Raw genomic sequence first — 235,122 nt, 5'->3', positions numbered from 1 at the left:
AGCATTCATCATTTTTGCTCCGGCCTAGGAGCCTTAAATTCTCTCTCGTCCGCGACGACGACGCTCAAGACATTTTTTGTTTGTTATCTATCCGATGATCTATTCCGATTTAATAAAAACGGATTACCTGATTCAAATAATACTTTGATTTGATTGGCCGAAAGTATTTAAGAAAAAGATGGCTGCCGAAAGTGACTGTGTAGCAAATACTGGCAAATCTCAGTGAAAATTGATCATTTTCTCATTATTCATGATTTTTGGACATGATTTATGAGAAGTTTGATGCATACTGGCTCTCTAACAATGTGGAAAGACTTTGGAGAAATTTTGGCCATGAATCGTCAGCTGATCGAGTGCTTAAAAAATCTTGCATGATGGCTAACCATAAAATTCTGTTGGTAACTTGACAATGAAACTTTCAAACACACATCCATTGGAATTTAAAAGAGAATACTAAAATTACTACATTACAGTGAAAATTTGAAAACGATCTGAGTAGTTTTTGTGGTGTTATGTTTATGGCTGAAAATGATCCTGTTTTGTATTCATCATTATTATTGTTGACTGGCGACCGTTCCTTTTGATTCTTCAAACCCGACACATATTTTTTACAAACATATCACTATGAGAATTCAATAAAGAATACTAAAACACAATTCCTGTGTAAATTTGAACAAGAATGGAGAAATTTTCACAGTTTTATGGCTGAAAATGATCGTTTTTGGACTTTTTGTCGTAATTTCATCGCGGCTGGCGACCGTTCCTTTGATTTTTCAAACCCGACACAGATTTTTTACAAACATATCGCTATGAGAATTCAGTAAAGGATACGAAAACACAATTCCTTTTTAAATTTGAACAAGATTGGAGAAATTTTCGCAGTGTTATGGCTGAAATGATCGTTTTTGGACTTTGTCGTAATTTCATCGCGGCTTGCAACCGTTCCTTTTGATTTTTCAAACCCGACACAGATTTTTTACAAACATATCACTATGAGAATTCAGTAAAGTATACTAAAACACAATTCCTGTGTAAATTTGAACAAGATCGGAGAAATTTTCACAGTGTTATAACTGAAAATTATTTTTTGGACTTTGTCGTAATTTCATTGCGGCTGGCGATACCGTTCCTTTTGATTTTTCAAACGCGACACAGATTTTTTACAAACATATCGCTATGAGGATTCAGTAAAGGATACGAAAACACAATTCCTTTTTAAATTTGTACAAGATTGGAGAAATTGTCGCAGTGTTATGGCTGAAATGATCGTTTTTGGACTTTGTCGTAATTTCATCGCGGCTTGCGACCGTTCCTTTTGATTTTTCAAACCCGACACAGATTTTTTACAAACATATCACTATGAGAATTCAGTAAAGTATACTAAAAAACAATTCCTGTGTAAATTTGAACAAGATCGGAGAAATTTTCACAGTGTTGTAACTGAAAATTATTTTTTGGACTTTGTCATACTTTAATCGTAGAAATTTTAGCGAGATTTATTTTAGCGAAAATAGGGAGAACTCGCTAAAACGCTAAAATTAGTCTCGCTAAAATTTCTACGAATAAAGTAATTTCATTGGCTGGGGCGACCATTCCTTTTGAAGATTTTTCAAACAGGAAACAGGTTTTTTCCAAATATACCACTATTTATAACATACACACTATTGTACCATTTTATTTAGTTTATCCTACTCTTCCAAGTATTATCCCAGCCGTGGCCTCTAATTTAGGCTATTTTTCTCCCCAAAATTTTATCCGGACCAATCAAATCAACGGCGCATCATGGCTTCGCTATTGGCAAGTTTAGAAAAAAATTAATTTACAGTAAGCCATAAGCAAAAAGCTCGTACCCATGTCTATTTTTAGCTGTTAAAGCATAATAATTTGAGTTGAGTTCTTTTTCAGGACATGAAACTTGCATATTCAAAATCTACTCAAAATTCCGCTTCCACTGATATATAACATAATAGGGTTATTTTCAAGTTAATATTCCGGTTTTTTTGGATTTCGGCCTAAAAATGACCCATTTTTGGCCAAAAAAGTGATGAAACGCTAAAAATCATAAATGAGAAATATGTAATTATTTTCCTGAATTTGTAAGAAATATTATAATTTTAATGTAAAGTTGTCAGAAATACATACTAGAATGAGAAAAATAAACTTAGAAAGTTAAAACATGAGCTAAATCCTAAAAAAAAAACGGGTTTTTCCAAAATTAGTCTACGAAACATTTTGATCAAAAATGAGAAAATCCACCTTGCAGGACCTCTAGTTCATTGTAATTCTGCATTTTTGACTCTATTTTTTGCATATTCTGATATACTCTACCTATTTGAAGAATTTTCAAGCAAAGAAATCTCAATTCAAGTACAATTGACGAAAAGATAGGGGAATTTTGACATAGGCCCAAATTTTCCGTCACGGCGTGACAAAAACTAAAAAGGGCTACAGAAAATCTTGTGGGTTGATTTTTGAATTTCTATTTTAGGTTTCTGATTAACACTATATGGTTGATGTTTCATGGAGAAAATTAAGGCCTGATTCCACTCTCATAGATTTTTACAGGCTATTGAAAATTTTCCGTCACGGCGTGACAAAAACTCTGACCTAGTACTAGTCAGTGAAAAAATGGATTTGAAAGCCTCAAATCATAGATTAACCAGTCCAAGTCCTATAGAAAGTTGACTCAGCTTGCAAAAGAGGCCTTTTGGTAAGTTTTTTGAATCTATACCTGAAAAAAAAACCCTGTAATAAGGACATCATTCCAAAGCAGTTTTTTCAGTACCGTAGCAGCAGGCTCAGATTTAGCCTATGTTGATTTTTCGGGAACATATGCATGTTATATATCAAATTGTCGGAAATTTTATGTAGATTTCAAAAATGGTTAAAAGTAGGGGTTAAAAATGAAGTCAATGAGAAGAAAATGCAAAACTTGATGATTTTTTCTCCTATTTTGGCCTGCGATTTTACAAAAACCTAAAAAATGCGATAAAAAATTTCTAAAGCGAGGTTAAGCTCTATTTTTTTTTGCTTTTTGCTACAAAATACCATAGCTTCCCATAAAAAATAGGTTTTAGAGAGATTTGAAGACCTTCATTTTTTGACATTTTTAAAATTTTTGGGTACGAGCTTTTTGCTTATAGCTAGTATAAGAACTTGGAAATATTCACTTCTAAATGTTCATCTCCTTTAGCTCCAATTTTTCGAACTTTTTAGTCGAGGATGAGTGGGCGGGGGTGGGGTTGGTTCTTTAGGCAAGAAAGTGCATGTGTAATCACTTAGAAGAGCTAAACTTCCAGCTGGTTTATTTATTTGTTAAGATTATTTCTCATACTCGCTCTGCAATAGAATTATTACTTTGCTTTCTGATCTGTTCTGATTAGTAGTTTGTGGGCAACATTCTAACACAACTAACTCAACAAGCTCATCTTTCACATCTTTTAATCTCTTAAGCCGGAGCTTCCAGCGCAGCTGGTTTATTCTAAATTAATTCACAGTAACAAGTTATTTGAAATAACATGAAAAAACTAAAATTTTGAATGAATTTGATGTGGAGCAATCTTTCAAAGCTCAACTCAAAATATATAGTCACGTCTTTGATATAATCTTGTAACATAACTTATTATGCAAAACACATCTCAACGTTAGCAATATAATTGTTCCTTCACTTATCCTCAAAATATGTCATTGGCGATATCCAATTGTACTTAGCCTGGTCAAAATACCTGAAAGGATCTTAGAAGGCCTTTCAAGCTCTTATGTCAAGAACTTTTCAATAATCTTACAAGAAATTATAAACTCTCTTACAAGATCTTGCAAGTAATTAAAAGACAATGTCAGAATATGCACGTGTAATATAATAGAACAAACACGTTCTAGCAAGCAAGTTTTCAATAAGATTTTGTCGGAAAAACTGTAAGATTCTTACATTTTCTTAGAATCTTTTTTTTCCTAAAGGCTCAAATTATGTTTCAGGAAGAATCTAATATTCAAAAGAATGAGTCCATGGACGAGTCCAAGATTTTAGTAAGATTCATGGTTTTCAGCATTTGGAGAAAAATATTGCACTTTTCTTACACTGAGCAAAATCAAAGGGATATCATGCTTCCATTATATGCCATTGACTGGGGTGATGCCTTTCCTTGAGTGATATATACTAAAATACGCATATATGAAAAACTCACTTTTCTCGCTTAGATAAACTCACTTTTTTCGCTTGGATAAACTCACTTTTTTTCGCTTAGATAAATTCACTTTTTTCGCTTAGATAAAAGTCAATTTTCTCGCTTAGATAAACTAATTTTTTTCGCTTAGAGAAAAGTCAATTTTCTCGCTTAGATAAACTCATTTTTTTCGCTTAGATAAAAGTCAATTTTCTCGCTTAGATAAACTAATTTTTTTCGCTTAGATAAAAGTCAATTTTCTCGCTTAGATAAACTCACTTTTCTCGCTTAGATAAAAGTCAATTTTCTCGCTTAGATAAACTCACTTTTCTCGCTTAGATAAACTCACTTTTTTCGCTTAGATAAACTCACTTTTTTTCGCTTAGATAAATTCACTTTTTTCGCTTAGATAAACTCATTTTTTTCGCTTAGATGAAAATCAATTTTCTCGCTTAGATAAACTCATTTTTTTCGCTTAGATAAAAGTCAATTTTCTCGCTTAGATAAACTCATTTTTTTCACTTAGATAAAAGTCAACTTTCTCGCTTTGATAAACTCACTTTTCCTGCAAACTTGCGTCTATATTTGAAAGCCTTAAAATGACGTCACAGTCACTCAAAGTAGGGCGTGGAGCATAGAATTGGCAAGTAAGCCAAAGTAGCCAGACGGTCTATCGACCGTAGTTCACCAACCACTAGTCCGTTGTGCTTCATATTTATACCACACCTTCCTTAGATGTGGCCCGACCCAATTCCGCGTGTTCCGGACTTTTCGGACCCCTCCGGAACTTCCCGGCAAACCTCCGGAACTCGTGACTTTCTGAAACCCTTGGAGGCTTCTGCAAGGCCCCCAAGGCTTGTTATAATGAACTCGAAAAGCGGAAAAGATGTCCGGGCATAAATACTGGCGATTTGGGTCGTTTGGGGTATTATACCGGCTTTTCCTGGCTCAGGAAATTCCGGAAATGCCCTTTTTAAAAGCACCGTAATCATAGCTCGGTCTGGAGTCCGCCAAAAGTCGTGGAAGCCTTCCTTAACGTTGAAAACGGTCTGAGAACAAAGCAGAAGGGTGCCTTCGACCATTCCAGCCCGGCTGGGCCTTCCGAAGGCCCGTGAAAGTCAGAAACGAATCCGGAAAACCTTTAATACCAACTTTCTAAATATCCGGTTTTAAGGCACGCTTGAAGCCGGACGGCCTTCTTTATTGTTCTGATGGGCTGGGATAGATGCAGGACATCGGTCCCGACCCGTACGAACCCCGTTGGCCTGTTCCTGACCCGGACAGGGCCTTCCAGCGGGTCAAAATGGCGATTTTTGGGCATGCGGATATCCCTTTATAGTGAAACGCCCAGGATACAGCACACATCCAAACCGATCGATATGCAAAGCATGTGTGTCACCCTTTCAGGCCTAGGTCCGGGGGACCGTTTGGGAACCCCCGTTTGCTGTCCAGGAGGCGCCGAAATCGGTCCACGGAGCGAGTTTTGCCGGCTTTTGACGATACTTTGAAAAGAAATTTTGAAGAACCTGCACCGATGCAGGCGTGTACCCTCCTAACCAGTTGGCATCAGTCAGACCCCCTGGAACCCCGGCCGGGACCCCCAGGGGCCGTCCGCGGTGGTACCCAAAGAAAGTCATTTTTTTTCCCAATTTTGACGAATTTTTACAAATTTTCAAGCCTTTTCAAGCCTTTCCAAAGCCTTTTAAAGGCTTTGGATGACTAATGGAGGGTGCTGGCTATGAGGGAGAGCAAGGCAGAGGGTATCCAAAGTGGTCCGAAGGGCTGTGGGGGCTTTTAGAGGCCTCTCAATTGGTCTGACCGGGGTTGGTACCCAAAGGAGGTAATTTTTGGCAATTTTTGCCGGCCTTTGACGACACTTTGAGGAACTTTAAAGCACCCCCACTGGTGCAGGCGTGTACCCTCTCATCCTCTCCTGACCAGTGGGCACTGATTGGACTTCCCGGAATCCCCAGGGGCCGTCCACGGTGGTACCCAAATGAGGTATTTTTCCCAATTTTAACCAATTTTCCAATTATTTCCGGCTTTTGACGACGATTTGAGGAACTTTGAAGGACCCCCACTGGTTCAGGCGTGTACCATCACATCCCCCCTGACCAGTTGGCACCGATCGAACTCCCCGGAACCCCGGCCGGGACCTCCAAGGGCCGTCCACGGTGGTACCAAAGGAGGTCATTTTTTCCAATTTTGACCAATTTTCGCCAATTTTCAAGCCTTTCCAAGCCTTTTAAAGGCTTCGGGGCGCTGATGGAGGGTGCTGGCTTTGAGGGAGAGCAAGGCAGAGGGTATCCAAAGGGGTCCGAAGGGCTATGGGGGGCTGTGGAGGGCTGTATAGGCCTCAATTAGTCTCAGCGGCGATTTTTCCTGGTGAGATAGGGGTGTAACAGTCTCAATTGAGAAGGACATTTTTGGCAATTTTTGCCGGCTTTTGACGGCACTTTGAGGAACTTTGAAGGACCCCTAACGGTGCAGGCGTGTACTATCACATCCCGCTGACCAGTGAGCACTAATTAGACCCCCCAGCACACCAGCCGGGACCCCCAGGGGCCGTCCACGGTGGTACCCAAAGGAGGTCATTTTTTTTTTCCAATTTTGAACAATTTTCAAGCCTTTCTGCCTTTCTAAGCCTTTTAAAGGCTTCGGATGACTGATGGAGGGTGCTGGCTTTGAGGGAAGACAAGGCAGAGGGTATCCGAAGCGGTCCGAAGGTCTGTTGGGGGCTGTAGAGGCCTCAATTGATCCCACCGGGGCTGGTACCCAAAGGAGGTCATTTTCGGCAATTTTTGCCGGGTTTTGAAGACACTTTGAGGAACTTTGAAGGACCCTCACCGGTGCAGGCGTGTACCCTCACTACCCCCCTGACCAATGGGCACCGATTGAACCCCCTGGAACCCCGACCAGGACCCAAAGGAGGTCATTTTTTCCAATTTTGACCAATTTTCGCCAATTTTCAAGCCTTTCCAAGCCTTTTAAAGGCTTTGGAGGACTGACAGAGGGTGCTGGCTTTGAGGGAGAGCAAAGAAGAGTGTATCCAAAGGGGACCGATAGGCTACGGTGGCTGTGGAGGGCTGTAGAGGCCTCAATCGGTCCCACCGGGGAACTTTGCCTGACTATTTAGTCGGTCTCACCGGAGAACTTTGCCTGACTGCTTAGTCGGCTCTTAGCAAGGTACAAATAGCCAGAAAAAGCACTCCAGGCATACCCCACGGAAGTTAAGCATAGTACTTGGATGAGGGACCCCCTGGGAGCTCCCGGTGCCGTGGAGCGGATGTTAGTAATGCTATGCTATGCTTTTGGGTGGTGCTGCTTTACTTTTGCACCTTTAGCCAAGCCTCAAGAATGCTCTAAGGGCGCTTTAGAGCTCATTAACGCACTGGGGATCCCCTAATCGAATCCGATCCGGTTCAGGTCTACTTGGAAATTTTTGAACAGGTTTTGTCCCCCCCCTTAAAATGAAAAAAAAGAGGAGTCCCCCCTCAGATTTTTATTTTTAGAGTTTGACGATAACAGAGTACAACGATTGGTTTGATATCCTTGCCACCAACATTATATTGGGTAGATTTGAACTGGGAATGTTTTCTGATTGTAGTCCTAGTTTAAGTTAGGTCAAGCAAGTGGTCTTCCCAAGTAGAGAATTTAGGCAGTAAAACACAAGTAAGGTTTCATGCTTATGACATTGATTTTGGATGTGGACAGAACTTGTAAAAATAAGTCTCTGCTGAAAATGGCAAAAATCATTAATTTCAAAGATCATTGATGTCGACCAACTATTTCAAGAAAATCTTTGTACCCTTCAGCAAACAATTTTTACAATAGAGAGAGAGAGAGAGAGAGAAGAGAGGATGCAGATTCATGGGCCCCGGTGAGCCATTTAACATGGTTGGGCGACGAAGAAAAATTTTCACTTTTTACACCCTCAAAACACCTTTAAACGTTATCTAATTGGGGAAAATAATAGTTTTTATGGTTTGATTTGGTCTATTAAAGGTTGTTCTAATACACATTGTAGAGAATGAGTGTTGTGAGGTTGTTCAATGATTTGATATAAGTTTCTTCTGTTAAAAAACCGTTTCAAAATGTGGCGTGAGCTACCCTCACAACCTTCTCTGATTAAATGAAAATTTCCACAGCTTTTATAGCATATCAACATGTCAAAATATCTAACAATGTCATTAGGGAATACAATCATAGAAAAGAAATAGGAGGGATTTCTAGATAAGCTAGAAATCCCTAATGACTAGATAAATTACAAACAAATTCTTGTAAGTCATTTGGGAATTAATACGTGTATCAAATAAACTATTCATTTTAAATGTAAACAAAATTCCGCATGTCATTTGGGAAAATGACGTCAGTTCAGCAGCAATTAAACACAAAGAAAAGCTCCTTTGGTGGAGCGTGCGTCGAAGTCAGTAATAACACAAGATGTTTTACAATATACCCCTCCCCTTAACGAACGTTGGGAAGTTCAAGTCTGTAAATCTTCGAAGCGGGTCGGAGGTATGTACCAGCATTCGTCTTTACATACGCCATTCGAATTCGATTGTCTCGTCCGGGTATTGTTTCCACAATAATACCAAGTGGCCATTGTCCTCTTGGTGCATCCATGTGCAGGAGGACCATATCACCAACTTGCAGGTTTCTCCTTTCTTCGACCCATTTGCCTCTTGTTGTCAGTGTTGGGAGATATTCAGATCTCCATCTATTCCAGAAGTGTTCTAAGCACATCTGAATGTGCTTCCATCGTTTGCGATAGCATTTTGTTATGTCCAAATCTTTGTCTGTATTGAGTAGGACTTCTGCGTTGTTGAATCCTTTTAGCAGGTGGTTCGGTGTTAGTGCCTCTAAGTCTTTAGGATCTTCACTGATTGGAGTTAGTGGACGACTGTTCACGATATTTTCCACTTCAGTTATGAATGTCATAAGTTGAAATTCGGTTAATATTAGATTCTTCAAGGTGAATTTCATGCTTGTTTTGACGGTTCGAACTAGTCGTTCCCAGGCTCCACCCATGTGTGGCGCCGATGGAGGGTTGAATTGCCATTCAATCTCCCTGAGTGAACAAAATTCCCCAATCTTGTGCTGGTTCAATTTTCTTAGTTCTTCTTTGAGCTCGTTTACCGCACCTTTAAAGTTTGAGCCACAATCCGAGAGCAGCTTCCTTGGTTTCTGTCTGCGACTGATGAAGCGTTGGAGTGCGTTTAAAAAATCGTCAGTTTCCATACTTTCTACAACTTCAAGATGGACGCATCGGACCGTCATGCATGTAAATAGTGAAACCCAGCGCTTCAGACGTTTGCGACCTTGTTTAACGAGAATTGGTCCAAAGAAATCCACACCAGTATTGGTGAATGGTGGTTGGTTGAGTTGCATTCTGCTGTTAGGTAAGTCAGCCATCATTGGAATCTCAGGTTTGTTTTTAAATCTTTGACATTCCACGCATGCTTTGATGACTGTTTTGATTACTTGCCTTCCACATAATATCCAATATTTCTGTCTAACTTCGGATAAGGTTTGATTTACACCACTGTGACCATTCTCTTTGTGATATTTCTCAGCAATAAGTGACGCAACATGTCCTTTGGGGATAACAATTTGATGTTTTGCTTCAAATGAGACAGGGGCATTCTTAAGTCTACCGCCGATTCTCAAGATGCCATTTTTGTCCAGGAATGGTTTGAATTGATAGAGTTTGCTCTCCTTTTCAACTTCCTGTTTCTTTGTAAGGTCATCGATTTCTTCATCGAATTCTGATAGCTGAACATCCTTGATGACGATAATTGTTGCAGCTTTGATTTCTTCTGGTGTTAGGTAAGGTTTTCCTTTGTCACGTTTCTTCTTGGAATTCTCACGTTTCCTTTTAGCTTCTGCTCGAAGGTTACGGGTATAACGAAGAACCCAAGCCATGTAACGTACAATCTTGTTAAAGTTTGAGTAATCTGTGTAAGGTAACCAGGTTGAATTGTCCTGTCTAATCATTGAAATGAAGGTTTTTCTGATTTCGGTATCACCAGGGTCGATTTCTTCAATTTTCTTGTCCTTCCAAGTTGATTCGTCTGCCATTAAGAATGATGGTCCTTTGAGCCAACTTCGTTTTTTGTTTCCATGAAGTAGTTCTTCTACGCTGAAGACTCCTCTTGTGGTAATGTCACCAGGATTTTCTTCACCATTAACGTGATGCCATTGTGTAGGTTGTGTCACTTCTCGAATTTCTGAGACTCTGTTTGCTACGAAGGTCTTGAAACGATTCCTTTCATTTGTTATGTATTGGAGGGTCAGTGTCGAGTCACTCCAAAAATGACTGTCCTCGATTGGCAAGTCAATTTCTTTGATGATTAATCTGTATAATCGTACTGCAATTGTTGCTGCACTTAATTCCAATCTTGGTAGAGGAACTTGTTTTGTTGGTGCAACTCTTCCTTTGGCTGATACAAAGCTAACGTTGATCGGTTCTGTGGTTGTTCTGAGATAAGCAACTGCACCATAGGCGTTTTCTGATGCATCGCCAAAGATATGTAGTTGAATCTTGGATGATATTGGAATGTTGTAGCATCTCTCCAACTTGAACATGTCGATAGTGGATAGGCCAGATTGCCATTTGTTCCACTTTCTTTGAATTTCGTAGTTGACTGGTTCATCCCAATTTGTGCCATTTTTCCATACATCTTGCAGTATCATCTTTGCAGTAGTGGTGAAAGGTGAAAGAAACCCCAGTGGGTCATACAGTGAGCTAACAACGCTAAGGATTCCCCTCTTGGTTGAAGAAGCGTTCACAATGTTTGGCAGGAATGTTAGCACGTCTTCTTTGGTATTCCAAGTGATGCCAAGTGCTTTAGTAGAATGATTTTGTCCATCTTCCATCTGAATGTTTACTGAAGGTGATATCAATTCTTCTGGTACATTCTTGAGTAGTTCTGGGTCGTTGCTAACGAATTTGGTTAAGCGATTTCCGCCCAGCTTTGTGATGTCGATAACTTCTTTGATAAGTTGTTGACCAGTTTCGATGTTTTCTGTAGATTTTAATAGGTCATCCACATAGAACGATCGTAAGATTGTTTCAATGGTGCTTGGGTCGAAGTCTCCTAAGTGATCCCTTGCACATCTTTTTAGAGCATAATTGGCACACGTTGGTGAGCATGTTGCACCCATGATATGAACCAACATTTGATAGGTGTCTGGTTGATCAGGTGAGTCAATATCTTCTTTCCAAAGGAACCTCAATGATTGTGTGTCCTCTTGGTTGACTTTCACTTGATTGAACATTCCTTCAATGTCTGCGGAAAATGCAAAGTGGTGTGTTCTGAATCTCATCAGTACTCCAAGCATATTGTTAAGCAGGTCTGGTCCAGTGTATAGAGCATCGTTTAAGCTTGTTCCTTGAAACTTTGCAGCTGCATCAAACACAAGACGAATTTTGCCTGGTTTGTTTGGGTTGAAGACGCCATAATGCGGTAGATACCATGTTCTTGGGTGTGCGGTAGCTGCCTCTTCTGACGTCATCTTTCTTGCATAACCAATCTCAAGATATTTGGTCATACTTTGGTCGTAAAGCTTTCGAAGGTTTGGTTCTCTTCTCAGCTTGTTTTGAAGTTGGTGGAATCTTTTCTCGGCCACAGTACGGTTGTTTGAAAGTGTTACATCTTTCTTCCAAAGCATTGGTACTTGATACTTTCCATCAGCGAGAACAGTTTCCGATTCCAGCTTTTCGTGACACCGTTTATCCTCTATCGATAGGGCTTCGTCACGGTCTGATGGGTTTGTAATAAAGTCTTGATCCCATATTCTTTGTACACAGTGATGGAGATCAGCTTCTGGTTCGATAACAATTCTGTTCATTGATACCGTCTCTGGTTGTCCACTGGCACCGAAGAGGGTCCATCCAAAGATTGTTTTGATAGCCAGTGGTTCGGAATTTTCTCCTTCCTTGACTTCCAAGGGTATGTGGACGGATGGAACGTTTGCTCCTATGAGAATTCCAATTTCTTCATAAAGAGCATTGTGTAGTTTTATGCCTTTCTCCTCCTTCATCTTTTTCATCATTGTTGAAGGATATTGCTGCTTTGGCATGTGGAAGCTTGATTTTGGCACAATATAGCAGTGGTCAATGTTGACACCGATTCCATCGTCTCTGTTTTCGACACGCATTGACGTTTCTTTGACTTTAGTTTTTGTCCCAATGTCATTGATTGTTGTTATGGTGATCTTCTTGTCTTTTTCTTCAGTTTGAGTTTCTTGGCGACGTCATCTCTGACCAAAGTGCTTTGACTACCTGTGTCCAAAAGTGCGTAGGTAGTGATAGACGAAGAATCCAGTCCTTGAAGCTTTACTGGAACGACCGATAGATACACTGTACCAGATGGTTCAACAACTTGAGTGTTTCCTGAGAATGATTCTTTTACATGTTCAGTGAAGTATTCATGTAGCGTGGTATGATGACGTTCATCGCAACCAGCGTTAAAACAATTGTTCTTTGATTTGCATTTTGAAGTAAAGTGATCCTTCTTCAAGCAGTTGTAGCAAAGATTCAACTTCTTTGCCATTTCAAAGCGTTCTGGTTGATCCAGTGATACGTATTTTGGACATTTGTGAATTTGATGCTCATCCTTGCATAAGTAGCATTTGTTGCTTGACTTGTTGTCTTTGGATTTTGTTTTTGTTCCTTGTTGTCCTGTTGGTTTTCCATCTCCAATTTTGCCAGACCAATTCGATCGATGGCCATTGTCATGTGATTGATTTTGCTTCCCTTGTCCTTGTCCATTTCTTGAATCTCTATGATCTTTGTGGTCCCTGTGATCCTTTCTATCGTCATTCTTTCTTGGTAGATAAGAGTCTTTGGATGCAAGAATCCTTTCTTGAAGCCAGGCTTCCAAGTGGGTGAGATTTGGTTCACAGGATCTTCTCAGGGTAAGACAATAATCAGCCCATTTATGTAGCAGGTACTGCGGAAGTTTGGTGCAGGCTTGTCGGAGTATGTCTGTGCTGTATAGGTCGGAAACATAGTTTAGTTTTCGTAGCGTCACCAAGCAATCACTTAGTGTGTAGTAGAACTCGGTGAGCGAAGTTTGATCTCTGTTGCCAATTGGTTTATAGTCGACAATCTTTGTGATGACGGACTCTGCAATTCTTGATCGTTGACCAAACATGTACTTTATTCTTCTGAGTGCGAGGACGTAGCCTTCATGGTCATTTCTGAAGCCTTGGATCGACCTCTTGACTTCCCCTCGTACAGCTTGATGTAGATAGATGCATTTCTGAAGCGTGGTCAAATATCCTTGGTTGTGGACAAGATCTCTAAAACTGGTTACGAATTCTACGTAGCTTGATGGAGTGCCATCAAACCATGGTATTCTGATCCTTGGTAGACCTTGTTGTACAAACCATGTGGAAAGTGTATCTTCCATTTTGCTACCAGCCAGTTGATACGGTGGTTTGTTGATGTCGAGCTCATCTATCCATGAATCGACCTTGTTAGAGTTGAATGGTATAGATGAGTGATCTGTAATTGTTTGATTCTTCGGTACTGCATCCTTTGGCGCATGTTCTTTTGGGGTGCTGATAATCTGAAAAGGTGATGGATCCACTCTGCTACGTTGTGGTTGAACATACGTCGATTTGTCGAATGCATTGGAAAATGTTGTGCAAGTAGGAGCTATGGTAGTCACGAATGGATTAACCATAGTTGTTAGTGGCAATGTTGGATTGGGTTGAAATCCAGGTGCAGATACGTTTAGTGTGCTTGCCGGTTGTGTTGTGATTGGAGCCAAATTTTCAAGCTCCTTGGTGATTTCCTTTTGTGCTTCGTCCATTCGGAGGAATTTCCCAAGTAGCCAATCTGATCCACCAGCTTCCGAAGGGGGATTATCTTTTAGCAGTTCAAGATAATCATCGATCTTTGATTTGATGTTGTCGGTTTGAAACTTCATGTCATCCATCCATCCTTCTGTATCATCACCAAGATCTTCAAGTTTTTGGTTGATGACGTGAGCTTCTTCCAAAACAAGAATCATCGAGTCGTACAATGAGCGAATTCTGGTACGACTGCCATTCATCTTCATGATTTCCTCAATCAAGTTGATTCGTTTGGTTATTGAACCTTTCTTTCCTCCTCGTTTTCTGCGAAGACTCGATATCTTCAGATCCACAGACATCTGGTCTCCAGTTTCACTAGTGACAGACATCGTTTGGTGGTTGAATGTGAGCAGTTGATTTTGTCAGCGACGATCGAAGTTGAAAATGTGAATGGAGCCTGACCAACAAGCTCTCTGTTGATGTGTTGACTTGACAGCTAGAGTCGAAGCAGTTGTACCGACGTGCAAGCAGCGGTCTGTACCAAGGTAACGTTAGCTTGACTCGAACTGAAAACACCAGATTGTTTCCAGTTGTTGACTTGACAGCTCGAAGTTGAGGTGTGAATAGAGCCTAACCAACAAGCTCTCTGGTGAGGTTGACGACGTGACATTTGATAGACAGCGTCGAAGCAGTAGAGTTGACGACGTGACGTGTGACAGACAGCGTCGAAGCAGTAGAGTTGACGACGTGACGTGTGACAGACAGCGTCGAAGCAGTTGAGTTGACGACGTGACGTTTGACAGACAGCGTCGAAGCAGTTGAGTTGGACACTTCACAAAACAAAGTTGAAAGTGTGAAAAGAGCCTTACCAATGAAGCTCAGTTGAGTTGACGACGTGACGTGTGACAGACAGCGTCGAAGCAGTAGAGTTGACGACGTGACGTGTGACAGACAGCGTCGAAGCAGTAGAGTTGACGACGTGACGTGTGACAGACAGCGTCGAAGCAGTAGAGTTGACGACGTGACGTGTGACAGACAGCGTCGAAGCAGTTGAGTTGGACACTTCACAAAACAAAGTTGAAAGTGTGAAAAGAGCCTTACCAATGAAGCTCAGTTGAGGTTGACGACGTGACGTTTGATAGACAGCGTCGAAGCAGTTGAGTTGACGACGTGACTTTTGATAGACAGCGTCGAAGCAGTAGAGTTGACGACGTGACTTTTGATAGACAGCGCCGAAGCAGTTGAGTTGAACACTTCACAAAGTAAGTTGAAAGTGTGAACAGAGCCTTACCAATGAAGCTCAGTTGAGGTTGACGACGTGACGTTTGATAGACAGCGTCGAAGCAGTAGAGTTGACGACGTGACTTTTGACAGACAGCGTCGAAGCAGTTGAGTTGACGACGTGACGTTTGACAGACAGCGTCGAAGCAGATGAGTTGAACACTTCACAAACAAAGTTAAAGTGTGAAAAGAGCCTTACCAACGAAGCTCAGTTGATGTTGACGACGTGACTTTTGATAGACAGCGTCGAAGCAGATGAGTTGAACACTTCACAAAACAAAGTTGAAAGTGTGAACAGAGCCTTACCAATGAAGCTCAGTTGAGGTTGACGACGTGACGTTTGACAGACAGCGTCGAAGCAGTTGAGTTGACGACGTGACGTTTGACAGACAGCGTCGAAGCAGATGAGTTGAACACTTCACAAACAAAGTTAAAGTGTGAAAAGAGCCTTACCAACGAAGCTCAGTTGATGTTGACGACGTGACTTTGATAGACAGCGTCGAAGCAGATGAGTTGAACACTTCACAAACAAAGTTGAAAGTGTGAACAGAGCCTTACCAATGAAGCTCAGTTGAGGTTGACGACGTGACGTTTGACAGACAGCGTCGAAGCAGTAGATTTGACGACGTGACTTTTGATAGACAGCGTCGAAGCAGTTGATTTGACGACGTGACTTTTGATAGACAGCGTCGAAGCAGTTGATTTGACGACGTGACGTGTGATAGACAGCGTCGAAGCAGATGAACACTTCACGAAACAAAGTTAAAGTGTGAAAAGAGCCTTACCAATGAAGCTCAGTTGAGGTTGACGACGTGACGTTTGATAGACAGCGTCGAAGCAGTTGAGTTGACGACGTGACGTTTGATAGACAGCGTCGAAGCAGATGAGTTGAACACTTCACAAACAAAGTTAAAGTGTGAAAAGAGCCTTACCAACGAAGCTCAGTTGAGTTGACGACGTGACGTGGATAGACAGCGTCGAAGCAGTTGATTTGACGACGTGACTTTTGATAGACAGCGTCGAAGCAGTTGAGTTGACGACGTGACGTTTGATAGACAGCGTCGAAGCAGTTGAGTTGAACACTTCACAAAACAAGTTGAAAGTGTGAACAGAGCCTTACCAACGAAGCTCAGTTGATGTTGACGACGTTACTTTTGATAGACAGCGTCGAAGCAGATGAGTTGAACACTTCACAAAACAAAGTTGAAAGTGTGAACAGAGCCTTACCAACAAAGCTCAGTTGAGTCGACGACGTGACGTTTGATAGACAGCGTCGAAGTAGTTGAGTTTTTTGCAGTTGGAGTCGAAGCAGTTGTACCGACGTGCAAGCAGCGGTCTGTACCAAGGTAGCGTGGCTTGACTCAAAATGAAAACACCAGGTTGTCCTCAGTCGCAAAACTTGAAGTAGACTTCAAAGAAATTTGGATGTAGATAGAGTCTTACTGTTGCAATCGAAGTCTTTGCAGATGGAGTCGAAGCAGTTGTACCGACGTGCAAGCAGCGGTCTGTACCAAGGTAGCGTGGCTTGACTCGAACTGGAAACACCAGGTTGTCCTCAGTCGCAAAACTTGAAGCAGACTTCAAAGGAATTTGGATGTAGATAGAGTCTTACTGTTGCAATCGAAGTCTTTGCAGATAGAATCAAAGCAGTTGTACCGACGTGCAAGCAGCGGTCTGTACCAAGGTAGCGTGGCTTGACTCAAATCCAACCAATCTCCGTTGACCAAACCAGCAATCACCTCAATCCACCAGCCAGCAATCCCCTCGATCCACCAGCCAGCAATCCCCTCGATCCACCAGCCAGCAATCTCCGTTGATCCAACAACCAGATCTCCTTCCAAACCAAGAGTCGAAGCAGTTGTCCCGACGTGCAAGCAGCGGTCTGGACCAAGGTAACGTGGCTTGACTCGAACCAACCAAGAATAAGAAAATATGATCTTACTCTTTAACAAGAAAGCAGCATTCTTCTTTCATCATTATGCAGCTACTAATTTTGAAATCTTTATGTAGAGAATGAGTGTTGTGAGGTTGTTCAATGATTTGATATAAGTTTCTTCTGTTAAAAAACCGTTTCAAAATGTGGCGTGAGCTACCCTCACAACCTTCTCTGATTAAATGAAAATTTCCACAGCTTTTATAGCATATCAACATGTCAAAATATCTAACAATGTCATTAGGGAATACAATCATAGAAAAGAAATAGGAGGGATTTCTAGATAAGCTAGAAATCCCTAATGACTAGATAAATTACAAACAAATTCTTGTAAGTCATTTGGGAATTAATACGTGTATCAAATAAACTATTCATTTTAAATATAAACAAAATTCCGCAGGTCATTTGGGAAAATGACGTCAGTTCAGCAGCAATTAAACACAAAGGAAAGCTCCTTTGGTGGAGCGTGCGTCAAAGTCAGTAATAACACAACATGTTTTACAATATACCCCTCCCCTTAACGAACGTTGGGAAGTTCAAGTCTGTAAATCTTCGAAGCGGGTCGGAGGTATGTACCAGCATTCGTCTTTACATACGCCATTCGAATTCGATTGTCTCGTCCGGGTATTGTTTCCACAATAATACCGAGTGGCCATTGTCCTCTTGGTGCATCCGTGTGCAGGAGGACCATATCACCAACTTGCAGGTTTCTCCTTTCTTCGACCCATTTGCCTCTTGTTGTCAGTGTTGGGAGATATTCAGATCTCCATCTATTCCAGAAGTGTTCTAAGCACATCTGAATGTGCTTCCATCGTTTGCGATAGCATTTTGTGATGTCCAAATCTTTGTCTGTATTGAGTAGGACTTCTGCGTTGTTGAATCCTTTTAGCAGGTGGTTCGGTGTTAGTGCCTCTAAGTCTTTAGGATCTTCACTGATTGGAGTTAGTGGACGACTGTTCACGATATTTTCCACTTCAGTTATGAATGTCATAAGTTGAAATTCGGTTAATATTAGATTCTTCAAGGTGAATTTCATGCTTGTTTTGACGGTTCGAACTAGTCGTTCCCAGGCTCCACCCATGTGTGGCGCCGATGGAGGGTTGAATTGCCATTCAATCTCCCTGAGTGAACAAAATTCCCCAATCTTGTGCTGGTTCAATTTTCTTAGTTCTTCTTTGAGCTCGTTTACCGCACCTTTAAAGTTTGAGCCACAATCCGAGAGCAGCTTCCTTGGTTTCTGTCTGCGACTGATGAAGCGTTGGAGTGCGTTTAAAAAATCGTCAGTTTCCATACTTTCTACAACTTCAAGATGGACGCATCGGACCGTCATGCATGTAAATAGTGAAACCCAGCGCTTCAGACGTTTGCGACCTTGTTTAACGAGAATTGGTCCAAAGAAATCCACACCAGTATTGGTGAATGGTGGTTGGTTGAGTTGCATTCTGCTGTTAGGTAAGTCAGCCATCATTGGAATCTCAGGTTTGTTTTTAAATCTTTGACATTCCACGCATGCTTTGATGACTGTTTTGATTACTTGCCTTCCACATAATATCCAATATTTCTGTCTAACTTCAGATAAGGTTTGATTTACACCACTGTGACCATTCTCTTTGTGATATTTCTCAGCAATAAGTGACGCAACATGTCCTTTGGGGATAACAATTTGATGTTTTGCTTCAAATGAGACAGGGGCATTCGTAAGTCTACCGCCGATTCTCAAGATGCCATTTTTGTCCAGGAATGGTTTGAATTGATAGAGTTTGCTCTCCTTTTCAACTTCCTGTTTCTTTGTAAGGTCATCAATTTCTCCATCGAATTCTGATAGCTGAACATCCTTGATGACGATAATTGTTGCAGCTTTGATTTCTTCTGGTGTTAGGTAAGGTTTTCCTTTGTCACGTTTCTTCTTGGAATTCTCACGTTTCCTTTTAGCTTCTGCTCGAAGGTTACGGGTATAACGAAGAACCCAAGCCATGTAACGTACAATCTTGTTAAAGTTTGAGTAATCTGTGTAAGGTAACCAGGTTGAATTGTCCTGTCTAATCATTGAAATGAAGGTTTTTCTGATTTCGGTATCACCAGGGTCGATTTCTTCAATTTTCTTGTCCTTCCAAGTTGATTCGTCTGCCATTAAGAATGATGGTCCTTTGAGCCAACTTCGTTTTTTGTTTCCCTGAAGTAGTTCTTTTACGCTGAAGACTCCTCTTGTGGTAATGTCACCAGGATTTTCTTCACCATTAACGTGATGCCATTGTGTAGGTTGTGTCACTTCTCGAATTTCTGAGACTCTGTTTGCTACGAAGGTCTTGAAACGATTCCTTTCATTTGTTATGTATTGGAGGGTCAGTGTCGAGTCACTCCAAAAATGACTGTCCTCGATTGGCAAGTCAATTTCTTTGATGATTAATCTGTATAATCGTACTGCAATTGTTGCTGCACTTAATTCCAATCTTGGTAGAGGAACTTGTTTTGTTGGTGCAACTCTTCCTTTGGCTGATACAAAGCTAACGTTGATCGGTTCTGTGGTTGTTCTGAGATAAGCAACTGCACCATAGGCGTTTTCTGATGCATCGCCAAAGATATGTAGTTGAATCTTGGATGATATTGGAATGTTGTAGCATCTCTCCAACTTGAACATGTCGATAGTGGATAGGCCAGATTGCCATTTGTTCCACTTTCTTTGAATTTCGTAGTTGACTGGTTCATCCCAATTTGTGCCATTTTTCCATACATCTTGCAGTATCATCTTTGCAGTAGTGGTGAAAGGTGAAAGAAACCCCAGTGGGTCATACAGTGAGCTAACAACGCTAAGGATTCCCCTCTTGGTTGAAGAAGCGTTCACAATGTTTGGCAGGAATGTTAGCACATCTTCTTTGGTATTCCAAGTGATGCCAAGTGCTTTAGTAGAATGATTTTGTCCATCTTCCATCTGAATGTTTACTGAAGGTGATATCAATTCTTCTGGTACATTCTTGAGTAGTTCTGGGTCGTTGCTAACGAATTTGGTTAAGCGATTTCCGCCCAGCTTTGTGATGTCGATAACTTCTTTGATAAGTTGTTGACCAGTTTCGATGTTTTCTGTAGATTTTAATAGGTCATCCACATAGAACGATCGTAAGATTGTTTCAATGGTGCTTGGGTCGAAGTCTCCTAAGTGATCCCTTGCACATCTTTTTAGAGCATAATTGGCACACGTTGGTGAGCATGTTGCACCCATGATATGAACCAACATTTGGTAGGTGTCTGGTTGATCAGGTGAGTCAATATCTTCTTTCCAAAGGAACCTCAATGATTGTGTGTCCTCTTGGTTGACTTTCACTTGATTGAACATTCCTTCAATGTCTGCGGAAAATGCAAAGTGGTGTGTTCTGAATCTCATCAGTACTCCAAGCATATTGTTAAGCAGGTCTGGTCCAGTGTATAGAGCATCGTTTAAGCTTGTTCCTTGAAACTTTGCAGCTGCATCAAACACAAGACGAATTTTGCCTGGTTTGTTTGGGTTGAAGACGCCATAATGCGGTAGATACCATGTTCTTGGGTGTGCGGTAGCTGCCTCTTCTGACGTCATCTTTCTTGCATAACCAATCTCAAGATATTTGGTCATACTTTGGTCGTAAAGCTTTCGAAGGTTTGGTTCTCTTCTCAGCTTGTTTTGAAGTTGGTGGAATCTTTTCTCGGCCACAGTACGGTTGTTTGAAAGTGTTACATCTTTCTTCCAAAGCATTGGTACTTGATACTTTCCATCAGCGAGAACAGTTTCCGATTCCAGCTTTTCGTGACACCGTTTATCCTCTATCGATAGGGCTTCGTCACGGTCTGATGGGTTTGTAATAAAGTCTTGATCCCATATTCTTTGTACACAGTGATGGAGATCAGCTTCTGGTTCGATAACAATTCTGTTCATTGATACCGTCTCTGGTTGTCCACTGGCACCGAAGAGGGTCCATCCAAAGATTGTTTTGATAGCCAGTGGTTCGGAATTTTCTCCTTCCTTGACTTCCAAGGGTATGTGGACGGATGGAACGTTTGCTCCTATGAGAATTCCAATTTCTTCATAAAGAGCGTTGTGTAGTTTTATGCCTTTCTCCTCCTTCATCTTTTTCATCATTGTCGAAGGATATCGCTGCTTTGGCATGTGAAAGCTTGATTTTGGTACAATATAGCAGTGGTCGATGTTGACACCAATTCCATCTTTGTTTTCGACACGCATTGACGTTTCTTTGACTTTAGTTTTTGTTCCAATGTCATTGATTGTTGTTATGGTGATCTTCTTGTCTTTTTTCTTCAGTTTGAGTTTCTTGGCGAAGTCATCTCTGACCAAAGTGCTTTGACTACCTGTGTCCAAAAGTGCGTAGGTAGTGATAGACGAAGAATCCAGTCCTTGAAGCTTTACTGGAACGACCGATAGATACACTGTACCAGATGGTTCAACAACTTGAGTGTTTCCTGAGAATGATTCTTTTACATGTTCAGTGAAGTATTCATGTAGCGTGGTATGATGACGTTCATCGCAACCAGCGTTAAAACAATTGTTCTTTGATTTGCATTTTGAAGTAAAGTGATCCTTCTTCAAGCAGTTGTAGCAAAGATTCAACTTCTTTGCCATTTCAAAGCGTTCTGGTTGATCCAGTGATACGTATTTTGGACATTTGTGAATTTGATGCTCATCCTTGCATAAGTAGCATTTGTTGCTTGACTTGTTGTCTTTGGATTTTGTTTTTGTTCCTTGTTGTCCTGTTGGTTTTCCATCTCCAATTTTGCCAGACCAATTGATCGATGGCCATTGTCATGTGATTGATTTTGCTTCCCTTGTCCTTGTCCATTTCTTGAATCTCTATGATCTTTGTGGTCCCTGTGATCCTTTCTATCGTCATTCTTTCTTGGTAGATAAGAGTCTTTGGATGCAAGAATCCTTTCTTGAAGCCAGGCTTCCAAGTGGGTGAGATTTGGTTCACAGGATCTTCTCAGGGTAAGACAATAATCAGCCCATTTATGTAGCAGGTACTGCGGAAGTTTGGTGCAGGCTTGTCGGAGTATGTCTGTGCTGTATAGGTCGGAAACATAGTTTAGTTTTCGTAGCGTCACCAAGCAATCACTTAGTGTGTAGTAGAACTCGGTGAGCGAAGTTTGATCTCTGTTGCCAATTGGTTTATAGTCGACAATCTTTGTGATGACGGACTCTGCAATTCTTGATCGTTGACCAAACATGTACTTTATTCTTCTGAGTGCGAGGACGTAGCCTTCATGGTCATTTCTGAAGCCTTGGATCGACCTCTTGACTTCCCCTCGTACAGCTTGATGTAGATAGATGCATTTCTGAAGCGTGGTCAAATATCCTTGGTTGTGGACAAGATCTCTAAAACTGGTTACGAATTCTACGTAGCTTGATGGAGTGCCATCAAACCATGGTATTCTGATCCTTGGTAGACCTTGTTGTACAAACCATGTGGCGAGTGTATCTTCCATTTTGCTACCAGCCAGTTGATACGGTGGTTTGTTGATGTCGAGCTCATCTATCCATGAATCGACCTTGTTAGAGTTGAATGGTATAGATGAGTGATCTGTAATTGTTTGATTCTTCGGTACTGCATCCTTTGGCGCATGTTCTTTTGGGGTGCTGATAATCTGAAAAGGTGATGGATCCACTCTGCTACGTTGTGGTTGAACATACGTCGATTTGTCGAATGCATTGGAAAATGTTGTGCAAGTAGGAGCTATGGTAGTCACGAATGGATTAACCATAGTTGTTAGTGGCAATGTTGGATTGGGTTGAAATCCAGGTGCAGATACGTTTAGTGTGCTTGCCGGTTGTGTTGTGATTGGAGCCAAATTTTCAAGCTCCTTGGTGATTTCCTTTTGTGCTTCGTCCATTCGGAGGAATTTCCCAAGTAGCCAATCTGATCCACCAGCTTCCGAAGGGGGATTATCTTTTAGCAGTTCAAGATAATCATCGATCTTTGATTTGATGTTGTCGGTTTGAAACTTCATGTCATCCATCCATCCTTCTGTATCATCACCAAGATCTTCAAGTTTTTGGTTGATGACGTGAGCTTCTTCCAAAACAAGAATCATCGAGTCGTACAATGAGCGAATTCTGGTACGACTGCCATTCATCTTCATGATTTCCTCAATCAAGTTGATTCGTTTGGTTATTGAACCTTTCTTTCCTCCTCGTTTTCTGCGAAGACTCGATATCTTCAGATCCACAGACATCTGGTCTCCAGTTTCACTAGTGACAGACATCGTTTGGTGGTTGAATGTGAGCAGTTGATTTTGTCAGCGACGATCGAAGTTGAAAATGTGAATGGAGCCTGACCAACAAGCTCTCTGTTGATGTGTTGACTTGACAGCTAGAGTCGAAGCAGTTGTACCGACGTGCAAGCAGCGGTCTGTACCAAGGTAACGTTAGCTTGACTCGAACTGAAAACACCAGATTGTTTCCAGTTGTTGACTTGACAGCTCGAAGTTGAGGTGTGAATAGAGCCTAACCAACAAGCTCTCTGGTGAGGTTGACGACGTGACATTTGATAGACAGCGTCGAAGCAGTAGAGTTGACGACGTGACGTGTGACAGACAGCGTCGAAGCAGTAGAGTTGACGACGTGACGTGTGACAGACAGCGTCGAAGCAGTTGAGTTGACGACGTGACGTTTGACAGACAGCGTCGAAGCAGTTGAGTTGGACACTTCACAAAACAAAGTTGAAAGTGTGAAAAGAGCCTTACCAATGAAGCTCAGTTGAGTTGACGACGTGACGTGTGACAGACAGCGTCGAAGCAGTAGAGTTGACGACGTGACGTGTGACAGACAGCGTCGAAGCAGTAGAGTTGACGACGTGACGTGTGACAGACAGCGTCGAAGCAGTAGAGTTGACGACGTGACGTGTGACAGACAGCGTCGAAGCAGTTGAGTTGGACACTTCACAAAACAAAGTTGAAAGTGTGAAAAGAGCCTTACCAATGAAGCTCAGTTGAGGTTGACGACGTGACGTTTGATAGACAGCGTCGAAGCAGTTGAGTTGACGACGTGACTTTTGATAGACAGCGTCGAAGCAGTAGAGTTGACGACGTGACTTTTGATAGACAGCGCCGAAGCAGTTGAGTTGAACACTTCACAAAGTAAGTTGAAAGTGTGAACAGAGCCTTACCAATGAAGCTCAGTTGAGGTTGACGACGTGACGTTTGATAGACAGCGTCGAAGCAGTAGAGTTGACGACGTGACTTTTGACAGACAGCGTCGAAGCAGTTGAGTTGACGACGTGACGTTTGACAGACAGCGTCGAAGCAGATGAGTTGAACACTTCACAAACAAAGTTAAAGTGTGAAAAGAGCCTTACCAACGAAGCTCAGTTGATGTTGACGACGTGACTTTTGATAGACAGCGTCGAAGCAGATGAGTTGAACACTTCACAAAACAAAGTTGAAAGTGTGAACAGAGCCTTACCAATGAAGCTCAGTTGAGGTTGACGACGTGACGTTTGACAGACAGCGTCGAAGCAGTAGAGTTGAAGACGTGACTTTGACAGACAGCGTCGAAGCAGTTGAGTTGACGACGTGACGTTTGACAGACAGCGTCGAAGCAGATGAGTTGAACACTTCACAAACAAAGTTAAAGTGTGAAAAGAGCCTTACCAACGAAGCTCAGTTGATGTTGACGACGTGACTTTTGATAGACAGCGTCGAAGCAGATGAGTTGAACACTTCACAAACAAAGTTGAAAGTGTGAACAGAGCCTTACCAATGAAGCTCAGTTGAGGTTGACGACGTGACGTTTGACAGACAGCGTCGAAGCAGTAGATTTGACGACGTGACTTTTGATAGACAGCGTCGAAGCAGTTGATTTGACGACGTGACTTTTGATAGACAGCGTCGAAGCAGTTGATTTGACGACGTGACGTGTGATAGACAGCGTCGAAGCAGATGAACACTTCACGAAACAAAGTTAAAGTGTGAAAAGAGCCTTACCAATGAAGCTCAGTTGAGGTTGACGACGTGACGTTTGATAGACAGCGTCGAAGCAGTTGAGTTGACGACGTGACGTTTGATAGACAGCGTCGAAGCAGATGAGTTGAACACTTCACAAACAAAGTTAAAGTGTGAAAAGAGCCTTACCAACGAAGCTCAGTTGAGTTGACGACGTGACGTGGATAGACAGCGTCGAAGCAGTTGATTTGACGACGTGACTTTTGATAGACAGCGTCGAAGCAGTTGAGTTGACGACGTGACGTTTGATAGACAGCGTCGAAGCAGTTGAGTTGAACACTTCACAAAACAAGTTGAAAGTGTGAACAGAGCCTTACCAACGAAGCTCAGTTGATGTTGACGACGTTACTTTTGATAGACAGCGTCGAAGCAGATGAGTTGAACACTTCACAAAACAAAGTTGAAAGTGTGAACAGAGCCTTACCAACAAAGCTCAGTTGAGTCGACGACGTGACGTTTGATAGACAGCGTCGAAGTAGTTGAGTTTTTTGCAGTTGGAGTCGAAGCAGTTGTACCGACGTGCAAGCAGCGGTCTGTACCAAGGTAGCGTGGCTTGACTCAAAATGAAAACACCAGGTTGTCCTCAGTCGCAAAACTTGAAGTAGACTTCAAAGAAATTTGGATGTAGATAGAGTCTTACTGTTGCAATCGAAGTCTTTGCAGATGGAGTCGAAGCAGTTGTACCGACGTGCAAGCAGCGGTCTGTACCAAGGTAGCGTGGCTTGACTCGAACTGGAAACACCAGGTTGTCCTCAGTCGCAAAACTTGAAGCAGACTTCAAAGGAATTTGGATGTAGATAGAGTCTTACTGTTGCAATCGAAGTCTTTGCAGATAGAATCAAAGCAGTTGTACCGACGTGCAAGCAGCGGTCTGTACCAAGGTAGCGTGGCTTGACTCAAATCCAACCAATCTCCGTTGACCAAACCAGCAATCACCTCAATCCACCAGCCAGCAATCCCCTCGATCCACCAGCCAGCAATCCCCTCGATCCACCAGCCAGCAATCTCCGTTGATCCAACAACCAGATCTCCTTCCAAACCAAGAGTCGAAGCAGTTGTCCCGACGTGCAAGCAGCGGTCTGGACCAAGGTAACGTGGCTTGACTCGAACCAACCAAGAATAAGAAAATATGATCTTACTCTTTAACAAGAAAGCAGCATTCTTCTTTCATCATTATGCAGCTACTAATTTTGAAATCTTTATGTAGAGAATGAGTGTTGTGAGGTTGTTCAATGATTTGATATAAGTTTCTTCTGTTAAAAAACCGTTTCAAAATGTGGCGTGAGCTACCCTCACAACCTTCTCTGATTAAATGAAAATTTCCACAGCTTTTATAGCATATCAACATGTCAAAATATCTAACAATGTCATTAGGGAATACAATCATAGAAAAGAAATAGGAGGGATTTCTAGATAAGCTAGAAATCCCTAATGACTAGATAAATTACAAACAAATTCTTGTAAGTCATTTGGGAATTAATACGTGTATCAAATAAACTATTCATTTTAAATATAAACAAAATTCCGCAGGTCATTTGGGAAAATGACGTCAGTTCAGCAGCAATTAAACACAAAGGAAAGCTCCTTTGGTGGAGCGTGCGTCAAAGTCAGTAATAACACAACATGTTTTACAATACACATAACTTTCAATATAGTATGGTCTGCAAAATAAAGGGCATGAGATTGTGAGCACGGAAACGGGAAAGAAGATATTATTAGACAAAGAAAATGTGAATGTAAAATATATTTGAAAAATTGAATAAAAAGCTTTTCGGCTTACGCCATCATCAGTTATCATACAAGTAAAAAGAAAGTAACAAATTTATTGAAAAAATTGGAAAAAAAATGTGAGTAATTAAAAGCAATAAAAAATTTAAGTGACGATAAAATATATTACAGTATAGGGAATTATTAAAAAGCTATAAATATCATTAAGTCTCACGTGACTCCATTTCTGAAAAGCATAAGGCTACGAGTTTCTATTTGGTTATTCAAACTAGGTCCTTTGGTAGCAATAAAGAATGCCTCCAAGATTTTTCTTTGTGTTGAGAATTTTGACGCGTTGAAGATTGATTTCCAAACAAAAGAGTGACCTGGGTTGTTGAGTAGGTGTTTAGCGGGTTCTGATTTATGATTGGGGTTCCCATGTTCAGTCCATCTGACTTCAACATTACGATTCGTTTCCCCGATATAATTCTCTCCACAATCACATAAACCCTCATAAATTTTGCAGGAGGGATGTGGATTTTTATCCTTTAACGTGAACAAAGTATTTACCTTCCTTGTTTTCCAAAATATTGAAAGTTTATAGCGATTGTCAGTGAAATTATTGAATTTGGTGAGGAAATATTTAGACAATTTCTCGTTTTCTTCGCAGTACGGTATTTCAAAGGAGAGCTTTAGTTTAGCTGGTACTTCAGTTTGGTTAGTTTGACTCGGTTGAGGTTGTGTTGATTGTTTATCTTCAAAGGTTTTTATCACACTAGCAATGAATGGCTTGGGGAAATCAGCACGAGGAAACGAATCGTAATGTTGAAGTCAGATGGACTGAACATGGGAACCCCAATCATAAATCAGAGCCCGCTAAACACCTACTCAACAACCCAGGTCACTCTTTTGTTTGGAAATCAATCTTCAACGCGTCAAAATTCTCAACACAAAGAAAAATCTTGGAGGCATTCTTTATTGCTACCAAAGGACCTAGTTTGAATAACCAAATAGAAACTCGTAGCCTTATGCTTTTCAGAAATGGAGTCACGTGAGACTTAATGATATTTATAGCTTTTTAATAATTCCCTATACTGTAATATATTTTATCGTCACTTAAATTTTTTATTGCTTTTAATTACTCACATTTTTTTTTTTTTTTTTTTTTTCCAATTTTTTCAATAAATTTGTTACTTTCTTTTTACTTGTATGATAACTGATGATGGCGTAAGCCGAAAAGCTTTTTATTCAATTTTTCAAATATATTTTACATTCACAACTTAACATGGCGAAAATTCACTTGACAAAGAAAATGATTATCAATAAAACTAAAGTTATATTTTAGTCCCCCCTTTTTTCTTGTTTTGATAGATTCTTGCAGCCCTTGATAAAGAATCCCCTTATTTAAAAAAAATGACAAAAATCCCCCCTCTTTTAAAAGGCAATTTTTTTGCTCCCTTATTTTAAGGGGGGGGGGGCAGAAACCATGCGAAGGAATGACACCCCTGAGAAATTTCGCCAGCGCAAGGCTTGAAGTTGGCCCAGTGGTATAAGGCATTGGGTTCATACCCTGAGTATCAGAGGTTAAGTTTTCAAAGAATTAACCTCTGAAGACCAATAGTAGAAATTTTATCGCGCACATGTAAATCTAATCACTGTAGAATGAATCAAAGATGAAGAGCAAATATTGCAAATATTACCTTATTAATGTCTAGCAGACTGTATCAGTATGTAGTTTACTCAGGGTTTGGTTTACTATTTACGAATTCCCCAGAAACCTGAAGTGAGTTTCTTTCGAAAGAAATCTTTTACATGATCCCCAAATGTATATCAGTAATTACTCAACTATTAATTATGGAAATGTCACTTTAATTGAATCGAAATAATAGACAGACTTTATGTTACGATTCTCTATCACTGACTCTTTTTAAAAAGCATTGATGACTTTTTTCAGTTGTGTTTTCAACGACGGGAATAAAAATATCAACTTTGAACTTCATCCAAGATCTTGGATGGTCGTCATGGTTACTTTTGTCTTCGTTGATTGCGCGCTGAATAGAATCTCGATTCGTCGGCACAGCGTCGATATATGATTTCGACCTGTGCTTTTCACAGTATCGGGTTCACGCACTGGGGATCCCCAGTTCGAATCGGGTCAGGGTTACCTTTGAAATTTTAAAGGTTTTGATATTTCATATTTTTTTGGGTGTAGATTCTGAAAACATACGTCCAAAGTCCTGAAAAGTTGACAGAAGGGCGCTACGGGACCGTAAATGCCTCCTCTCCTAGCGCCGGACTGGGTAGGTCTCACGGCTTGAAACTTTCTGGAGACATCAAACATATCGGAGGAGGAAAGCATGCCAAATCTTATCACTCCACCGTCACCGGTCACCCAGCTACGGGCCGCGAAAGGTGCGCTGCAGGACCTTCCCGTAAGGACGATTGCCGGGTTGTACGGTGTTTTCAGCCGGTCAAACTCTCAGTGAGGCATCTCTGTTAAATGGAAAACAAGCCTGCAAAATATCTAAGACATAGCACCAAAATTGAAGACACAGCGTCCGATTAGATTTTGCCTTAAGTCGGTCTGGACTTATTACAGCACAAGACCTTCCCGTAAGGACGATTGCCGGGCAGCACGGCGTTCGCCAGAGCTCAAATTCACCATGGTGAATCTCTACCGACCAGAGAACAAGCCTGCCAATGAAAAAAATTGTTAAAGCGAAAAAAAGCAGTGCGAAAAATGTAAGTTTATTAAAGCGATGAAATAGTCAGTTTATCTAAGCGAAAAGAAAGTGAGTTTAAAAATGAGTTTATCTATGCGAGAAAATGTGAATTTATCAAAGCGAAAAAAAGTGAGTTTATCAAAGCGAAAAAAATGAGTTTATCTAAGCGAAAAAAAATGAGTTTATCTAAGCGAAAAAATGTGAATCTATCTAAGCGAAAAAAAGTTTTTATCTTCGCGAAAAAAATGAGTTTATCCAAGCGAAAAAATGAGTTTATCTAAGCGAAAAAAATGAGTTTATCTAAGCGAAAATAAATGAGTTTATCTAAGCGAAAAATGTGAATCTATCAAAGCAAAAAAAATGTTATTATCTAAGCGGAAAAAATGAGTTTATCTAAACAAAAAAGTTAGTTTATCTAAGCAGAAAAAGTGAGTTTATAAAGCGGAAAAAGTGAGTTTATCAAAGCGAGAAAATTTACTTTTATCTAAGCGAAAAAAATTAGTTTTTCTAAGCGAAAAAGTTTTCCATTACTGAGCGAGAATTTCACTTTGACCGAAGCGAAAGCTAATTTATTGAAAGCCAAGATGATATAGTTTTGCAACATAAGGCGCGTCAAAGGTTAACACCAACAAAATATTTTCTTAAATTAAATTTATATCTCAAAATATTGAAACAAAAATGATACGTGAAAAATAGAAAGAACAAGTCGAGGGATGAGCCTAAATTCTTTTTCTTTTTGAAAAATAAATAAACTCTCTTTCTTATTGGAAAATAACCACAAGTAAATATTATACATCCACTTACAGAGGAACTTGTATAGGCGTTTATCGCCTGCGTTTATTGCCTGTCACTGTTCACTCAAATGTTATGAGCTACAATGTTAAATGACTAAATAATTGATTGACAGGTTTTAATAAAACGTTCACTCGAACTTCCGCTATATGGAACATATATAAATAATGACTTTGAAGAAAAAGATCAGTGTTCCATTCCAGGCTAATGCATTTGCAATTAAAAGATCTAAAGCTTAAAAATCAGAAAAAAAGCAAATCATGATCGACAACATCTGAGTTCAGTTGTTATGAAGTAAAAAGCAAAGGTTACAATCAAATTTGGCTAGGGTTCAGAAGGCCAGGAAAGAAAGTTTGAGTCACCGCGTTTGGCTTGGCAGGGTAAAGGCGGTGAAAGCATAGTAAAAACGAGTGGTCAGGGTGTGTTGTAAGGCTTGACTAGGGTTCAGAAGGCCAGGAAAGAAAGTTTGAGTCACCGCGTTTGGCTTGGCAGGGTAAACGCGGTGAAAGCATAGTAAAAACGAGTGGTCAGGGTGTGTTGTAAGGCTTGACTAGGGTTCAGAAGGCCAGGAAAGAAAGTTTGAGTCACCGCGTTTGGCTTGGCAGGGTAAACGCGGTGAAAGCATAGCAAAAACGAGTGGTCAGGGTGTGTTGTAAAGCTTGACTAGGGTTCAGAAGGCCAGGAAAGAAAGTTTGAGTCACCGCGTTTGGCTTGGCAGGGTAAACGCGGTGAAAGCATAGCAAAAACGAGTGGTCAGGGTGTGTTGTAAGGCTTGACTAGGGTTCAGAAGGCCAGGAAAGAAAGTTTGAGTCACCGCGTTTGGCTTGGCAGGGTAAACGCGGTGAAAGCATAGCAAAAACGAGTGGTCACGGTGTGTTGTAAGGCTTGACTAGGGTTCAGAAGGCCAGGAAAGAAAGTTTGAGTCACCGCGTTTGGCTTGGCAGGGTAAACGCGGTGAAAGCATAGCAAAAACGAGTGGTCAGGGTGTGTTGTAAGGCTTGACTAGGGTTCAGAAGGCCAGGAAAGAAAGTTTGAGTCACCGCGTTTGGCTTGGCAGGGTAAACGCGGTGAAAGCATAGCAAAAACGAGTGGTCAGGGTGTGTTGTAAGGCTTGACTAGGGTTCAGAAGGCCAGGAAAGAAAGTTTGAGTCACCGCGTTTGGCTTGGCAGGGTAAACGCGGTGAAAGCATAGCAAAAACGAGTGGTCAGGGTGTGTTGTAAGGCTTGACTAGGGTTCAGAAGGCCAGGAAAGAAAGTTTGAGTCACCGCGTTTGGCTTGGCAGGGTAAACGCGGTGAAAGCATAGTAAAAACGAGTGGTCAGGGTGTGTTGTAAGGCTTGACTAGGGTTCAGAAGGCCAGGAAAGAAAGTTTGAGTCACCGCGTTTGGCTTGGCAGGGTAAACGCGGTGAAAGCATAGCAAAAACGAGTGGTCACGGTGTGTTGTAAGGCTTGACTAGGGTTCAGAAGGCCAGGAAAGAAAGTTTGAGTCACCGCGTTTGGCTTGGCAGGGTAAACGCGGTGAAAGCATAGCAAAAACGAGTGGTCAGGGTGTGTTGTAAGGCTTGACTAGGGTTCAGAAGGCCAGGAAAGAAAGTTTGAGTCACCGCGTTTGGCTTGGCAGGGTAAACGCGGTGAAAGCATAGTAAAAACGAGTGGTCAGGGTGTGTTGTAAGGCTTGACTAGGGTTCAGAAGGCCAGGAAAGAAAGTTTGAGTCACCGCGTTTGGCTTGGCAGGGTAAACGCGGTGAAAGCATAGCAAAAACAAGTCGTCAGGTTGTGTTGTAAGGCTTGACTAGGGTTCAGAAGGCCAGGAAAGAAAGTTTGAGTCACCGCGTTTGGCTTGGCAGGGTAAACGCGGTGAAAGCATAGCAAAAACGAGTGGTCAGGGTGTGTTGTAAGGCTTGACTAGGGTTCAGAAGGCCAGGAAAGAAAGTTTGAGTCACCGCGTTTGGCTTGGCAGGGTAAACGCGGTGAAAGCATAGTAAAAACGAGTGGTCAGGGTGTGTTGTAAGGCTTGACTAGGGTTCAGAAGGCCAGGAAAGAAAGTTTGAGTCACCGCGTTTGGCTTGGCAGGGTAAACGCGGTGAAAGCATAGCAAAAACGAGTGGTCAGGGTGTGTTGTAAGGCTTGACTAGGGTTCAGAAGGCCAGGAAAGAAAGTTTGAGTCACCGCGTTTGGCTTGGCAGGGTAAACGCGGTGAAAGCATAGCAAAAACGAGTGGTCAGGGTGTGTTGTAAGGCTTGACTAGGGTTCAGAAGGCCAGGAAAGAAAGTTTGAGTCACCGCGTTTGGCTTGGCAGGGTAAACACGGTGAAAGCATAGCAAAAACGAGTGGTCAGGGTGTGTTGTAAGGCTTGACTAGGGTTCAGAAGGCCAGGAAAGAAAGTTTGAGTCACCGCGTTTGGCTTGGCAGGGTAAACGCGGTGAAAGCATAGCAAAAACGAGTGGTCAGGGTGTGTTGTAAGGCTTGACTAGGCCAGTAAAGAAAGTTTGAGTCACCGCGTTTGGCTTGGCAGGGTAAACGCGGTGAAAGCATAGCAAAAACGAGTGGTCAGGGTGTGTTGTAAGGCTTGACTAGGGTTCAGAAGGCCAGGAAAGAAAGTTTGAGTCACCGCGTTTGGCTTGGCAGGGTAAACGCGGTGAAAGCATAGTAAAAACGAGTGGTCAGGGTGTGTTGTAAGGCTTGACTAGGGTTCAGAAGGCCAGGAAAGAAAGTTTGAGTCACCGCGTTTGGCTTGGCAGGGTAAACGCGGTGAAAGCATAGCAAAAACGAGTGGTCAGGGTGTGTTGTAAGGCTTGACTAGGGTTCAGAAGGCCAGGAAAGAAAGTTTGAGTCACCGCGTTTGGCTTGGCAGGGTAAACGCGGTGAAAGCATAGCAAAAACAAGTGGTCAGGGTGTGTTGTAAGGCTTGACTAGGGTTCAGAAGGCCAGGAAAGAAAGTTTGAGTCACCGCGTTTGGCTTGGCAGGGTAAACGCGGTGAAAGCATAGCAAAAACGAGTGGTCAGGGTGTGTTGTAAGGCTTGACTAGGGTTCAGAAGGCCAGGAAAGAAAGTTTGAGTCACCGCGTTTGGCTTGGCAGGGTAAACGCGGTGAAAGCATAGCAAAAACGAGTGGTCAGGGTGTGTTGTAAGGCTTGACTAGGGTTCAGAAGGCCAGGAAAGAAAGTTTGAGTCACCGCGTTTGGCTTGGCAGGGTAAACGCGGTGAAAGCATAGCAAAAACGAGTGGTCACGGTGTGTTGTAAGGCTTGACTAGGGTTCAGAAGGCCAGGAAAGAAAGTTTGAGTCACCGCGTTTGGCTTGGCAGGGTAAACGCGGTGAAAGCATAGCAAAAACGAGTGGTCAGGGTGTGTTGTAAGGCTTGACTAGGGTTCAGAAGGCCAGGAAAGAAAGTTTGAGTCACCGCGTTTGGCTTGGCAGGGTAAACGCGGTGAAAGCATAGCAAAAACGAGTGGTCAGGGTGTGTTGTAAGGCTTGACTAGGGTTCAGAAGGCCAGGAAAGAAAGTTTGAGTCACCGCGTTTGGCTTGGCAGGGTAAACGCGGTGAAAGCATAGCAAAAACGAGTGGTCAGGGTGTGTTGTAAGGCTTGACTAGGGTTCAGAAGGCCAGGAAAGAAAGTTTGAGTCACCGCGTTTGGCTTGGCAGGGTAAACGCGGTGAAAGCATAGTAAAAACGAGTGGTCAGGGTGTGTTGTAAGGCTTGACTAGGGTTCAGAAGGCCAGGAAAGAAAGTTTGAGTCACCGCGTTTGGCTTGGCAGGGTAAACGCGGTGAAAGCATAGCAAAAACGAGTGGTCAGGGTGTGTTGTAAGGCTTGACTAGGGTTCAGAAGGCCAGGAAAGAAAGTTTGAGTCACCGCGTTTGGCTTGGCAGGGTAAACGCGGTGAAAGCATAGCAAAAACGAGTGGTCAGGGTGTGTTGTAAGGCTTGACTAGGGTTCAGAAGGCCAGGAAAGAAAGTTTGAGTCACCGCGTTTGGCTTGGCAGGGTAAACGCGGTGAAAGCATAGTAAAAACGAGTGGTCAGGGTGTGTTGTAAGGCTTGACTAGGGTTCAGAAGGCCAGGAAAGAAAGTTTGAGTCACCGCGTTTGGCTTGGCAGGGTAAACGCGGTGAAAGCATAGCAAAAACGAGTCGTCAGGTTGTGTTGTAAGGCTTGACTAGGGTTCAGAAGGCCAGGAAAGAAAGTTTGAGTCACCGCGTTTGGCTTGGCAGGGTAAACGCGGTGAAAGCATAGCAAAAACGAGTGGTCAGGGTGTGTTGTAAGGCTTGACTAGGGTTCAAAAGGCCAGGAAAGAAAGTTTGAGTCACCGCGTTTGGCTTGGCAGGGTAAACGCGTGTAATGTGATTCATCAAATTTTTAGTATATTTAAAAAAGCAAAAATATTTTATAGTTCAATTTACAGTGTCTCGTTTTTGTCAGTGTCTTTTTGTCCCCAGCGTCCTTTGTTTTCCCAGTGCTTTCTTTTTCAGCGTCTTTTCTCTCTTGTGCATTCTCGTGTTTCATGCGTCGTTTGTTTTGTTCTATGTTTAAAGTCATTTATCTATGTTATCAATTATTTCAAACACTTTGTCAGTTATTATCATTTTGTCATTTAGTCATTATCTAGTAATTAATTATTTCACACGCATTTTATTTAATTATCATTTGATTTCTCAAGAGTGTTACATATTCATTGTTTTTATATCTTGTCAAACTAGTTTTTTGTATCAAATTTATTATAAAAAAGGCCAACTTTTTCTCACTCGCTACTCAGTCACAAGTTGACTATGAGAGAGTCAACATCAATATGACTAATGACAAATGACAATAATCAGAATTTCTTCAATTTCAACTTTGTATTTTCACTGGCTCACATTTCCAGCACACATTCTTGGCCAGCTGGTAGGTTTTTCTTGTTTCTTGTTTGCACTTTTTCTGTTTTCTTGTTTCTTTTTGCATAGTGACTGTTCAGGCCTTAGGTTAAGTTAAGTTAGGCTCTACTTGTCAAATACATTTATAATTCAAGGCTCAATTTATTTTGTTAATTAGAAACTTAGGAATTTTCATTCATTTTATTTTTTAGTTTGAACTTGAACCTCAATATCAATCAACGTTACAAATTCTTGTCTGTGTGTGTGCGTGGACCTACATTCAAACAGAACCCATCTCAACAACCGCTGATCGTGCAGCAAATCGTTTCAATCAATTCAATTCATTCAACTTATTTCAACTGAATCAGTCAAATCTCTCAATTTATTATCAACTTGTTCACGTTACTCAATTTACGTGAATGTCAAGACGTAATCTTCGTCGGATCGATTACAAAATACTCAACTCTACTGGGCAGCTAGTCGAGAAAGTTGCCACGTCAAAGGAGTCTTCAACTGAATTTCAAATCTACTCAACAAGATCAACATTCAACGAGATGCCATCTCAATCTGCAATCAACATCAAAGTCCTTATCCAGGAGGTAGCTGACACTATTGACGAAAATCCTGTCGAACCTGGAGCTGACTACAAAGACGTCATCGAGAGGTTAATCGAGTTACGTAAATCCATTCGTTCCAATGAACAAACTCTCGTTACTGAAACCCCCGATCCAATCTTGACAACAACCATCCTAGAGACACTCAACGTGATGAAGGATTACATCAAGGATGCTACCAGATCCAAACGTCATTTTCAAATGGTACAAGCAAAGCAGGAAAGTGATGCTGTTGACCGTAAGGAAAAATCACTTCTATTCTCAATAAAAGATTCTAAACATTCTATCGAGGAGCTTATTACTCAGTTCTCACGCCAACCAAAAGACTGCTCCAACGAGGAGTTAATGGACATGAAATCAAATCTATCATCACATATCAACTTAGTCAATGAAACTTCAAAACGTCTTGAATCCATCTCTTCAGCTGAAACCAACAATGAAACTACTACAGAAGCAATCCAACGTCTATTGGAACGGTATGATCATTTGACTTTATCAAAATCTGTGTACATCAGAGATCTCAACAAAGAAATCGATGACCGTCAAGTCTATAAGCAAAAGTTGTTTTCTGAATCCAACCTGAACATTAAACTTGAGAAATTTTCTGGATATTCAGATAGTATCGATATATATACCTTCAAGTCAAAATTTGAAAAACTACATCTCAAAACTACTCCGAAACATCTACTTGCTGATTTACTCAAGAATAACTATCTGAAGGAACCAGCCCTGAGTTGTGTCAAAACTCAAGATGACATAGACGAAATTTGGGATCGACTGAATCAAGCCTATGGCAACGTCATGCTCATCCTCCAAAGAAAAATCAACCAACTGACGTCATCAAGTTCCATTCAACGCTCCAAAGACACTGGATCAATCATTGAATCAATGACCAATATTGTCAACCTCATCAAGGACCTTACATCTTTGGCAAGGGAACATCACGTCGAGAATTATCTGTATTACGGTGGTGCAATCAACAAAGTCTATAACCTGCTTGGTGATGCCAGGCTATCAAGATGGTTAACACAGATATCAAACGTCACTCTTACACCTGAGGAGACTTGGTCAAAACTGTGTACCTTCCTCGAAGATGAGCTGAAAATCCAACACCAGAAGTTGACAGTGAAATCAAGCATTCAAGACAACAAGATCGATAACAAACGTCCAAACAATCAAGATTCATCCAAACGAACTGGATCAAATCAAGACTCATCAAAGAACAACGGGACTCAGAGGTATGGATTTTCCTTTTCCTTCCATACCTCAATCTGAGCCCATTTGCTTTATCTGTGGTGCAAAAGACGGAACTGATGAACATGTATCCACTCTTGGTCCTGGAGGCACCAGGATTCTTCAGTACTACACCTGCAAGAAGTTTGTAGAATTAAGTCCAGCTGATAGACTCTCATTACTAAGAAGCAAAAGATACTGCTTTCAGTGTCTTTTTCCAGGTGCTGATGCTTCATCACCTAAGCACAAAGAAGGGAGATGTCAACGTGATTACACCTGCCCAAATCCTATCCACCAGAAGTATCCAACCAAAAAACACGTCCTTGTTTGCAACGACCACAAGGAGGATCAAGTCAACAAAGATTTGTTATCAACTTACAAACAACGCTGTGTCCGAAGCTCCAATCTGCCAGAATTTTCCAAAAACATCAGTTTATCATTTCATGCACATGAATCGTTCAAGACGACTCCAACATCTGGTGATAAAGAATCAACTGACCAGCGTGGTATCTACATGCTACAAACAATCTCAATTGACAACACCCCATACACTATCTTCTATGACACAGGGTGTAGTGACTTTATCGTCAAACGTTCAGCCATTCAATCACTTGGTTCAAGAGCTACAAAATGTCATCCCAAGTTACGTCCATCGGCGGAGTTGGTCAAACATCATTGCAGTCATTTGGAACCTTCAACGTCAAAATCCCAATGCACGATGGCAATTTAGCATCATTCAATGGCATATCACTTGATACGATAACCGCTACCTTTCCACAGTATCCACTCACTGATGTTTACACGGAGATTGCTCAAAGCTACCACTCATCCGATCATTGTTCAACTCAACTTCCATCTGTACCTTCAAGTATCGGAGGAGATGTCCACTTCATGGTTGGTATTAGCTATTTACGATATCACCCAAAAGTCGTATATCAACTTGCGTCAGGACTGACGATCTATGAATCAGTTTTCAACAACCAAGATGGTGGTCGTGGGGTTATTGGAGGACCTCATGAGATTTTCACGAAAATTCATCAAACATTCTTCAATCAAACCAACTTCCTTGGATTTTTGAGTGATCAATTATCATTGTACCGAACTGGAATTCAAGTGAATCCAGATGTCAACAAGTTATTTTCTTACTCATCGTATCCCATCAAGCAATTCGAAGAGATAGAATCAACTGGTTCAACCATATCTTATCGGTGCATCAAGTGCAGAGAATGCAACGATTGTAAGAATTCAAACATCCCAGAGGAAATCAGCATCAAAGAAGAATATGAGCAGAACATCATTGATTCATCTGTTAAAATCGACCCTGATACGAAAACTGTCACTGCAACTCTACCCTTTGTTGCAGACCCTCTCACCAAGTTGGCACCAAACAAGAGCATCGCCCTGAAGATATATCACCAACAGCTTCGAAAACTCAACAACTCTCCATCAGATAAAGTCGAAATCATTTCATCTGAAGCAAAACTTCAAGATCTTGGTTTTGTGGACTACATTGAAAATCTTAATGCTCAACAACAATCAATGCTCAAGGACACATCGATCCACAACTTCATACCTTGGAGAGTCGTATGGAAGGCTTCATCTGTCACAACTCCTTGTAGAATCGTCTTCGATGGATCACACCCAACATCAACTGGCTTTAGCATCAACGATTTACTGGCTAAAGGTCACAATAGTCTCAATAAACTCCAGGAAATACTCATCCGTTGGACAATCCATCCATCGGCTTTCATACTGACATTAGAAAAATGTACAACACCATTAGACTCCACGAATCCCATTGGTGTTACCAACGTTACCTCTGGGAAGAATCACTTGACTCAACCAAAGCTCCAAAAGAAAAGATCATAAAGACTTTGATCTATGGCATTCGTCCAAGTGGCAATCAAGCCGAATACGCCCTTCGTTCGATCTCGACATCCTTCAAAGATCAATATCCCAAAGTTGACGAAATCCTTCACACGACGTCTATGTTGATGATTGTATAACAGGTGCATCAACTATTCCAGATGCACACCAAAGAGCTGATGAGATTGAATTCGTCCTGAGTCATGGTAATTTCAAGCTAAAAGGAATCACGTTTTCCGGATCTGATCCACCAGAACAGCTAACGGATGATGGTGTCACAATTGGCGTCGGAGGCATGATATGGCACCCCAAAACCGATGAGCTCTCAATCAATATATCCGAATTGAATTTTTCAAAGAAACGTAGAGGGAAGAAATCAACTGAAACCATCAATATCATCCCAGAACGATTGACAAGACGTCACTGTGCTTCTAAAGTCGCAGAAATCTTCGACCTTACCGGACGAATCGCACCAATTGTTGCTACTCTCAAGCTCGATCTCCACGAACTTTCAACTCGACAACTCGACTGGGATGATAAGATTCCAGACGAACTTCGCCCAATCTGGCTAGATCATTTCGAGATGATGCAAGAGATTCCAAATATCAAATTCAAACGTGCTGTTATTCCCTCAGATGCAACTTCATTAAAAGTCAATACCGTAGATGGTATGCATCCCAATCACTCATCTGCACTGCAATTTACGCTCGTTTTCCTCGACCTCATGGGAATTTTCATCACAACTCATTTTCGCCAGAACGAAAGTCGTACCAAAAGATTACACTCTACCTCGGGCAGAATTATTTGCTGCTCTTGTAAACACTCACACAAGCGAAATCGTTAAACGATCATTGAAAAGTCTTCATGATTCATCTATCAAGCTGACCGATAGCCAAATTGCAATGTACTGGATAAGCAATGACGACAAACCTTTGAAAAAGTGGGTTCGAAGTCGCGTCTTAGAAATCCTTCGTTTCTCGGACAAGAAAGATTGGTACTACGTTCCAACAGATCAAAACCTTGCAGACCTTGGCACCAGAAGAGGAGCCACATTCCAGGATATCGACCAATCATCTCATTGGATCAATGGACATCAGTGGATGAAGCAATCACAGTCATCATTTCCCATCCAATCAGCATCTGAAGTTACGATCTCCAACAAACAGATGGCTGAAATCAACAAGGAACATACTATCGTTCAAAGTTATCACATTTTATCATTCAAAGAAACATCTGAAAGGTATAAATTCTCTCAATACCTTCTGAACCCAAATCAACACAAGTTTTCTACAGTTATTCGTATCATGGCAATCGTCTTCAAGTATATTTACACTCTACTCAAACGTACAAAAGATAAATCTCGTTCCCAACTCACCATGATGAAACATTCAACCATTCTCATTAACGATGACGAGATCAAAGCTGCTGAGACGTATTTCTACAGGAAAGCATCACAAGAGATAATTCAATTCCTTCCAAAATCAAAATATGAAAATATCACCAGACTCAACGACAATGGAATCTTGGTGTACACTGGTCGAATCCTCGCCGATGATCAAGTATCCATAGTTGGACGTTTCACCAAATCAATGAAAGATTTATCTTCGACATCCTTTTGTGTACCAGTTATAGACAGAAGATCACCAATTGCATATAGTATCATCCTCGACACACATTGGAATCATCCAGAAGTCAGTCATGCTGGGATAGAGTCCACACTTCGCTATGTCCTCAAGAAAGTTTACATCCTTGAAGGTCGAATTCTTATCAAATCCATCAAAAGTTCGTGTCAACGTTGCAAGTTTTTGGCCAAACGAACCATCGACATGGCTATGGGTCCAATCTCCAGATGCAATATCACCATAGCTCCAGCATTCTTCTACACCCAAGTCGACCTATCTGGACCGTTTCAATGCTACACACCACATCACAAACGAAAGACAGTTAAAATATGGTTGGCTGTCTTCTGCTGTTGCTCTACATCAGCTGTCAAAATCAAGGTTATGGACGATTATGGAACGACATCATTCATCCTTGCTTTCAATCGCTCTCCTGTGACCACGGTTACCCGAAACGACTTCTTTGTGACGAAGGAGGTCAACTCATCAAAGCCTGCAAAGAAATGCGACTTGATTTCATTGATATCAAATCCAAACTGATGAAACAAGCACGTGTTGAGTTCGAATTATGTCCAGTTCAAGGCCACTCAATGCATGGAAAAGTAGAACGAAAAATTCGTGAAATCAACAGTTCGATCGAAAAATCTGTTCACAACCAACGTCTTTCAATCCTTCAGTGGGAAACGTTATCATCATCTATTGGCAATCAAATTAACAACTTGCCCTTGGCTGTTGGTAACATTGTGGGAGACTTCGAATGTCTCGACTTGATAACGCCGAATCGTTTACTATTGGGACGAAACAATAATCGTTGCCCCACTGGCATTCTATCATCTACCAACCCATCAAATATCATCAAGGAGAACCAATTCATCTTCAATGCCTGGTTTGAAGTTTGGCTTCTCGTCCATGTGCCAAAACTCATGCACCAGCAAAATGGTTTACATCAGACAAAATCAACGTTGGCGATATCATCTTGTTCACCAAAAACGAATCAGTTCTGTCAAACTCGTACACCTATGGAATCGTCAAGAGTCTCGAATTCGGTCGTGATGGGGTGGCACGTAAGGCCATCATTCGATATCGTAACGAAAATGAAAACGTATTTCGAGAACAAAGCGAGCTGTTCGATCATTGGTCGTTATTCATCACGTGGACGATTGTGATATGATGAAGAGTTGGGTGAAATGGCTTTATATGTTGATTTGATTCGTAAATGAATTCGTAAATATGGTAAATGTTTGCTTTTTGGTGGGGAGTGTAATGTGATTCATCAAATTTTTAGTATATTAAAAAAGCAAAATATTTTATAGTTCAATTTTCAGTGTCTCGTTTTGTCAGTGTCTTTTTGTCCCCAGCGTCCTTTGTTTTCCCAGTGCTTTCTTTTTCAGCGTCTTTTCTCTCTGTGCATTCTCGTGTTTCATGCGTCGTTTGTTTTGTTCTATGTTAAAGTCATTTATCTATGTTATCAATTATTCAAACACTTTGTCAGTTATTATCATTTTGTCATTTAGTCATTATCTAGTAATTATTATTTCACACGCATTTTATTTAATTATCATTGATTTCTCAAGAGTGTTATATATTCATTGTTTTTATATCTTGTCAAACTAGTTTTTTGTATCAAATTTATTATAAAAGGCCAACTTTTCTCACTCGCTACTCAGTCACAAGTTGACTATGAGAGAGTCAACATCATATGACTAATGACAAATGACAATAATCAGAATTTCTTCAATTTCAACTTTGTATTTTCACTGGCTCACATTTCCAGCACACATTCTTGCCAGCTGGTAGGTTTTTCTTGTTTCTTGTTTGCACTTTTCTGTTTCTTGTTTCTTTTTGCATAGTGACTGTTCAGGCCTTAGGTTAAGTTAAGTTAGGCTCTACTTGTCAAATACATTATAATTCAAGGCTCAATTTATTTTGTTAATTAGAAACTTAGGAATTTCATTCATTTTATTTTTAGTTTGAACTTGAACCTCCAAATTCAATCAACGTTACAAATTCTTGTCTGTGTGTGTGCGTGGACTTACAACAAGGCCTTAATAATCGAAGCGCTTCAACCTCAACATACAAAGTTGCTAAAATTTTAGAGACTGGTGCAACTAAAAAAGTCTGGTACAGTTTGGATGAGACAGTCTAAGAGTAAACGCGAGACAGAAGGTTTGGTTGTGTTGATCAGATATGTTTTTATTCTATCCGAACTTATGTTATGTTAAAAAAGACCAAGGAAGCCCTGACTGCTATTATTCCTATCTCTAAAGAAGCGTGTCAAAATTAGTAGAGGGGTGTCAACATTAGACCAATTTATGGTAAGTACTTACCATATAACCTCTTTTACAAACTCAAATACAAACGTCATTCACATTTATAAAGGCTGCTTTCCATCAGCCATTTCATTTAGAAAATGAACCTGTGTGTTTTCATTTTCATTTGTTTATCTTTTTTTGCAATGTCAGCTTTTTCATAAATTATGCGCGCGCATAGAAAAATATCCAAAACCCCGTGAAGATTCTACTCAGTGACTTGCCGTAAACCAACCAATCAGATGCACTCGCGTATGCAGGGACAAACATCCCTGCATGCGAGTTAGTTGGACCAGACCGTAAACAAGAAACAAGATTATCAAAAACTAGACGGTGAAATAGTTTACGGTCTTGATATCCAGGCTAGTCCCGCAACAGACCTTTTCGCATTTCCATCCACCATATTGAATTATAATGCAAAAATACAGGAACAAAAAACCTGTGGTAGGATTTAGTTGAAAAATATGCAAAACCTATGCAAGTTTAAACAAAAATTTAAAAGACAACAAAGCATGTTATAAAGAAATTATTATACTCATTAGAACAATAAAATATGGAATTTCTTAATTCAGAAAGAAATATTTACAAGACAACAAAAGTCTTTTAGAAATTTGATTTTAAAAACATAGCATATTCTGTCAGTTAATCACCCTAGCGTCCCACCAAATCCTTTACTTGACGCGCAACCAAACAAATGTGCCATACAACTTCTAAAGGGATTCATGAAAAAATAAACGTGCACTTTTTAATGAAATTAATATTTTTAAAAAATTTAAATTCTTCTTTTAAATTACCTAAAATTTGAGCCATAGATGAAAAAATTTTTAAGCCAACCTCAAAAACTAATTTGAAGTACAGCTTCCCAAGAAAAAGATCTGCAGGCAAGAAGACACCCACCTAGATCCGTGCATCACCAGATAGGCTACTTCCCGGAAATTTTGTCGGATCTCAAACACTATAACATGGGCCGCGGCACCGGGGGGCCACCCGGGCCTTGGCCCGACCACATTTTTTCAAAGTAAAAAGAAAATTTACCAATCAAACCAAATTTTGTCTAATAACGTTAAAACAAACCTGTTCTAGGTGATCTAGAAGGGGTAAAATTCTAAAATTTTCTCCCGTCGGCGCCAACCATGGTGGCGCCTCCTTCGTCAGTATGTCATGGCCCTATCACTTTCAAAGTGGAGCCGCGGCCCCTGTATAACCCATTTACATGTGCAGAATTATTTTTACTTTAGCACTGTTTAGCATGTAATCAAGGCCTAATGAATTGAGGCGCTATCTCAGGAATTAAATGACAAAATTTGGTTGGTTGATTAGCTAGCTGCTGCACATTGACAATCAGTCATTTTATTTCATTTCAAGTTTTAATTAATTGTACTTGCAGTCTAGACTTAAACTCCTATATCAGGATTAGAAGCTTTTATTTTACCCTCTGCAACAATACAATGCTGACAAGTAGACACAACACAGGAACTGCTCAGGCTGAAAATAAGAAATTTAGTCAAGGAACAGTTGAATTTGAACTTTAAGATATTTTTTATTATTTACAATAACCTAAACAAAGATGATATTTAATATTGCTGAAACAATTTTCAATGTGTCAAAAAGAGAAAATATACAGAAGTTATACTTTCATACTAAGCAAATCTTAGCTCAACGGCTAAGTAAATATCGTAAGTTGGTCTAATTTCAACATCCCTCATGTAATTCCAACATCCTTATTAGTAGAGATAAGATTAAAGGAAGGACGCAAAAAAAGATGTTTTCCTCTCTAACCCTTTAGTAGCGATTAGCTATTCCAACCTTTCAATATTCCCAGGTTTATTAAGAAGGGTGTCGGAATGAGATGAGGGGTGTTTACATTAGACCAACCTACAGTAAAGAACTTGATAAGGAACTTTGAGGTTGAAACTCTCTGTTCTTTTGCATTTTTTTGCTTCCTAAAAATGTGTTTCTTGCTTTCTGTGGAAAAACATGTCGTTTTGAGCAGTGACCTTAGGATTTTGCTCAAAGCGGGATGGGAATAGTTAGGGTAATAATGAAGGCAAGGAAAAATTGCCAAATTAGGTCACGTGACGAATTATTTTCCTGGACATAAGATTGAAAAGTATGGCATAATATATATAATATTGAAACGTGGTGGATTGTATGGTTTTTTAGTATTTTTTAAAGATTTTTTTGGACACTGTAAGGAGCTTCTAAGTAAGGAGCTTCTATTGTAAGTGACATTTCCCTTCTTTTTTAACTATTGAATGTTGACCCCCTCCCCCTTAAGGCCTGAAGCCGTCAAAGAAAGGATTGTCAGTGTTGTCAACGGCACCTTTTAAAAAAAGGTGAACTCCTTTAGGCGAGCCATCATAAGTGTGCAATAATTGTTTTCTCATCATTGTTTTAGTGCTGGAGTTTTGAATTATCCCACATGACATCACGTCTAGCAAAGGGTATTATTTGCATAGAAAATTTCTACTAGCTTAAATTGTTATACCTCCTTACTTCAGTGGATGTAAAAAAAACCAGCGAGGAATTAGATATTACCTATAAGAAAGTTTTGTTTAAATTGCACGTTAACGTTCAAAAATGACATCTCCAAAAATGAAGCCTGCAGCAGTTTTTATGGCAGTCGCTTTTATTTTACTTTTTCTACCATACTGTCAGATACTGTACCATACAAGAATTTACCAAATTTTCCTAAGCCAGTTTCCATAGCTAATCCTTTAAATGCAGTAAAAGTGGAAAAAAATAATTATATATTTGGAATTAGTAGGAGGATATTGAAATAAAAACTTTTTCTGGAATTTAACCTTTGAACCCAGGTGAAGAAAAATTATAAGCTGAATAGACTTTTTTGAAATATCTATGTTGATTATTACATTGTAAAGGTGATTAGTGAAAGATAATCACATATTTCGAAAGAAGATTCTAGTATTTCTTTAAATAAAGTGGAAACTGGCTAGAATCAGCATGAATTTTTAAATTGAATTCAATTTACTGCGCAATTTCTATTTAATTATAATTAGACAGTTTATTTTGGTGCATGGTCTACTGTCATTAAGATGGATAATGATATGACCTTTTGCAATTATTATGTTTGAAAAGATGTATAAATTGCATTTTTTTTGCACATGCAGTTCTACAAAATAGACCAACCGCTGCAATAGACACTTGTTTTATTAAAGTACAAGAAAGTTTATTTTCATAAGTGTCTAAGATAATATTGTGATAAACTTAATTGTGATAAGAAATAGTTAAGTAGAGTGATGAGTGAGATACAAGTGGGGCGACAAGGTATGCTTTTTTTGGGAATTCAAAGATCTGCTATAGTGACTACTAGTAAGAAAATTGTGATAAAATGGCAGAATATGAACTAGACAATCTGACGTTATTATTTTTAAGGTTTTTCTTTTTAGTTTGAATTTCACTTGACTGTTGATGAAACAATAAGATTCTTACTTCCCCTTCAAAAGGAAAAATACAAAACCTGACCCAGACAGAAAATTATTTATAATCAGAATTAAATTTTCAAAAATAACTGGTAGGTTTAGAAAGGTTGTGGTTTCAATGTTTTTGTTTTGAAGAAAGACATAAACTGTCTCGACAGAAAGAATGTTGAATAATAGTTCCAGTTTTTGCTTTCTTCTACTGTTTGTCATCTTGTTAACTCTTCTCTGTGAAACATTGTGGAGTTATCATTTGAACAAACTATTTTAAGTGATTTCAACACTGAGACCTATTCTTATTCCTTGTTCTAAAAAATTACCCTTTTGCATTGGCAGTGGTAACTATCTGAATTGCTTATTGGAACGTAGCAGTTTACTCAGTTAATAAACCCTTAATAGAGTGTTCGAAATTTGTTTGCAAAATATGACCATTGGTTGGAATGTCATGACATTGAAGTGTTAAAATTCAAATATAGTATTTATTCAATATTTTCAAAATTTAAATACTGATAATATCAAGAGATTGATATTTTCAAGGTTTAAAAGTGTCAGTAATGATTTGAATTTGGAATTACTGAATATGTGGCTCAAAGCCGAAAATGAACAGTAGATAGGGTTTGTTGAATTATAAATGATATATTGATCATTTTTGTTTAGAAATTAGGGGAAACATGAACCCGCGTATTATCTTATCAATATTAATCAAAAATACTTTGTAGATTTTTATAGAATTCTTTCATGTTTGTATAAGATTTTCATTGAGCTTTTTTTATAAATTATTCACTGTCTTTTTTTCATGAATATTGTTATAGTAAGATAAAAACAAAGTAAATAAAGAAGAACGAAAGAGAATTTTCCTTTAGACTTGTTTTTGAAACAGTTGTGATGGTAACAACTTGAAAGGGGGACAGGCTTTTTCACTACTCTGTGAATTTGAAAGGTTTTACATTTGTCTCAGCTCAGTTATTGGTTTCTTTGTGGCTTCTTCTGTATTGAAAATTACATCTCGAGAGTCACTGACTTATTATCATCTAACTCTATGCTTTAGTTATAGTAAAGGTTATTTACGTAACGATTGTAGATTAGAAAATGTGTTCCTCTTATAGTCATATTAACCTAAACAGTAGGTCGAGCACAAGAAATGAATATTTTCCAATAGTTTATAATCCATTTTATAGCCCTTGAAATTTATTTTCGATGATGAAAATTAACATTGTTGGATTTGGTCACTTCCTGGTATCCTTCCTGGAATTATCGAGTATGAAACTAACTTATTGCTAATGATAATAATTATCGTTAAACTTTTAGACATTCGGGATTCATTGCTCTCTTTCTCTCTAATTCTTGATATGCGTAAGTCATTTTTCTAGCGGAAACACCCGAAAAAATCTGGGATTTGACCCCTCTCTGCTACTAAAAATAGAAACACGGAGGTCAAAATCCGGCTTTTTTTGAGTGCTTCCGTTAAAAAAATATGTTTGTCGTCATCTTGACTTACGCATAGCAAGAATTCGAACGTCTATTGAACATCTTTTTATGATTAGAACTAAGACATTGGTCCCCTCCTTAATCCGAATCTTTTTCCAATTCGAAAATGAAGATCGAATTAGAGAGAGTCAACTGTAGTAAATAAGAATTGCACGTGAGCGAAGCTTATTATAGTTAATTCCTTTCGGTTTTAGAGACAAAAGTTTTAAAGAAGCTATAATTGTTTTCGAATACTTTGGCCTATTAGCAAGCTCTATTATCACTGAAAAATCTCTCTTTCTCTGTTTATAAGCACTTCTCGTATGACATGAATCTATAAAGCTTACAATTTCTTGACTTTGAATGGGTACAAAAAACGAGTTGTTGGTTGTTTTTACATTATGTTATAGAGCCTAAACCCTAGATTCTTTTTTCTATAAGGTATAAATTGCGGTCAAAGGAAAGAAAAAAAAAAGCGAAATGTCAGGAACCCTTGTTTTTTAAACCGTTCAGTTACTGTAATTATTGACCCACATTCGTTTCATTACCGTTTCTTATATAAAAAAACTCCTTTTATGAAAACTGTTGTCAAAGATTGTTATCACAGCATTGTTCTTTTGTTTGGATGTTTTATAGTAATCCAGCGTATTAACATGTAATTGTTTTACATGCATTCCATTCTTAACATGGCGCTTAACTCATAACATGGCTCATGTAATCATGTATTACACTTTGCAAGCATGCTCATTTGTACGAGACATGGATTACAGTGCTTTTCTCGAAAAGTGAGAATCGAGCTATACTCGAACTTACTCAGTCAACTAAAACTCGAATATAGTTTCGAGTAACACTAAGGGTTTTTTAATACTATCTAATCGTCTCGAATTTCAGTAAATCTGAGTGAAGCAGCGTTTTGAAAGTTTGAATTAAAGAATCTGAAATATTAAGAGAGATTAGTTTTTGCAAGCAATTTAGTCTATGAAGTTGACAGAAGACTACTCTTAATTGAAAATGTTGCTGATTTTTGCAATATTTCCACAATAATTGATACAAGTAATCAAATTTCGATCAATTCAGGTGAAATAATTCACTTCATGCTATTCAAGCATTAGGATAATTTAGAAAGTTGTTGTAAGGAAATCTGTAATTGTGTGCTCATGATAAGCTGCATGCCTGTTTTACGTCAGCAGTGCTTTTCAAAGAGAATATAATCTAATCGGATTTTCTGTTCAAGTCTCTTTCTTTTTAACAGCTAGCTCTAATAGATGTAGAAAAATACCTGAATTTTGCACTCTACACTTTCTTCACGAATACAAGAGTATCAGCTTGAAAGCTTTATGATAACGGGTTTATCTTTTGTTAGAAATAAGATATGAATCAATGATATAAAATTATTTAGCACTTAAAAAACACAGTTCATGGAGCCTATTTCAATACACAGTTTGCTTGAATCTAAAAAAGTATCCGAAAGTATTCGAAAGATGTAGCAATTTGAAAACATTCTTTAATATGGCCATGTAATTTGTTCGTTAGCAAAGGAAGGAAGACTTTTCATAAATGACCGAATCATCACTTTGTGATATCCCATTATGAAAAGCTTATGTATGTTTTATTGAAAATATTTATTAGAGGATTGACGAGATTGGTTGCGGTTAGCTGATAGAGTTGATTACATTTGCAAATTCAATCCAACATTATATTAAGTTCGGATTGATGGAATGTTCTTTGTCTCACAAATATCGATCGGCGTCGGATTGATGAAGTTTGATAAAGCAATCTAGTGATTTTATTTCAACACTTTTGTCAAGCGCTCGAATCATATCTCTTCTTTGCAGTTATTTGATTAAAACTTATAAACAGTTTAGAGCAAAGTTAACTCTTTCATATCAAAGCTTCAGTAATTTGAATATTTTGTATTTTGCGAGGATCAAAATAAAAGTCAACCGTAGCTAAAAAGATAATCTTATGTAAATTGCTATCTTTATTTTATCAGCAGAGAAAAATATAATTAACAGAAATAAAAATTCCCCCGAATAATAACAACATTACACAGCATGTCACCACCGATGTACCGTGATTCATCATCTGGATATTGGGGATTCCCCTCCTCCACCATGGATTGGTGTGAAGAAAATTATGCTGTCACCTCATACGTGGCCGAATTCTGTAAGTTCATTTTATGGTATACTATACCTTTTTTTTCTTTTTCAAATTTTCCATTTTCTACTTGATAAGTAATAGTTTCTTCCCTGATCGGTCAGCTTTATCAAATCTAGTTTGAATCAACCCCCAACCCCCAACCCCCCATTTATTAAGCTTTGAAATCCTCCAATCCATCTTGTCTATACCTGCTAATCTTTATTACCTTCACTACCTTGTATCAAAAGTCTACTATGAAACAGTTTGAATTCTGTTGTAGTTTTTAATGACCATGGAAATGTATATATCTAATTAAATACCTCTTAATTCTTTATCCTCAAGTTGGTCGGGTCGATTCCATTGTATATCCATACAGGGGGCGTGGACGAACATTGGGGATAATTCGAGCTGAATTTCCAGGGGGTCTTCTAAAAGAGTGTTTTTCATCTTTCCAGGGATAAAAAGTTTTTTTTGAAATTTCCGGTGGGTACAAGACTGATTTTAGTTTGTCACTTTAAGGTATGAAAAGATATTTTCCAAGTTTTTTTTTGCAAACTTTGCTAAATTTTTCCAGGGGTATCCACACATTTCCAAGTAATGTTTTTTAACTTGAAAAGGTTCGTCCACGCCGCCCTTGTATGGAAACTTTATGGAATGGCCCAATAGTGTTTCTGAATACTAATACTTCTTTGTTACAGGGAATACAGTCAGCAATGTTGTCTTCGTTGTACCTCCTTTACTAACCGCTTACCATTTATGGAAACACAAACTTTCTGAACTTGGCCCAATAGTCTGTTTTCTGTTATTGACAGGTAAGAAGGTGGAGTATCTCTTCTCCCTGGTTTGACCAATAGCAGTAGTTTACATACAACTTACCATTTTTTGTTATCCTTATTTTGTTCAAACTTATTAAAAGTTCTAGAAGACTCTTGTCCCTAAAAAGTTACTATACTTACTATATTGTAAATACTTCTGACTTTAAATTTAAAAGAGTGCTCAATATCATACAAACAGAAAATAAAAGGAAACTTTAAATACTGGAAAAAAAACTTCACCTTTTATTTTCTAAGGTTCTCAACTTCAGTTGAGCTATAATCTGAGAATGTCTGTATGTATGTATGTATGTATGTCTGTATGTATGTCCGTCCGAAAACTTTAGGGCAGGCTGGACACTTCAAAAAAGGTCGGATTTGGCTGAAATTTGGCACACTTGTTCCTTGGGTGAATATCTGGGGATGTTTTTTTTTCATTTTTTGAAAATTTTGATTTTTGGGGCCTGGGGACGAGTTTTTCGCCAAAACGAGGCTAAAACTTTGGGGCAGCCTGGACACTTCAAAAAAGGTCGGATTTGGCTGAAATTTGGCACACTTGTTCCTTGGGTGAATATCTGGGGGCCTTTTTTTCATTTTTTGAAAATTTTGATTTTTGGGGCCTGGGGACGAGTTTTTCACCAAAACGAGGCTAAAACTTTGGGGCAGCCTGGACACTTCAAAAAAGGTCGGATTTGACTGAAATTTGGCACACTTGTTCCTTGGGTGAATATCTGGGGGTGTTTTTTTCATTTTTTGAAAATTTTGATTTTTGGGGCCTGGGGACGAGTTTTTCGCCAAAACGAGGCTAAAACTTTGGGGCAGCCTGGACACTTCAAAAAAGGTCGGATTTGGCTGAAATTTGGCACACTTGTTCCTTGGGTGAATATCTGGGGGTGTTTTTTTCATTTTTTGAAAATTTTGATTTTTGGGGCCTGGGGACGAGTTTTTCACCAAAACGAGGCTGGCAGCTTGGAGACTTTAAAAACGGTCCGATTTGGCTGAAATTTGGCACAGGTTTGAGGAACTTTCTCCTAAGTTATTTATTTTGAAAGGCTCTTAGGACGAGGACACTATTCTAACGCACATAAAAAAATGAAAAAATTAAGATAAAAACACCCCCAGGTATTCACCCAAGGAACAAGTGTACCAAATTTCAGCCAAAACGGACAAAGTATATTTGCTACCTAATACTAAATATTTGAAATGTTACAATTGGGCCTTCTAATAACGGGAAAATCTGAAGTTGAGCCCAGTGCGGTGCGCACGTTCGACTATATGATAAAGCTATTACAATATTTCAAACGCCTTTCTTCTTCTTTTTTTCAGTTGTTGGTTTTGGATCGTTTGCTTTCCATTGCACTCTTCTCTATCATTCACAGGTTAGTGCATAGATTTATAAAGCCCGAAAGGCTAGATGTCGTACTTTAAGTCATCGCAGGCAAAAAAAAGTGAATATCGCAAGAAATATAGTTTCTATTGTTTTCAAAAATTCGTGTAGTATCTGATTGGTCAAGCGCTGAAATTCAATTGTAATGTCACGTGACCTAACCACGACACACTTTTTAGCAAAAGTACGACATCTAGCCCTTCCACATCTAGCCAGATTTTTACTCGTAACATGCTTTGATCTTTTTAAAGATTTTGTGTCGGAAAGAAATCACCCATGATTCTGGGATTTACCGATTCGAAATTCTCGACCTTATTTATCATGGCTTCTCTTAAGATGAAAAACATAATAGTCAAAAGAGACTATTCTCTGACGATTAATGAGAAAACTTTGAATTATAGTTTGTCTTATTTTTTGATTGCCAACCTCGGTACGCGATGGAGATAGTTGAGAGATATCTTTTTATCACTTTTATAAACATTTTAATACCTTAAAAGATAAGATTTATATATCTACATTATACACAGAATATAAGAAAGGCTATTAAATAAAAAAGATGTTCCTATGTCGTAAAAAAAACACAAGCAAGTTATTAACAGTATGTACACGAAAAGTCCAAGTTTTCAATGAATTTAATCATCACTGTTTATATCTGTTTATATTTTCAATTGGATGCCTGGAATCATCGTAAACAGGGAACATGTATGCTGTTCTCGTCGTGGTTGTCTGTTCGATAACTGTTAAAGTTGGACAAGATGGTTCTTTCCGTTTGAAATCCATTTCTCTCGTCGCTTCACTCGGCTTTCTCGTCTTGTATTGGATGGTCATTCGTTGCCCACAAGTACAATTACATTGTCGACGCCTTGAAGCTCTCTTTGTTTGTTTTTTGTAAGCGTAAGGTACAAGAACTGGTTCTGTTGTGTAGTAGAAATATAATGGTGGTACTTGATTCCACTCTTGTTGTCTAAATGAAGAAGGAAAGTGTCTATAAGATCGGTTCCAACTGCGTTAGAAAACGACGGAATGTTTCCAACAAAAAGTTGAAAAAATGTTTTTTCCCTCACTTTCTGTCATTTTATATCGCTTCTTATCGTCCAGTGGGAACCAAGTTTTAGAGGATGAGAAAAAATCTTTAAGGAGTTTGTTATGTTCAATTCTACTCGAGATCCGAATATGATTGGCTTTAAAGAGTACGTCTAAACTATTCAAACAAGTTTTCAACCAGACTTAATTTCAAAATATGTTTTTCTCGGTGGCAAATGACATTTAAAAATAATAGATAATCTAGCAACAGATATTTCAGCCGTAAACATTTCAAATGAAATCTCCTCAACCAAGGAAAGTAAAACCTTCCTACCTTCTTTTTTCGGCTTCGCATTCCTCACACATTTTGATCAGGTCTTTGATGACCTCTAATTTTTGGCCTAAGAAAAGGTCTTTCAATAGTTCTTTGATCAAGCCCATGCTTTTATGTTTCGGTTTGTTGTTCCTCTTGCTTGCTTCACTCGTCACTTTACAGTGTGTCTTGTTTGAAGTTTTCTTTATCTTCGGGATAGTTTTTGCTGCCCTTTTATAGGTCAATTGTCTGTTAAAAATTTCCCTCTTGTGTTTTGACATTTCTGCGAAAAAGCTTTTGTATTTTGTGGCTTGTATTTTCTAATCTTTTTAAAAGACAGTCTTTTGTTCTTATCGCGTTTGAATTATGATGAATCACACGGCTTGCTAGTGAATAATAGCCTTGAGTTCAGGACTTTCCCAAATATTCTGTATTATTGATTAATTTATATAACTTAAGAATATTTCTGGCTCTGCTCTGTCGTGCTAATCTTGGAAAAACCAGTCTAAAGACTATTTTTTCGACCAAAATTATAAATTACTATTTGTATTTAAAAAAATACCCTGTCTCATTACTCCATGTCAAATTTTAACAACCATTTTATGTACATGGGAAAAACCTGCTGCCAAATTACCAACGAACCTAAAGGTTCAAACAGAGAATTTGCCTTCTGAAATTCTGTTTTTATGTTATTGTTATTATACATTTTCTTCTCGTCATGCCACATATATCTGATTTTCGCGAATCGCGAAATTATTTTCCAAGAAACGTGTTTCGCGTGTATTAGATTTCGTGATTAGAATCATCTGGAATTTCTTTTGCGTATTTAATTTCGCGATTCACGAAATCTGATTAAGATCAAATGATGAAAGTAAACGATACGAAACTGTGTAGATTTTACTTGATAAGCAATATAATCTATCAGTTAAAGGGCGTAAAAATCTTGAACTAAGGCAAACGAAGAATTAAGTCAGGTTGAATCGAGACTTTTTATGCTAAATTTTAATTTTACGAAATCTACCATGGTTCGCGAAATTTTGTAAGAAAATCAGTTTATAGATATTCAAAACTCACGATAATTAAACTACTTTAAACAGGTATCACTTGTCGAATAGAATATATAATATTCAACAACGATCCATTTTTTCTTGGTTTTAGTTATTGGACGAACTACCGATGATTTATGGTACATGTGCCATGTTGTACTGCATGTAAGTGTGATACCCAAGTTTTACAAGACTCCCAACGGAGCTAAAAAAAATTCTCTGGGTTAACTCTGAAATAGAACAAATTTCAACAGGGGACTTAAGTTGAAGTCTTAACATCATAAGATCAAGATTTGAGAAGGTATGATATAAAAGGTCTTTTTCATACTGTATAAAATTACCATACAAAGGGTTATGAGATTTAAAATATTAGAGAAAAAGCTTGAATAAGGGTTAGTATGTATCAACAGGCAAAATTTCTTCAGTTTGACTCTTTTTTTTTTCCTTTTTTCGTATTTTTCAGAATCGAGATTCGATCACCAAAAGACAGTGTCAACAAATCGTTGATCGTTATTCTCATTTCAATTTCTCTCTCTATAACTCTGGTAAGTTTCAGTTCTCTCGTTCGTCTGTTCGTTGCTTGGCCTCTTCGTTTCCAGATTCCCCACGGACTATTGAGTTCTCGATTGCCGAGTTCCTTTATTGAAATATTAAAATCCTTCGAATGTTTGAATGTTTCCGTTGGCTGGAGAATTTTAAGGGGGTTACCTTCAACCTAAGTACAGTCTAAAATAAAAGATTTTTGTTATTTCCTAGGCGTGGAAGTTTGTGGTAACAAAAATATGAAATCTTAATTTATTTTTTCTTTAACCCACATTCTTTATGCCTCTTTTTACTGCCCACATAAACATCAGTTTTAAGTTATGGCTCATAAGGTTTCAAGTTTTTAAACCAAAACAGTTAGGCTAAGTGCTGAGTATTTTTCTTGAGATTTTTTATGCTTCCTACATTTCATCATTAAGCCAGGCCACGGTGCCCATCATCGAATGATAATCGGCCAGTGGGGAATTTCGAAATTACTTTAAAGGTTTTTCTAAATGATGAATCGTTTTTCTTACGTTTCCTTTACGTTCGCTGAACATTCAAGTTTTTAGCTCCACGGTTGTGAACCGAAATTCTAAGTCTATGATTAATATTCTTTCTTGTTATTTTAGATATATGGTTCATTGAAGAATCCTCTTATATTTCTGGTAAGTGTTCCCAATTCTTTATGCTTTCTTAAACCGGTTCAGTTTTATCCTTTCACGGCCGACCCTTCCTCGGTTAAAAGTAACATATAATCTCCTTCATTTGTTCGTAATTTTCGAAAGCTTGCTTTTACACATACAAGTTTTTTCTGAGTTTTACCTAAGTTTTCTTGGAGAATAATCTCTGAAATTGTTGTGTGTAAAAGAGCCTTTAAATCAAACAACTTGTGCAACCTTTACATTGTTGATGTTTTCTTTCTTTGTAGTGGAGTTATGGCGTGTTGGCTGCCGCCTTGTTTATACTCAACATTCGCGGTTGTCTGTAAGTGTTCTTTGTTAAAAGTTCTGTTTTCGATGGATTTCCGTTTCAAAATTATGCATGATTCGCTAAAATTTCGAGAATTGTACTGTTTTGCTTTGATCACTGGAGTGATGATTGAAGCTATTTTTTTAACTTTTTTGAACTTTTTTGATACCAAGCCCTTAGAACTTTTTTGAACTTTTTTGATACCAAGCCCTTAGAACTTTTTTGAACTTTTTTGATACCAAGCCCTTAGAACTTTTTAGAATTTTTTTGATACCAAGCCCTTCGAACTTTGACAAAGGAGCAAACTGGTTATTATAAAACTCTTAAAGTGAGATTTTTTCGTTAATAATATTGAAGGCACTACATTTCGCAATTGATTTTGATTCCCCTCTGTATTCCGCAACTTCTTCAGCTTCGTATTTACTTTTCAGGAATTACAACGGCTCACCAAAACTTTTAGCTTCAGCATCATTCAAGTAAGTTTCTATCTTGTTAATTACATCTCTGTTAAATTACAGAGTGCTTTATTTGAGAAATATTATATAGACATTATAATTTCAGTAAATGGGGAAACTTTTTTCTCCAAAACTTAACTTTTCTTGCTGTTTTCTCTTCTTGTTCTTGATGACAAACTATAGAATGTGTTGGTTTCAATCGACAAAAATTGACTTCATTTTAGTCTTTAGTGTCGAAAAAAGGCGAGGTGTCTATTGATATGTCGACATTTAGATACATCATCCTATGGCATGCACCTGATTAGTGAAGTTTGAATGGGTTTACGCATGCGTGTCAAGTTTTATCTGAGCATCATCAGTCATCATCATCATCATCAGTACTCTGTTTATGTCGAGTGTATGGTATATATAAAAAGAATGTTTATCGATAAAGCTGTGTTGGTCGCCTAGTAACCCCTTTCTCTGGATTTTTCATTCTAGCTATGGATTTGGTTTCATTCTGTGGAATCTCGATAACGAGTATTGCTACCGTGTTCGGTAAGTTGAGTTTTGTTCCTTGTTGATCCTTACCTCTCATTTCAATCATGCGACTAAGGGAAGAGTTGGCTTGACATATTATGTTAATAGATCTTATCGGAGTTTTTGATTTTTCTAAAAAAGCGATGCTTTGTGGGATTGCTTCGAGTGTATTACCATTGAGTTTCAAGCCCGAAGGGCTAGAGGTCAATCTCTTTGGTAGGATTTGAAGCCAACAAATCCTACCAAAGTTGCGCGGCCTTGAGCGACCCGTCTGGTTTTTACACAAATGACAGATTGAAACTAAAATTTACCGCTTAATTTCGAAAAATATATCACTCAAAAACAAAGGAATTGCTAGATTCAATCCGTCATCAAAAATACGGCGCATATTTTAAGGCTTCAATTGTTCTTGCCTGAGAAAGGTTAGAGATTGACCTCTAGCCCTTCGGGCTTGAAACTCAATGTGTATTACAATAGAAATCTCTTAGGAATTCCTCCAGGGAACTACCCACTTTATCTTCTGCATCCTTCTTTTATAGTGATACACGGAAGAGTTTACCAGGGTTGATAGCTCCAGTAACTCAACTCCATGCTTGGTGGCATTTCTTCGCAGGAGTTGGAACCTTCCTTACTATTGTTTATATGTAAGTTTGATGCTGTTAAGCACAAATATTCTTGATTGAATTTTCATTAAAAATCAAAAGTAAATAGCCAACAGGATGCTGATAAATCAAAGCTTTCATTATTCTCGAATTTTCGAATTTTTATTTATAAACCACAGGAACTGGTAGATATAGATATCCACTTCCCTACCGGTCTCTTTCTAAACTTCTAGGAGTTTTAAGAAAATCTATTTTTTAATTCTGATCTAATTTGTTTTCAGAATACATTTGCGTTTGACGTGTCTGGGAGTAAACCCTTTTCTACAGGTAAGTTATGAATAGAATTAACGATTTTCAAAAAAGGCTTTTTTGATGTATTATTAGCTTTTTGGCTTTTTTGATAAGAATTAAAATATAGAAATATGTCGATAACTGCCTATAATGCGTCTAACTCGGAATTTTGAATAACGTATCAATTCGAAAAATGAAATATAAAAGTTCTTTTCGAGTTACATAACTCGAACAGCCTATGCGCGAAGGCCAAAAGTAGGTAGTGTTGCCTTGTTTTTTGGTTTAGAAAACTTTTTTTCTTCTTTTTTTTAGTTTTTACATGGATTCTTCCCATACTATTCACAAAAAGTTGGCAGATCATACGAGGAAACCAAATTTCAACAAGACATTAATGGAAATACCGTGCCATCCGTCAAACTAAAAAACGGACGTTCGAATAATAGCGTTGGAAATTTTGCTCGATTACTTTAAAAGTTCTTCTACGATTTTTACGATGGTAACATAACTTTTGTTTAGCGCTTCTTATCTTTCACTCGAAGTGTTTTCGCTGATCCAATCAACTTTAATCCATTTAAAAAATGAACGGGTTTTACTCAAGTGGCTGCAGCCAAAGCAATTTCATATTTGATCAAATCATGGTTCTCAGTTACAATCATAGTCGTAATATTTGAGAAAAAAGGGAAATCCACCGGGAAGTTTTGAAACCACAATCGATTTGTAAGTGCTCTAAAAGTAGGTTGGAAGGGTAGAGCTTTAACTCTGAGATTTAACATGAGACTTAAGACTTAAGACCTTGCGATCTGAGGATCCAAAAGTTCAAAAATGGTCCAATAAGGCTCATAATATAGCCTGGAGGTCTATAAACCCGAGCCAAATTGAAATATCCGATTAAATTTTAGAGATGGTTCAAAATCAACTTTCTCGCCCGAACTCCAAATTTCGAAAAACGAGGAAATAAGCTAAATTCTCAATAGATTTCGACCATGATTGTACATTGAAAAATGTTCCAATTCCCCACTTTTTGGAGATTGACAATGGAGTTAAACTACTATGTGGACATTTTCAAATGGAATAAATTGTGTATTCTTTAATTTTCGATTTGAACCTTCTTTTTTTTTATTACTTTATTTATTACTTTTATTTGATATATATTATTTGAAACTTTTTTGTTTATTTTGAAAATAAATTGTAAATACTATTTTGAACTATTTAGCCATCCATACCTTTCTTTTTTTTTAATGTAGCTTTGTGTTCTCTGACCCCAGGGAACCACGTCAATCGTCACAAATTTCAGCTCAGTGATTTGTGACTATATGAAGTGTTTATCGGCTTGCCTTTGTCTAAGGTTAGAATATGATTAAATGAAATTTTTTCGATTGTGAATATTATTGACTAAATTTGTGGAATATTTTGTTTCAGGTTTAAAGGAAACCTTCTGTAAATAAATGATCAAACTGAATATTTTTTACACCATAGGACTATCACGTTTCAAACTAGAAAGAACATTTAAATTTTCGTGAACAAATCGTACTTTTCATTTTAATATACATAGGTTGGATTGCTCAGAGTCAATGATGGTTGGTTCGGATTAGACGTTCCAATCGTTTACAAGGTCACTAAAAAGTTCATAATTTAGGTGGGGTACTAAATATTTGAAAAAACGAAGGCTATCCCGGGGTGGAGTGAACGAAAGTGCTTACAGTTTGTCCCAAACGCTACCGCCCCTACCACCCATTACGGATGAAAATTCTGTGCACATAGGTATTGTCGTGTTTACTATCCCTCCAACGTTCGTTAGCATATCGTCTAGGTTGGATGGATCAGAATTGGTACACTTGCGACTTGAGGTTCTTTTTTACTTCCCGATAACTTTTAGCGAAGAAATCCAAAGGGAACAAGGTCATAATTGGCTCGCGAAATAAGCATCATATGGCAGTATGAGATCATAGAGTGTACACGCTTTTTTTTATAAGAATATATTTATACTAAAATCGGCCAAAAAATATACCATCATGTAATTTGGCAATTAAACCCCAAGAATGCCCATTTTTAGAGCATTTTACTATTAAATTGCCAATTAGTAGTAAATTTAGCCCTTTATTACCCAATTGTGAATACTACTGCCAATGTAAAGAAACAGGATTTCTTCTGGAATAAAAGCCTGGAATAGACGCGATATCGGCTTAACATGAAAACTCAGATTTGATCCTCGAGAATTCCCCACAATGCTTTGCGCTGAAAATATTTCACTGCGAACTTTTTTCCGCAGTCCAAAAGTATAATTAGTGGGAATTCTCGGCGATACAAATCTGATTGCCATGTAAACCTTTCTTGAAAGTTTCAAACCGACTGCATGATTATTTCTTGAGAGTCCTTATAAGGACGAAATGCATACTGCTCTGCCACCCAAATCTCCTAATTGAAAATTCTTACTTATTCACATATATATGATATTGTGAGGTGATTAAAACCCCCGGGAAATGGATCCCGATCTAAAAATTCAAACTCATTTAGGTATACCTTCAAGCTTTGATACACCATTTTTTTCATTTTTGAGGAACCTTTTATCAGAAAAAAAATTGAAAATACTTTCCAAAAGCTAGATCAGGTTAGATAGTTTATTAGGATACCCAAGTAGTCTAGGCTTCACAGGCTGAAAATTCCATTCATGTGAAGGGTACAATGAGGGTTTTCTTTCTAAGGATAGACAGTTTTACTTGGAAATAAGGAATCTTTTGGACTATAGGGTGTACAAATTTCCTAGGAAGAAAGTACCGGGGAAACAAGTAGTTTGGAGATACTTATTTTGTGTTACACACTGCTGTATTAAGTCAGATAAGACCACCAATTTATCAACAAAAGAAAATTAATATGGATGGAAGACATAGAGAAAAAAAACAATGAAGTTTGAAATTCGTTCAATTCTTGTTGTTCTCAACATGTTTCTAAAAATTCGCCCACCTTTCACAATCTGCCTATATTTAACATGGAATCATGTACTCATAAATAAAATTCATCAAATTAGATTGGTTTGTAGTCTAGTTTGGTTTCCAACTTCTTATTATCGGCCAGCTTTCGGACGGCCTTCATGAAATCTTCCTGAGTGACGTAATCCCGTTCACCGCGAATCGCAAACATTCCTGGAAACGAAAAAAGAGGGAAGTGAAGATAAAAAAGCTGAACACATCTCAGAGTGAAATCTTTTATAGAAATCGTGTTATTGTCGTTTGAAAGAGTAGATACTCAGAAAAAAGTAAAAAATTGTTTCCATAGCTCAAAAACGCTAAGGGAAAGTAAATTTGCTTGATGTTAACAAGTTTAAAGGGTGCGTCAACTGATCTTTTGCTGTTTTGCTCTTTTTTGGTAAATTTTCATTGGAATTTCTCAAAATCCCGGATAACATTGGAAAATTTGCATTTTATAGGAGCTAACTTTCGCCGTTTTAAAAAACCGAAAAACCACGAAATGGGTGAAAATTAGTTCCATTAAGGTTCTGACAACTTGTCCAAGGTAGATGTAAGTATATAGAGTTCGACATAAGGACTTGACTGAAACTGGTTTTGGCGGGAAAGCTCGAGTAAAGTAGGAGTAGAAAAATTATCATACCTGCTTCAGTACAAACATTTCGAAGATCCGCTCCATTGAAACCGTCCGATAATTTAACGATCGCTTCGTAATCTAAAATGAGAACAAAAATGAAAGAAATATTTCAAAATCTTGACGCAGATTTCAAGCATTGCAAGTTTGCCATGAAGTTGACTTCTGAAACAACGGGTAGCAATTATGAAATACACATCTAATTCTATTTTTAAGAAGAAATTTTTTTTTGAAATTTATGGAGCTAAGAGGAGCAATCCTTTATCTCGAAAATTAGTAAAAGATTAGAATCGAGTTGACTACCGTAAGTATTCCTTTATGCTTCGATAAATAAAAGAGAACACAAGTCATTTTTCTTACCAATTTCGCCATGCTTAGTGATGGGCGCTGAGTGGATTTTCAAAATATCCATTCGTCCTTGTTCGTTTGGCAAATCAATATCTGAAAATAATCAAAAATTTCCTTTTGGTAAAAGAACTTATCGGAGTTTTAGATTTTTCTAAAAAAGCGATGCATTTCGGGATTGTTTCGGAGGTATTACAATAGAGATCTCTTAAAGGAATTCCTCGAGGGAATTCTATTGTAATACCCCCGAAACAATCCCACAATACATCGCTGTTTAAAAAAAAATCAGCTTCTAGCTCAGCATCTCAAAAACTATATGATTAATTTCAAGCTGTCCCTTGTCAAGCAATAAACCAAAGTGAGATGGTCAACGGTCAAAGAAAGGTTTTTCGTCTTAGACGAAAGAAGCTAATTTTCTTGAAATTTTTGTGAATTATGCATAAATTTGAGACGGAAAGCCTTCAACTTTTAACATTGATCGAAGCAATGCCAATAGTACTTACGGATTTTTCTGTCCAAACGACCAGGTCTCAAAAGAGCAGGGTCGAGAGTATCTGGTCGGTTAGTTGCCATAATCATTTTAACCTAAAGAACAAATGCATTGATTTTATGGTACAAACATCAATCCAAAGAAAACCCTAAGAAATTCAGAGGGAATTATTCCGAGTAGGTTGAAATGAAGCTCTTCCATTGGTCAAGAATGGTGTTAATTGAAAGTGACAAATGGAATAACTTCAGTTCATCCGGAGCCATCATGCGAGAGTTTTGAGCAAGTTTATGGATCTGTATTTTTCTGCGACGGAGACAGTAAGTTCCTAATTTGTTTAGATGACTGACTTAGGACGACGGTAAGTCAGCACTTTTACTGTCTTCGTTTTTGCGGGTCAAACTGCGTGTTACCTAAACTGAATTAAATTCGCGTGGATTAATTTTCGCGAAAATTAGTCCTCGTGAAATATTTACATTCCGGAGTTTGGCCAAAACCCCTAGGAAAATAAAAGAAATTGGGTGAAAGGAATAAAAACAGAGGAAATCTTACTTTTCCTAGAACGTCGAAACCGTCCATTTGATTCAGAAGCTGAAAAAGAGATTAAAACGAAGGAATAGAACGTTGATAAAAATATGATAACTTAGAAGATTCACTAAATCTTGAGTAGGTGAAAATTGAATGTTGGATGATCAGATGAAAAGATGAAAAGACATTTTACTAAGACAAAACAGAGCCAGTTTCCCCCTAAAAAAATAAACTAAGACACTTACTTCCATTAAGGTTCGTTGAATTTCACGATCAGCCGAAGTACCTTCTGAAAAACGTCTTCCACCTGTTAATAATAAGAATCAAAGAGATTTATTTAGTGACCTTTCAAACATTTAGTGTTGAATAGAATTATTACATAGACATATGTACATATACATATACCAAATCTTTGGTGATGAAAGAGATGTTAAAAAAAATAGAAAGAAATTGGCAAATGACAACCAAAACTAAAATTAGTGCATATACTCAAAGTGAATTTACTTTAATAAAGGGTTAAGGTGCACCCTCAAATCCCAATTTTTCCATGTTATTTTTCTCAAAAATTCTAAACTTTTCAAGGATCTGATGCCGATTGGAGAATGGATGGAAGTAGTTTAAATATGAAAACAACAAAATGATGAAAGCCAATCATAGTACATACCAATGGCGTCAATCTCGTCCATGAAGATGATGCAAGGTTGATGATCACGTGCGTATGCTATGGAATGAAGGAGAAGGGTTTGTTAAAAACTCAAGATAATGTCAATTTCACCTGATTTCACTGCAAATTTCGTGGTAAGAAGGGTAACAGAGGGTCAGAACACTTACTTTAGTCATTTGCGAGATATGTAATATGACATTAAAATACAATTATTATATATAATTTCTTACCGAACATTTCGCGAATAAGACGTGCACTTTCACCGATATATTTGTCAACAATGGCGCTTGATACAACCTGAAGGTGAGAGAAAGAAAAACCAGTTGTGAGAAAAAAAGGACAGAGTTGAAAATGAAATAAAAAACTTGGAAAAAAAAATCTTAGGTAAGTCACGGTAGAGCTTCAGAAAATTAAGGTTTCAACCATTTGTCCATTTCTGTACACGTGTCTCAGCGGTCGTTATTGCAAAAGTGTGAATAAATAACCTACCTTTAGAAAGTTACAATCCAGCTGACTTGCCACAGCCTTGGCTAATAATGTTTTACCAGTACCTACAATCAATACAGTACTAAAGTTTAATTGGTTTACTTTACAACAATTTGGGTCAACGAGAATGAAGTCGAAAAGAAAAAACAAAAACAATATAAATTTTAGGCAAACACATTGTTGTCAAGGGATCAAGAACTTCTCAATATGGGCAGCAGAGTAAATAATGATATTTTACAGCCAATCTAGATAACATTCTTGTGAACTTTCCTAGAGAACGAACTAAACATACCAGGTGGCCCGTATAAGAGACATCCTTTTGGAGGTGAAATTCCAACACGTTGAAACAGTTCTGGATTGATCAAGGGTAATTCAATGACCTAAACAAATAATTCGAAATGGAAAATAATTTGATGATAACAATACTGAAAGATTTTGGTCTGATGATAAAATTTTCAATGCAAGAGAAACAATCCTGTTGTACTACAATGAACTCTTATCATCTACCATCGACAAATCTTTAGCTATGCTATTACTCTCCTATTCACTTTAAAATTAATGTGAAACAGTACAAAATGTACTTAGCTCGAGACTGATCAATAAAAACTAGAAAGGACGTATAATTATATTATCTCAAAATATCGTAGAGACAATAATAAGAGCTAATATAAAAAAATCCAATCACAAAAAGCTTCAAATTTAACAAAGTGGATGTTTACCTCTCTCAGTTCACGGATTTGTTCAGACAAACCACCAATTTGTGCGTATGAGATGTTTCCAGGGTCTTCGTGTGACATATTATAAACAAGTGGATCCACTTCACGCGGTAACATCCTCATAATGGTGAGAGTGGTCATATCCAGTGCAACACGTGTACCTTGTCGAAGTTTAGTTTTATCAATACCACGTCGAATACCAACCACATATCTGGGACCATTTGTTGCTTTGACGATATATTTTTCTTCTGTCAATTGCTTCAGAATTTCACCAACTATTTGACCGACACTTTGAAGTGCTTTCAAATTGTTCTCTGATTTCTCGTAATTCACGTTGAGCTCTTTCAGTTGTTCACGAACTTGAAACAGAAAATTTAAAAGAATTTAAAAAATGTTTTGAGGACACTGATTATAAGCCTATGGTTGAAATCGGGTATAATCTCCTTGACTTTATTGTTTTTAACAGCAATATAATCTTAAACATCTGCTTTTAAGGACTAGCCATTGCTTTTAAGAAAAAGAATATTGTAAGGCTTTATAAAAGGTAAGAAAGGGATTTAAAATTATTAAGATAATAAAATCGATCTAATATATCAACAATTTGTTTACACCACATCAAAGAAAGAATCATGATTAATACCTTCTTTGAGTCTTGCTTCAACTTCGCGATGTTCTTGTAATTTCTTTCGGTAATTTCCAAGAACCGATTCTCTGTTATTGCTGTCGACAGTCATATTGGCTTGTTTGGTTTATGATTATTTTTGTTGAAGTTTTTTATTTATTTGCTGTAAAAGAATGTTTTTAAGATTGTTTTTAATAAACCCATTAAATTATCTAAGATCAAGATCATGACATTATCAAACACACATTATATATTTATCACACACTAGGAAATGAAAGACAAAATAAAGAAACTGAATATTGAATTTATTTAAAAATGTTATCATAGTTTGATTTTTCAAAATTCAATTCCACCAATTTGACAATGTTTTGAAAATCTGTTGACTGGCAATCCAAATTGAGTGTCACTTCTCTGAAAACCTCACTACGACTCTCCTCTGTAAATCCAAGATTTGTAAAAAGTTTAATGCTTGCCACATTATCAAAACCAATTTTTACAGAAAAAAGTTTCACATTTAGATATTTGAATCCGTAAAACATCATAACATTTACAGCTTCTTTTCCTAGCCCTTGTCCCCTCATAGAACTCTCAGCAATCATGACTTCAACTTCTGCTTCTGTTTTATTGTCAGAGTTATTAAAAAACAAGTTCACATCCCCAACCATAGATTCAATTTCATTATCCGGTGAATTATCAAAAATTAGTTTAGAAAGTAGTATGAAAGTACATTTATCGTCATCTATCCACCAGCTTTTTTGCATTTCATATTCCTTTTCAAGAGATAACGGTTCTGAAGCAGTTTTCTCTAACAGTTCTTCGTCTTGCATCCACTGATGGTATTTTTCAACATGATGTTTTTTGTATGGTACACAAATCAGTTTGTTACCAAACAAAATTGTGTTTTCGTTGATTTTCATGAATTTTGCCTTATACTTAAAAATCTAAATCATCAAACTTTTTCTAAGCTTCATGTAACCAGAAAAGAATCTTCATGCAATCAACTTTATTATGCATCGGTGACAGTAGTCTATGGAACGTAGACTTTCTTACCATTATAGGGTGCAATTTTGGATGGTTACTTTTATATGAATAATTCTTTGTCCCACATACATTTCCAGAGAATTTACCAGTCAATATAATTGACTTTTTAAGTAAAATGAAGTCATGTTGAATAACTTAAAACTCCAGCAATAAAATAATAACACACTGATACATTAGCAGTAGTGCTCTAAACCCTCGCAAAAAAATTCCAGAAAATACATATTTTGGACTTTAAAATCAATGTATATTAATGGGTTATAGTCAAAGCAAAGTTTTTTTTCTCAGGGACGAATTAGGCAAGATTCTTCAAATTTAGGCAAGATTCTTGAATTTGAAGATGGAAAAGCCTTTTTTTGTACCCTGATGTGACAAAAATTTATCAGAGACAGAAAAACTTTCTATAATATTGATTAAATGAGACCAAAAAGCAGGTCAAAAAGGTAACCCTGAATCATAGATACCATAGAAAATAATGTGAATTCGCTACTCTCACCAGGTAGGCATTCACACCAAAAAAGGAACAAATTTTTGCGATGAGAAACGTGTAAAATGTGATATTAAATTCCATTCATTAGATCCAAAGTTATGCTCAATTAAATAAAATAGTTACTTTCTGAAAGTGCTCAAAAACGATAAAAATTGACCTTTCAGTCATTAAAAATGATACCGTAAGTTGGTCTTATAGTAGGGGGAAATTTGTTCGTTTTTTTGAGGTCGCTCGAATTTTTTAGTCAAAGCACTTGTTATACATTTTTGGAAAGCTAAGGGGTAGGGGAATCAAAATAACTTGGGTGCCAATTTTTTTCGGACACTTGGGTGTTATTTTCGGACAAATACGACGGTCTCAGGCAAAAATCATTAGGTGAAAAATTAATGAAAATTTTAGCTTGAGAAAATGGAGACCTGTTGTATATTTTTGGAAAGCTCTCAAAAAATTAAGTTTAATGATATATTGCGAGTATAGGTGATTTCTTTACCTAACTCGAGATATTAATCCTTGAAAACAGTGTTTTTCAGTGTTTTTCAGCCAGAGAAACAGCTGTTTTGTCCAGTTTTTGCGCTTTCAGAAGCTCAATATCTCGAGTTAGGTACTGAAATCACCTATACTCGCAATATATCACTAATCTTAATTTTTTGAGAGCTTTCCAAAGATATACAACAGGTCTCCATTTTCTCAAGCTAAAATTTTCATTAATTTTTCACCCTATGATTTTTGCCTGAGACCGTCGTATTTGTCCGAAAATCACACCAAAGTGTCCGAAAAAAAATTGGCACCCAAGTTATTTTGATTCCCCTACCCCTTAGCTTTCCAAAAATGTATAACAAGTGCTTTGACTAAAAAAATCGAGCGATTTTACAAATTTCCCCCTACTATTATATTGACATCCCTCCTCTAATTCCGACACCCTTTTTATCAGCTGAAATTGATAGAAAGGTTGAAACTGTTTTTTTGCTTAGTGGTCAGAGAGGAATAATCCTTTTTCAATCAGTGATTTAAGCTTTCATATTATTCCTGTCTCTAAAGAAGGGTGTCGGAATTAGACGAGGGATGTCGATATTAGACCAACTTATGGTATATAGGCTAAAGGCTATAGGTCCAGTAGCACATAAAAACGTAACAATACTTCAGATGGGAAAATCTCACTAGTTCGACGATGTAGTTGTTCGACAGTACGTTTGGTTGACAATTCATTTGTCGCACAGGCGAGGTGTCGAACATCTAAGCACCCAGTTGTTCGACGCCCAGTTGTTCGACACTTGTTCGATCAATGGATGGCGAACAAACAGATGTCGAACATCTAAGCGCCCACTTGTTCGACATAGCAGTTGATTGACAAACCAGTTGTTCGACAACCATTAATTGTCACTAAACATGTTCTTGATTATGCAAGTTACGTCATGTTACGTCATTTTTCTCAGAAGAATTTTGCCTCTGTGACTTAGAGAATCAGAACTCGAAAAATATATCCCATATTGTACTCGGTATCGTGCGGTTCTCGTCATCGCAAACACCGGTTAGGTGCATTGCTTACGCATGAAAAAGGATTAGATCTTACCTAAATATTTCGCTTAGACAAAAAGCCTCTAAATTTTTGTGAAAATGAGGCATCTGTAGCGGTAACTAAGCGATTATATATTGAAGTATTGAAGGCACAACTGTGGCTGTTAAAAATCTTTCGAGGCAAATGAATTTAAAAATTTGTTGGGGAAAACTTCGTCACTCGCTGAATTTGTATTGTGGGAAAGGTCTACTGAGTATAGGTCGTTGTAAAAAAAACCCCTCAAGACAAAACTTTCAAACGTTAAAATGGCCCGGAAAATGCAAAGTTGATAAACGAACCAGGCTGGCACTGTGTAATAAAAAATGAGAATAATATTTTTTGGTGCTTTTTTCACGGGGACAGAATTTTAGTTGATTAGCCAGCTTGGTTTATCTTGGCTGTACAGCAGCATTTTCGGAATATTTGCATTTGAATGTTTGGCCGAATATTGGATGTTTTGTCCTACAACGGTACTACAAGTGGGTATCGAACAAATGGAAGTCAAACATGTTAATGGTCAACTATGCGACATCCACTTGTCCGACAATACTGTGATTGTCGAACAGCTTGGTGTCGAACAACTGGTCTGTCTATCATCTGGTCGCTCAATTGTTCGACGACTCAATTGTCCGACATTTTTGCAAATTTGTCGAACAAGTGAGTTGTCGAACAATTGAGTTGTTGAATAGGTGAAACAAAATAAAACGTGCAGCAGCCAAAATCAACCAACCAAAAATTGTGATTCAATTCCCGAGACAACGCTTCGATTCTTAAGGCCTTGTTTGTACGCTAAAGTAAAAACAATTCCGCACATGTAAATGGGTCAGTGTTTGAGGTCCGGCAAAATTTCCGGGAAATAGCCTATCCGGCAGTGCGCGGATCTAGGTGGGTTCCGTCTCCCCCGTAGATCTTTTTCTTGGGAAGTTGATCTTCAAATTAGTTCTCAAGGTTGGCTTGGCTCAAATTTTTTCATCTATAGCTCAAATTTTAGGCAATTTTTCATAGTTTTTGAGAATGTTAATTTCATTAAAAAGTGCTGGGTTATTTTTTCATGAATCCCTTTAGAAGTTTTTGTGGCATATTTTTTTGCTTGAGAGTCAGGTAAACGATAGAACGCTTTTGCATCATTAATCTTTGATACGCATTTTGGCGGGACGCTAGTGTGACTAACTGTTAGAGGGTCTAAAACTTGATTTTAAACAGTAACACAAAATTTTGCCACCTGCCAGATGGCGTGTTCGCTGGGGCAAAAAATTATTTTTTTTGAAAAAATTCAAAATCTGATGGTTCTAGCAGAAAGAGCATGAAGTGCTGATGAAAATTGAGGTACCGTCAACTGATCTAAGGGACTATCCGACAAAACATGGGACGGCAATTCAGCCACCATTTCACCGAACCTCCAAAGTCATTTGATTTGAGTCAATGAACGACATATTAAAAAATACACGATTTCTCTTTCGCACCGAATAGGGTTTTAAATCAAAATATGAAAAAAATCCGTAGTGGAACACTCGCGAGTGTCTGTGCACTCTAAGAGGAACGAAGAAGTATGATTGATAAACTTGGTGGAGTTATCAAAACAAAGTTGTTGTCAAAGAAATTTAACAGTAAGTGAAAATACAGACCAGATATCAACCATGTCCCATGTTTCGACCAATCGTCCCAAGTTAGAGCAGTTGACAGTATAAAGTATGCCTTGAAAATCTTCCTATCAAAAGTTGAAGGTTGAATGCTTTGCATAGCTGTCAACAGTGCGTCACAAACAGCAATATTTCGATCACGGAAGCGCTTCAAAACACCAGCTTTTTTGGAGTTTTATCTCGTTTACCCAAACGCTTCAATCTCGCGTAGGCTTAGGGGTCAAGACTAGAACCCCCAATACGAGACATTTGCCTGACCGAAAAAAAAATCATCATCATCAATTTTGTTAATTGTCAGAATCGTTTACTCACTGGAAATACACAACTTTCTGAAGCTTCGTTTTTTTTCGGTTGTGCTTCATTTTAAAAATAATGAAGATGAAAAGTTACCATCAATCCCGAGAGTAAAAGAAAATATTCCGACTTGTCTACGAAAAGTGCGCTCGCGAGGCGAATAGAATATCTCGCAGATTAATCTGACAAAATCCTTTCTTTTTTATGCTTAGGTGACGTCACCATAGATTCTGACTTGACAATGGAGAACCAAATTTGGCAATGCATAATTATTACGAGTGGCCGAGAAAGTTTGTGTGACGCAAAAATTGCGCGAATTTAAGCTGATTGGGTGGATATTGGGCGGACGGGCGTTTTGCACGTTCCAAGATCAGAAATTAGACCAGAGTAAAAGACGGGGCTTCTTAATATTAATTCATAACTCTTTTGTTTTTATTTTTCTTGAATGAAAAATGAATTTTTGATTTTTGAAGGAAAAATGAATTTTTGATTTTTGAAGGAAATTTTATATTATATTTGATTGTCAATGCCAAAAGATATTTCTTTACTTTACGAATAATCTGCTGTGTTGCTTCGCCACTTACCCCCGGATTGTTTTAGTTGGCACTTCGATCACGTAAATAAAAACACGTGTATATGTTGAAGCCGACTGTGGACTGAACGAAATTGCAATTACATAAATTATTGTGGAAGTGAACGCTTTAGACGAATGTTTGGGAAATCAAAAAGACAACTTTTGTGAGAATGTTGAGTTTTGTTTATATGGTTGTTTGTGACGCACTGGTCAACTCTCCCGCATTGGGCGGGAGACTCCTGCATACCAATGTTTTCTCCCGCGGGAAAAAAATTCAGCCAAATCTCCCACATTTTCAGGATTTTCTCCCACATCTCTCGCATCCCCAAAAATTTCCAGGTTTCCTGAAAAAAATTCAGGTTTTGAAAAAATGGAATGGCAGAATTTCCTGATTTTGGAAAATTGGGACTAAAAAATTTCCAATAAAATTGGATTTAGCGGGGAAATTCCCTCGATTTACTGATCTTCCAATTTAGAAAAATCGGATTATCGGAGAAAATTTTTCCAACTTGGAGCTCTCCCGCATTTTTGTGAGGTGAAGTTGACAGCTATGGCTTTGTGATGACGTCATCATTTTTTGCGTGGAACAAGTCGAAAATCAAAATTAGAACATTCCATCCATCATAACTTATCCTTAACAACTCCAAACTTGTTCATTCTTTTTTTATAAATACTCAGAATTTATCAGAGAAAACAAAGAAAAAAACCCCATCCCATTACCTACCTTCAATAAAAAGATATACCATTTATTAGACATCAAGGTGAAAAAATGGTGACTCTGAATTCGTGGCACTACCGTCTACCTTGACCACCATTTTTCAAATGGCTATCACTATTGAGCTGGATTAGTTATAGACTCACGGTTTTTTTTATAAAACGCGGGAAAGATAGTACTTTAGTTTGACACATGGTAGCCTTTTCGATAATATAAGGGCCGTCTTTAAATTAAATCAAGAAAAAAGAAGAAATTTCGATTTTTCGGCACTTTCCTGAAATTTTTATCAGGACTACCATATACCGTTGGAAAGCTAAGGGTTTCAGCTTTTCATTGGTAAAATTTGTTTTTAGCTATCATTTCCAGCTCATTAGCGATAGGCTAAAGTTTAACAGTCATCGGGCCGATTTTCAGACCGCGCCAGCAAAACTCCTCACGCCCCGCCACGTGGAAGGCTAGAATTCACCCGCCATCTTTAATGTTTCTCGGTGCTGTCCAAAGGTCATTTCTTGGTTGCGCGTGGTAGGGAGGCAATTCCTTGAAAAGGTGGTTTTTTTGTGGTTTGAAAATGGAATAACTTTGGAACTACTTAATCAATTTTAACAAATGACCCCTCATTTTTCTCACAAAGGTAAGGACTTTCAAATAAAATTGGTTTGGTTTTCAAAAGTTGTGTTGTTGTCAAAGTCCAGAAATAAATCAGCCATTCCAAGATTTGACCAATCACAATCATTTCTCCACAAGTTAGAGCCGTTGGCGGACGACCCACGGCATGGCCCGAACATGTTTGGGCCTCTTGATTAATACTTTTTAAAAATGGCCCGCACGGGCCCGCGCAGTTTCGGACCATGTGCGGGCCAGATTTTTGAAAACTTGCTACGATCGCGCGTGTAATTTCAGGACCCAATATTTATATTTTAAATTCCTTATTTTAGCACGACCCTCAACATGGCCTGAGAATTCTCGGGCCTCTTCGGGCCATGTTCAAGCCGAGAGACCCTATCAATTCTTTTGGCCCGAACTTGACCCGAATCATTCGGGCCACGTTCGGGCCACGTTCGGGCTACGACTGTTCAACCTATACCTTTGTGCCTGTGTCAGAAGATTCCATTGATTAATCCAGCTTGTCCAGTCATAATGAAATTAAAATGTGAAAATGACGTTGAAAATGTGTGAAAATGTTAATTTTAATTTATTTCATCGCGTTTCATCCAGTTCATCTTGCTAAATAAACTTAACAAACTCCTCGTGGACCACGCTTCAAAGTTTAAAACCAGGACCAGTTTAATAATAATAGCAAATATTTAAGTGAAATCAAGTTTTTCTAGAGAAAAAATGCAGTCCTGAAATTACACGCGGGTTTAAATCATGATTTCAAAAGCTAGCCCGCGTGTGGCCCGCGTGAAGCCCGCCTGCGGCCCGAAAACTCGGGCCATGCTCGGGCCATCCTCGGGCTTCATGCGCATTCCAATAAAAGTTTTGGCCCGAGAATTCTCGGGCCATGTCGAGGGTCGTATTTTAGCAAACAAATTTAAAAATCTTCATCTTTATTCAAATATATATTGTTCAAATATAAAAGTTAATCATCTATTTTCCAATTTTAAGTTAGGAAAATTATTAAAAAGAATGATTTGAATCTTACATAATATGGTCTTCTTTTTATTCTTTATCCCGTTCCCTTTTCTCGTGGTCTTCTCCTATTCGAAGCAGAATTTTTCTGGATCGTTTTTTGTACTGTTATACCGTGAGTGGTCCTAAATCCGACAGCCCTGCCTAATTCCGACCCCCCAAATAAAGTTATGAAAAAAAATTCTATGTTTACAAACACTCCTTCTCCAAGTTGAACGAAAAACTATTGCAAGAATTCTCAAAGCAAATCCAAAACATCTAACAAGATGGCTATAATGTCAAAATGTCAATAATGTAATTAATGTAATTAAAAAGTGTGAGTTGTAAACGTCTGAATGTAATTACCTTTTATTATCATTTATGATGTTTGACATTTTGCAAAAAAAATTTCGTATAAGAAGCAATTATTGTTAATTATTTGGTTCAACTGGTTTACTGTATCAAACTTCCCAGTTTAGTTGACACTTTGGTATTTTCGTTGCGTCACAGCAAAAGGTTTTTTTTATTTTAGTTTGTATCTTTGAAAGACCACGTCGGATTTAGGCAGGGCTGTCGGATTTAGGACCACTCACGGTACAACTTTGTGAATCAAACTGGTATTTGGAACTTTGAATTTGCCTAATTAATGAAAAAATTTAACAATGGATGATGATAAACCAGGAAAAGTAAATAAAATTAAATTCAATTGTAAATACATGGTCCAAACAAAATGTTCGGGCCGATTCAATAATACTTTTTTGTGGCCCGAGCATGGTCCGAACAGGCCCGAACATGTTCGGGCCATGCCGTGGGTCGTGTTGGCTTGGCGGTAAGGATTGTATATTTCTATTTCTATTTCTATTTGGGCTGAGTTGCAGGAGGCTTTGAGGCCTATTTTCGCAACTATAGACACTTTCAATGAGCGCCTGTCAGCACCTTGGACTGACTACCCGATTCCCCTCACATGGCATGGGTTGACCCGGACGAAGGTTCAATGAAACACAGTTTTTCCAAAGTTGCCTCTTGTCAGCTTGGTAAAACCCGTGTGTTTTCATTATGTAAACGAAAGTACTTACACATAGTCGTGACGTCGAGAAAGTCAAAACGGTAGAGAACATCGTAAATTCCTTGTCAATTAAGTAGTATAAAAAAACGAATCAATCGTAAACGGCATAAGAGGTTTCGTTTTCCCAAAGGAGAATTAAAAACGGCACATTACATTTAATGCGTGAGTGACTTTTTAAGCTATAAAAGTTGAATACCAGGCGACTGTATTCGAAAAACTTAATGTCAAAATGACTTATGGAATGAATTTGGCATACATTTGCATCTATTTTAGATAGACTATATTTGGCAGTCAGGCAAATCCTTAATGGGTTTCCCCCCGGGGGAGGATACTAGGGTTGCGATCTGGCGAGGGGGGGGGGTGCCGCCCGATATTCGACCCTCAAACCCTTAACGGGACTAAAAAGGAGAAAACAAAGGAAAATTTTGTGAATTTTCCGACCCTTACCGGGACTTTACCCAAAAAAGGTACCTTTAAGGGTGGCACATACCCCAAGGGGTTTTCCCGACCCTGTGCAAATGAGCTAGAACGTGTCAGGCAAATACGCCAATTTCAACTTTAAAGTGAAAACGGGGGGAATGAAGATGAACGAGGCTTTCATTTTTTCTTTACAAGATTCTTCATTCTTTAAATGTAATCAAAGTCTTTGATTTAATAAGGATTGTGCCCATTGAAAGAAATTCCACCCATTCAATCTTTTTTATATCATATAGAATACTATTCAGTGATACCTAACAATCCTAAATACACCCCTGCATCAAATTCATCGTATTCTCTTCCCAAAGATTAGACTTACTTGCTTCACTGCTAACAAAAGCGACTGACAATCCGTTGATTTCAATACTTTGAAAGTTCAAGTTCAAATAATGTTTTTACTTTCTTTTTATTCAGGAAAAACGGATCAAATGAAGCGGAGACGATTTGTCAATATCACAATCATTGCGGACTGCTCTCACTAAACTCAAGAAGTGTCCGAGTTACATTGTTATATGTATGAAGCAATTATCTCATCTATGTTGAAATCTAGATTGTTTTTTGTGCTTATCTCATCAATTAGTGTACGTTGTTTCTTGTCACCGTAACTTCGGCAGTTTATCTACCGACTTTGGAGCGACTGTCAATTTGACTATAGTTTCAAGCCTAAAAATCTACAGTACCATTGATCTTCTAACAGTCATATGAATGATAATACTATTAAATTTTTCTTCTTTATTTAGTTACCGATTGTTACCATTATGAGCTGTTCAGGGAGAGCGTGATGCTTGAGAGTCGTGAAGAAGAAAATAAGAACCACCTTTTTTATTAAATTTAACAATTCATAAAATAATATACGTTACGAAATACATAAAACATTAAAAAAAGTGGCGAAAATTAAAAATGAGGTCACGAATCATTACAATCAAGTTATAATAGAATAGAGACTGTAACTTCGTTGGTCTTTCTTTTCTTTCTGGGCGTTCTTTTCATTCTCTCGCGCACACGCACCACTGTCTCAATGCCGCCCCGGTGGAGCTTTTTCCTTCAGTGTGGATGAAAATTCCACCGGATCTCTGACACATAGGTATTCCCCAGAAGGTTTCCAGATTCTTGCCTTCGCCAACGAATGTGTATCATTATGATATTACGACAGTGGAAAATGTGGAAAATATACGTATCATCTGGATAAATGATATTGCAATTGTGTTTATGAAAATGACTGAAATGAAAAAGAAAAAAAGAAAATAGCACGAGAGAAGAATTGTTGTGATTCATCCAATCTAGACCACTGGAGACCTAGTAATAAGCATGGAGTGGCAAGATCAGGGTTCTGAACCATTGTTATCTCACAATGCCCGTATTCTAAGTTTCGTATGTTCCGCATCGCAAATCGAAAGTCTGAAAATTCCTTCGCCAAAGTTTTTTGAAAAAAGGGCCATTCGCGAAATTTTTGAACAGAAAAAAAACATCTGTAAACCTGGGGAATAGCGAAATTTAAAACAAAACATCTGTAAACCCGGGATCGTAACATTTAAAGTAAAATACACCCCCGTCTCCTTAAAGTAAAATGTAAGACTTATACACCCCTGTCTCGGTGAAGTTTTGAAATCTACCAGGAGGACTATGAAAAAGGTAAAATACACCGTTAGTATCGTTATAAGCATCTTTCAGCCTTTTCAAGCCCTCGACCGAAGCATCTCCGAGCCTGTCAAAATTTTACCCGATGAAAGTTCCCATTTCTCAATGCTCTTTATTTCTACTTGGCCTTCATATATCCCTATCTCATTAAATGGAAATTTAAGGTAGTTAAAAGGCAAACCGTAACGAAATTCTCACGTCCTTTCTAAGTAAAAATTACATCGAATGGAAAAACATCGAAACATTATAAAGATATTTTTGCAGCTTGAACTCAAAGGAAAATCGAACTAAACTCGCTAAAAGGTGGAAAGTTTCACCCCTTGTCCCGGTGGTAATAAGCGTCACTGAGACAATATGATGTACCGTTTCCCCAATCTTCCCGTATTCATGAAAACTCTTTAACAGACATGCGGGACATGTGAGACAGGGGTGTGTTTCTTTTCGTAAAATTAGTCAGAAAACCATGTCATCGTATTGGCGAATAAAAGCCATAAATAAAAGTCTCACCTGTCGTTCATAATTGACATAATTCTGTAACTTTTTTGTTACATTGTTTTAATTGATTTTCAGTTCATTTATTCCCAAGATAATTACTTCGCACTTTTAACGACTTTAAAATCAACAATCATCGTTCGTTACAATTCATTGCACATCGTGTTTTAGACGATTCCAATTTCAGATAACTTGAGCTCCACCGCAGATGATTGAAAAAGTCAATTCTTCGTGTGCTTCAACTTCACAAACTTCGCCAATCCTGGTGGTGATAAGATTTATATGAGAGTAATCGTCACGAAAAGCGCTAATAAAATATCGAAAAATGGAGATTCCCAAGATTGGCGAAGGTATCTTAAATCTTGGTTTAAAAAAATCTCTTTGATCTTTCTTTTTTTTCTTTTGTTAATTGCTTACGTCATTGATGACTTGCAAGATATTTCTCATGATGAAAACACACGGGTTTTACCAAGCTGCTTGTCTAAAACTATTTTTGCAAGTCTAAAAAAGCCTTATGCAACTTTAAATGAATATCATCATAACGCAGGTGACATTTAGTTTCAGCTATGACTAGTTATTTAATATACTTACCTGTTCAAAATGACTACAGAAGGAGGAAAATGAAATGAAGTGCACTGGGTAAAAAAGTCTTCAACACTTCGCCATTTTGAGAATTTGTAACAAAAATGTTTTTCTTTCTCATCTCCAGTAGGGATATAGGACTTCACAACCAGCTACCTAGTAGAAAGGAGAACAAAGGAAATCTATTCGGTAAGAGCTAAAAAATACAAGTGACAGATTTGATTTAATACTTTCTGTCAATCAAAGTACGTCCTAGTCTCCTCAGAAAAGCGCTGACATCATCGTACAAGCTGTTTTAGACGTCGTCCGTTACCTGATCCTTATTGCCGGTGTAATAATTTTCGATTAAGTCAGTCTCAGGGGACGTCTTAACACGCACACATGAAAAAAAGCGAATATCAGATTACTCTTTTTACTTGATTTGATTTGATTTCTCATTTCATACAATGTTTTGTGTATATTGTATGTTATATATAACATTTGGAAACAAACTTTCTATTTGATATTTTAAACGGCTTAGGAAGAGCACACACCGATCGGCGAAAACGTTTTGCTGGTGTTCTCATTATGCCGTTAAAGAAGAAAAAAAAGGAAGCGATCACCACCAGGAAAATTCGCGACCTCGAAAAAGTTACAAATCGAGTCAATAGTCTTTGCAGTGCTCCCATAGAAGACGAGGTATCAACAGAATATCATCTTCTGCAAAACAAAAAATCACTACGTCAAGTTTTTCAAGAACAAAACCATGATGCGGTTAAAAACTCGGGAGCTTTCCAACAGCCAGTAACAGCGATGAACAATTTCAGTGTTCCTGAATCTAGACAGTGTGCTACTGTTTTACAAACATTGCCAATGAAGGAGAAAGAAGATTTAAAGACAGTCTATGATCTATTCACAGATCCTACTGGTTTAATGTCTTTCCATAATTTTGAGCGAGCTTTACGTTTCTTACGATTTAAATTTCAGCAAAAACAACTTTTAGAAGCTCTGAGAAGCCTGCTTGACGACGGTTGCTACAGTAAACTAAATTTCAATACCTTTTGCGCATGCGTAACGACCCTGGGTAATGAATGGAGGGACTTCAGAAAAGAGATTGATTGCGGTTTTAAAAAATTCGATTTCGAAAGTAAAGGACGGATTACACTACAGAATTTAAAGTTCTTGAACAAAAGACATTCGCTTGGATTGACCAATCAAGAGTTGTCCGAAATGTTGAATGAAGTTGATTCGGACGGGGATGGGGTAATCAAAGAAGAGGAATTCATCAAATTCATGTCTCGTTTGCATCTTTTTACATAGAAATGGATATTCATTTAATATTTTGTAATATTTATGGGTTATAATATGCCTTCATGCATTTTCTAACTTTAAAAGCTATTAGATTGGTCAAAATACATAGCATCAAATATTTGTGTTGAGATTCTTCCAGATTCATCTAATAAATTCAGTAACGAAAAGGATAAAACTAATCTCTATCTCTAGCCAAAGCGTTGCTTTACGAAAGTTTCTACACAGCCCAATCATTTTGTCTTTTTCTTGAAAAAGCTGCCAATGTTTGCTTGTTTCTTTGGTCCTTTCGAATGAGCTTTAGCTTTGTTTTCAAGTTCTTTACTAACATTTTTCGGTTTTTCTTCTTCCTTCGACTTTTCCAATTTCTTTGTTTCTTCGACTTCATTTTCACTCTCAGAGTATGATTCGCTTTCGTATACCTTCTGCGTGACTGTGGGAGAGAAAGTGAGATGAGAGGCTTAGGCTACCATTTCATTAATACAGAAAATTTACTAACTTCAATGTCGAATTCATTACTCAGGTATGCTCCTATTGTTACGAGAAATATATAAAAGCTTACAAAACCTCGTAACTCGCCAATCTTTCCACAAAAGTTATACTTTGTTTTAATCGTGGTATAAATGAGGCCTTTGTACGCAATGAAGTTGTAGCCGAGACGAATATTGGGCTCATCCATAAATGTCCGTACATGGGGGGGGTGGAGAATATAGTGTCCGGAAGAAAGAAAAATCTACAAAATTTGATCTGTCCGGGGGGTAATTTGCTCGGTTTGAGGGTTATTTTGCTTGTCCTGGGGGTTCAGACCTGCTGTCCGGGGGGTCAAAATTCACAATGTCCGGGAAGTTAAATTTCTAAAAAATGTTATATCCCCCACCCCCCATCTTCAAATGTTTTCTGGAAAAGCCCATTTCTTACCCATGAACCCTTCTTCGTCTTGGTATTGCTTGTTTTTCATGACCTTTCTTCGTTTACGTCGCTTGGGTGTGGCTTCTTGTTTTTGTTTTGGTAGAGGTGATTCTTTTGGGGTGTCTTCTGCTTCTTCTTCTGGTAGAAAGGAAAGATACAAACGTGTATAGGACATTTCACAGTCGAAATGAACTATGGTTAATTAGGACAAACGCGCTGTAATAACGATTTTCTGTTGGTCTGAATTTTTGGAAGTTTTTGCGTCTAGCCAACAGGAACCTTTTATGAAGTCGCAACCAGTCCTGATAACCCATGATTCATTTCGACTGTGAAATGGCCTATAGAAACTTATGTATAGAAAATCTCAGAGAAACTCGAACACAGTCCCTTACTTTTCGATGATTCTGACAGCGCTTATCAATATCCATCAGTAAAATTAAAAAATGATTCATTTATGCAATTTGTTAGGAAATTGAAAGGGGGTAATCTAAAAAAGTTATTTGACGAAGGACCCCCTCTCCCGAATCATTTCATAAACACATATGAACTTAAAGTGGAGAAAAGAAAAGAAATTTCTAAGGTTAAGTTGAGAGTGACTTCAAACGACCGGGAGTTTAGCCGCCAGCAGGAGGGTCTCACATCCCCTGCCGGAGATTTCTGGCTTGGTTTTAAAGAAAAAGATTTCCTACAAACCTTTCTGTTCGGTTTCGTCAACTTCCATTTTCGGAGGCGGTGAAGGCGATTTCTCTTTCTTTCTTCGTTTCGTTTTCTGCTTTTTCACTGGTTCGGGTGTTGGTGCAACCACTGAAAATAAAAAGGTTTTAAATGGTAATAGAGGCTGCCCCGAAAAGAATGATCGATTTTCAAAATGTTTTTCAATACTGTTTTTGATGCTGGTGCATGAAGAAAAATCTAACGCTTGATTATTCTATTTGAAAATTCAGCCGCAAGTCTAGTCTCGCTTTATATTACCTCGAAATTTACCATAACCAACTTTGGCGTATTAGCGAAATCATATCTCGTAAAATTATTTAAGGTCTCTCATTGAATAAAACTATGCAAAATCTTCGAGAGTGAAACCGGGAAAATTAAAAAACACAGACTGCGGGCTTCATTTCGTAAAAATTCGCAAAATCCGTAAAAGCATAGCAATGAAAGACAATGCTTTTTTACCATCGACTTCCTCATCTTCTTCATCTTCAATTTCGAAATCATATTTTTTCTTTTTTGTTTCTTGTTTCACGCTCTCTTCGCCTTTCTTTGTGTCTGACCTGGAAAATAAAAAAAAACACATTTACATCGATAGGGCTACTTACGTATACTGAAAGATGCCGAAAAATCGGTCGACTCCAAAATATAAAGGGATTTTTCCCTTTCACGGTACATACCACAAGAGTAAAGGATTAGGCCTCTGAACATCTTCTAACGAACAAGTTTTTGTATAGTCCAGTTGAGTCCCTATAATTCGAACCCACAATGGGAACACAAACTTGTTCGAGTTAAGGAAATTTCGTGTTATGAAGTGCAGTTTATAAGGTATTGTTAACTGAAGGGGCGAGAAAACTTGTCCGAGTTAAGGAGACATTCGAGTTATAGAGGTTCGAGTTAAAGGGATTCCTACTGTATATCTAATAGATGAATTTCATGGTAACGCGCCCAGAAAATGAGTGCTCTAGTTTTCAATATCCAAAAGCTGATGTGTATCTTGGTACTCACTTTTCTTTGTTATTCTTTGTCTTCGATAAGAAATTTTCGAAATCCTGAATGAAAAATATAAGAAAATTCTTGATCAATATATAAGTGAAAAAAGATACTCTGAAATCTATCCAAATCAAAAAAAAAACTACATTCCAAGGGAAAAAAAATTCTTTGGGAGTACTTAATAGACTTTAACTGTAAATAATAATAGAACTTTAAATCCCCACTCATTCAAAATAAGATTGGCATTTAGTCTCTTCATTTTATCTACACTGGCTAACATAATCTCATTCACTCAGTTCAAATTTGTTACTCTTCAAAATATTGAATACAAAATTTTTATAAATTTTCCTAATCACGATATCATGTTGAATAATTAAAGCCAGACCAAACTCAAACATGAATTGCATCATTCTTATTCTTTTGTTCCCTCGCATCCATTGAAACGTAGAGCTGCACGATTTATGCTGGAGGTTTCAGTAATTACACCCGTGTCATAGACATCCCCTATCCCGTTGCGATTTCGATAGAAATTTCCATCCACATTGTGTTCCACCGGGAATAGGGGGTGATAGGGGTGTACTCTTCAACATGACATTGTACTTAGGAAAATTTCTATCAGCTCTTTGACACGTTGATTGGCTGGGTTTATCGTAACTTTTGCCAAGGAAGACAACACAGTGCGAACTCGTTGATCAAACATTGCAAGAGCTTCTTTTAACGTACCAAACAACATCTTGGTTTGGTGAGAACCTTTTTATTATGTCAGAATGAAGGGGCGTGGATATCGCGAGGTTACAATGTAAAGAGGGCCTTAAACAGCCGAATGGAATTAAAAATGTCAAATAAACAACGTCATAAATGACGAAAAAATATCTGACGTCAATTTTTGAAAACACTCGAAAATGCGTTTTGTGGATTATTTGGAAGTTCAATAGGAGTTTATCCAAGGAGAAGTAGTGTCCACTGTAGGATTTTATTGAATAAGATTGTTACTTAAATATTGCACAATTTATCGACAAAGATGATTTCTGACGAAGCGACATCGTTTGACGAACCGATTTACTCGAAAGAATCGAACAATTCGAATAACGTTAGGATCGATACGATAGAAATTGGAAAGCTAACGAAGCAGTTAAATGTGCGAAAACTGGTAGGTAGATTCACGAGGGTGACAAATTAATTTGATACAGTATTATGATAAATATTTTTTCCGAGCTTTAAGTAAGTTATGCAGGAAAGTAAAAAGCTCTTCAAAAGATTTTTTCGGAAATTCATGGAAAAATGAATTTTGAAGGACCTCTTTGAGAATTCCATTGAACATATATTACATATATGACATAATATTGATCAGCCTCTATTGAATCATGAAGCAGGTATCAAAATCCAGTTTTCGATTGTCCGTTGTAGCTCTTGTTAAAAGAACGAAACAAGCGTAGAGAAGAGTCAGTGAAAAGCAAGAAACTTGTTGAGGAGTTGAACACAAAAGATATTCAAGTTCAAAAATATCAAGATGACGTGCAGGAGAAAAACTCAAAAATTAAGGTATGCGTTCTACTAAAAATTTCAGTCCTAAATTTCAACTGAATATAAGAATTTTCTATACTTTAGCTACTTTAGGGGAGAAACTTTTGCGAGAATTCTAGACTTACACGAATCAAGCTTACAAAAATATTTGCTTAAAATATTTGATTCGTCAACTTTTTTTAGACCACATTTATATTCTTTCGCGGGAGGCTCTTTCGCTTATAAGTTATTTCCAAGGTAGTAATTATCCTCGTTATGAAGCCACAGAAAGCAACGATCTATCAAAAACGAGGCTGCATAATAATGATAAATCAGTCTTACATTTTACATTGTAGCGTCTTGAAACGAAAATCAAGACAATTCTTGGTGAAAAGAGAAGACAAGAGGAATTTTACCGAAACGAATTGAGCAAACATGAAACATTTTTAGCAGAATTTCAAACAAAATTGACATCAGAATTGAAAGAGAAAGATGATCAATTGAAATTTGCCCACGAAGCTTCGAAGAGGAGTGATTCGAGAGTAAAGGTGAGATATTTCAATGTTGGTTTTATTTGTCATAAGAAAAAGAGTCAAATTAAAAAAGTTTTTGATTTGAGAGGTGTGTCCCATTGTCGCTTTGTACACATCCCTATATATGCAGTGATTCTCATAAGCTAGGAGTCTTATTTAGGCCCGGCGAACGGTGAATTTCGCCGGTCCAAGGCACGAGAAAAATAATTATTCACCGGTGTAAAAGTTCGGTTCGCCGCCTCAAGCCCTTAAAGCTATAGAATACACTGGGCCTGATCAGGGTTCGCATGTCTAGAATCTAGAATTCCCAGCCTATGAAAAATAAAGCAAACCTCTGCAAGGGCAGGAATTTCCTTATAGTAAATACTGTCCTGGGAGAAGGTCTGTTCCGTTACAAGGAAGGCTAATAAAATTTTTAGGTCGTTATTTTCTAACTTTCTCATGGTATGAAATATATCTTTAGGAGCTCGAAGACATTCTCAACAAGAAGAAGGGCGAAGTAATAAACTATCAACAAAATATTGAGAAACTTCGAAAAAGTTTGAAATTCAAAGAAGAAATTGTCAAAAAACAAAATCAGATTACAAAGGAGCATTTGAAAAAACTCGAATTGAATTCCCAAGAGTTGAAAAACAAAGACGAAGCTATTGAAGAAAACAATAGAATTCTGAAGCGAATGGAAGACGTTCTTCAAACACAAGATGACATCATCGTAGCAAAAGATGATGTTATTAATGAGATGCATGACGTTATTCAAGGGCGCGATGACGTCATTAAAGATAAAAATGATTTGCTGCAGACGAAAGACGAATTGCTGAAGGAAAAGGAGGAAATTATTGAAAAACATGTGAGGTTTATTGCTTTCAAAATTTCTAAATATTTCGAAATTTTACATGATCATCATCATGAACATGGAAAAAAGAGCCGTGAAAACATAATAAGTATCTTATCGAAATTTTTGAACGATTATAAATATTGTTTTAAATAGAGACCTTAGGTTTAGAAGACTTTGTTTATTGAAGGGGTCAGACGACTTGTTCGAGTTAAGGAGACATTCGTTGAAACATACATCTTATTATCTTTAATAGACGGAAGAATTGACAAAACAAGCCACCGCCTTAGAAGATACAAACGTCAAATTACATGGTTTGGAAGAGACGTTGACTGTTGTACAAAAGCAAAAAGTAAGAAATCTGATTCCTTCTCATAGCTATAGTGTTACTTTCGGAATTCTTGTCTTTTTTGAGAGCGTCTCAACTCAACCCATTATTGTAATAGTAATTTTTTTCAAAGCTGTTTTCTAAAGACGGCTATTCAAAACATTAAAGAAAATATTTATTTTTTTGCTTGAATTAATTGATTTTGGCTGTAGACAAAAAACAGCCCCCCTGCCAGTTGTTACGGCACTGCAATCTAATGTTAAAAACTACGTTCGGTAAGCAACCAAAGTTGACTCCGTCCCATTTCTTTTACTTTTAGTGTGATCTAGATGATGACAACCAAAATTTGAAAAACATGATCGAAGGACTTCAAGGACAATTTGTGAGTAGTATAAACTTATCCTGAACAAAACAATCTTGACCTTATATTTTCTTACAACGAATTACGTCCAGCGGTAGATCTTTTTCAAATGAATTACGTCCAGTTGGAAGACAGAAATATAAATATTGCGATGTTTTACGGCCTAAAGTGACAGCGGTAGATCTTTTTTAAATGAGGATGAAATTACTGTGTACTTTACATTATGGTAAAATTTTAAAGTTTTTTTCATAATGGGATATTTTATGATTAATGTTCAGTACGGCAATGTGATATTTCTTCGCGCATGGAACGTACTCACTCTAAAAGTCATGGCTCCGTAAAACAGGTGTGCAATGGACGATCTGTTATTATATGTTAGAGCCCTGTTTACCTTCTCCAAAATAAGATTTTATTTTTCCGCTTTCGGTTCAATTTTTCTTTATCCACAGGAATCACTTGACGCACAAATCCTTGCATTGGAAACGAAAAAAAGCGGCAAAGGTGGATGTAGCGCTTTTAGCTGCTTTGCAAATTGCTTTACACGCCGCAAAAATAAGAAAACGAACAACGAAAACAATAATGACGGAAAAACCAGCGATAAACAAGAAGACATCGTAGATAATGCTGGCCCCTCGTGGAGTATCTAGAGCCTTTATTTACAGTATTTATAGTATAAAATATTTTTAATTTATATTTAATAGGAATTTTTAATAATTAATTTACGCTAATTGTTTTCCTTCTTTCTTGTGTTCTCTTCTATTTTCAAATACACGGGAAAAGATTTCATGATATAAAGCTTGGCGGCACAGCAAATTTTTTTTCCGTAAGCGGCCCAAGCCCTGAATTAGTGGTCAAAGACCTGAATTACCGGCCCAAGACCTGAATTACCCGCCCAAGACCTGCGAAACTTTGCGATTTTTGAGACTTGCTTTTTTTAAATATGACGATAAATGATCCGTTATTCCTACTCTTTATTAATGTATTCTACCCTACTAGTTTTTTTTTAACTTTTCCGGACGATAATTCAGCTCTTGGGCGACATGGATTCTAAAATCAGGGCAAAAAAGCAAGTTCCAGTCACAAAGTTTCGCAGGTCTTGCACCGGTAATTCAGGTCTGGGGCCGTTAAATCGGGGCTTGGGTCGATTACAGAAAAAAAATTTGCGGCGGCACAGACAAAACTGTAAGGGGAGCAGTATGTAAAGAATCAACAATTTAAAAGGTTGGGTTCTATCAAAATGATTGATAGCATCGGATAGAGCATAAAATTCTGAGCAAAAAAATATACTACACATTTTCTTATAAGCAACCAGGTTGCGAAGCCGGTTTCTTAAGGCCCGAGACCTGAAATCTTTTATATTACTATCTCGTTAAAGAAAATCTTTCTAGATAATCTAAGCATGGGAAATGATAGCCCTTGACCCAATAAGCATAAATATGGTATAATATCTGGGGCAGCCAAAGCAATTTTTTCAGAAAATAAGCTAGCTGGTATGCTAAGCAAACCCAGCCCTGACCCGAAAATTGGAGGAGTTGCTTATGAAAAAATGTGCACTACAACAGCTCCATTTCAGACATACAAATAGCTACTGATTAAACTTTACATACCGAAATTCGACTGCCAGATATCTCTAAAAGGGATGGTTTCGATCATGTTTCCGTCAAAAAAGTACGATCTAGTTGTTTTCAACAAACCCGAATTCAAGTCTCTTTTCTTATCTTCGAAATAAAAAAGACAAAATCAAGAAACAATTGACTGTAGGGTACAAAAATTAAGAAAATTAAAAATTGGTGCATGATTTTCATGATTATATGAGTTCATAAATACGGTGAAAAATAATCAAAATTAAAAATGGGTTTTTTAACCAAAATTTCAATCAAAAAAGATAAACGTTTGAAAAAAGAAATAACCGCTATAATTGCAAATTTGGAAATATGTTTTACTAGATTCTGCTCTCTAGCAATTTGATTTGAAGTTTTACAATCAGTACCATTTCCATCAATGCAGGAAGGTTAGTTCGCTAAACTGGAAGATATGAGCCCTCCGAATGCATTCGGGATGGGTCCTACCCACGAAGGAGTAGGAATCACGGCGCTGACAAACTCTGCGACTTGACAGACGCGAGCCATGGCGTATACCACGACACTCGAACGACACTGGGAGAGCGATGCTCACGCGAGGCCGAACTTTGTGAGTGCCAAGGAACGTCACAATGTCTGTCTAATCTAACCACACTCTTGTATCAGAGTAATGGTACCGAATTCCCCTCACATGGCATGGGTTGACCCGGGCGAAGGTATATTCACTTGTCAAGTAGAGACACGGTGGGTATCGAACTCGGGCCTCCCAGGCGGGAGTCAAGAATGATAACCACTATACCACTACGCCTACGACAAACTGGAAGGACATTGTTTACACAGCATTTTTAAACAAACGAAGGAAAACTTTTTTCATCATTCCGCATCGCGTAGACCCTTTTATCTAAAACAGTTTTCGTGCAAAAATTGAAAATGACCGACTTGCGATATAGTCTAGCCGTCAATTACAGTAAGATGACTTGCGTAGCTCAATGGTAATCATTAGGTAATGTTTTTTTTGCATTACGAGTTGATCACGTGACCAAAGTAACCATGGAAACCATCAAAACAAACCAACATAAAATATCAAATAAAAAAATGGAAGAGTTGACGTCAAATAGTCAAAAGTGCAACATGTGACGTCAATTTAAAATTTTGAACCAATGAAATTTGAGATTCACTTGAGCAAGTTTTAGTTGTTTTCGACGAGAAGAAGAGGATAGCAGTGTTGGAGTAGTGTGTTAACTTCAGCAGAATTTGGACCGATATTTTGGATATTATTTTTCATCGAATCATTATTTCATTGGTTAGATTAAAGACACAGATTGGATATCAATTTATCCTTGCTGAGGATTCGTAGAAGGTTCAAGAATATTTTTATCATTAATCGCATCGTAGAGAATCGTCCAAAAGCATATCGACTTAGATTTATAAACCGATTATTGATCGAAATCACGCGGTCATGGCGTCCGCCTCTGAGACAGCGCTAAAGCCAAAGGCATCAAGTCAGATGCAAGCCCGAACTGCCACCATGATTCTCAAACATCATGATTCAACTATTATACACAGCCGAGAGTCTGTTCAATTACAACAGAAGGCATCCAATGGCCTTCGACCACGTGATGCAAGTCATTCATCGGAATTGTGCCTTAAGGCAAGAGGGAAGCGTGTGGAGCAATTAGAGGCTCATTTAAAGGACCACAGAGAGGTAATTAGTTTCTTTACTCTAATCTTTTATCATATATAATATTATTAATCTCGTTTTGCAGTAATAATAACAATAACAATAACATATATTTTAAGTGGCATGCTCTGAAAAATCCTAAAGCTTTTAGGCAGCTGAAGAATTGTTTCCACAAAGGGCCACTATGAACAGAACAAGAACTGGGCAAATCGAACAAAACAGAGAACGACTTAAATTAAATTATATAACCAAAAAAAAAATGAGTTTTAGCTTTGTCGAGGTATTTCTCCCTCTTAAGCTTTCTCTTGCTGGATCTATCGATTCCTTTAGTTTACTTTGTTTCAAATCTTATCAAATTCTCAAACATAATTGTCTTTAGGCGTATGAATTAGTTTTTTCTTAGCAATTTCTGAAATCTGAGACAAAAATTGTATCCCAAAAATAAGAAAATTAAAGACCTGGCTATTTAGAGCACAACAAGGGACAGCTTAAAATATTTTCAAAAACTAATAAACGAGCGGGGTCTTAATAAGGTTGAAAAAAAATCAAAAAAGCAACAGTCGGGCGGGGGGGGGGGGGGGTTTAGTTTATTAACTAATGAAAATTATTAATCTTGATAAAAAAATGAAAGTGTAATTTTTCCTGACAAGCTTCTGACCTATTTTCTTGTAGGTTATTATTCGACAACGACAAAAGGCGAAAGAATACGCCTGCGAGGTGAAAGCAAAGAATGTTCTGATTGAAGATTTGAGAAACAGTCTCAAAGACAAAAATAAAGATGTAAAGACAGTTCGCCGTGAACAACTCTCACATATTGAGGTGCGTAATCATTCGAGTTAGGTATTATTTAGACGGCCGGTCTCTTGTCGTGTCGAATTCAAAGAAGGGAATAAAAATTTGAATTAAGTTCAGCAAAACAGCGAAAAGTATGAAAACTAAACACCCTACTATGCAAACACACGCATAAAACACGTGAAGTATTTTCCCCTTATTAAGCAAAATAGCACCCAACTATCTTCCTTCTTTCAAAATTTGAAAAAGCATGCACTATTTAATACTACACAACTTTATAGCTTTCCTATGCAATTGCCCTGCCGATGATATGCTTTTAAGCCTAGAAATCTAAGCTAGTTTGATTTAGTGACTAGGATAAATCTGATGGTACAAAGTTGTGTCTGAATAACTAGTATTCCAAAGCAAACTTAAAATCCGTCAATATAAAAAATCTTCAAAGCACCGAAAACGCTATATAGCCATTAGCCTTGTGAATACGGGCTTAGTTAACTAGGCCAATATGCTTTTTACTTTATGTTTATAGAGTTTACAAGATGATATAGCAAGATTAAAGACAAATGAATCGGAATACAAAAGTATTCTGAAGGAACAAAGTCAGTTCATGGTGGAGTTCCAAAAGGAATTGACTTCAGGAATATCCGCACACGCCCAACAAATTAAAGAGGCACGAGAGGCTGAAGCAAAAAGCTCCAAGCGAGCCGAGGTAAATAGTTAACACAATTCTGTTTGATTTGCATGATTTTTGATCTGTAGTCATGATCGTAACCATAATGGAAATGAAGTCGATCAATCCAGATTGTCAACTAACCAATCAGCTTTGTTTACGCATACGTCTATAATCTATCATGCTAGGCGACTAAATTTAGAATAGAGATATAATGGAATTTGATAGTATGACATATACAAACCAATATTACCCCGTAACCTTTATCGTATTATCATATAACACTTATATTACTGTATTACACAGATTATAAACGACTATCCTGGCTATCTTATTGAGAGATAATTTTACCATTTTATTTTCGTAGGAATTGGAGGCTATGCTTCAAGAACACAAGACCGATAGTCTTTTACGAATACAAAGTTTTGAGCGTGCTATTAAGGAGAGAGATGCCTGGGCGGAAGTCTTCGAAAATGATAAAAATCGGAAAATCTCCAACTTGAAAGAGGAGCTATATTCGAACAAAAAATCTATTGAGGATTTAAGATTATCTCTTGAACGGGAGAAGTCTAAAAATAAACACCAATCGGACAAATTCGAAAAAGCCATGAAAGCTAAAAATGATGAAATAAGTCTATTGAATGAACGTATAGAGGCAATCGTTCCTAAAGAATTGGAATTGCTTAAACGTGAAAGGAACATCGAACCGAGAGAAAAGAAGTGTCAACAAACGGAGGCATTGATGAGAAGCATGGTCAGCTCTTTTAAGGCTCAGGAGACCAACTTGGAGGCCAGAGAAACACAAGTCATTGGACTACTAAACGTGTTGGAATCGAAAAATAAAACCATTACCGATACCAACGCAACGGTCCGACATTATCAAGTCGCTCTTGCCAGGCGCGACAACACAGTTGAGTCTCAAGTAAGCTTTGACTTCTATTTTGATAGCTTTTTTGGTAGTATCTTAACAATCAAAGATTCAGAGCCACCGGAATCGGTCCGGGAATTGACATCCAATAATAACTTATTCCGTTAAAAACTGAAGGCATCATATATCTCGAAATAGAACTAAATAGTAAACTCCATTGCCTGAAAGATATCGCGCTGTATTTTGAAAAGATCTGAATCTGTATAAATTGCCGGGTTTAAAAAATCATAATAATGTAGAATAATTAAATGTGCATCCAGTTTCACCTCAATAGAAATGTGTAGCTTTTCTAAGGTTGCAACGAGACCTAAACTTATTTCTCTCTTCTATACTTCTCTAGAAAGTGGAGATTTCCAAACAAGAAGCGTCTTTGAAAGATGCCAATACTAAATTGCGAGGCCTTCAGTATGAACTGAAGCGGGCAGAAGAAAAGGATGTCGTGATCGAACAACAGGTAAGCGAAAGTTCTAACACCACTGATCTCTAACTTCTTGACTGGATCGAAGATGTCACATAAATAAGTGTTCTTTTTTCACGATAACTATTCATGTCTGCGTTTACAACAGAACAATTCACGAAAATTTAACGATAACAGAAGAAAACATAATGCTGCTTTAGGTAGGAAAAATCAAACAACTCTCGTAAGACTTTTTGTAAGGGAAAATGGTCAGTTTAGTCTTCCAAAGAAACAATGCAATGACCTCTATATATTCTTGCTAGAGATCTGATTTCAGGTTGTTTACATTTGTTTACATTCAGAATAATAGTAACTACCACGTTGATTTAAGCCTTCTTACACTTTCTTTCTAGAAAGCTGAAATCACAAGACAAAAGTCTACCCTCAAACTGGCCAATGAAAAATTGGGCGAACTCGAAGTTACCATTACTAATATTGAACAGGATAAGGTACGAACAGTTTTCTTCTCTAAGACGAACGAATGAATGAATGAATGAATGAATGAATGAATGAATGAATGAACAAATAATGAGAACTACCTTGAGGGAGTTTTAGACTTTTCAATGCAGATAAACTCCGTACCCAAACATTTCTCATTTTCTGTATTTCTAAGACAAAGTGCACAAATCAATATCATTTATTTTTTTGTAGGCTAAACTTGTTAACGACAACGCAGAGCTTCAAAGCTCATTTACAACACTTAACCAGAAATATGTAAGTAAATCGAAATAATTATTTCTATCAAGATTTATTTAAATGTTTTCGAAAGATCATACTCTTCACAACGACTAGAACGTTATAATAACCCTTTCTCTAGCGTGAAAATTAAGGAATTGAACCCTCTCTACTTATGCTATGAACGTTCAAAGTTAGTTCATAAAATATCGTCCCTTTTGGATGACCTGCTCGTTGATTTTTTCGAACTTATTATATTTCTAAACATTTCTTTTTTAACAGAAAAAACTGGCTATCAGCGTCGGTGTGTTCGAAGAAGAAGGGGATAGCAGCGAAGAAGATTCAAAATCATCAAAATCCAAAACCAAGAATAAAGGCGGGTGGTTCCGTTGTTTTGGCGGAATGCTCTGCGGTCGAAAAAGCCGCCCTAAAAAAGACCAAGCTGAAGGTCTGCAAAATTCTGCGCCTGGTACTTCTACCAGCACTTAAATCTTTTTTTTATAGCCTAATGTATAAATTCCTTTATTTCATTTTCCTAAATATATTTACAAATCCACTCAAAAAGAAAGCTTCAGATTTATTTTTTCGCCAAATGTTAGTACTTACGTTGTATTTTTTCAGGTTAAACTTAAGTGAAATCTACGGCAAAATTCGATTCAGCACTGGAAATATTCTAACCAATTCCCAAACATTTAACCTGTAATTCCAAAATAACCCACGAAAAAACATAGATACTATACGTAGATATCTTCATGCTTTCGACTTATTTCAGTACTTGTATACACTCTCACAATCGATACATTTTTTATTCTTACATTCAAGATAAAGAAAAGAAAGAAAGCTTACGTCTTCATCGTCGCTTCCTTGCATAACAACTTTCCTGGAAAAAACAAAGAGATGATTTTTAAGTATGCAAAAGCCTGGATATACACGAAGACGATGGTTGAGCATACTAAAGAATCCTAGACACGTTTTCACAATGGCAAGTTAAGGGGATAAAAAGTGAAGTTAATACATCTCTCATTCGGGCAACATTAGAAACTTTTTGAACCTTAAGGGTTATCTTTAAGCTCAACTTCACTCGAAAGATGTTTCGCGAGAGATATCTCTAGTAAATTTTAAACCTCTTTTTGGATGGTTTCTTAGTGACCTTTTCGTCTTTTTCCTGTTTCTTTTCATTTTTCTTGTTGTTGTTATGATCGTCATTCAAAAAGGGGTCTTCTTCCTTCTCCGTCTCTTCATCCAGTTGTTTTGAACTTTCTGCTACCTGTTAGAATGTAAAATATAGGGAAGTACACGTGGTAATAAAATCATTTCGTCCGAGTTCAGTGCAGAGAACCATATAAAACAGGTATATCATTCAAGGTAGGTGCTTCAAGACCGCCTCTATTTTCTTTAGATTTTTGTAATACGTCTTGAGAAAAGTCTTTCAAATTTGCTGACACGATTATCCTTCATGATATTGTGCAGTCAAATGTCTGTAATGTTTGCAATCAGACAAAAACAACGATTGATGAGAGTAAAACCGAAACTTCAAATCATGTACTATGTTCAGTTCTTTGTTTTTATGTGCTGCCCTTTGAGCTTTATTTTTCATTTATTAATTTCGCATAGCGAAAGTATTAAGGCTTGGGGACACGAGAAGTTTTTTTCGCGTTGGTGCAATGCAATATGCTCCATCCCACCAACACAAGAAAAAAGTGCGTGTCCCATGGTTTCTTTTTTTGTTTCATGAGACAAAAAGTGAGGGAAATACCCAAAAGACAAGCTGATTTTGTCCCTGAGAGAAAAGTGAGATTTTACTTTTATTGGTAGAAAGATAGACACGAGAAAGTGTTTCAGGTTGGTGGGATGGATCATGTTGCATCGCACCAGCATGAAAAAACTTCTGTGTCCCCAAGCCTTTATGATTTCCCACTGACCTCTTTTGTAGTTTCTTCCTTGATAATCTTCTTCGGTTTCACTTTAGAGAAGGCGTTTGCAATGCTTGACTTATTTTCTTTCTTAGGAGCAGGTTTTTTGACGTCAGTTTCGGGTTTTGTATTCTTCTTCTCTGCAAAAAAACAAACAAACATTTTATTGGTATCAATTTCACGAGGATACATCTGGAGTAAAAATGTAAATCAGAAGTCATTCCACTTTTCTGTTCTTCCAGTTCCTCCCCCTAAACAATTTCTTGCTTTGTCAGCAATTTTTCTTGCCCCAGTGATACGATCTTGAACGTTCATCTGTGGGCTTATCTGAAATTCCAATGGCGCTTTGGCAGCCTTCCATGCTTAGCATGTAGGAAGAAAATTTCGACATCAGATATCAAGAATAATAGCGGGCAAACAAACAGTCGCGTGGTAGGTCGACTAAAATTCGGGCAAACTGGGGAGGCAGTTTTAGTGGATTTTGATTTTGGTGCCCCCTATTAAAAGTAAAAATCTTTGTAAAAGTTATGCGAGCGGAGCCAGCACGAAAATTTTGGGGTATTTTCACTCTTTTTGGCCGAAAACTGCAATATCTAAGGTGTAAAAGAGCAAAGGGGCGCCGAAATTAGTAATCAAAGGTGTCTTTTTGCGGTCTTTGTATTTCGGCGCCCCTCAAAAAAACCGTACGCTGCGGGGGGGGGGCACTGCCCCCTGCCACCACGCTACTGCGAACAAACCTGTCGATTTCTTTTCACCAAAGAAAAGTGATGCTTGTGTCTCTTTGCCAGGTGGTTTCTTCTTCTCTTGAACTGTTGATGAACTTGTTGTTGAAGTTGTACTCCCAGCTTTTTGTTTCTTATCTGAACCATTCTTTGAGACCACCTGTTGAACAGGGACTGAAGGTATAGTGGTATCTCGTCGTGTAAAATTGCACTGGATAGCACTGTAATTATGTAAATCGTGTATTGAACTTTTAACCAAGTCGCAATCTGACGAGTAGAGTGTATCGAAATTCTAAAACAGAAAAGTGTTTAACTGTTAATGTTTATAGGGCATACTTCGCAATCTTAATCCTTCTCCATCATGTAAAACTTGGGAAAATCTTTGTTTCAAAAGTTTCAAGATTGTTTGAAGAAAATAACTTTATTAATAACATACCTTGAGCTTTGATTTTTGGATGCTATAAATATGGCAAGTGACTACAGAATCGAATTTCCCTTTGATTTCTAAAATATAAAAGCCAAACAGAGTGAGAATTAGAATCAGGAGTGTGAGAAAGAGAGATAATTCTTATGATGAACGGGACAGCGTTCACTAATTCTACTTGATAGTTTGAAAAATAGGATTTCTTACAAGATTAAAGATACCATTTAAAGGTACATAAAAGTAATAAAATGTAAACATTTCGCAAACCACGTGTCATTAAAGAGAACTATTAAAATCACGTGTCCAAAACAAACTTTTAAGACAATTGAACAATCAAAATTAGCCATATATGGTTTGATTTTTTATTTTGACATGTGACATTTGTTTTGATTTTGTATCCCGCTGCATACGGTTTGTTTACAGAGTTCGTCAGTACTTTTATGTCCCTTTAATCAATTCCAGATATTTTACCTTCTAATGAATTTTTCTTCACAAGTGTGAATCGAAAGCTCTGAAAAATAAATAAACACAAGATTTTATTAAAAGAAGTTTTACGTCAGCCAACCCTTCTAAAGAAGAACAACTAAAAGCAGTGAGTTAGACATCTTGCTATAGTAAAATATTACGAAAGTACTAAAAGGTAAACATTTTCAAACCTCAGTTTCATCAATTTTCTTTATACCGCCAATAAAATAAACAACTTCAAATTCTTCTGCTTTCTTCTCATTCAAATATTCTTCAAGCAACCTAGAAAACAATAATCAAGTCATAAATATCATATACTGAAAGTTGATGAATTGAGTCAGGGATGACATAAAGTATGAGTAAAATAAGAAAGTAAAGTGAGGAAAGATCCAACTAAATGTTCTTAAGTAAAACTTTTTTTAATGCCACGTTACATTTTAGCTTGTTCCCACAATCTGTATATTTAGAAGGCTAGGTGGAAAAAAATTTTAAGGATATTTAATCTTTTTAAGGAATCTTTTTTGGATTTTCATGGTTTAAAAAGGATAAAATCCTGACTTTTTTGACTAACCCCTAAAAGAACTTCAGAATGGTCAAAAACGACCTTTAATAAGGTTAGCACATACCCCCAACTGTTTCTAAATAGTGAAGCAGGCAAAGGTGGCCTTAGAAAAGAAGGGTCAAGTAATAAGGGTGGGGTAGATTTTCAAAAGGAGAGATAGGGTTGATAGAAGATTGTAATGATGTCATTACAGCTTGTCAAGATTCCATTTTTTTAAGTTAAACTATCTATAAGCACTGTTTTTAGTACAAAAGTATTATTAATCACGAATAGTAGAATTTATTCTTGCAAAGGTACTGAAAAATGTGAGTTTTCTCTGGGATAGGCAAAGTTTGCAAAAAAGGGAAGGGTAAATTTATAAAGGGAAGGGAGACTCATCTTGACACTGTCCTGCATCTACCCAGTACTAGTATTATATTGTTGCCCGTACTTATTATTGCTTCCCTAGAAATGATTTTTTACCCCACTAGATGATAGGAAGGGCAAAAAAACATAAATGAAAAATCTCGAATTGAAAATGGACCAATAAAAACAAGACAATGTAACATATCTACATTATTAAAGATGGCAAAGTTTGAAAACTCAAAAAATGTAACAAAATAATAATGCAACCTACTGTTTAGATCTGTTGGTTTGGATACAAAGAGTCATGCTCAAGAATTTGTAAGTGACCTAAAAATAATGGTTCAAAAATGAAGTAAGCCTTATTCCAAGCTCCTATTTAAAGTAAATATTTTCAATTTTTTTTTTGTGCATCTAACTCTGACATATAACTTTGATATGGAATGTTTTAAGTCTATAAGTGAACCTCGTTGATGAGCTTTCTAAACTTACCTTTATATAACTAAAATTTTGAACCATCATGCACTAAACTTATTTCATCCATTCAAAAGTTCTAAGCCTGGATTTATGTTCTAAAGATGAAACACAACATAACATAATCTTGGAGTGCTGCCTAACTCATATATAGTCAGACTATTGCAGAGTTTAAAAGTGTCTGCACTCTATTTCTCTGTTTTAATTTTAAGTTGGTCTAATGTTGACATACCTCATCTTATTCCTATTTAAATAATATCATCCTGATGAGACTAGCATCATAGTAGGAAGGATCCCAAAATGATACATGATATGTGCCGGTCATGCACATCAGGAGTTGCAATAACAAAGGTTATAGGATTATTAGAAGAGTGTTAGTGGATTGAATTTTGTTGAAAAAAAACTGAGTGTAAAGGTATTAAATTTGTGTGAATTCTCAAGCTTGGATGTCAAAAAAAAAGTGGTTTGAACCATCTTTGGAGATAATATTGTTTTGAGGCATGCTTACTAGCGGTCAGAGAGAAAAAAACTTTTTTAATCAGTGATTCCAACCTACCTTTTAATCCTATCTATAAATAGGGTGTCAGAACTAGATGAGGAATGTTGACACTAGACCAACTTACGGTAGTTCATTCATGTAGTTTTTTTTGCTCACAAACTGTGTCATTCAGTGTCATTCAAACTCTACCGTACTTTAAAGTTGCACCAGACTATATTCTAGATGCTTTGTATGTCTTATGTAAGAATTCTTTTCTAAACTTTTTTGAGTCTGGACAGGGGGGTACCGTAACTTGGTCTAATGTCAACATCCCTCCTCTAATTCCGACACCCTTTATATCAGCTGAAATTGATAGAAAGGTTGAAAACTGTTTTTCTTGGCTTAGTGGTCACAGAGGAATAATCCTTTTTCAATCAGTGATTCAAGCTTTCATATTATTCCTGTCTCTAAAGAAGGGTGTCGGAATTAGACGAGAGATGTCGATATATTAGACCAACTTACGGTACACAGTTACCGTCAACTGCTCTAACTTGGGACTATCTGACAAAACATGGGACAGCAATTCGGCCACCATTTCACCGAACCTCAAAAGCCATTTGATTTGAGTTAATAAATGTTGTATTAAGAAATACACGATTTCTCTTTCGCAGCCATCGAGTAGGCTTTTAAATCAAATTTTGAGGCTACGTTGAAAAAACAGAAGAAAATCTTAAATATCAACCACAATAATTCACCAAAAAGTTATTCAAACTACTGACAGGCGTCCACCTACAGGGACAAGCACTTTTCTAGAAGGGGCCAACTTAGGACTTACCATTTAGTGAATTATAATGGTTTTTCTAAAAAGACCACTTTTTGTAAAATTCTAAAATGTCCTTTCCTGTGGTAACTAATCCAAAATATGAAAAAAATCTGTAGTGGAGCACACACGAATGTCTGGAACGAAGAAGACCAAATTAATGGCAAAACAATGGAGCGTTTGACGTGTCACTTGCACGGTAAGTTACACACGTAACTTACCGCGGCAGGTGCACTTAGGCGGCAGGTGGTCTAATTCTCCAATCAGCGTCCGGTCAAAACAGGTGGAGCACCCCTTATAACCTGTTATAGTCTGTCTTAAAAAGGCTGAAACTTTGTACAGTATATGTTTATCAAAAAAAAAAAAGGTGAGGAATTCTGGATTGACATTTTGATTGTGAGCTAGTTTGGGCCATTCCAGAATTTGTCTGTAACAGGGGGGCGGACGACACAGGATTTCCGAGGGCAAAAGTTTTCACCAAAATACGAAATTTCCAAGGTGAGAGAAGAAAATGTATGAATTTCCAAGGCAATTGAGTTACAAAAGGCAAAAAATAGCCTGGGAATCCAAGCTCATAATCTTAGAAAAAACAAAAAATACCTCACCTCACAAAGTTAAGATTATAGAGCTTGGTGCAGGTAGATTAGTCTGATACAGAATGTTATAAACAGTCTGTGTGTGAACCCTTGTTGACAGACTTTCTGAACTTTGGAAACCCAGCAGGCAAACACACATAATTAACTTACCATAAAAACTTTTTCACAAGCTCTGAAAGACTTTCAAAACTACTAAAAACAACATCAAAACATCAGCCACATGTATTTAGACTTCCAGCCAACAGCCATTTTGTTTCGAAATGAATATATGTTTTCATTTTCATTTGTTTTCTAGATAATACGCCGAAAGCTGGCCAATCAGGCCGAACCTGCATTGCAGGGAAAAATCTCCCTGCAGGCGAGTTACCTGCGCCAAGCGTTAAACAAGCAGCAAAAATATCATAAACTAGACTGTGAACTTTGTCAAAGTTTAACGCTTGGATTCCCAGGCCCAGGCCAGGCAGGCTAGGCAAAAAAGAGTAGAATTTCCCTTGCATTTTGTAAAAGTACATGGATTTTTATTGGAATTTCCGATCACCACTGGAAAAAAAAATTATTTCTGAGGTTAGAAAAAAATAAAAATGCACGTCGTCCGCCGGGGGGTAGACTAACAAAAATTTTCTGGAATGGCCATTTGGAGGAAAAGTGAACAATAATAACTTACAATTTTGCCTTCATCGTTTAGAAACTCATCAATGTTGTCAAGAACCATTCTGTCCTCGGCATTCATGATTGCTATTTAAAATGTTTTAAAATCCTTTCTAAATCTTTTTTGACGCAGGACCAGGACAGGAGCAGAGAGACAACAGAATTTTTTGCTCCACTGCTAAGGTACCATTTTAAGTGTTTACAAATTTTTCGCGCCGTATTTTCAGCTTCCCGCGTTTTTTCTAGAGTCGGGGCGTCTCTCGCCGCCCGACCGGGGCGGGAGGGCTCGGAAATCCCGAGTAGTTAACTCTTTGCCGAGTTGAAAACCGGCGGTAATTCAGCTGGAAATATCTTCAATCATGAAACTTAAACTAAAATCTATATTTTTCTGGAAAGTAAATGTTCTTATTTTTCGGTGGAAACAGCTAAGGTTTTAGAACAGATTGCCAGTAAAAAAGATGGGTAACGGTAAGTACAGATGACGTTTTTCCAGTTCCACAAAAGTTGAAAATTGGGAGATCCTCTCAAATCAATCTCAAATTTCTTTTAGAATAGACCCAAATTTGCGGGTAGTTGGTTTTCACTTAAGAATCAAGTTTTTCTTGAAGAAGAGAAACATATTTAATCTGAACCGTAGACCTCTACAAAACCCCAGGTAGTATAAGGAGCACGAATCCGTTAGTGTATGTGTATGCCAGCAGCCTAAGAATGTTTAAGAAGCCTATATGTTGATAATCATAGAATTCCGTGTTGATAATGGATACCGTGCGTGAGTCACAGAGCTCAAATAGAAATATCGACGCTTTTTCGAAAGAGAATTTTTTTGAATTTTCTTTATAATAACTTTTGAGTACACGTGAAGCAAATTTAAAATATGATAGCTCAAAATTCAAGTTTGTCTTTCCTCCTTCAAATGGCAAAAAGTTTGTTTTCTCACAAACTAACTTCAAACTTGTACACTTTTCCCTGAAATACCCGATAGAAAATACACTCTTCTCGAGATGCATAAATTTATTGTTGTCCTCGTTTTCAAACAGATTTCATTGCTATGAAATTATACATTTAAACCAATTTAAATTCCCAAAAGGCAAACATTAACTCTAAACAAAAGTACTTGAAATTCATAATGTTTCATGAGGTGTAAACAACACAATCATCATTGTGAATATGTAATTTTATAGCAATGAAATCTGTTTGAAAACGAGGACAACAATAATCAAATTTATGCATCTCGAGAAGAGTGTATTGGAGGCAAAAGGTAAAACTTAATCGGTGGGAAGAAGAAAAATCAATTTTGATCTCATTCTTTATTGAAGCTAATGAACTCTCAGCCCATTTCGGCCAAGACATTGTTATTTTGAAAATTCTCACTTGATGCATGGTGGATTTTCGAGCGTTTACAAAACCAGCGTTTTTGCATCGGCAATTCTTTATCTTGGTTGGTAACAAATTTATCACTGAGGACAAGGGTGGCAAAACATTTAATCATCAACAGGCGTTAAACAGGGAAATATAAATTAAACGCCACCACAACCCAATATCGAAAGGTTTAAAAAATATCAATTTTAAAATTACTTTTTACGACACATTCCCAGTAAAATATACATACATACAATACAAATTTAAATTACAACGCGTTTTATTTTTCAAACAAAATGCTATTGAAAATATACGGCTAAGCCAGCAGTAAAGAGAAATGATTTTCCACAATTCCCACTATTCTTTCTTCCAAAACTACAGTGGTATTTCGCTCAAAGATTTTCTTATAAGATTTGTGATAGGCAAGTTATCTCCAAACAAGAAAACTTTTTATACCCCGTCTCCACAGGTTAAATTTTAGAGAAAAGCTAAATTGTGTACTCACGGTATGAAAAATGGGTTTAAATGTTATTCCCAAAAGAAGGAAACCTCAGCAAAAGTTAATCTAAAGTCCAGAAACTAAGCTACTTAATATTTCCTTGTAGTCGTCGAGAGTTTTAAAATAAATAAATACAATTTGGTGTCTTTTCCTTTTAATATATTATGTGCAACGCATTACTTTTAATCCCTCTCTACTCGCCATGGTCTTTATCCAATTCCATTCAAAGTCAAATTGAAAATTTGAGAAAAATTAACAATCTGCTTCAAAAGATTTCTTCAAAAAAACTTTATATGGGCAACGAAAATTCGAGCATTCTCCAAATATCTTGTCTCTTGCAAAAGAGCTTATTGGGGAACATTCCTGGTGGGCCGGTATGCAGCTCAATAGCGGTTCATATCGAGGGCCTGCAGCTGTTCTGTGCAAGGGTCTCTCTATCTCACCGAAGTTTCTATTTGAACAAGTTTCATCTTATTTCACATCGAAGACCTCAGGGTGTTCATGATCATGGCTGTGAAATAATAATTTTCTGATACAGTCATTTTGACAGATAGGATATAGAGGTTCACGTGTGTAGTAATTGGCTCCAAAGAGTCGTGTGCCAGTCCAGTAAAGATAAGCGTTGGTATAGCAGCCCCAGCCTCCGTATTCGTCACATAGTTTTTGCATGTCGTAATGAAAGATGTCGTCACATCGCTTTCGAGTTATGTTGAATGCATGACCCTATAAAAAGAATCGAAATTACGCTTATTATAGCTGAAATATTGATAAATTCTCTGTCGAGGGCGGGTATTTCATTTGATTATTGAAGAATTATCTCACTCCATGCAGTTCTCTAATACCATTCAGAATGAATCAAGTCTTTGAAGAATTGCTAACAAGATTTCAAAGAGGCCCCAGTGGTTCGTGGATGCGTGATTTGAGCTATTTTTCGCATCATTCTACATGATGAAACAGTTTTGAAAATGTCCGTGATCGTGATTATAAAGAAATGAACGCGATGGTGTAATGGGCGGAGCTGCTGCTGGGGGCGGTTCTCCTCAAAGGTCTAAAGTTAAGGACGAAAATTAAGGACAGTTTTTGTATTTCCCAACTAATCTTACAGGATAGAAAGAGAAATTCATTCTGGAAGATGAAATACATATGTTTAAAAAAATAGTCCCTTTTTACATCGAACCAAGACTGTTATGATTAAATGAGCTTTTTCCAAAGTACAAATTCATTGAGAATATTTTTTGTTAGAAAAACACTAAAATAGTTAAAAAAAATTTAAAATACCATATACTTTAAAATGTTTTCAAAAATAGTATACAAATTGTACAACACACTTGACAACTTTAAGGGGGTGTTAACTAGGTGTGATGGTCAAATGTCTCGTTAACGTGTTGTTAGCCCTCTTTCTCTCATTTTTAATAGGATGGAAAGCTATGATATGTCTGTAAGGACTTCCTTTTTACTAACGTATTTTTCATATACGCATTATTAGAACATTAGGACTTTTGCAATTTGAGAGCTTAAACTTTCTTAGATCACGTGATTTTCAGCATTTTTCTACAGGAAATTTCAGACCAACTCAAAACTTTATACTGATGCGAAATATTATCATGTTTAAATGAAAGAGATCAACTCAGGGAAAACTTTTGAATGAATGAATAAATAAGGAAAGAGCTGGAGACAAGTTAAATTCCACCGGTAGTTAACCGGCCCATTCGAAGTTCATCTGGGTCGGTTCTAAATTAAATAACTATTCTTTCATACTGTAATCACGGTTTAGTTGCGACTCCTTTATATATATGAATTTTACGGCATTACCGTACCAAAAAAAACAGGATATCTCATATAACGCAAGTGGCAATTAAATAGGTTTAAAAAACTTTTTGACCCTTTCAGTCCCAGAGACCCACAGAGCGGGTCCCTCCGGGAACCAACTTTACCGGGCTTTATCTCCAGAACTAAGAGGTTTCTGGAACTCTCGTAGCTCCCATTGGAAAGAGCATAAAACTTTGAGGAAAATAGGTTGGTTTTGTGGCGCCCTTCCCCCTTAACCGATGTCTTGCTGACGTAAGACGTCGGTGCGAAACTTTTGATTTATTTTTTCAAAAAGTGCAAAGCTCTGGGACTGGAAGGGTTAACAGCAAGAAAAGTCCTAGCTAGCACCTCACTAAAAACCGAGATTCTTCATTCCGTTTTTTAGTGAGTTCCACTTTGGAGTCCAAAAACCTGGGCTCAAAACATTCGAAAAAGTCGCAAAGTGGAATAGACGTTAATTGCAAATTAAATAGTATCGAAATATATTTTCAATAAGTTAAAATCGTTGGTTACTTGTCACAGGACGTTAATTGCGTAGAAAAATGTGGGTGACGTCTAGTATAGGCTAAAAATAACCTGTTGATGCGACCTTTTTACGTACGACATCTAGAATAACGCTGAAGGAAGCCAATTCTCCTAATATCAGCCTTATTTGTCTCACTACATACAGTGGAGCCATTTGATGTTTGTTTTTCCGATTTGTAACTATAACGGAGGTTTAAAGGTGATTTTATAAAAGCAAACATTCGGATTTTCTCGTTGAGTTTGTTTGAAAACAAGATGGTGATTCCTTCGTGGTTCGTGAAAGAATTACGTCAGTTGATAAGAATATAAAGTCTTATACAGTAGAGTCACTTTAACTCGAATCTCTATAAATCGAATGTCTTTTTAACTCGAACAAGTTTTCTCGTCCCTTCAGTTAACAATACATTATAAGCCTTACTTATTAACTCGAACAGCTTTTGTTCTCCGTGCGTGTTCGAGTTATGGTGACTGAGCTGTACATGCATTATTGGTACTGCCCATTGGTTATCCTTCATGCAAGCCAATGTATACAATAGATTCACGATGGAATTTGAATTTTTTATAAAAATACACGTTTTTTTTTTAAGAAACTAGTTTTACCAAGCAGCCTCAATGTTTCTTAAGAAATCGGCCTTTTGAGCCTTAAATGTTTCTTACATGTTTCTAAACTTTGTCAAGCTTAAAGGACGCATGTCGATAATACAATATTCTAATTGACTAATCTACGGTAGTTTCCTATCTTCTATATTGATTTTCTGACGTTCTCAAGTGTTTCTAACTGTTGTGTGTATATTTCTGGAACCTTGATGGGAAAGTTCGTGAAAAAACGAATTAAAAAAATGTTATTTTCCCGTTCTCAGCCTCAGCATGTTTCTTAGATGTTTCTTAGTTTTTAGGCATTCTGAGCCTCATGTTTCTTAAAAGTGTGTTTCTTAAAAAAAAAAAAATGTGTATGGCAAGTCAAGTCAGCATAGTTTTGAACAATTATTTGAATTTTTTATGTCTCAAGGTATACTACAAGACGGGTGGGGAGAGATGTGATATAGACATCTGGACAGAATATTTTGTTTTTACTACCTTACCCTCATTCATGACTTTTTTGTAATATTCAATGAAATTCTAGCATTACTTGAATGGCTTGTATTTGTTTACAAAATAATGGTTTATTTTCATAAGCGTTGGCAGGCAATAATGAGTATATGAAGGACTTTGACTGTGGTATTCTCAAGTGTTGGCTTTGGCAACTAAGTAGCTCTAAAGGTCAAAGGAGATTGAACCGTAATGGTCTTTGATCTATATTTGTGAACTTTGTTCTCTCTTGTCTTGAAGTAGTTACCAATTTCAATTCATCATGTGTATATTGCAATGAACATTTTTGCCAAAAACTTCAAAAGAACTTCCCTTATGTAGAGATAAGTTTGACCAAGAGATTAAAAGTCTTTGAAGACGTGACTAGAATTATTCCTGAGGGAGGATTCATTTTTACTCGGTATAGAGAATCGAATGCCAAAACTCTAATTCAATCCTTTTGCTTCCCTTTAGCTTTATCTCTGCAGCGCTTTTAATTTCTTGGCAAACTACTCGTACTCGTACTAGTATACAAATCTAAAAAATTCCTCTTTGCTGATAACACAGACTAAAACCTATACAGAGAAAGAAGAAAGTTTAGAAAATGTCAAAACCATCAAGTTTACAATGACAAGCATGAAGGCGTCAGTCTAGTGACAACTGGATGAAGTTCCCATAGTCTATTCGACTAGTTTAGCACCAACGAAAGAGTGCATTTCCCCTACTAAGACGGCTAGAATACCTGATGATTTCACTCCTTTGTAGAGAATGATATCAGAAGTATAGTCTCCATAAAAGGCGAATGTTGTACCGACAAACGATTAGTGATATCCCGTCAGTATACACCACTGAAAAGGGTTCAATTCTTGTGGGTGGCAATTTAAAGGGTGTGAATGAACTAAACTGACGTCCAACTAAGGTCCATATAACGTTCAAGGTAAGAGATGTATGTAACACTTATCAGATATCTTAAGAATTACAGCAGATATGTTTCATCGCACCGGAGGTTTGAAAGAGCATAGAAAGGATACACAATCTAAATGCAAAATCCAGCAGACTTCCGTATTTTGAAATAAATTGGTCTGAAGAAAAGTGGGTTGCGAAACAAAAATACAACTTCCTTACAAAAAAGACTCCTTGTAGTACAATTGTTACACGGTTAGGGCTATCGTGAAGTACTACGTGTACTTGGGTGCAAAGTCACAAGCTCTCATATGACAAAATAGTGTACGGTAATAAGATTAGAGTCAATAAACATTGCAGGATGAAGCAATCATGTCAAATGTCAAACGTATTATCTTTCACCTGTGTTACACTTTGCTCGAGTAGTTACAGCGGGTCTCTCTCGGTTTGGGAGTAGAAGTTTAGTAGCGTATAACACGAGTAAATTGTGTCAGAAGAGTACTCTAAACTAACTCTACCCAATCAAGGGGCTATATTTAAGAACGCCGTGGAATTTATCAATTTGAAGATAAAGAAGCAAGATGCGCTTAAAGTTGAAATTAGTCTGAATCGCAGACCTCTATAGATATACTTCCTCCTATATAAGTAACTCTTTTTGCTAGAGAATGAGCAGAAGCCTAAATTGAAATATTTGTTTAGAATTATAAAAGCTATTCTGCCGAAGTCGAAACGAAGAATCGGAGGAAAAGCCTACTGCTGCAAAAACAAAGAAAACCCTTAAGAATATTTACATGCAATGCTGGAGGACAGAAGCCCTAATTCCCTTATTCGGGTGTAAAAGGGGTGTGCTTCTGAAGGGGTTTAAAATAAAGTAATCTGTTTTTGTATTTTCTATAAACATGGGTTTTATAAAAGTTTATTTGCATAGCAAATCAATTCCTAGTGTGTCATTCTATCACTTCCTTTGCTACAGTATAGATTTTCATCAAGAACAAAAAATGACCAATTTTGGAATTATCTACTTAAAGATTTAGAGGGAAATCTCTATGTTAAAGTGCCTTTGAAAAAATCGCTCAAAATAATCTTTGATACTTTTTGCAAATTTTTACATTGTAAATTGAGATTGAGATTTTCAGTAAACATTACCAAGCTCAAATTCATTTAACATGTATAAAATAATGGTTAGAACACACTTACACAAAAGTAACAAGCATCATGCTCGTTGCAAGATGGTGTGAACAGGGTCTTATACGTCTCGAAGAAACCATATGAATTGCAACCATTATGAATGCCAATGCATCGTTCAGCTGCGGTCAAACTCACTAAACAAAATACCAAAGAAAAACCAACAATAATACGATATCCTGACATCTTGGTACAATGATCCAGATAATCCCTCTCCAGAAAGTTTTCAAAAAAGGTCCCTCCAAAAAAATGTTGAACCTTGAGTTGACTCCCTGCTCCTGGTTTGAACTTTGAGCTGGAATGTTTGTTTAGATTCAAGTGTAGCCCCTTTTTATAAATTTGTTTTAATAAGGATTTTTTTTTTGAAGTAAGGAAATTTTCATAGTGTCATAAAAGTATTGTTTTTCAAAACAATCAATATACATTAAAACAACAAAAGTTTTTTTGTAATTTTGTATCATGTTGTTAGACCTCCATTGTCATCGCTTATACTTTATAAGAAAAATGTTTTTTATAGGAAACGAGACCTCCTAGTATCAGTAGTATATCACTAGAAATGACGAAATTCTAATAAATCACGTAAAGGAATTTTCATGACATTTTGTCAAGACACGCTACACGCTTGGTAGTATTTCTTTTTTTATAAGAAACTCTGTGATATTTCTTTTTAGAAACAACTTGCAAATTTTCATGCAATCAAAATATCAGTTACATGTCTTAAGAGCTTTAAAAAACTTTATGAAATTGAGCATTCCTATAACTAGTTTTAGCTATTATCTCCTAAGCTAGCTTTTAAGACTTTTTCAAACTTTTAGCTAGCAGGATGTTGCAAAATTCTCATTTCGACTTGAAGCTTGAAGTATTTTATTAGACCAGCTCTTAAAACTTTATAACTTAAAGTCCTTAAAGTTAAGCAATTGTGGCATTATGTAACAGCAAGTGAACTTATTATGTATGAAACATTCAAAAAACATGGAAGAAAGCTATAAAGATGAACATTTATGCGGTCGAAACATTGAGGTCGGAGAAAAAGTAAAAAACACATAAAAATGATATTTAAATCCTTCTGGACAAGGTTACATTCTCAAATTGCCGATATATACGTAAAGAAAATTAGAATGATATAGTTTGTTTAGAATTTAAAACTTTTTTTAACGGATGATGACGAAATTGCAGATATCCGATGATGATAAACTCCCTGCAGATCTCTACTCTACTCAACAATGCTCATAAAAATCATGTAAGCGAACGCAAAAGCTACCTTTGAAATTCATGTAATACTACATGTGAACATAGATTTATAAAGCCCGCCGAAGGGCTAAATGTCATGTATTGGCTGAAAAGTGTCGAGGTTAGGTAGGAAATCCTACCTAGGTCATGTGACATTACAATACAATTTCAGGCTTGACCAATCAGAAGCTTCGCGGGTTTTCGAAAACGATAGCAAAAACATTTTTTCAGACATTCAATTTTTTTTTGCCTGCAATGACTTAAAGCACGACATCTAGCCCTTTTCAAAGGTGTTGCGTGCAAAATATAGAAAACTGTCTCTAGCAGTAGCTCTGTAAGCAGGAATAAGTAGTCGGAAGTTCAGAAATTTCAAACATTTCGAATTCAGACAAACCCAAAACATACCTTGATTTAGGTCATAATCAGATTCTTTGCTTTTAACGATCCCCAATCTGAAAAATGAAAGAAAATTTCTTAGTGGTGATCATAGCATTATTCCACAAGAAGTTTCGGTTATTATCTTCTTCATTTTCCAGTCTCTTCGAATTTTTTCTATTCGATAATATCCTCCATTATTGTTTGCACGAGCTCAAAACCGATCTAGTTCAAATTCTATAGAAATTTACAGCCTTTTGAGACTTTTAGTCTCGGCTGAAGATTATTATATTGAGACAGATCTTGAAAAAAGTTTTGTTCAAAAAAGGAATTAAGTTTGTTGGATGGGAATATTAGGGAATATATATATAACTATCCAGAAATTATATAATGATCGTTAATCCCAATGAAATATATGTACAGTTGACTCTGGTTAATTCGAATTTGAAAGGGGAATGTCATTTGTTCGAAATACAGAGAAATTCGAAAAGCCGGATAAGCGAGAATCTGGCATTGGATCAATTGTAATGGTTGAAAATCCAGAAAATTATGATTACCTTCGATTTCTTCTCCATTTAAGAATGACGTTATGTATTCGTGGTTTTTATTGTTTATTAGACCTTAAATGAAAAATAATACGAAAAGCTAGTTTGTACCATTTAAACTTAAGTGTATTTTTCTTATAAAAAGAGAGTTACGTGAGATGTGAGATAGATCTCCCTGACGTAGTTATTAACATGGTGTTGGCCATACAGTTTACATTAGAAATTTAAAAATAGAAGTCGGTGAATTTTGCAGATGCAAAATCAATCAACAGCTATGACGTCATCCATGTTTAGATTACAACATACATCTATTTTTGTAAACAAAGCTTCGTTGAATCGACTTGATGTGCATGATAAATAAATTACATGTTTATTTAATCATTAGACAATGCGAATCCAGGAAAATAAATTACATGAGAAAAATGACAAATTGACAGCTGTTAATAGGAGAGTTTAAGGAGTGTTGTTTTTTTCTGGGTTCGCTTTGGTGTAATATCGGTTTCATCATAAATAAAGAATTGCAACACTTACACATATGGAAAATTGATAATAATAATTATTGAGATTAAGAAAATCCCAAACTCAAAGGTCTGAAAATAATAGCTTGCTCGAGAAAAATGAATATACCCTTATCAGCTTTTTTGAATGTACCCTTATCAGTGGAGGGCATTCTGCTCCGAAACTAAATGTTGCTAGGTTTGTTTAAAGTTGATTTTGGAGTTATATAACCACTTCTAACCAATCAACTCTGGATTCGCTTTGTCGAGAGATATCTAATTCCTCCTAAATTTAAGAATACGTTAAAAATTTCAAAAGTCAAGAAAGCAATTAAATACTAGAAATTCAAATTTCATCGCAATATAAATCTCAAAATTTCATACTTTAAAAATAATTTACATGGATAAGAATATTTTAAGTAAACAATAAATCTTAAATAATTTTTTTACTAAAGGACATAATTGCTATAAATTTCTAGCTGGAGAAAGGTAAAAAATGCTACGAATTTCATATAGATCATGTTTCATTGGTCTATTTTATAACACTGAGGGTCAATTGCTCAAAAAGATAGCGAACAATTTTCTAAACTAAAAACTTAACGAGTTAATGAACTAGATTATCTAGTCAATAATAAATAATTTGAAAAATGTTTTAAAAGTATTTTCCTTTTTTGTCAAAATATAAAAAAATCAATACCAAATAAAATGCTTATTCTTTAAATAAAAATCTTTCAAAATAAAGTCAAATTAAAATTTAAGGTCATCTTTTTTATTAAATTTAAAATTATTCCTTGCCACGGAAAATTGTATGATTTTATCATATACCAATGTAAAATTTTATCATTCCGATGAAATAAACACTCTGGTTTAAGTCACTTAAAATTTTTGTTTAGTGAACACACGCAATTGAACTTTAGTGAGCTAAACCATATTGCTATGTATACACACAACTCTGACGGAATGCTGTGACAATGAAGCATCTCCTTTTAAATTTGTTTTAATTCTCTAGAAAAAAAATCGAGAGGTAGGATCTCTAATGTGAGATAGCAAAGAAGAAGAAAAAAATTCATCACCAGCAGTTGTAATTTAGAAAATGAAGAAAGTTCTTGATCTGTCCGATGCTAAAAGTCGGATAAATAAAAGGCGAATAAATATAAACGCCAAAAATATGGCAAAAACTAAAGATAAAAAACAAACAAACCAATTGCCTCTCATTAAATCACAAATCAGGCGAGTCTTTCTTATTACTGGTTTTTGACTTTTTCAGCTCATCGCGAAAATATTCTACAGTTTTGATCAAACCTTCTTCCAATGGTACCTAAAATGTAAATCATAGATTTAGTCATCAATACTAACATAATAACAACCCTTTCAAAAGCACGGGGAGGTTTAGTACTAAAATATCAAACATACAATAGCAATAAAATAATTTTCAGGAAGGACTTTTTTGTTCGCATTTGAGGTTAAAAAGAGAAAAGAAAATTGAGGTATTCAAACACGTGCTCAAAACACAGCAGTCTTACCACAGGCATCCACCCAAAGTTATCCATAGCTCGGGTGATTACAGGTTTCCGCTTTTGGGGGTCATCCTGAACAGCAGGCTGGTTTATAATTTCTGAGTTTGAGCCTGTAGGAAGGAAATCGAGGAATACAAAGAGCTCTAAATGAAGTTCTGTTTCTTATTTGTCAAGCCAAGTGTTCGATATAATATTCATAAAAACAAATAAGGATTGCAGAAAATTGTTTAGAACAGCAAATGATAAACAATGAAAATTTCACGAAGAATCGAATCAAGCGGAAACAAAAGTGAAAATTCTGCCACAGGAAAACGTAAATTTACGATTTAGAATTCTTGAAAAATTAAAAACCTGTCAATTTGATAATACGTTCAGCAAACTCAAAAATTGATCTCTCATCAGGGTTTCCCTATAATTGAAAACAGACAAGGATATGAAAAGGATTTCATTCACGAGTTCAAAGAATAGTAGTAAAATTCATCTCTTAAAGTATTTTCTATAATGAAAATCTGTAGCTAACACGGGAAAAAATTTTCGATTTCCAAGGTTGGAAATTCAATAATTTTGGATTGGAAATTTTGGTTTTATAATTGAAGGTTGGAAATTTGAGCAATTACCTTAAGCTGATTTGGAAAACGTAAATTACCCATAGGTTTTGTAGAATAAACCAATGCCCTTGAAAATCAAGTGAAAAAAACCCATGTAAAAATGGCAATTTTCCAAGGCTGGTTGGAAAACATGACTTTTTGGGTGGGAAATTTCTATTTTCCAAACAGTTTGGAAAACGTTAAAAATCGATGTGAAAATACATATTTTAGTAAATTTGACTTTTTGGGTCGGAAATTTGTGTTTCTCCCAAACAGTTTCGAAAACGTTAAAAATCCATGTGGAAATTACATTTTTCTAAGATTGAGATCCTTTCTTGGAAAAGACTTTTTTTGGGTTGGAAATTTGTGTTTCTCCAAACAGTTTGGAAAACGTTAAAAATCGATGTGAAAATACATATTTTAGTAAATTTGATACCTCAAGTTGAAAAACTAGACTTTTTGGGTCGGAAATTTGTGTTTCTCCCAAACAGTTTGGAAAACGTTAAAAATACATGTGGAAATTACATTTTTGTGAAATTGAAACTCTTTCGATTGGAAAGCTAGACTTTTTGGGTTGGAAATTTGTGTTTTTCCAAACAGTTTGGAAAACGTTAAAAATCCATGTGGAAATTACGTTTTACTAACCATTTTCTGCGCATGTCATTGGGAAAACCACGAGCTATTTTTCGCTCAAAACTGTAAGTTTCCGTCAGGTGAGGCGTCTCTTCGGAGCGGCCTCGGTCAATCGCAGTGAGTTCGCACAGTGAAGCACATAGGGTACTTGTGTCATAGTTTCAAATAGCGCCCTGCTGAGCTGTGTGAGTGATCTAAGATCAACCACGTATCTGTGCGAACAATAACGAGAGATTGACCGGGAGCCATCGAGCCTAGGCTAGCGAGTGACTGTTCACAAAAACAAAAACCTTGTTTAAGATCACTTTTACACATCTCTGCCATCACTTTTTGAATTTTGCCTTTTTTCAACCTGAATTTTCGAAATTTCCAACCTTGTTTAGCTTGGATTTTGGCTTTTTTCCAACTGAATTTACAAAAATTCCAACCTTGTATTTCGGCTTTTTTCCACCTGGATTTTCGAAATTTCCAACCACCTTGTATTTCGGCTTTTTTCAACCTAGATTTTCGAAAATTCCAACCTTGTTTGGTTTGGATTTTGGCTTTTTTCCACCTGGATTTTTGAAAATTCCAACCTTGTTAAATTTGGATTTTGGCTTTTTTCCAACTGAATTTTAAAAAATTCCAACATTGTTAAATTTGGATTTTGGCTTTTTTCAACCTGGATTTTTGAAAATTCCAAGCCATGGAAAATTTGGATTTTGGCTTTTTTCAACCTGGATTTACGAAAATTCCAAGCCATGGAAAATGCAAAATTTCCAACCTTGGAGAATGTCCCACATTTTCAGGTTGGATTTTCCATTGGATTTTATCTTTTTTCCAACTAAGAAAACTTGAAATTTCCAACCTTGGAAATCGAAAATTTTTTCCTGTGTAAGGTGGAAGAAGAGGTAGGAGTATTATTTAAGTTGGAAGAAGGAGTAAACTTTGAGCATTGATTTTTATTCAATTGAAATTCCACTGAATCTTACATCAGTTTGAATGTAAAAGTAAGAAGTAATAGATAGAAGATAGAAGAAGATAGACGATAACTTTTAATAAACATTTCTTCACGTCAAGAGTCCAGTTATGGTGATGAAGGGATAATCACTTACAAGGTTCACAGGTAACGAGACGTTACTGTTCATCAATCGTATCAACCCATCAACCAAATCTCTAAAATCAACCAATCCAAGTCATTATTATTTGTAGGATAAGCGTGGAAAAGCTCTAAATAAGTATCTAGCCAAGGAAAAATAAGGGGTCGGATCATTAAGCTTTAATAAACCCTGGAGGCAGTTTCTCAATTATCTGGCCAAGCAAAATATTTTGATTGAAGTTTTTTTTAAAGGTCTGTATCTGTGAATCTCTATGATTGCTTCAGACATTAGCATTGATTAAATATATGCAAAATCTATATACAAGCATTTTTTGGTGAATTAAAAGGTATAATATATAAATTTCCTAACCTGAGCGAACTTTGTTATTTTGTGATCCTTTCGGATAATGAATATTTATGAATACAAAACGAAACAAAGAGAATTAATTAATTGCATACGTCACGTATTGAAACGATCTTGTTTGTGAACCAGTTCCGTAAATCTAGAAAAGGACAGAAACAAGTGATAATTGTATTGGATAATCTGAGAGGTATAAAGCAAAATCTCGTTGTAGTACTCTACAATTGTTTCTTATTTGAAATCCCGGAGGGGGTAGTCAGGCAAATTGACTGACAGGTATGTGCGGCGGTTGAGGGTATATTTTTCAAGATAGCAGAGATGCACTGTCAGGAAAAATTTTAGACATTTTTTTTCAAAGATGAAGAAGTAAAGAAACTAGTTACAGTCAACGGTTGTCCTTGAAGTGCTTGTAATATAAAATTGCTCACAACGCGACCTGCAATGAAAAATATAACATTATTCAGACAAATTTTTAAAATACAATTTGTATAGGTTATATACACCGTGGTGCCTGAAGACTAGGGCAGCTCTAACATCACATCACAATTGCATTAGCTTTTTTTTTAAATCATGCTCATTCGAGCTTTTAATTTTTCCATAGATTCTATTCATTTTACTGAAGTTCAAAAATGCCAATCGTAAGAACTTCATAAAAAGCATCCCACATCGCAAATCAGCTCCTTTCAAAGTAGCAAGCCGCCCAAAAAAAAGTTCCCTTACCGTCATTCATGTGCATTCTTGGGCCATAGGTGTTGAAGATTCTGGCTACTCGAATGTTTACTTTCTCCTGAAGGGAATTGGATGTCTATTAAATTGTTTTCAATTTCAAAGATGAAATTACTATTCGCTGTATGTTAGCTGAATCAAAAATCTATCATTAGTATTTGGCAAAGATTTCTCTGTTTCTGACATAATCATCAAAAGTCAGAAACTATAAAGTCTCCTATAAACACTCCTATGAAAGTTCCAGAAGACTGAATAACATTATTGTAACTTGAATATTCGATTTCTCTTTAGAGAGATTCAGGAAATTACTGCCCACAAAACTAATGAAAGTAACATTCAAGCTCCATAACAAAAATAAAAGCAAAGGAAGTTTTACTCTAAATGAACATAGAATTAAGTACAAGAGACCCCTCCTTATGGAAGTCCTTTACTTTAATCAGCCATAAGAATGTAAACCTGTTTCTGGTAAGCATAGCACATCGTTTCAGCCACACGTTTTCCTTCATCATAGCAAGCTCTTGGTCCTATGGGATTTACATGACCCCAGTATGTTTCTGGTTGTGGGTGAACCTCAGGATCTATAGAAACAAATATTTTGCTTTGATAATTTGATCAAGATTGTGTTGGCCATAGATAGAGTCTGGTAAAAGTTACTCAAATGGTACTGAAGAAATAGCAAACGTTTTTTCTTATTCTAGGAAACTCTAACTAAAAAAAGGTCAACTTTAAAAAAGTTTTATAGTCAATTAAATAGTAAATTGCTTGAATCATAAAATAAAATAAAATGGAAGATTCTGTTAAGATTCACAAAGACATTTAAAAATCAATTTGAACCTCCATAAACTTCGGACGTTGATGCTAATAGCAAAGTCGCACGAACTCTTTTAGCCAGGCCTAAAATCAAAGTGAGGAAAACATTTGAGACTAGACCTTAAACTCCAAGATCAAGAATATGCACTTAATGTATTATGTTGGAATTTTAATAAAACAAGATAAAACGATAGATAATAAAAACGAATAAATGTGATCTTCTTGATATCAAATTAGTGCCCAATTAATGTAAATTAGTCCGCAAGTATACTTTTTAATTGAGCTTTTATTTTCATACCATCAGATGAAGGAGGACTAATTATTTCAAAATATTACCTAACATATTTAGTGTTCCAATCGTGTTTGTTTTTATTGTCTAAAAGAAGAAGAATTTTATATGGCTTAAATTCTTCAATCTAGCTCATTCCATTCAATGTATAAAGCTAAATTCTCCATGGGCATTCAATTAAACTCCATAATCAAATTTGTAGTCTAGTGAGATCTCTAGTCGTTAATAACTTAAAAGGGCAGCTTAGACTGGGTTTAGGAGGTAAGTAAGGGAACTAAGTTGTTGGAGGCGCTCAGCCTCAGCATTTGAGCATAAATAAACTACATTTATAAACACATAATTTGTATATATTGATAGCCAAGTGAATAATTGTACATATCGTCAGAAATGAAGAAATTTTGATAAAACAAAATTCGGTAGTAGAACCTTGATAGGATTGTACATATAATGAGGCGGCGATGCTGGTGAAGCCAAATGGTAAATTTGGTCAACTAGAAAAAAAGATCAGCAAAATTAATCAAAAGGGTTGAGACCATCTTAATAATGTAATGATTTATCGTTCTAACATAATAATTTAGAAAAATTAATAATTTGAAGGGACATATTTCTTAGAGAGTATTAGTATAAATATGTCAATCTATTAATAAAACACAAGGCTGAAGAATAACTTCAGACAATAATATCGTCCAAATCGGATAACAACTTTGCCAACATTCAATAATTATTCGGGTTTTGACTCACCTTCAATATAAAGAGGCTCAACAACATCGTGATTGATTAATTCAAAATTATCATGACCAATCCTGTAAAAAAACAAACAAGAAAAAAAATCAAGTACTTTAAAACGAGTTGTAATAACTGTGTCCATTCAATGAATTAATATTTAATATTTCTTCTAAAGCTGAGTATCCACATGTTCGTCTCTTCAAAAAAAATAAACCACACATGTTCACAATATAGGAATAGATATAACAGCAAATTTTATATACTATAAGTATGGTATATTCACAATCTGGATGAAATACATACGAATCGTTTATTACCATTGCTCTACATTGCTTTTGCGTCCAGTGAAGAAATTGTCCACTACAGTGACTTCATGTCCTTCCAACATTAAAGCATTCACTAAATGACAACCGACAAAACCTGCTCCTCCAGTTATCTAGAAAAAGTTGAAATTGTGATAATAATCTCTTTTCACCGATGTGATTCTTTACATGAAAATGGCTTGAAAATTGAGATTAAAATATCAAAAGCTGTTTACCAATATCCTTTTACGATCTTTCTCAGCTAAATATTTGACTTTTGGATGTTTCTTTTGCCTGAAAAATATCAATGAAAAATGTTTTTACTACACAGTCAATATACCCCTGCTTTTAGTTGATGAAAATAATGATGAATTCATTTTACCTGTCTTCAAGGGCGGCAACTCTTTCCTCTAACGGGACAATCAACTAAAAAATTAAACATTTATCACAAACTAGTTGTACCTATACAGACCATTGATTTTCAGTAATGAACAAATATGTTAAATTACCTAAGCATAGAACTTGGCTTTGAGTTCTTGAGAATTTTAAAATAAAGACATTCTCTGACAGTTTTTTGATTTTTGATAGGCCTGGGGTGCAACTAAGGTTCTTAATAACAGAGGTTTGATGAAAATATATTCCAAGTGTAACAAATATAGAAATAGATTTTTTACCTTTTCGTTCAATTCTTTCACTTGACGTAATAATAAATGTTGAACAGAGGATGAAATCCTAAAACAAAGAGATTGTATATAGTGATGGTTAGACAAAAGGTTTTTGTTGAGATAATTGATTTATTAAGCCAAGCCAGTACAGTACAGTACAGTACAAATCTCTTAAAAATGTGATATCTAGCTCTTAACTTGGTTCAACTGAATTTCCACATTTTTATATTTTTGAGAGGGAAGTGTATATGGAATTCTAAAAGTCCATATGAATAAGAATCTGGAAAAAACATTTTATACCCTGATGAGTTGAAGGATAGAAGGCTTCCATTATTATTCAAAGTGGGCATGCAATAAACTGGAAAATAAAAGAAGAGAAGATGATGTATCGCTATTCTTAAGTTGTTAAAAGGTTTGCCAGCTAAGAAACCTTATATTTTTCCCAATACCACTTGTTATATACTAAACAAGAGTGGTTGCAAATGTATAACAATTAACTTAACTTACCAAATACAAAAGCGAAAAATACCAACAAAACCATCAACATCATAGTCTTTCCCTGGCTTATTGAAGACCCACTGATGGTAAATTTTGCCATTTTTCAATTGCGCTAGGTTTTATTAAATTTCTTAAAAAAAGAAAAAAATGAAAGATTAAAAAAGTCTTAATCTAATTAAAACAAAAATAACATTCAAAGGTATAAAGGTAACATAAACAAGACAATCAACAGATGAAAAGCACAGCAAGATGAAGACAGAGCCTATATTCAGATGCAGAGCAGTAAGTTGGTCTAATGAATATAAAAGGAAAGGTCTAAATTGCTGAAAGAAATGCTAAGCTTGCAGAAACATGGCAATGTTCAAAAGAATCATCATCATTGATAAAAATAATTTAAAACTCGAGAAATTACCAACATCACAACAATGATAAAGAAAAATTAATGCACACTTGAAATATTTATATTCAACATAACATCTAGCAAAAGGTCTATCAGATTCATCAGAAAATCTTTTTTGACTTCATGCATTTTTGTAATGAAAAAATGGCAACAGCTACCGTGAGTGGTCCTAAATCCGACAGCCTTGCCTAAATCCGACCCCCTAAATAATTGCTATGAAAAAAAATTCTATGTTTACAAACATTCCCTCTTCAAGTTGAACAATAAACTATATTGCAAGAACTCTCGAAACAAAACATCTAACAAGATGACTTAAATGTCAAGATGTCAATTAATGTATAAAAAAGTGTGCGTTGTAAAAATAATTACTTCTATTATTCTGAATCTGTTGCTCGTGTTTAAAACGTTAACAATTTTGTAATAAAAAATTATGTTTTCTATAAGAAGCAATTAAAATATTGTTATTTGGTTCAATTGGCTCACTGACACTTTGTTATCTTCATTGCGCCACAGAGAAAGGTTTTTTTTTTAGTTTGTATCTTTGAAAGACCCCATTGGATTTAGGCAGGGCTGTTGGATTTAGGTCCACTCATGGCATTATGGTGAACATATCAACAATTATAATATATCATCCTTCAGCGCTCCATTTGATCAGCTCTTCTTTAAAACATAGTCCATAGTCAGCCTATTTAAAAATTTGTATTGAAGAGAGCTATGGATCGAGGCTCTTAACTTACTGTAACTTTGAAATCTGGGAAATTTGACGAAGTCATTCTGTCATTGAAAAATTAAAGGCGATGTCAATGAATGTTTGAATTCAATCAAAGAATGTTGAACAGTGGGTGTTCCATTATCAAACAAGCCAAATTAAACAGCCAAAGATAGAGAAATTTTGGTAAAGTTTGATTAGTTAATTTTATGTTCAATGTGTTCTGTTAATTTGCTTGTATCTTCAATTCTTCCGCTGCACAGTCTTAATGACCAGCTTTTCTATGGGTTTCCTGCTAATTTAACAAAAGTTTGGCTGTTTTCGGAGCAAGAAAGCTACCGTCAACTGCTCTAACTTAGGATGATTGGTCGAAACATGGGACTGTTGCATATCTGGTCTGTATTTTCTAATTACTGTAAAATCGAAAGAGAAATTGTGTATTTTTTAATACGTTGTGTTCCTTAACTCAAATCAAAATGACTTTGGAGGTTCGGTGAAATGGTGGAGGAATGGCCGTCCCATGTTTCGTCAGATAGTCCGAAGTTGGAGCAGTTGACAGTAGAACCATTTGATCCACTTTAGAATATTTGAACCACTTGAACATTTACCAAACTTGAACTGAAGTTTCTTCGGGTTAGGTGGCCATCGAAAAATTGTTCTGTTTGCGTTGCAACAGGTGTTAAAAATGCATGCGGGCGGACGGTCGGTCGGAAAAATTCCCGGTTTTTTTTTAATTGCTTCTGTAAGTCAGGGGCAGGTGGTGACACGAACAGAACAATTTTCTGATGGTTGCCAGAGCGATCAAGAAAAAAGCTATATGTTAAGAGAACAATTTCCTTTTTCCGGATTTTTTCCCACATCTCCGGACCAGAAAATCAAGGGAAAATATGATGCAGGCGGGTGAAACGAATAGAACAATTTTTTGATGGCCGCCTAAACTCTTCAATTCTGGAATATTGAAGTTTCACCTACACTGAGCAGTTGGGTTTGTTTATTTACTTTTTGTACTTTTCTGCTGATTCAGCATTTCTTCGTTGAAAAAATTGCCGTTTTCGGCAATAATAGACCTTTTTTAAAGAGGCAGCCATGTTGAATAATTATGTCCTCCAGCATAAAAACAATGATACAGCCATGCATAATTACTGTATCATGCATATTTTGAAAATTATGCATGGCTGTATCATTGTTTTTATGCTGGAGTACATAATTATTCAACAGGGCTGCCTCTTTAAAAAAGGACTATTGCCGAAAAGAGCAATAATCAATAATTGCTATTTTTATCTTAAACACCCAACTCCAACTGGTTGTATGTTACGAGCGCGTTACAGTTTTCTGGTCTGTAATTTGTATGACCTTTAACCTGTGACCCGTGACCTGTGACCCATGACCTGTGCTGTGACCTGTTTTTTACACAAACCAACCAACTGCTGAGTAGCACCTAATCAAACTGACATAAATTTCACCAACAAAATAAAAAACTCTGCTCTACCACGGGAATTATCTGAAGACTTCTTTGAGTTATCAAGGTGTTACTGAATTTATCCTGTACATATATAGACCTTTTTTCAAAGAGGACGTCCTGCTGAATAATTATGTAGTCCAGCCATAAAAACAATGATAGAGCCATGCATAATTACTGTATCATGCATATTGTAATAATTATGCATGGTTTTTCTGCTGGACTACCGGGTGGTCCAAAAAAAACTTCCATAAATTTCAAATTTTGACGTAGAGCGCTCTAATTGAGCTATCAACTTAAAATTTTGCATAGTGAATTTTCAACATCTTTTATGTCCCTCCTTGAAAATTCAGATTCAGAAAATAATTATTTCAAAAGTTATAGCTATTTATAAATTATGTTTCAAAATTGACTTGTTCAAAAATTGGCATCAGAAGATTCACAAATCATCAACCTGTTTAGCGTGCGTTCTTTTTATTTTGTCTTCTGAATGAAGACATTGCAATTACAATGCAATGTCCTCATGAAGTCATTGTATTGTTGCAACCAGAACTAACGAACTTTGCAGTTTCAGCAGACAGTTCAAACCAAACGAAGAGTAGAGAGTGAACGCACTTTGACGTCATGGTTTTTTCAGCAGATGACAAAGCTATCATCAAAAATGACATCCAAGAAAAGGGCTGGACGGCCTATAGGATTTGTAAGGAACATCACACCAAATCCTGGGTCCTTAGATCTGTCCAGAATCTTGTCAAAAAATTTCATAAAACGGGCTCAATGGATAGAAGACCTGGTTCTGGCAGGCCAATTACAGCTACAACCGAAGAAAATGGTGATCTTGTGGAGGAGATGATATGTTCCCAGGAAGAAGTCCCTGGAACGCATATAAGCCCCCAAGAAATCGCGCCCATGATTGGGATAAGTAGAAGCTCCGTTAAACGTTTAGTAAAACGAAGAGGGTACAAACAATTTAAACGAATGAAAACGCCTCGTATGAGTGAAGTCACACGCCAGCGAAGAACGGAACGTTCTGGGAGACTTGCAGATCGATTTGAACGGAATCCACGCCTCATTGAAAAGTGCGCTTTTCAAGATGAAAAAGATTTTTCACTAGAGGTCCCTCTGAATCATCAGAATGATCGTGTTTATTTCAAGGGAGGCAAGAAGGATGTTGAACTTTGCAAAGGCAAAGGAATTCATTCGAAGGATACCTCAGTAAATTATAAGGACAATTATACAACTTTATTTCTAGCCATATTTTATCTTTAACAAACTCTAGTCCTTTATCATAATTTGCACTGATGTTCTCATCGTTATAATAAAAATGAATTCACCTATCTACAAATGTTGTGGGTTTTTATACACTCTCATAATTTCCCTAGGCAATACGCAAATAGTAATTAGTAATAAAATGACGTAGTAATATGTTCTATAAATTCTCTAGGTAATATAGTCGTTTGCTAGTAAACAAATTTCTATAAAATGAAATTCTCAAAGGGAACGCGATAACACTCCAATCCTTGAGAGTTTAACTCTCAAAAAGTTCAAGTTTTGATAATTTTACGACCGGTCTCGTAAATGTTCCATTATTTGTTCCAACAATAACCTTTCGAACTCGACCATCACGACTTGCATAAACATCCAGGACTCTACCAAGAGGCCACATACCACGCTCGTTTCGTTTGTCAAGCACAAGCACCATTTCACCTACTTTGATACTTTCATTGTCGTTCAACCATTTCGATCGTTTCGTTAGGGAAGGTAGATACTCCTTCTGCCATCTATTCCAAAATTGTGTAGACAATTCTTGTGTTTGCCTCCAACGTTTCCGAAGACTGGTTTTCAGATTTTCAGTAGCCACAGGGACGGAGGTGTCCGCACGACCAACAAGAAAATGATTCGGAGTGAGTGCTTCTAGATCATGGATGTCATCACTGTTAGCTGTTAATGGTCTTACATTTATTAGTGCCTCTACTTGGGTAAACGCTGTCATCAAAGTAAAATCATTGATAGATTGTTCCGAGAAGATAATTTGTAGTGTAGTCTTTACGCTTCTGATCATCCTTTCCCAAACTCCCCCCATATGGGGAGCTTCTGGTGGATTAAACTTCCATTCAAACTTCTTCTTGGTGGCGTAGTCGATTACTTTATCTCGGTCAATGTTCATCCATTCTTCACCTAGTACTCTATCAGCTCCTTTGAAGTTTGTGCCACAATCTGACCGTACAATCTTTGGGCAACCTCTGCGATTGACGAATCTTTTGAAGACATTGAGGAAGTCATCGGTTTCGAGTGACGGTGCTACCTCGAGGTGGACAGCTCTTGTAGTCAAACATGTGAAAATGCACCCCCATCTTTTCGCTCTACTTCTCAAGATTTTGACAGTGATAGGGCCAAAATAATCTACCCCAGTGTTTGAAAAGGGTGTCGTTTTCTCTAATCTATCAGCTGGTAAATCACTCATCTTGGTGGAATATGGTTTTGCTTTAACATTTTGACATTTGACACACCTTTTGATTACTCCATATCATTCTCCGACCTTTGCAAATCCAGTAGTTTTGTCTTATAATTGATAACAGCTGCTCTTTACCAACATGATAGTGAGTGTTATGCAAGTGTTGCACAAATAATCTAACGGCATGGTGATTATTTGGTAGAATTGCTTGATGTTTAGAAGCGAAAGGTAATTTCCCAAACTTTAGTCTTCCACCAACTCTCAATACTCCCTTTTTATCCAAAAATGGGTCTAAATTCTGAGATAAGAATTACTTGAAATCCTTTTTTTGATTGATTTCAATTTTTTGATCTCGTCATGAAACACTTCGGACTGAATAGTTTTGATTAATTCAGTCTCCCCTATCAGTTTTTCTTCGAGTGTGAGTTTATCGAAGTCGTGATTATTCGATAGCCGTTGAATTTTATGGAGGTACAGCTTTATGAAAATACATATCCAACTAAATGTATTCGTTAATCTGCCCCAACTGGAAAATCTTTGAAAGTCGATCAGTTTGCTAGGCGAGGTTATGACATGAACCCTGACCTTTTCCTTCTTGACTTCTTCGTGTGTTTCGGGAAGTAAGTCGATTGGTTTATCTGAAGTTTTGATAGTCTCGTCATATAAAAAATCTGGTCCTTGCAACCACTTTCCTGCTATCATCTCCTTGATAGACATACCCCTTGTTGCCAGATCTGCGGGGTTTGAACCACCATTTATATGATGCCACTGCTGAGGACTTGTACTTTCACGAATTTCAGTTACACGATTCGCTACAAAGGCTTTGAATCGGCGAACTTCATTATTGATGTATTGAAGGTTTAACATCGAATCAGTCCAGAAGTAGCGGGCCTTGAATTCAGTTTCCATACCATAAACCACTGCTTCTGCTAGATTGGCTGCAAGCAATGCGCCCTCTAACTCCAGCCTCGGTAAGGATATTTGCTTCACAGGTGCTACACGAGATTTTGACATGACAAGCTGACAAGTGATTCGATTTGGTTGTTTATAATACGAACATAGCTGACAGCGTCATATGCTAATTCAGATGCGTCACAAAAGGTGTGTAATTCAGCTTCAAATTCCTTGCTTGTCCCAATGAATCTTGGTATTTGAATATTTGGTAGGAGATCCAATTCTGATTTCCAATTCTTCCATTCCTTTTCAGTACATTCGTCAACTGGTTGATCCCATTCAAATTTCTTTCTCCAAAGATTTTGGATCATCAGTTTTGCCCTGAGAATAAATGGTGCCAGGAACCCAAGGGGATCGAAGATTGTTGCTGTTATTCTCAAAATACTTCGCTTGGTGATAACTGGGCAGTCGTGTTTGTTTGAAAAGAAAGTGAAGTAATCGCCTTTTAAGTCTCATTTTACTCCTAGGGCTCTTGCTATTTCTCTATCATCAATGATGTTTTTGATGTTTTTAGCTCGTTTTTCGATGGGTATTGAGTCAACTATCTTCTGTGAATTGCTGTTGAACTTATGAAGATTGAATCCCCCTGATTGGGTAATTGACGCCAATTCTTGAACGAGTTCAACGCCTTTTTCTTCATCATCAACCGATTTTATGAGATCGTCCATGTAGAAGTCTCTTTTGACTGTTTGAATAGCTTCTTCCGAATAGTCTTCTTTGACATTTTCGGCACATTGTTTAAGCGCAAAGTTTGCACAAGTTGGCGAATCTTTTGCTCCAAAAATATGTACCAACATCTGGTAGTGTGAAGGTTCTTTGTCTGATCGGCAATCCTTCCATAAAAATCGAACTGCTTCTCTATCTTCTTCGTTAAGTCTTACTTGGTTGAACATTCCTTCGATATCACCTGTGATTGCAATTGGATGTTCTCTGAAGCGTAAAAGTATGCCTACTAATTTGTTGAGGAGATCAGGTCCGGCAAGGAGATTTGAATTCAAGCAAATCTGATGTGATTTGGCAGCTGCATCAAACACAACTTGTACTTTTCCTGGTTTGTTTTCATTGATAACACCATGATGCGTTAGATAGATAGTTTTGGAGGTTTTCTTTTCTGTCTCTTCTTTAGTCAGTTTACGTGCATGACCTAATCTAATGTATTTGTCGATGCACGTCTTGTACATATCGAAATAGGAATCATCTCTTTTAAACCTTTTCGTCAAGTAATCAAATCGTCTTTTGGCGGTTTTCAAGCTGTCTGGTAGAAACATGTCTTCTTTCCAAATCATAGGAACTTCGTAATGACCGTCTTTGATTTTTGACTCTGATTTAAGGTAATTCAAAATCTTTGTGTCTTGTATGGACAGTGGATTTGACTTTCCTTTATATCCAGCACTTGTACCAAAGCTCTCGATTTCCCAAAACCTCTGTACACTTCTGTTTAAGTCATCAATCTCGTGAATTGACAAATGATTGCAATAAATTTGTTCAGCCTTTGATGTGTTATAAGATCCAACGATGGCCCAACCAAAAGGAGTTTTGGTACTTAAAGGCATTCCTGGACCATTATTTATAGATTCAGTGGTAACCAATGCCCGGGGTGCATCAGCTCCAATCAACACACAAATCTTGCTTTTGTCGACATCTGAAATATCCAGAGCTTTGATTTGATCCCATCTGTCTCTATCGGATTGGCTGTCTGGTAGCTTTTGACTTGGTACATGGAAGTATTCTTTTTCGACTGAGAAGACATTTCGTATCTTTGTTGAGAATGTATTGTCCATTGATGATACTTCGATGTCTACAATTTTAGATTGGATTGGATGACCAAAGCCTTTAAGTGTTCCAAGATCAATCTGCTTTAGATCACCTTGAAGTTTTAAGATTTGACAAAAATCCTTTCGCAATATGGTACATTGACTCCCACCATCAAGTAATGCATATGTCTTTATCCTATTTCCTGACGAGCTTGTCACTTTTATAGGAACTACTTGTAAGAAGACTCGACCTCTGTTCATTGTGGTGTGGACTGTACTAGTCAGGCTCGTCCCTTGTGGTTGTTGTTCAGAGACTTCGTTGTGGTCTGGGCTTGGATTTGGAGAAGGGTTGGTGTTCGGTCTTTGATTTGATCTTTTGGAAAAGAAGTTATGCAGGGAAGTGTGATGCTTTTGCTTGCACCCGTCGATGAGACAAGTATATTTTGATGAGCAATCCCTTTGTTGATGTGTTGAGCTCAAACAATTGAAACAGCACTTCTTTAATCTGATTAGTTTGAAACGCTCTTTGGCATCAAGTTTCAAATATTCAGGACATTTGTAGGTTAAATGCTGCCTTTGTCCACATGATTGACACAATTTCTTGGGAGTAGTCTTTTTCAGAATCTCTACGCTTGTCGGTTTCCTTAAAGTCTTCTTCAATGACAGGTCCTTGTAGGTGTAGGCTACTTGATGATGTATTTGAGCGTTTTGGCTGTTTTTCCTCTGTTGGGATATTTGGGTCTCTGGCAGCCATCACTCTGTCTTGTAACCAAATTTCAAGGTGCTGAAGAGATGGTTCTTCTCGTCTTCGCAATACCAGACAATATTCACCCCATTTTCGTAGTAAATAGGGTGGTAAGCGTTTGAGTGCTTGTCTCAAGACATCGCTACTATACATATCAGCGTAGTACTTCATCTTTTTGAGAGTGTTCATACAATGTGATAAGGTGTAGTAATAGTCGTTGAGGCCTTTAATGTCATCATTTTCCAGCTGCTTTCCAGCGACTAGTTTTCGAATTGTTGCTTGAGCAACTAATGATCGGTTTCCAAACATGTATTTTAACCTCTGGAGTGACTGGACATAGCCTTCATAATTGCTATCAAATCCACTAACTGCCTTCAATGGTTCACCATGGAGGTTTTGAATCAAATGAGCATGTTTCTGGAAAGGATCCAAGAATGGTTGTTTGTGTACCATGTCGTAAAATTTGCTGATAAAATCAACCCATAGTTCTGGAGTTCCATCAAAATTTGGTATTGTCAACCTTGGTAATCTTTGTTGGATTAACATTTGCATTGTTATGTTGACTGTTTTTGTATTTTCAAGGATTTCCTCTTCATTAAGAGGATCTAGGTGGTCTATCCAGCTGTCGATAGAATCTTCTTTGTGTTTATGTGTTTTGCTGTGATGCATTTGAAGTAGTTTGTCCTGTCCTGAGGCCCTGACACTAGGCATTTCTTTATGGTGTTCAGTTTGATGTTGCTGATCGTGTCCTTCTTCCTGCCTCACTGAAGTACCTTTCCTTTTCGGAATGACAGTGTAGGTACTGTGAAATCTTGAGAAATTCGGTTTAGATTTGACGCTTTCAGCATAATCGTAAGTTTGCTTTGGTTGGTTATGTACAGTACTTGCTATTTTTTCTTCAAATAGAGAATTGTCCTCTGGCAAGTTGTTAATCATCTTTACCATCTCCTCGTTTGATGCAGGGTTGGTTTTGTGCGATTTAGAGTCAATTTGAGGAGATTCCACTTCAATTGCTTGGTAGGTTTTTGCTGTAGGAACTAACTGTGAATGTAGTTGTTTTAAGTGTGTATGTCCAGTTTTTCTCCAGATTTTGGCTTGCGTCATCCTTTTCGCTGAGGTATGTTGGAAGATAACGACCAACATCCGATTCTCTAGGATGAATTAGGTCTTCCAAACTTTTGTTGAGTCTTTTCATCCCTTTTAACTTCATTCCATCTGAATTGATTTTGACATTTTCGTTTGGATTCAGATTAAGTTTGGAGAAAGCATTTGTCATTTCAGGATCAATGAGACTTTCCTCAACAGATGAAACTTCATCTGGTATTTGTTGATTTTCTTCATATGTTTTACTTGAATTAGCAACGCTGAAACTCCTTTGGCGCCAATTCTCTACAGCAAGAAGAACATCACTTTGATTATCTGGTTCTAGGGAATCTGGATCGTCAATTCTTTCAAGAAAATATCTCTCAGTGTCAGATATACATGTATCTACGGCTAAAGATAAGTCATTGATCCATTCATCATCGAAATCAGGATCATCGTTTTCGAGTAGAAGCATGAGTTCCTCATGGCGTTGAATAGCTTCTTTCTGGTTAGTCTTTAAAGCTTCGACCAGGTACTTGATTTTGGTTCTGCTTCCCCTCTCTGAGATGAGCTCTTTGATTTCGTTAATCTTACGCGTGATAGCAGATTTCTTTCCAGCTCTTCGTCTTTTAGCATGATTGAGGGTTGGTTTTGGTATGTCAGATGATGTTTCCATTTTAATTATTTGTGTTTTTTCTAGCCAGCAGGGGGTAGCTCACAGGTTTGGATAACGAATATACCGATATACGAGCAGGTTGGTTGATCAGCAAGTAGATGGTTGATCAGCAAGTAGTTGGTTGATCAGCAAGTAGTTGGTTGATCAGCAAGTAGTTGGTTGATAAGCAAATAGTTGGTTGATCAGCAAGTTGGTTGACAAGTAAATAGTTGGTTGATCAGCTGGTTGGTTACAGCAGATTGGTTGATCAGCAAGTTGGTTGGCCAGTAAATAGTTGGTTGATCAGCAAGTACTTGGTTGATAAGCAAGTACTTGGTTGATCAGCAAGTAGTTGGTTGATCAGCTAAGTAATTGGCTGATCAGCTGGTTGGTTACAGCAGATTGGTTGATCAGCAAGTTGGTTGACAAGTAAATAGTTGGTTGATCAGCAAGTAGTTGGTTGATCAGCAAGTAGTTGGTTGATCAGCAATTAGTTGGTTGATAAGCAATTAGTTGAATGATGAGTAAGTAGTTGATCTGTGTACGAATACGTCAGTGTACGGATACGTCAGTGTACGGATACGTCAGTGTACGAATATGTCAGTGTACGGATAGATCAGTGTACGGATAGATCAATGTACGGATACGTTAGTGTACGGATACTTCAGTGTACGGATACGTCAGTGTACAAATACGTCAGGGTACGAATGAGTCAGTGTACGGATAGATCAGTGTGCAGATACGTCAGTGTACAGATAGATCAGTGTACGGATAGATCAATGTACGGATACGTCAGTGTACGGATACGTCAGTGTACGGATACGTCAGTGTACGTATACGTCAGTGTACGGATACGTCAGTGTACGGATACGTCAGTGTACGGATACGTCAGTGTACGGATACGTCAGTGTACGGATACGTCAGTGTACGGATACGTCAGTGTACGGATACGTCAGTGTACGAATACGTCAGTGTACGGATACGTCAGTGTACGAATACGTCAGTGTACGGATACGTCAGTGTACGGATACGTCAGTGTACGAATACGTCAGTGTACGGATACGTCAGTGTACGGATAGATCAGTGTACGGATACGTCAGTGTACGGATAGATCAGTGTACGGATACGTCAGTGTACGGATAGATCAGTGTACAGATACGTCAATGTAAGAATACGTCAGTGTACGTAAAAGAGTGAATTGTTCAAGTCACAACTCCAGCCAGCAAATTCAACGACTCTTGGCATGAGTCCTTCCCTCGACCCCAAGGTTCGAGTCACAACTCCAGCCAGCAAATTCAACGACTCTTGGCACAAGTCCTTCCCTCGACCCCAAGGTTCGAGTCACAACTCCAGCCAGCAAATTCAACGACTCTTGGCACGAGTCCTTCCCTCGACCCCAAGGTTCGAGTCACAACTCCAGCCAGCAAATTCAACGACCCTTGGCACAGGTCCTTCCCTTGACCCCAAGGTTCGAGTCACAACTCCAGCCAGCAAATTCAACGACCCTTGGCACAGGTCCTTCCCTCGACCCAAGGTTCGAGTCACAAACTCCAGCCAGCAAATTCAACGACTCTTGGCACGAGTCCTTCCCTCGACCCCAAGGTTCGAGTCACAACTCCAGCCAGCAAATTCAACGACTCTTGGCACGAGTCCTTCCCTCGACCCCAAGGTTCGAGTCACAACTCCAGCCAGCAAATTCAACGACTCTTGGCACAAGTCCTTCCCTCGACCCCAAGGTTCGAGTCACAACTCCAGGGCCAGCAAATTCAACGACTCTTTGGTATGAGTCAAAATCAAGCCAGAAATTAATAATACAATTCTTCTTGTTCAAACATTTAAATAATCCATAATTAATAAACGGACTACACAAATCTTATTAATCGTGTCTTCCAGTAAATCAAATACCATAGAATTTATTTACTCTCTCTTTTCAGAACATGCAAATTATTGTTGAACTTTGCAAAGGCAAAGGAATTCATTCGAAGGATACCTTAGTAAATTATAAGGACAATTATACAACTTTATTTCTAGCCATATTTTATCTTTAACAAACTCTAGTCCTTTATCATAATTTGCACTGATGTTCTCATCGTTATAATAAAAATGAATTCGCCTATCTACAAATGTTGTGGGTTTTTATACACTCTCATAATTTCCCTAGGCAATTACGCAAATAGTAATTAGTAATAAAATGACGTAGTAATATGTTCTATAAATTCTCTAGGTAATATAGTCGTTTGCTAGTAAACAAATTTCTATAAAATGAAATTCTCAAAGGGAACGCGATAACAAAGGACGTTCCTTTAGAAAATCTCTGTCATCATACAAACCGTCAATCAAAGAAGGTTATGGTTTCCGCGTGTTTGACATGGAATGGTGCCACCCAACCATTTTTTGTTAACGAAAGTGGTATGAAGGTCAATGCAGTCAATTACAAAAATCATCTTGAAAAGAAACTCATCCCTTCTGTTGAGAAGCTCTTTACCCATGAACAGTGGATCTTTTTACAAGATGGTGCTCCATCGCATGGTTCCAATTTGGTGCAAGATTTCATGGATGAAAGACTGCGGAAGCGTTTTGTGAAAAAGACTGACTGGCCACCCTCTTCGCCTGACTGCAATCCATTAGATTTTTATTTCTGGGACGCAGTCAAGGCAGAGGTGTACAAAGGTCGATTGAACAACCCTTTTAAAGATGAGAATGAGTTGAAAAGAAAGATACGTACGGTATGGAAGAAAGTCGGTTCAAATCGCGAGATAATCAGAAAGGCTCTAAAAGAGTTCCTACCACGAGTGAGAACTGTCAATGAACAGAAAGGTGGTTGTATCAAATTATTTTATAGTTAGACATCAATATTGATTGTGAAACCATGGAAGAATCTGTTGCAAAGAAATAGTCTTATAACTTAAACTTTATCGATATTTTTTAATGATTTGTACGAACCGTTGAATTCACGAACAAGAAAGAATTCTAATTGACGTCAGTTTTGAACAAGTCAATTTTGACCTCTTTTTTAGAAAACCACATAACTTTACAAAATATTAGTTTCTGACAATGAGATTTTCAGGAGTGCCTCGATTTAAGTTGAAGTTTACCCATACGAAATTTGAAGTCGATAACACAATAAGAGCGCTCTACGTCAAAATTTGAAACTTATGGAAGTTTTTTTTGGACCACCCGGTACATGATTATTCAACAGGGTGGCCTCTTTGAAAAAAGGTCTATTTTCTACCATTTCTTAGAAAAGCAGCTAATTGTGGGTGAAAATGATGTCACACAGAATCGGCCTAATAGGACCATTGTCCATTGCATTGTGTAGACCAGACGTCCGCGCTGGATAGGATCAATCATCGGAACGGCTCGATGACAGATCGATATGTGATCGATGGATTACTTAACGATCCGGATAGGAGATCGATGGAGGATCGATACTCAAGATTTCTTTAAGCTTATGATTCACAAGTGTCTCAACCGGTATTTCAACGAAGCCATATTTTGGTTTGTACAGAAATTTTGCCCGCTCAAATCTAAACAACAAAATGGTCAATCTCACTAAAGCAAAACATTGCGGCCACGGTATTGCCCTGGATAAAAATTCTAGTCACGTGATCATCCGTGATTTTAGACCAATGAAAACGCTTCATTTCCCCGGATTAAAGTTGTGTCTACACTAACATGCGGGAAATGGCTAGAAAAAGAGAGAAAAACCGGGGGTCAAATAAAATTTTTCTCCCTTCTTGCGGCAAACATAAAAGACTTTAAGAGGCCATTTATTTAAGAAAGGGGTGTTATATCATGAATAAATTATGTAAGTAAGTGATATTTTAAAGTAACAAGTTCATTAGCAATTTTATTTTGAATTTTGTTTTTAAAAACAAAACCCCAATGCTAGATGATATTCTCATTTCCTTAACTTATGGACCCATTTGGAAGTCTTTGTAATACAGATCATTTGGCAGTGTAGTTGCAGCCTATACAAGAATTGGAATCTAAAGTCTGAAGTCGTAACTCCTTTCCAGTGACCCCGCAGAGAAATTTTTAGTTGGCAGACGAGACACTGACTTTAAGTTGGTTTGGAAATCGTTTTATTTTGAAATGTAATCTTCACTTTAGATGAATACTTTTATTATTTGGATTCATGAAAGGTTCAAGGTTTGTTTACTTTTTATTTCAAATTATTTCATTGATTTATGACGACGGGCCTCTCGGGCCTCTTCGGGCCATGTTCGGGCCGAGAGACCCTATCAATTCTTTTGGCCCGAACATGACCCGAGTCATTCAGGCCATGTTCGGGCCACGTTAAATGTTAAATTGATTCAGCATGTCCAGTCAAACAAAATAGTACAAAATAAGATTTGTCTGTTTTGTTTATTTCGCTAAAAACTTTATGAGCTTCCCGTGGACACGCTTCAGTTTAAAACCAGGACCAGTTTACTAGCAAATATTTCCACCCTAAGTATATTTATAACTATGTTTTCATACCAAATAAGACATTTAATATTTATATGAATTTACAACATTAATATATTTAATATAATTAAGAGAAACCAAGTTTTTCTCAAAGAAAATGTTTAAAAAAATCAGTCCTGAAATTACACGCCTGTTTAAATCATGTTTTCAAAAATTGGCCCGAGTGTGGTCCGTGCGTGGCCCGTGTGTGTGGCCCGAACACGGCCCGAATTGTCGGGCCATACTCGGGCTTTACGCGAATACACCTTTCCCGTAATTCAAATTTCTCAGAAATGGCCCGGGAAAATGTGCGCTCCACCGTTGTGTATAAAATTGTTTGGGAGGTAAAAAATGCGTTTTTGCCTGCGAGGGGTTAGGGAAAGTGGGATTTGAGCCTCTAACTTTTGACAGCGACCTTCTTTTGGCAAAATATTTTCAGGGTGGTATAATATCATGAATAGATTGAACATACTAAAATTTGAGGGGGTTTTGTTCGACAGAACTTAAGAAAAGCTCAAAAAACCAACTTTCCCTAAGGGAACGCAGGCAAAAACAGGTTTGTTTACCTCCAGAGACCAAACGGTGGAGAGCATCGAAATAATGCGCGCGCATTAGTTTTACGAATTACGGGAAAGGTGTATTCCAATAAAAGTTTTGGCCCGAGAATTCTCGAGCCATGTCGAGGGTCGTGATTTATGGAGCTACAATAGCTGATTGAAAAACGAAGATTTTTGATATTTATCAGCGTGGGCTTGGTCGCCATTTTGAATTTCGATTGTTTTTCTCCTGTACTCGGCAATTTTATAGAGGTTGTTCGTAATACGCGATTTGGCTTATGCGTAACACTTGTGGATTAGTTTATCGATTATTTATCGATCTATCATCGATCTTTTATTGATCTTATTGACTCATACTCGATTTACGATCGATAACAAATCGATTAACGATCGATGACGAATCGATTAACGATCGATGACGAATCGATATACTCGATTGAAAAACTAGCTCGATTAATATGGATCAACGAAGGATCGATACTCAAGACTTTTTAATGGCAGAATCTTCCATCGATCGCCCATCCGGATCGTTAAGTAATTCATCGATCACATATCGATCCGTCATCGAGCCGTCCCAATGATCGATCCTATCGAGCGCGGACGTCTGGTGTAGAATGGAATCATGCAGAGAATAAAGATCAGTCAGCTGGTGGGTGGGCTTTAGAAACCGACAGCACAGATTGAAAAAAAGAAACTCGGTAGAATAATTAAAACTATAAAAAAAAATCCATCTGTTAACTATATATATTATCCAAAAGAATTTACCTCTGAATGAAGTTCGACTGAAGTTCGAGTCCACGAAAAAAATCTGCCATCTTGTTTGTTTACATGTTCAAAGCTAACGATTTGTATATGAGAAATATAACACTACAGAGATAAAAACGACTTTTAATTCGATCAAATTCGCTTACTTTTATACCTCCATAGTATCAAATATTTAAAGGCAAAGATGGTAGCCAAAGTTACGCAGAGTCAAAATTTTGAGATTTGAGGTAGATCTTTTACTAGGTCACAGTGTAACACACTGAGGCGACCGCGGTCAAATCTTATGAAATTTATGAATTTGTACACCATTTACCGTTTAATATGAACAGTACATAGAAAAATCCTTAAATCTTATAGAAAGTTTGGTTTGACTACAGTTAGTTTTGAAACCAGACGTTTTTCCAAGTTTTTTTTTAATCAAAATATAATTTTTAATGATATACAAAGTACAGTTTTTTTATAAGAATTATATAAATCGAAGTGATTCGCGATCTGAAAATGTCACGAATTTGAGCCCTAAAAAATTCTTTTGTTTCTAAGACTTGAAAAAAAAAAAAAGTGAATTTAACTAAATTTGCCATAAAATTCATTTCAAAAATAAGATTTTTCCTGCAATACCATTTGTAGATTAAGTTTTGCAGGGATTAAATTTCTTCAAACATAAAAACCAAAATGGAAAACAAGAATTTGAAACTTTCTCAACAGAACCATATTTCAGACAAAATTTGAAGCTGAACAACATTCTTAAAAAATCCTTAAAGTTTATCGATTTATCTTAAAAAAGCTGAGTAGGCACAAAAAACTTATGCTGGCAAAGTAAAATTAACAAAAAAATTGGCTACCAGCGTCATCCAGTCTATCAAAAAGCTCCAAGTGGCCTACAGGCTAGGGAAACCGTTCAGGCCTCCAAGCCAATTTTTTTGCCATTTAGTTAGTAAAATAGGACAAATTAGGACGAAAATAGACTAGAAATTAGGAAATTTAGTACAAATTTTAGGCTTTTGGACCAGTTTTCAATTTTCATTTTTCCCGTGACATGTGTGTTTTAAGTTCTGTCTATAGTCTATATGAAAACCAAAACAAAAGTTTGACGTTGCTTACTTTAGAGATACAAAAGGGCAGTTTCAAGCAACTAAATGAATTTGGGAAGAAATTTAAGGAAAATTGCGAATAACGATGAAGATAGACTAAAAGGTAAATAACTTTTGATAAATCTTTGCAAGGGTATAATGGTGATAAATGTGTACATGTATGGAATATTGCTAAAATACGTAAACAATAAAACTTCTAAATGGCTAAAGCAAATCCATTTATTGTAAAAAAAAGGAATCATTTTGATACAAATGTTATATCATAAATGACCTGCTTATAAAAAACTAAACTAAATAAAAACTACAAACCTTTTCTAAAATTATTAACAAGTGGTAAAAATGATAAACCTTTTTTTGATAAAAATCTGTTTCTACGTCTCTTTTTTAAATAATCTTAACAAAATGGGAAAAATGATAAATCTTTTTTCATAAAAATCTGTTTCTACGTCTCTTTTTTAAATAATCTTAACAAAAAAATCTTTTTTGGTAAAAATCTGTTTTCTACGCCTCTTTTATTATTAACAAAATGGGAAAATAAAAAAGCTAATACTCTTTTTTATAAAAACAATGAGGCTTAAAATGCCCAAAAAATAAGAACAAGTTGAAGGCTGGGATGTCTAATTTTTTATCAAATAAGGGTCCAAACGAGGTAAGATGAGGTAAAAAATAAAAATAAGGCAAAAAGGACCCAAAATACCCCAAAGAATAAGAACCAAATAAGAACAGTTTGAGGCTCAAAGAGTCATAGGTCCCATAGAATCAATGTCAATGAAAACTTAGCTCTACCCATTATACTCAAACGAAGATTGAAATCTGACAACCCACCTACACTATAAGATAAAATGTACATTGATAAATCTTTAATGATGAAAATATGTCTTTACTACGTTTTTTAATAGAAGCATAATAAAATCATGGTCTAAGGATTCTTTTAAGAGATTTAACCTCTCAAAAGTTTGTGCGAAAAAAAGAAGTCTTAACTTTCTTCAGCTTTCACAATTTCCATAACTATTTTCTTTTTAACATCAACTTCATAACTGAAATCAGAATTAAGCAACTTGAGCTTGAGGTCGTTCATACCATCTTCTGTGTCGATATTATTCAGAGTTTCTGAACCGAACATATCGATAAGGATGTTGTTTGATAATTTCACTGTCATTTCCGGAGCATCAAATTCAACGAATACGACAACTTTAAATAGATTTCGATGCAATTTAAGGTAACTAATCTTGAAATCCTTACTGCATGAAGAACGGGAAGTCATACCTTGTGTGGATGGTGCTAACCTTTTTTGGCATGATTTACATGACCAATAGTTGTCCACTTTAACGCTAGCTATAACAGGCGTTGTTATTAGCTTGGTAGACAAGTCAACTTCGCTGAGAACCTGTTCTGGGAATTCAACGTCCAAATCTGCTGTCAGGTAACAAATTGAAGATGAGTAAGTGGTACCAAGACAAATCTCCTCGTTAATCACTTTTGAGGAAAGTGAAGTCAATTGAATGAGTGTGTTTTCTCTAACCAGATGAACAAAGTCTCCCCACAGGGACAAACTGACAGTTTTCACGCCATCAGAGAAAAGGCAAGGGCGCATAAGACTTGTTTTGGTTTTGCCGAACTTATCATATTCTTTCATCTCAGTGGGACCTGAATATTTGATTTTTCCAACCGCTGAAAGAACCGTTCCATTCTCATCGATATCAGAAAGATGAACAGCATCAGCATCATTTAAACCAAAGCTGAGTTCATTGTCATCAATGTCCGAGATTGAAGAGTAGCTGTTAAAAAAATATACCTCTTTCCCTGGTACTAATTTGCCGGCACGGATGGCAGTTTTGTTATGAAAGGCGTCAAGAAATTTTTGCCTTATTGATTTGATGTCTTTATGGTTGCTGATTATTATTTTGCAAAAATCAGTTTTGCCAGTTTTGAGATGCACCGTGAAGAAATTTCTGGTACGAGCTTGATTTTGGCTGATCGTTGCAACTACGCCAACAAATCCAAGGATGTCTAAAGAAGAATAGTAACAATCAATTTGCAATACCCTGTGTTGAAAGAGAAGGCTTGACATAAGCACAAGAAATAACATTAACGCAAAACTTTTCATGACCAGGCAATGACTTTATACATAAACCATTTACTTAAACCAGTCCCACTGTATTTAATGGGTTTACTATTTTAGTAAAAGCTGGTAAGAATTAAATAATGCATTTCTGAAATGTTTGAGAAAAAATTAAAGAAAAATGTTCTTGAATTTTACTTTTTCTTACCTCTGGCATTGGGTGGAATGGAAGGTGAAAATCTTGGGGACGGCAAGAGTGATGGAGACCCAAACAAACGTGATGGTGTATTGACCATCCCTTCAACAGCCTGCTTTTTAGGAGTCACCGGTGTCTCATTGTTATTCAAACTTTCACTGGCGTTGGGAGAAGAACTTGAACTTTTGGTGGTGTTATTACTTTGAGTGCTAGCTAATGCATCAAAGTCATCCATCTTAGCATCAGCAGCAGTTTGCTTCCTCTTTCTGTCACCTTTTGCCACTGTAATAAAGATACAGGATAATTTTTGTTATTAAAAGAAACTAAAATGATAAATAAACAAATTTTCAGGAAAATATCCACATTTCCCCTTTACTTTTTTTAAAAACAATGAAAGAATCACAAAAACTGCAAATCTATATACAAACTATTTAGAGGAGACGGCTGGTAAATAAAAACTTTAATTTGATTACTTTGTCATACCAAGTTGACGTAATCTGCTTTCTTCATCCAAACGCTTTTTCAAACTTTTACTTTTTGCTAAGGATTTCAATCTTTCATATGGCATTGGCTCAATATAAATACTATCTAAAGTCTTTGCTCTTGAGAGAGCAACATAAGATTGTCCAGATGCTCGTTCAGATTTTCCAAGATCAATTGACATTTGTTCTAGAGTAAGGCCTTGCGACTTGTGTATAGTTATTGACCATGCCAATCGCAAGGGAAACTGAATTCTTTCATAATTACTACCTAGGCTGTCAGATGTATTTGCAATAGGTGGTATGGGTACCAAATTCTGTTGTAATTCTGAAAAACTTGGACCTGAATATTGGTCAAATTGTACAATCACTGCTATTGGAAAAGATGGTGGAGTTTCATTATCCTTAAAAACAATGCTGCAAACAGTACCCATGGCTCCATTACAGAGACCAGATTCAGTCCACAAATTTCTCATTAACATTACTCTAGCTCCAACTGATAAAAGGAGAGTAGGTGCCAAGCCACCCATATCATCTAAAGAGCATTTTGCAGCTTTTTTGTCATTGTGTAAAGCAGAAATTCTAGCTATCGGTTGGTTCAGTTTTTCAAGGGCCTTGAAATTGTTTTCTGCAACATCTTTATTTCCATAGGACAACTTCAAGGCATTTGAAAAGTTAGTTTTAATACTAGGTCCAGAACGTGTCAGTAACAATTTCCAATCATCTATGCTCACATTACCATCACGAACATTACTCAAGAGGCTGCGAAATCTTTTTTGAAGAGAACTGCTTCCATCTGAGCGCTGATTCACAGTAAGCTCAATAACTGTATTGAATAATTGATAAACGAAAAATCCCTCAGCTTCAAGTTCATTTCTAGGATTGTTGTAATAAATAGGATGTCCTTTCACAGGAGGAAGTTGTCCCAAGTCTCCAGACAAGATCATATTTATACCTCCAAATGGCACATCAAACTTTCCAGTGGCTTGTTTGCATCTCCGATTCACCCAAGCTAAGTCTGTTCGATTAATTACAGAATATTCATCAATTATAATGTACCTAATACCTTTTAGCCTTTCTTGAAGTTGTATCAATGACGAGCCCTCAAGTTCGGAGTTAAACTTGCCTTTGATAGGCAATCTCAACAAGTGATGTAAAGTTTTACCTCCTACACTATAAGCTGCAAGTCCAAATAATGATGAAATGATGAGTGCATCTCCTAATAAATGTCTAAGTCTGTGAATCAAAAAACTTTTTCCACAACCTGCCTTTCCAAAAATTATCATCAACAGTTGTGAGTTACTATTAATGTGACACCTTACCATCTCAAATGCTTTACGCTGTTGATCATTTAGTTTTAAGACATTCTGTAATTCAGTGTCCTCGTCATTCAGTTGACCTTCTATTCTTAAGGTAGCTTTTTTGCTATTTATCCAAGCAGGCATTTCTAATCTAGATATTGAATTATACTGGGAACACTGATCCAGCCAATATGTTCTATTTTCACTACCACTCGAATTATCTTCTTGTTGGGGATTTGAGAAATGATCTGCTAGAAACATCCATTCCTCTCTGTAGTTGCTTATCTCATCATTGATTACTTCAGAATCATCTTCGGAATCAGAGTCCTGAGAATCGGTACCTGTTTCTCTCTACTCATCATAGCATTTTCAATTGTTTCTAATTCCCTTAAATGATTAGGAACACTAACAGCAGCATCTGATCGTAGAAATGTAGCCCAACACATAATAAAACCTTCATCAGTTGCATCTATTTCACCCCAAGCTGAATTTGGAGTATGTCTCCATACTTTATATTTTAGTAAACTATACTTGCAGTACTTACTATAGTGAATACTATTTGGAGAAGATGAGTAAGAAGGAAATGTTCGGATTACAACTTCTTTTTTTCCTTTTATGCAACTCTTCATTGACCAAAACATAATTGGCATGAAATTGGATAAAATTCATCTCAGAAATCCTTGGATCAGAAGAGTAGTCCTCTCTAAATGCATAAATATCCAAGTGAGATTTTTTTTGTACTAACTTCACCATCAACCAATTCAACCCTGTCGAGAACCATCTAAGGACATGCAATAAACTTCATAAGAACTACTGTAATACTTCAATCCTAATATTTGATGGCAAACCTCTTGAACACTCATATCACGTAAACCTACCGATCTCATCATTAATTTCTTTATTGCAGAGCTTGGGGAAAAATTATCAGAGTTTACTTTTGAAGCCACATGAGTGAACGCATCCTGTGTAATATCACTGAGCTTCTCTCTCTGGCTTAGAAGCATACTTTGTCAAATATTCAACACATGAGTGGTAATCAACTACTACACACTGATATCAACATTGGCTCTCCATCCTTGTAATAAAACACACGTTGGTGCCTGTTGACTCTTGGGTCATTTCTTGAAGTTACAACTTTTGCTCTGAACCTTTCAACACCATCTCTAGATTTCACCTTTTCAAATTCCAAATGTGTTTTTCTCGTTTACTTCAAAAGGAAAGTGAAATCGACATGTTGTGTCATCATTTTTTTTGCCGAAGACAATATGCCGAACTACAAAGATGTTTTTCGACAGAGTTAACAAGATTGGCATAATCTGTACTCATTTCCTCTGGATTTAAGTTTCTATAATCCACTTTACAGGGATGTACCTGGGGTTTGACCCAGTTTTCTCCCTCCATAGGATTGCAAGTACAAAGAAGCTTATCAACATAATCACACACTTGTTTCTCAGCCTGGCTACCTTCAGCAATAATTTCATTCAACTCTTTTTCCTGAAAAGCAACATTCTCAGATTTTAATTTTTGCGATGCAAGGTAACCTTTCAGAGCAATATTTGTTAATTCAACCAAACCTGGATCGTCTTCTAGTTTAGCAACACCATGACAATGAATGGAACCTCTAGAAGCATATTCAAACCTGTACCAGTGCCATGTAGCTTTTAGCAAATTATAAAGCCAATGCTTGACAAATTTGTTTGTACGCTCAGTGAAGTAATAGTCTACTACATGAGGATTCTCTGTAATAAATTTTCTTATTCCATTCACATCATTGACATCTACTTTAAATTTACTCAAAAGATCTGGCCAGTGAAACTCTGCCATAGAAAATGTGAAAAAAATTGTAAATACCCCAACTTGTTTAACTGTTGCTGTCAGATTGTTTCGTACTTTGTTCCAAAAAGAACGTGATCCACTTACATCTTTGGTGTAATAAAATACCTTTTTCATCAATTCATTAGCACAGTTAGAGTTTAACATTTCATTGAATTCATCCAAAGTAAAATTCATTTCCCCTGGATTCCTTTTAATGTACAAATTTCCCCTGCTCAAAATTCTTCTACGATACAATATGTTGAAAGCCCAGTAGGCAAATCTAGGATGTGCAGCAAAACGATAGAAGTAATTGTCATCATTGACATCACAGAATTTGAGTAAATGACGAATCTTTAATGAAAAGTTTTCAAGTTCATTAGACGCTATAGTTCTTTCCAAGGCAAGGTTAGTTGGATCACCTTTGCCATCAGGAAATAGAGTTGGAAAAGCCATAGTAGCTAAAAATGGAGTATTGAATTCATTGATTGGTTCAATACCAATAATATCCAGTTCAGGGATATTGTTGATAAAATGAGAAATTTTGTTTTTATGCATTTGTGTGTTCAAAGAAGAAGGTACAAATGAACTCATTTCATCAGGCCTTATGTCTTCTTCATTTTCAGGACCAAGGTCTGTTGTAATTTCATCTTCACTATGCTCACTTTCTGATTCAGAAGAGCTATCCTCAGTGGACTCTTGACTAATAGAGGAATAAAGTTGTCCATTTAGAGGGAGATCCTCTATTCGATTTTGATCAATAGTAACATCAGAATAAACAGGGTTATTCTTCACAAGCCATTCAAGAGCATCTACAACTTTTTGTTTCCTGACCTTGAAATCTCTAGAGTCAACACAAGATCCCTTTTTAGATATCTTAATTATTGGTATATCAGAGGGCAAATTTGGCAAAACATTTGCAACTGTCTGAACATCTGAAGGAAATGTAATAACATGACCTTTATATGCTCTCTGTCTACCTCTAGGTTTACAATAAACATTCATAATAGGTAATGCTCTAGCAATCAACATTTCCTCAACCTGCGAAAGATCTTTCAGCTCATGAGGTACTGGTGACGGGATCATGTTATTCTCACGACTGAATTTTTTAGGCCATTGTTTATCTCGTTTACATCGAGTGCACTCTTGTTTAGAAACATTAAACCAAGCCTCTGCACAAACTTCGCATTGCTTTATTTGCATTTTATACATTTCATTGTAGAAGTCTAGAATAGTAAGATGTTCTGTCTGTTCGAGATGAGAGCTTACAGCACCTGACGATTTCATGGATATTTTCTTTTCAACTTTCTTTTGACTTTCAATTTTTTTGTTTGTTAAATTTTCTTTTATTTTTCCAATTGAATGTTTTATGCAAGTCTGAGAACCCTGAAGTTTAACATTTGATACAGAGTCTTTTTGAATCTGATTTTTATTGTTTGTTTGCTGTCTTTGCTTACCCTTAAATTCAACTTTTTTTTCAGTGTCTTTTTTGAGACAATAGTTGTGATCAAATTCCACTTCTGAGGAAATACACTTGACCCCTTTACAATAATCATGATCATGTACCTTATTTTGAAAAGAGACGGATGATTCATATGCAATAGGCACTTCTGTATTTTCTATTACCAAATCTATATTTTCATCAACACTGTTAATTACATCCTCCTGAACATAACAACAAAAAAACCATCCTTCCTGGTATTGATACTGAATATCCTCAAAACAATGATAAACTTCTATGCTCTCTAAGAGGTCATCAATATAAAACCATTTATTCCTATTCGAATCAAACGAAGCAATTGTAAAGTGGGCCCCATGATTACGAACTGAAGACCTGAGACTATAAGAAATGTTTCTGATTTTGAGAGAGCTATGGATTTTCACCAAGTTCATGAGATTTTCAGCAAACTCAATAAACAAAACTGACGATGGAACAATGTCTAAATTACTTGCAGGTATTTTGGTTTGACAATTTTGACACACAATTTCTTGAACTAACAAATTCGATGAAAATAATAAGTCTGGCCATTCATTGATCACTGCATCATTTATAGTTTCATTCCAAGAAAAATATTGCAAAAATGTTGAGACCGAGTCTACACAATGTTGGCCACAATTTATGCAAATTTGATTGAAGTTATAAGTGCTACAAAACATTATCCTCTCTAAGTCATTTCTAAAATCAAAGACAGATTCTTGAAAAATTTGTGAAAACTCGGCATGACAATCTCTTGCTCTGAAACTAGGACAGTGATCAATAATGTGGCTCCAAATTGGATTGCGAACTTCATTAGACACTAGATACTTAAGTTCTGATTCTTTATAGATGCGATCTTTGTGAAGAGTTTTTAATTCTGTATATTTGTCACACACACATCAAGAAGAGAGATCAAAAGTGGACTGTTAACGTAAGTTCTGTCTAAGAGACCAAATATACTATGGTAAAAAAGATCAATGAACGAATCAATCGCACAACTGTATGTCCCTGGGGTAGAACGTACCGAATTAGGAAGATGTAACTCACGAATTACAACATTTGTAAATCTGGGAATACTTTGCTTTTTCAGGTGGTTTTCAATTGAACTGTTCACATTAGATGATTGAGTGGCCATACTCTCTTTAGCTTTCATGCTAAGTTTTCGAGCTTTCATAGTCTCTTTAGCTTTCATGCTACGTTTTCGAGCTTTCATATTAGCTTTCATGCTAGTTTTGAGTTTTCATACTCTTTTTCAGCTTTCATGCTAGGTTTTGTGTTCCATACTCTTTAACTTTAGTGAATACCCAAAATATTTGAGCTAAAGTTTTGATTTTGTATTCACTGCAATCCAAATTAATAAACACATGAAAAGCTACATGTATTCCCAAATTTAAGCTGTATTTCTAAAGTTATACAAATATAATTAAAAAATAATTACTTTTAAGTGCTAATTGGTTCCCTAGTCTTGTCTTTAATTCTTGATCTTCTTTTGAAAAGGAACAAATTCACATGGGGACACTGTTTTCATGCTGTTGTAACAGTCGCGTCGAAAAACTATGGAGTATATTGTACTTTTTCCTTTAAAACTGTTTTATCTCCGTAATACTTTGCACATACAGAAATCTAAGGAAGATAATTACTTTTTCCGAGCGAGTGTTATTCAGAGACTTCAAAGATAGAGAAACGAGATTGTTGATTTCGTCAGCTTTCCGTGACTTTAGAGAACGGATTACCGCGCGCAAATATGCGAGATTTTTCACCATACAAAACGTCTCTGAATACACCGCTCCGCGGTCGATGAGCAATCAATCTTCTCTCTTGCAGGTAACTTTAAATTTTTTTGTCATATCCACTCTTATGCAGTCTTATGACGCATGGAAATATAGGTTATGCTGTACTCCATCTCCCTGTTTGAATTACTAAAATTGTGCCAGCAGAATTTTTTTTAAAGGGATCCTCCTCCGCACTCCGGTCATTTTTCAAGTTTGGCTTTAAATTTTCGTTTTATTTCATAAAACGTAACTAGCCGTATTGTATAAGGGTTGCGAAGCGATCCAGACTCCACCTCAATTTGCAAGTTGCTAGCAAAATAAGAGACTCTAAAAATCCCTCTTCTAATAAAGCCGCCATAGAGACAGGGTCGTAAGATCCTTAATGCCCCAAACACACCACATAATCCACGGCGGCACAACACCCGCCGCTGCCCGCGCATCGCTCTTTTGTTTTCCTTCTAGTTATTCTAGTGTAAATGGTGCCTTAATAAAATCGAACGATATTCGTCGAACGATCGAACATTTTTATTCGAATCACGAATCGTCTGTCGAAATCATCACAAAACATAAAAATAAAACAAAAACAAAAATGTACAAAGATGGCTTGTTGGTTCTTCGGCAGTTTTGATTTATTTCTTGACAAATTCGACAAATTTGATTACCTTCGTACTTCTTTATGAGGCCCCCCCAGCGGACCCAAATTTCACGCATTCACGCAAAATTTTTTCGCAATTCACGCATTCACGCAAGTTTTTCTCGAAATTCACGCAAAACCCAATTTTTTGGGAAATTGGGAAAATTTTCGGAAAAAAACCGGGGAAAATGTCAAAAATAGAGGTCTTGCACATTTCGCTAGGTTACGTAATTTACGTAACTTCCGCCATTATGGAGTAAAACGTTCGATTTGCATAAAAAAGTATGACAAGGCTGTACTCGAGATATTATTCGACCGGATCTGGTCATGCCATTGAGAAAAACTTAACTCAGTAGTGATTTTTCCTGTAGACCTGACTATAAAACACCGTGTTTGGTTGCGTCATAAGAAGCCCCCAAATAGAAAGCGTTACGTAATTTTTCAACTTTAATCACTTGCCATCACGCAAAATATTTGATTCTTCTAACTTGTCACGATCGTTTGGAAAAGGTGAAGCTTCTGCAGTTAATGTATTGCGATAGTAAGTGAAAAGATATGCGCCGCAGGGGAATTTTTGTACAAAAAATAGCTTAAACATTATCAAAAATAGGTCAAACAAACTCGAGTATGACACCATGATGCTTAGCTCAGGGGTAGGGAGGCGCAACCATGGTTTACGCAGAGAGAAAATTTTTGCATTTCTGTCACTCGCGTTTGGCTAAAAATGCTCTCTTTAACGCCATTGAAAAAGAATGTAGTCTAAATTTGTTAGAGGAAAGGTACGATCGCTTGATAGCTTGTAAAATGAGGTAAAAGAATGAACATTTGTTGCGAGCGAAGCTATCAAAAAGAAGTAAAAAGAAAGCTTTTAATCAGGGCTCGCGAATTAATTGGAGGAGGGAGGCCGGAGGGGCCGAAAACATAGTGACTAGGGAGGCGCAACCATGCTTTGCGCCGACAGGAGAAAATTTCTATTTTAACCCTCTGATGTGCTTAAATACGACTCCATTTCAGACTAATTTTGCCAAGAAATCAGGTTATTAAAAGTCTACATCATGGGTAAAAATTTCTTTGAAACAAGTTTCTTTTTATTTGCAAACCAAAAACGTGGTGAAGTCATGGCCGCCTCCTGCCCCCAGTGACTCTGGCCCTGGCTGGCCCTGGCCCTGGTCCTGGATCATCATGCATAACCATGGTTTTATCTTAAACAAACACTTTCAAGGGGGCAAATTAGAGTTATTTAAGATTCGAGGGCCAATACATGTTTGGCCCGACCGAAAAAATCTGGAAATTTATGGTGTCTAGATTGCTAGAAAGCGCATCTAAATCATGATTCGTTTTATAAAATAGAGAATTTGAAAGTTGCTGATTTTTTTGTACACCTTCACCTGGCATCCCTTGAATTTAGAATAGGTGCGCACCTTGGGGTTTTCTACAAACTGTGAAAAGGAAAAATTTACGTGTTCACGCAAAAAACAGGGCAGATTCACGCATTCACGCAATAGAAGTATGGATTTTCACGTTCACGCAAGTTTTTTCAATTCACGCATTCACGCAATTTTTTCTCGATTTTCACGCATTCACGCAACCAAAAAAGCCCATTCACGCATTCACGCAAACCGCTGGGGGGGCCCCCTTTATCATAGAATATCCACTTGGTTTTGCAAGGTAAGTTTCGTTCACTAAAAGAGCACTCCTCCCGCCCGCGCGACTTGCAAAAACCTCTCATTGAAAATCAATGAGAGGTTTTTGCAAGTCAATGATTGATTGACCTTATTTGATACTTGATACTTGCTGTTAAAAGTCAAGGGATGATGAAGATCCTTTATGTCACCGTTCAAACTATTTTTTTCTCCATTTAACAGCAAAATAAACATTAAAAACCGAAGAACCACTGCTTAGATTGCTTAGATGCGTGCCGCCCGCGCGGCAATTTTATCAACTTCAGATTCTAAGTCCGTGTTTCGGCTTCCGGTAATTTTGTTGCTGTTCACTGCTAGGGTACACCATTTTAAAACGGCATTTTTCGCAGTCCTAGCTACCAAACCGAGAAAATTTTCGTGGCTTCAAGCCAAACCATTCAAGGTCATTTTGATAAAATCATCGGTTTGAAGATGTGATTTATATAGCAAATTTTATAGCAAATTTTCGCTTGGGATAGAAGTTAAAGGTACGTGCACAATATAGCAAAACTGCTTCGCTCATAAATTCGCTTCGCAAAAATCTCTTATAGAGCCATAAATGAAATTTTAAAACAAATATTCATGAAATGAAAAAAACAAAATGAAATCTATTGATTATCTTTCACTGCCATTCTGGAAAACTTTGTAGAGCGTTCGATAGTTTTGGAACTTCCTTTTTCCATCTACGACTCGACTCTGTGTGTTAGCATCGAACAGCAATGTCTCGAAGGAAATCAAATGATTTCTCCTTGGGAGAATTTGTGATAGGCAATCTTGAATCATCCTACCAACTTTCCCTGATTGAGCGTTTGCTTCTTTTCCCTATTGATATTAAGGTTGTGGTCTAAGGCAGCAAGCATCATACCACATTCCATTTTATCCTGCTCGTAAAAGATAGATTTGGGCAGGTACCTTATCTTCAGTGCACGGAGAACCTCCAAGTGTGTTGTATAGACGTTTAAATTGACCTTGCGAAGACCTTTTTGGAATTCCGCGTTAAAGATAATCTTCGTCAAGGCTTCGTGTGATTTAGATCCTGCCTTTAGCCAATCATACTGATGTGATTTGTCATGGGGTGGTTAACTTGTGTAGTAGTTTCCTGGAAATTCGTTTATGTCAATAATGTGAACAATCAAGCTGTTAAACCGCTCTGTCAGCTCTTCTTCGTTTTCGTTGCAATTTCGTACCGCCCAATAAAAAGGATTCACTATCATTATGAGTAATTTGTTATTCAATCAAAACTATACAAACACTTACAAACATCAATATGTCAGATCTAAGGCTGACCGTAAAAACTTTTTTGTTTCCGGTCCACCGGGTGACGAGTCATGCCGGCGGCCGGGAAAAAATTTTTTTTGGTCATTTTTTATGATTTCTAATTAAAAAAAAATTAGGAAGAAAAAAATCATCTCTCTGGCTGTAAGTGTTGCCCCACATTCTGTCTTTTTTTTCTCTCTCACTGAAAGAAATACTATTAATTACAAAAAGCTGTACTAATTTTTGGACCTACCCCGGTGGGGTGGAGGTCCTATAAATTAACCCATGTTCGTTCGTTAGTTAGTTAGTGTGTTAGTTACCAGCTTTTCTCGAGATTGGCTCATTAGTTTTTTCTGATTTTTGGCACAAAGGTGCATGACCATAAACCCTCGAATGTGACGGAGCCCGATTTTCGAAAAAATGTTTTATGGGCAAATTTGGGATGAGCTGGAGTTTTTACAAGATGCTTAACTGATTAGTTATTTTTAAACAATAGGGATGACGCGTTCTTTAGAAAAAGTAATAAAATCGTTTGTCTCAACATTTAACGACCAACAGAGTCATCAAAAAACTTGTAAAAACTCCAGCTTGTCCTGCAAATTTGGGCCAAAAAACGGGTTTCTTTGGACTTTGTGAAAAATTGGATCATTAATTTTTTCTGATTTTTAGCATGAAAGTAAGATACAATCATAGTTAAAGGATGGCTCAAGCAGATTTTTGCAAAAAAATTTTTTTGGCTCAAAAATCGCACTTTTATCTATAAGAACCACTTTTAATAAGAATACATCAATGTTCTTAGCCATATTATTATTATTATTTTTATTAGTTTTTTTACGATGAAAATGTCATGGTGGAGGGTAATGATTTGAGTTTTCTGTAAACACTTATTATTTTTTTGGCTGAAAAACGAATCTTTATCTACAAGAATCACTATTTATGAGCATATATCAATGTTATTAGCCAAATTGTTTTTTTATTATTATTTTTTCTAACAGAAGAAAATGTCAAGGTAGAGTGCGACGGTTTGAGTTTTATGGAAACCTTATTTATTAAGCTGTGCATTTTTCTGATAGTGGTTTTTATAAAGAAAAGCGCTTAATAGCTTTTTTATTCATTTTTCAAAAATCTTTTTCAATAGTGTTGATAGTTTCTCTCAATAGATATGCTTTCATTTTCTTTATTTTTTTGTATTTTGACCAGTTATGTCTTATGTGTTTCATTGTTCACTGATTAGTTTGATAACCAGGTAGGTCCATAAAAGTATCGCTTGTTTTTCTAAGAATCAACTAACTTTTCATTCTAATAAATTGATTTAATATGCATAACACTATTTGATCTTTAACGTCCAGAAAGCATGCTAAATAAACAAACTTTTTAAAGAGTGTTATATAGGAACGATGTAACAGTTTGAATGAGTCATGATTAAAGGTTTTTAAGAAGAAAGTTTCTTCTCGTTATCTATTTGGTTCTTTTGAAAAAAAAATGCTGTCGGGTGACGACGAAAAAAATTTCACCCGGCCGGTGGACCGAAAAACAAAAAGTTTTTTAGGGTCGGCCTAACAAAATTAATAACTGTCATCATTGACAATAGAACAAAGGATTTTCTGTCGAGAGCCTTGTAAACATTCCAACAACTTCCAAAATGATCTGTCTCGGCAAAGTCTACCATTTTTAGCGCGAGTGAGCTGAGAACGCTTGCAGAATGCCCGCAAGCACCCGCGCAGGTGAAAACTTTAATCTGTCAATCATTTTCTCAAGCGAAGAGTACGCAAAGTGTTTCTAGCTTTACGATAGTCCCGCGGATCATCAGTGGATACAGTAGTATTCAATTATCATTATCTCTTAATTTTATTTTCATTCCTAGAACTTTTGCAAAAAAAAGGAAAAATAGAAAAGATATATTTTTTACTGCTCTATTCACATACTGAATTTGAAAGATCTTCTATATAGCGTTTTTTTCTTCAAAAAACCGATCTTTGTCCCGCTTTTGAGGGACTTTAGCTTAAGTGCTTGCGTGCAGCATAGGGTACAAATATGCATTTCCCGTAATTTTTGAAGAGTTAGGTCTATACTGACTATTAGAGTATACAGTATACTATTTTTTCAAATAAGGTCTCTCATTGATATGTGCTGATGAGGGGGATTATTAAACAGTATAAAAGGCAACCTTTTGCTATTTTCTATACCATTTTATCTCCTTAGTTATAATTAGAGTCACAAGCATGTAATGACTTCACATGATAGCCTGATAAAGATTAATTTCCACACCTTTAATTCTTATCTTACTGTGTTTCTTGTACCTTCTCTTACCATTTTTTGCCTAGACGATATAACAAACATAGCAAGTATAAGCAGACTGTGCCTTTAATTGGCTGTAAAGAATTTCTGCATCAGTAGAAATTTCTCCAACTTTTAACAATGATAGAACACAAACAAAATTAACCAGCGCATTTTTTATCTTTCTACTTCTTCATCTTCAATGAAGCTCTCAAAGTCAAATAGAATTAAGATATTCTTATAATTGCGATTTCGCTACGGTGGAGTGCATGACATAACTCGCGCGGCAACAAACACGCCTTCTGTTGGCTGATCATATTGGCCGTCTGTTGGCTGATCATATTGGCCGTTTTGGCTTTTTGGCGTTTTGGCGTTTTAAATGTTTTTTAATGTTTTTTAATGTTTTTGATGGAAGATTGTAAGAAACTTAAATTTACAAGTGTCATTTAGTTTTTGCTGGCTGATAGAATGGTAGGATCCTGGATGGCTTCCCTAACTGACCTTGTGTTAATCCATAGCGTCAGCCTGGGTTTAGATTCCAGGCAAAAATTAGGTCCCCCCTGAGTTTTAAGTCCCCCCAAAAATTTATGAATTTTTTGTTAGCCCCCAGGACCTTTCAAAAAATTGATCCAGTAGAAAAGGTTTTTCCAATGTAAATTGCGTTCAGTTCTAAATATAAGATAAAATATTTTGCACACTTTCTATAAAAATATTGCGCCGCAGGGGAAAAATTTTCAGATTCATTAGCTTCAATTTGAGTAATTGAAGTACATAGGTACCCCAAAAAAGTTGATGTACTTACGGCCCCCTCCTTTTTTGGGAAAAATTTAGGGTGTAACTCCCCAACCAGCAGGGGGCTGATGCTATGTAATCCTGCATACCGAGTTTAAAAGTACACATACTAACATCAGGTTACTACTCCAGCATAAATTTTTTAAATGTAACTTCAAATAATTGATTTTTCTTTTACAAACTAGCTGCTAAACCTAGGGACAAGATTTCTTTTTTTTTCAAGAAGTTTTTCTCCAGCTGAGTGAGAGGGAGAGAGGACTGTGTGTGGAGGAGTTCTCCTGAATTAGCACCCAATAACACTGCAAATCTTGGGATTTGAAATTGACTGAGTCAATAGGTCATTGCATTCTTCCAAACAACTTTTTTGTTTGCATAATAGTTGGGATGTCGAAGCTACCGGGTGCGGCAACTGCAGTAACAAAAACAGGATTTTGAAAAAAACCTTTCAAATTCACAGGTCTCAAGGAAGAAAACGTTTTTTTAGCATAAATGTTTTTTTCCAAGTTCAATAAAATTCATTCAGCTTTTTTTTGCAAAAAAAGATTATCACTATAGCTATATGTACTGTTCCTACAGAACTTGAAAATGATTACTCACGGTGCACTTTTTCAAACTTCTTATTCCCGGCACAACAAATATTTTTAGCGGCAGATACTAAAATCCAAAGTGCTAGCCACTGGGGACATTTATTAGCCTACTGGAAATTTTTTCATTCTCCCTCGCTTCTGAAATTACAAACTACTACAACAACAAAAACTGGATTTTCAGGATCTTCAATCCTACATACAAGAAATGCAATCTGATTGGTTAAAAAGAGTACAATATATCTTGTATTTTACATGTAAAAATATAAATTGACAAAAAGATGTTGTTGCATTGTAGCGGTAGCAGCAATCTAATGTCACTTTGCTACAAAATTGCCCTGTGCTTTTTTCCAACACAAAAAGTGCATTTTTTGGGTCACCGATAAACCAGTTATCAGATCTTCGCTCGTACAATATGGTAATATTTTACTTGTTCCAGATTTTCCTTATATACCAGGGGGGGGTCTTGCAGTTACTCCTTGACACTATGTGGAGTAACTGCAATTTTGGACATTTTCTACAGACACCACCACCCTTGCAGTTATTCCATAGTGTACTAACTGATTTTACCCTCAAAATTGGTGTATACCACCCCCAAAAATGCCAAATTTGGTAATTTTTTCACTGAATTCCTCATTTTTGATACCATTTTACTGGGTACGTCTTATTAACGACCGTTCAAGAGTTAAATATCTCAATCATTTTCCAAGTTTGTTAAAATATCTTTCATGCCTTGATTGAAGAAAAAATTTTGTGATTTTTTTTTGACTTTTGAAAAAAATGTTTTGAATTTTTTTGCTTCCGGAATTTTTAAAAACCTAAAATTTTAAGTGAAAAATTTAAAAATGTACTCACTTAGTACACCATATCCTACCAAAATCGACAATTTTGGGCTTAGGCACCATCAATGTTGCAGTTAGTCCACTGGTGGAGTAACTGTTTTCCCAAATTTTGGTTTATATACCACCACGGTAGTAATTGTCATAGTGTTTATATAATAACTGCATGAACCCCCCCTGTATATACGGAAAAATCTCGGAACTCGTAAAATATTTCTCATATTGTATGTACTCGCAACTGTCCAATAACTATTACGTATTTCTTTGTATTTGTTTGAAAAGCTCTTGATTCTTGATAATGGTTACAATGGTTAATTCTTTTCAAAACTCTTCCTAATCTGGAAATCTTGTAACCTTGTTTTTCAGCCCGGTCAATCAAAGCTGCAGTCACTAATAAAGTTAGATGTACTTAAAAAAATTTGACTTATTATGAGGATTTCTTCACCATCAACTGGTCTTAAAACCATAATGGAAAATCTCAATTTTCAACTGTTTTCTCCATTTTTAAATTGAAATCAACCTGGAATACTTTTATTAAAGTACAGTACTTTTCAAAATCTGGCACTTATTTTAAATCTAAATTTGTCAAAACTAACTCTGAAGTTCATTTTCGGGCAAAGGTAAGCTAAAACTAATTTGACCAATACTAATATTGATATTAGAACCATCTAAATCCTTTCAATCAGCTAGATTGAACAAAAAAAGAAAAGTACTTTAATGATAAGCACTTTTCTATTTTGAAGCCCTTAGCTTCATATTTAAAGGCCAAAGAACTTAAATATTTTTTGTCATTTGACTCCACATTTGAAAATTTTTAGTTCAAACCCTCTTAAGCCTCTAAGTCTAAATCCTTTACTTCAGAATATCTTTGACCAGAATGACCAAAAATATTTAAGTTTTTTTGATGATGGACTGACGGACATTATAGTTGATGAAAAGTTTAGTATGGAGGGGCTTTCTTAACCCATAATTGCTTTCAGATATATATTTTCAAAGGTTCAGAAGGAAACTGGAAGAAGTGCTTTGTGAAAAATCTTTGTTTTTTTTTATAAATTCAAGAATTCACAATTTTTTTCACTAAATTTTGACAAAAGGGAAATGTTGCAACCTTTCATGTATACAATGAAAAATGTTCTAAGATAGGTCCACTTTGGCCGATATTATCATTAACATGTTTATTTGCCATGAAAAGTCATTTTTTGTAACATTTTAAGTTTGGAGTTAAAGATTCTTTTACTATCAATTTCCTAAAATCTGAAATTTCAAGCCATTTCATCCTGAGTTAGTTGTGTTGAGCTGACATTTAAACTAAACTATTCATTTGTCCTTTTATTCAGGTCCAATGGATAGAATATAACAAGTGAGAAGCTAAAATGTAGACCAACAATCTCCTGACTGACCTGATCAATGGCTCGTTTTAAAGTCATCGTCATATTTCTATCTTTTCTGGTGATAATTTGGTTAGGATATGTTTATATTTATTCAAATGAGAAATTTGGTTATTTGGTATCCAGCACTTCGTCTTCAAACACTTACTCAAGTAAAATCTATCAAAAATTGAACTTTGATATTAGTAAAAACGATGTTTTTTCCTTTGTTCATATTCAAAAAACTGGTGGCACAACCATGGAGAAACATCTTGTTATAAATCTGAAAAATGGTAATTGTAAGTGTGAGCAATCTAAAAAACCGTCTTGTATGTGTTACCGTAGTGTTGAAAGTAAGGAAATATGGCTTGTCTGTCGGTATATTCAACCGAAATGGCCATGTGGCTTGCATCCAGACTACGCATCTTTGGCTACTTGTACTCCAGATTTCATAAGGAAGAAACATGGTCAAAAGAATTATAGGTTTCTCTATGGAACTTTACTTAGAGAACCTGTGGATAGATATTTGAGTGAGTTCAGACATCGACAACGTGGGGCAAGCTGGGAAGGTTCAGCTATCAATTGTAAAGGCAAAAGTTTTGAGGGTCAAAATCCCAGATGTTATGATGGCGAGATTTGGCTTGATTTGACATTAGAAAAGTTCTTAGCCTGCCCTCATAACCTTGCTGCTAACAGGCAAACCTGGATGTTGTCAAATGTTTCGGATATATCTTGTAGTGTGAAATCTTTAATGACAAAAGTAAATTATCAGCAGAGGTTACTGTCGAGAGCAAAACAAACAATCAGTGAAATTGCATTCTTTGGTTTACTCGAGTACCCAAGAGAATCTCAATTTGTTTTTGAAAAAACTTTTGGTTTAGAATTTGATGAACCTTTTCAATTATGGGATACAGGTTTTGCTAAAGTATACATAGACGGTGTAAACAAAGAATTGATAGAAAAAGTGAAAAAGAAAAACTCCTTGGATGCGGAACTTTACAAGTTTGCTAAATTAGTATTTTTTGAAAGATATCATTACTTTGTTACATTGTATGGTCACCCAAAATTTCGAGCTCCCTCAAGCGAAAGTCGATTCACATTAAAAGATAAAAAGAAGAGGAGGCTGAAAGAAAATCTACCAAAATCAAAAGCAAAGCAAGAGACTTTGAAGCGAAGGATCAAGGCTGAACGAGCCAGACAAGCAGAAGAGAACTGACGATTATTTACTGTGATATAAATTATTTTTTTATTTAAAGGTATATTTATTCTAGAAGGAAAGCATAGTTTTTTTTAAATATATTTTTATAGTTTCTAACTTTTTCCCTATTATCCAGTATTATCTCAAACTTGAAAAACTATTCTTAATTTTCTTATTCAAGATTCAACCTGCAGCTATCAAGAAGCTCTTCCGTCTCAGATTTCTCTTTCTTGGAAGTATGCAAAATAATGAAAGACTAACTTTGAAATGAATCATAACCAATTTTTCTCGTTCAGAGTTTTTTATATTATTTTATATACATAAAGGGGTACTGCCCTGACCGACGAGGGTGTGTCACTGAAACACGAAAAATGGAAAAAAAGTGACCCTGAATGGAACTGAAATTCCAAAATTGTCTAAAAATTTTCCAGATTCCCCCAAAATAGTACCCTACAAGAGACTGATTTTTGGTGTTTTTGCGACCCTACCTCGGACACAAGGAGGTCAAAAAAGGTACCCTGACTAGCGACACATCCCCTACCCCTTTTAACCCTAGTCCCCCCTGGGGAATATATCCTATATTGTACTCGGTATCATATGATAACTATTTTCTTTCCAAGGTAGGATAATGAATGTTACTTTCATTTAATTTTTTACCTTTTATATGATTGGATTATTTTTATATCGTTGAAATTTGTTAAACTGATATTTTTACCCTAAAGTAACAAAGTTCGGCATCTTTTTTCTGAGCTTCTACATTTAAAATGTTACTATTTATTTTATTTTATGATTTTGTTTTTGATTTTCAAAATCATGATAATATTTATCGACTTATTCCAGCAAAAGTGCCTTACTTTTACTAAGTATCTTATAATTGCTAAATGATTGTCGGGAGTGCTATACTGTGGAATATCTGTGCCATGTCCCTTCTACTTTACTTTAAAACACACATCACCATACATATAGACTCATACATAGACTGAAATACACCCCTGTGTCACAGACCTGTTGGGACCACCGCCCCACTAGAAAATAGACAAAGATTCGATGAAAACAGCACTCCAAAGCTATCTCCCCTTGATTTTTTGACCTGAGAACATTAAAATTTAATTTTTAAAACCTAGTCTCTTTGATTTCGATAGAAATTTTCAACACATTGTAGGAAGAAGCTCCACTAGGGCTGTGAGACAGGGGTGTAGAAATTTTCCAGTATTGAGTTATATCATTGTTTCTTTTGTTATCATATCATAGCATATCATATCATAAGTTTAAGCTTAAAATAAAACATACTTGCGTTTACGACAGTTGACGTTTGCCTTTATCAAGTATTTTTGTAGACGTAAATTTTATATTGACAATATAGAATTCATTCATAAGTTTTGATTGAACTAAGAGCTATCTTCACGTCTACTATGATTGATTGAAATTGGTTTTAAAAGAAACAGTCTTTTCTTGAAAAACCAAATCTTAAATCTAAAAGATGAAACAATATAAAATAATTTAATAGACTCGTCAGGATTTGAATGACCTTTCTCAATAAAATTATTTTAGAACCTAGAAGCTATCATCAGCCATGGTATTTTTCATTGGCTCTGTTGACCTTTTTTTAAGTGATATACAATTCAGTAGTCAATTCTAACCCTGCAGCTTGGACAAAGCAGATTATTTTCACAACTAACCCAGTTTCTTATTTTATATCTTTTTCATTAAGTTAAAAAACAATCAAATAAAGCAATGAATCGGTCACGTCCATTCAAATTCAGTGTATCACCTCCAAACACCAACACTAAAGCAACAACATTAGGGAGAAAGCAGCAACTTGCACAATCCAAACTGAAAAATGTGTTGGATGTTCGTGTAATACCAGGACATCCACAACAAGCTTGGGTGGAATGTTATGACCATAGTTTTGATGAAGAAGCACAAGAGGGTATTGCAGAGGTAGTACATTTGAAGAGAATCTTGGGGGGGGGGGCAGGATTTTTTTGATGTAAAAATCATTTTGGTAGCAGCTTTCTATCAAAAGTAGCAAATTTTCTTCTTCGTTTTTTTTTCACTTTCTTGTAAAATCGGACTAATTTTTCCAGTGATACCACATTTTTTTATTATATGAAAAACTATTATGATTCCCTTTTAAATATTTGAATCAGAAATTTTGTCCACAATTAATGTTAAAGAACTGTTTCCATTTTGTTTAAGCTTCACGCGCATGAAATTCACAAAAAATATGAAAAGATGAAGCTGGATAGAGATCAAAAGTTGAAAGATTTTCAAACTGACGTCAATCAAAGAGTTCGTTATTTGGAGAAAATGAAACGAAAACAAATGAAGTTGAATACTATGAAAAAGGTATTTTTTTGTAGTGAATTCCATAGATATTCATCATATTTGGACTCTCACCAAATTTAGTCAGACAATCGAATTGAAACGTCAGGAAGAGTCAAGTGTAGGAGAAGATGGCTTTGATATCCACCATTTACAATATGAATCTTGACAACAATCACTCAGTTAATATATTGGCAGTAGAATAGAAATTTAGTACTAAAGAGGTTTGCTTTCAATCCAGCTCTCACCAATGTTTTTGAGCAACAAAGCCCCCCCCCATTGACACTTCCAACTACCATACGCAGATATCAAAGGGGAGTCATTTTAAAGCCTCCTGTGACACTATTTTGCTGACCGATTCAAAGAGGTGACTCTGAACTCTAGATGTAGTTGTATTTCTTATACAGTTTAATTTCTACTTGTCTCTCCTTCAGGAAGAAGAAGAACAGAATGTCATTTTGCAAAGGACGCTGGGATTGAAAGTACCATATCGTGGAACGGTGGAAGACTTGAGAGCTCTCAACAAAGAACTGTTGAAATCATGTATCGTGCCTTCAGAAGCTAACAAGCAACTTATCAAGAATGAAATCGAGAAATCCAACAGATTACTTACCAATACTTGCTCACAGGTCAGGATTTTTCTATACCCATTAACCATACCTTGACTTAGCGAATCTTACAGCATAATTTCTTAGAAAACAAAAATTTTTTCTCCATACCTATTAATCTATTCCATATTTTACACCACAATTTGTTAGAAAGCAAAGATTAGTCTTTTAACAAAGATAGAAACTGACCCACCACCACTTTTTTGTAAAGATAAAAAAGACATTTTTTAATCAATCCTAAGTTTCAGACTTTCTAAACCCTCATCTAAGGATTGAATCTGAAATAGGGTCATTTTGAATGTATGGTGGTAAAAAGGGTAATTTTCTTTTGGTCGTTTGTTCTTCAGCTTTTTTCATACTTCATATGAATGACAGTAACGTTTTTATCCTCATTTTTCAGGTGTCCCATGATTCTTCTAATGCTCGCAAATCGATGTTAACGAAAAAAATTTCTGTGGTAAGTTGCTACATTCTTTGCTTTTAACGCTTGACTAATACTTGCTACTCACTAAATTTCTGTCGTAAGTTAGCTTACGATATTTGTGAGTGAGAGGTTCAACGAAATCCGCCAAGTTTTATCTTAAGGAACACCCCCATGGCACAGACCTTGTGGGACATCAACCCAATAGAAAATCAGGTTAAAATTTCATTGCTGCATGGAAAAACACTCTACAATTTTAGCCCCATTAGGACTTTGATTTCATCCTCATATGAAATTCAATATAAAAAAACGGTACTCCGAAGCTCCGAAACCATTGGTTTTTCAGCTGCGAAATAAAATTTTTATCCCCACTGCGGGAAAAAGTTCCACCGAGGTGCGAGCCGGGCGGGGGGTGTTTTGATTTTTCTTTTGGGTATTTTCTACTAATACTAATGGCAAAGGGAGTTCAAATTTTCAGATACGTTTTAACGAGCTTACACTGAAAAAGATCTCGATTTTGTAGATAAAAAAGTGAGGTCAATTTATTGCAGAAACTGAGCGTAAAAAAACACTGTATTTTTTTATGAAAGAAACAATATATTCTAAGGAAAAAAAACTAAAGATGAGATATTATAAAATTTATATTTTACAGTATTATTTTGGATGTTGAAATTGATAGCCGAATGAATCAAATCGATAACGCTTGGCTTTCTTCCTATAAGATATAAACAGAGATTATACAGAGGATAAACAGAGGATATAAAATATTCGAAAGTGTAATATAACTGTCCAAAACCAAGAATTTCATACTAAAGGCTCGGGTTTGAGCCCACAACCTTGGACACCGTAGCCGGATGGATGCTCTACCTTCATGTTACAGCTAATGCTTTAAAAAACACAAAAATGATATTTTAGAGTTTAAAAGAATATTTTAGAGTTTAAAAGAATGGATCATGTTTACCACCTGCCTGGCCAAAAGAACTTTCAAAGCAAACATTTCTTAAAAACAAAAATCTGTACTCCTGTCTCACTTAATCAAGGATCAAGTCGACAAAGAACATTTGCTCATTAGAGCTCTAGAACATTGGAGGTACCATTCTGACTTACATATTTTTCTTGGACATTCCATCACGCATTTCCAAGATTTCGTCTACCTCGAACGGTCCATACTTTGAGTAATCTTCGAAACATTTTCTCGTTCTAAAAGTCGAAACGAATAGAAATAGGCTTATTTTTATTGTTGATTCGACCTTCTACTTTGCAATAAATTGGTATACCCGACAAAAAGACAATTTATAGAAATACTGGAAGAAAAGTTTTTAGATAGGGCTTGTTTTAAAACGGTAGGATAGAGCTCATGAACATCGCTAAAGGTACTTAAAAATAGAATTTCTGATAGAAAGGTGTTTCAAAAGTGGGGTGTATTAATTAAATTTGAATGACGAAGTTTCTGTTGTCTATCGGAGTCTTGAAATTTACAATCTGAATACGCTCTCACAGAATAGAAATGAAATCTAAATTCGTGCACAGTGCACCCGATTGTACCTTTCATAACATCATTCTAATTTCTTGGGCATTCAATAGAAAAAGATTAGGACGCCAGAACGACGTAAATGTAATAGGCTCGTGAGTTTTAACCAATCACGTCTACTTTTACCTGTCCGTTGTGTTGATTGCACTAAGCTTTATACAACCCTGAAGGGTTAGCCAACCAAATTTTTTGATCGAAGTTTTTTTCAAAATGGCACCCTGATGGTAGCACTACTCAGTAGCGGTGTAAATGCATTGAGAGCGCTGGATCTAGTTTTCCTTGATACTTTGTACACCTTGTGATGTAACGCCGTTTGACGGCAAAGTGTTAACACTGCGATGGCTTCTTTGCGGTTACGGTACCACTTTCAAAAAAAAAACTCCGATCAGAGATGGTGGATGTAGCTAAGTCAAGGACTTATAAAGGATGATTACAGTGCTCTACTTCACCTCAGGAAGGTTATGTGATACTTACGTTGAGCCTTGTTTAGTGTAACACTTCGGTGTGTTCTTATCCTTATCTTTGAGGTAAGGATTTGCTTGATGTGCTAATAACAATTCCAATAATTCTTCTCGATCGTAGAGTGCTGCCAGATGAGCTGGTGTCCTAAATAGAGTAATTGTATTGCTTAGATGTAATGGTAACTATTTGCTACTAATTATTTTTACTGCATTGGGCATCTCTTAAGATTAAGATATCTTTAGTTTTTATCTTCATACCAATAATTGTTGATAAAGTAGAGGAGGGAAGAAGCTAGACACTAAGCATTCGAGTAATCAAGGTGAGACTTTTGGAAGTTCGACTTATGAAAGTCCGAGTTACGGAAACTCGAGTTACGGAAGTTCGAGTTACGAGATGAGTTGATACCAATTTGATTACTTACTCTCCATCTGGTAGTCTTGCATCAACGTGCAATCCATTACTTAACATGTGGTTTACACATTTCAACACGGTGACGGAGGGATCTGTCAAAATTGCGCGATGAATGAGCGAGATTCCCTCGGCTTCGATATCATCATCCGACCGAGGTGAAACTTTCCAAAGATATTTGAATAGTTCGAACCTTTCGTCACCATGGTAAGCTAATAAATAACCAAGCGGATCCCGGTCATCACACGCAGCGATCCGCGAGTCGGCGCCCGCTTCGACTAACAGTTTGACGATTTCGAGTGAGCCATTCTCCACAGCCTAAAACGGTAATGAGATATTTGGTTGATATTATTTCTACAAAACTTGTACAGAAAAAATAGTCTGCTTTCAAAACTCTATCTTTACTTCTACAACTCGATTCTTCAACTTCTCGACAATATCCAATAGCCACTCGTCAATTTGTTTTGAGAAAAGTGTATCTGTACCATACATGTTTTCTGGACTGCAACTTTGCAATGTCAAGCTAAAGCAGAAGCTTTAGTCGGTGCAGATCTGTTAAAGATTCAGCCGCCAAACCTCACTGCCTTAGCTAAACGGTGAAGTTGAAAACTAAAACTTATCGTTAAAGTTTTTGCACTATTCAACTCTTTTACTGTACAGGAATCATTTGTCAGCATCGAAGAGCTAAAGCAGAAGCTTTAGTCGGTGCAGATCTGTTAAAGATTCAGCCGCCAAACCTCACTGCCTTAGCTAAACGGTGAAGTTGAAAACTAAAACTTATCGTTAAAGTCTTTGCACTATTCAACTCTTTTACTGTACAGGAATCATTTGTCAGCATCGAAGAGCTAAACATTACAGAAAAAGTTCCTTTTAAGCAGCACTGGTTGAGATATCGAAATTATTGAATAATTATATAATACTGGACTGTCGAACAACACTTTACAAAGACGGAGTTGGCAAGTCGCCAAATAAAATCTCTGTTAAATGTTACGGAATCGAATAGTTTTTCGAATTAATTAACACAACCTTACCTTATAAAGTGGCGTCTTCCCATGCTCATCCTGAGCGTTTATTGAGAGTCCTTTGATGTTCAAAAGGAGCTTTGTTGTTTCAGCACAGCCCCAAGATGCCGCATAGTGCAAAGCAGTCCTATTAGTAAAAGAAATCCGTTTTAGACCATATACAATTTGTAGTTTTCTTCGAAATTTAAGGAAAAAACACCAGAATGTGTAGTATTTAATGATCCTAGATCTTTTTATCTTCTGGTGTCTAATAGATCGCCAGTGCTGTGAATCGGTTTTACCATAGACTAGAGTCTACTTTTAACTGAACTTTGCTTTGCTTCTGATTATTTTGATGACGCTGAGTCCATTGAACCCATAAGCGCAGTCCAGTCGATCAAAAAGCTATAATTGGCCCTCGGGATACTTTAACAATTGCCTCTATTTGGTTTCAACATATTAATATTTTTTAAATTGTTACCTTTTCCTCTCATCACTCAAATTGATTTGACAGTGATTTTTGTCTTTGAGGAGAAATTTTTCTAATTTCTCAAGTTTCCCCTTCCATGTAAACCTAAAACAAAAATACATGCACGATTTTTTATAAATCGGTACTCGCCTCTGGGGCTCTTGATGGATTTGCTGTGTCCTGGAACTATAGGTTTTTCTGCAGTTTACTTATTTTAAACTGACCATGAATGAACTTTGATGTTAGATTTAGTCAACACTCTAACATCAAACCATCAAACGAATAAATGTTTTAATAATCTTCTTTAATAAGTCTTTTATGACTCTTACCTCAATATTGGAGAAGGAAGTTTATTGGCTTTAACGGTCCAGTTGGGGTAACTTCCCTCCTCAATTCCCCTTCTGGTTGGTGATTTCGGAAACTTTCTTGGTCGTTTGCCATAGAAATGTGCAGCGTGGGTGGTATGTAGGGAATCTGTTGGTGGCTCCGATCGTTCAGATCGTGGTTGAAGCTCGAAATCTTCATTTCTTTCATCAAGATCTATTGATGGAGCAACACGGTTCGAGTTTTTACCTCTCCCAAAGATTCTTATTTTGTTGGCAACTTTTTGCAGCCAACTTTGTTTGTTGTTATTTGCAGCTTCGGCTTTTATACGTTGCACAGCCTTTGCTCGTGCTGAAGAAACTCGCACAACTTTTCTGACCCTCCTTACAAAACGGCTCGGAAGTTCCGGCAAAATATCAACGTCATGTGGACTGTTGATCACTGTAGGTTGAAAGTCAATAGCAGGTTGGACGATAACGGCCTCACGGTTGGCTGCGAATAATTGACTGGAAGGTTGGCTTGGGCGATCCCAGGGCCTCTGTGAAGCTTCTTCGCGTGGTCTCACGTCCATCAGGAAACCTTCTGGTGTGTCGTGATTGGTAACAAAGCCTCGTTGCTGTAGGTTATCACGCACGAAGGATCGATAGTATGCGATCTTACAACAAGGCTTCTCAGATAATACTTGCGTTCGCATTAAGTGTAAATTACGGTTCCTCTCCAACCTAACTACGTAGTTGCGAAACAATTCGGATGAAAAGAAAGAAAGCATTACTCTATGTATAAAGGTTTTGTTGTTTTCCACTCTGTCTTCTGGTGGACGGAGTTTGACAAAAGCCTCGCCAAGATGCGGTTCCGTCAAAGGCCACACCTCCTTTGTGACGGCCAAGATAGCGCTTGGCATTTGCCTTTCCATTTCCTCGACGCTGATAAGGGGTGGCGCCCGGCCATCTCGTGGAGAACCTTGTGGAGGATCGACTCCTTCTGGTGGGTGACGGCCATCTACCATGGGATGCACTTGCACCTCACCAGGGGAGTGCCGCCCATGCCGCCCATTCACTCTAGGTACATCCACTAACGGATGCACCATAATTTCTCCTGCTGGTGAGTCTCGTCCTTCGGCTAAAGCATCCTCTTCTATTGGTTCGGGACGTGGATATGGTACAGCTTCAACTCGTTTTGGTCTTCTTAAGCAGATAGGTTTTGGATGCCTGTGATTCTTGTATAAGGCTTGATACCGTTTAAGGTCTGGCCGTGGGACAGACATATTCACTCTTCGGTGTTTTACACCTGTTTTGGATTTCCTTTGACGCTCTAAAGAAAAAAAAATGGTAAAAGTCTCTTACAAAAGCCTGACCTATGACTCATTCCTTGAGATGAGACAGACGTAAAGTACAAAGGATATATGCTACCATTATTAATACAAAAATAGCCTTTGAGTTAGGATAGTTTTCCAAACTTAACATCGAACCAGAGGAGTGGGGAAACTGATTTTTAGTGGATTCACCCTGTCATATATCATTTTAGTTAGTTAATTAGGGAAAATTGCTCACTTAAGTATGCCTGTAAATTATACTTCACAAAGCAGTTATTTCTTGAAATAGTTTTCCCTGTTTCAAAAGTTTGCGTAGAAAGAAGGCGTTTTAGTTCTATACACCAATCAACCCTTGAATGCGTGTTTAGCTTTTGAGAGGACAGGTAATAAATTTACAAGGAACATTAGGATAAATTATCACATGTTATGTACGATACATTTTCGTGGTTTTAAACATAAAAATTAGTTAATAAAATTGATGTTGATGTTATTGAGACGCTGGTAAAATGTAAGATCAAAGCACAATTGATTAACGTAACATGGAAGGAAGTCTAGCTATAGAAGAAGTGGAAAAGAAGGGAATAAATGGCTTACCGTCAATACGCCGGTATAAAAGTGAGACGGTGTAGAGCTAGAGATGTAAGATCGAAGGCCCGTGAATAAGCAAAATATAAAATGAAGTTAAGCTGGAGTAGAGTGAAAAAGAAAGGATTAAGGCTTACCGTCAATACGAGTGTAAAAGTCCTCCAACAATTTGATAAAGTCTCGTTTCGCCTGGGGAGTTTTAGAAAGAAAAACAGCCTCCTTGATTCTGTTTTTGTATAGGATTCGGTTACCGAACTCTTTGTCTCCTTCAGGGAATCTTCCAAGTATGAACTCTTTTTCCGTTGATCCGTCCGGCAAGGTGTCCAGATACTCATGCACCAATGTCTCTTGTGGGAAGACTTTACTGCTTCTTCCCGACGTTGATTCGGCGCCATGAGGCCGACCACTAGGTCCGTCTCTTGCCATTTTAGATAACATAATGAATTGCTTTGATCCAAAATAAATTTGATTTACAAAATGAATTTCCAATATTGAAATTGCTGAGGAACTGCTTCGTCGGCTTGCTATATCAAAATGAAATTCGAAGAATCTTCCACTTTTACTTGACGTCAAATTTTTTCTGAATTGACGTCATTTTAGACTAACGTCACTTTCACTATAACTCGAAACTTCAACTGCATGTTATAAACCTTATACTATAAGTTAAATCTGTCATCTAATGATCGGAGATTTTTAAAAGTGGTGCCCGCCTAGAACAATAAGTTTACTTTTCTCAAATTTTTGTGATGTTGCGCCAAAACTTGAACCTAGCTCACTTTTTTATGATTCTGAGAGCGCTTACAAAAGGATTGTACAAACGTTCTTCACTAAAATCAAAAAGTTGTGAAGTGGCTCTATCTGTGTACGAGATTGATAAAGAGCTGTTTAACAAATTGTTTCTTTGCGGGCACCAAATTAAAGTTAACTTCAATCAAACGTTTTGATGGGTTGTAATTTAAGATCCTTTTTGAATCCAGATAAGATGGAGTTTTTATAAGATACTTTAATAATTGGTCATTTGAAGTAATGAAAATGACGCGTTCTTTAGAAAAAGTAACAAAATTGTTTTATTACTGGTTAACGACCAAACAAATCAAATAAAAGCATGTAAAAACTTCATCTCGTCCCATCAAATCACCTGTATATATCAGTAAAATTACAAATAAGAAGAAATTTTGTCAGAGCGTGAAATAAGTCCCGTCTGGGTTATGGTGAAAATAGCAGTATATTTATCCAAAGTACTGTAGATCCGTCTGAAGACATCGAAATTTGAATAAAATTTGACATACTGATGATATCTGAAATTTATGATTTCTGACACAAAAAAAAACGACAACTAAAACTTTGTTCTGCTTGTTTGTCTCTTTTTGTCCTAGGAGAATGCCTTATCAGCCCTTTTCACGCTTGCTCTTATCGACGCTATAAGAGGCGGCAATAAGGATCGGAATTAGATTAGGGCGGGGCTAAAAATGGAGAAAAAAATTGAGCTTTGGCGTAATAAGGGGCCGGCGCTAAGGGGCCGATAAGGTAATATTTTGTCACTTTTTTATCACTTTTAGATATTATGTCATTTTTAGCACGTTTGAAAAAATTCATTTAAATAAAAGTTTTTATGATTCTCAGGACACTGACCCAATCTCGCCCTCTCGTTCAATGAAAATCTTTCCACGCAAATCGCCGATACTGAACAAACCTCTTGCCGACGAATGGACAGGCAGTTTCGAGATCAAAAGACACGATGGCCAAAATAGTGCTGTTATTACAGAAAACGCTGGACTCGAGGTTGGAGTTGAGAAAGACACTGGGAACGAGGTTAGATATGATCAAAGAGGCGAGGAAAACATGGAAGAAGAAGGAATTAATGGAACTGACTCGGCAATGATGATCGAACAAAAATGTCACTTTGAGGATGGTGAGTCATTAAAATTGAATTTTCTTGTTTTCGTGATCAACCCCTTTTTAAATAATTTACTTTCTTTAATTTAGTTTTCTTTAATTTATTTAATTTAATTTCTGTCCATGGGAAGCATTATCAAATGCTGAACGAGCTACTAGAAATCAGGTCCTAATTACATAACTGACAAAGGCAAAAATAAAATGATACACTGAAGAATTTATACGGACAAATATATATTTACTCAAAAATTAATAAAAACCAGTTTGATAAAAATATTTAAAAATTTATGGGAAAAAAATCTGCGAAGAAAAAACGAACAAAATAATATTATGAAAATTCTAAAAAATGATTTGAATAATTTTATGTTGTTGAGCTGTGGACATCGGTGTCAATCTTCTTGATGGAGGTCATCTTCTTATCAAGTGAATGGCTGGCAGGTGATTGACCAATAACAACATTTTTGACAGGACTGAATGTTGGCAAGTTTTTATTTGCGATTTTCTTCGAAGATTTGCGCGATCTTTTCTTTTTGTTACCGCTGCGAGAGGTTGAAGAAAATTGTTTATCGAGAGACTTTGACGAATGGTTTGATCCAGTGCTGGATGTCAAATCTTCTGATGACGAGCTTGTGGAGGAATCTCCATTGTCAGATTCACTGGAATCACTGGAGCTAACGGTTGATTCAACTTCAATAAGGTTGTCTCGGCATGATTCGTCAGATTTATCTGTCACCATAGTAGATTTCTGGTCAATTGACTTCTCTGATGGTACACGGTCAGTTAATTCTAAGGGTTTCTCGGTAGAGGCAAGTGAGTATTCCACTGGTGATTTGTTTGAAGTTTCCCCAAATTCTTCGTCAAGAGAAAGTGACTCCCCTTTCATATATTTCTCGCCCCATCTTCTTTTGGGAATTTGAATGACTTCGTTGTCATTAGTGACGGTGGAAGCACTGAAAACAACTGTCTCTTTTCTAAAAAGGAAGAAGTTAGTTTCAAACACGAGATTCAATTTTAACATGACAGTTAACATAAGAACAATCCTAAAATAAGATCTCAAATGAACCAAAGAAAATTAACTTCAAACTGATTTTGAGAAAGAATCTGAACAGTCGAGTCTAAACCGAAATTGTTAATTTTCAAAATTACTCAAAATTGACCAATCATTTTGCTTATATCATTTTGAAAGTTTAAGAAAGTTTAAGGGAGAATGAAAAGCACACTCACCTCACAAGTGGAGTTCCGAAGTCCTCGTCATCTGACAAACAGAAATCACTATCATCTTCCTCTACTTTTAATGGTGTCAGATTGTCATCTGCATTTTCTTCCCTATTGTTACTGATGCTAAAAAAAGAGAGAAAATTATGAAACAGATTTTGTACCATGCTTTAAAACCTGGTCATGCAAAGAAGGTTGACTAAAGCGTAACGAAGACTCAGCAAAACGGATTTGTCATTAACAATTTAGCATAACAAAAGGAGTTAAACACGCAATTTTCCAAAGGCATACTGGGTCACTGGCATTTGAACTTATTAAAATTGACGTGAGGAAAGAGGCAACTGAAATTTAAACCGGGACAAAATTTGAAACCAGTTGCCTCAATTTATTTTGATAGCTGACTTCTAAACTAAAGTTCTAACATTCTAACAAAGAATCTTTCATTCAAAAGCTTAATGTCATTCGATTTTTTGTTCAAAAATAAACCAACTTCTTTACCTCTTCTCCTTTTGCTCCTTTCCACATGACATCAATGATCCATCACAAAGAGAGGTTGATGAAGACTTAGGAGTAGGGACTTCTTCGTCTGACGAACAAATGAACGCTTCATCCGCGCGGCCAATATTGTCCTCTTTAGTGTTGCCGTAACTGAAATCGGGAGACATCAGTGGCAATGGTTCTGAAGGTCCACTATCGTCATCTGAGCACTTCGATGTTGGATTTTCAAGACATTCTTGGTCTTGAACAACAGCTTCCAATGATTTATTCGATGTTCGCATGGCTTCCATCTCTGCTTGCATTTTAGCAATGACTTTCTGGAGTGATGCTGTTTTTTGTTTCTCGTTCTCAAGAGCTTCTTCCAACTCCATTCTCTTTTGTTGTTCGACCAAGAGCTGAGTTTCAGACGCTTGGTCATTGCACTGCTCAGCATCCTGAAGCTCATTAACTATCTCATTCAATTCTGACGATCGCATCTTTTCCTCTTTGAGCTTTTGTTCGGCCAATTCTTTGGCCATTCTATGTTTATCAGTGCTCTTGACTAGATTTGTGATTTTGCTTTTTAGGTCGGAGCGCTGATCGAGGAACTGTGAAATTTCATTATCCTGCTTTCGCAGTTTCGTATTTTTCAGTTGAACCTCTTTTTCTTTTTTCTCCAGCGACAACTTCGTGTCTCTTAGTAAACTATCCGAATGGACTATCTTGTCATTCAGATATTTGATCTCGTCCTTAGCCGAGTTGAGATCTTCATTAGATGTATTTAATTCGTGTATCATCTCGTCAACTCTTAGGATGGCATCGTTGTGTTTTTGACGTAAGCTAGCAAAATCTTCTTCCAACTGTAGAATCCGTTGCTTCGAAGCTCCACCGGATTCCAAACGAGTTTGTAAGTCAAGAATCTTGTCTTTCAGAGATTGATTATCTTGCAATGACCTCTCATATGATATTTTGAATTGATTGCTTTCCTTCACACAATCGTCGTATTTCAATTGTAAAGAATGCAATTGTTTTTTAAGAGAATCTCGTTCGGTAGTCAACTCGAAGATGTGTTTCTTTTCGTCAGCTTTTTGAGCTTCTAGCTCGGCCACTAGTCTCTCCAACTGATCGTTCTTGGCAACTTGATTCCTGCTGGCGACCTCATAATCTTCTAATCTGCATAACAAAGAGAGTTTTTCTTTCTCTAAATCATTCAATTCAGCCTTGAGTCCAGCCACATTTTTCTCCCATTCTGAAAATCTTTCACATTGCTCTTCTTTCAAATCTTCAACTAATTTTACCAGAATACTGTTCTCGTTCTCAAGCAACTTATGGTCATTATAAGCTTGTTCTAAATCGACATTTTTTTGATCCACGAACTCGATTAGTTTCATCATCTCGCTGTCGGTTGCAGCCAGGCGTTCACAAAGTAACTCAAACTTTTCATCATCATTCGATGGCGAATTCGATTCCATCTCATGGATTAATTTGATTTGTTGCTCGATCTTAAGCTCCTTGGCGTAGAGATCTGCCTCGATTATCTTCTTCTCATCTGTCAGTTGCCTGACAGTAAGATTCGATGAGTCGAGGCTCTCTAACGCTTTCATCAAGTCTGTCTCGACCACTTTGCTCTTCTCCGTCAAGTCTTCGATGATAAAACTCGATTGTGAGAGTTTTTGACGGAGAAGTGAGGTTTCATGTGATAAGTCTTCATCAACAGAGCTTGCTGTAGACACGGTCTTTGGTGTTTGTGCTGGATCAGCCTCAAGGGCCCGATGACTGATCGAGTTTGTGTAAACCTTATCCAAGCGCTCTGTCAAATCTATAAACCAATCAAAATAATTCATTAAAAATTTTTACATAAGCGCATGATGCTTTCAAGGGACCTCCCAACCCTACTTTAAAAACATTGAGGTTTTGTTTACTATCCTCAGTTTGTAAGTATACTTTTCTTTTAATTTTTTCGGCAGGTCTGAAGGAAATAGGAAGGAGAGAAATTCTAGGTTTCTTTCTTAGAGATTCTCAAGTCTTGGAGTTTTTTACATCCCTCCCGCCCTACCAATCTTGGTTGCCGGCAACCTATTTCACATTATTGTTGACCATAACTTAAGTTATATTTTAATGTATGTAGTCAAAAGAAGAATACGTACCGTTAATGAATTGGTTGGAGGTTGACTTCTTCTGGTAGTCATTAAACATTTTGATGTCTTGATTCTTCTCCTGAATCTTCATTTTCAGCGATGTCAACTCGTGTTGCAAAAGACCAATGACACTCTCATCGGCTAAATTGTGTTTTCGCATAAGTTTGATTTCGTCTTTGATAACTGTAGTTTTATTCACGAGATTCGTTTTTGAAGTTTTCAACAGTTCGAGTTTATCTTTGATCATTTTTTGATCAACATCCATGTGGAACGAGCTCTGATGTTGGTTGAATTCTAAACTGGTGAAAAACGTTGGTTTTCCATCGCAGAAGTGACATGTTTGCATGTCTGGAGCATCCATTTTAGCAATATTTTGCGAACTAAATAACATAATTGCGCGTTTGTGCGACAAAATAAAGGATGCGTGCGTCTAAAAACTAAATTCCAAAATTCTGAATCTTGATTAATTTTTTATAGAAAACTGACGCGAGTTTATTGTAGCGAATAATATATTTGACGTCAGTTAGTTTTTATTATGACGTTGCTTATTCGTCTATTTTGTGAATACATAATAGGTCGATTTAGACCAAGAGATATACATTAGAATAAATCTAAATATTATAAGACTAAATTAGTTAAAAACGAATAATAAGAGGCAAACAAATCAAGTATCACAAATCCACATCCTAAGGATAGTGGCATAACCTTTCGGTCACGCCGGGCGCAAAACAAGGGGTTAACGAGAATGCAAAAGTCTGAAAAAATAATCTCAAAATCGACGAATAATAAGAGAGGTTGACTAAAAATTTCTCCTAGTAGATTCATGAATTTCAATCTCATTCATATCAATGTTCAATTTCCTAACAGTTCTCGATCCACGTAAGCATAGGATAGCTGATCGTAGCAAGCAATATGAGAGCTTAGTTCTCAACCAATTCAACATGATACCAAATTCAATGTCTTTTTTGTCTGAGAGCTTCTTTGCAAGGGTCGTGATGATCATTTCCGTTTCTCTTCCTTGTCCTCCGTACGGAGACATAACGAACGGGCTGAACGAACCATGCTCGACTGTGATAATTCGGTTGTTGTACTTCCGCTTTTTCTCTTGTTCGTTCGATCGGAATGTGTTTTGAAGTTTCTGGTTAAGGTGACTTTTTGCGAACGGATTTGTGATCCTTACGTCAAAGAATGCAAGTTGTCCCCTTTGCCAAAAACTTCTGGCTGACACGTCAAGTCGGGCTTCGTCTGTTTTGTTGGAGCTGTTTGGTAGTGATTCTCCAGTTAGAGGTTGTAGGTGAGGTTCGATGGAGACGTCAGTGTGTACTTGTGAAAGGAGGTTGGCCAAGAGGTTTCTCATCTCGTCATGGCGTTGGTGGATGAAACCTCCTTTCGGACACGAAAGGGCATGGTCGACATCGAATCGAAGGCCACATGCACAATTGATCGGAAGGTATTTCGGTGTCCATCTGTACCTCAAGCAAAGGGCATCAACAAATTCTCTTTTGTTCAGACAGAAGCCTTCGCTTTCAATCGGTATGATCGTCAACCAGCTTGAAGCACCTTTGCAAGAAGCGAGTTCGTTTGCTTTTCGCTGCTCAACGCTCATCCTCTCCCTAAGTACATTCAACGTATCGTTTTCTCGATCTTCCTTCGACTTGGTGATTTCTCTCTTGACTTTAGCGTCGTCAGGTATGTCGACGTTGCTTGCGTTTTGGTTCTTTATTCGGCTGGACAGGTTGGAAGTTACTTTCTGTGAGCTGGAGAATTCTGTTATTGACCACGTGGTAAAGATAGGGATTGAAAGACCGCCTTTTCTTGGTGGCAGTGATAGTAAAAGGCGCTCATCGGCGGAGCAATGGTGACCATCGGTGATAGCTGGAATGAATATCGTGTCGAGGATAAGGTCGAAAGGTGCAAGGTATTGGTGCATATCAGGGATTGTTCGGATGTGGTATGTGAGTTTGTGCTTGAAGCCAGCGATGAAAGCTACGTAGGCGGATTGCGGTTCGGACTTGGCAATATCACACAGTACTTTTAGCTGAGAGCACCACTGTTGGACAAGCCCGTTCACGTATTCATCTTTTCCTTCTGCTCTTCCAATGAAGCCACCAAGGTATTTTCGTCCAGAGGTTGTCAGTTTGATGTCGGTACCTTCAAAAGTTTCACGGGCCTTCTCAAGCTTGCTTTCTTTGACGATGAGCCACGATTTCGAAGGCTCCGGGTAGTAGCCAAAGGATGGACCAAAAGAAACGACTTTTTCCCACCAATCTCGGACGCGATCGAGTTTACCTGCACCACCCAAATCGTCAGCAAAGGCTACCTGCTGCACCGACTCGTTGTTGTTGATAGCATCCATAAGTGGTAATATACCAATGGCGTACGATGGCATTGACATTGGGTCGCCTTGCGTGGTTCCTTCAGTTGATGAGATTTCTAGTCCTCCCTGTACAAATAAGCGCGAAGGAACTTTGTAACAGTTCGAAACATATGTTGCCAAGACGGGACAAAGATACGGTATATTGTGAAGAAGGACCTTTCGATTGATTGAATTGAATGCATTCCTGGCGTCAACAAGAAGAAGAGCATCGGTCTCTTCTTCTTCGAAGATCTCCCTCATGGCGTGTACTGCTGCTTCACATCCTGATTTCTGTCCAGCACACAGCTGCAGATCACCAGAGCTTTCGAGGATGTTTGGTTTGATGACAGAAATGACCGCTTTGCCCACTATTCGACGAAGTACTTCACCAATACCAATCGGTCTTACTCCTGGAGACTTGTCGAGAGGGATTAAACGACAAGATGTGTATGCTTCGAGACTTGACGAGGTACCGTCTGTTTCAATATTCTCTCTGCAAAGTTTTTTTGCGAATACCACCAACGTTTTTTGCAGATCTGAACCAAATTTGCCAAAGTTCTTTGAAACCAGCATCCTTCTCCAAGCATCAGAGTCTAAACCAGATGGTCCGCTAGATCCTTTGGTTCGAATGGCAGATTTCACGATGGTAGATTCGTCTATACTTTCGAACATCACCGGGTCGACAAAAGGCTTTGGACCATGGATCAAAACGGATTCGTCTGCTTCTTGTGCTTCTGGGTGTTTTGATTTCAAGCTGTCGATTACATCTTTCGATAGGTTAAGCACACCACCTCCTTCTTGTTTATCGAGCATTTTCAGAGCAGCGTTGATTTTGCCCATGAAAACGAGTTTTGCGAATGTCTTTGAAAATTGTGCGTCACGTTGTTTGCTGGGAAACATCTTGAGAGCTTTTTGGATGGTTCGTGACTCTCTCATTAGTGCGTCAAAATCACCCTCGTCCCATAACCGAAATCTTCTTTCCAGACATAAACTGTGTTGCTTAGCGGTTGATTTGTAGCTGGGTTTCTGGAGAAGCAGTGCGGGCATGACCATTACGACGGTGAGGGCAATATTCTTGTACGACTCGGAATCATCGACCCATCGCTGCAGCCATTTGGTTGTTTCGCCGACAAACCTCTTTCCATTTGCACCACTCGGGACGAGAAAGATGTTTCGTCTCCAAAGCACGATTTCACTATACATGGCTCGGAATATTTGATAGATGTCTTCCTTGGCGTGGTTTCCCCATATATGGTTTATTTGAGGTTGTGGGTGTGGCACGGGATTCGCATGAGGTTGTGACGTCACTTCCTCCACGGTTGAATTTTGCATTGCAGGAGATTCTTCTCGATTCTTTCGTGCATGGGCATTTTCATGATTTGCTCGACCAGTTTTGGAAGAAAAGCTTCTTGTGCAATGTCGACATTGAAACCCCTTTTCTTGTACTGATTGCGAATCAGGAATAGCGACCTTCAGCTCATTTGTTGGAGTTCCCCTTATCTGCTGTTTGTATGGTTTTAGATGAAGAAATGATTCTCCCTTCTTGATCGTGTTGAAGGTGAACATTGGTACTCGATTTCGTGTAAAGTTCAAATTTTCTTCTTCAGGAGAGTTGGAAATTCTTAACTCATCTTTTGCGCATCCATCTGCCATGATCTCGTTGGCAGTGGGGGGCTTTTAAAAGGTCAATAAGGTGTAACCTAGACTCTTCACTCGTTCGGCGAGACGCGTCTACCTCCTGGCTGCAGAGGATTTTTCTTCTGGCTATATATTCGAGCCAATCAGTCTATTTCAACTGATCTTCTGCACCCTTGACTACAGGGTCTTTTCTTAGAGGTACTTGTTCGCCCTCACGCTCCGGCTACCTTGACTGCAGTAGTCTTTTCTTCGGGATTTTTCGACCCTGTCTAGCACCTTGACCTTCTTGACGGAAAAATTCTTGTATGCAAAGAAGCAAATTAATTTTGATACGGCGTTGACTTGGATGAAACACGATACTTTTTTGAATAGATCTTCTTTCCGTTAGTCCAGAGGTAACACCACCTTCGTAGATTTCTGTTTACCGGATTCTGATCTTCTTTGCTGCGTGACCTTCCGCCATCTTTAACAGCGTTTTTGACCATACCAAGTTGACTGTGTCACATATAAGTCAACCAGGTCAATATAGTACAGCGTTTTTGCTCATACCGAGTTGACTGTGTCACCTGTGTCACATATGAGCTAACTTAGTAATCTCAGGTCAACATGGTACAACGTTTTTGTTCATACCAAGTTTACTGTATCACTTGGGGAACCAAATTATTATCACAAATCAATATCAATATGGCATCCACTAACGGATTCGTGCTCCTTATACTAGGTACTAGGTAACCTGGGGTTTGTAGAGGTCTGCGATTCAGACTAACATGGTACGGGCAATCAACATGGAACATCCAATCTAACACTTCTCTATCACATTCACATTTAGTCTGGCTGATTTATGAAATAAAAGGGGTCAACCTTGAAAAAATTTCCGCACTAGGTTTCTTGGTACCGTTAGAAGCGCAATTTTATGTAGATTAACATACTCAGAGCCTCACGATGAGGTCCTTGGGCAAAAAATTTTACGAAAACAAACCTGGGGGGGGGGTACTCTTTTGCCCAAAATGCCCGGAATTCGAACTTTCGTAACAAAGTTGAACTATACCTATACGGAAATCTTAGGCATGGACACCCCTGTGATTACGTTTGATCAACCCTTGTGGATTAAAGCGTATGAAATAATCAAAGAAAAGTCGTTAAACATGGTATGTATACTTGGTGGTTTCCATTTGCTAATGAGCTTTATGGGTAGTATCGGATCGTTAATGAAAGCAAGTGGCTTGGAGGAATCGATGGAGCAGATTTATGCAAAGAACACTGTTCCACACATCACAAGTGAACACTGAGGGCACATTTTCTAGTTGAATCTTCTCTTGTTTGCAAATGTGTGTCACCACTTGTTGGTTCTGATGATGAGGCTGTAGAAATCGAAGATCTGACAACCGATCTGAACATGATTACCAATGCTGTTGATCCCACCATTGATTTGGACATGAGCAGATATCCAACACTGTAGAAACTTATGGAACTTATGGAAAATTACAAAGATGATCTGAAAACATGCTCAGGTACCGCGAAATTATGGTTGCATTATCTAGATTACAAGGAAGTTGTCAAGGATTTCATTAGATCAGAAAAGACAGGAGATTGGAAGCTTTACCTTTTCTCGGATGATCAACCTGTTTGCAGCAACCCGCTCACATCCACTACGCTAAGAACGCCAGGCTACACCTCAAAAATATACTCGAGCTCAAGACAACTCACCCTTGGGTTTACAAGCAGTTTTCAAATGGTTACCACACTGTGAGACGAAGCGATAGATTTTGGGCTGGTTTATGGTCGGATTTGATCATCAAGCAGGTAATGATGCAATTCGTCAAAAGCAATGGAGGCCTCACTTGTAGTAGGGGAATCGCCACATCAACACGTCAACTTTGGGTTGGAAGCATTCATTGATCTGCCGACATCCACAACGCTATGTCAAAACGAGCGAGCAACATGTCAATCTTTCGTTGAGCAGAATGAAGCATGACGGTGATGCAGATGTGTTGATTGTGGAAAAAGGAGTATCCTACTGATCCTATGCCAAAGCAGGGAGAAACGTTGTAATAACAGCAGACGACACCGATATTTTCATCCTGATGTTGTATCATTGGAAGGTGGGGATGAGAGAAATGTTCTTCAGCACTGACAAGATAGGCGACCAGAAGAATAAAGAGAAAGTAAAGCCCAAGCTGTTTTACTGGAAAATCAGTCAAATTTCAGCTATTTATGATCATTTGTGATATGTTGTTATTTACTCATGTATATATGGTCTGGATGTGATACAACTTCTGCCATACATCAAAAAGGTATAAAGTTCTTTTCAATAAAATTACATTCTGATTATTTTAGAATTAATTTTTTGCATTTAGCAGCTGATGATGGTGATTCTATATCATAGCTTTTGCCAGGAAATGTACCTTCACCGTTAAGCACTTCTAAAAAACAACAGGTTTTGTTTCTTTAGGGAAAACAAAGATTTGACAACTTTGAAGTCGGAACCCGTCCGTGAATTAACTCAAACTTATGTTTGTGCCGTCGCAATAAGCTTTATTGTGTTGCTGCATGTGGTGGGTGTCATGGTGAAGGGTGTGAAAACTCAGAAGCTCCACCACCAGATTCAGATAATGAAACTGAGGAGCCCTTGATGAGTGAGAGGAATATCTTTGACATTCTAGAAACACTTGTTTAGATTTTCTATTAGATTTTATGAGAAATCTAATGAATTTTTAAAGCATAATTTAACATATTCTTACATTTCTCAATTTCCCGATTCTGTGTGCCCGATTTCCCGATTATGTGAGCCCGTTTTCCCCGAAAACCTATTTCATAATTTTTTAAAGTTACTTTACTTAACAGAAGTTCAAAAGTTGTGACTATTTTATGTCTAACACTTTCTGAAATACTTTAGTGAAATTCTAAAAGAGAAGTTAACTTTTGTAACATTTTCCCGATTTTCCGACTTTAAAAATCCGATTTTCCAGAAGAGCTAGATCCTTACCATTATTTTGGCTTTCAGAAGTTTAGAATTAGATTTGTCAACCTGTCATGTTATTAATAAGCGTTAGTTTGTCATATTTTCAATATTTATTGAGGTTTTCTAAGCAGTTTTCCCCGATTTTCCGACTTTTATGGCCCGTTTTTCCCGAAAAACCCGATTTTTAATATTTCTAGGAAGTCCTTATTTCAATGCAATTCATTACGCACGGAGCGAGCGTTAGCGAGCGGAGTGCGACTCTTTTGGCAAAAGCGCGGGAAAAAGCTGATTAGTCCAGGCAATGTGGGGCACTTACCCCCACCTTGCCGGTGACCAAGGTCTTCGAGTATTTTTGGGTTCCAACATACCTATATTTTGAGAATCACGATGGTTTTCAGGCTGACTATGGGGCGAGAATGTTGGGTAGAGCCCTAAGTGGGGGGTGGTAGAGAAAATGGGGAACAACTTTTTTGCCTGGGATATGTCACTAATTTCCGTTATATTTCAAAAAGTTTAAATGATAAAGCTCTAAAATTTTGTACACAGGTTATAAATATACTAAATAACATTCCTACAAAATTTTGGGTCATTTGGATAAAAATTGGATATTTTACAGACCAGAATATTCAAAATTGTCAAAAAAATTGAAGTTTTTGCAAAAATCCGAACAAGTTTTTTTTTTGACACCCACTTAAACATCGATTTGGTAGCCAAAAATGATTTTTTCTGAAACCTTTACATATACTAAGACATCTTGGAAATTTTTTTTGCTTGACTATACCAACTTGGAATTTTACAGACCTAAGAGTTTGGACCAGAATCTCTCCGAAATTCATATTTCAAGTTCTACCATATGGGTCTTAGCTGTACTTTGCTTAATAACTTCTAAATTTTTGATTTGGTGCTTACATTTTGAACAGAGATAGTAATGAGTTTAAAAACATTCTTAGAAAATATTTTGAGCAGATTTGATCATAAAACCGTGTATTTTACAGAACAGAAACTAGCACTTTTCGGTTATAATTTTTCCTTCTTAGATTTCGCTATTCGTGAGTTCTTTGTCCGATTTGGTAGCGCTTGCAGTAGCTTGTATTGTTTGTATCGTTTTTTGTTTAGTTTGTATTGGTATGTTGATAGCAAACAACTTTAAAAAGTGATAAATATTCTGAGCAGTATCGAAATGGTGTATTTTAAAGACCAGAATAAATAATTTCATATGCTTATTTTTGTTTCAGAATATTAGTAATAAAATGAATTGTCGTATAATACATTTTTTTTAAATGAAGATTTACAGTCCAGGCACACGAGGGCCTCTAAACCGATCTATCGTCTACAATTACAAAGATCTTGATTCGTAGAGCAATGGATGTTCCATCCATGCCTTGGTTAGTTCTTCTTTGAACGCTTTGATGCTAGTAGCGATAACAGTCTCTTTTGGTAGCTGGTTCCATGCTGTCACACATCGATAGTAAAACGACTTGGTCTGGACACCTCTAAATCCATCGTCTGCAAAGTTTGGTATCAGTTCGCAATCGTGAATTCACTTTGGACGCACCCTGCGAATAAACTTTCCAACTGTGGTGTCCTTATCGTAGAAGTGCAAGTTTTTGTAGATCTGAACCATGCCTCCGAAGTGTCTTCTGAATTTGAGAGAAGGCAAGTCAAGTTTTCGTAGGCGCTGCTCGTATGGTAGATTGCTTAACCTTCTAACCATCCTAGTGGCACGTCTTTGAACGCCCTCAATTAAGTTGATGTCCTTACGTAGTTTTGGTGACCATACAGATTGGGCATACTCGAGATGAGGCCGGACAAAGGTTGTGTACAGAGTGAAGAAAGTTTAAAGACTAAGGTCTTCGAAACCTCTTCTGATGACTCCTAGAATGGAATTTGCTTTTTTCACTTGTTTTGGTATGTGTTCTTCAAAGGATAAGTCAGAGTCTATCAGAACACCGAGATATTTTTCAACGAAAACATGTTCAAGTTGTTCACCTCAAAGTGAATAAGGGTGCGCGTGGACAATATTCCAATATTTACCGAGAGTGAGAACGTGGCACTTATCTGGGTGAAATCTTGATAGCCAATCATTTGACCACTTTTCAAGTTTGTGTGTGTCTTGTTGGATAGCCAAAGAGTCCTCAGTCGAGTTGACTTCTCTGAAAATCTTCGTGTCGTCAGCAAATAGGAGAATCGAAGACAGCACATTGTCAGGGAGGTCGTTGATGTAGATAACGAAGAGAAGTATGGTCCAAAAACACTTCCTTTGGGAATACCACTGATAACATCATCTGTCTTAGATGTCGTAGTTTTGTTAACCTTAACCAATTGTTTTCTGTCAGTCAGGAAAGACTCTACCCATCTCAAGATGTTTCCAGATACTCCATATCCTTTCAGCTTTCTAAGTAGACGGCGATAGGGAACAGCATCAAAAGCTTTCGCAAAATCGAAATATATAGTGTCAACAACACTTCCGTTAGCTATACTTTCACAGCACTTGTCCAAATAATTTAGGAGTTGTGTGACGGTGGAGCGGCGACTAATGAAACCGTATTGCTTGTTGGTTAGAAGCTTTTCGTCAGTTAGATGCTTCATAATGTGCTTTCTTATAAATGATTCCATTAACTTACAGACTACTGAAGTCAAACTAACAGGTCTGTAATTTATCGCAAGGTTTTGGGCACCCTTGTTTTTATAAATTACAGTCACATGTGCCATCTTCCAATCTTTTGGTATTGTTCCCTCAGACAATGTCTTGTTCATGATGATAGACAGGGGTTCAGCTAGATGGTCAATCAGTTCAACTAACATTTTCGGGTGTATATCATCCGGACCGAAGGATTTACTCACGTCCAGCAATTTTATCTGTTTTCTCATCATATCTTCTGTTATGATGATGTTCTCAATCTCCGTTCGTGTAGAAAAGTCGGGAATCGTTCCTAGGGGCTTATTGGTAAAGACGCTGCAAAACTGTTTTTGTAGGATGCTAGCCTCGAGATCGTCGTGTTTAATCGATGATTTGTCGTCAGGGTTTTCAAATAGTGGTGAGACTCCGCTTGATGACTTAAGTTTAGATCTTACATGAGACCAAAATATCTTTGGCTTTTCCTTGGATTTATCACAAATACTTTTTTCATGAGTCCTGTGGGCCTTTCACATCAAACGATTAACTCTGTTTCTTACAATAGTGTAATTGACACGATGACGATCTCTGTCGAGAGGTGCAGATCTTAACCACCTTCTATGGAGCGTTTTCTTTAACTTGATTTCATCTTGAAGATTCTTATTAATTGGAACTTTGCCTTTTTTCCTCCAAAAATCGTTTCCAACTTCTTTCAAAGGGACAAATCGATTTCTGAGATCAATGACAACTTTCTTGAACGATTCCCAAAGATCTTCCACTGATTTATTCACGGATGCGTTTTTGAAACCTTCTTTCCATTCCCTCAACGTCGGGTCATTTTTCATTAATTTGAAATTGGCCGAAGCATAGATGAACCTTGTTTGCGTAGGTTTGGAGTAAGCGTAGCAAACGAAATTGAAAGCCAACGAACTATGGTCACTTTTTCCTAGTGGTCTTAGGTAGTCGAGATTCCTAATTTGGTTTTCTTCGCCTGTTAAGATCAAGTCGATGAGGGATGGGTCATCAGTTCCTCTACACATCGAGTTGGTTCATTAACATGTTGATGGAGATATGCGTCTCTCAAAGTATTTAAGAATTTCTCTTTTTTGCTATCCTCAAGATGCGGGGTGGTCCAGTTTTCCCAATTGATTGTTGGAAAGTTGAAATCACCTAACAAACATTTGTGCGAATATTTCTTATTTAATGCAATGGACTTGATCAATAAGTTTAGGTTGTTGTTATTTTCGTTGGAGGACGTAGATCTAGTTGGGCTTCGATAAATACATGCAACAGCGAGCAAATCTTTTCCTGATAGTTGTACTTCAATCATGCAAACTTCATTGAAAGTCACTGGAGGCTTGACATCGATTACCAAGTGTTTAATGGAGATATGGAAAAATATGACAATGCCACGCCCTTGATCTGTATCTAGGTTAACTTGGCTAGCGATTTTGTAGTCATCGAACTCATATTCATGTAGCTCCTTCAAGGCACCTGCTTTTGTCATGAAAAGGCTCAAGAGTTATTGTGGAATGAGCGAGCAGGCAGCAAAGTACAAGCCATTACGCCATCGACAAATTAGCAAATCTGAAAGCTACGTCCAAAAGATAACAGATGTGTTGGATGGGCGCTTCTTAAATCCTTTTGGTGCAGAGGTTGACCAAGAGGACAAGGTATACAACCTTGGATCCGGCATGCCATTCAAAGGCGACACAGAAAAGCTACTTAAGATCAAGAAAGATGGCCAAAAGCTTCATGATGACTTCAAGTCTCAAAGGCTGCATTCCAATAGTGTACCATTTAACGCAAGACTACCCGAACAAAAGCCGACCCTGTTCAGCGAATCAAAACGTAAACCAAAACAGAAAAAGAACAAATCTGCTGAAGTCATCAAAGCCAACAGCAATGTTCTTGGAAAACTTCTTACGTTGTCTGCAAATGCCCAACAACCGATAGATTTTCAGCCAAGCACTATCGTATCCTTTATATGACGTACCCTTGAGTCTCGCTTTTCCTGACGGTACGAAATGTTCCAATCAGAAGAGCAAGCTACTTGAAATCATCGAGAACACCAAAATGATCGACAAAAGGCTGCTTTTTGTCGTTTTTTACTACTTTATAGAGTCAACCAATAACAAACTTTGTTTGATATCTTTTGATTGAATGAATATTTTTGAAATTTATTTTCACAGTTATAATGATCTAAGATTGAAGAATCACTCCTGTGAAAATGGTAATTATACCACATTTCTACAAGAAGTTGATTTTTTTCTTCTTCATTTTTCATTTTCATTTTTCTTTTTTTCCCCAAATTTTTTACTTGATAATATTCCACTCACAAATATCTTTTTAACGAGCACAAAATCGAAACTTGATTCGAATTCTATCAAAAGTTACAGACCATTTTTGTCTCAGCTGCGAATTTATTTTATATATTCTAAACGGTAGCAAAGATATTGAGTTGATGTCATTAAAATAGACTTCAAGACCTTCCTATTTCATAAGTCAAAAAGTGTTAGTTTCTGGTCTCAAATCTGATGATTGATCAAATCTGCTCAAAATATTTTCTAAGAATGTTTTTAAACTCATTACTATCTCTGTTCAAAATGTAAGCACCAAATCACATTAAATTTAGAAGTTATTAAGCAAAGTACAGCTAAGACCCATATGGTAGAACTTGAAATATGAATTTCGGAGAGATTCTGGTCCAAACTCTTAGGTCTGTAAAATTCCAAGTTGGTATAGTCAAGCAAAAAAAATTTCCAAGATGTCTTAGTATATGTAAAGGTTTCAGAAAAAATCATTTTTGGCTACCAAATCGATGTTTAAGTGGGTGTCAAAAAAAAAACTTGTTCGGATTTTTGCAAAAACTTAAATTTTTTTGACAATTTTGAATATTCTGGTCTGTAAAATATCCAATTTTTATCCAAATGACCCAAAATTTTGTAGGAATGTTATTTAGTATATTTATAACCTGTGTACAAAATTTTAGAGCTTTATCATTTAAACTTTTTGAAATATAACGGTAATCAGTGACCTACCCCAGGCAAAAAAGTTGTTCCCCATTTTCTCTACCACCCCCCACTTAGGGCCCTACCCAACATTCCCGCCCCATAGTCAGCCTGAAAACCATCGTGATTCTCAAAATATAGGTATGTTGGAACCCAAAAATACTCGAAGACCTTGGTCACCGGCAAGGTGGGGGTAAGTGCCCCACATTGCCTGGACTAGATATGCGGGGTGATAAAATCGATTTTTCAGCTTTTTTAGCCTCGTTTCCATTCAGACTTTCGTCGTCGTGTGCAACTGTCTTTAGTCCGAACATGGAGAATTGTCGCCTGCACCCGACTGTCTGTTGGAAGCATTACGTAATGGATTTTTTCCAAATCTCTTTGTAAATCGAGCTCCGGCGTCAAAAACAGTAGAGTATTTTTATACGAGGATGAATACGTCATTTCTTCGAGAAACGTCGCGGGAAAATATAAGTATCCTTCTCGATCGGGAAACGTCGCTCGGTTCGGAAGCGTATTGTTGATCGGACCATACTGGCTTTTAACAGTCAAAACAAAGATGGCGGCAAAAGTAAACAACTGGTTGCTACCGCTCTTTGGCTATTTTTCTTTGGTTTTTATGCTTTAAAGAGTTGAATTGGATCATGATTTTTGTGTGATTGTTACAAGAAATGGTTGATGATGAAGTTTTCTTATTATTATTCCTTCCTGAATTCGATGTTTCGTTTGGTTTGGCATGAGAGATGATGCAATCTCTTCTTGAAAAACAGGATATTTTATCCGGTCGATATTTTATCAACTTTCACAACAAACTAACTTCAATTTTGCCTGTATATTTACACAAATTCTAACTAGGCAGTTGACTGAATATTTGTGGATAAATCTGACCATGCTATATTTGAAAAATTTTGCGACATCAAAAAAGTTTGAACTCACTTTTTTCTGATGATGGTCAGATACAGATGGTAGATGCGGCACCCAAGGAAATGGTTGTGGTTGGATATGAACTGGTTAGCTTTAATGTAAAAATTTAAACCCAGAGCAAAATTTACTGGTTGATGATTGATGTTTTAAAAATGCAACGTGGTGGTGGAAAAAATTTTGGTTGTGTGAATTTGGACATTTTCTTGCACGTGCGTTTAAAACTTGGAAATTCTTGCTGTGAATTTGGACATTTTCTTCTACGTGCGTTTTAAACGTGGAAAACTTTTGGTTATGAATTGGGACATTTTCTTCCACGTGCGTTTAAAACGTGGAAAACTTTTGGTTGTGAGTTTGGACATTTTCTTGCACGTGCGTTTTTTAAAACGTGGAAACTTGCTGTGAATTTGGACATTTTCTTCCAAGTGCATTTTAAATGTGGAAAAACCTATTGGTTGTGAATTTGGACATATTTTCCTCCACGTGCGATTAAAACGTGGAAAACTTTTGGTTGTGAATTTGGATATTTTCTTTCACGTGCTTTTAAAACGTGGAAATTTTTACTGTAAATTTGGACATTTTCTTCCCCGTGCGTTTAAAATGTGGAAAATGTTTGTCGTTAACTTGACATTTTCTTCCACATGCATAAATTAAAAAATGTAGAAAAGTTTTGCTGTTAGGCAAAAATAAAAAAAAATGTAGTGTTTCCGGAATGCGAGTCAAGGAAAAAAGCTTTGATGCGCCGGCCAGAAAAAAAATTTTTATTTGATTTTTTTGATGACTTAAGTAATATATATAAGATCATTGAAATAGAACTTTAACAATAACTTTTATGTACAAACAGTATATGAAGTAAGCCCTGAACAAACAATTCTTGATCTACAAGTGGTAATATCGAACCAAACTACTTTTATAGCTTAAATGCTCCAACTTGATTTTTTTTTATAATGAACTTAATAGATGAACCCATAGTCTGCGGCCAGATCAGAAAATTATTATTTTTCACCCGGTTGGTTTCCAGAAAGGCTACATTTTTTTATTTTCGCCTCAATTGAAAATTTTTTCAAGCAATATCCTGACATATGAAGACTTTTTTTCTTTTTGGAAATTTTTGAAATTATGATTGCCAATTATGTGACATTTTATGCTTTTGCAGCATGCTTTCGAAAGTTACAAAATGCCTTCTGTTAGGGGAATTTTTTCCTTTCGACGTTCTTTCAGATTATGAAAATATATCCCAGTATATACAGTATGAGATTTTTTTTTCTTCTTTTGCATTACACTTTTTTTATATAAGAACCAGTAAAATTTTTCTGAGCCTCGACTGTTCTTTTTTTTTTTTGCACTTTGAGCTTCTATCGTGTTCTTATTAATAGGATGTAAGTCAGGTATTTTAGGCATTATACCCAGTTTTTATTACTTTGACCCCTAAATTGATTGAAATTGAGTAGTTTCAGTTCTTAAAATGTTCTTATTTTTTGGCGATTTTGAGCCTCGTTGTTCTTATAAAATTGTTCTTAAATTTAAAAAAGTGTATGTTTGATTATGAAATTGCTTCCCTGTTTTGAAAGTTTTTGACATGCATTTCAAAAAATATAACTTTTGGATGCTATAATTTTTTACCTTTTTTTCAATATATATATTTTACCTTTTCTCCAATATTTTATATATTAAACCTTTTTTCCAATATTTTATATACTATGAAAGTATATGCAAAATATTTCATCTATTTTGAAAATATAAATTTTCCTTTGGTTTTCTTATTGTAAAATATTCTCAATTTTTGATGAACAAGATCAATTTTTGTTAGATATACTACCAACCTAGATATTACCCCCTGATTTAAGAAAACGAGAAAAGAGAAAAAGTATCTTAGGTTGAAATTTTAAGATATTTGACTTAAAGAAACTTCAAAAAAGCAGTTTGTTTTGAAAAGAATCAATCAAATTTCTTTTGGTTCACCAGAGTTTGTACATGTTTAAAATGCATTGATAGAAATTTTCCTTGCTCTCGTGACGATCATGAAAATTACCAAAAAAAGGTTTGTTCACCATGCAAATATCGCGAAAATAGCCCAAATCATGCCTCGAATTATTTCCCGATCACGCATCATCCAAACGGCTGGGTACAACTTTTTAAAATTGTATCATAAAATGGCTAACTTTCTCATTCCCGGGAAAACATACCTGCCCCGTCTCTCGGATCTTTTTGCTTCTAGGCGTCTCTGTTAAATCTACTTTTGTGGGATTTGGTCCTTTTCCGTTGTACACTAGCAATCGGAAAGTTCCGCTGGGAATAAGGAAGTTTAGCAATCCTACGGTATGTAGTGTAAAAAACCTTTCGCTTGCGAACACGAGATTTTCGTATCGTGCGTAACCCCTTTTACAATTGATCAAAGCAGTTTTTTAGGTCTTAAAAGTTCATGACGTATAGGTCAACTTTGTTACGAAAATTCGAACTCCGGACATTTTGGGCAAAAAAGTACCCCTCAGGTTTGATTTCATAAATTTTTTTGCCCAAGGACCTCATCGTGAGGCTCTGAGTATGTTGATCTACATAAAATTGCGCTTCTAACGGTACCAAGAAACCTAGTATAGTGCGGAAATTTTTTCAAGGTCAAATTCTATTTCAGCCAGACTAATTCGTTTTTCGTGCTTCACAAATCATCGGGAAAGTCAAATTCCTCGTGTCGATTTTCAGTCGGGTAGTTCTGAAGTGTCTATCTGTTATATAATATCAAAGTCAGATTCTCGCTAACTGCCCGCAATCATTCTATAATATGAATTGATGAATTTACCAAGATTGTCCCGATGAACGCGACTGAACAGTGATATTCTGATTTGATTTGCTGATGATTTTACCTATGTTGATGTTATATAAAGGATCCTTTTTCCATCAGCCATTTTGTTTAGAAATGAACCTGTGTTTTCATTTTCATTTGTTTACGATTTGTAAGGTAGCTTTCAAACCATTTGTTTACAGCTCCTCTTACCCACCATTTGCATATAATTTTCCTACTAAAATTTTGTGATCAACTGTTTATCAAATGCTTTCAAGATCTAGGAGGATAGTGCAGCAAGTCTTATATCATTTTTAGTTGTGAGTAGATCTCATCCGTTAACTTCAGGACAGCTGCAGAGCTGTTTGAAAGCCAAATTAATTCTGAGATAGTATTTTTTATCGATTAGGCGGTAGGTAATCACAAATATCTTCGCTTCGCGTCGCCCGACCGACTCTTGAAAATTGAGTAGAAATGAGTCGGTGAGTCGCTAAATTTGTCGGACTTTTTCTGTCATGACCTTTCCTTCATTCAAAAATTTTATTGTTGTCGATTTTTTGCGAGCAATTTCTAGCGCATTCGCAGCATTTTGACTTTGTTTATCATATATACATGCGCCATTTTTTTGGGATCGGAGGTCACAAGTTTTCAAAGGTCACAATTTTTAAACCACCCATTACACGTGGTTGTTTTGCTGGCTGGCAGTTTACTCCAAGAATGCACTGAAAAATGGAAACCCGAAATTTTTTATGACCGACCGATCGACCGACTCACTTTTTAGACCCAACGAGGATGTGAAATGAACATATTTGCGATTGCCGCCTTAAGTATTTTTTAAATCTGTGAAACTGTGGGTTGATGGCTTTTTCAAAGATTTTATCAAATACAGGTAACACAGTTATGGACGTCTATATAAATTGATAGTCATATGTTTGTCACCATTGTTTTTTAAAACAGGAGTTATATACTTTAACAATTTTAAGTTTTCCTGGAAAATTTCCTTTTTTAACAGATTTATTGATAAAGGCGGTCATCGAAAAAATGCTCTGTTTGCGTCGCGTCCAGGGCGGTCGAAAAAATTCCAGGGTTTTTTTAAATCACGCCAGTAATTCGAGGGAGGGTGGTAACGCAAACAAAACAATTTTACTATGGCCGCCAGAGCGATTGAGAAAAAAGCTATACTTTAAAAGAACAAATTGTTTTTCCCGGATTTTTTTCCGTGTCTCCGCACCGGAAAATCAGCAAAAAATATGATGCGGGTGGGTGACGGGAATAGAACAATTTTTCGATGGCCGCCTAATAAGTGAGACTGAGAGTGGTGTACAGATAGGTCGTGGCTTCTTCACAAAGACGAAAGACAGATCTGGACTTATTTCGTACTTTCCAGTCTCTTGTTCGTAGTTTTCTGACTTTCTGGTTCTTTGTGAGTTATTTTCTATGTTTTCTAACTTACTGAATAACTTGCCGATAGATCGCCACCGGTGGGATTCGAACCCACTACAAACGCAAAGTTCAGATGTTTTGAAACCTATTGCCTTATCCACTGCGCCACGGATTCATGCCAGAATAGCGCTTCTGACAACTATTTATATTGTACAAACTGCAGACCAGACTGTATTAAGAGAAAATCACAAAAGAGTGCTTGTTTCGAGCTCCAACCCTAACCCTAACTGATAATAACCCAAATCCTAGCCAATCTGATACGTAACCACACCCAAACCACACCCATACCCTACCAGGTCGCCTGCAGGTCCTGACACTATTCCTGCATACCGGATCCGAAAAATAGATACATGTCTTTCGTCTTTATGAAGAAGCCTTCACCGTACAGATAAGGTCTCCAATTTCTTTGATGCCATCCAGACGATCTCAATCGAACAGAATCGACGATCGAACCAGTCCAACCAAATCGAACGCAATCGAATCTCAATCGAATATTACCAGAATTTTCATGATATTCGATTGCGTTCGATTGATGTTCGATTGCATTCAATTGCGTTCGATCGCGTTCGATCGTCGATTCATTGACCCCCGGATTGTTCATCGCATAATTTCTACGGGAAATCGAAAGTAATTTCATTCGACTTGTGATGTTTGAGAGCTTGAATGTTTGGAAGCTGCAAGAATAAAGCCAGACAATCTCAATCGAACGGAATCAACGATCAAACCAGTCGAACAATAATCGAACCAATCGAATATTACCCAGAATTTTGACGTTCTGAGATTGAGATTCGATTGCGTTCGACAATCGAATTTCAATCGGTCGATTGCGTTCGATTTGGTTCGATTGGTTCGATCGTCGATTCCGTTCGATTGAGATCGTCTTGTGTCATCGATTGATGACAATGACATTTATTGGAAATTTGTAAAGATCTATGGCTTTTTTTGGAGCTAGTTTTTGAATGAGTTCTTGAATTTCATATCTTTTGACCAGTTCAAAGAACATGCTTTGTTCTTGATTTTTTAGACCATTGAGGGGGTCTTTTCCAGTGGGGTGAAGGTCCTATAAATTAACCTGTGTTTGTTTGCCGTTCGTTTGTTTGTCCGTTCGTCTGTTACCGTGAGATTGGGTAACTTGCATCAGTGGAGGCTAACATGCATAGCCCTCAAATGAATAACCTGGCTGGTCATTAAAATACAACTACGCATCTCCGCTCGCAGCTCTACTCTACCATTTTTGTTTTTACTTAATTTTGTATTTTAATGACCAGCCAGGTCTTTCTTTTGAGGGCTATGCATGTTAGTCTCCACTGATGCAAGTTACCGAATCTCACGGTACCAACTTTTCTCAGGATTGAATCATAGGAATTATTTGATTTTTGGTACAAAGGTGCAAAATGGTGGTGGCTAAAATGTGACAGAGCCCGATTTTGAAAGAAAAAAATTTTGGCGCATATTTCAGCTAAAAAACGCCTAAAAAAGGGTTTTTAAAGCTTTGTGAAAAATTGGATCATTAATTTTTCTAATTTTTTGCATGAAAGTAGGGTAACATCATTGGTAAAAGATGGCCAAGGCAGATTTTTGCAAAAAAAATTTTTTGGCTCAAAAAACGAATCTTTATCTATATATATGAATCTTTATTTATAAGCATAGATCAATGTTCTTGTAGTCATATCATTATTTTTATTAGTTTTTTTTAAGATGAAAATGTCACGGCGAAGGGCTACAGGTGTTTGCCCCTCAGAATGTACCTGAAATTTACTTTTGCTCTAATTTTTTTTTTCTGTACTTTTTTAAACTTTTTTTGGTGTTCTTACAAGGTCTTCTATTGTAAAATTTCTTCCCAGTAACTTAAATCTCAAAGTTTTAGGTTTTTGGTATTTTTTTCTCAAATTGTACTTTTATACTTTATTTAGGGGGGAACGCAGAATGTACCAGTCTGGAAAATCGCATTATCTGGAGAACAACAGGTCATCCATTGATGAAATTTTGTGTGAATGCATTTATTTGAATCCTTTTTAATATGTAAAATTTATGTTGACTTATTTTCAAGGGAACCCCACTTTGCTTCACAAAGTGCCATGTGACAGGGACCTCAAAATGCCACCTTTTGCAGATGATTTTTCAAAAAATCCAAACTATGTAGACCAGTTTGATTAAAAGCCACCCTTTCCTACTGCTTTGAACTACCTAGGAAAGCCATATTGTAAATGATTAGTTAGACTGTGTGTAAATTTGGACTAGTTTGATTTAAAAGTAAAAATTAGGTTAAGTAATAAAGTAATAAGTAATAAAGTAAGACATTTAGGTAAGTTATTATGCCAGTTATGATCCTCACTGCTTTTTCTGCATCCACCAAGGCTAAAGTTAAGTTATCAAGACATGAAGACTTCTTTTCTGACATTGATGATGATGATAGTGAGAGCTACTCAACTACTGATGATGAAGCTGATGCTAGGTCTTCTACTGATAAAGAGCTGGAGGAAGAAGACGAAATTGCCACAAATGAAATCAACTTGGAAAAGACTAAGCCCTCTAAATACAGAGGCTAGTCTCATTGGAAAGTGGTTTGGTGTCTGCTACAAAGGCAAAAAATCTGAAACACTCTACATCTCAATGTTTGTCTCTCGCTTTCTTTACGATAACGATGGCAATGTAACTAATGTTGTGATGAGATCACTCAAACCGAAATGGGCTCTTCCAGAAAAGATCTGTTCATGGGGGGTGGAGGATGAATTGTCCAGGGGTATTGAAAAAATACCAAAAAATTGCAATGTCCAGGGGGTAAATTCCAAGGTGAAAACTAGTTTCAATCAGCAATTCCGCCCCTTCAATTGTTTTCGTTCTTTCTAGTCTGTGGTAATTTTTCGAGGGTCAGGATTCGATTATTGTCAGTTAGTTAGGGTCAGGGTTGCTAGTAACGGCTTGTCACTGTGCCGGGTGCATACTCTGCGCCTTGGGCCCCGCAGGGTTGCTAGTAACGGCTCGAATTTCAGTCAGGCTTAAAAAAGGGGTATTTTTACCCATATCATAATAACATTACCCCCGTCTTTTGCCAGTTCGGTATAATATGTTATGAATTGCGTGATTTTGCTGTGCGACGATATTGCAAGTGGTAAGGCATCGGGTTTGAAAACTAAGGTTGCTTGCATTTGGTGGTTCGAACCGAGGTGTGGGAGTATAGTTTCAGCATTAGCAAAATAGCTTCAAATAGTCAAATTCAGAAAGACTAAGGACTAAGTCTAGAAATCAGAAAAAACAGAGTTAGAGATAGGAAATAGAGAAAAAGAGGAGAAGGGCGGAATTGGTGATTGAAACTAGATCTTTCCAAATTTCAATGTCCTGGGGTAATTTTTTGTGTCCACGGGGTTAATTTGATGTTTGTCCAGGGGTATAACCCGTGTTCAGGGGGTTAAAAATCAAAATGTCCAGGGGTAATTCATGAAAAAAATACCTTAAGGGAAGAAATTTTTGCGGGAACAAAATTTCGCGGTTTTCGCGGATTTTGCCTAAAACCGCGAAATTAAGTTCCCGCGAAATTTTACAAAATCGTCGAACCGCGAACTTAAATTCGCGAAAATTTCTTCCCTTAATAAGGTAATATATCCTCCACCCCCCATGAACGGATTTTTTCTGGAAGAGCCCAATTTGGATCAGGCACAGTTTTGGAAGACACACCTTCCCATCTACCACCTGACAAGACAACCTTTGAATTAACTGATGTAATATGTAGGCCTCTAGAAGTCAATCCTTTAAGAGGAACATCTAAATTTAATGTTCCTGAATATGAAAAAGTAAAACAGATCTTTGATATTGTGAAAAACAAAGACAGAGGACAAATGTAAACTTCCAATCATGCAATATTTGATAAAATCAAAAATTGTTCCTTTTTAATATATTTTTCCATTAAAAATGGTTCCTACAATTTTCTAGATAATTTTATTGTAAATTGTGTTTCATAGTAGTTTATTTATAGTTTATTTTAAATTTGCATTGAAATCCTTGTTCCTAAATATTCGATATGTTAAAGAATGAAATGAAACTCCGTTTTCAATTAAAAGGGGGACCGCAAAATGCCAGTCTTGTGATGTAAGAGTTTCTGCCATCATAGATTTGTCTATGGTACTGGGAACAGCTAATTTATACTTAAAATGTTTCTACTATATTGGGGCTTATTGAAAATTGCTACTTTGCACACTTATATTCAGATCACAGGACTCAAGGCCAAAAACCAAAATAAAAGTGAAATTTTTTATGTCAGTTTTTTTTACTGAACCGGTCCTAATTTTTTTTCACCCATTTCTAAACACATTCTTTCAATTGAAATTGAGGCCTTATACTTTCATACACATGGAAACCACAAAAAAGTTTGGTTAAAATGATTCTCAAAGCCTGTAGTTACCATTTTCCAAACACTGACATTCTGAGGGGCAGTGGCATTCTGAGGGGCAAACACCTGTATGGTTTGAGTTTACTAGAAGCACTTATAATTTTTTTTGCTGAAAAAACGAATCTTTATCTTTAAGAATCACTATTTATAAGCATTGATCAATGTTCTTAGCCAAATTATCATGGCATGGACCAGGGGTTTAGGTACCCCCTAAGAAAATAGGTACCCCCTGAATTTTAGGTACCCCCAAAGAACAGATGTTAGTAGGTACCCCCTGTGATTGGTACCCCCTGTGACTTGAGTATATGTCAAGAAATGAAAAAAATTGTATATTTTTACAATTAAAATGAATAATGATAGTTAGATAAAAGCAAGATAAAATATAGTTCCCAAGCCCCCAGACCTTACTGCATAAAAGTTAGATACCCCCAGAGATCATAGGTACCCCCTGAAATTGAAAAAAAATCCAGCCCCCAGCCTTTTTCAGGAAGATTTTGGTTGTAGCCCCCCCCCTGCGGGCTGGGGGGGGGTTCATGTCATGATTATTATTATTAATATCTTTTTTTCTAAAAGAAGAAAATGTCACGGTAGAGCGCGATGGATGTTTAAAGTTTTCTCGAAACCTTATTTATTACCGTAAGTTGGTTTAATCTCGATATCCGTCTTCTAATTTCGACACCCTTCTTTAAAAAAAGCGTTTACTGTAGTAGCTTTTTATTTTTTTTTCAAAAGTCTTTTTTAATAATGTTGATAGTTTCTCCCAATAGATATGTTTCGTTATATTTTATTGTATTTTGACCAGTTATGTCTTATGTGTTTCATTGTTTGTATGTTCATTGATTAGTTTTGATAACCAGGTAGGTCCATAAAAGTATCACTTGTTCTTCAAAAGATTTGGTGCAACTTCAGTTAGGAACATTTGGCGAGTTCCTGTACGCAGCCGCAATCTAAAAAAATCATAACGTCACTCATTAAAAAATGGCGTTCGTTTCTTTTCGCACTTTTTTAAGCATAGACGATGTAGCAAACATAGTAAGTATAAGCACACTGTGCTTTTAATTGGCTGACATTTTCTTTTGCGTCGAAAATTTTTTCGAACTTTCAGCGATGATTGACCAAACTGTTACAATGAAAATTATCCAGCCCATTTTTTATCTTCTTACCTTCTTCATCTTTAATGAAGCACTCAAAGTTTACTGAAAGTAAGCATATAAGATATTCTTATCATTAATGATATTCATTTAAACACGCTTTGTTATGCGCTGCGGTGGCGTTACCACCCTCGGCGCAGCGAGCGCCTTTGTCTTTCCGCAACTCTTTCCACCATTTTAGATGGCCTTAACAATAGATCCAAAAGGGTGCCATAATCTTGGAAGATAATTTGTTTTGGTCTCCGACTTTGGGAAGTAGCAATGTTTTTGGTTGTTTTCGATGGAAAATGGTAAGAAACTTAAGTTTACAAGTGTCATTTAGTTTTTGCTGGCTTATAGAATGGCAGGATCCTGGATGGTTTCCCTAACTGAACTTGTGAAAAAGCTTCGTTAAAGTTTTGGAAGATTTCTTGTTCTGATGAAATTTTTTTTTACCTCTTTTCATGATTTGAGTGATCGAGATTGATGAGTTTCTAGAGAGTATATAAATGGTTTATTTCTTTCCAAAGTTTTTTAGAGTTATTTTTAAAAGATTCAAATCTGCGTTTTTGATAGTGGAATATCACTATTATTATTATTATTATTATTAATTTATTTGGTAAAGCAGGTCAGGTTCTATATACAAAACTATATACAATTATACACAATTCTGTACATATTGGCAGTAAAAAACTGATGTGGACCTACTGGCTAAAAAACGAAAAAGTAAAATCTTGTGAATCAAGCTAAAAGTTGGTTGAATCAAGCTAAAAGTTAGTTGAGTCTAGGAGTTTTTGTATAGGAACAGAAAGTTGATTATAGGATTAAGACTCAGGAGAATTTAGGAGAAATATACATATATAAAAGTACATAAATAAACTCTAGGTAATAATAAGCTAAAAATTTGCTAAGAAAAAAAATATATATTCAGTAAATGTAATTTAGTAATAAACATAATCTTTATATAATAGTGCACGACCCGTCATATTAAAATTAATTTTATCCAAACAATCAGATTTATTCAAGGCTTTTGTAAAAGCTTTGTAAGTTTTTATTTCTCGTATTGAGCTGGGAATGTTATTCCAAACAATAGCTGCTCTGTACATAAATGATCGTTTATAATCAACAAAGGTGAATTTTACCTGGTCAATTTTTGAAGATTTTCTATTTCCACGTGTATTTGATTTGCTGATAAGTTCCGATAAAAGTGGTGAGCTGAGACCGTTGTATATTTTGTACACTTTACACGCAATGCTCTTCTTATAATAATAAATAATTTCCTTCCATTTGGCCTGTGACAGAACATAGATATCTGGGACTGATTTCTTTATCCGCTGAACGAAGCGGGCAGCTCTTATATGAACTTTTTCAATGCTTGATAGTAAAGCATCGGAACAATTTCCCCAAATCAAAATAGCATACAGGACGGATGGTAATATTCCTTGAAAATAGATGGTTGAAAGGGTAGACTTTGGCATCCCTCTCATTTGGTATAGCTTCTTGACTTTAACACCAAACATTTTAGTAATTTTTTGAGCATGAACATCCCATTTCAATTCGTCATCGATTGTAACTCCAAGACATTTTGTTGAGTTTATTATCTCAACATTTTTATGACAAATAGTTATATTTTGAAGAGGACCAACAAAGCGATTTTTAGACATAAGCATAACTTTGCATTTGTCAGGGTGGATGGTTAACGAGTTCTTCTTGGCAAACGATTCAAGTTGATGGGCACTTCTTTGAAGGTTTTTGATGACAATATCGCTATGTGGATCTGATGTGTACGCTGTTGAGTCGTCGGCTAACTGATCTAGATCACAATCAATGCTTTCACTCATGTCGTTAACATTAACTGAAAAGCACGGTGGGCCGATAAGTGACCCTTGCGGTACTCCAAATTCCACATCAGCACAATCTGAGTTGACTCCATTGATAACAGTGAATTGCTTACGATTCGACAAATAACTCTCAAGATAGGTTAAAAAGTCACCTGATACCCCTGAAGCGCTTAGCTTTTTTAGTAGAATTGGGTGGGATACGCTATCAAATGCTTTTCGAAAATCTATGAACAGGGTACCAACTGATTGACGGGAGTCAATGGCTTTTCTCCACTTCTCGGTCATATAGAGTAGGATGTCATCGGTCGATCGATTTGGTCTAAAGCCCCACTGGTGTTCGGATTCGAGACAATGCTCCCTGAGATGGTCAGTTAATTGTGAGCAGACAAGATGTTCAACAATTTTACTTGGGATTGAGAGTAATGATATCGGCCTGTAATTTGAACAATCCGATTTAGAGCCTTTCTTGAAGACTGCAGATACTTTAGAAGTTTTCCATTGAGTTGGAAAAGTACCAGACGATAAACTACATTTGACAACGTACTGTAAACCCTCAACTGAGGCTTTCGGGTTCAAAGATAGGTCCTTAGCGGTGATGTTATCAGGACCCCCGGCTTTACCAATTTTTACAGCAGCTTTGAACGATTTTTGAAGAAGTTCTTTTGAGAATTGGATTGTAGATATAGTAGGGGTCACTCGATAAATGTACGAGTTCAAAGATCCATATTCGTCAGTCTGTGGAGGTGTCGCAAGTTGTTTTCCAATATTAGCAAAAAATTTATTCATTGTTTTTGCTTTATCAGTGTCATCAGTAACAATGGTATCATTTTCATTTTTTAAGGGACCAATGTGTCGGCTATTTGATTTCCCTTTGAATTTTTTCACAAGTGACCAGAATGATTTTGAGGACTCGCATGTCACAAATTTCTCTCTCCAGTAATTTGCTTTAGTGGTTCTTATCAAGTTGGTGCATTTGTTTTTGGCTTTTTTGTAGTCCTTCCATTCTTTGGAATTTCGTGGGGTTTGTCTTGCTTTATTTAATAGCTTGAAGCGGTCATTTATAGCTTTACGTACATCCCCATTCATCCAGGGTTGATTGTTGTTTCGAACTCTCACTTTCCTAGTTGTAATGTGAGAGGAGAGGACGTTTTTAAAAAGATGTTCCCAACACCATAACGAGTCATCTGGGTCGTCAAACATAGAAATAATATGCCATGGACAGGTTTCCAGGTCCTTGTTAAGTTTCGCGTTATCAATGTCCTTGTAATTTCTAACAGAAATCAATTTTGGTGGTGAACTTATACGCCGTAGATTCAATAAGAAATAAATGAGGTCATGATCAGAAAGCCCCATTGCATATGTTCCTTTTTTCAAAACTTTATCTGGGTTCGATGTAATGGCCAGATCAATAAGTGTCTTTGAGGTTGCAGTGATTCGAGTAAATTTCATTATAACGTTCGTCAAAGAATGTTCAGCAAGAACTTGGTTAAAGTCTTTCGTTAGTTTATTGTTATCTTCGGACATGTCGATGTTGAAGTCACCAAGAAGAAATATATTTGATCGATGGTTAAAACGGTTCAGAATTAGTGTAAAACTTTGAAGAAACTTTTTCATTTTGGGAGGGCGATAAATACAACCCAGAAGGTATTTTTGAGAGTTAATAGTTCCTTCTATCCAAATCGACTCGATCTTTGTATCAACTTCAATTTCATCTACCACAAGGTCTCTTTTGTAATAGACGAGGACACCACCCCAACTGTTTTTAGCTTTTCTGAGATAATTGTCAATTTTTAGATCATCATCATCATGCTCAGTTTCGTTTAAGTGAGTCTCTGTGATTGCAAATAAGTCAAATTTACTTTCTCTTAAAAGAATTCTCACATCTTCGAGTTTGTGGAAAAGACCATTTACATTCAAGTGACCACATTTTAAACATGGGATAGGTGTCTGCAGTTGTTTGAGTAATATAGGATGACTGGCGACCATATTGTCTGTGAACTTTTCACCTAAAGGTGCAGGTTGATCGCAACCCTGTTTTTGGTGCTGTAATGATGGGCTTAACAGCATTAACCCTTGAACTTTTCACCTAAAGGTGCAGGTTGATCGCAACCCTGTTTTTGGTGCTGTAATGATGGGCTTAACAGCATTAACCCTTGAACTTTTCACCTAAAGGTGCAGGTTGATCGCAACCCTGTTTTTGGTGCTGTATTGATGGGCTCTTTCTGATGTCTTTGTTGATAGTATTTCTGAGTAGCTAATAATCTTTGTAGATTTCTCTGTCTCCGGTCTGGATGTAGATAGTTCAGAGTTCTTCTTTTTTTGAGCTTATATTTAGGATGGAGTCAGTCATCCATGGCTTGCGTAAACGTTTGTTTTCTTTCCACGATAAGGGCTTGATAGGAAAGTGCATGTCAAAGAGAATAGAAAGTGTATTGTGAAAGAATCATACATATTATGATGGATTGTTCATAGTTTTAAGTTTTTCATCAAGATTGGTTCTCACAAGGTCTCATCAAATCTTTGAAACTCCTTCTAAGTATTTTTTTATATTTTGGTTTAGATTTTACTGTGTGAAGAATCAAGAAATTTTAGTAGGTGGTCTGATACATGGGAGATGAGATTCCCACTAATAAATTCCCCAGAGACATTGTTGTGATATATGTTATCAATAAGGGTAGAGTTGAGGTCCGTGTTCAATCTTGTTGGGTGGGCAGGGGGGGGGTCGGTACTAAGTTGTGGGGGCCAGTGCCGGCACATGGTACTAAGTGGTGGTCCTAATTGAAAAAAAAATTTGCAATTTTGTATCAAGGGACTAAATGGTGGTCTCAATACCAAATATGAGGCATCAAGTTAGTATCTAGTACTCAAAATCTAGCAAAGTCCTGCAAAATCACAAAAAATGTTTCTTTACTTTCTTTAATTTCACCAATTTGTAAGAAAATGCAAGAAAATGAGTCGAAGAGAAAGCTTTTTGATCAAATTTGAAACTTCAAGCAGGGCCAGAAGTGATTTTAATTCAATAGTATACTTTATAAGTTCTAAGGATTTTCTTGAGATGGTTGTTACATTTTTATCTTTGGATGAACAGTTTTAAAACTATTTTTAGCTTTTCTCCTAGCTATTACTTTTGATTTCTTTGACAAGCTTGTTATACATATGTTTTTATTTGAAACTTTATTTCTTTTGATTAAAAAAAAAATTGGCTTGAAAATGATATTTGACTTGACCTAACTTGACAGGAATTTTTCCTTAGATATTAAGGGTGGTGTGGTATATTTTTTTATACGGTGTTGTAAAGTTTTTTAGAAAATTTAAAGGAGGTGGTGTGCCAGAAAGTACCAGAAACCAAAGACCATGAAGTAAATTACTAAGAATTAAAGGGTGGTATCCCTATTTTGAGGGGGGAAATCAACTTAGTACAGGGTACTTAATGTTGGTGAGTCATTTCTCAATGGTGATATCAAGATTGTACCGGGTACTAAGAGGTGGTATACCTATTTTAAGGGGTAAATTCAACTTAGTACCAGCGTATTCAACTTAGTACCAGCGTACTAAGTGGTGGTGGTCTCAGATAAATTTCAAAAAACAAGAAATTACAGCTTTCGGCACTGGTCCAGTACATGTTTTTTTTTTATAAGCAAGTGTACGCCCCTTGGTCAGGCTCGAGTATGCTTAAGCTTTCAAAGCATCCAGACATAGAATATGCTTATTATATGCTTAAGAATTATATGCTTTTGATTTACCCAACCAAATTTTTTAGTAAAATCTTTAAAATTTTGTTAATATTCGATTCAAAAAGCATTTAAATTTTTTAGCAGTGGAATGTGGCTAGTCGCGGAATGTATTTTTTTACTTGACCACTTGCAAACCTTTTTGAATAGAAAGAGATTGGCTACTTGAAAAATATTTCAGGCTAGCGTATATGCTTATGTTATGCTTAGGAAATCTGCAAATCTGAGCCTTCATATGCTTATAAGCGTTATGCTTATAAAAAAAAAAACATGTACTACAACTTGGTACCCCCCTGGGGTGGGTAATGTCAGAGAAAGGCAGAGAAAGGCAGAGAAAGGTAGTTTTGAAACATAAGCTCAATATATTTATATCATAGCTAATTTTCATTAATTTTTCACCCTATGATCTTTGTCTGAGACCGTCATATATTTGTCAGAAAATCACACCAAAGTGTCCAAAAAAAAATTTGGCACCCAAGTTATTTTGATATCCCTACCCCTTAGCTTTCCAAAAATGTAGTGCCATGACTAAAAAAATCCAGATGAGATGGAGTTTTTATAAGATAGTTTAATAATTGGTCATCTGAAGTAATAAAAATGATGCGTTCTTTAGAAAAAGTAACAAAATTGTTTTCTTACTGGTTAACGACCAACCAAATCAAATAAGAGCTTGTAAAAACTCCATCTCGTCCCAAAAAATCAAGCGACCTAAAAAAAAAAAGAATTTCCCCCCTACAGTGTACTAATTAGTTGTTTCTGACTTTTTGCACAATGATGGAAGGTGGCAATACCCAAAATGTGATGGAGCCTGATTTTTGAGAAATTTTTGGTGTGTCTGAAGCTGGAAAAAATTTTTGGGCTGTGAAAATCGGGTTTTCTTATTTGGGGAAATTCCCTTTTATCATTTCTAGGGATATTGAGCATTTCTCGTGATTGCCTTGGTATTTTTTCCTGATTGTTTGCACAATGATGTAAAATAATAATTTTTAATTTCTGATGAAGCACGATTTTCGAAATAATTATTATTTGGGCAAATTTGGCCCCAAAATTGCCTGTTTGGAATTTTTAGGGAAAATGAGCATTTATCTCAACTGCTTTGGTATTTTTTTAAAACATCGGAAAACCAACGTGAAACAAGTTGCATCATTTTTTCAAGCTTGCAAATCTCTATACTATGTTGTTATCTTTTCCGCTCAAACATTTTAATTTTCATTAAGCATGTTTCCGACTACCTGTATCAGGTAGGTCCATTAAGCATGTTGTTTGTTACCTTTTAAATTTTAGATATTAGACATTTCTTGTTAATAAAAAACAGTTATGGAAGGACTTGAGGCTCTGACTGGGAGAATTTACTTGCCAGGAGATGTGATTATCACAATGGATAAACTTGCACTCATTTCAGATGGTAATATCAAATTTGGCCCTGGTCTTCGCCCTGATGGAAAAGAGGTATTAGCTTATAAAGCAGGTGTTTTTCGAGTGAAGGAAAAACCATTTAGTGTTTGGATTGATACAAATCAAAAGAGATATGTAGCTGGTAGAAATGATACGGTGATTGGTATGATTATTTCTCGTGGTGGAGAAAGCTATAAAGTTGACATTGGTACAAGCCAACCAGCCAATTTAATAAATACAGACTTTGAAGGGGCTACAAAGAGGCACAAACCAAACTTAAAAATGAATGACATTGTTTTCGCTAAACTTACAATTGCAAATAAAGATATGGAGCCTGAGATAACATGTAAAGAGGAGAATGTGAAACAAAGTCCCTTAGGAGAACTCAAAGAAGGTTACATGTTCAATGTTTCATTGGGACTTTGTCGACAACTGTTAAAAATGCCTGAAAGTAAGGTTTTAAGCCTTCTTGGGAAACATTTCAAATTTGAGATAGCAGTAGGCATGAATGGGCGAGTTTGGATCAATTCAAAAGGGATTATTGACACTATTGCTATAGCGAATGCAATTGTGAGTTCAGAGTTCATGGACGATGAGCAAATATCATTTATGGTGAAACAATTAGTTGATAGTATTGCAGGGTTTGACCAAAATGATGATTAGTGATTATATTTTTCAAGTATTATTGTAACTTTTATACTTAAATCCTGAAGAAATCAATGCCTTAAAGTTGCAGGTATTTTTCTTCTCGCATTCTTGTTTGCATTTATTGAAAGTATGATTCTTTGAGATACGTTAAGTTTTTTTGAACGGTCAAAGTGTTAAGGATTTTAAAAGTTGATACAGGCTTTCCATTTACTCGAAAGTATCTTTCCAATATACCTTAAAGGAAGAAACTTTGGCAGGAATTTAATTTGGCAGATATCCAAAAAAGTTTTTTAGATGGAATTTAATTTTGCAAATGGACGAAAAAACTAAATTTGGCGGGAATTTAATTTGGCGGGAATTTAATTTGGCGGATGGCGGAAAAAAGAAATTTTGGCGGGAACTTAATTTGGCGGATTCTGGCCAAATCCGCCAAATTTTCTTTCCGTCAAAATTTCTTCCTTATTCAGCCTTATTAAGGTATGTTGAAATCTCGGTAATGAGAAGATTTCATTTCAAATTTCGGAATTTTGGCGAAATGGCTCAAAACAAAAGAAAAATTGACGCATTGAAACTAAACATTTGCCTTCGTTGTGATAATCATGTGTGTTTTTTAACAAAAATTATTACTTTTTCTTTGAATTTTAGTCACTAAAGAAGGTTTTTTTCTAACAAAGATGTAATAGAAATCACAACAATGGCTTCTCAGCCACCTTCAAAGAAGCAGAAGACAGAACTATCAAATCCTTTGACCAAGAAGCAAGTCTTTGGAGGACTTAACGTTTGTATAATCGAGCAGGGATTAGGAAAAACAAGATGCAATATTTTCACAGATCAGCTTAAAAAGCATGGAGCTGCCGTTTCCAAATCACTGGATACTGACATTGAATATTTATTGGTATCAAAGGATATGAAACTAGAGAGACTTTTTAAAATTCTCAAACGTAAACAAATTAAAGATGACATCCATATAGTAAGTGTTGATTGGCTGAGTGCATCATTGGTCTCAGGGAAGCTTGAAAATTTGAAACCTTATGAAAAATTTGTGGATAGAAATAACGAGAAAAGAGATCCTTCAAAGCAAGGAAATGATTCTCTCAATACAAAGGATGAAGAAGATCTGACAGTGAGAGCCCTACCAGGAAGTAGCTCATCTTCAGGAGTTGTACTAAAACCTAGAACCAGTTATGAGGAATTGTTAGCACTGAGGAATCGCAAAGACCTGGATTCTTCTCCTGATGAAGAAGAAGAAAGAACTTCACCTTCAGATTCAAAGAAAGATTTCACCAAAGTCAAAAGTGAGCTGCCGGTAAGATGACCGTAATGGCAGCTCAATACAGTACAACATAATTCATTTTTGGACTCTTTTGGATTAGATTTTTTAATTTTAATGATGCCCCTGAAACATCAACATTAGTCGAATAATTAATAATCAAGACATTCTTATCTACAATGATTAAGTATTAGGCAAAACAGGACAAACAGATATTGATTAATGTGGTAAAGATTCTTCTTCCGTTGATACTACTTTTTCCATTTTCTTTCAGAAAGGGACCTGGGTATGTGCGAAGCCATCTTCATCAACAAATCAAAAAGTCAACCATAACAAACATATCACTGAGAAGTTGGAGGTAGGTTTATTTTCTTGAGTTTTCTTGTCTAAGAAAGGGTTTAAGACATAAAAACTTGTATTTTACTTGAAGCTTCAAAATACAAAAAGAGAATGGAAAACTTTTCTTTGGCCAGACATATCCCTCTCTACCTTACTTAAGAATTTGCACCTCTTAGGCGAATGTCAGATGTAAGAAATTCAAACTATTGAACGGAAAATCTATGTTTTATTGTTTTAGGCCATGGCCAGTGCCATCAAAACGTTTCACTTTTTTTCAAAATGTCCGTGACCAAGCTTTTAGAATTGATTTTGGTCAATTTGAGGGTGCTGATTCGGAATTTGAATGTTACCAAGCTTGAAAACCCGCAGTTTTTGCGTAATTTGCGATTTTTTGCGTTTTTATGCAAAATTGTAAGCCCTGAAAATTCATAATTTTGGGGGAGGTCTTCAAAATCAAAAAATACCTATACCACGCGATAGAGCTCTTCCAACTGAGCAAAAAAAATGTATTATATCAAAGTCTCAACTTTTCTAGATCAAAAGTTACGGGCGTTTTTGTGGTAAAAAATTGCTATAATTTTGCCATATCAAAAAGTTGGTCCCAGACATTTTGAATTTTTTCTTTATTTTTGAAACAATAACAATCCACTGGCCACGGCCTATTTCATCTTTTCAGGTACTTCAAAAGACATATGAAAACAGCAAAGACAAATGGAGAGCGATGGGTTACAAGAAAGCCATCAACTCAATCAAAAACTATTCCAAATCATTATCTTCTTTTGAAGTATGTATTTGTTTTGACCATTCGTTTACCTGGTTTATAATCATTGGATGCGATTGGGCAATTAGCGAATAGAAACTTTATTAGAAATTTATTTTCAATTAAAATTGTGTTAACAAATCCTGATGCCTTTAGATGCTTTTAAACGGCATAAGACGAAAAATTCTTTTGTCCATTTCTTTCAGGAGGTAAAAAGTTTGCCATTCGTCGGTGGCCGTCTTGCCGAAAAGATTTGGGAAATCATAGAAACAGGCCATTTGAGGAGGTTGGACCATATCGATGAGAAAAGTGAATTGATCAATAAATTTGCTGCTGTTTGGGGTGCTGGACCCTCTGCCGCCGCCACATGGGCGGCCCAGGTAACCATTAAGATAGCTATACCAAGGATATATTTTTACACTTTGATGATATCCTCTTATTGTCAAGGTTGAATATACAGTTTTAGATAAAAACTTCTGGTCAGTCTTTTCACTGGTACTACCAAAATGAATGTGACCTGCACCAGCTACCACTGCAGATTGGATAACCAAAAGGTTCTCAAAATATTTTTAAATAGGTTTAAAGTCTGTCTCGAAATAATTTGCAGCTGGAGAAAAAAATGGCTGTAACTTTTGATAGAATTCGAATCAAGTTGCGATTTTGTGCTCGTTAAAAAGATATTCGTGAGTAGCATATTATCAAGTAAAAAAATTGAGAAAAAAAAGGAAAATGAAAATGAAAAATGAAGAAGAAAAAAATCAACTTTTTGTAGAAATGTGTTATAATTACCATTTTCACAGGAGTGATTCTTCAATCATCATCACTGTCAAAAAAAAGTTCAAAAATATTCATTCAATCAAAAGATATCAAAGAAAGTTTATTGCTGGTTGACTCTATAAAATAGTAAAAACTGGTAAAAAAACGACAAAAAAACAGCCTTTTGTCGATCAACCAGCAATAAACTTTGTTTGATATCTTTTGATTGAATGAATATTTTTGAAAAATTTTTTCACATTGATGATGTTCTAAGATTGAAGAGTCACTCCTGTGAAAATAGTAATTATACCACATTTCTACAAAAAGTTGATTTTTTCTTTTTTCATTTTCATTTTCCTTTTTTTCTCAACTTTTTTACTTGATAATATTCCACTCACGAATATCTTTTTAACGAGCACAAAATCGCAACTTGATTCGAATTCTATCGTTACAGCCATTTTTTTCTCCAGCTGCAAATTATTTCGAGACAGACTTTAGTAGAAAATGAAATTGGGACGATTCAATGTAGTAAAGATAATTAGTTATTTTATAATCCTTTCACCGAGAATTTTATAATTAAATTTTTATTACTCCTTTTCAGGGCTTTGAGTCACTCGAAGATTTAGAGAAAAATGCTGACCTGACATTTCAACAGAAGATTGGCATCAAACATTACGATGACATCAATCAGAAAATGCCAAGAGAAGAAGTTACTGAAATTGAACAACATGTAAAACTTTTCGATTTTTGGCCTTTTTTTATCTCCCAAATGCACTAGAACTGAAAAATCCTGGAAAAACTCAGTTTTGAAATGGGGCTCTCAAGGGTGCTGAATATCAGTGAAAATAAGGCTGGATAAATACACTTAGGGTTAATTGTGTCTGGAACAGCCATTTCTTAATATAAAATCGGTCTCTCGGGAAATTCTTTTGTGCAATGATAATTTTGTTTTTAAAAGTAGAGTTTTTCTTATTCTAAACTCTTAATCTTTATTCGACCCTTCATTCGCTAAAATGTTTTTCAAATTATATTGTATTTCAATAGATTTCTCCATTTTGTAGATCAGAAAGATTGCAGAGGATGTCTTACCAGGCATTCACATGGAGATCTGTGGTTCTTACAGGCGTGGTCGATCACATTGCGGCGACATTGATGTCCTGTTTTCACATCCAAATGACGAACTGAGAAAATCTTTCCTTCGGGCAGTTCTAGAGAAGCTTAAGGAAACAAATCTGATTACAGACGACTTAATCTGTGTGAATAGCGAAGAACAAAGAAAGTATATGGGAGTTTGTAGATTACCTCGTGAAAATGCAAAGGTACTTCACTATCTCCTCTCATCGCCTCTCATCTCTTCAGCCTTTCTCAATAGTAATGACATATGGAACTATAGACTAGTAAACTACTCGGTTATTACTTATAATAAAATTGTCAATCAAATAATGTAAACACTAATTAAATATTCAGCGCGCGTGAGAGAAAAGAAAAATAACCGACTAGACGCTACTTCCAACGCCTTTTTTTCTTCACCTAAAATCGTAAGGAGAGACATACAGATTTCTGTATGTCTGACCCGTGCGGGATTGCATTTATTTTTCTTTCTGTTTATTGCATTTTTAGAAATGCTCATTTACTTATATGTTCCCATGTTTAATATTACTATGAAATATCATTTAGTCAAAAAAGTTGGATGGATTCTCAAAAACCTAAAAAGAGTTGTAAAATTAAACAACGTTTTATGAGGGAAGTAGCTTCTAGTCGTTGAAATTCAGAAAAGAGACACAACTTCACCCCTTCGATTCTTTTTATTTGGAGCTTGATTTTTTGTATATGGGTCTGTTTTCAACGAGTAGTTTACTAGTCTAATGGAACTATGGAACTGCTTCACAATTCAAGTTTAAAGCATTTCACAAAAATTATGATTTGTCAAAAGAATCTGTTTCAGCGTGTGAATAATTCCAATTCTTCTAAAAAACCTTTTAATTAAAGATGGTTTAAAAAATTAACTTTAGGGTCACTTTAAAAACATCGTCTGCATGATGTTTCCTTTTTAACTTTTTCAGTTTCGACGCATTGACTTTATTGTTGCACCTTTTAATGAATGGCCATTAGCGCTTATGCATTTCACTGGATCCGCCCATTTCAATAGATCCATTCGACTACTCGCCAAGAAGAAGGTAAACACTTCATTTTCAAACAAAGACTAATTCACTGATACCACGATCTTATAACAGATCATCCATTTCTGCTATTTAGAGAGAAAGTCTGGTTTACTTTATAAATCAAAACATTTAAAAATACAACACACCACGCTCTGCTCTAAAGGGATGATTGCCAACATGGGCTGATTCTTTTATGGAACCATCACAGATCTGTAAAGCCCGAAGGGCTAGATTTGCGGCCTTGGTCAAAAAGTGAAGCTCGTCTTTGGAAGGATTTCCTACCAGAGTCACGTGACTAAAATATGCAATTTCACCGGTTTGAGAGATGTGAAATAGCGTTTGCCGCCTACTTTTTTTTATCTCGCGCTCCGAAAACAATTAAAATGCTAGATCCTATCCATCGGCACGAAATTTAAAAAGTCAAATTTTTGCTTCACTTTTTTTTGCTGGAGAAAGCTTAAAGTTGCCTATCTAGCCCTTCGGGCTTTACAGATATCTGTGGGAGCCATGGCATTTAAAGCGGGTAAGTACGGAGTATCAGAATTTGCTCAAAGATTACGAGTACCTATAAGATCCATAAGATCCTAAGAGCGCTAAGAGTTCGAAACAATGCAACGAATTCATTCACTTTTCGCGAGAAAAGGCGCAGAGTAGTGAAACAAGATATGGTTTATATCCCGCCTCCATGTGACTTATTTTGGCCAATGAAATTGCGAGAATCTTTATTGATGCGGGATAAAGTAAAATATTTTTCTTTCAGAATATGTCACTATCAGAACACGCCCTGCGTAAAGATGTGATCCGGGTTGGGGTAAGTCTCGAACTTTTTCCACCTGCATATGATAATTTTAAAAAGGGGGATGGGTTCTTAGGAAAAAATTGTTACTTATTGTGCGGACGATAAGGGTCGGTTTTTTCACCTTCCAAAGTCTTTCTATGGATTACAAAAATCAGAAAATTTAAAAGAAGTCCCTCTAAGGGTCGGAAAATTCACGATATTTGGACATTTTTATTATTTTGAGAGAAAAAAATTTCACTAAAAATTTTGCCTCTCTAAGGGTGTTTGGAGCTCCCGTCCGCACATATCCCTCATCCGCCAACGCTAGTACCCCCCAGGATTTTCATACGTTAAGGTAGGAAGTTTTTGCAACTTGAAAATTTTAATTCTGGGGAAATTTGATTTGGCAGATGAAGGAATCTTTTAAAACACATATAATTAGGGAATGAAAACAATGATTTAAATTCGGCGGAAATTTAGTTGGAGGCTTGTGGGAAAAATTGAATTTTTCGGGAACTCCATTTGGTGGATTTTGGGTGAATCCTAATTTTCCTTTCCGTCAAAATTTCTTTCCTCTATTTTGATTCTATATTCCAAAAGACACAAAAATTGAATTGTCAAAGGAAAATGATTTCAACATATCAGCATCGTCGGCAGTGATTAGTTGAAGCTAAATTAAAACCACTCAGGACTCAAACAAAATGAAGTGGCGAAAAGTGGTGGTTTTATCCATATTATTATCAACCCTTAGCGAGACCTTTGGAAACTTTTGCATTCGATTTGACAATTAAAAAGCTACTTCTATTCCCGCTTCAGGGTGAGAAAGTGAACAAAGGTACATCGATTTCTATCTCAAGTGAGAAAGATATTTTCGAGTATTTTGGTTTGGACTATTTGAAACCTACTGACCGTGATTGGTAAGAGAGAAATATTTTTTTATTCTGTCATTATGATTTTTCAATCTCTGGTGAGAGACCATAAGTCACGTGACTTTGTAACTACTAAATGAATCTGTGATATACCTTATCGGTGCTTTTTACGCCCATCCTTGTTGGCGTTATTTTTTTGTTGCTGGTGTAATAAGGGCCCGGCGTGAGGGATCGGGCTAAAAGTGGAATAATTGAGATTTGACATGTTAAGGGTCGGCGCTCAATTAGAACCAGCGTAAAATGGTAGTCCACAGTCACAATCAATTCTTGCAAGAAAGATGGTGCTCCTGTAACAATTCTCAGAGTGTTTTATACGTTCATTGGTTTAACATTTTTCTCATATATATTTTTTTCAATTTATTGTTTTTAACATGAATTTTCAATAGTGATTTTAATTCACCCATAATTCTGTAAATATTTTCAAAAAACTATTTATTCCATAAATTCACTCATATTAGAATTTAATTTTTAGATTTTTGAATTTTAGCACCATTTTTAAAAATTTTAATTTCCAATAAAATTAATAATTACCATTAAAAACAATGAGATCATTTTCTCGGTACCTTTTCCAATTATTCTCATTAATCAAATTCAACAGTGCTTTAAGATAGTAAGTATGTTTTTCTTTCCAATCAAAACATTAGTGATACAAAAACCTTATTCAAAATAAAATGATAAAAAGTGCTTAAAAATCGGTAAAAAATATTTTCATTTTCAGTTTTCGTTTTTCTCGTTTTAGTTGGGTGACCAAGCAGGTCGAAGTTAATAAAATCTGTTGTAGGGATTTCTTTGTTCTGGTTCGGTCTTGTATTTGCCATCGAACAAACAGGCGTTCCATTTCTCGTTGAACAATAATCCTTTTGGACAAGCGATGCATCCGACAGTTGCTCCATGCCAACAAGCAACATATTGATGTGGGTTGTTGGGGTCAGCAATGTTTCCATTGAAGTGTGGTCCACGGTGTGGGCATTTGTCTGGACATTCGAATGTGGTTGCTGGTTCCCATGCTTCTGTGGTGACGCATTTATCTGAAAAAGGAAAGAACATGTAGAAATGTGATGTATAATCAAAGATTTGGCTGATATTTCTTTCTTGATAAAGCTAGATTTCAGAATAAGATTTGAGTATTTGCTATCTCTTTAAAAAAAAGATAAATATTTGATGAAAAGGGGATTGAGAAGATTCTCACCATGTTTACTGTAAAGACATTGATTGCATGTTTGGCTGAATTCCAAAGAGAGAGGAAAGCATGGTTGACAGTAAGCTAATCCGTTGGAGCATTGGACAAAGTAGTTGCGTCTGTATTGACCATAGTAGTAGTATTCGAAGTTTCCATCAGCTTTTCCTTTGCACAAAGAGTCTGGGCATGGGACAGCTGGTGGTGTTGTTCCAGTCACTTTGGTGACTTCCAAAGCATGTGATGCTAAAAGGTCGAAACAGAAAAGATTTAAAGAAAATAAATTAGGCTGATCACATGGATAGACTATTGTTTTGATATTTCAGCTCACATTTAAAAGAATTGTTAACTTACCAGCGATGATAGCAAGGAGGATGAAAACCTTCATGGTGAATTTCTTTTCGTTTTCTCAATCAACAACTTCTTTGAAAGTCTTGGAAGATGACTGATGCTCTTCCAACCTTTTCTGCTCTATTTATACCTCCTTCGAGTTGAGGATTTTCAAAATGCAAAAGGGTTTTGTGAAACCCATAAACAGAAGCAACAATACACAGGATGTTATGTAAGACGATGAGAAATCTGTTTTTTTGTAATATCCTTTTCATTGCAATATTCTTCTCAAAAAGAAAACAAACTAGGATTTTTATTGAGGGGATTATCATCCTGATAAATAATTACACGGACAATTCTTTGTGAATCCGATTGATCCTTATGGAAATCTGTTTCAATAGTAGAAGCTTAAACACACAGAGTTGTTGTACATCAAAACAAAGTTAACGAAATATGAATGTGGTATACGTTTAAACACACATAGCCATAGATCAAAACAAGCTTAACGAGATACGAAAGTGATATGCGTCTAATTATCTTCGTTACCCTCTCAGCTCTTCTCGAGAAGCACGTGGGTTCGCTTTTAATTTATTCTCATCTGGTGCAGGTCTTTCAAGATGCATTTTGTAAAGCTATATGTGTATACGAACTAATATAACCGATGTTCTCAACTTGAAAACAATTGAATATTTTTCCCGGGCATCCCTTACAACAGCTAAAGAAAGAATTTTTTAATTTTTTTTTAATTTTTGACTGGATCGATCCTTATTTCGTGCAACTAAAGCCAGTTAATTAGTTGTGTGATTTAATATATTTTTGCCTGTATTCATTTTTCGTTAATAAAAGTCCTAAAAAGTTTTGTTCTACTACGTCGGCTGTATACAGTAAAGTAGGAGATCTTCTGCTTGGCTCGAATCCGGAGGATGGAGGAAGGTTAAAAGTCAAGCGAAAGATTAGTCACGTAGAATTAGGTTTTGACCGTGAAAAAAGTGTGTAATTGAAGTTTGGTCCGAAGCGACCAATAATCCACCATATTTCCTTGTGACGTCATCCATCAATTTCTCAATAAAATCTATATTTTGTAACCGGTCTCAAAAGATAGGCCTTGAAACGTACCAACTGCCGTTTTCGGACAACGATCCACGTTTTTTATAAGAACAAACTATATAAGAACACAAGGCTTCGATGGCCAAAATGTTAAGAACAAGTTAAGAACATTTTAAGGCTTTTGGACTCTAAAACACCCGATTTCTCAGGAAAACGAGTTAAATACTCACAAAATAGTAAAAATAAGAACATGTTAAGAACATTTTTAGGCTTAATCTCAAAAAGTTAAGAACATCCGAAGACCTCAAAAAATTTCGATGTTATTATAAAAAACGATATGGTTTATAGGATTTCGACAGCAAGATCACGAGATATTTGGGTTTAAAGGTTTGTTGGATCAGCTAAAATATTGTAAAATGTGCTGACTCAGCAAAAGATATTGATGTTCCAAATTTGCACTAACAAAACGCAAACTCGTGTTCACTTAGAATATTTTCCACCAAGCTAATGTTAATGTCACTCAAATTCCTATTCAGTTAGTCACTTTTCTTAGGAGTTATTCAAACCTGTTCCAGCTGTGATTGCTTTTAACTTTTTTATTGCTTGTTAGCAGCTTGACTATTAGGCATTTTAGACCATTTTCAAGATCGTTTTAAGACCTCTTTTAAAATCTAGTGGTTAGAAGTTGACTGGATGACTACGGTTTAAATTTAAGTAGCTACTAGTACAGTGGTAGAGTTTCCCGGGAGGGGGGGTACTTAAGCAAATGGAGGGTACGGTATGTGCCGCCCTTAACGGTACCTTTTTTGAATTTCCAAAGTCCCGCTAAGGGTCGGAAAAATCAGAAAATCAAATTTCAGTCCCACTAAGGGTCGGAAAAATAAGAAAATTTCAACTTTCTACCCCCTGAAAGGTCGAAATTAGGTCAAAATTGGTCAAATTTGTCCCGCTAAGGGTCGTAAAATTCCCAAAATTTTCCTTTGTTTTCTTCTTTTTAGTCCCGGTAAAGGTCCAAAGTTCGAAAGTTGGGCGCCCCCCCCGTCAGTTCGCAACCCTAGTACCCCCCCCTGGGGTAGAGTTTGCAGCAAGCTTAACTAAAACTCTCTTTTCTGTTTGAAGGTTTAGTCACGACAGTATTTTGTTTCGTTGTATTTCGTTGGTTGAATCCTCTGTAATTCCTTCTTGAAGTTTGGTAATTATTATTCCGGATGTAAACAAATTGCTGCAAACATTTTCAATTATTTGAAAAGATGATTTATTTTTTCAAGACATAATTAGTGTTGGAGAACGAATATTGACATCGGATTATCAACCCACATTGCTTAGAAATCATGCCATTGTAATTTAAAATAATCTTTACTCTTTAACAATCCAGTGCATTTTATCTAATGGATTTGTTTCGAAGATAGGGCTTTTGACTTTTGACTCCCCCTTACAGTACATCAGGTCTTACCCCCCTTGGACATGCATCAGTTGACCCCAAGCAGAGAAAAATTACCCCAAACATTGTAAGTTTACCCCCCCCCCCCGGACAAGGCAAATTTTGTAGATATTTCTTTCACTATTATATCCTATATATATTCCCTATATCCTCCACCCCCATGCACGAAAACTTTTGGAAGAGCCCATTTTCATTTTGGGCTTTTCTCGGAAACTACTTGGACTATTTTTATCAAATTTTTATTCACCAAGGTCCGCAATGCTTTACCTTAAAATGTCTATGTCCTCCAAAAAAATTACTATTTTAGATACTAATTTTACTTGGGACTTTCCTTCATATGTTTTCCGATTCTTTTTCTCAACGGATTTTTTTTAACTTTTTAACAAACTCAATTCCCATTCCAAGAAAACGATTTTTTTTCGTATTTTCAACACTACCAATAATTGAGCACTGGTTCCGTTGCCCCAAGGCACTGGAAGTGAAAATCTATTTCTTGCTCCCATTTCTCATCGTGGAATGAATCTAAAGATTTCTTCTTTTCGATTGATACAATTTTTCAAAACTTGGTGTGAGATTTCTTGGTACTCTCGGGTACCTAATAGCCGGGGGGTTTGGAATAAGCAGGGGGGTTGGAAAAAATCTCAAAATTTAATAAGGGGGGGGGGGGATTGGAATAAAAATGTCCTGGGTGGAAAATGTTTGAAAAGGAGGCTAATACAGCAGAATTAAGACAAAAAGGGAACTTTCAAAAACATTTTCCCAAAAATTAATAAGCGGGGAGGTTGGAATAAGAATGTCCTGGGTGGAAAACTTTCGAAAAATTAATTAGCGGGGGGGGGCGGCTATTAGGTACCCGAGAGTAGAAACAATAAATAAATTTTGGAAAACTACCCAGTCAAAATGACGCAACGTCGTAGCATCTATAATCAAGGTCACAATATTTGAGAAAAAAGGGAAATCTCCACGAAGTCTATATAGCCACAAATGATTTGGAAGCGCTCTAACTTAGGTTGGATGGTTTAACTTTTTGTTCAGCATTTCACGCTTCATCGGTAGTTGGATGGGTAGAGTTTTACGCTTCATCGGTAGTTGGATGGGTAGAGTTTTACGCTTCATCGGTAGTTGGATGGGTAGAGTTTTACGCTTCATCGGTAGTTGGATAGGTAGAGTTTTACCGCTAGACTTAACGCCCTGGGACCTTAGGATATGAGTAGGACCTGAGTATCCAAAAGTTTAACAATTGTCCAATAAGGCTCAGAAAAGTCTATAAAACCCTCCAAAATTGAAATATTCGATTACATGTAACAAATAGCCCAAAAGCGACTTTATCGCCCGAACTTTATATTTCTAAAAACGATGAAATAACCAAAATTCTCGATATATATTTTGACCCAGATTATAAGTTGCTTAACATTATTTTCAAAGGCTTTGGGTTTTGGCCTGTTTTTTTGTGATGTTAGCTGGAATCTCTTTTGAATAAGTTGATCTTGATATCCAGACAAATCATATTGACAAAAAGAGGAATTCCCTGCAAAAGTTTGAAACCAGAACAAATAATTTTGAAGTGCTAACTTACCTCTGAAATTCAGAGTTTGAACATCAGACTTTTAAGCATTAGACACTAGGTCTTTCAGAATATCATTTTTGTTCGAGCTTTAAAGGACTTAAAGAGAACGAACGATTTTTCGAAATTCACGCATTCACGCAAATTTTCTTCGAGTTTCACGCAATAACTCAATTTTTCAGAAAATTGGAAAATTTTCGGGAAAAATCGTGGAAACATTGGAAAATTGGGAACACTGCACACAATCAGTGGAAAAAGGGAAAATTCACGTATTCACGCACAAAATAGCCCAGATTCATGCAGTCAAAAAGTGGATTTTCACGTTCACGCAAGTCTCTTCAATTCACGCATTCACGCATTTTTTTTTCAATTTTCACGCATTCACGCAACCGAAAATGCCCATTCACGCATTCACACAAACCGCTGGGGGCCCCCTTTAAAAGTCTGAGAACGACGAAATACCCAGATACTCCAATATATTTCGACCGTTTACACCGTTTTACCTCGTCTAATCTTCTAATAATAGAGGTATTTTAATCACTTGCGCTTGCGGTGTTTAATGTAATCTGATCTGAGCTGGTTAGATATCTATTTCCATCAACGATGAATTGTCTGTGTAATTATTTCAGGATGATAATCCCCTCAATAAAAATCCTAGTTTGTTTTCTTTTTGAGAAGAATATTGCAATGAAAAGGATATTACAAAAAACACAGATTTCTCATCGTCTTACATAACATCCTCTATATTGTTTCTTCTGTTTATGGATTTCTCAAAACCCTTTTGCATTTTGAAAATCCTCAACTCGAAGGAGGTATAAATAGAGCAGAAAAGGTTGGAAGAGCATCAGTCATCTTCCAAGACTTTCAAAGAAGTTGTCTATTAAGAGAACGAAAAGAAATTAACCATGAAGGTTTTCATCCTCCTTGCTATCATCGCTGGTAAGTTAACAATTTTTTTAAATGTGAGCTGAAATATCAAAACAAAAGTCTATCCATGTGATCAGCCTAATTTATTTTCTTTAAATCTTTTCTGTTTCGACCATTTAGCATCACATGCTTTGGAAGTCACCAAAGTGACTGGAACAACACCGCCAGCTGTCCCATGCCCAGACTCTTTGTGCAAAGGAAAAGCTGACGGAAACTTCGAATACTACTACTATGGTCAATACAGACGTAACTACTTTGTCCAATGCTCCAACGGATTAGCCTACTGTCAACCATGCTTTCCTCTCTCTTTGGAATTCAGCGAAACATGCAATCAATGTCTTTACAGTAAACATGGTGAGAATCTCCTCAATCTCGTTTTCATCAAATATTTATTTACTTTTTTAAAGAGATGGAAAATACTCAAATCTTATTCTGAAATCTAGCTTTATCAAGAAAAAAATATCAGCCAAATCTTTGGTTATGTATCACATTTCTACATATTCTCTCCCTTTTCAGATAAATGCGTCACCACCGAAGCATGGGAACCAGCCACCACATTCGAATGTCCAGACAAATGCCCACACCGTGGACCACACTTCAATGGAAACATTGCTGACCCCAACAACCCACATCAATACGTCGCTTGTTGGCATGGAGCAACTGTCGGATGCATCGCTTGTCCAAAAGGATTATTGTTCAACGAGAAATGGAACGCCTGTTTGTTTGATGGCAAATACAAGACCGAACCAGAACAAAGAAATCCATACAACAGATTTTATTAACTTCGACGTTCTTGGTCACCCAACAAAAACGAAAAAAAACGAAAACTGTAAATGAAAATAATTTTTCAAACTGATTTTTAATAAACTTTGTTTTTTAGTTTTTTATGTGCTTATTTGATCAACTTTTATCCTTGTTGCTATTTTTTTTAATTTTCTGCAAAATGAATGCACCTAACTTTCTGCAAATTATTTTGTTAATTTCTACACTCAAATTAACCTTATTCATACTAGGCTTTTTGGGGCGGTTCAGAACTGGGAGGGAGATAAGAGTGGGCTTTTCCTGTGCAACCCCTTAACTTTTGATCTAGTTGGTACACAAGAATCTTGTCATATAAGGTAACTTTTGACAAAAATTTTTTTTGATGACGTCACTCATCATGCCCAAAGTGAGCTAAAACTGAAAATGTCATCATGCTCAATTGAAAATTTTAGGTGTCAAAAATTTCATTTATTTTAGCATACACGTTTTTTTTTTATAAGAACGTCAAAAAATTTCGAAGCCTTCGGATGTTCTTAGTTTTTTGGATTTGAAGCCTAAAGATGTTCTTAAAATGTTCTTATTTTCAGCATTTTTTGAGCATTTTGATGTAATTTCTTAAGAAAATGCATGTTTTTAAGTCTCCAAAGCCTTATAATGTTCTTATAATGTTCTTAAATTTTTGGGCCTCGAAGCTTTATGTTCTTATATAGTTTGTTCTTATAAAAAAAAAACGTGTAGGGTGAAAGCATCAGAGTCCATTTAGCAATCCTATTAAAGTCCGTTCACTTTAAGTGTGCACTATAATATTTGTTTTGCTTGTCATTTTTCAACGAATGCTTCAGTTCAAAAAATAATTCAATGGACAGAAAGTTTCGCGAAGTCAAAAAGTCGCGAAATTTAGCGAATTTAAGTTTCGCGAATTATGGTTTTAGCCGAAATTTCACAGATAGAACTTTCGCGAATTCATATAAAATTTACCATTTTTGGTAACAAAAACTCATTAAACACGCAAAAATTCAGCAAACAGTGTAAAACTGAGTAGGAAAGTTTATTTTTCGTTTCTGCCCGCCAAAGTTTCTGCCCTTAAAAAGTATACACGTTTTTTTTTTTATAAGAACAAACTATATAAGAACATAAGGCTTCGAGGCCCAAAAATTTAAGAACATTCTAAGAACATTCTAAGGCTTTGGAGACTTAAAAACATGCATTTTCTTAAGAAATTACACCAAAATGCTCAAAAAATGCTGAAAATAAGAACATTTTAAGAACATTTTTAGGCTTCAAATCCAAAAAACTAAGAACATCCGAAGGCTTCGAAAATTTTTGACGTTCTTATAAAAAAAAAAACGTGTAATAAAATGAAATAATTTAAAGATTTTGAAAAATGAAAAACATGAATATCTACCTATAGGTGTTAAAAATTTTACTTTTAGTACAGCGGTATTTTGAAAACTGAAACCTGCTGATTTTAGATACAATTATTTTTCACCTAGAATTATTGCTTCAAAGTTAAAAATACCCGAAGGCTTCCAAAATTTCGAGTGTTCTTACAAAAATGTGTAGTCTTAACCATCCTGTAAACATGACGAAACTCCAGCAAAAAACAACAAGAAATTAAGAATACCTTTATATACACGCGCTTTCTTTTTATAAGAACATACTATACAAAAATATTTATGATGAAATTGGCCAAAGATTTAAGAATTACGTTTAGAAAATTACCATCATTGAATTTGGCAACTGAACCTTAGAATTCCATTTTTAGAGCACTTTTAACTGTATTTATCGCCAACTATCCCCCTCCAGTAAGACTAATAACTATTTTTTGCTTCAGGTATGTGTATTACATTTTTTAAATCAGGTTAAATATAGGTTGAGTTTGAATCCTAATAGCTAAGAATACCGTAATATAAGATTATTTTGATATTTGGTGATTTTCCCCCAAAAAAGTTAGGAATATCCATGATGTAATGAAAAAACACCATTCTTGATCTTGTTATAACAAAAAATTGTGTAACTGAAAATCTTAAATTTTGATCGTAATGATTTTCAAATATTACAATTTCGGTAAAAGAAATCAAAATTGACATAGTACAGTAGTTCCCAAGCAACGCCGATATCAAAACATGGCTTTGATAAAATTCATCATCAAAATATAGATTCATGTAAATATATGCTTTTAATATATCGTAAAAATTGCCTCTGTCATGAAAACACTCTTTGTTTATGAGAACAAATTTTATAAGAATAACGCGGTTCGAAAATGCCAAAAATGAGAGCAATTAAAGAACAAAACTGTGTCTAGAGTTGAAAAAATAATGGTCAAGGAAGAGAAAATTTGGTAAAAAAATTAATTGTCCCTAAAAATAAGATGATAGTTAGAATAAGTTGTGAAACACAAGAACAGCCAAGTATCAACAAATATTTATTTGTTCTTATACGAAAAAGTTACCTGCGTTACGAATAAGGACAAAAATAGTTGAAAACGAAGATTCAAAATCAGAGAAAGTTGACAAGTGAAATTATTATCTCTTTGTCTTACCTGTCTGTCCTAGCAGATGAAGTTTACTTCTGGGTTTAAGTAAGTAGTACTAAGTTGATATGGGAATTCGATTCTGATTACTCTTTTTTGTTATCATCGATTAAATCAAGGATTAAATATCTCGTGGAATGCTCCTTTCAAATTAGAAATCTTTTCAGAATCTCTTGTGTTTATCAAAGTTTGTCATATTAATTGTTACGAGACATCTTTTATGATCGAGTCGTACCACTTCTATAGAAAGAAAGTTCTTGTGTGTGTTTCACTAAATTTGCAATGTTTATCAAAGTTTGTCATATTAATTGTTACGAGACATCTTTTATGAATAACTTTCACACCCGGGAGGTACTTAGGCAAATGGAGGGTACGGTATGTGCCGCCCTTAAGGGTACCTTTTTTGGACTTCCAAAGTCCCGCTAAGGGTCGGAAAAATCAGAAAATCAAATTTCAGTCCCAGTAAGGATCGGAAAAATAGGAAAATTTCAACTTTTTACCCCCTGAAACATCGAGATTTGGTCAAAATTGGTCAAATTAGTCCCGCTAAGGGTTGTAAAATTCCCAAAATTTTCCTTTGTTTTCTCCTTTTTAGTCCCGGTAAGGGTCCAAAGTTCGAAAGTCGGGCGGCACCCCCGTCAGCTCGCAACCCTTTGTACACCTTAATACTTTTTTATGGGTCAAATGGGCCCAAAAATCAATAGAAATTTATAAAAATCCACCAAAAGGGACAATTTTACCCCCTGGTTTGTCCAGTTGCACTCTGAATGTAATAGTTTCAAGTCAGAATTGTAATTTTCCAGAGTATATTAGACAAAGATCAAGCTAAAACTATTTTCGAAGATATTTTAGGCGAGATAAGCCATGAAAATTGCTCAAATTATGTAAAAATTCAATAAAATGGGCATTTTTACCCCGTGAAGCGTCAAAAATGAAACTAAATACAGTTGACAAGAAATTTTTCTGGTGTATCGCATCAAATTTTATCATAACATAAAGTTTGTGCCTCATTAAAAGTTGTTTTGGTAGGTCCCAGTCTTATAGAGTGTCAAAATTCAGTGAAAATACCCGAATTTCCCCTATTTTGCCCCAGGTAAACCCCCAAAAATAATTTTTCGCAAAAATCTATTCAGTAACTAAACACATAAATTTTGAAACTGAAGGGTTGAAAGGGTTTAAAATCTTCATCAAAATCAATTTGATTTACTTTTACCGAAATTTTCCTCAGATTTTTGTTTCTCGACTGGATAAAGTCTAGGTAAGGCTGGATTGGATCTACCTCGAAACCCATATTTGATGTATTTTTATGAAATTTACCAGATTTTTTGGCCTTTTTTTCGACGAATTTTCTTCCTTTCATTGAAATTCAACCTTCCTTTATATAACAAAAGGTCATTTAGACAGCTAATTATCATTTTTAATGACTGAAACGAAAGTACTGATGTATCATGTAATTATACTTCTGTTTAATTTGATGGGTCGATTTTTAACGTTTTAAAGCACTTTCCGAAAGTAATTTTTTCATTCAATTGAGCATAACTTTTGATCTAATGAATTGAATTTAATAAATGACCCATCAAAATTTAAATTATCTTTCTTCTTTCCAATCAAATTAGGATTAGAAAAAAAAATAATAGGAATGGCTCTTTTAAAAGTTTTAGATTTCGAGAAAATTAGTTTCAAAAAGAGAAACTTTTTTGTGGCGCACCCGGTAGTTTATCCTGTAGAATCTTGGGTTAAGCAAAAGTGCTTATTTAAGGAGATATAGGATTTGGCTCCCGGACTAGTAAGGAACTATCAGGGAATCTCTCTGTAAAATGTTGATTTATGCTCCTTTCGGCCTTAATTGCCAAACCTCCGACCAGGGATGTATTCACACTGTTGCTTGAAAGTATGGGAACAAAAAAGTGTACGGTATTCTCTTTGTCTCTTACACGTTTTTTTTATATAAGGAACACGTTTATAAGGAACTCGAGGCTGAAAATGGTCCAAAAAATAAGGAATTGTTTAGGAACTGCTCAGGCTGAGAATAAGAAAACATGTTTTAAGGAACAGTAAGAGATGGTTATCCAAACTTAGCAGCTATGTAAATAAGGAGCTCGATAAGGAACTTTGAGGCTTAAATTCTCTGTAAAAATAAGGAACTCCAGGCTCAGAGCAAAGTTAAGGTTCCTTATAAAAAAAAAACGTGTATTATCTAAGTTTGCACGATAAAAACAATACTTAAAACAATACTTTTAATAAATCAGTGATAAGGCAATCCTTGAAGGTAGATAAGGAAATTGAGGAAAGCCACACGAAATGTGTAAGTCGTCGCTTGTTACGCTTTGTATAACACGAAGTAGATAGGGAAAGCCACATGTCATCAAGCGTGACAAATGTAACATTACTTGAATACGTGTATATAAGTGAAGTATTTTTCGAAGTGTTTATCAGTGAGAAGACAACCATGAAGTGTGTATATCAACGTAAATTCGTTGTATTTTAAAAAGTTTGATAATTTAAGTTTATTGTTACAACACTTTAACTTGCTTCAAACCTACGCCAAAAAGAAACAAAGGCAATTATTACTTTTGCTTGAACGTTTCACGTACATCAGCAAGAAGTAGTAAAAATTATTTTCTTTTCTAGCCCTTCAAGTGCCACGGCTTTATTCATAGACTCTTTCTGTTTGCTGCGCTTTATTTTTAGAAAAACTTTTTTGTCATTATGATTTTTGATTTCTTTGCCAGATGGCATAATTTTAAGTCATATTTTCACATTTGATTTTTAACTCTATTGTCAAATGACGATTTATGATTAAGAACACTTTTGACCTATTTTGCCAGATGACAAGTTATTATGAAAAATGTTTTCTCTATTGTCACAGAAACTTTCTTGATCAAATGGGGTTAAAAATTATTCAATGTCTTTTCTTCGCTTATTTTATCACTTTGGAATTTTATTAGCCAAAATTAAATTTTCATGTCTGGACTTTTTTTGAATTATTTCATTTTCTGGCAAATACAAAAAGCCTTTTGAAAAAACTTTGGCAAATAAAGAGAAATACGGCATGACGATTTTATAAGTCATTGGCATACTTGAATACTATAATACTAAATCACTTTTCAACGTCTCAAAAAATAGTCGGAAATCACCTCCACCGTGTATATAACATCCCTGACTTCTCGAAATTGTTGAAACAGCTCTTCTCGAATCCTCTGACCTCAGATTATACAATTGCGGCGACCACCACCTCGACTGTCTGGGAAAGACAAAATAAAAAGATAAAAACAAAATAAAAAAATAAAAACAAAATAAAAAAAGGATAAAAAAAAATAAAAAAAAACAAAATAAAAAAAGAGAAACAACATTAAAAAAAGAAAAAACAAGATAAAAAAAACGAAGCAAAAGTTAAAAAGTTATTTTGCGCATGCGCGCCTGCGTGTTCCTCGAAGAAGCCGAAAAAGGCGATCTAGTGTTAGGCTATATGTTTTTAATCTCCTTTTAAGCGTTCTAACAGAGTATCTTATTCCATGACGTTCAAGTAGGCGAATTATTGCCTTGCGTGTATGGCCATTGTTAACGTATCTCGTTAGGAGGGATTGCTCATCTTTTTCTCCCTCCTCGTCTCTATTCGTTGAGCGAAAAGGAGTACCACAATCATAACAGAATAGATTTGCATTTCTTCTTGGCGTCCCACAACCCTTCACAGAACATTCTAGATGTACAAGATGAACAAGAAAATTCACTTTCTTCTACTCACGTTAAACAACAATCCGCATTTCATCATATTTGATTCTATTTTCTATGTTTTTTTATTTGCTGATTTTTCATTTTCGTTTTCTTTTTTTCTTTTTATTTATTTTCTTCTTTTTATTTTTTATTTATTTTCTTCTTTTTTTATTTAGTTTTTATTTTTTTATTTAGTTTTTATTTTCTTATTTTGTTTTTTGAATTTTTCATTTCGTTTTGATTTTTTAATTTTGTTTGTTGATTGTCCCTCCTCGGCCATCGTAGTTAATACAATCATCAGCTGTACAAGACTCTATGAACAAAATTTATTTTTATATAAATTACAAAAAAGTTAGATATAATTGACCTGGGACATAAATGTCGTAAAAAATACATGAAGCATAATATAAAAAGAAAACAGTTAGGAAATTGATTAGACTTTGTCCTTATAATTAGAAAATATAAATTTATTTATGTACCTTCATTTCGCTATTATTTCCGACCTTTTAGGAGAATGAATGTATGATTATAGCGACTGAAATTCGACAAAACGCATCAAAAAATGGAGGAGAGTAAGAACTTAAAACATTGGAAACAAAAAAGGTCAATTTTTCGTTGGGTTGCCAGTGCCACAATGGGCTTGTACGGTATGGAAGATCTGACCAGTGTTGTCATACTCTTCTTCCTCATGGAAAGACACCATCTATCACACAAAGACGCCGTTTTTTATTACAGCCTCACAGAAATGATATTTTGCGCTGTACAGGCTGGTGGAAGTTTGATTCTCGGCAGATTCGCAGATTCAACTCGAAACATCCGTTTAATTTTAATGCTTAACTTGGTGATTTGTTGTGCGTGTAATTTATTGTACACTCTTCCGCTACCATTATGGATTGTTTTGGGTGCTCGAGGATTTATGGGTATCACCGAATCTTTACAACCCACAATAGTCGGTAGGTTCTTTCTTTTTGTTCTATCTGTGATTAACTCCTTCTAATTCGAATTTGTTTTGTAATTTAAACTTAAATGTTCAGCTGCGAAGTGTATAAAATACTTTCTATAATTGGAAGAAGATTCTCTATCTCTTGAAAGTAGAATTAGAAGAGAAAGAAACTTTGACATCGCAGAAAGAGATTTTGGCAAATTTGGAAAAATCTCTTTTGCAGAAAGGACCCAAAACCTCTTTGCTTTAGATAATATTTGGTCACATCTAATTTTTTTTCTCCCTTGTTTTTACAGGTGAAATTAGACGTGTATATGACACTAGCAATGAAGAACTGATCAACGCGTTGACATGGATTTACATATCCAACACCTTCGGCAGAAATCTTGGAGCAATCGTGATTTTCTCCTTCACTAAAGTATCTTTTAATATCGGTGATTGGGTCATCGATCGCCTGATCGCCGGCAATTTATTCATCTCCATTTTCGCTTTTATCCTTCTCATTCTTACTTACTTTAAAATTTCGAATGTATCTAAAGAGCTGGATGAAATAAAACTTACTCATCACCAGACCCCCAAGGAAGCATCCAAACCAACCACTAACAAATCACTAATGAAATGGACTGACTTGTTCAACAAAGACATCTTATCCATTATCATATCGTTCGGGTTGATTAGATTCATGGCACTGGTATACATCAGTAATACGACCACACTTACTGCCACGAAATACGGTTGGAACAGCTCATATGTGTTCATCTTATTCTTCTCCACAAACGCCATATTTTCGTTCCTCGCTTTTGGTTTAATCCAATCGAAAATTCTGGAAAACCAAGATCGGTCTTTTTACATCTACGTCCTTGCAATATGCAGTTCAGCCATCGTTCTGATATCCTTCATGCTGACAAAGACTGACCTACTGGACACTTTCGCAAAACAAATCATTTTCTTCACCATCATGAAATTTGTAAAATTCTATGGAATTTATCTTGGGAATGTGTGCTCAAGTTTTCTACTACTTGGTCTTGTGAATTCTAAAGACAGCAGTTTTATATCAGGAGTGAATTCCTTCTTCTCTGTAATTATGAAAGGGACAGCATACATTATCTCGTTCGAAGCTTCTTTTTATCCCGAATATTTCTACCCTCCAGCTATTATCGTCTTACTAACATTGGCACAATTCATGCTTTGTCGAAGCGGAATATACGTGTAGAAAATGGAGGGAATGTTTGCTATTTCGACCGGTATGAAATATTTGAATTCGATGTATTTTTTATGGCTGGAGATTTAGATTTCATTATTTTCACTAAGTCACTAAGTTCAGTAGGGATGTAAATATTAGCATGATATTCTGCAGTGAGGATTGGTTTATTTGGTTATTTTCAGCGGGGACGAAAATTGTAGTATAATTTTCCACTGGGGACGATTTTTTAGCCATTTTTTCCGGTGTGAAGGGTTCCCAGTGGGTCTGTGAGAAGGGGATATTTCTTATGTACATGAAATTGCGTCTAAAATAGTATTTTAACTGAATGTACAAAATATGAGCAGGGAAAGCTCTCAAAAAATTAGGATTAGAGATATATTGCAAGTATAGGTGATTTTAGTACCTAAATCGAGATATTGAGCTTCAAAAAGCGCAAAAACTGGACAAAACAGCTGTTTCTGGCTGAAAAACACGGTTTTCATGGGTTAATATCTCGAGTCACCTATACTTGCAATATATCTCTAATCTTAATTTGTTGAGAGCTTTCCAAAAATATACAACAGGTCTCCGTTTTTTCAAGCTAAAACTTTCATTAATTTTTGACCCTATGATTTTTGCCTGAGACCGTCATATTTGTCCGAAAATCACACCAAGGTGTCCGAATATAGCTTCCATGGGGGCTACATATTTCAAAAATTGACGTCACACAACGAGTTCAATGACAATTGAGCATCTTCTTTTTGACGTTACGTCACAAAATAAAAATAAGACTTTTGAATAAAAAACTACCAAGAAACCAGGTTTACGAGCTTATAAATTGGAATTATGTTTGAAAACGAGAAATATTTTAGCGATGAACGGATAATAAACCATTTATTTGGACGCAGTCTCATCCAATATGAAAAATAATGGGCTAAGAGAAAAGATATTGAACTCGGCGATGCCTCGTCCAATATCTTTTCTCGCACGCCCAATATTTTTGCATATTGGATTCGACTTCAATAACTGCTTAATATCTGTTACTGCTCTCTATTGGTTTTCTTTCTGTGTATAATTTTTTACAAGATTTAGAGGGTGATTCAAGATAACTCGTTCGGAACAACACCCTGATGAAGGTGAGCATCTATTATGCGCTAATTCCCAGTCGAGTCTTTCTTGTCAGAATTCTACCTTTGTAGGAAAGGTCGAGGCATATTTATGTTGGAAAACTACTTCAATCTCAATTGGCGATTGTTTTTATGGTGCAGCCCTTGAGCAGTGGAAAGGTACCCTTACAGTCTTATTGTGTATATTTCCGAACGTTTCTGACCCTTACAGTGTACTCTAGGCGTACAAACTTTCGCGAGCAGAAACTTTCGCGAGGACCAAAAATCACGAAATTCACGACATTTACTTTCGCGAACTTAACGGAAAAATATTTTTCGTGAGCATAAACTTTTGGGAATCAAGACAAAAAACTGAGAATTTTCAAATGAAAAAAAGGCTTAGAGGGACAAATACTTCTCGGATTGGCTTGAAATATTTGTCCTTTGACTTATATTAGTCTTACTTAGTCTTTTACCAGTCTAAAAAGTGCCATAAAAGTTACATTTTATTCAAAGTTTAAAGTTTTACAGATTTTCTGTTTTGTCAAGAATTTTTCGCGAGCATAAACTTTGGCGAATAGCCCTTCCTAGAATCTTTTTAAAGAGATTTACTTTCGCAAAAAGGGCCAAAATTCGCGAAAATCGTGAAAGTTTCTGCTTGCGAAAGTTTGTACGCCTAAAGTAACTTGTAGTGAGAGGGAATGTACTGAATCACGTTCTCCCTCTTATACACTTTTATAAGAACCAGTAAACTTTCGTTGAAGCTCGAATGTTCTTACTTCTTTCTGGCAATAAAAGCCTGGAATTGTTAAAAAAAAAGGATTTATCTGCCTTTCACCTGAATTTTTGTTTACAATTTAGCAATTGGCAGACAACGCAGAAATGCAGACCAAGGAATGATATCAAAACTCCCTGAAATGGAAGAATTCACTGCTTTGATTCATCAAAACTCTAATGAAACTTTTCAAAAGGAAATCAAGCGTGCTGTGAAAAATATCATCCAAAAAGAAAGGTTCTGTGAGGATGTAAAGAAGACTTGCGAATGTGAGAAGGAATGTGTGATTTGTTGGGAAAAATCAATCGTTATATTGTTTAACCATAGTCCGTATAAAAAACCCTGGTCTGGAAGTTTATTGTTATAACTTTTTGAAAGCATTTCCCTTTGTTAATATCAAAAGATAAAAACTCGATTTGCTCAGTTTTTGATCACGTTACCAAATATTCCTCTTGGGATTGGTTTAAGATTTAATCACATGATCAAAAAGTGAGCAAAAGAAACTAATTTATCAACGCAAGTTCAATTAAGAAACAATGGAAAGTAAGTAAAGGCTTCCAGAGGGTTTTTTTTATACGGACTATGGTCTAGCACATCGCGGTACAAAATGTTGTTTTCCAAATGGGGCGCTTTGTTTAGCTGGAAAAGGCCGTTGTGAAAGCAAGGATCCATATATCGGCAATTACCTGTAATTCAGACTAGGTAGGTTATTCTGAATAGCAGACCTCTACAAAACCCCATGTAGTATAGGAGCACGAATCCGTAGGTCTGCTCTTCACTAAAAAGTGAACATCTTATTTCCACTATCTGCCTGCTAGGGTAAGGATTACCATGCAATAAAATAGTTAGTTCCTTTCCAGTTTATTTAATGATTTGATTAGTAACCCAATAAAACGTTACTTTCCTACATTAGTATCTTTTTTTTCAGGGTATGAAAAATAGGAGACAACTACAGTGGCGTAGACAGGAGGGGGGGGAAATTTATGTAAGAGAGCAGATTTTTATGGCACTGTAATTATCTATTCATAATGTAAAAATATAATTAAAGTGTCATAAAAATCTGTTCTCCTACACAAATTTTGCGCACTGGCTGTAAACAAGGTCCTCCGGTATGTTTGATGTGTTTAAATTTTAATCCCAATTTTTTGCATTTTTCAATACTTTTATGCCAATAAACTCTGTCTACAGACCATATAGCGGGTACATCCCAACATTGACACCGAAAGTATCAATTTGAAATATTTCCGCTTATTTTTCTATTAGATCCCCAGCAGGGAAGCGACGTCACAGCTACGTCGGATTTATGTCGCAAATAAGTCGGTCGGCGACCAACATTCAAACGACGTAGATACAACGTCTAATTTTTACGTCGATAATATGAACGTAAAAAAGACGTCTTATTGATGTAACTTTACGATGACGAAACGACGTGCACCAAGTTACTTGGTAATAACGTATTCGTGACGTAACTTTGTGACAATATGATTACGTCGATTTAAAACATCATGGGCACGTCATGACTACGTAGAAAATGGGACTTAAAGATGACGTAAATGTGTTACTTTAAATTTTATGAAATTTTGGACTCGATTAGTCAAATTTTTTTCGACCTTTATCAAATGGAAGAATTTCGTGCCACTTTCACATAAAATAGTCTTAAAAGCAACGTAGTTCATATTACGTAAATATCACGTCTCTATGACGTCTCCGTTTATCCTTGATATATAAAACTACGCATGCGTGTCTTATAATCTTAAAGCCACAAAGAGAATATACGTGTGTTAAGTATGGTAAAGGGTGACCTGCCCTACAAGGCTATGAAAAATTGGCTCAATGAAGATGGTGTAAAAGGTAAACGTTAGGATTATATTACAAAGAACGGTATGGGGAGGGATTAATTATCGGACAGATTTTATTTATCGGACAGGTATTGATTTTCGGACATGATTTGATTTTCGGACACAAAACTGCAAAAAAAAAATGAATCAAAGATAATGTCGTAATTACAAAAGAAATCGTAATCACAAAAATTTCGTAAAAACGTAGGATGCATTACATCCTTACAACGTGTATACGACGTAAATTATCTACGTAGTTTCTAAGCAACCTTTCAACGTCGTTTCGCCATTTCATTTCACCACTTACAGTCGACGTATTGGCGACGTAATTTGTGACGTAACAACGACGTACTTGCGACGTATAGTTCCCCGCTGGGTCAGGGACCACCTGGACCGAGAGGACCGAGAGGGTTAGGCCTCGGAGCGCCAGAACTTGTCGAAAGCAGTCTTAAAATGGGCGTTGTAAACCTGACAGATTCGAAGATTTTTGAATGTAAATTTTAAAGTCCCATACCAGAAGTCTCATGGAAAAGACCTAAATCTCAATTTATCATCAATGATACAATTGATAAAGAAAGTTCAACGATCACGAGTCGATTGGTTTTGACGAATATTTCTTGGTATGACCAAGGACCTGTAAAATGCAATGCAAAAAGCTTGCTTGGAGAAGACTCTGGCGATGGAAACTTGTCGACTTTATGTAAGTTTGTCTGTAATGTAAACCTATTTACACTTTGTCATTTCTTATCATTCTTTTATTTCATAAAATTGATCATCATTTCAACTCGTTTTGATGGAAACTTGTCAACTTTATGTATGTTATGTTTTTTCTTGATCTTGATAAAGATCAAGCTTTTCTATCCTCGGGAAAAAAACTGATTGGGCATTGTTAAAATTAATGAAATTATACGAAAATATGATACTACACTTGAAGAGGAGACAATCTACAGTACTTTGACTTGAATATAAGCTATCGTACGTGAGATTTCAAGAAAAATTTGATTGATTGCCGTATTAAACAACTTTTTCACTATAGTTGTGTAGTTATTTTCTTAGTTTAAAATTTTTTTACCTACTTGCTGGATAAAGTTTTATGTTGTTCTCACTGTTCTTTCAGGTACACCTTTTAAAAATTCGTATAAAAAATAAAATTATACACTCATTTCAGCGCTTCCAGGTTTGTAAGTTAACAAAAGTCAAATTATCGTACCACAAGGAACAAACCTAACTTTCCCATAATATATTACAATCAAATCCATCTGGAGAAATCACCTGGAGAAAGATCAATGATACCTGAAGGACGTTTCGTCGATGTCCGAGGAAACGATCTGTTCATTTTTTATGTCCAATTTTCAGACCCTTGCTCTTATGTTTGCAAAGCTGTATCTTTGATGGAAGTAATAAATTAACCGTTGTCCGTTCGTTCGTCCGTCCGTTCGTCTGTTACCAGCTTTTCTCGACATTGGCTCATTAGTTTTTTCTGATTTTTGTCACAAAGATGCAAAATGGCAATGACCAAATTGTGACGGAGCCTGACTTTCGAGAAAAAAAAATTTTTTCCGGCCGAAAATGCCGAAAATATGCCAGAAAAACTATTTTTTGGCATTTTCTCGATATTTTATCAAAAGTTTTTTCTGATTTTTTGCCCAAAACATGGAACATGGCCGAGTTCGATTTTTGAGAAATTTTTTTTTCCGGCCGAAAATGCCGGAAACATGCCGAAAATCATCGTTTTTTGTAGATTTTCATTGGACTTTTTCCTTATAAATGGTTGTTTTTTCATTCAAAAACATTATTAATAGCAATGCCCACCTTCAAGCATGTTTCAACTTTCAATAAAATTTATATTTGAAGCCGGAACTATTTAAAAATCGCCGGAACAACCTATTTTCGCCGGAAAGACAGTATTTCTTGAATCTCTCGAGATGTACTTTATATTTTTTATGAAATTTTGCGCACTGATGCAAAATGACAATACCTAAAATGTGACGGAGCCCAATTTTCGAAAAACATTTTTTTTCCGGCCGAAAATGCCGAAAATATGCCTTAACAACCGGTTTTTTGACATTTTCCCGAATTTTCGTCCTTAGTTTTTTCTGATTTTTTGCAGAAAGATGCATATTCGCAATGCTCAATACATGGCCGAGTTCGATTTTTGAGAAAAAAATTTTTCCGGTTGAAAGTGCCGGAAATGCTGTTTTTGCAGATTTTCATAGGAGTTTTTCCTTATATTTCTATGTTTTTTCACACAAAAACATTATTGATAACTATGCTCACCATCAAGAATGGTTCAATTGTCAAAAAAACTGATTTTGCGACCAGAACTTTCTATTTATTCTTTCAATTTATTGTGTTATGCATTTTCGCTAAACGCTATATTTTCTGACTGATTTTTTCATTTTTCTCCTCGCATTACTATCTAACTTTCATCATCAGGTAGTTCCATTCAGCATCTAGCTTGTTTTTATTTCTATATAATTTGAGAAACAAGGGCATCTTTTTGGGGTCACATCTTAGGGCAAACTGGTCACACCTTAGGGCAAGTTTCACATCTTGGGGCAATCGGGTTACATCTTGGGGCAATCGGGTTACATCTTGGGGCAATCGGGTTACATCTTGGGGCAATCGGGTTACATCTTGGGGCAGGTTTCCACATCTTAGGGCAGGTCTTTGGGCTGTACAGAGTTATAACATCGAAGGAAATTCAAAATGGCGGTAAAGTGAACACTGATAAAATCAAATAACTAGGAGTTTTTAATTGCCTATTGCATCTGAATAGAGTATCTGAATAAAGTAAACAAAGAAAAAGAATTGCCTATTGTAAGGTTTACAATAATCGAATAATTTTCCAACAGACCTACTCGGTGTGACAGCAAAAAAAAAATAAACAAACCGCTCTGAGTTGACTTCTGACAAAGAATTCTGATCTAAAAATTTAGGTCTAGCTCCCTAGATAGGGTCTAACTACATTTCGAAAGTTTCGAAATTTTTTGAAGAGCAAACCACTACATAACGACTTTTATCAAAACTCAAGAATCAAAATGTCACTTGATTTTATGACAAATATGTGTCATAAAAACCTTTCTTTGTATATTTTGTTTTCCAAAAGCATCTGATTTCCCAGTTAACGAGTTACCAAGTTTTATCGACCTTCACTTTTTCATGTCCGCACAATTGTACATGGTTTTACAGCAGTATAAACAAAACCGCTTCATTGGTTGATTTTGTCGGAAGATCATGTGATCTAAACTCTTGATCGAAGCAAGCAGGAGCGCGGTTTTGTTTTTTGAAGTTTAGTAAGTTTGACCACTCACCAAATTTTTGATTTTTTGAACAGAGATTTCTGTGGAATGGTAAAAATGGCTTTGCTGGAATGGACAACCGACAAGTACAAAACGCCTACTACCTACTATTGTGTAGTTATTCTTTTCATTCAACAATTTGAATTTCAAATTCGCAAAAGATGCACTTATTTGGATTTTGTTTTCTTCCGAATAACCAGATGAGAACTATTATATTTTGCTAAATTTCTTTAAATTGGCAATTTTGAAATAAGATTATCCAATTTATAAGAGTACAATATTTATCATTAAGGGACTTAAAGATTCATTTTCTCTTTTTTTTCAGCTGCATCTCCATGGATTTGTTGAAAGAGGATGAATTTACGATGGCGATATCTTTATGCCATCATCTGTATGGTTTTCATTTTGGCGTGCAATATTTACATTCTGAAAACCATCTTTGGCAACGCTGATACAAGCTTGACTATATTCAATTCTTTTCATTCATCCAAAGAAACAAGAGAAGTTAAAACGTTGAATCAAACTGCAAAAAAAGCTCTCCTTTCTAGCTCTTTTAAGGCGTTTTCTCACTTAAATACTGGGTTGAAATGTGACTTGTGGTTTGATATTTGTTTGACCAATGGAATACATCACAGCTTATGACATCCTTTATATCCCATTCTACCTCAAGACGAACATATTTTACAGAATCTTGATACCTTAGCGATTTCAAAAGAACACCAGCAGTCTTTGAAAAGAATATATGGATTTATTGAAATCGATCGTCCTTCAAGATAGCATGATACACATTAAGCTTTCTATTTGATGGAGCTTTAGAAGTGATTTTCTTGTTTGCTGGTTTTTCAATTCCCTCCAAATAGGATCAACAACAAGAAAGATTTCTTTTCATCCTCTGAACATGAAGTTTTCTTAAAGCGAGGCTATTATGCTGTTGAGAGTATGTCATTGTCAAACGTCAAAGTATCATGATTCACTGTCAATATTAAATTCAACTGTTATCTTTCACCAAAAGACAACTGAGAACAGCTATTTTTCATACCTTACCTCCAAATATTTTTTCCACGACCACTATCCAGTGAAAGATCTCTCGGAAGAAAAGAAACTGTCTTTTTACAATTATTCACAGCTTGAAAAATATACTCCAAATCAAATTAAAGCCTTCTCTATTTTGCCCTGAAATGAATATTCCTGCTCCGAAATTCAACTTGTTTAAAGGTATGATAATATATTGGTTTACCCCAAAGAATATTTGGAGTTCACAGACGCTATGCCCTCCCAAAAGCTGCTCTTGTTAGAAACAAAAGCACAAGAAGTTAGTGCAAAGACTGTTCAATTATTGTCCCAAGTTTACCAATATATACCAGGTATATCTGTATCTGTGAAAAAGGCCTCTCTGTTTTTTTTCAGTTTGTAAACAAGAATTTGATTTTTCCGACAAAACTAAGAAAAATATCCGCTGTAATAGGGTTGTTGATGAAATAGTATTGGGAGGTTTAAAGACTGTGATTTTTTTCCAGATTTATTTCCTAATTTCCAGAAATTTGGTTTTGAAGACTGTAATTTTTTTACTTGATATTCTTTTCCAGAAATTTGGTTTTGAAGACAATCATACACATTCACACAAACATTAACGGAAAATTCAAACCCCACTCCAATGTTTTCAAAACATATTATTACGTGGAGCTACATGTTGAAGATAACAAAACAAAGCTTATTCATCAAGTCTCGCATTTTGTACAAGACCTTCCTTCAGGGTTTTGTCTCAAGAAAGATTACCAGAAGAACAGTCAAAGTCAAATCTTTTTGTTGACACCTGTGAAAAATCAATATGTTTGGTTGAAATACCTTCTACATGCTCTGACCGATGTCTTCAGCAAGACCAAAGAAACTAACGTAGGTGTCATTTTGTTTAATGTAAAATTATTGTCTTCTCTGTCATCTCAGTAGAGCTTATCTGGTGCTAAAGTCTATTATACCGTAATTTGAATATAAAAAAATTGTTTTCTTTTGATTTTCTTATTGCAAGGAAAGGAGAAAAAGTATGGTATTTTGATTCGTGTTTATTGTTTGATAATGTTTGAGGATTTTAGGGGAACACACAGAGTGCCACTTTTGATAGTAATTGTGAACTACAATCTGCGCCGAAATATTTGGCACAAAAGGGGAACTCCCTCAAAACTTTAAAACTGCAAGTGATTTTTAAGTGCTTTGAAGTACAGTTCGGAAGTAGAGTTTTAACTCTGAGTTTTAACATTAGACTCAGGACCTTAGGATCTCAGGATCTAAAAGCTCAAAAATGTTCCAATAAGGCTGAGAATATAGCCTGGAAGCCGCTTAACCAAACCGAAAAATCCAATGAAGCAAAGTGGAAGTACTGAAACTGCAATTCTCGCCCGACCGTTAAATTCTGAACAACGTTAAAATACCCAAGATTGCCAATATATTTCGGTGCTGATTGTAGTGTTTTTTTCTATTTTATTAAAGTTCGAAAATCTTGTCCAAATCTTCCATGGAAAAGGAAGGAAAAGCGTATAGGCAAAACTTGGGAGAATATATCTCAATCAAGTTTTTCGAATTCTGCGTTTCAGGTTACTTTCTTTGGTTTTATTAGATAACGAAAGCTCTGATGGAAACTATGAGCAATTGCTCAACTCTTGTGTTATAATTTCTGAATTTAACGTAACTCTCCAGTTGTTTGACAATAATTGAATGTTATTGGACAAGTTGGCAAAAATTTTGACATGTTTGTGTAAAGTTAAATGCTTTATTCTTTTCACTAAAGTTGACCATCGCTGGTAAAACAGCCTTTTCTCCGACTCTAATGCGCTTTCAAGATCCTTGGTTCCACGAACACTACACTGAGATAGCTCTGAAGAAAGTCATCTGGCAAGATGATGGGCCTGGTATCATGGCTATGTATAAATCTGATTGGTCAAGGGTAGGAGGTAAAACCTATAGCTACAATCACCGCCTAAATACTTGGCAAAAAAGAATTCCCTCGAAAACTTCAAAACCGCAAGTGATTTTTAAGTGCTTTAAAGTACAGCTGGAAAGTAGAGTAAGTTTAAAATATTAGACTTAAAACTTACGTTACGACCTCAGGATCTCAGAATCTAAAAGCTAAAAAATGTTCCAATATGGCTGAGAATATAGCCTGGATGTCACTTAACCCTTCCCAAATGAAAAATCCAATGAAACAAAGTGGAAGTACTGAAATTGCAATCCTCGCTGGAGCTTTAAATTCTGAAACGTTAAACTACCCAAAATTGCTAACATTTCGGCGCTAATTGTAGCTTAAGTAATGTTCGTCTATCACTAACGTTTTTCTTAGAGATTCTCTTTCAAATTGATTCCTAAGTAAGCGAGTTTAGAATTTCTATCTTGTTATTGCAGAATGTTTAGTGACTTCTTTCTTCATATTTATCGTGCAGGTTTCAACGAGAAGATGTTTGCAGACAAATGAGGTGGTGAGGATTGGGAACTAGTGGATCGTATCATAGCAACAGGGATACAAATCATCCATTATCGATTGCCACGTTTTTATCATTTGTACCATTCACATAAAAAAATGCGGAACCATTGAGAAAGGTATTTGTTTGCTTCTTTGATCTTTGTTTATTTACAGGGAAAATGTTTTCTTTTTTACAAAATCCTACAAATTAATAGTTGAAAATTATTTACATTTAGTTTAAAAAAGGATATGCGTTTGTTCGACAATTTGATATTTCTTCTGTTGTGTTGTGATGAGACGATTACCCGATTGACGGTTTTGTTAAATATTGTTCTGTTTTTCTTCTTTCAGTTTTTGAATCTGTTCTTTGAGCTCTTCGTTTTCTTTCTTCAACTTTTCCATCTCTTCAACGATGAGACATTCTTTGTACCTTCTTGCTAACCGTGATCTTCTTGAAGCTTCGTTGTTTTTGCGACGTCGTTCGAAGTATTCGGGGTCCTCGTGTGCTTGCGTGTTGGTGTAGCGATGGCGACGCATGGAGGGCTTGGAAATGAGAGGTTTGGGATTGAATTTGTACAAACGTTTGACTTTCTTGGTCTCGTGATCGTCGTCTGAAGTATCGCTTTGTGAGAAAGAGAAATTGGTAGAATCGCTGTGAAAGGATGGTGTGTTTGTTGTGTCTGTGTTGTGAAATGTCGGGGAAGTGTTTTCCGTGTGGTGGAATGTCGGGGAGGTGTTTTCCGTGTGGTGGAATGTCGGGGAGGTGTTTTCTGTGCAGAATGGTTGATGCGTGGTTACTGTTTGAGTTTGTTGGAAATATTGTCTGTCGTTTTTGTTATCGTGCGTGAAACATGTTTCAGTTGTAGAGGTTGAGGGTGTTGCAGATGTGTTGTGTTGTTCCATAGCAATCAAGTATTGAAGAATGTCTCGCTCGTTGACCTCTTTGTTGGTGTTTGTTGTCGAGGTTGTCATTGCTGTGAGGCTGGTTGTGAAAGAGCTACAGTCGTTGCTGTTGGTTTGTGTAGTTGTTGGGAAGCTGCATGCACTGCTTGTATACGTTTCGATGTGAGAGAAGGCGCTGCCTGTGGATGCAGTTTGGTTTTGATTAGACCTTATGATGTCCGGAGAGTAACATATTGATTCTGTGACGATTTGATTGTTGTCTTGGGTGAAGTCTTGTTGTGTTGTTGCAGGCATCATTTGTTGAGGATAGGATTGTGAAACGAAGTCTTCCATACTCATCTCACCATTGAAGATGTTCTTCTCGTCTGAATGAAATAGAGAAATGAAGAAAGTTAGTTCTAGATGTTATCTGGATAGGAATCAAATCTTTATTGGTTTCTTTGTCTTATGGTCGTTATGATTGTATGTTTATGATGAGACTTTTGGTTAGAGGAAGGTGTCAGTTCTTGTTGTACGCCTTAGTTAATGACATTCTTTATTACACAAATATTTTTAGTCGTTTTATTAGCACGAAGTGAAAATTTCCTGTTAATAAAATCCCTCTTAATTAAAACCAGCCGTTGTTTCCTTGAAAAAGCAGAAAGTTCGTGTTAATTTCAGATCATCCGAATTTCAAGGCCGTTGAATACTTGCCTAGTAATATTCGTGTAATAATGTAGATTTGCTTCAAATTTTCGTGACATGTATGGAACCACGTGGAGTGAACCATTGCAATGTCTGTTGCCAGGTTATCCAAGTTATCCAAGACGTGAGTAAAAAGGTATTGGTGAATTTAAAGCATTGGAAAGAATCATCAGAAAATAAGATAAAAAATACTCACCCATAATCATGGCTCCTGTATTGATTCTCTCTGCTTATTTATGTCTTTGGTGATTTGTCCGTAGAATGTGTG

General features: G+C 36.6%; 23 protein-coding genes and 1 long non-coding RNA gene across 24 annotated transcripts in view; 12 read left to right on the top strand and 12 right to left on the bottom strand.

The window, feature by feature from the left end:
• Positions 1-8,630: 8,630 nt before the first annotated feature.
• LOC136814889 (uncharacterized) lies at positions 8,631-12,326 on the bottom strand. Its single transcript, XM_067071314.1, has one exon. The coding sequence runs from the start codon at positions 12,324-12,326 to the stop codon at positions 8,631-8,633; it is 3,696 nt and encodes a 1,231-aa protein (XP_066927415.1).
• Positions 12,327-16,831: 4,505 nt separating this feature from the next.
• Positions 16,832-23,427, bottom strand: LOC136814888 (uncharacterized). Its single transcript, XM_067071313.1, has 3 exons — positions 21,780-23,427; positions 17,711-21,630; positions 16,832-17,194 (listed from the first exon to the last, which is right to left on the bottom strand). The coding sequence occupies exons 1-3, from the start codon at positions 23,425-23,427 to the stop codon at positions 16,832-16,834; spliced, it is 5,931 nt and encodes a 1,976-aa protein (XP_066927414.1).
• Positions 23,428-35,655: 12,228 nt separating this feature from the next.
• On the top strand, positions 35,656-37,125 carry LOC136814887 (uncharacterized protein MCAP_0864-like). Its single transcript, XM_067071311.1, has one exon. The coding sequence runs from the start codon at positions 35,656-35,658 to the stop codon at positions 37,123-37,125; it is 1,470 nt and encodes a 489-aa protein (XP_066927412.1).
• Positions 37,126-49,777: 12,652 nt separating this feature from the next.
• LOC136814876 (alkaline ceramidase 3-like) lies at positions 49,778-59,380 on the top strand. The gene is made up of 12 exons (XM_067071300.1): positions 49,778-49,950; positions 50,622-50,735; positions 52,062-52,114; positions 54,617-54,669; positions 54,968-55,049; positions 55,659-55,694; positions 55,958-56,013; positions 56,430-56,474; positions 56,934-56,990; positions 57,512-57,616; positions 57,856-57,901; positions 58,178-59,380. The coding sequence occupies exons 1-12, from the start codon at positions 49,839-49,841 to the stop codon at positions 58,334-58,336; spliced, it is 918 nt and encodes a 305-aa protein (XP_066927401.1). The 5' UTR covers positions 49,778-49,838; the 3' UTR covers positions 58,337-59,380.
• Positions 59,381-60,771: 1,391 nt separating this feature from the next.
• LOC136814877 (26S proteasome regulatory subunit 10B) lies at positions 60,772-65,475 on the bottom strand. Its single transcript, XM_067071301.1, has 12 exons — positions 65,329-65,475; positions 64,692-65,047; positions 64,265-64,352; positions 63,976-64,037; positions 63,717-63,783; positions 63,487-63,543; positions 63,068-63,129; positions 62,847-62,885; positions 62,311-62,392; positions 61,823-61,903; positions 61,472-61,543; positions 60,772-61,005 (listed from the first exon to the last, which is right to left on the bottom strand). Exons 1-12 carry the CDS (start codon positions 65,420-65,422, stop codon positions 60,887-60,889), a joined length of 1,179 nt encoding a protein of 392 aa, XP_066927402.1. The 5' UTR covers positions 65,423-65,475; the 3' UTR covers positions 60,772-60,886.
• Positions 65,476-65,609: 134 nt separating this feature from the next.
• On the bottom strand, positions 65,610-66,448 carry LOC136814878 (N-acetyltransferase 9-like protein). The gene has a single exon (XM_067071302.1). It carries the CDS (start codon positions 66,225-66,227, stop codon positions 65,616-65,618), a length of 612 nt encoding a protein of 203 aa, XP_066927403.1. The 5' UTR covers positions 66,228-66,448; the 3' UTR covers positions 65,610-65,615.
• A 12,300-nt stretch (positions 66,449-78,748) lies between these two features.
• Positions 78,749-99,371, bottom strand: LOC136814879 (DNA polymerase delta subunit 3-like). The gene is made up of 14 exons (XM_067071304.1): positions 99,174-99,371; positions 96,416-96,471; positions 95,429-95,519; positions 95,244-95,283; positions 94,785-94,852; positions 94,364-94,640; positions 93,636-93,766; positions 92,838-92,980; positions 92,560-92,593; positions 81,392-81,435; positions 80,849-80,946; positions 80,369-80,479; positions 79,685-79,813; positions 78,749-79,199 (listed from the first exon to the last, which is right to left on the bottom strand). Exons 1-14 carry the CDS (start codon positions 99,237-99,239, stop codon positions 79,000-79,002), a joined length of 1,488 nt encoding a protein of 495 aa, XP_066927405.1. The 5' UTR covers positions 99,240-99,371; the 3' UTR covers positions 78,749-78,999.
• On the top strand, positions 82,007-85,649 carry LOC136814836 (golgin subfamily A member 6-like protein 22). Its single transcript, XM_067071263.1, has 7 exons — positions 82,007-82,526; positions 82,784-82,918; positions 83,236-83,427; positions 83,876-84,259; positions 84,501-84,596; positions 84,892-84,954; positions 85,383-85,649. The coding sequence occupies exons 1-7, from the start codon at positions 82,398-82,400 to the stop codon at positions 85,578-85,580; spliced, it is 1,197 nt and encodes a 398-aa protein (XP_066927364.1). The 5' UTR covers positions 82,007-82,397; the 3' UTR covers positions 85,581-85,649.
• On the top strand, positions 87,973-92,264 carry LOC136814880 (uncharacterized). The gene is made up of 8 exons (XM_067071305.1): positions 87,973-88,218; positions 88,867-89,013; positions 89,513-89,692; positions 90,021-90,575; positions 90,922-91,035; positions 91,392-91,487; positions 91,690-91,752; positions 91,996-92,264. The coding sequence occupies exons 1-8, from the start codon at positions 87,973-87,975 to the stop codon at positions 92,200-92,202; spliced, it is 1,608 nt and encodes a 535-aa protein (XP_066927406.1). The 3' UTR covers positions 92,203-92,264.
• A 10,674-nt stretch (positions 99,372-110,045) lies between the features above and the next one.
• Positions 110,046-117,474, bottom strand: LOC136814874 (UDP-glucuronic acid decarboxylase 1-like). Its single transcript, XM_067071299.1, has 18 exons — positions 117,354-117,474; positions 117,147-117,204; positions 116,856-116,913; positions 116,564-116,607; positions 116,418-116,475; positions 116,197-116,315; positions 115,895-115,956; positions 115,580-115,644; positions 115,201-115,240; positions 114,889-114,948; positions 114,511-114,632; positions 114,049-114,115; positions 113,712-113,764; positions 113,427-113,470; positions 112,984-113,044; positions 111,021-111,078; positions 110,676-110,779; positions 110,046-110,470 (listed from the first exon to the last, which is right to left on the bottom strand). The coding sequence occupies exons 1-18, from the start codon at positions 117,442-117,444 to the stop codon at positions 110,372-110,374; spliced, it is 1,263 nt and encodes a 420-aa protein (XP_066927400.1). The 5' UTR covers positions 117,445-117,474; the 3' UTR covers positions 110,046-110,371.
• A 3,215-nt stretch (positions 117,475-120,689) lies between these two features.
• On the top strand, positions 120,690-121,181 carry LOC136814886 (uncharacterized). Its single transcript, XM_067071310.1, has one exon. The coding sequence runs from the start codon at positions 120,690-120,692 to the stop codon at positions 121,179-121,181; it is 492 nt and encodes a 163-aa protein (XP_066927411.1).
• Positions 121,182-121,440: 259 nt separating this feature from the next.
• Positions 121,441-126,756, bottom strand: LOC136814885 (uncharacterized). Its single transcript, XM_067071309.1, has 4 exons — positions 125,706-126,756; positions 123,783-125,599; positions 122,953-123,387; positions 121,441-122,376 (listed from the first exon to the last, which is right to left on the bottom strand). Exons 1-4 carry the CDS (start codon positions 126,754-126,756, stop codon positions 121,441-121,443), a joined length of 4,239 nt encoding a protein of 1,412 aa, XP_066927410.1.
• A 7,760-nt stretch (positions 126,757-134,516) lies between these two features.
• On the bottom strand, positions 134,517-143,546 carry LOC136814872 (uncharacterized). The gene is made up of 3 exons (XM_067071297.1): positions 143,186-143,546; positions 136,691-136,960; positions 134,517-136,430 (listed from the first exon to the last, which is right to left on the bottom strand). Coding segments are annotated over exons 1-3 (1,305 nt in total). The 5' UTR covers positions 143,187-143,546; the 3' UTR covers positions 134,517-135,396.
• A 10-nt stretch (positions 143,547-143,556) lies between these two features.
• LOC136814873 (heparan-sulfate 6-O-sulfotransferase 1-B-like) lies at positions 143,557-154,472 on the top strand. The gene is made up of 2 exons (XM_067071298.1): positions 143,557-143,571; positions 152,922-154,472. The coding sequence occupies exon 2, from the start codon at positions 152,992-152,994 to the stop codon at positions 154,165-154,167; it is 1,176 nt and encodes a 391-aa protein (XP_066927399.1). The 5' UTR covers positions 143,557-143,571; positions 152,922-152,991; the 3' UTR covers positions 154,168-154,472.
• Positions 154,473-155,861: 1,389 nt separating this feature from the next.
• Positions 155,862-157,568, top strand: LOC136814871 (uncharacterized). The gene is made up of 4 exons (XM_067071296.1): positions 155,862-156,090; positions 156,349-156,498; positions 156,909-157,103; positions 157,483-157,568. Exons 1-4 carry the CDS (start codon positions 155,884-155,886, stop codon positions 157,564-157,566), a joined length of 636 nt encoding a protein of 211 aa, XP_066927397.1. The 5' UTR covers positions 155,862-155,883; the 3' UTR covers positions 157,567-157,568.
• A 569-nt stretch (positions 157,569-158,137) lies between these two features.
• LOC136814883 (uncharacterized) lies at positions 158,138-164,021 on the bottom strand. Its single transcript, XM_067071308.1, has 8 exons — positions 163,733-164,021; positions 161,704-163,009; positions 161,387-161,479; positions 160,936-161,053; positions 159,918-160,222; positions 159,509-159,640; positions 158,611-158,703; positions 158,138-158,218 (listed from the first exon to the last, which is right to left on the bottom strand). Exons 1-8 carry the CDS (start codon positions 164,019-164,021, stop codon positions 158,158-158,160), a joined length of 2,397 nt encoding a protein of 798 aa, XP_066927409.1. The 3' UTR covers positions 158,138-158,157.
• Positions 164,022-165,852: 1,831 nt separating this feature from the next.
• LOC136814882 (interaptin-like) lies at positions 165,853-169,682 on the bottom strand. The gene is made up of 4 exons (XM_067071307.1): positions 169,331-169,682; positions 167,205-169,002; positions 166,716-166,832; positions 165,853-166,462 (listed from the first exon to the last, which is right to left on the bottom strand). Exons 1-4 carry the CDS (start codon positions 169,680-169,682, stop codon positions 165,853-165,855), a joined length of 2,877 nt encoding a protein of 958 aa, XP_066927408.1.
• A 29,709-nt stretch (positions 169,683-199,391) lies between these two features.
• On the top strand, positions 199,392-200,267 carry LOC136814868 (putative exosome complex component rrp40). The gene has a single exon (XM_067071293.1). The coding sequence runs from the start codon at positions 199,455-199,457 to the stop codon at positions 200,193-200,195; it is 741 nt and encodes a 246-aa protein (XP_066927394.1). The 5' UTR covers positions 199,392-199,454; the 3' UTR covers positions 200,196-200,267.
• Positions 200,268-200,821: 554 nt separating this feature from the next.
• Positions 200,822-207,721, top strand: LOC136814866 (DNA polymerase lambda-like). The gene is made up of 9 exons (XM_067071291.1): positions 200,822-201,486; positions 201,725-201,808; positions 202,466-202,573; positions 202,756-202,929; positions 203,907-204,035; positions 204,367-204,624; positions 205,369-205,482; positions 206,228-206,278; positions 207,062-207,721. The coding sequence occupies exons 1-9, from the start codon at positions 200,875-200,877 to the stop codon at positions 207,164-207,166; spliced, it is 1,635 nt and encodes a 544-aa protein (XP_066927392.1). The 5' UTR covers positions 200,822-200,874; the 3' UTR covers positions 207,167-207,721.
• Positions 207,722-207,836: 115 nt separating this feature from the next.
• Positions 207,837-208,822, bottom strand: LOC136814865 (uncharacterized). Its single transcript, XM_067071290.1, has 3 exons — positions 208,706-208,822; positions 208,364-208,597; positions 207,837-208,202 (listed from the first exon to the last, which is right to left on the bottom strand). The coding sequence occupies exons 1-3, from the start codon at positions 208,737-208,739 to the stop codon at positions 207,937-207,939; spliced, it is 534 nt and encodes a 177-aa protein (XP_066927391.1). The 5' UTR covers positions 208,740-208,822; the 3' UTR covers positions 207,837-207,936.
• A 4,606-nt stretch (positions 208,823-213,428) lies between these two features.
• LOC136814864 (uncharacterized) lies at positions 213,429-214,700 on the top strand. Its single transcript, XM_067071289.1, has 3 exons — positions 213,429-213,672; positions 213,781-214,014; positions 214,177-214,700. The coding sequence occupies exons 1-3, from the start codon at positions 213,639-213,641 to the stop codon at positions 214,440-214,442; spliced, it is 534 nt and encodes a 177-aa protein (XP_066927390.1). The 5' UTR covers positions 213,429-213,638; the 3' UTR covers positions 214,443-214,700.
• Positions 214,701-221,179: 6,479 nt separating this feature from the next.
• Positions 221,180-222,975, top strand: LOC136814862 (uncharacterized). The gene is made up of 2 exons (XM_067071288.1): positions 221,180-221,622; positions 221,909-222,975. The coding sequence occupies exons 1-2, from the start codon at positions 221,232-221,234 to the stop codon at positions 222,823-222,825; spliced, it is 1,308 nt and encodes a 435-aa protein (XP_066927389.1). The 5' UTR covers positions 221,180-221,231; the 3' UTR covers positions 222,826-222,975.
• A 9,624-nt stretch (positions 222,976-232,599) lies between these two features.
• The window catches only part of LOC136814861 (uncharacterized), a 7,143-nt gene continuing 4,620 nt past the window's right edge, over positions 232,600-235,122 (top strand). Inside the window, exons 1-2 of the long non-coding RNA XR_010847653.1 lie at positions 232,600-232,761; positions 233,248-233,404. This is a non-coding gene — a long non-coding RNA (uncharacterized lncRNA). The remainder of the gene's footprint in view (positions 232,762-233,247; positions 233,405-235,122) is intronic.
• On the bottom strand, positions 233,589-235,111 carry LOC136814837 (activating transcription factor 3-like). The gene is made up of 2 exons (XM_067071264.1): positions 235,051-235,111; positions 233,589-234,535 (listed from the first exon to the last, which is right to left on the bottom strand). The coding sequence occupies exons 1-2, from the start codon at positions 235,058-235,060 to the stop codon at positions 233,589-233,591; spliced, it is 957 nt and encodes a 318-aa protein (XP_066927365.1). The 5' UTR covers positions 235,061-235,111.

The sequence above is a fragment of the Clytia hemisphaerica genome, unplaced genomic scaffold (assembly GCF_902728285.1).
Source record: "Clytia hemisphaerica strain Z4C2 unplaced genomic scaffold, Clytia hemisphaerica genome assembly, whole genome shotgun sequence".
In the NCBI taxonomy this organism is placed as follows: Eukaryota; Metazoa; Cnidaria; class Hydrozoa; order Leptothecata; family Clytiidae; genus Clytia; species Clytia hemisphaerica.
Note: the sequence above shows the minus strand (reverse complement) of the source record. Positions and strands in the feature narration are given on the sequence as shown.

Coding starts and splice junctions, on each gene's coding strand:
- LOC136814889 (XM_067071314.1), bottom strand. CDS start 12,326: ATGCGTGTCGAAAACAGAGACGATGGAATCGGTGTCAACATTGACCAC.
- LOC136814888 (XM_067071313.1), bottom strand. CDS start 23,427: ATGTCTGTCACTAGTGAAACTGGAGACCAGATGTCTGTGGATCTGAAG. Junction 21,631..21,779: donor CGCTTTGAAATGGCAAAGAA/GTTGAATCTTTG, acceptor AATCATTCTCAG/GAAACACTCAAGTTGTTGAA. Junction 17,195..17,710: donor ACAGACTTGAACTTCCCAAC/GTTCGTTAAGGG, acceptor TTCTTGTTAAAG/AGTAAGATCATATTTTCTTA.
- LOC136814887 (XM_067071311.1), top strand. CDS start 35,656: ATGTCAAGACGTAATCTTCGTCGGATCGATTACAAAATACTCAACTCT.
- LOC136814876 (XM_067071300.1), top strand. CDS start 49,839: ATGTCACCACCGATGTACCGTGATTCATCATCTGGATATTGGGGATTC. Junction 50,736..52,061: donor CTGTTTTCTGTTATTGACAG/GTAAGAAGGTGG, acceptor TCTTTTTTTCAG/TTGTTGGTTTTGGATCGTTT. Junction 55,695..55,957: donor AGAATCCTCTTATATTTCTG/GTAAGTGTTCCC, acceptor CTTTCTTTGTAG/TGGAGTTATGGCGTGTTGGC.
- LOC136814877 (XM_067071301.1), bottom strand. CDS start 65,422: ATGACTGTCGACAGCAATAACAGAGAATCGGTTCTTGGAAATTACCGA. Junction 63,544..63,716: donor TCTTATTCGCGAAATGTTCG/GTAAGAAATTAT, acceptor TTCATTCCATAG/CATACGCACGTGATCATCAA. Junction 62,886..63,067: donor TTCAACGAACCTTAATGGAA/GTAAGTGTCTTA, acceptor TCTCTTTTTCAG/CTTCTGAATCAAATGGACGG.
- LOC136814878 (XM_067071302.1), bottom strand. CDS start 66,227: ATGAAAATCAACGAAAACACAATTTTGTTTGGTAACAAACTGATTTGT.
- LOC136814836 (XM_067071263.1), top strand. CDS start 82,398: ATGATTTCTGACGAAGCGACATCGTTTGACGAACCGATTTACTCGAAA. Junction 82,919..83,235: donor AGAAAAACTCAAAAATTAAG/GTATGCGTTCTA, acceptor TTTACATTGTAG/CGTCTTGAAACGAAAATCAA. Junction 84,597..84,891: donor CTGTTGTACAAAAGCAAAAA/GTAAGAAATCTG, acceptor TTTTACTTTTAG/TGTGATCTAGATGATGACAA.
- LOC136814880 (XM_067071305.1), top strand. CDS start 87,973: ATGGCGTCCGCCTCTGAGACAGCGCTAAAGCCAAAGGCATCAAGTCAG. Junction 89,693..90,020: donor AAAGCTCCAAGCGAGCCGAG/GTAAATAGTTAA, acceptor TTATTTTCGTAG/GAATTGGAGGCTATGCTTCA. Junction 91,488..91,689: donor CTAATATTGAACAGGATAAG/GTACGAACAGTT, acceptor ATTTTTTTGTAG/GCTAAACTTGTTAACGACAA.
- LOC136814879 (XM_067071304.1), bottom strand. CDS start 99,239: ATGAATGCCGAGGACAGAATGGTTCTTGACAACATTGATGAGTTTCTA. Junction 95,284..95,428: donor AGAAAATTGATGAAACTGAG/GTTTGAAAATGT, acceptor TTTATTTTTCAG/AGCTTTCGATTCACACTTGT. Junction 79,814..80,368: donor TGACGAAACCGAACAGAAAG/GTTTGTAGGAAA, acceptor CCTTTCTACCAG/AAGAAGAAGCAGAAGACACC.
- LOC136814874 (XM_067071299.1), bottom strand. CDS start 117,444: ATGGCAAAATTTACCATCAGTGGGTCTTCAATAAGCCAGGGAAAGACT. Junction 116,316..116,417: donor AAGATCGTAAAAGGATATTG/GTAAACAGCTTT, acceptor AACTTTTTCTAG/ATAACTGGAGGAGCAGGTTT. Junction 115,957..116,196: donor AAAAGCAATGTAGAGCAATG/GTAATAAACGAT, acceptor GTTTTTTTACAG/GATTGGTCATGATAATTTTG.
- LOC136814886 (XM_067071310.1), top strand. CDS start 120,690: ATGGATAGAAGACCTGGTTCTGGCAGGCCAATTACAGCTACAACCGAA.
- LOC136814885 (XM_067071309.1), bottom strand. CDS start 126,756: ATGATTAACAACTTGCCAGAGGACAATTCTCTATTTGAAGAAAAAATA. Junction 123,388..123,782: donor AAATAGCAAGAGCCCTAGGA/GTAAAATGAGAC, acceptor ATCACTTGTCAG/CTTGTCATGTCAAAATCTCG. Junction 122,377..122,952: donor AAGAAGTCAAGAAGGAAAAG/GTCAGGGTTCAT, acceptor TATTCCACCAAG/ATGAGTGATTTACCAGCTGA.
- LOC136814872 (XM_067071297.1), bottom strand. Junction 136,431..136,690: donor CATTCCACCCAATGCCAGAG/GTAAGAAAAAGT, acceptor ATTCTTCTTTAG/ACATCCTTGGATTTGTTGGC.
- LOC136814873 (XM_067071298.1), top strand. CDS start 152,992: ATGGCTCGTTTTAAAGTCATCGTCATATTTCTATCTTTTCTGGTGATA.
- LOC136814871 (XM_067071296.1), top strand. CDS start 155,884: ATGAATCGGTCACGTCCATTCAAATTCAGTGTATCACCTCCAAACACC. Junction 156,091..156,348: donor CACAAGAGGGTATTGCAGAG/GTAGTACATTTG, acceptor ATTTTGTTTAAG/CTTCACGCGCATGAAATTCA. Junction 156,499..156,908: donor AGTTGAATACTATGAAAAAG/GTATTTTTTTGT, acceptor TCTCTCCTTCAG/GAAGAAGAAGAACAGAATGT.
- LOC136814883 (XM_067071308.1), bottom strand. CDS start 164,021: ATGGCAAGAGACGGACCTAGTGGTCGGCCTCATGGCGCCGAATCAACG. Junction 163,010..163,732: donor CTTTTACACTCGTATTGACG/GTAAGCCTTAAT, acceptor TTTTTTCTTTAG/AGCGTCAAAGGAAATCCAAA. Junction 160,223..160,935: donor GGAAGACGCCACTTTATAAG/GTAAGGTTGTGT, acceptor TTACCGTTTTAG/GCTGTGGAGAATGGCTCACT.
- LOC136814882 (XM_067071307.1), bottom strand. CDS start 169,682: ATGGATGCTCCAGACATGCAAACATGTCACTTCTGCGATGGAAAACCA. Junction 169,003..169,330: donor CTCCAACCAATTCATTAACG/GTACGTATTCTT, acceptor ATTGGTTTATAG/ATTTGACAGAGCGCTTGGAT. Junction 166,463..166,715: donor TTCGGAACTCCACTTGTGAG/GTGAGTGTGCTT, acceptor CTTCCTTTTTAG/AAAAGAGACAGTTGTTTTCA.
- LOC136814868 (XM_067071293.1), top strand. CDS start 199,455: ATGGAAGGACTTGAGGCTCTGACTGGGAGAATTTACTTGCCAGGAGAT.
- LOC136814866 (XM_067071291.1), top strand. CDS start 200,875: ATGGCTTCTCAGCCACCTTCAAAGAAGCAGAAGACAGAACTATCAAAT. Junction 202,574..202,755: donor AATCATTATCTTCTTTTGAA/GTATGTATTTGT, acceptor CATTTCTTTCAG/GAGGTAAAAAGTTTGCCATT. Junction 204,036..204,366: donor TTACTGAAATTGAACAACAT/GTAAAACTTTTC, acceptor TCCATTTTGTAG/ATCAGAAAGATTGCAGAGGA.
- LOC136814865 (XM_067071290.1), bottom strand. CDS start 208,739: ATGAAGGTTTTCATCCTCCTTGCTATCATCGCTG. Junction 208,598..208,705: donor CCTCCTTGCTATCATCGCTG/GTAAGTTAACAA, acceptor TCGACCTTTTAG/CATCACATGCTTTGGAAGTC. Junction 208,203..208,363: donor ATGTCTTTACAGTAAACATG/GTGAGAATCTTC, acceptor TTCCTTTTTCAG/ATAAATGCGTCACCACAGAA.
- LOC136814864 (XM_067071289.1), top strand. CDS start 213,639: ATGAAGGTTTTCATCCTCCTTGCTATCATCGCTG. Junction 213,673..213,780: donor CCTCCTTGCTATCATCGCTG/GTAAGTTAACAA, acceptor TCGACCATTTAG/CATCACATGCTTTGGAAGTC. Junction 214,015..214,176: donor ATGTCTTTACAGTAAACATG/GTGAGAATCTCC, acceptor CTCCCTTTTCAG/ATAAATGCGTCACCACCGAA.
- LOC136814862 (XM_067071288.1), top strand. CDS start 221,232: ATGGAGGAGAGTAAGAACTTAAAACATTGGAAACAAAAAAGGTCAATT. Junction 221,623..221,908: donor TTTACAACCCACAATAGTCG/GTAGGTTCTTTC, acceptor TTGTTTTTACAG/GTGAAATTAGACGTGTATAT.